Consider the following 288,358-nt stretch of genomic DNA (forward strand, 5'->3'; position numbering starts at 1 on the left):
TAATGAGCAACACATATTGACATTTAAAAAAAAGAGTGCCCCACCAGCCATGGACCTCAGTGCACATCATTGAACTGATGCAGTCTTTGAGTATTCATTCTGAATTTAGTCTCAGACACTTGAATAGAACATGTGACTCATTATGATTTGGAAGATGACATTGTCATGTATCTATTTGAATAGGTGAAAAAAGATATTTTATGTAGAATATATGTTTTTTTACTATTGACTCGAGTCCACACCACTGACAACTAGTATGGAAAATGGATGAGGGGATGGTTTAGACGCCAGGAGTGTGTTCTCTTCCCAAATGTGACAAGATATTACAGAAAATTCCTATTTGTGAAATTATCTTACCAAAGGTATATATCATTATTATTACTATGCGTTTTTAGTATTTGCTTTATATATTCATCTTGCCCTGTGATTGACAGGCAACCAGCCCAGGGTGTACTTCACCTCTCGCATGAAGTCCGCTTGGATAGGCTCCAGCTTAATGGTCACCCTAATAATAAGTAATTCAACACATGAATATTTACATTTTAAAAAAGAAGAGAATTTATATCTACGAGATGTTCAACTATGGATACAGTACATCTAAAATCAAATCAAATAATGCACAGAAATAACTGTATCAAGCTCACTGCTGTCATTTAATAAATGGTGTGCTGCTGTTCTCGGGTAGTGCTGCGCTGTCCTCCAGTGGACAACTGGGGAGCTACAGTACATCCTGGTGTGTACTCTGATTGCTTGAGCAAGATGTTCATTAATTTTCAGTGACTTATCCAGAGCATGGTCACGAGTGAGGAGGAACCTATCCTTACTAACTTTGGCAATGGGTGGACTAAATGGATAAGTAGCAAATTAAAGCTGTATATATCGGTTTTCTTTCTGAAGACTAAAAGGGCCAGTGCCTTATTATTAGGCAAAGCAAATATGTAGGATCTAGTTTGTATGCATAATGATTAAAAATGACATGCATGTGAGACATAAGTGTATCACTTAACTGGATGTTAGTATTAGAATTAATGGTTAATCTGCTCTAACAAGATAGATTAGGACAGACACGTTAACCCCTATGCTGCTTTAGTGATGGTGGACCCAGTAATGGTGGAGAAGGAAGCCAAGAGTTGGGCAACTAAGCCAGAAGTAAGCTACTTTAGAACATGGCGATGTACACAACTAGCCATACACAAGCTGTTGTGTCCAATTATTGAATCAAACATGTGACACAAAGTGGCTTATGGCACTACTAAGCCAATAAGGCCTATTTACTTCAATATGAGATACCAAGGTAAAAATGTTACAGCAATCACCTAAATATGCTGTTTCACACACACACACACACACACACACACACACACAATATCCCAGGGGTGTCCAAACCTTTTCCAATCAAATCAAATCAACTTTATTTGTAGAGCACTTTTCATGCAACACAAAGTGCTTTACAGAATTAAAAACAATTACCACAATTAAAAGGAAAAACAATTACTAAGAAAGCCCCTCCCTAACCCTCCATACTAGACACACACACAATCACACACAGTAGGGAGACATGGCATGGCACTGAGGATCAAGGAAACGCCACCTTTGGGGCCGTCCACACTGGGAGGAGCTGCAGGCTGTGCCATGGGGGACCAACACCCGGGCCCCCCGACTCCGACAGACGGGCAGACCCCCACATTGAAGGGAGGAACCCCCAGCCGGCCGGGTCGAAGGGACCCAAGGATGGCACCCCCTCAGCAGACCCGACACAGCCCCCAGTGTGGAGGACCCCCCCTGAAGAAACACTGGAGTTAAAAGCTAAATACTAAGAGCATAAAATAGGACTAAAAAGATAAAAACATAAGTTTAAAAATATTAGTTAAAAGCCTGATTAAAAAGGTGTGTCTTTTTCCAATGAGGGCCAGCTACTGAAAATTGAAAGGATGCAAGGGCCACTTTGACATGTACGCTCACAAATGTACATGTGCTAAGAAGTTATAACATATAGTTCAAGAAAAAACTGTATTAGTCAAATGATTACAATTCAATATCCATAGAATACACCTACCGGTAATAGCTGAGTGTCCACTGCAGAGAAAGGGGTGAGAAACCAGTTTCCCTGCATTTCACCTGACCTAAGTGAATGCACAAATACGTATGTTAACAGTCTTATATGTGTGCCCAAACATTAGATCAATGAGGTGCGATGTTTCCTTTGCTGTTCTCACCTCTAAAACCAACGATGCTTAGGTCCGATGGCATTAAAGAGGGAGGCCAGACTTGCAGTGTGTGTTCCCCTTGACTTCAAACAGCCTGAGTCACAGTGGCTTCCATGCTCGTTCGGAATCAATGCCCTGCTTGAAAAGCAATCTTCCACACATGCAGGGCCGGAAGGGAGAACACATCTTCAAAATTCAAGTGAAATTTTGAAACTCTTGCAAGTGAACAAGAAACATCCTCATCACCTTTGACTTAGGGTTTCAGCACTGTTGCACCTTGTTGGGGGGGGAGTCGCTGCAAGTTCTATTGTACCTTTGTACCTTCTGTAACAATGTGACATACTGCCATGAAAATATGTAACATAAAAAAAACTCTAGACTGAACGTCAGTCAAGGCCAAACAATCTTAAGACTTGTTTGAAAATGAATATTCTTAACATCCAGTTTCTCACAAGTTTCTCCAAGTTGTTACAGATATTTTACAGCTTGTTTTATTAATATGTCTTGATAATCAAGTGAATGACGGTGCCAGCATCTCGCTGGTTGTACTGTTTTGTACAGATAGATAAAAAGGTTATCAATAGTATTACAAAGCAGACATTTAGATAAGACTTTATTCACATTCTTCAGTCACATCCTGCATTTTAGTTACAGAAAACAACAAATAAAAAAACTTGGACAAAAATTAGCAGTTCAGTTGTACTAAACCAATACACAATGCTGAGTGTGACATTCCAATAAAAATGTACTGGGTATGTCTCACCCCACTTTATGAGCTGCACATGCAATCTTTTTTTTTTTTTTTACAGTTACATTTAAGCATATTGTGCACTAGCACACGTGACAATGTCAGCTCCTATGGCATTATTGGTATTGTGCACAACTTGAAGGCATCATTAATGCTGAAAGGTACTGTACATACAGGTTTTGGTGTTTTTCCAGGCACGTTCCTACCAGGAATTAAGACTTTTTCTTCCAAGTGTGGTAGCTTTAGCAAAAGCCCCAAAACAACAGAAGTTCACCTGTAAAACAATGATGGTCCTCTCTCCCACAGTGTTGGAAGAAAGCATTGGCAACATATTAATAACGTGCATTTAAAACATAAAATTGATTTATTTTAAACTTTTCAGAATAGGGGTTTACATTTCCAAAATGGAAATCATGATCCATGTAAACTACTTTTTTGGTCGAACACCTTTATTCTTCTCAAACTTTGCAATTTGGTTAAAGATGTCCAGCAGGTTTGCGGGAAGGTCTTTTTTGGCCCTTCCCGCCGGTGCCAAAATCTCTGCACCATGCTCAGCTTGCATGTCAGATGCATCTGATTGCTTTCCATCGACCTCGTCTCCCCCAGCTTCCTTACTCCTACCTTTCTCTTTCTGTCTCTCATCTTGCTCCCAGCCTTGGGTTTCATACCTTTCACCTCCCAAGGAGCTCCTCCTGGAAAACTCTGTTTTCATAGGTTTTCTGGTGTATACCGACTCAGATGATGAGCAAGATACTTTGCGCTTCCTCTCATCTAAACTGCTTCTTCTTTCAGTCCCACTGGTCCTTCTTTTATCCTCATTTGCTCTCTCTATGCTCCTATAACTACTATCTCTACTCTTACTTCTTTCTGGACTTGGGCTGCTACTTTTCTTCCTCCTGGAGGTGCTTTCTGATTGATTCCTGTTGTTCTTTCCGATATGTGAAGGACATTCAGACTCTTCATCATCTGAGGCTGACAAAGAATATAGACAGATCCTTGGGGTATGAACATCTTTACCCTTCTGCCTTGCCTTATCATCCTCCTCATCCATTACTCCAAAACCTTGACCTCCTTTCTGGTTCAGAAAGGTGGCAGAGGTGTTGGGCGGTTCTGGATACCACTCCAACTCCTCATCCTCCTCCTCTTTCTCCTTTCTCTTTTTCACACCCTTACCCTCTTCACTCCTCCTGTTGCTGTCTCTTGAAGAGAGCCTGCGATGGCGCTTGCTTTCCCGTTGTGACCTCCTCTTCTTCTTTTTCTTCTTTTTGGACCTCCTGTGATCCGACGAGGACGATGATGTGGAAGTGCTCCTAGAGGAAGAGGATGATGAAGAGGAAGAGGCCGATCTTTTTCGTTTTCGTTTCATCCTGGCAAAAACAAACATGCTGAGAACCTTATTTCATCAAACAAATTTTCCCTAATTTATGTGATGATCGCATCCTTTTAAGGTTGACAGAAATAACTCACCTTTTCTCCTCTTTTAAGATCTTACGCAATTTCTCAGCACTGGTTTGACTGCTCCTAGCTTTTCCTTCCACTTCTTTAGTGAGCGCTTCTTCCCGGAGGCGAATGGAATTCTTTATGGCCACCAGGTGAGACAATTTAATCCCAACAACAGTGATCCAGAGTCCAGAGAGATGGGTTATGTAAAACCATAACCCATGACATGCAACAGCAACCGTGGATATAGCATTGAGCCAATTTATCATCCAGTCATTAGGTAGGAGGATGAATAAAGAACAGGGTTCGAAAGGCAGTGATTGCAAAGCAAACACAATATAAAAGGTTTGTAACAATGTCAGTTTTGATTATGAAAAGAAAAGGTGGTGTGAACCAAGAAGTTGGCAGATGCACATGAACAGACAGAGGTATGACAAAGAGCGAAATTTGTTCCAAATTGAGACAGGTGGGTTACCGTATTGTATGCAAGGGTGTGCAGAGGAGTCATCAATTTCCAGGGTTATTATCCCCCCGCAAGGCAGGTGACAAAAGACCGTGTCAGTCAGAAGGTCAAGTCCCAAGTCACAAACATGTGCAAAAAAAATAAAAAATACTCATCAGTATTACTGTAAAAAGCACTAGCGTATGTAGAAAACAATGACAAAGTCATCTTATCAGCACTGGGAAGGTTTAAATGCACCCGTGCCTGAATTTGTTACACAATTCCTCTTTCAATTTACCTTTGAGTAAGATTTCTGCAGCAGAAGCCGCCTTGACAACTCTCCATCAGTGAGAGATGTTTTGCTCCAATATTCATAAAATCCTTGGTGAAAACTAATTTGCACGTCGCTATGCTATAAATTAATGTGTTATGACTCCTGATTTTTCATACTGGGCTATAAGGGACCTTATTTTCCACGTTCTCACATCAGTGATCTGTGTTCTGTCTGATAATGTAGCGTCACATTTGCACACAGGTTGAGTGATATAAATGTGAAATTAACTTTTGGTCATTCAAAGTGATTTCAGAGTTCTTCCTCTGTGAAAGGAATACAAATTGATCTCTTGTGTAGCATAAAGTCTCTGCAAAATCGAAACTGTGTATTTGTATTTGATCTTAACAAAAAAAAAAAACACAGTGTCCTCTGTGGGTTACACGTAAAACATTCATCTGTTGATGCCCCCTCACCTGTATAGTCTCTGTGATCTTGTTCAATGCTTCCTGGGCCTCAGGGTTTGCATCATCCAGCGAAAGAGCTCTTCTGTATACCCCTTCTGCTGTTACTAGTTTCTCCTGTTCCTCCAGTCTACAATGGAAAAGCAATTTAAGTAGGTAGCAGAAAATTAATTGGAATACATTAGGAAATTTTCCCGTCAAAAGGTCACACAGCACGAACTGCTTGTGCTTTTGACTGCACATTGCTTTTAGGGAGTTGGCCAATTAGAAATCTATGTGCACTAATTAGTAGCTTCTCACGAATCATGTGATGTGCGGTGACAACAGTGGGTGAGAAGACGTACGGACAAGTTCTGACTGATTTTACAATGACTTTATTTTCAAGGAGAGGAGACTCGCAATAGTTCAGACCTTTAAATTTTGAATTTAATCAATGTAGGGTTAGGTCACACCTATCCTCATTCCACAAATTATCACTTGAGATTCAAAACAATAAATACAATAAGCCTTCAAAATTATATAGCTAGCAGTTGTAAAATGTGCATAGAAATATGCTGAATTATCACAGTCACAGACTCAAAAATGCTGCATAGCTTACTGTTTTCCTCTCTCAACCAGTGTTTGGCAGAGGTACTTCTTGGCATTGCGGTGATCTGGACAGGTCTCCAGGGCCAGTTCAAAGTCTGATATGGCCTTCAAGATGCTGCCTTTATTACCATACCTGAGAACATAACACAAGCACACTAACATAAGAATAAAATATATATAAATAAATAATAATAAATAATAGAATATATGCAAACAGTATTTTTCCCAGCAGTCAGACACATACCACAGCTTACAAGTACATACAGCGGAGGGAACCTGATTTCACAATTTGACTCTCAAAAGGAAACGAGCAACTGCTGTATTCTAAGTAGAGGAATCTCTTGTTTATCGCTGTTAATTGGTTTTGTAGAATAGAATACCTGTTTCTAAAAATGTTTTTTCCCCACCAAGCTTCTTGCAGAAGCGACAGGAATAATTTGTGTCTTTCATGGACACATGTCTGGTTTGTGGGGCTCAGAATTACGAGTGGTTGGTAGGGGATTAAATACTTACTTCACTCAAATACAACTGTATTTGTTTATTTTAGATTTTTTTTCTGGATTTTTAAGAAGCGTTTCATAAGGGTTAATCACATTATTTCCCCGGTTGTATTATTAGTACATTTCTTCATTTAGTATACAGGTTAGAATAAAATTATTTAAATCGTGTTTACACTGAATGAGATTTCAGTCCTTGCAAAATATAGGCTTGTGAACGTTGAACAGTGAACGTTAATAATAACTCACAGAGCTCCTCGAGCTACCAGTGCCTCCACATTTTTCGAGTCAATGTCCAAGGCTTTGTTGTACTCATTCATGGCTTCTACATGCCGGTTATGCTTAAAGTGGTCCACACCTGCCTTGACACTGAAAAAGATATGACAAAAGGTTACTCTTGAGGGACATACAAGAGGACAAAACTACTAGACTTCTGCGCTTGAGTGTTTGTACCATTTCAAAGCCCAGGATGCAGACTGTTTTTCCCGAATAGCAGATGCAAAATCTTCTTTTTTAAACAGTTTGCTGTAAAGGGGTGAAAACATTTTATAAAATGTTATTAATTTATTGATGATTACAACAGCCCCACCACAGCACCACACGCTAGGTTATCTTACCTTTGTAGTCCTCTCATCATTGACGGTGGGTGGATGTCACTAACGCCAATGTTGTCCAGCAAGTAGTCCACGACAGAGGGGTTGTGGTAGCCGTGGCAACCTCTTAGTATACGCTCGTATGTCTCCCTGGAGTCACTGGCTGCACGGACACTACGACTGAAAGGTTGACATGATAACAAGTATCACTATCAAAGGTGACCCCATACTAAACATTTAACATTTCAGTAGATTTCAAATGGAACACATTTTACATCATATTCCAGAAATTAATTTTAAGTTTTGATTTGAGTCTTGCATGGCATTTATCATTTATTGTTCTTACTTATAGTGCACAGGCAGCTCCTCCCTGGTTATGACTCCGAGCTGGATGCACGCCGATCTGGATGAAAGCGATGCTTGGAGGAGTGATACAGTGATTTTTTCCTGGTAGCGGTCAATGTCTTTGACGCCAGCTATAGAATAAGAAAATATTATAATCAGTAGGGCTGTGAATTTAATTCAAGCTAAATAAAACAAAGACATTAGGGTGGGTTATGAAAAGATTACACTGTTGACATAATCTGACAGAAAAAGTAGTTACAGACACTTAGAACAAAATACAGGTCGTCCATGGGGTACATGAGAGTTCCGTTCCTACACTGCACCACTTTGGTGCAAGTTGTATCTTATACTTAGATTATACTTAAATGAACTCCTCAGTCACTCACACTGTAAACATAAAACGTGAAGGACATTCATTCATTCATTCATTTTCTACCGCTTTTTTCCTCACTAGGGTCGCGGGGGATGCTGGAGCCTATCCCAGCTGTCTTCGGGCGAGGTACACCCTGGACTGGTCGCCAGCCAATCACAGGGCACATATAGACAAACAACCATTCACACTCACATTCATACCTATGGACAATTTGGAGTCGCCAATTAACCTAGCATGTTTTTGGAATGTGGGAGGAAAGCGGAGTACCCGGAGAGTACCCTAGCTGTGAGGTCTGCGCGCTAACCACTAGACCGCCGTGCCGCCCACGTGAAGGACAGAAAATTCAGTAATACACTAAATACGAAAATTAAATGAGACAGTATGTAGTGTTAGAGTTTAGTGATTTCCAACACTCTATGAATGTGGCATGGGTCGTCACTGTGGGGGTGCGCACAGAGTGTGTAGTCGTTTGTTGGTGTTGTTTTGGCATGGCTCAGCTCACAGGAGTCTTAATAAATCTAATAGTAACGGATTGGATACATGGTTTGGCAAATGGATGGAAAACAGTCACAGTGAGACCTTGAGCATCACTAAAACAACCGTGTAAACTTGCCATGTTAGAGCAATATAAAACATTTCCTTAAAAGTAATTAACTGATGACAATAACCTCTGATTAAATCTCCGATCTGGTAGTAGGCCAAAGGATCGTCATGGCTGCCACCTGAGGGAATTTCCCTAATGTGACAAAGAGCCTAAGAGTAAAAAGAAAACATTTGTTTCAGTGATACTTGACAACAAAGTAATAAACCAAATAATGACTTTTTTTCCATTACTGTGGTTCCTTCATGCTGCTATAGATAGATTGTCCACTCACAGATAACTCCAGGTCTTCTATGTCTCGATTCATTCCTCCCGCCATGCAAATCAGAGTGAGAAAAAAGCCATATTCTCGAATATTGTTGATTCTCCCAACCACAATGTCTCCTCGTTCCAAATCCCGATACAGCATGGCCCTTCTTTCCTCAAAAGACACGCCCATTAATAACTCCAGTGGTGGCATGACAGCGTAAGGCTCTGGAGAGAAGATGACAACACAATGAATATGCAGTTCTCAATGGCATGAGGTCGTTAATAATTTTTGACGGATTTCACTTGCTTTAGGAGACTGAGATGGCACATGTATAGTACTAGGAGTTACATGTGGTGAGGTTCATGGTTGGTGAGGCATTGACTTCATTTGAGGTTTTTTTCTGTTTATAAGGGTCTTTAAGAGAATAACAAAAATATATATATACATCTTAGACCCATTTATTGATTTTTTTTATAAACAGACATTTGTGTTATTACCTTTTATCTATATATTCAATACATGCAGCTTTTCCTTCTTCATGGCATATTTTGAAACTTTGCTGCAAAAGCCTATTCAGCTCCTGGGGGTGGAAAGATGTCAGCGACAAGCACCTCCCGGCTCATGCACGCCTGACCCCTTCAGGATGTATCAGTACTGAAAGTGTCTCCTGTATGACATTTCTATGTCATTAAAGACATTACACTGGCGGAAGAAAGTCTGCTTAACCTGCCTCCCCTGAGTATCCATCACTTGGTAATATACATATTTATAGGTCATGTGAAATATTCCATTCACTTTTACAAGCGCTAACAAATAAAGCATGAGCCATTTCAGTGCAGAGTAAAATAATGTAAGAATGTTGGGGAAAAAAACAGTCAAGTTTGGACAACCTGCAGCCTCTTCGTCTCCATGCTTCTCATCTTTAGGAACTGCTATCTTCCACGATGGACAGAAAAGAATGTCAGCCTTCCTGGCTATGAACTGCTCCACAAGAGGGTTTCTCTGCCCTTCACCATTGCTGTCATGGTCACAAAAATATGAAATTAGGTCAGAGTAGGAGCTGAAATATCAAAAAACTAAATTATACTCACTAGGCAAGAGTCACTAACATGCCCTGATACCCAACCGGGGAAGCTTTAAACTTTATTAAAAGGCCCACGTTCACAGTCAGTGAATATCAAAACTACAAAAACATTATGACTTGACATAAAAAATAAAATAAAAATAAATAAAACAAGCAATATGTGACTGCATAAGTAAAATCCTGTAATAAGTATAGCCTTTCAGCTATAATTTGAGGATTTTCTTAAAAGTATGACCGTCCTATTTAGGAAAAGACACAGGGAACCCCTGTTTTAGGTTAATTTTGACTCCTTTCTTATTGTTATTGACAAATGAAAGGTACAAGTCTGAAGATGGCAGTTGTTCAAATGAGAATATGAATAGTCTTTGTACATACTGTATGTGCTTAGTTAAAACCAGGTGGTGAAACCGTGTCCAAATAGTGTTCCGAATCGTCTCGATTGAAATAGACAAACCCGATTAGATATTTTAAACCCTAATCTGAAAAAAGATGAGTCGTATCGTCGGGGTCGAGGTTTTTACATTCAAAGCAACATGCTGTCAGTACGTACGTGACCCCCAAAGAGCAACCCCACCACCCTCTTCCGTATAACGACGTGTTCTCACTTACCTTTCATGTACAGCCTTGCAAACGTCAGTCACCACTGCTTGAAAGTCTGGGTTTTCAGTCTGTTCACATTGAAGCATGTTGAATAACGACTCTCCGTGATAAGTCAAACACTGTCTCAACAAGTCTCTGTCCATTATGGGAATATCTCACATCGTGGTAGTGCTAAAAGAGCAGGCGAAAAACTACCAACTAACGCAAAAATAATTGAACACTGAACATTCCGCGTATAAAACTAACGATACAATGTATGTATAGTTAATGAATCGATATAACTTAGAGCGGCACTAGCGGTGCAAACTTCCATGCTAATAGAGCTGAACGGTAGCTAGTGGATTATGCCTTTGTTATCTCCGTAAAACCCAGTCTACCCCAATGATGAATTCCTTTTACTAATTGAAATTATTGTCCATAATTTACCCCCAATTATACGCCATGTAAGTTTTCCGTGTGCTGAAATGATACCATTAAATGTTTAGCTGAACCTAGCCTGTCTGGAAAGTGCGGACTGACGTGGTGTGTAACACTCAAAAGCAATTGTGTGAAACAAGTCCTCGCTAGAAACCGTTCCCTATTAAAACAGTTCATAGCAGTGCCGAGAGCATTCAGTGTATGACCAGCGATATCTGGCCAGTACTCAACAAAAAAGGTCACTCCTAAATATTGAAATATATTTTTTACTAAGAAATAAAATTCATGTATTAAGGGAATTAAGATGTTCGTTTCCATACAATACAATACAATATTTTGAATCATATCAACAAAAAAGAAACAAAAGAGACCACATTAAGGGGTACACACGATCACATCAGAAGCATCAAAAGAAAGCATAAAGTTCAGTAAATTAGCACTATGTTTCAGAAATCTGATTAATTCATGTTTATCACAACAGGAAGGTTGCTAGTTGATCATTTTATGCCTGTTTTTTTAGTATTTCAGGTTACATTTAAGTAAATTCATTAATAAAAGGTACAGACAAAATATGTGGCTAATGACCTCAGGCACTAAAAGGTTGCACCCACTCGTGAAGGGAATTTCGGCTCTTTTAAGGGAACCGGTTCTTTTGGCTCGGCTCCCAAAAGGAGCGTGCTCTTTTGGCACCCAAATGACTCCCCAGATTTGATGTTATTGTTGCTTCAACTGATTTCAGCGAACCTCTCTATCCCGGGCCTGGCATCTCTCTTTTCTGGGTGAGGGTGAGATCTACAATAATGACACACACAGTACAAAATGGATATCAGAAGCTACATACAGCCAAAACAATACACTTGTAAATATTCATTTATTCATTCATTTTCTACCGCTTATCCTCACCAGGGTCACGGGGGTGCTGGAGCCTATCCCAGCTGTCTTCGGGCGAGAGGCAGGGTACACCCTGGACTGGTTGCCAGCCAACCACAGGGCACATATAGACAAACAACCATTCACACTCACATTCATACCTATGGACAATTTGGAGTCGGCAATTAACCTAGCATGTTTTTGGAATGTGGGAGGAAACCGGAGTACCCGGAGAAAACCCACGCATGCACGGGAGAACATGCAAACTCCACACAGAGATGGCCGAGGGCGGGATTGAACTCTGGTCTCCTAGCTGTGAGGTCTCCGCGCTAACCACTCGACCCAGCCCACACTTGTAAATAGTATATTGTAATGATTTATATTATAGTACAGACAAATTAACTTGTAAGAATATTTGAAGGCAGACTGAGAACCATGTGACTTGAACAATGGATGCACTAAAACCTGTTTGACCACCTGAATGAGAGTTCTTAGCTAATAAGGGTAATGTATTGTCTTCTTATTAAAAGCCATCTGACACCATCTGAGATACTGCTCAATGTTCCATGAGAAAGGATCCATTGTGTGACAAGTAAGAAAACAAATCCGGGCATATAGCTTGAGAGAGTTTACACTGCTGTTGCATAGGAACGATAGACTGCTATACCGTAAAACACTGTGTGTAGAAAAAATAAAAATAAAATTACTCACCTTGTGTATATGTCCTTTTAATATGACGGGCACAAATCTTGGGGTAAATCATTTTTGTAGTGTTTAGTAAGTAAGATTGAAAAACACTTTACCTGTTCAATCAGGTAAATCCAAAAATAATTGTAATTAAATGATATTTTTAAAGTTCTTGACATAACATACTTCATTAGGTACACTAAGGTAAAGTAATCCCATACAACAACTTGACACACACAGATGTGGAGTTGATTGTCACTTTGTGTATATTGTGCTGCTTATTTTGCTAGTTGAGCCTGTGAAATAGATGTTATTATAGATTGCATCAGAGTACTGCAGTTCTCACAATGCTCTTTTTTTAATACCTGAGGGAGGAGCAATTCACATGTAAAGTACACGCTGCAAAAAACACAGGTCTGTTTCTGCAAAGGAGAGACTCACTAAATTGATGTTGGGTGGAGAGACATGACCGACAATGGAGAGAAGACTTGTGGTTTGGATATATTTGTTTGGATATTTCTGTGCTTCTGCTCAAGGTAATATTGTTTGTATTAACTCTTCAGATTCTTCTCCTTACATTTGCTCTATATTTCCAATTATTTTTGGTTTCTACATATCTGCCAATGGTCCGGTGCTGCATGGCATCACTATACAATTGAGTTGAATTTTCCGTGTTATTGATTATTCTAGTACCTAAACTCGCGTAAGCGCATAGAGGAGACGTGTATGGAAATCAACGAAGCCTGTATCAGATACAACTGTAAATGGTAAACAAGTACAAATGAGCACAAATGCTAATTTTAGGCTAAAATCCGATGACTGACCTGTTAGATTTTTACCCCAACATCTGTACATGGGGGCAACAGTATTGTTGCCCAACTGCCACTAATTCCTCAACAACTCTTTCATTTTAAAGCAGTGCAATTAACTGTGAACTGTGTGCTGTGAACTGTGGGGGTGCGAGCGGGATGCGAAAAGCTTTCCATGTTTTTGTAGACCTGCCAACATGTACAAATTTATAGTACTCAACATTAGGGTTGGGCATTGTTTGAATTTGAACGGTCGGTCCCTAGTATATGAGTGGGAACCACGTTGCAACACTGTTGCTACAAAGTCGTATATCCAACTGCCATTGTGAAATTAACAGCAACGGACATGAATGTCCAACGTGAAAAACTAACTTCACCGTGGTAAACAAACATTTCTGTCCTTTAGGGGGGCCATGACGAAAAATAATTGACAACCACTGCGAGTGTTTGGTAACAGTTATGCTACTACTGACATGTACGTGTCTACGAAACAGTCATTACACAAAACATCGATGAGACATGACATTGCATCACATTGCCATGGCATGTCTGACATGTATGGAGTGGACAAAAAAGATCTCCTCCCATCCCATGTGGAAGTGGTACATTTTTGGCTTCTTATTTTATCCGTCTTGCCCACTCTGGTTGGAACCCTTTCTTTAGTTTCAAATAAATAAACCGGAGACTAACCAGTTAGCTCACGATCATGCTATACTTTCCCTGCAGTGACCCTGCAGCCTGCGGGGCAACATTCTCTGCATTTGTTTCATAACAGCGGATAAAATGTGTTGATCACGTGTGTATCGAAAAAAAATTGGAAGGCAATGAATGTGTCTGCACGGCCAGTAAACCGTGAGACAAGCTCCATCACATATTGCGTCAACAATCTGATCTTTCTAGGGATCTCGAGGTAAATCTCAAAGTGAAATTAACATTTTTGCAGATTCAACTCAGACCATGACTCCAGGAACAAGTACTGTGGCAACAGAAAAGGATGGTGAAGAAACATTCATACCTCTGATTCCAACGAACGCAACAGGAAGTAACAGTGCTGTCATAATCATCAAGACTACAACCAAGGCACCGAGAAGCACATCAAGAACTAATGCTTTCAATGAGAATACAGAAAAGGCATCAACATCCAAAACGACAATGCCTAAAACAATTACAACAAAAAACAGAACCACGTCCAGTAAAACTATAAATACGACAACTATAACAACGCCAACCACACCTTTTACAAAAACAACACAAAACAAAACCAAGAAAACACCAAGCACCACGCTTCCAACAACAAATACAACCATGACAACCAAAACCCAAAATATGACCATTTCAAAAACACCTGATCCAAGGACAACCACTGTGACCACGACTACCCATAACACAATAATACCCACAATGCCAAACACCACACTTCCAATGATGAATACAACCATAACTACCACAACCCAGAATATAACAATTTCCACAACACCTGAAAAAAGGACAGCCACGACAACGACAAACAAAAACACAACCGACACAACCAATACAACGCCAAGCACCATGGTTCCAACAACAAATACAACTGTGACTACCGCAACCCAAAATATAACCATTTCCACAACACCTGAGGAAAGGACAGACACATTTTTCACAACTACAAAAAAAAACACAACCAACACTACACCAAGCACCATGCTTTCAACGATAAATACAACCATGACTACCACAACCCAAAATATAACCATTTCCACAACACCTGTGACAACGACAACCGGATCTTTCACAAGTACAACCCAAAATACAACCATACCCACAACCAACACAACACCAAGCACCATGCTTCCAACGACAAATACAACTATGACTACCACAACCCAAAATATAACCATTTCCACAACACCTGAGACAAGTAGAGACACATCTTTCACCACTATCAACCAAAACACGACAAACACAACTATACCCACAACCAACACAACACCAAGCACCATGCTTCCAACGACAAATATAACCATCACTACCACAACCCAAAACATAACCATTTCCACAACACCTGAGACAAGGGCAACCACATCTTCCACCACAACAAACCAAGCCACAACGATAGCCACAACGAACACAACACCAGGTACCACGCTTCCAACGACAAATACAACCATGATGACCACAACCCAAAATATAACCATTTCCACAACACCTGAGACAAGGACAACCACACCTTTGACCACTACAACTCAAAACACAACAAACACAACCAACACAACACCGAGCACCATGCTTCCAACGACAAATACCACCATGACTACAACAACCCAAAATATAACAATTTCCAAAACACCTGAGACAAGGACAACAACATCTACCACCACAACAAACCAAGACACAACAATAGCCACAACCAACACAACACCAAGCACCATGCTTCCAACGACAAATACCACCATGACTACAACAACCCAAAATATAACCATTTCCACAACACCTGAGACAAGGATAACGACACCTTTGACCACTACAACTGAAAACACAACCAACACGACACCAAGCACCATGCTTCCAACGACAAATACCACCATGACTACCACAACCCAAAATATAACCATTTCCACAACACCTGAGACAAGGGCAACCACACCTTTGACCACTACAACTCAAAACACAACAAACACAACCAACACAACACCAAGCACCATGCTTCCAACGACAAATACAACCATGACGACCACAACCCAAAATATAACCATTTCCACAAGACCTGAGACAAGGACAACCACACGTTTGACCACTACAACTCAAAACACAACCAACACAACACCAAGCACAATGCTTCCAACAACAAATACCACCATGACTACCACAACCGAAAATATAACCATTTCCACAACACCCGAGAGAAGTACAGCCACACCTTTGACCACTACAACTCAAAACACAACAAACACAACCAACACAACACCAAGCACCATGCTTCCAACGACAAATACCACCATGACTACAACAACCCAAAATATAACCATTTCCACAACACCTGAGACAAGTAGAGACACATCTTTCACCACTATCAACCAAAACACGACAAACACAACCATACCCACAACCAACACAACACCAAGCACCATGCTTCCAACGACAAATACCACCATGACTACAACAACCCAAAATATAACCATTTCCACAACACCTGAGACAAGGGCAACCACATCTTCCACCACTACAAACAGAGACACAACGATAGCCACAACGAACACAACACCAGGTACCACGCTTCCAACGACAAATACAACCATGATGACCACAACCCAAAATATAACCATTTCCACAACACCTGAGACAAGGACAACCACACCTTTGACCACTACAACTCAAAACACAACAAACACAACCAACACAACACCAAGCACCATGCTTCCAACGACAAATACCACCATGACTACAACAACCCAAAATATAACCATTTCCACAACACCTGAGACAAGGACAACCACATCTTCCACCACTACAAACCAAAACACAACAAACACAACCAACACAACACCAAGCACCATGCTTCCAACGACAAATACCACCATGACTACCACAACCCAAAATATAACCATTTCCACAACACCTGAGACAAGGGCAACCACACCTTTGACCACTACAACTCAAAACACAACCAACACAACACCAAGCACCATGCTTCCAACGACAAATACCACCATGACTACCACAACCGAAAATATAACCATTTCCACAACACCCGAGAGAAGTACAGCCACACCTTTGACCACTACAACTCAAAACACAACAAACACAACCAACACAACACCAAGCACCATGCTTCCAACGACAAATACCACCATGACTACAACAACCCAAAATATAACCATTTCCACAACACCTGAGACAAGTAGAGACACATCTTTCACCACTATCAACCAAAACACGACAAACACAACCATACCCACAACCAACACAACACCAAGCACCATGCTTCCAACAACAAATATAACCATCACTACCACAACCCAAAACATAACCATTTCCACAACACCTGAGACAAGGACAACCACACCTTTGACCACTACAACTCAAAACACAACAAACACAACCAACACAACACCAAGCACCATGCTTCCAACGACAAATACCACCATGACTACAACAACCCAAAATATAACCATTTCCACAACACCTGAGACAAGGACAACCACATCTTCCACCACTACAAACCAAGACACAACAATAGCCACAACCAACACAACACCAAGCACCATGCTTCCAACGACAAATACCACCATGACTACCACAACCCAAAATATAACCATTTCCACAACACCTGAGACAAGGATAACGACAACTTTGACCACTACAACTGAAAACACAACCAACACGACACCAAGCACCATGCTTCCAATGACAAATACAACCATGACAACCACAACACAAAATATAACCATTTCCACAACACCTGAGACAAGGACAACCACATCTTCAACCACTACAAACCAAGACACAACAATAGCCACAACCAACACAACACCAGGTACCACACTTCCAACGACAAATACCACCATGACTACCACAACCCAAAATATAACCATTTCCACAACACCTGAGACAAGGGCAACCACACCTTTGACCACTACAACTCAAAACATAACAAACACAACCAACACAACACTAGGTACCACGGTTTCAACGACAAATACAACCATGATTACCACAACCCAAAATATAACCATTTCCACAACACCTGAGACAAGGACAGCCACATTTTTCACCACGACAAACCAAAACACAACCGACACATCCATACCCACAACCAACACAACACCAAGCACCATGCTTCCAACGACAAATACCACCATGACTACAACAACCCAAAATATAACCATTTCCACAACACCTGAGATAAGTACAGCCACATCTTTCACCACTACAAACCAAAACACAACCGACACATCCATACCCACAACCAACACAACACCAAGCACCACACTTCCAACGACAAATACCACCATGACTACCACAACCCAAAATATAACCATTTCCACAACACCTGAGATAAGGACAACCACACCTTTGACCACTACAACTCAAAACACAACCAACACAACACCAAGCACCATGCTTCCAACGACAAATACCACCATGACTACCACAACCCAAAATATAACCATTTCCACAACACCCGAGAGAAGTACAGCCACACCTTTGACCACTACAACTCAAAACACAACAAACACAACCAACACAACACCAAGCACCATGCTTCCAACGACAAATACCACCATGACTACAACAACCCAAAATATAACCATTTCCACAACACCTGAGACAAGGATAACGACACCTTTGACCACTACAACTCAAAACACAGCAAACACAACCAACACAACACCAGGTACCACGCTTTCAATGACAAATACAACCATGACTACCACAACCCAAAATATAACCATTTCCACAACACCTGAGACAAGGACAGCCACATTTTTCACCACGACAAACCAAAACACAACCGACACATCCATACCCACAACCAACACAACACCAAGCACCATGCTTCCAACGACAAATACAACCGTGACTACCACAACCCAAAACATAACCATTTCGACAACACCTGAGATGAGGACAACCACACCTTTGACCACTACAACTCAAAACACAACCAACACAACACCAAGCACCATGCTTCCAACGACAAATACCACCATGACTACAACAACCCAAAATATAGCCATTTCCACAACACCTGAGATAAGTACAGCCACATCTTTCACCACTACAAACCAAAACACAACCGACACATCCATACCCACAACCAACACAACACCAAGCACCATGCTTCCAACGACAAATACAACCGTGACTACCACAACCCAAAACATAACCATTTCGAGAACACCTGAGACAAGGACAACCACACCTTTGACCACTACAACTCAAAACACAACCAACACAACACCAAGCACCATGCTTCCAACGACAAATACCACCATGACTACAACAACCCAAAATATAACCATTTCCACAACACCTGAGACAAGGACAACCACATCTTCCACCACTACAAACCAAGACACAACAATAGCCACAACGAACACAACACCAGGTACCACGTTTCCAACGACAAATACAACCATGACTACCACAACCCAAAATATAACCATTTCCACAACACCTGAGACAAGGACAGCCACATCTTTCACCACTACAAACCAAAACATAACAAACACAACCATACCCACAACCAACACAACACCAAGCACCATTCTTCCAACGACAAATACCACCATGACTACCACAACCCAAAATATAACCATTTCCACAACACCTGAGACAAGCACAGCCACATCTTTCACCACTACAAATCAAAACACAACAAACACAACCAACACAACACCAAGCACCACACGTCCAACAATAAATATGACCATGACTACCACTACTCAAAATATAAACATTTCTACAACACCTGAGATAAGCACAACTACATCTTTGACCCAAAACACAACAAACACAGCCATACCCACAACCACCACTACACCAAGCAGCACACTTCCAATGAGGAACACAACCATGACTGCCACAACCCAGAATATAAGAATTTCCACAACACCTGAAACAAGGACAACCACACCTTTGACCACTACAATCCAAAACACAAACATACCCACAACCAACACTATGCCAAGCAGCACACTTCCAATGATGAACACAACCATGACTACCACAACCCAGAATATAAGAATTTCCACAACACTTGAAACAAGGACAACTACACCTTTGACCACTACAACCCAAAACACAACCATACCCACAACCAACACTACGCCAAGCAGCACACTTCCAATGATAAACACAACCATGACTACCACAACCCAGAATATAAGAATTTCCACAACACTTGAAACAAGGACAGCTACACCTTTGACCACTGCAATCCAAAACACAACAAACACAAACATACCCACAACCAATACAACACCAAGCACCACACTTCCAATGACAAATACAACCATGGATACTACAACCCAAGATATCAACATTACCCCACCCCAAAATAGAACTCTACCAACAACAATCACAAATACCATACCTGCAACCACACCGTTTACCACTACAACACAAAACACAACCATATCGACCAGCAATACAACACCAAGCACCATACTTCCAACAAGAAATACAACCATGACTACCACAACACAGAATATAATCATTTCCACAACCCCTGAGACAAGAACGACCACACCTTTGACCACTACAATCCAAAACACAACAAACACAAACATACCCACAACCAATACAACACCAAGCACCACGCTTCCAATGACAAATACAACCATGAATACTGCAACCCAAGATATAAACATTACCCCACCCCAAAACAGAACTTTACCAACAACAATCACAAATACCATACCTGCAACCACACCATTTACCACTACAACACAAAACACAACCATATCGACAAGCACCATACTTCCAACAGGAAATACAACCATGACTACCACAACACAGAATATAACTATTTCCACAACACTTGAGACAAGAACAACCGCATCTTTGACCACTACAACCCAAAACACAAACATACCCACAACCAACACTACGCCAAGCAGCGCACTTCCAATGATGAACACAACCATGACTTCCACAACCCAGAATATAATTTCCACATCCATTGATGCTGCAACCCAAGATATAACCATTACCCCACCCCAAAACAGAACTTTATCAACAATCACAAATACCATACCAGCAACAACCACAGACACATCTGCGACCAATGCATCCCAAACCACAGCAAGCACAACCATAGCTACTGCTTCAACGACCATGACAAGCCCCATGAAACCCCAAGGTATGTGACTCTTTGATTTAATTCATTTTACTGGTATAATTGCTTATTTTGTAGTTCCATAATTACTGTTTATACACGCCTGATGAAAATTTTAAGACCAGTTGAAAAGAATTAGCATTTTATACTGTTGGATCTTAATGAGGTTCTTAGTCGAGATGCAGATGCCATCTGATGGTTATTCACCTGCACTTGGCACCAGTAACAACCTTCATTTGACCCATTCATCGTCTTGTGTCATGATGGACAGCCAATTGGAATCGCTGGTTTAGGACTGGTGAAAGTTTCTGGGGTCTATCACTTGTGCCATCAGGAGATCGTCTTGTTTACAACAATTTTTGTCAAGAGTGTATTTATGGTATGAGCATGAAATGGCAAAGTGAAAAATACTCTTTGTGTCACTCTGTGTCATTGAAATTGTTATTTTTTTCTTAGTTTGCTTCTTTATGCCCAACAGGTCCCGTAGCACTGGCTCATTTCAAGATGACGTTAAATGTCCGTGATGGCACGAGCAATGCCACCATCACTGAACTTGTTGAATCGGTACGTGAATCTAAAGCGCAGCATACAATATGGACATTAGCTGTCATGTTTACATTCTTTTCATTTAGTTTTTCAGAGAACAGCTTCTGAGAGGAACAGCATACACCATCAATGTCACAAAAATTAAACGGACTGCCCCCTAAAAGTTTTCGTTCTGCTGGAGCGTGAGCTTTTAGGTTTGTTTGCTGTCAGTCATGGTTGGACACTGCAATAGGGGAGCCAGTGTTCCAAAGTATCGTATCCCGTCACTTCCTGCTAGGCGCATGGAAGCCACACCCCGTGTGCCCTCACATCACCCAAGGAAAGGTGATTGCGTCAGAAGCCGTGAGTGAAAGACAGCCATTCACACCATGGCCCCCATCACTACCATCTTTACAATTATTGCAACCCAACATTAGGTAATACATGGAAAATATGACTGAACTCATTGTTTCATATTAATGTCTGCGACTTTGTGGGAGTCATGTTTTTATTGATCCAGCTTAAATAATTTATTGACAAAAAAAATACAATAAAGCCGACTGTAAAACAACACTGCAGAATTTCCATTTTGTCCTCAATGGCGGGTTGTTAATTGCTAATAAATTATTTACTTTTTAGTATTGTTGGAAAATTATTTTTCGTTATTCTTTGGTAGTGTTTGCAAAGCAATGGTCAAAATTTGCTATCTGATTATTAAATCTCATCTCTTATTTATTGCTTAATAAAAAAAACTCTTGCACAACATGACTCTTGCAGTCTTGCTTTTTTTGTTTTTAAAACCTGTTGTCTAGTCATGTTAGTTTAGTAATGCATTGTAGGTGGACTGTATGTTTATTTTGCTAGGACAAATTTGCTGTACGACGGGTGAGTCTGGTATAATCCTACTGCTGGGGTTGTATTGCAGTTTTATTTTTAAAACCAATGTACAGCAATGGTTTAATATTTATTTTATCATTCGCTTTATTTTATTTTTCATGACTGACCTGGCCGCACGTCTCAGGAAGTCAACAACTGTTACTAATTACAGAAAAATGGGGAAGAGGTAAAATGAATTAATCTCTGCTTCCTCCTACTCCTTTCCAAACTTGTTGAATTGTGCAAGTGTAATCATGTGATGTACGGCTATTGTTCTGCATGATTTACATAAACCAGATAATTACCATTACCATTAACATTTCACCACACAGTCACACACATGGTCTATTTTATAATGCACTGGGAGCTTATGGGCTCCCTCTGGTGGCACCCATGGCAGTCATTGGCCAATGAACTGCTCTGCTGGGAGTGATGCATTATGGGTAGAAGTTTAGATAATTGTTAGTTTAAACTTGCATATTTACTAGCAACCTTTTAAGCGTTAAGTTGCTGTGTGATGATTTTAGCATTATTTTGTTTTATATATATATATATTTTTTTGAATAGCCATATTCAACGATGAAACAGCATGAAGCTGTTTATTTTTGTATAGTGATATATATATATATATATATATATATATATATATATATATATATATATATATATATATATATATATATCGACGCAACCCATTTTTCCCATTCCCATCTTAAAATTAAATACCGAATCAATTTAGAACTATAGACTTTATTAGTCAACAAAAAATGAACACTTTTCAGTAAAAAAAGAATGCATTTAAAACATTTCAATAAATCACACACTTTTTAAATCAGCTTGTTGATTGAAACCAATCATCTATTAGATTGGATTTAAAAATGTACAGTACGCGAACAGCACAAAAATCACCAATTCAAGGGCAGAATCATCATAATTGAGACTAAGGACTTTTGCATGGTTCCTTTTGACACTGACACTAACATGACAAGTAAATACAGTACATCCCTTTAGACGGGAATCCTTCAAAGAATTTTAATAATCCGTCCCCCCATCTTCTTGGCATTATTAACAATTGGAACAGTAATTCATCCCCACATTATGATGTGTCAGGTCCTTTATTAACATCCATGCATCCTTGAGCAAGGGCCTAAAAGAGAAACATATTCATTCACAAAGAGGCAAAATACAATTTGGAAATTACATTTTAAGTCAATATAAAGGGGCTTTTTGTATGATCAAAATATGCTTAGAACCGTCAATTATGAAAATACTCAATCAGATTAATCACGGTTTTGAAATAATTAATCATGATTAAATACAATTTGCAGCTATTTCAGAAATATACCTCTATTTTAACGCAAAGTAAATAGACAGGATTATTATTCTTATTTGTGTGTACTGTAGTAACAGCTCCAACTTAACCAAACATCTGGAAATCTATTTACTGTACCTCATATTATAGTCTCTTTCATAGTAGCAGAACACTTGAATCACACTTTAAGCATGTTATTATAAGTAATGAGAAGATGCGTTTAAAGACACAAAGTCATTTAAGTTGGATTCACATATTTTGAGCATAGCAAGCACACTTACTGTAAATATTAACAATAACCACTTATTGTTCGTTGCTTTTCTGTGTTTTTAGACCACACATCATGTAGATGTTGTGATGTTTGGATTGTCTGTGAATGCACCTCAAGAAGTGTTGCTCCCAGAATGTACAGATGACAGGAGTGTTGGTGAGTTGGAGATACATAATGTATATGATGTACATGGGTAAATTACGTCAAACATTTTAATTCAATTAATGAAAGAAATCAGTTACCACCGTTAGCGTATTTTTGACAGCCCTAGTTGTAATTCACGCTTTCTTGCTTGTACTTATGAGTCAAGTTTTAACCGAGTTGTTAGCGTAAATAAACTCACTTTTTCTGAGTTATCATCAATATCTGGTTGGTTCTTCCTGTCTCCATCTTGGTCTTTCTCTGTATTTGCCTCCAGACATAATTGTTTCCTGAAAAGGAGTCAAACAGATAGCAGCACTAAGGTGTATGACACGTTCATTTGGTTGGGTGCTTTTCTTTTGTTATAATTCATACCTGTCAACCACAGCTGTCTCGCCTGTCACCTGGTAAGAATGACATAAAATGTATTTACGTGATCTAAATACATAATTAAGTATTGCACTTGGCATGCAATTCATAGTTAGCAGTGAAGCTTACAGGAAGCTAGCAAAATGTTAACATCATTTTCCCACTAAAAAAAGGACGTAATGGAGATAAACCTATTGCCTATTTGCCTGTAAAAAATATTCAAAAACAGTCAACAATGCTCCGTTTATGCTGTGATCTACATATTAATCAAGCTATAGCGACAATGTTGTAGAAGCTAACACAGAGGAACTAATTCTCCTAGCGTAGCGGTACAGCGAGACTGACTTTGTATATAGTTGTGATGTCAAGCACTGTATGCTCCATGTATCAAATTCAAGGTACAATTACAAATACAAAATAAAACACTTCACTAAAAAAAAAAATGAAGCATTATTTTTATTTTTTTGACAACCAACCGTAGGAATAAACTGTATTTTCCTGGGTCCAGACTACTGGCGCTTTTTCATCCCAGACTGTAACTATTTACTAAAAGAGAAATAATAATTACTAAGGCTAAATTAGGGCTGCACGGCGGTCGAGTGGTTAGCGCGCAGACCTCACAGCTAGGAGACCAGGGTTCAATTCCACCCTTGGCCATCTCTGTGTGGAGTTTGCATGTTCTCCCCGTGCATGCGTGGGTTTTCTCCATAGGTATGAATTTGAGTGTGAATGGTTGTTTGTGTATATGTGCCCTGTGATTGGCTGGCGACCAGTCCAGGGTGTACCCCGCCTCTCGCCCAAAGACAGCTGGGATAGGCTCCAGCACCCCCGCGACCCTCGTGAGGATAAGCGGTAAAAAATGAATGAATGAATGAAGGCTAAATTACATATTGCATTATATTGATGGTTGAACATTTATAAATCCAAAATGGAGACAGGTAGACTAGAAATAAGACATATTGAGTAAATTGAAGTCAAACAGCAATAATGTTAAGTCATTATGTAGGCATTTACTTGCGGGTGGTCGTGGTGGCTTAGGATGTATAGAGCACCGTTCCCTGAGATCCTGAGCACCTCCATCCCGGTCCATCCTTCTGCAGGGGTGCGTGGTACAAACAGAACCCGACAGCCCTGTATGCACTGCACAGCATAATTTAACCACAAAAAAATCAATGGTTGTAATAAACTTTTGGGACATGAAATTGAATATAGTCAAGTCAAAGTCATTCACACCTGTAAATAAGTGAAAGAAAACTTTTGTCCGGTCTGTTTGGCAACTCGTTCTCTGAATAGTGCCACCAGCCGACTCTCCAACTGATTGGGTGACCACTCACAGTCTATGGTGATCCGAGCAATCATTCCCATGGCGGAGAGAGCTTCTCGCTCTTTACCTTGTGGTGCTATATTGCTGTGGGGACAGGAAGTAACACTGATTAAGATTGATGCAGTGCAAATGCTGACGTTCTCCTCGGATTTTGGTTCAACATGTATATGTAATGTATTAAAAAAATCACATTTGAGCAGCATTGCCTCTGTAATACCATCAATTTAACAAAGTTGTTTTTGTTATAGAGAAAAATAGATACCGAGGCTGACCTCTGACACATTGGCCAGCTTTCTCAACTGTTTTCAGTGCAAATAGATTTCATCAATTAATCAATCAATTAATCAATCCTATCTCCATAAGACTGAAGACAATGACTTCGGAATACAAAAACAAATTCTACAGCAATAATTACATAGCAATCCCTCATTTCATAGAAAACCTGTTTATGACCTCGTAAATACAGTATTGTTTTATTAGTAGAGCCCTTTAGACATGAAATAACAGGCCTAAAGTCACCTTTACACCCGTAATACTGAATTTAGTAGCCATAATAAGAGTAAATAAGCTTAAGATGAATACGTCTAATGCTTTAATTAAACTAATTAAACTAAAAAACTAACTAATTAAAGTAATTTAACTAATTAATCAATCCTATCTCCATAAGACTGAAGGCAATGACTTGGGAATACAAAAACAAATTCTACAGCAATAATTACATAGTAATCCCTCATTTCATAGAAAACCTGTTTATGACCTTGTAACTACAGTATTATTTTATTTGTAGAGCCCTTTAGACATGAAATAACACCCCTAAAGTCACCTTTACACCCATAATACCCAATTTAGTAGCCATAATAAGAGTAAATAAACTTAAGATGAATACGTCTAATGCTCATGCTTATTACTATAAATGTGTTGGGGGAGGGGTCCCTAACAAACTGGACTGTGGGTGGGGCTGAACCGGGTTGCGGAAAACTTTCAAAAGCAATGATTAAATTAATAAAAATAATTTTGTCAATAACTACATCCAATAATGGTAAATTGCATTTAGAAAGTCAAACAGGTTTTTCATGCTTTAAGTACAAAAATATTCGATTTATTAATATTGAATCCTACTTGGCGGAAATTAAATGTGATAAACGAGGTATAAAAATAGTCAGTGGTCATCTGAACTCATTCAATCCCAGCCATTTTTTAAAAGCTGTCCATTTTTTATGCTTTTGACTGATTTTTCAATGCACACAGAATATTGGGCGAGATGCCTTTTTACTTCCTGGTTGCTGCCGAGCATGTATTTCTGTGGGAGGAACACAGTCCGAGACACATTGTGGCAGATTTTTTAGCTTAAAACTGCACCAAACATGATCTCTTTTATTGTGCAATTGCATCATCACCTTTACACATAAGACGTAAAAGTACGTCTTTGGGAGCGAGATGATTTTTTTCAGCTTAAAACTGCACCAAACATGATCTCCTTTATTGTGCAATTGCATCATCACCTTTTTGTGGCTGTTGCATACAAAAAAAACATAAAAGACGTAAAAGTATGTCTTTGGGAGCGAGCGGTTGGGTTAAAAAAAGCGTATAAATAAGTATTTGGTAGTGAATGGTTATATTGTGCTTGTTTTTGTTTTGAATTACTTACTTAACACCCCACGCATTGGAGCATTGATGAAGCATTCACACTAAGAGCATTGTCCATTATTGAAACCTGATTGCGTTGTTGTTTCCCAATAGACTAGGACCATACATTAGGTCGGTTCTGACCAAGACCAAGGTTTTAAGACTAATCTAAATGAATGACTGAATTACTCCCACCTTATGATTTCATCATTGTAGTGACCTCTTGATAAACAGAGCACATCTTTGACCACGAGCCCCGTCTTCTGTGGAGTCAAACTCTTCCATCTGACTCGGCTTTCTTTATTTAAAGACTGTAAGAGAGTTCAACATTGATTTCACGATAGAAGACATTTGAACTATGTAAATACAGAAAACAATCAACACGTGATTAAGCAATCTGATAGCACAAAGCAGTTACAGTCACAGTAAAACTACCTGGAAAAATGCATCTCCAGATATTCAAAAACAGTGAAGAGAGATTAGCATTGATAGACTGACTGACTCCTTAGGTCACATTATGCTCCTTTGTGGTCAGATTGCTGCAACAAAGTCAGTGACCAGTATGTGTGTTGTTTATGCAATAGTGAAAAACGAAAGGTGAATTACCGGAGTCCTGCCCTCTGAGCTTTTGTGGAGAGAAAACACCTGAGACAAGGAATAAACACAAATAGATTACAAACACAAACTATTGTCATTCTTCTAGAATTTTTGGTGACAAAAAAAGATTAAATTAGTGATAGGAGCCCACCTCCATTTCTATCTCTGTGTCCTCCATGAATGAGGAGGGTGGGAAGCATTGCCCGGTTCTTTCCTTGTCGTGCCGGATCTGAGCCTCTGGCTGTGGGTTTTCCTCACAACTGTAAACCAGAGGTCGTTCCAGGTATTTCTGAATTAAAAAAAGGATATTATTATTAGTAGTAGTAGTCCTTTTGCTAGTAGTTGAATTTCCTATTGCATGTACTGTGTATAATACTCTATTTTCCCCACTATGTGTTTGGGTAGAATGCCAATCATTAAATGACAGAGTTCCATGTTGAACGCCCATATTTTCTTGCAATATCTACAATTTCTCTCATTGTTAGAATGACATATATGAAATACAAAATAGCTGAAATAACCCTAAAACCAGTCCAGCGTGGTATGGTTTAATTTCATTACATGAAGAAGCATCACATGATTACACTCACACAATTCAACACATCTGAAAAGGAGCAGGAAGACACACAGGTTATTTCAATAGGAACTCTTCACCATATCTTATTCTGTTACAATAGTCCATGTGTTCATTTTGTCATTAAAAAGTTGGTAGTGGAATTTATTTTTTAAATAAAAATGCCCAGATTTAAAACATTATTATAGTTTATGCAGTATGAAATCATGCTGTATTACAAATACAGTGGGTATGATTTAAAAAAAAACAACTAATGTTTTTAAGTTTTTCTGAGTCAGGCTACAACAATCAAAGCATAGTGCTTGCTATTTACCTGCTTGTCTTCTAAAGGTGTGCACCTACCTGATAAAAGCAGTGTTCTTCCTCCATCTCATGAGTTATCATCACCGTAGGGGATTCATTTGATGAAAATAATTCCATCTCAATGTTTTCCTTGATGGCCAGTAAGGTCGCATTCCTTTCATTGGACTTCATCCTATTTGCATCGACTCAAGTAGTCTCTTCATCAGACAAAAAATGACATTTTTAACTTTCCCTTTACTTAATCACACTTTGTGTTCTGTTCTTAGTACTAATGATTTGTACCCAAACTCATCTGATTTCTGTCTGTTTTGTTTTCATTCTAACCACACTGTTACCTTCCAAAGTGTGGCCCAGCTGAGATTCATCACAGTTTTCAGCTGATTGGCTCAGATTGGTGTTGCTGCGCGGTGATTGGCTATTAGGACAGGAAGCACTTCCATACTTACAGTGCGTCGTCAGTACCCGGATGTTACTACTCAAAACGACCCTTTTCCGATATGTATACAGTGTACACATACAAAGAGCCCGCTGGCTCATTAGGCTTCACTCTCTATTATTCGTCAAGAAATATGTGTATTTAAGCAAATTTAACATATTTTATGACTAAACTAAGCAGCTTAAAAAAATGCTAAATTGACTCAAATACAGTCCAAACATAAGACATGCAGATGTATCATATGTAATATTCTACACTGGTCACCAGGTGTCAGTAATGTTACTGTATCTTCAACAGGGCTATATTGCAGGTTTGAATTATCGGTACAATGAATAATAATTTTTATAATGTGGGCTACAATTGCAGCCATAATCCAGTTACAATAAAGCTAAAAGTCAACTCTGACCCTGATGTCACTCCCTGTCCACCACCACCAAGACACACGTAAATGTTATTTGCGTTAAATAGGTTATTTTCTATCTTTGTCTCTACTATATTGGGTAATACGAGTACAAAGGTGACTATAGGGGTGTTATTTCAATTGTAGAGGGCTCCAATGTTGAAGACCATATTTAGAAGGCTGTAAACAGGTCTGAAGATACCTTATAAATATATACTTCACCTTTGATGGTGGGGTCTAGAAACAACATTCTCTCTGGGCTTTTCCCTTCCGGGGTCGCCACAACAAATTTGACTGCCAAGATGGAGGATTATATTGCATAACCAAACTCATCAAAGGTGATCACCAACCAGACAATCACTGATAAGTTATGAACGCTATGTTGAAGTGACACTTGATGACTTTTTGTACTCCACAGCCAAAACATAACTAGCAGCTTTATTCCACTCTTATATCAAAAATGATCAAATTCCTGCTGCCTGCAGTTAATGTTCACACTAGAAATCAGGAACTGATATCGCGTATGTATAAATATTTAATACTGATGATACAAAATCAATTGTCTTGTGATATAGGTGCTTCATATCATAATGCACAAGAACACAATTCAGATGTATACAATTAAAAAAAATAAAATAAATCAACAAAAAAGACAAATTTACTTTGTAATATGGTGTACTGCTGTCTTTGTTTTGGTTCACAGCTATACTATTAAGTTATACTTAAGGCCGCTTGTATTTCCTGTATATCCTGTTCATACCTTCTTATTAGCTGACTAATAGATGAACAGTAGACTCACACAATTATACACATAATACATATACATATTAGGGGTGTCACGAGACACTTGGTTCGTGAGACGAGATGATACACGGGACTGGGTCTATAAGACTGAAAATTAAGGACAGCATAGCATTATGTTTTATGATGAGAAGCTATATGCTTGGAGCCTGTGACATGCTAATTGTCTGGGAGAGGCAGATGGCGTTACTTCAGGTACTCACTGTGCGCATACTCCGCAGAACAATATGTGCTTTCATATTTATGTAAATCTAAATACCAGAAAAATCTCCCGACGACGTCAGAACAAGTCTTTACATTTGTTATTAGTCACTTTTGGAGAAAATACGTCACCAAAAGTGTTGAGAAAATTTCCAGATTTAGCAAGTAAATGGCCAAGTTGGCAACACTGTACATGAGATGGCTACATTTCGCACATATATGGGAACCACTCAATAAGACAGTGTTTCAATTATTTCAGAGTAGGCCTACGCATGCAGGGCAGACTCTTGTTGGTTGAATTTTGTTCTTGAACAGAAGAGGCAAAATGGCTCTTTTGATGATGAAGGTTGCTGACCCCTGAGCTAGAGACACATGTGAGTGTGTGTGTGTTTGTTAGGCCAGTAGGTGTCTCTGGCTGCATGTTAACAAGTGAGGTAAAAAGTACGAGGCTGTCCCGTCATCAGGTACCAACTCCAGGAACTCTGCAGGACTTGTCTCTGTGGCAACCACAACTAGTGTTTCTGTTGAAATGAAGTTACAATTTAATACGAAACCACAGTTATCAATCATTAGTATTTTTTTGTAGACAGATTGAATATCTTGTAATGGCATCTTTAATTTCCTCATATTCTAATTGAATTTTGTTATACCTTTGAGAGCTGCCAACAGGATGCTGTTGTCTGCCGCAGCTCTTGTACGACTGCAGAGTTCTGGGAGCAACTTCTGCCACCAAAGTGCCTACAAAGATTAGTCAGAAAGGAGAGCAGATTAGTCCTCCTGAGGGGTAATTGCTGTACGACATACCACGTTTGCATAGCCAGACACACACGTGCGCAAACAGGATCCTGCGCTAATAGGGGGTAATAGTGCTTCACATGAACTGCACCAACCAGTGCAAGATGACATACTTTTACCCTTAAAGCAAGTCCTTGCACACTGAGCTATACTGTGCACCTGAGAAGGTTCTGAACCTTATTCTTCTTCCATGTACCTTATGAAAGCTGATTTTACGGAAAAATAACATGCTGCCCACACACACAAAGATATACATGTACCATGTATGTATCCTGTAAGTGGTGATTGGCATAAGCAATAATAGCCTGGGGGCATCTGTCCAGAAGCCTTTCGATGCTGCGATCGTACTGCCCCCTTCTGGTGGCACAGAGAAGGTGCAGACTGAAGCCCCATAGTGTTTTTTCCGACAGGCTTTCCAACAAAGGCGTGACTGAGCCCACAGACAGAGATGGACCACACAGGAGGGACTGCAGACAACAGATGTGGTTAACACTGTAGGTATATGAACCTTAGTGAATTTGTCCATAATATAATGGTAGATAACATTTTCAAGTAAATGAGTCACCTGCATTTTGTGTAACGCCTCCTGGTGGGGGGGGCTGGTAGTGTGAGGTGGACTGAGAACAGTGAGCCATGGATACAAAGCACCATAATGAGAGCAGGAATTTATCTGAAATATACAGTACACACACAGAGATAAGATATTTGCACACAAAATCATTTATTACATTTATGACAATAACTTCAAAAAGGTAATCGTGGATGCTAGAGTAATAAAGTAGCATTTAATTGTTTTAAGGAATGCAGATTCAATACACAGTGATTAATAAATATGTGAGACTGTAGCCAACGGATAGTTTCCATCTCCAGTCCCTTCAATTTATTTAAATTATCTTTATTAAGAAATTGTATCAAAAAATAATCAGCTACTTTACCAGGTCATCAGCGCTCTTCATTGACCTGCGTGCTGGAGGTTTGTGCAGAAGTGTGTCTGAATTTGTGTGCATCAGACGGTCTATGTAGACGGAAGACAGTCGGAAGAGAAGCTCTTGAATGACGGTTTCCTGTGATGAGGCCATTAGCATCGCTTCCCAGAAATCCACCTGTAAACTGTGTTCACAACCCAGCACCTTGATATATACAGTACACAGACACACACAAGCACACATTACTAAGGCATTACATACAGTAGTAAATAGAAAGTTTCTCATCAAGTCATGAAGTATAGAATACAATGTGATTTACCATACAACTACTGTATGTCAAAAAAGACATTATCTGAGAAGAGAATCTCTTCTATGACTTTTCATGTTATTCATAGCATAGTGTATTCAATGTATAATTTGACTGAAACAATTGTCTGATAAAACACACCTTAAACGCACCTTAAACATATAGTCCACCTGTTCAAGGTAGACTTTGTTGTTCTCATGCAGAGCCACCATGGCAGCCACGAGCACGCCAGGCTGGGACTTGACCATCTGCTGAGTCAAGGCGGTGGGGCAAATGTTGGTGTCTCCTCCGTGCAGCAAAAGCCTTGGCTCCTCAATGAAGCCATATACCAACACCATCTAAAAATAACACAGTCAGCGTTAACTGTATTGTAAAATACAGGTTCTACTGAGCAAAGTATCTTCAATGACAGGGATTAGTCATATTAATTATGCATTAGACAATTCAATAAAAGAACTGGTATTCATGTACATGTCCGGAGCGCGTACATACAAAAACAATTTTTAATCATGTTATTGTTATGATAGGCAATAGCAGAAATGACAGTAGGTACTTGTGTTAATATCTTATTTTGAAGCTGTTGAAATGTTAACAATACTCCCTTCTCTCTAACCTCAGCATGTCTCTCCATCAGCTGTGTGTACTGTGGCAGATCACCCAAGCGCAGCAGCATGGTGGCCATGGTGATTGTCAGTGCAACAGACACGCCGGCGGTGTCCTCTACATGTTGCAAGATTTGAAGCGTCCGAGTCGGATTGACATTTATCATGGTCGGGCTGGCACACACGCTGATGAGCTGTGAAGGTTCTGACTGGCAAAAAATGTCAATGAGCTCATCCGCCGTTTCCTGCAGACACAGAGGTGCTGTGCTTAATTGTAATTGAGAGGCTTTTGTTGAGTTAATCACAGGTAAAGGTGGTTATAAAAACAGCGGATTAACTGCTACATTTGAACGATCCATTACATGATTTGGACATTTTATTTTGTTTTGTTATTTGTGAAAAGGCATACCTGTCTGAGATGCTGTTCTGTCTCTTCTAAGAGGTAATGCTTCAGGTAAAACAAGAAGCCCGGGCCGTAGGAATGTGGGCTGTTGGGCTGAGGGCGGTTCCTGGCCAAGACCTCTCTGACTGACAGACCAGACATTCTGTAGTAAGGCAAAGCCAGATGACAGTGCCTGTGGCTGCCCCTGGAAGAATAGGACCAAAAATAATCACTGCTGTGTAAAATTAAGAACATTAAGTCATTTAAAGACAGAAAACTATTTTTATACCTTGTATTTTTACATTTTCAATATAGATTTTATTAATATAAATACAGCATCGGTCTAAATGTGTATGTGAGATACCTGCTGAAGCAGTCTCCCAACTGTGCACAGTTCTCCCTAAGTGCCTCTTCTAGTTCTTGTCTATCAGTCTGAACAACGACCTGTGTCTCTGCATGGCTCTCTGAAGGGTCTCCTTCGCTGGTGTTGCACTGCTGTTGCGAAGACTGAAGCAAGGAGGCACGGAGGAGGAGGTGAGCTTCACTGAGGAGGTGCCAAAGACTTTGGGCCTGCAGGTTGGTCTGTGCATAATGCTGGCTGTAGTCAACCTGACACACATTAGTGATGAAACACATTCAACACACTCAAATAGACCATGAAACATAATAAAATAATATTTGTGCTACCATCTCTTGGTAGAGTGTGAGCGGAGAGACCGTATCAACCACATAAATGTTCCATCCATGACCTACAGGGGTGGTCTCTTTAGGAGCAGACATCATCCACTTCTTGCTCCTAAGGTGGAAGGTAACAGAAAACACAAACTGGAAGGTGAAATGTTGACCAAGTGTCTGGTATCATCCTCCCAGATCCTAAAACGTGGACTTAAAGATGTTAAAAGTCTATGTTCAAACAAAGTGACACCAAGTCCTAGACCTGTATCAAAGATTCTCATTATAATTGGTCAAGGTTTGATTGGCTGGCAACCAGTCCAGGGATGACCCCGCCTCTTGCCAAAAGTCAGCAGGGATAGGCTCCAGCATACCCGCGACCCTAGAGAGGATAAGTGGCATAGAAAATGGATGGATGGGTTTTCCTAAGATCTTACCAAACTATACCTGTCAGTTTTTTTTCTCCCCCTTCCTCTTAAAACATCCACCAAGCACAAAATCCGATAATGTAGTTTATTGCTACTGCATGTTTGTTTGTCAGATAGTTAACAAAAATGGACGTCCATGCAACTTTGCAAAAGGGTGGCACAAGAGCAGTGTCAAATTTTACTACAGATTTGAATGAAGTGGATCAAGGAATTTAGTTTCACTTTTGGCTTTGTAATTGATGTTTTGAATCATGGTGGTCTGCCACAGAGTTGATGCCACTACCAACATCTGAGGTCATCCCCCTTTAACCAGGAAGTAGCCTGCTGCCGAATAAACTGACTGACAAACAAACAAACAAAAATATGGTGATCCACAATTTTTGTTATTTATCTTTAGTTATTCATTTGGTCTTGGTGGAGGTCTGTGTTCTGCAGAGTTTGGATTTCAGCCAGTACTGGAAAAAGCGTATTTGATAATAATAATGAACCTGAATGAAACGTAGTGATCGTACATTGGATGTATTTTGAGATGTATTTCGATTGAACATGAATACTGATAAGGTGCCACTCTGATATGTTAATAATTGTTATATTTTAGTCCAAACGTCATTAGTCTCTGAACCACAGGGCACAAACATAAGAGCAGTTAGGTAGGTTAAGGTTGGATTGCTTCAGCAACGAGATGGAACTGTTGTCACTTTAAGACTAAGCTGCAAAGTCAAAATGAAATATAGTACATAGGTACTGCTACTGCACTGCCTTTTGTTGTAAAAATCTAAACTTGTAGGCTTTACTACTAAATTTGCACATTTGTGCAAATATAAATACTATAAATTCCAGAATATATGATGTACCCACCAAATTTAAAGAGATATTTTTTGTACATATGTATTATTATTATTATTATTATGTATTATTTATATGCCACACTTGTCTATACACTCCAGGTGTCCACGTTGCAACATGGGATATTACACAAAAAGGCACACTATAAACCTTGCAATCCTATCTATACTCTGTGTTCCCAGTGTCACCCATTAGCTGCAATGAGTGAGACCTGTGGCGTTCAACAGCTGCCACGGTCCAAGCAGTCAAAGCAGAAGCTGTAGTAATTTTACACTTGATCAAACTTACTTAAGATTTGCCGGTAGGGTTCATACTGTGAATAATCATCTACTTAGGTCCTGGCATTGCAGCTCAACCTGGAAGTGACAACTAAAAGCTGTTAGGGGTGGAGGGGGTGTTGGGGGTAATCTTACAGCAAAGGATGTGATAGTAGGCTCTCCAGACCTGGCGTGGTGGTGGGATCAATTCCCACCGCCATGAAAATACCAGTCAGCATGGTGTGTTCTTTCAACATGCTAAAATGTACAGCACACACACATTAAGTGTAAGGGCATACATGCCGAAACCAAAGTCATCAGGCCCTCTTCACTGTAATCCTGGACCCAAAGGAATGACTAATGTGACTATAAACTCATCTATAACTGTGCACCGATCGCTGTATATTATATTATAAAGTGACTTACAGGCCTCTACGCTGTGTGCTGCGTTCAGTCTCCTCTGGTGTTTCCATGTCAGCAGTTGAGAGCAAGATAACTTGACGACCGTAAGCACATACTGAACGCAGGCCAATAAACAGCTGCATCCTGAGGGCGCAAACTTCGAGGCTGCAGGGTGGACAGGCCTGGAAACACACACTAGCATTAGCGCTTCATTATCATTCATTAGATCTAATTTGATTGTGCAGATGTTGTTTTGAGACCATTAAGTCTAATAACAAAATCAGTTATTGGTTTCAATGTTATGTAGATATACTGTATATCTAATGTTTTTCCCATTTGGCCCATACCCTCATGGTGGTATCGATGTAGGGGTCCTCAAACCTGGCGGCTGCTGCTGCACAACGCACTGTAAAGCACTGCAGTGCATTCCTAACACACAAGCAGACACATATAACCCCATTTGTGCTGAACTGCAATACAGAGATACCAGACTTTGTAGCTGATGATCATATCAAAGTGCTACAGTTCAATTAACATTCAATGCAAAAAGTATGAGTACGAGCCAATTAAAAGTTGGAACCATCTAACCAACAGAAGGTGATGGAAAAAGTCTAGAGCAGGGGTGCCCGTACTTTGACCCGTTATTTGAGAAGCACTGCTCTAGAGTGTAAAAAATTATCATGTATTAAAATATTTCAGATATCGGGGGAAAAAAAGTACATTATTTACCCATTTAATGATACAACACAATCAACGCATTATAATCAGTCTAATTAAAGCAACTGTTGATATTCCAACTTAGGGTTACTTACATTTTGCATTATCATGTGATAAAAAGTGATGTGCATTAGGTAATATGTAATGTCACTTTACACTACAGACTCACTTGGTGATGACGTGTAACAGATGGTCTGTTAGCACTGCCTCCAAAACCTTTTCTGGATACTGATAGGCTGAGAGAAGCTCAACTCCACCTTTCAGGCTGTACAGGTAACCCGCAGTGGGAAGGGAGAAGAAGCAGAACACACAAGTTGGTTCTTCGACTGAAGACTGACCAGCTGTAGGGGAGCGATAGAGAGAGAAACAGGTTAGTAAGACACTACATGTAGTGGGGATGACAGAACAGTACATCCAACAATAGCTGTATGTCATGGCGAGTGAGTGGGTGTCATGGCGCCACTGTCGCAAAAGATGCGACGATGAAGCCAGACAAATTAAAGCTAGAGAAGCTGAAATACGTCATATTTTACATAACGGTCATGTTAAATATTCACGTATCAATTTAATTAGTCATTTTATGTACTTTGCTTTATTTTCTGCATATAAAACTATAACAAAAAAAGTATAATTGTATGGAACAGCAAAACAAGGGCAATTCAACTCACTTGTGAACAGTGGGTGAAGTTTGAGGGAGTGAAGGTGTGTCTCCTCCACACTGCAACCCTGAAAGTAATCTGGTGTGAAACGCCTACAGAGAAGACAATAATGTCAATTTCTCGATCAAGAAAAATGAACATTCTTACGAAGAACACACAAGCACCTAAAGAGAACATATGAGAAGGAGTTTTGCCCTCTGTCCTCCAGCCCGGTTTTCTCAATGCTGACAGGGACATCACAATCTTTAGCTCGCTCACCGAGCAACTCCTGGTGTCTCGGAAGAAGAAGAAAGTCAGCCTGGTCCTCAGCTTGGTCTGTGCACACACACAAACACACACACACACACTTTAGATCTGTTGATTATGTGATTCCTGCTTCATAGAGAGTGAGGGAGCCATGGTGAGGGATGATTGCATCATCGGTCATCATCAAAAGGAGCAATAACAATATAAATGTCTCACAGCTGACCGGGGACGCCTCTGTGTCCTCTACTAATATATACTACAAGAGTACTGCATATGGAATGTAGCATGCAGCTCCTTGCGTGTATTAAATCACCATTTTTTGGTGAATCCTCCTCCAGGAGTTGGGCCTCGGGATTTGTATCCAGTTTCAAGACCAGCACCTCCAGGTCAGCTTGCACAGCTACATATCCTGCACAAAGTGCTACCTGGAGGGATGCATGGGACATTAAACACAGACAGGGATATAACAAACACATTTGACAAGCATAAATAAAATAAAACATGTGCACCCAATTCTCTTTTTTTTTAAATCATTCAAGATGAACGTTGCATAATCATTGCACCTTGGAAAAATAACAGTTTAATTAAATAATTGGGCCAAAAATGTATATTGAATAGTGATAATTATAAACAATGTTGTAGATACCTGTTTAGGTTTAGTTCCTGGAAGATGCAGGATGACAGAGCGTTCAAAGTCCAAAAACGAGCAGTGTTGGTTTGTGGTTTGATCTGGAAACAAAAACACAAGTTTGAGAGAACCCTATTCTTAAAGCTTGCAATGGATTATTATTTTACTATGTGCTGTCTGAATGCCAAATAAGCCCCTCTACCTTTACTTACATTATTATTATTTATTTAAATTATTTAAATTATTTGGGCAATTTACTGTTCACGCTGCACTTTACATTATGTTGTCATATTTGGTGTCTATTCTATCTATTTATTCTCCACATTATTATCATTTATTATTACTTATCTTCTTTTGTGTCTGTTATTATATGGGAGCCAGGCAACGACATTTCGTTGGCAATTTCACTACTGTGTTTTTGTGCAATGACAATAAAGGGAGTCTATCTATCTATCTATCTATCTTAGTAGTTGTATCTTAGTATCGGGATAGAAACTGAAGCTGTGTTAACCCTTACTGTGAATGCAAAACATTTTTTACACATTTCAGTGTTACCTGGAATCTGACTGGAATTCAGCTGCGTGTGTGAATGGTGCTGCATGGTCTGCTTACATAGAAATCACAAAATAAACATTTAGAACAAAAGCAGAATCGGAGCGAAAAGAAGCAAAAAAAATACTGCATTCCACAGTTTATATTCAAATCAATTCCTGAGAGGCTATCTTTCATGCCAGACCTAATTATGCACTTTTGTTTTACAAGCATTGTGTCTTACATTTAATTATACAGAATTTACAAATTATAATGTTTTTTTCAATCACATTAAAAACAAAAGCAAATTAATCATTCACAACCTTCTTACAAATAAATGATTTACTCCAAATGGAAGTAAAGGGATGAGTAACGGAGTAGCCTGTGTACTTGCCAGGTTCTGCTGGTTCTGTCTTCTCAAAGTAAACAGAACCAGAGTGTTGTCACAGCCAACCAGGAGGTCACCTGTGACTGAGCAGCATGCAACAGAGATAGGACGCTCCGATAATGGAATCTCAATAATCTCCATTTGTACTCCGCCCCTCTGAGATGCCCCACGTAGCAGGTGGCCTAACAAGCGCACCCCAACGCGAGCCTTTTCCTCGGCCTAAATGAAGAACATACAGTAGATACACATTAGAATTGTATTACTTTTACACATTATGCTACAGAGACCATTCAGAATTACTCTTACTGAGGTGATCACACGATTGACTGGTGACCAGTCAGCCGGGATAGGCTCCAGCTCACCTGCTACCATACATTCATTAATTGATGGCAGCCCGCCACCAATACATTTATCCACAGATACATTTGATGTTACCTGTTTTCCCCAACACATTATAAAGAGACAATCTGTGTATCTTGTTACACCTCCATACATCTGATCATCAACATAGTGAGATATTAGATGTACAATTAAGTGTACATTATCTTTAAAATCAGTGCCCGGAATTATTATTTTTTTTAATTGCCCATGCATGTTTTAAGGCGCACAACCACGTCTTTATCGCTGCACAAAATGTCAATGACTTTATGTTCTGTTGTGAATCAAGGTTTCAAAACATGAGCTGTCTGCACATTCCTTATAACACCCACCAAAAAGAACCGCTTTACCCATCCACTCACAAACACTGAAGCAGAGTTTGTGAGTTTACAATACAGTCACCTGGTAACGCCAGTTGGTGTAGGCTCTCAGGTAGGTGGCGCTGCTCTTTTCCTCAATGGTGACCAAATAATCTCCTATCGTCGTGAGAGAATTCAACACAAATTATCCATAAAGTAACCAAACAATCATCTACAGTGTGAGGATGAAAAGGAGGATGCTGGAGGATGAAGAGAGTGTTGACCTATGTTGCTGTGCTGGATACTCCTCACAGTTCCCATGGTGGCAAAGCGACAAATAAGAGGGCATCCTTCCTGCACCAGATTGTAGGCTTCCACCTAAATTCAACCACAACACACTGAGCGATGGCCCCACTGTATTTCATACTATTAATTAAGTTTATTGTTACAATATGTCTAAAATGGCCCCCAGGCCACACTTTGGATAGCACTTTTTGTCAGCAATTATGCTTTTGATGAGGCCCCTTGTATTCCTGCACAAGTTGTGAATGTGTCATACATAACATCTGATGTTATGTTGATGAAAATAGATAAGATTTGCATCAAATGTCACCTTGCATCCTCCAGTTGTGACCACAAACAGGGCACCGCCTCCGCAGCAGACCAACCCAGGCTCCTGTTCCACCTGATAGAGAAGGGTTACACATCATTAAGTATATCATATAACATTTAGGTTGGGTATACAGACTAATATTGAGTACACTCCACTGACCTGTACTATCTGCTGTGAGGCGTAAGGATGGCAGTTATATACGTGCACCATGTTTAATCAGGGGTGGAAAGTGTTGTACAACTCTCACTTCTGCTTTTCACTTTATCATTTGCAGGACACCCAGTAGACTGTAAGAAGAATTAAGATACTATTTAAATAGATAATAAAGTAAACAGGCTTTTATTTGAGGGCTGTAAGCATTCACAGCAAAATGTGGATACCCCGACATTGCTACTGCAGATGCGGTTACAATACTTCATTTACATGAGTCAATATAATATTGAGAACAATAAAAATATGGACCCAGGGGCAGGGAGCATAAGTAGTTCAACATAAAAAAACACAAGAGGAATCACATCATTTAATGCTGTTTCACTGCGCAGGCTGAACAAGGCAGTAGTGTATAGTGTGTCGCTAATCGATATCACATGCTTCAGTCTTGTGAGCTGAATCAGTGGCTGTAACAATTACTCTAAAATGGCCCACCTTCTCTCTGCTCGCACTCGTCACACACAGTAACACATTTGGCAATATTAAATACGAGACGTATTTATACTACCTGCTTAGTCGTCTAACTCTGTTTATCCTCTCTTCCTAGTCACAAGCTGCAGTTGACCGCTTTCACATCTCAAAGCAGGAAGTTGACGTCAATCACAACAAAGATGGACACGCCCCTTTCTGTTCCCATTGGCTGTCCTTCCTGTGTGTTGATTCGTTGTTTAAAGCTTCGATACATTTTCATTCCCAACTCATCTTTATTTTAAAATTAACTAAAATGATTTCGAATTATTAGTATTATTTATAAATGTACCATATCCTGTATATGGCATAGTAATGAGTAGTCTCTTTTGCTATTTCAAATTGAAGCTTAATCCTACACTATATTTTGTGCAACACCAGGGGGCGCTACTGAAGAGGGTAAGTGGGGTTTCTTCTATGTTGGTTTTTATAGTTGTGTTGTCACTGAATATTCAGGCTGAGTCAGCCCCTGGGGTCCAGGCAAATCTCAAGAACCTTTGAAGCTGCTTTATTGGGCAGCTCACCCACGGCCTTTATCTTGGCTGGATGTACAGTACTTTAAGGCAGTGGTTCTCAAACGTTTGAAAACATACTCCTTTCAAGAGAGAACATTTCCCAAGGACATATCTCTGGCTGTCTTCAAGTGAGAGGTGAGGTACACCCTGACCTGGTGCCAATGGTAGGCTACACACAGACAAACAACCATCACACACATTCACACCTATTTTTTTCAGCACAACATCATACCGCCCTTGAGCTCACTTCATATGTAGAGCCCAGAAAGTTTGGGCAGTGTGTGTGCTCGGATCCCTACTCACTTCCCCTCCTTGGGTGAAATTGGAAAAGGTGGGACAGATGATGTTGAGCACCAAGGTTCTGACAGGGAAGGAATAACGTAAAAACTGATGGCCTCATGATTATTGCATGACAACAGTAACATTAATGTAGAGGCTGCTGGTCACAAAACTGGTTAGTAGATGTTGAATGATAGGATTTCTACGAATGTCGGATGGTGGCGGAAAAGCAGGAGTACTAAGAGTGGAAGGGGGATGGTGTTGAGGGGGAACATAAGCAGTTAATGCAAGCGAGTTGAGTCCACCCATGTACCCGACATTGCTAGTGGGATGGCAAAGAATGGATGGTTTCAACTGATCAATTAAAAAAATGCATGTCATGTGTAGTAGTTGGTTGGTAGTTGCTTAAAAACATGAGATAGATGGTTTCAAATTTCTTAGATGTTTTGCATATGATGCTATTTTGATCTACTTTAGGTGTGTTTTTTAAGTAACTGCATCAGTTTCATCTTGTGCATTTTTTCCATCCATCCATCCATTTTCCTCCGCTTATCCGGGTCCGGGTCGCGGGGGCAGCAGTCTTAGAAGGGAAGCCCAGACTTCCCGGTCCCCGGCCACCTCCTCCAGCTCCACCGGGAGGACACCAAGGCGTTCCCAGGCCAGCTGTGAGACATAGTCCCTCCAGCGTGTCCTAGGTCTGCCCCGGGGCCTTTTCCCGGCTAGGCATGCCCGGAACACCTCCCCAGGGAGGCGTCCGGGAGGCATCCGGACTAGATGCCCGAGCCACCTCAACTGACTCCTCTCGATGTGAAGGAGAAGCGGCTCTACTCTGAGCCCCTCCCGGATGGCTGAGCTCCTCACCCTTGGGAGATCCTACCAGGGGCATATAGCCCCCGACAACATAGCTCCTCGGATCACTCGGGCACTCAAACCCCTCCACCACGATAAGGTGGTGATTCACGGAGAGGCATTTTTTCTTCTGAGACAAAGTGGCAATATTGCATGACTACACATGCTCACAGATGTGAGGACTACATGCACACGCCAACAGATTTCTCAGACATCTCCCTTTAAAATGAAAACTTGATCCACTTTGTGTTCTTTGTTTGTCTTTGTTGCTGCTTTTCTGTGAAAACATCCAGCTCGTCATGACTGCAGTGCTTGAAAACAAGTAAAAAATCATTGCGGTATTGAAATACAGTATGTCACATACTGGATTTACCTTTTACGCATCACTGTCTGCGTACATTATATAGCAGATACAGCATTTTTCCTGCAGGCAAAAGTCCAAGTATGACAGTAAATTCAACCAGAGGATGTTCTATCCCTGTACTTGAAAGCAGCATCTCTCTCTCTCGGTCTCTCTCTCTCTCTCTCTCTCTCGTGATGCCTTGTGATTTGTGGATAGTAAAAGTGGATGACACCACAGCAGGGTGAAACTTTGCATTGGCTCACATCTGTGAGCAGCAAGTCTGCGTGTAGGCTGCATGCAGCCATCACTGGCTGTGGCTCTGAGACTTTTTCAAGGTAGGTGTCAATATCGCTCTCTAATTTACTAAGGTGTTGATTCCTAATTTAGAATGTACTAATTGATTGAATATTCATGAGGTTTTTTTCTTAAAATATGACTCTGATCACTATTTAAATCACACTGATAGTATTGTTGTTGCATTGTGATCAGTTTGTGATCAGTTGATCAGTCAAGTGTTTCACTGGAACATTTGTATGATGACTTAATAAATAATTATTATGTTGTTGTAAGCCAATATGTGAATGACACCCACTTGATTTTTAAAAATGTAAAAATACAAACTGATTCACATTGAAGCCATGAAAAAAAAAGTATCTTATTTAAAACCGTGTTGGTACATTTATTGTATATTTCTTAGCTACCTTTTGAGTGTTAAGTTGCTGTGTAATGATTTTAGCGTTCTTTGTAAGAAGTCTCACCTGTTTTCATTCTACCTGGTAAACCAGTCAAACCTGATTTTATATAGGTTGGATTATATTCTGACCACAACCGAAATTCAGTGCAGTACTTCTCTTGCTGTGACTTGGCTTTCTGTGTAAGACCCACTTTACTGAATCATTACTTGGTGTTGATCCATTCATTTATTTTCTACCGCTTATCCTCACAAGGGTCGCGGGGTGTGCTGGAGGCTATCCCGGCGAGGCTACACCGTGGACTGGTCGCCAGCCAATCACAGAGCACATATAGACAAACAAACATGGACGATTTTGAGTCGCCAATTAACCGAGCATGTTTTTGGAATGTGGGAGGAAACCAGAGTACCCAGAGAAAACCAACACATGCACAGGGAGAACATGCCAAACAGAGATGGCCGGGAGTGGAATTGAACTCTGGTCTCCTAGATGTGAGGCCTGCATGCTAACCACTCCCACACCGTGCAGCTAATGTTGATCCAATTGATCATTATAGCAACTGACTGGTTTTGATGTCACTCATAATAGTTGTCATTGTTAATCTAAAGTTTTTTAAAGTTTGTTATTATATTACAGTGGCGCCCCGGTTAGCATGTTTTTCAGCAAATGTTTAAAATAGATTAAATAATATTTCCTCAGTTTGGGTGTATAGTTTTGTATACATAAACTAATTTTCAAAGCATATTAATGCTACATGAAGGGATACATGAACATTTAAGGTTGCTTTTACCTTCACTGAAGACGTGACTGTTCAAAGATATCATGTGACAGTGAGATCAACCACCACCACCTTCCTGTTTTCAGTCATATCATGAATCAGTGAAGATAAAAGTATCCTTATAAATCTCATCATTTATATATATTTGTTTTAGGGCTGTCAAAAACGGAGTGTTAATGGCGGTAACAAATGTATTTAATTATGTTAACAATCAACACACATGCATTGTTTCAAGCCACATCTCTGTTGTGCCAATTTGATTATTTTACTTTATTTATTGTATTTTCATCCTCTCTGCTGCATGTGTACAGTATTTACTGTAGCCTTGTTCAATACATGCAGACAGCTTCAGACATGTTCTTAAGGCAAGCACCCGAGGGAGAGCATCATATTCCACCTTCATAAATGTTTATAGTCACATAGCTCAGGCTTGTTATGGGCTTTCATTTTAGTCACCATCATGAAGTGCCTCCTTCAGATAGTTTGCTGCAAACAGCTTGCTGATGCTTTGTTTTACAGCTTAATTCACTTGGTTGGATTGTGTCAGTCTAATGTGATTGGTGAAACAGATGCCCTTGCTCTATAAAAGGCAGCCAATAAAGGCATTAGAGTGACTAAGTAAAGGGGAGATTGTCCTCCAACACTGCCTTGGCTGTTCTAGAGTTGGTTGTCCCTGAAAGTCCATCCGTTATTTGCTTTGCTATAGATGTTAAATAGGCATGCTTGTTTGGCTCATTCATCATGAGGGATGTAGATGAGTCTATATATAGTTCTCTATGATGAAATGGATGCTGGGACAGCACTCTGGAGAAATGTGGTCATGGGAAACAGCAGAGGTCAGAACGGGAGAGAATGGTTGGATTGGACTCAACAGGAAGTGGAACTCTCTTGGGGGAGAGCATTAGTTTACTTTTAGTTTTGGTAAACTTATCTGCATGTATAAGCTGCCATTGTTTTGCCCTTTAGTTAATTTCTGTCAGCACTTTGGGGTTTTTTGCTTTCCCTTTAAACAAGGAGTGTGAAATTATTTGGTTTGGCCAGTTGGTGGTGTCCCTTACTTTGACAAATGACACGGTTTGTGAGCAGGCAACCCAGAAGAAATAAACACAATGTACCAAATGTATAAGTAATACTTATTAACATTGAGTAGTTCAGTGCCTTGCTCAATCTCTATTGATGTAGGTTTGATGCAGAGGATGGAGGAGATTCTGCTCCCATAAAAAAATAGGGATGTCCGACCGGTATTCCATGGGCATGCTGGAGCCTATCCCAGCTGTCTTCGAGCGAGAGACAGGGTACACCCTGGACTGGTCGCCAGCCAATCACAGGGCACATATAGACAAACAACCATTCACACTTCACTCACATTCATAAAAACTCAACAATAAAATGAAATACATCTGTGCAGCAGACAGGACTGCTCGTTCTTACCAGGATCATCTGGCTGAAAAATGCCCAGAAAGTTGTTTACTTCCAGCTGTACAGTAGTATTACAGTAGTATAGTACAGTAGTATTGGGAATGTCAAGAAAAAAACAGGTACCAAATTATGTCAAGTGTATTATGTGACTCCAATCCAATAGGTTAAACTGGAAATGGGAGTTCATAGAGTGCGTGAGGCACTCTTCTTCTCTAATGTACATGATGACACTGCCGCAGATTGGTGATTGAGTGAAGTTTCTTTGAGAGTCGTTGGCGTCAGTCAGGTAGAAGTCACTTTGGTAACAGTCAGTGACATCCCGTATAGCCATACTTAATGTAATGGAGTCAGCGTGAGGTCACTGCACATGCTCAGAAAGTGCCTCTCCGCCTGATAATGTTCGCTGTGTCCTGTCCTTAGCACAGCACACAGCTGTACACACATGCAAAATAAAATGACAAGTACCACCCACTCATACAAGTATGCATGCATTGGCCCACACTGTTTAAACACATCACATTGCAATACAGTGAAAACATGGTTGATTTTAACAATTTATATCTTCTCCTTCAGGTTTCAACTGAACATATTTAAAGAGTGCATGTATATGTCCCTGCTCATGCCTGGGTTTGTGGACCATGAAGCACCAGTCTATCTCCCGATGGCTGAGTCAGCTCGGATTACCACAATACTGTACTGCGCTGGAGCAAGAATATGATGGTGTTGAGGTACACAATATATCGTCTCGCTCTATATTGTAGCTACTGTTGTGTCACAAGAGCAGCACAGAAAATCAAAATATGTGATATCATTGTGGTTGTAATTCATTCATCATTCATCACAGTGAATTTGGATTTTCAATTATCTTCAAATGGAGGTCACCCTAAAAGTAATAATGGAAAATAGCAGTACTGGGTGACCTCTAAGTATGAAATCCATTTGTGTCCACTCATGTTGAACCATTCACACGAGCCATTATCGATATATGTGAGCTGCAGATATGGATCTAGATGCATTACTTTTTACTTCAGAAAAATGTAGTTGTAAAATAATGACTTAACTGTTTGAGAGTCACACTGTGCAAATGAACAGATGTGTAAATAAAAGTAGCACTTAAAGCAGTGCAATACAACCTAATGCTAACCTTATACGAGTAAATGGAGAATCTTGTTAAGGCCATTAAGTAACGATAATTTGACCCTTAGCTAGATGTATTAGCCAATAAGACTTGAATTATTCTGTTACCTTCCATTACTCATAATGCATTGGTCAAATTGGTCAATTGCAAAAACATTAAGAAAAATAAATTATCAAATCAGTGTCCTCCCCTCCCAGAGAGGACCATTGCAGAAACACAATATAGTTTAAAAAGAAGGAAAAAGCACAATGAGAAAACGCTGAAATGTGCGTATGTGTGTGCAGCGTGTTGTCAGTGATGGAATTTCCAACATCAACACCATCCTCCATCATCCAACATCATCCACAGCATCACTGACTCTTTTCAGGTATTAGAACAACAATATCCACCTCAGTGGTTCTCAGCTATCCCGGCTTTTTGTTACTTGGCTAAGTCGGCACACAGAATCACCATTGGCCATGAGTAAAGTTTAGAATACTTCAAATGGAACTGAATTGTCAAAAATCAAATAAAAATGTATTAGAAGTTCACTTTTTTTCTCAAAATGATGACAGATTAATTTAGAGTCAATAATGGCCGGCCATGATCATGCAACACCAGCGTTCACAGGGACAAAACCAACATCCACATTAGTTAAATCAACTCTCTGCAGGACAGGACCGAGAGCTCATATCTGGATAATCTTCTAAAGAAAAGATGTCAACTTGGTTTTGGACATAAAGATGAGACAGAAGAGAGAGAGAGAGATATTCAGAGATAACACGGCTATTCTCACGTACAAAAACTAAACTGTTTGACTACAGAATGTTCGTAATAACTAATACCGTGGAACCTATGAATCTGTTCCAGAAACATTACCCAAAACATGTTTTTATAATGAATCATAACTATACTTTAGTACATTTAAACAATAAATTAAAGAGAAAGTTATTTTCACCTTGGTTGAAGATGTGTTGTTTCCAAAGACACGATATGGCAGCCAGATCAACACAGACACCACCTTCGTGTTTTGCCGTGAGTTATTTCTTGAATTCAATACTATTTCTCACCTCAAGTATCTGCCTTCCTTTCGAAATTATTTTGCAAAACAACCCAAAATGGATCCAAAGAAATTAGCAAGTTGCAAATGTACACAAACCTCAGAAACATTTTTTACATTAACCGAAAAACATATGCTAATGAAACGTATGCCAACCAAAATACCACTGTACAACAAAGCAATAGTGCCGTGACATAAGGAGGTTTGAGGTGAGAGGGACCTGTGATGAGGCGGTGTGTGTAATTTAGTACTTCTAGTACAGTCCAAGGTTGAGTTCTGGTTCAAAGACTATGGCTCTCCCTCAGTGGGCTCTTTCAGTCCAAGTCCAATTAAGTTAATACCATAGTGCAGGTGGGAGCGTGGCAGGGTGTTTGTTCATGTGCTAAACATTGCTGTAATGACAGGAGTATGGTGGAGGGAGGAGATGGCACACTTTTGGGGACAGAACGACACCGGTGGTTTCAGCAGTTTACAATTTTGTTGGAGCCAACAAACTGTCTAGCCGGGAGGGGGGGGGGGGGGGGGGGGGGGGGGTACAAGGTTTTGACCCACTAGCCACAATCAGTAAAAAGAAAAAATGCAGGGGGCCCAGCTCTATACTGTATATAGACTTGCTATAAATGTAAGTGCCCATCTGGAGTTATTTGTTTTATATTAGCTTCAATCTGCAGCATGTCTTTGGTTTACGTTTTTGAGTATTTAATGAAGACGATGTACTGTAGGTCTTTAATTGACAAGAGCCAATTGTTAGCTATAAATAAACTCAAAACATGTCTGACCCATTGGAAATTGCAGGAGTTTTAGGAGGTCATTACAAAGAATGCTAAAATCATCACACGGCAACTTAACACTTTAAAGCGAGGTAACAAATATAAAAATAAGCCAAGTACCAGTACGAGTTTAAAATAAAAAAACAAGAGCTATTTTAACTTCAGCCCATAATCTATTTCGTCCCAGCCACGCATTTCATGAGTTATTGCTCGTTGCATTGACGTCAGCCGCCTTTGGGGCTCCTTTGGCTCCCTCTGGTGGACAGACCAAGGAATCAAACATTTACCACAGAATCTAATCAAATCAAACAGCTGGACCAAGAAGAGCCAAATTATGAGCAGAAAGTAAGTGAAACATGTAGGAATGGTTGCTAGTATTTTTATCATTATTTTATTTTATTATAATGTAAAGCTGCTGTACACAACTTCAATAAAGCAAATGTTGCCCAAAAATGGTCGCACCCATCATAAATGTAAATGATCTATTATTTTTGATGGTTAGTGCTTGTTGTTTATACTATAGATTGGTATTTATCAAGTGTGAAAATACAATACATCAGGCTGCTGGTATCTTTCCATCAGTCATTCATCAGCATAATCAACTTCAATCTAAAACTAAAGAAATGCCCAACCATGTTTTTTTGTTTACTTTACTTGAAATTGGATATTGGAAACACTCATGAGAGCTCTATTTTTGTGTGTGTGTGTGTGTGTGTTCTTCAGGACCTGTTGAACCTCTCAGAATGTGATTTGTTGGATCTGGGTGTTCACAATCACCTCCATCGTCTGCACCTCCTCACCTCCCTATGCCTCATCAAGGAGCGAGAAAGGAGGAGAGGTACTCACACAGAAAGTCACCACATGCATACACACACACACACACAGGGGTGTACAAACATTATCTTTCCTTATCAGTCTCATCACGTTGTTAGTTCTGTCTCCTAAAGTCCCCAAACAATCATCTCTGCCTTTGTGCTTGTGTGCCCGAGCCCAAGGAGTGCAGACAGCTCGACAGAGACATATAGCATTAGTGTCATGTAAAGACTTGCATGTGCCTTAAGGGGGTCTGGTGGGGGGTGGTCTGCAAGAGGACAGACAATCGCACACACATGAACATATGCACGTCAACACTGGTATACACTCTGCCTATAAAAGTGCTGAGGCCTGCTGTCCTGCTGGGCTTAATCACTGGACTGTGTACTTCCCATGCATTATTCTGTGACATGTAACTGTTGTCTGGGTAAATCCTAGCCAATAATACAACATAGTAAGTACTGTTCCAGAATCAGAAGTGACGATGAACCTTTTTCCAGGGGAAATTGGTTATGAGGTATTTACAGAATAGTAGTTTTAAAAAAAAATCACATTTTCACATTCCTGGGAGTACTGGGTTACTGTCAGTGGGGCCGCGACCTGCACTTTGCGGACTGTTGCTGAGGTGAAACAGCAACTTCAAATCACTCAAACACCAACTACTGTGGTATTATCTGCCTGCCTGGCAGCCTGCCACCCCTATTATTACACACACAGGCCAGACTGGAAAGAAACACACACATCTTAAAAAAGTCTCGATTTGCTTTTCAGACACTTACTTTCGTCACTATAGGAGGGATGCCAGTCCTCACAATGTGAACAGATTGATGTCGCCTCAGTATGGGCACACACTCTTTCACTCTCTCTCTCACACACACACATGGAAAGCATCCTTAGAAAATGTCAAGTCAACATATAACCCTGATAAGAGCATTCCAGCGAGAGCACCTTCAGAATTAAACACTTTTCTGTATTTACACTTCATCCTCAAGGCTCATTCATTTAGTCCTTGGCTTTAGTTCCAGACTGATTTGAGTGTCTAAGATCAGAGTGTGTGTGTTGTCTGTTCATTGGTAGATTATATTACGCACTCAAATTACAGGGTAGAGAAGTCATCAGTGCTGTATAACTGCCATTTATATTCAGGTTCCTTATCCCCTGCCTCCGTTGGGTGTTGGGAGTTGAATGTGTGACGAATGGAAGATTCCAACAAACATTCCCATCGTCTTTTCACTATACGTAGTATGTCCAGCATCCTCTCATTGCAGGTGTGATCGATCAATTTCAGACCTGCAGTCTAAGGTGCCCCAGTACTTGTACATGGTGTTTGTTATGGACAAATCACAGAACACCGCTTGAATTCAGTTGGTGTTGGTCGTTTTTCCAATCATGCCCCTCCAGGTTACACTTGCATTAACAATGTGGGATTTAATGTCTCCCAGTAAAATTATGGAATTCCTAATGGGGGCGCTCTCCAGCACCCCTCCTCCCTCCAGGGACTCTAAGAAGGCTGGTCTGAACAGGAGTTTGGCTGTGGGTAAGGGTAGAACTCAATGACATCCATTTAGAGGCACGCTATTTCACACAAGTGGATGCTCCATTTCCATGTTAACCAAATTGCAGAATTGACCAATAAAAATTTAATCTGTTAAACACGGAAATTTACATAATGTTAACGAAATGTGTGCATTATCATCACATTACTTCATAATGACAAAATATATAAAAATCAATGTAAGATGAATGAATCTGAATTTATTCAGAGGATATTCAGTCAATAACTGATTAATTATTTCGGTTGTTTGCTGTGATAGATGTATGAGTCAACTTAGATCTCTACAAAAGGTGGTATACTCATGAACATGACCTGTGGTTATGTAATACCACATGTACTGTAAACATCAACCTTAGTCAGTTTGTGTGCATAAGCACCACAAACATTGTTGTCGACATTCTCCTGTTATCGAGCATATGTCAAAACAGGGAGGGCCCCATCCCTAAAATTAGACAGATCCCAGATAGTTAGAGCCAGAACACGCAGAAATCTGTCCATTTCTATTTTGTGTGCACTCCTAGTCAAAATTCTGAGTACAGCTTCAAAATAAAAAAAGAAGAAATGGGAGTGAAAATACCCCCCCCCCCTCCCCAAAAAAAACAAAAAATTGAGCATGAAACTGAAATAGGCTGTTCATCAGTTGATCAAAAGTGTCTGGAAGTGATGTCCATGGCGCTTTCTGTGCCATCCATCCCCAAATGTTCTCAATTGGATTTAGATCAGGAGAACATGCAGGATGGTCCAAAAGAGTAATGGTATTCCTTTGGAAGGAGCCCTTTGTCAGGAAGACATTGTGAACCGCACAGATGAGGGCCTCGAGTCATGATGGATGCCTTCTGCAACATCCCCAGATAGCCAGCTGCCCTTGGACCCTAACCTGAAGCTCCATTGTTCCATTGACGGAAAAAACACCCCAGATCACAAGGGCACCCTCGATAAAGATCTCAGGTGGGATCTTGATGTAATGCCAATAATTTTGGAAGCCATCAGGACTGTCAAGCTTACACTTTTTTCTCATCAGGGAATACAACTTTCAGCAGCAATCTTTCTTATGCAAGTCAATACAACTGCGTTCAATGAGCGAAAGCTTTTCTGCCTTTGCCATCAAGAGAAAATGACAATGACAATTGTCTGTTTTAGTTTAATGGTTGTGTTCACTCTTTTACAGACTGTCCAAATCCTGGAGGTTCTAAATGTAATCTTTCTTTCCGGATTTTCGAGGAGATTAAAATCGGAAGACTGACCGCTCTAGAATCTGATTGAGATTGAGCCAGTCCATCTTGACCGTATGTTTTCCATCCACGACCCATCTTCAGGGTTCTGACTAAGGCCAGGAAGTTGTGATCCAGGTTTCTACAACGCATGGCCTCAGTCATAAATATAAGTAACTCTTCCTGTACCCTCCAGCCCCAAAACCGAGTGTTTCCCCCTCCATGTTTAACTCTAGGGATGTTGTTCTCAGCATTTCTCCTCCCCTGAACACTCAATTTTGGTCCCATCTGACCACATCACATTCTTCTCAGCTTTGTCGGAGTCATTCACGTGTTCACTGGCAAACTTCAGACAGGCCTATACATGTGCCTCCTTGGGCAGGGGGGGCCTTCCAAGCAGTCCATAATGGTGTTTTTCTCACTAAGCTTCTTTCTGATGGCCTTGTATCCCATTCTAGTCTTGTGCAGGTCTACAATCGTGTACCTAAGGTCATTTAACAACTAAATAGGTCATCCAGAAACAGGAAGGTTGGCAGTTCCATCCTTCCCTCCAAGCAGTCCCCGTTATTGCGTCCCTGGGCAAGACACTTCACCCACCTTGCCTCTAGTGCTGCCCACACTAATGTATGGTGAATGTTTGGTGGTGTTCGGAGAGACTGTAGGCACGAATTGGCAGCCATGTTTCCATCAGTCTACCCTAGAGCAGCTGTGACTACAGACGTACATTAGCATTAAAGCTACAGGCACACAAATCATCGTGTTCCCAGTAAGACTTAGTAAAAGCATTTTTCAAAGTCTAAATTCCAGCAGCAAGTCTAGATTTAGTGGCACTGCACTTTGAATATACTATTGTGGTACCCCAGAGACTCGTTTAAAATTGTTGAAAAATAGGATGATGTGAAACCTTTAACTAGAAAAGTCTGGGAAACCCTGCTGTGTATTTCAACGTTAGAACTAAAGAAGAACATGAATCATGATTATCAAGAAAAATCTGGTGATGAGCTTTATTCTGACGTTGATACTCCACAGAAACAAATGAGTCAAAACATGAATTCGAAAACAGTTATTCGTCATGATGCAGTGAAGTAAGTGTAATAAGGAAGTTTCTGATCAAAAACACTCACGGATAGCACAGGGTTGTTCACACTATATTCCCAAGGAAACGTGTGGTGGAGGAAAGGAGGAAAGGGTGTGTGGGAAATGGGGAGTGAGTGGCACAAGGAGAGATTAGAAGAAGTATGGATATGGAGGAGAGCATTAAATCAAGGAGGTATTCTGTACATGTACAGTAGTTCCATGTTCCCCATATACAACCCCCCCCCCGCCCCAAATATATAGTATATAGTAGAGATGTCACGAGACAACACAATCTATGATCAGATCTATGAGGCAAGACAAGATTTTGAACATTATCTACCAATTTAATTACATTGCATTTCTGCACTTGGTGTGTATGCTACCGGCCCCGTCTCCACCCACAGAGACAAAAGGCTGACAAAAGGGCTTATTCCATTCACACCAAGCTGCTGAAGCCAGTGCACAGAGTGAACCTCTTCCTGCCTGTAACACCCATAGTGTATAATGTATATCCCAGCCACAACATTAGGTAGACGTATGCAACGTAATGACAGGTTAATTATTAACACAGCTAATATATACCTACTACAATAATGGACAAACCATTACTGAATTACTACCAAGTCATAATGCTGATGGGGGCTCCATTTACTTAATTGTTTGAAAAGCACTGGTGCCCTCTGGGAGTAAATTTTTGGAAATAAGTCAGCGAGGCTTTGTGCCAATATGATGAGGTTTGCATACCCATGTGCCAAATCAAGGGTTGGCCAAAGTAGGCACATAAACAGGAAGTACAGGAAACTGCTTTCCCGGTGTGAGCACATACAAAAATTGAGGAAAATTAGTATTTTGGTATCCAGGCTTTGCTCAGGTTGAAGATAAAGCCTTGAAGTTGCTGGCTTCCTTTACAGTGCAATTAATCCAATCTAAAAAATACTGTGGTAGAGTCTTTGTGAAGGAAATGGCTATGCTTCACAGTTTACTGTGTTTAATTGATTTCTTCATTGTCCGCAAAACTTCAATCCTAGCATCTGTTTCCCAGACTTATGTGTGCATACATTATTCATAACGAAATTATATGATTCCAAATGGAAGTGACCTCCAGCTAAATATGGTGAAGAAAAAACAATACACACCACAGATTATTTAGACGCACTTGTAGCCAACATTTAACAAGAATAAAAAAGGGAGGGCGTCTTGGTGATGACAGCCCTGACTCACTGTAAGGTTCCTGGAAGTACCACCCTCCCACACACAAAAATGCCAGGTATTTTAACATGCCTGTATGAAATCACATATAAGAGATTAACAAAAATACTCAAGTTTACTGTAGATATTTGTACATTTCATGACTGTAATACAGTCAATGATTAACCCAGTCTGCTGTTAATGTAATGTGGGATTCTTTGCAACAAGAGAAAATCATGTAATTCCTCACATTTATGGGGCCCTGAATGCTGAACCCCAAATGTGCAGGCATCCACTGAATATCCCATCTGACCATCTTTGCTTCCATTACAAGTGTAAAGGTTTTGTTGAAACACACACCTAAACACACAACACAGGACAAAGATAGGAGTCTTTGTGGCTAATATGCAGTACATACATTTCAAATGTATTAAAGTATATATGATACTAGAATGGTTTTATTAGTTCCACTCCATGAAGTGTAGCTCATCGCACTTCCATTCTTAACATCTTTGTTATAAAAATACTTTCAACGCTCCGACTCAGCTGATTTATAGCTGAGTCAACACTTAGTCAAGTGGTTCAACTTCCTTGCTCAAACAAGACTGAGCCGTGACGTAGCATGGCAACATTAGGTCACATCTGAATCGTCTCGAGGCGCCCGACCGCTTGGTGCTGGTGTGGATGTAAAAGGTCCCACACAAAAAGACTGGGAGCAATGAAATATGAGGCTGTGCGGGGAACACAGAGGAGATGAGAGGAGGCGAGTCAGAGTTGAGGGAGGGCATAGGGGAGTTTTGTTCTGCGCTGGGGGGCAGGAGTTGGTGGTGGGGGTGCAAGATGCAACTTGGCTAAAAAAGAAAGAAACTCCTCCTGCACAGTAGATGAGGAGGAGGGGGCTGTGGACTCGCAAATCACTCCCCAGAGGGGGAAAGAGGCCGGGCTTGCCATCAAGCACCACTACTTGTTGTTGCCTGTCTGAGGCAGCGTGAGAGTTGTTGTCCTCCTGCTGTTCCTGAGTCGTTCATTCAAACCATAAACTATGAACATGCAGACGTCTGATGGAAGCATATAAAGGATAATTAGAAAGTGGATAAGAGGAACACCGACAGGTACGTGTGTGTGTGTGAGTGTACTGTTAAGGTGTTGACAGTTATCCTTCTGGCTGTTTTCATCATTTGATTGTTTATTGGCACTGTTTCAGTACTTGATTTGTTTGATGTGTTTATTTTTGGGGGTTGATGCATTCCCATCTCAAGACACTGGGTGTAGCAGGAAATAATTACAAGAAAATGGACAGATAAGACCTTGATCTGTGATTTGATTTGTGTATTGTGGCTCGGTAAGTACAACACACTATGTTGAATTGTGTTACGAATTTTAGGAATTCAATGATTTTTTTCACTCAAATTTTACATTTGAACATAGAATTTTTAAGCTATGAAGGCTTCAGTCTTCTTCAGGGACACTTTTGACATGTTGAGTGATGGCTACTCAAACTGAAACTTTGACCTCTCAGTTATGAGAACACGTCTTGAAGAGCCACCCACGAGGTGTTGATGGAGATGGACATATGTGCACGTTTGCGTGTTGGGGGGGCAGTCATCATGTTCTGTCAGATCTTATTTCGAGCTGCACGAACCAGTGAGAATCCCGCTTTTAATTGATGCCGATTATCATAGTTCAGTTCAAACTTGTTTCACTGGGATTGGTGGGTATGTGTTTGTGTGTGCAGTGTTGTGTTTCTGGTGGTTGGTATTTCATGCAGCCATTAGCACTGTCTCCAAAGACTTAGCAACAGACCAACTAAGTAACTTCACATTCTATACCAACTGTGAATCGATAATGAATCAGTAAAGTATCGGGTTGGGTATCATTTACATATCAGATACCGGTACCAAATCTGTACTTTTGAAGCAGTACATTTTTATTGAAAACTTCAATAATGTAAAGATTATATCTAAGTAATTCACCAATATGAAAGGAAAAATGTTTATGACATTATCACAGCAAAACTAGCAACCAAACAGACATTCAAGATGTAAAACACTGTTACTAATAGAACAGATTTAAAATAACAAAATGATCCAAAAAATGTCTAAATTTGTCACAATTTGAAGTTCATTCATTCATTCACTCATTTTCTACCGCTTTTTCCAAGGGTCGCGGGGGGTGCTGGAGCCTATCCCAGCTGTCTTTGGGCGAGAGGCGGGGTAGACCCTGGACTGGTCGCCAGCCAATCACAGGGCACATATAGACAAACAACCATTCACATTCATACCTATGGACAATTTGGAGTGGCCAATTAACCTAGCATGTTTTTGGAATGTGGGAGGAAACGGGGAGAACATGCAAACTCCACACAGAGATGGCCGAGGGTGGAATTGAACCCTTGTCTCCTAGCTGTGAGGTCTGCGCGCTACAATTTGAAGTTAAACCTTGTAAAGATTTGGCCCAATGAAGAGGCTTTCATTCAGCGCTGTCGCATTTACGTACGTACTGTAAATGTCTGTGGCGTGTGCACATACATAAGAGCAATCTTAAAGAAGTGACTGACAATTTATGACAAGCTATCCATTTTATGATAACGTTAGTCGGTAGTATTAGCTGACGGCAAACATGACTGTCGTGCATGCGTATGTTGCATGGGGTGTGGCTTACGTAGGACTAGGAAGTGGGCGGAATATGCAATTTTCAAGGGTTAGCTCCACCAGTGCAGGACCTAACCAAGGTAGACAGCACTTTCCAGTGCATACATTCAGCACAATACACAACAGAAATTGAGAATGAATACACAATTCTGTACATAATGGTGTTTTCTAGTTAATCCTGCATGCATGAGTTGTGTATTAATTTAGCAAAATGAAGTTACTTGAGCAGCATCATGTTCAAGCAGTTGTTGCAGGTGGCTGAGTCAGTATATTCACAACTTAGTTAAATAGCGGTTACTGCTGTGGGCTTTAATAATGTGGTAATACACACACACACACACACACTGGTGGGCCCACATACTGAAGAGCGCAGTAGGACACCTCCATCTCTGTCTAACAAAGGCTCGCTCTGAGCCGCAGTCATGTGACAGTTGTTCCCATTGTTCACTTCAGGCCAGGGGTGGTTTGACTAATTCACTTGTGTGTGTGTGTGTGTGTGTGCATGCCATAGCAGGAAGACAGTTTTAGCCTGCCAGAGGAAACCCCTTATTCCCAAGCATGTTCATGTTTGTGTCTTCCCCATTGTGTTGTGTGTTTGTGCAGCAAGACACTGTGTGTAGGGTAAAGATTCATCTCTATTCAGTACATAAAAGATTAGCATTCAAAGGGCTGTCCTTGCTCCTCAGGTCAAACACACACAGCGGGAATGAAATTGGATGTGTCAAACCTCTGTACTCTAGACCCCCCCACATTTTAACCCCACTGATATTCCATGTAGTATGAATTATGTCCATCATTAATGCTTATACTGTATCTAGAAGAGACATTTGTTTTATTGAAAGTAATGCTCTATAATGAGCTGCCTGCTGTCTAAATGTTTACTCTGCCATTTCCTCTTCCTGTTAATGTGGAATCGTTTCCCACCCAAGGCTGTGTGTGTGCGTCTCCAAACCCAAGGCCTGGAATTGAGTTATTCACATGTCAACATGTTTTGTCTGAGGTTTCATGGACAAAGTACGTCTGATTAGTTATCAAGTGAAAGGAGCTGCTCGTGCTCGAAATGTTTTCTTTCCTTTTTTTTTTGGTCCTTATGTGATGGATTGTGTTGATAGTCACGTTTTTAAGAATAAAAAATGCCAGTACTAGAAGAGTAGTTTATGTGATATTCTATCAGTGCACCCCTTGACCTCATTTCAGTAGTGTTACAAGCACTCACAGCCATAGTAAAGATGGACACATTTGACTTTTGATTGCATAACACATTGTGTAGGCATATAGTGTTCCAGCCCTTATCCCGCCTCATCAATGTAACCTCCCTTTCAAAGTTGAATGGGATCCAACTGACATCTTCAACTTGTTTGTGCAGGAAATGAAATCTGACTTTCACTTCTGGAAGCCCAGATGCCCAAAATAACTACGAGCGCTGTAAAACATCGTTCCCATCAAGCACCTAATAGCTAAAAGCTTCCTCAAGTGCAGAAGAATGCAGGCAAAGTTCATATCTGCTTTCCTCATCTCTTGCCTCCAAATGGGAAGGAAGAGAGTTCACTCTGTGCATCGGCTTCAACACCTTGGCATGTTTGTTCCATAAAACAACAGCATGAACGGAGTGAGACCTTGTCTCTTAGTGTTGGGGGTGGAGGCGGGGCCGCTAGTGCAGAACAGTGTAACATAGTAGAGATGTTATATGTCATATATTTTCATTGTACTCTTCTTTGAGGTAATGTTATTTTGTCTCGTTAGAAGCAAAACAGAAGGCGTTCAAGGTCCTTCCACGCTAATTAACGTGTGGGACACCATAGGTAATGATTGGTATTGGCTTTCCAAAGTTCCTGTGCTTTGTCAATATTGTCCCATGTAGCGGAAAGTATGTAGAGCATATTTCCATAGCACATCAGTCATGACTTCCACTGCAAAAATCAGAGCTACGACTCATATCAGATTTTGGTGCAATATCAAAGAGTCATTTTATCATCACTTAACCTCAATAATCCAATAGCAATTTCAATATATACTGTACATGCAATTGAAGATGTCTATAGTTCTGCAGAATGGTTGATATTCAGTTTATTTAAGATACTTAATTTTTCCCCCATCTTTTCCAAGCCTTTGGTGCATGGCGTGTGTAGTGACTGTGTGCCTGCATCCAGTAACAGGACAGATGTAGAGGACAGATGTAGTGAGAGTATCATTTGCATGACAGACAGAAAGGGTAAAGAGAAAAAAGTCCATTATTTTAAAACATGTCAGATCAATGAGAGAAAGAAGTGAGAAAGCAATAAAGTGATGGACAGACCAGAGGCAAGGAGGCTGGTGGGGGGGGGGGGGGGTCTCTTTAAGTGGACTTTTAGTAAACGAATGGATTAGACAGGAGTGAGAAAAGTAAAATACTAGTAAGTAGTATTGGAAGATGACATGGAAAGAGGTCCAGTTTCCACCAACTCCACTCCACTTGGAACTCGCTTTTTTTTTTATTTACTATCATAGATCTGCTTTGAATAAAATGACTGAACTAAGTAGGGTCAAAAGATCTCTACGTCTGTGTTTTCACTCAGTGAGAGTCCATCCTTTCACCTCTAAAGAAGGGCTGTGTGTCTACCAGATGGTCGGGGCCACACAAATACACATTTGCACACAGACACACAGCTGACCAGCCCTCGGGGTCTTATAATAGGTCCCCCTGTAGTCCTTCTGCCCCTCACAGGAATCTCCGTTCTGACCCAGCATGCCTCAGCTGGACCTGAATTGGTTTTACTGTGTTTTTGTGTGTGTATGAGCTTTATTTGTCATGCTGAAAAGGCCTTGAGTGGTCAGCTGTGTTTGCATTTTAAGTGGCATCATCATCTCAATAGAAGGGTTCAGACCCATTTGTGGTGTCTTTCCTGTCTGGATACAATTAAAAGCTGGAGCAAGAGCACAATATTAACCATATACGTATGTTAGGAAGCCATCAATATTAGATACAATATCCACCAAGAGGGGTTGTCGCCATCTGACTGAAGTGTGTTAGGCAAAAATAAGGCCAGTGAAACATATGGCTCCTTTCTATTGGGTAAATAATGCATTTTACCCCAAGCATAATGCTACGGTTTAGAGTTGTTTCCATAGGGGATGCCAATATATAATATCTGGATAACCTGTTCAACACCACCTTCCTGTTATTTCTTGAATTCAAGAGTGTTTCTCGCCAAAGAAAGTTGCGAGTGCCAGAATTTTGATAAAGAAAGTGAGAAACATAATTGACTTTAAGAAATGCGTCATGACAAAGAGTAAGGTGTTCCATCTTTGGTTGCAGTCCCGTCTTAAAATGAAGGTAAAAGTAACCTCAAATGTTCATTTATCCCTTTTATTCATCATCTATATAATCATTTTGTACAGTTTTCTAAATGTAAAACTATAAAAAACATGTTTTGTGTTTTTAGTTGCCTTTGGTTTCTGGTTGCCATTTTGTTAGCAGGCTAAGGATGCTAACAAGGACGCTTTGTGATAAAAAATGTCATTAACAACACAGTTGGGCTCACGCAGCATATTAGCGTATCATATTGAACGCTAAGTGTATGCACAACGAGGCAATATTTTTCACAGCACCTGAAAACAGGGCAACTGTGACATAGGCTAACCGAATTTCCACTGTATACATATATGCTAGTGCTATGTCATGTTTCATACTTTTTTTGCCTTTCATGGCAGAGAACATGAGTTGCATCAGGAATGGCATCCGGCATAGAAATTAAGCCAAAACATGCGACTGACTTTCTATAACCACCACTGAAAAGAAAAGCCGAAGTTGGAAAAAAAAAAATATTGGCCTGGTAGGTAGTAGCTTATCAAAGGTCTATGCTAGAGGTGTCAGACGTATGACGTATGTTAAAACCTGCACGCAAGCTGAATTTTGAAGTGACAAAAATTAGGAAAATTATTAGTTACATTCCTAAATTATCCGCTGTTGCAAAAGGCGACTCCAGGACTCAACCCTTGATTTTCCTAACTAGGCTGAACTTGGCGCCCCTGGTCTCGGTAAATTTGCAATCCTTTACCATCAATTTCACATGGTCATGGAATAAACAAATAGAATATATGATACTCTGTTTACCATTAGCATAGGAAGATTTGACATGGGACCTGTGGAATCTGTTACTAACCATCTAGTCAACCAATATATCTGGAATATGATGATATTTTGGTGTCCAGCATGAGGAAGTACAGTGAGTGATTCAGAGCGGAAGATAACATGTTCAGTTTTCCATCATTCCTACCAATCTGTCCTGTACACTTTGTTAGCAGATTTTTTTTTACTGCAGAAACATGCATCAATAAGTATTTTTTATTATAATTATACATTTGTATGACATTCAGGGTTTATTAGGCAGAAATGATGACAATACACATCTTCACATTGGGTCTTGAGTGGAAGCTTGTGTCACTACGACTAAATTGCTAATATGACTTTCAATATCATAAATACAGACAGTCATGGGCAGTTGTTTAGAGTCAGGAGTTATAGTGGTTTAACGTTGGAATTTAACTGCCTCGTGTTTGAAATTCCTTTGGTTTGTTCTATCCATTCTTCTCCCTCACCAGCCTGTGTGGACTATTTTTATACACTCCGTATGAATTTCAAATTGCAGAACGTCTGGCTCGTCTGTCTTGTGCCGATAATATCTAAATCTGCAGAGATTTGCTAATGCTGTCGGCCATGTCTCAGCCTCTGGAGTTCCTCAAACATACAGTACAATCAGATTATCATCCAATAAACAGCTTCCTTGTGGACATTAGAAACAACTGAGTAAACGACTGGCGTGATGTCATGTCATGATAGGAATGATCACCCCGCAGGGAATGTGTGCTTTATATCCATGACAATGTGAAAGGGTGTGTGAGGGTGAATGTAGTTGTGGCGGCACCTGTTGTACTCATTCTTTTCATGTGTGCATGATATCTTCTCTGGCAAGTACTGTGCAGTGTGTGTGTGTTTCAGATTACAGTATAGATCAGGGTCAGATATATGATGTGATGTAGTATTACAATAGGCTTTAGTTTGTTTTTTGTCTTACATAAGTCACACTCATGCTGGTGTGTGTTTTTGTAAACGTGTTCCCTAAGGCAGCGGATTGACTGACATACAGGAAGTGATGTCAGGGGTTCAGATTTGAGTTTTAACTTTTTATTGGGGATTATTGTGTTGTGAGATAATTCAAACCTGAAATAAAAGGCTGTTATTCCGGCAGTCAAGTCACATTAATAACATTACTGACACCGAGTGACCAGTGTAGAATACAACATATTCACAGCATCTTTAAAAATAATTCAAACCTGAAATAAAAGGCTGTTATTCCGGCAGTCAAGTCACATGACTAACATTACTGACACCGAGTGACCAGTGTAGAATACTACATATTTACAGCATCTTTAAAAGTAATTCAAACCTGAAATAAAAGGCTGTTATTTCGGCAGTCAAGTCACATTACTAACATTACTGACACCGAGTGACTAGTGTAGAATACTACATATTCACAGCATCTTTAAAAGTTTTATATCTATATTTTACTTCATTTAGCCATTTTTATGCTTCCAATGCTTATTTTGGGCTAAAAATATGTAACATGTTTTTAATTTTTGGACGAAGTTGCTGTATCTTTGCTTTATTTTTGAAAAACTGTGCATCAAGCTGCAAAACTCGAACCGCAAAGCCGAACAATTTCAAGCAAAAAGTATCAGTATCAGTCATACTGCACCTGTATTTACTTTGAATCTAATAGACATTTGTAGTATTGCACACTAACAGATTGTTGATTGTTGTAACTTGATTATGAAATCCAGCTCTCTCTTAAATTAACGTTAAGTTAATGTCATTGATTGGTGTTTCTGTAGAGCTGAGGATGATGGCAGAGGGGCGTTTTGCCAGCCTACCCAGGTCACTCCATGCACATCACACCCTGGGAGGCATTTCCCACCCTACAGTTCCACCCCCAGCCCTCGGGACCTCCAATGAAAGTAGCTGCCCCTCAAGGAAGCTGCAAGCCTCCATTGCCTGCTCCATGGATCTCCTCAGCTCCAGGCCAAGGTGAGTGGGACGTTCAAGCGGCCCATTTTCTGGATATATACTATATATATTAACAATATTCTACCAAATGTGCATTTTACACTATAGCCATAGATATATTCAAACCCATAAGCATGCCTCCATCATATGGAAAGCAATTATTGCGTTGTATCACTTGTATGAGTATGATAACGTCTTGTCTGATGACTTTTTTCACACCACTTTAGTCAAAAAGATCAATTTCCTTTCGCAGTCTCCCTGCAGGGTGTAACGAACTAGAGGTCCCCGCAGCTTCTTACCAGCACATCTCCATTCATGGAACCCTTCCTAGACGCAAGCGAGGCGGCTCCACCCTCAACCCTGCGAACTATACCTGGGACCACAGAGCCAATCACACTCAAGTACTTGGTGGAAGCACAACATTGGCAATGACACGTGTCCACCAACCTTTGACGTCACCACTGGTCCAAAATCTTATTGATGACTTCCACAGTTACCGGTAAGGAATGCAGATGAATTACTGATACGTTATGTTACTATTGCAAAAAGCTCAATGCATTTGTCTTTGTTAGAGCAGGTTTTTATTGAAGTTGAAAGTTGATACCGAGCAGGTCGTAACATTGTGATGAATACAGTATCATCTCAGAGATTTAGTCTGTGGTTCCCCTTCAGATTAACCTATAAAACAAGAGAAGCCTGAGGGGTGCCGCACTTTGCTCAACATCAGAAGGAACCCACACAAAAACGCACTCCTCATCCGTCATCATGACCTCCCATCTTTCTGTCGTTAGTGTAGGATTACAGTCGACTGTATCTGATGTAGCCAGCTATGTATGTGTGTGTTGCCCCCAGCATTTGGGTTACCTTTGTAGGTCAGGGTGTGGTAGAGCAGATCACAGATTACTGTGAACTCTTTTGTCTGCACGATCCATCTCTCTGCCTTTTCATCCACTGCTGACACACAGTAGGACAATTAGTCCAGCTCACCTTCAACAAGCGGAGGTGGCTGCACAGTGAACAACATCATTCTTCTACCCTTGGCTTTGGTGCAGACTCATCATTTCTGGCTGTTATGTAATTTGTCTGCTTTCACTGGAAAGAATAAGATGGATGTTGATGATTGAATAGTTGTGGAGGTAAGGGAATGTGTAGAAATCTAACTAGATTACAGACGGTATGTGGTCATGAAAGTATTCATAGATAGAAGTAAGTATTAAAAATGAACATTATGAATGAATAGTAATTTTTGGCACATTTTCTACTGTATATGTTTATGAAAGTGTACAGAGACGCTGCCTATAGTTTATTGTGAATAAGCAGGAACAGGTACTCACAGTTGACCAGCATACAGGCAACCAAAAATTAGTCCAGGGCAGTAGTACCAGATGAGGAAAACGGTCACGTGACAGCACAGGTGACAAAAACAGAAGTAATGAACCGCTGGATGTATAAACTCAACTAATTGCAATTGGAAACAGCTGCGCACAATTCCATTTTCGTAAAGCGGCTGTATCTTACCCCCAGAAAGAAGTGCAGCATTTCAAAATAAGAGCACCAGACAGGAAGTGTCATGCGGAGCATGACAGTGTAAAGTCTAAAAACTGAATAAGCCGTTTATTGGCTTCAGAAATACCATATGCTATAGATTAAAAGTTATAATGGGAGGTTTTAAATGTTTTCTCAATTTGTATCATTTAATAATTTATTACACAATAATATATTATATAGTATACATTCATTCATTCATTTTCTACCGCTTTTCCTCACAAGGGTCGTGGGTCATCTGTCTTTGGGCGAGAGGCGGGGTACACCCTGGACTGGTCGCCAGCCAATCACAGGGCACATATAGACAAACAACCATTCACACTCACATTCATACTTATGGACAATTTGGAGTCGCCAATTAACCGGGCATGTTTTTGGAATGTGGGAGGAAACCGGAGTATCGAGAGAAAACCCACGCATGCACAGGGAGAACATGCAAACTCCCTGGTCTCTTAGCTGTGAGGTCTGCGCGCTAACCACTCAACCGCCGTGCTGCCCATATAGTATACAATAGAATGATAATATACTATATATAATGATATGACAAAATGTATGTATGATATTGGGCAGAAAAAGCCTGATTTTATGAAGGCAATTGTAATTGGTCTAGCAGCCGCAAGTCTGCTCTGTATCGGACGTGTTGATTTGAAACGGAGCTTCCCTCTAATGAGTCCCCTATAAAAAGATAAGGGAGTGCACCCCATTGGTATGTAACCACTGGCCAGTCCGACTCGACTTTCCATCGCTCCCCCGTTAGCTGACCCTTAGACTCCTGACCTTATGTTGCTCTAGCTCCTGATTGGCCAGATTGTCTTTCTGTTGGCCTCAGTGGGCGGGTCAGCAGACCACCAAGTGAGGAGAAGAAGGAGGCTATTTGAATCCAAATTGGTCAAAATGTACAAAATATGCACCTGTGTGCTTTATACTTTTATACCAAAAAAAATGAATCAGTCAAACACAGCAGTTCAGAGCTATAGTGTATTTGTTTGACAGTGACATCTGTTGGTCATCTACCAACACTGCATCTGGCTCATCTGTCCTTTGTCAGCACTGCACAAACTCACTACACACACATACACACACAGTGTACTCCCATGTTAAAGCCACATGTGGTGATGCTAAATGTCATGTGGGGAAGCAAAAAGAACAACAGAATCCAGAAAAAGACTGTGGTGAGTACAACCTCCCACATTTTTTTTTTTACTTTTTTTTCCTGTGGCTTTCTCTCCTTGTGTGTGTTGTCTTTGTCTAGCAGGTCAGTCTTGTGGTCATAGAAGCAGAAAGCGCCTGATGCTGTTTCAGCAAGACTGGCAGCAAAAGTCAAAGTTAGCAATGGTTATTTTACACAGTCTGTAACGTCACTGCTTTTGAATCTTAATCAGAGCTCAGTGGACAAGTATGTTCATTGGGAGATTATCTTCCACCTGGTGGCTGAGGTGCTGCAGATTGACCTTTGAACTCCCTATGGAAAAGTGGAAACCCCCCTCTACATTCAGCATCAGTAATGTTTACATGGGTGTTGTCTGGTCGGATTGGACAAGAGGCCAAGGGCAGAGTTACGGGGGGAAGGCTGGTTGATGTGGCCGATGTTTGGGGACATCCACTGAGGTCACAGCAGAAATATATCAGTACGCTGTGTGGTTGGGGATGTGGTGCTAAGTATGCAATGCTAGCCACATGCTGGATTGTAGTTTACAGGAAAGACATGCTCATCATTTTCAGACATCCTTATCCTCTGCACGAGCAAAACTCAAACATTTATAGTCCGTCTACAGACAGACGGGCGCTTGTTATTCATTCACTTTTGTTTATGTAACTTTGTTATTGTTGTTACAAAAGAAGCATTTCCCCCACCACATAAAAATTCTATACAGGATACATTCAGCATTAAGCATTCACGACCCACTGATCACACATTTATGTCGTCATGCTTCACTGATTTTTTTTTGTCAAGTGTTGCGATTTCGCACTTTAATCAGCGGTCTTTGAATGCAACAGAGTGCACACCATGATTCCGATTCCATCTGTCCATCAATCATCTTACTTTATTATAAGTACCTTTATGTTTTATGCTTTAAATGTGTTTGATATGCAAATTTAGGGGTTAGACCTGATTTGTGTCACAAGTGAACAATGGCAATTGAAGAGAGAAGGTTTTGGAGCTGAATATAATAGCCATAAATAATCCAATAGGTTTGGTTTGATCCATTTTAGGATATACTGTAGCCTGTTTACAAAGGGAGTAGTTGGAGATTTTTCACATTAAGTCAAGTCAAGTTTATTTATACAGCCCTTAATCACAAAATACCCTCAAAGGGCTTAACAAGCTGGCAACAGTAGATACACTAGATACAGTAGATGATAGACAATAGACAATCTGAACCCCCATTAGGGCAAGCAAAAACTCAAAAACACGTATGCCATGAAATGTGGGTGGAGCCTTGGAGACTCTCCAAACAAAACGAAAGTCAAATAACTCGACTCCACTTCTACAATAATTGGTTTTGTATGACACACATGACACCCTGAAGAGACCCATATGTCACTTCCTCAATTAGTAACAGTGACTTTTATTGCAAATGTTCCGAAAATTATATCAATGTCAAGCTATAGCAGGGGGGGTTTGGGTAGGGTCTGTGTATAAAAAGTAGACTTTTTGCAATTACCATTAAGTTATTGAACTGAGGAACACTATTGAATTCAAGAAATAACTCACGGCAAAACAGGAAGGTGGCATTAAAGAGGTAACAAAAGTGTCATTAAGAGTTTTAAGAAAGTGAGTGGCAAAAATGTTCCCCTCCTCTCTGAGCCTTGCATGTGGAGTGGAATGTTTGTGTCACACTACCATAAGTGATCTATGTGATAATGACGATGTGTAGCGCCAGTGTTGAAAACTGTACACACAAGCTAATGCACATTGAAATAGCTCTGTTTCATGTCCTCTACTTTTCTCAACCCATTTGTGGTGTACTTATGGTACAGCCGTGAGAAAGCTTCAAACTGCATATAATTATGCATTCTAAGTTTCCCACACTAGTTAAATCCATATGCACACTTATTTTAGGAAACCTTGGAAGGAAGGTGTATTAGAAGAATATGTTTTTCGGGGGTCTGGATACAGTACATGGGCAGTTCAGATCTTTTGTGCTCAAGAATAGAAGTGATGACTAAAGGAGCCTTCACCCCCCTTGAGTAATGAGCTCTGTGAAAGGGGCCTTCTGTTCAATTGCATAATGAAATCCCACTCGATATTTTCAGCCATATTAAAAGTGAGAGGGCTTAAAGTGAACATGTTTGGTTTGCTAAGCGTTGATCTATGCTAATATTCCCGTGGGAACACCAGTGCAGGCTTAAGCCACTTTAAACAGCAACCTTGTTCAAGTCGTCAAGGCTTTGGGCTTAGTACCTCTGGCCATAAGCTTCCTGCAGAAAGTCTTGTGTGCTGCACTTTGTTAACTTGTGCAATCACTCTTTTGTATACAGAAATATATAAAAAAAAATGTCAGGAAAAAGGTAGGGGTTACTTTCCAGAATCATCAGTGAGCAAAGAAAATGTAAGAAGTTACTGTATATGTTTCACTCATCTCACAGTAACTGTGGTGCTTTCAAGGATCACCGAACAAGGTTCCAAATTGAAAAACCTGATGAAAAAATGATGAGTGAAGCATAAAGACATAGAATTCTAAGTATTCTAATGTTTTTAGAAAGTATAACTGACTTAGGTTGAATATATATGTAGTGTATATACATGTGTCTATGCAGTGTGTGTGTGTTGTAGCCTCTGTGTGAATTTGTCAGTGGACTCAGAAGGGTAGGCGTGTGGCTGTGATGTGTGTTATGATGGCGAAGAGAGGGAGGGAGGGAACACATTTACTGAAAGAGAGAAAGTGGAATGGGACCCACACACTTGAGTTAGAAGCAGCTGAGTGTGAGCTTCTACTTCAGTTTCATGCCGTATGCTTTCCCTGACACACTAACCTATTTGGACTATGGTTTTTATTTTTGTTCTTTTGCTAACCTAGACACCAGGATGCTTGTTTGAGAGGCATCTACCAGTCATAACTGGCGAGTTGCAGTCAGAAGTTGAGATTAGGACAGTTAATTGGTGTGAAAACCACCATCAAGGACAAGATGTGCTCACTCAATCGGGCCTTTTCTCTGTCTGTGTTTCCCAGGGAGCCTACAGCTAATCTGGATGCCACGGTGGACTACGTCAAGGTAGGTCCAAGTTCAGCACAGTACTGTTTTTTGCATCACAATCTTATTTATTTTTGTGTAGAACCTTGTGCAATTACACAAATGGGTACACGTACACATTTGTAGGGACTGTCTGTACAAAGATAAAAACACACACTCCAACTAGAAGAATGGAGTGTATGTCTGCACACTGTGAGGAAAAGCTCCTGTAGTGCTTGCAGCATGAGTCACATTGGTCGAACTCCTTTAAAACCTCAGGCTTTTCTCCCATTTCCAAAAGTCAGCACTGAATGACCAAGGTGACCACAAAGAGTTAAGAAGTTGCTTTCAGCTGCAGATGCTACAGGTGGCAATAAAAACATCACTCATGAGGAAACTTAATCCAATTAGGTGATTGATACGTCTCTAAATGGTAGCGACCAGCACCACTACTCACGTTGTCACATAACGTAAATGTGCCTGTACACCACCTGGGTCCCAGCTTTGCTGTGCATTATTCTTATTATGAATTCCCTTTACTGTTTATGAATTTGTCAGTGTCTATCTGTGTTTCATGGTGGTCTCAACAGGAAATTTTTTGTATAATATATTGTATATTTGTAATAATAAACACACGGATATATCAAAAGGCCATAAACAATGACTGATATCCAACCTTCCTGTTTATTGCATTGGATAGACCAAAAAAGACTCGCCACGTAAAGCAAAATATTAGCCTCAAGAACTGTAAAAACCTGCATGAAAGGGACTGTATGCAGCAGGTTCCTCTAGAAGAAGATAACATTCAAAAGCACCACAAGCATTATATCCTGCCCGGGACAAAACATTATAGCAAATTAGACTCTCATTTTTCATCAGAGAAAGGTTGTTTCTACTTTTTTCCATTCTTCAGTAGAACATAAGTAACTTTCAGCAAAATATCGGTTCTCAACAAAAAAAGTGTGAAAAGCATAACTTTGCCTTTGACACAAATTTAGCCATATATATTTAGACAAAATATATAAACAAAACAACTACGCTGCACGTCGGTCCAGTGGTTAGTTTTCTCCAGGTACTCCGGTTTCCTCCCACATTCCAAAAACATGCTAGGTTAATTGGCCACTCCAAATTGTCCATAAGTATGAATGTGAGTGTGAATGGTTGTTTGTCTATATGTGCCCTGTGATTGGCTGGCGACCAGTCCAGGGTGTACCCCGCCTATTGCCCGAAGACAGCTGGGATAGGCTCCAGCACCCCCATGACCCTTGTGAGGATAAGCGGTACAAAATGAATGAATGAATATAAACTATTCCGCAAAATGAAAACATGCAAAAAAATTTATTGTGTGCATGCATATGCACATGCGCATGCCTGTGCACGCGTTAAAATGTCCCTTCAATGTGTAACCTCCTGCGCATTACACGGCTAAATGCTTTTTCACTTCCTTCCTTGATGTGCATCGTGTATTTATATGGGAAAGATGCATCCCCAGCTCTTATAAAATGCATTTCTGCCACCTTGTGGCTGTTTTTATGACTTATAACGGCATCTAACATGATCTCTTGTGCAGTTACATCATCACCTGTTTGCCTCTCATGCCAAAAAAATTGAAAAATATAATAATATAAGTATGTCTTTGGGATTGGACGTATAAACATGTCTTTGGTAGCCAAGGGCCAATAAAAAAAAAAAAAAAAGCTGTGAGCTGAAATTGGCCCCAATGCTGCACCCCTGTTGTCTTTTATCAACTGTCTTTAAGTCAAATCCACCCAGTGTGTTTTTTCTTCCATCTCTTAGCTCATACGTTTGGATGCTGACACCTCAGCGTGAAAAGTAAACTGAGTCTTTCTCACAAGAACCCCCCCATACAAGCACAAATACCTACAATATGTACACACATACAAACAGTTCTGGTGTTTTGTTGCCCAAATTAGGACTGTGAGCAAGAAACAACAGTGAATGTTGACCATGTGTGCCCTGGAACTACTGTATCCTGGCTCTTATATAATAGGTGTGAAAGCATAGCTGTCAGCCAGAATTCCAGGTGTGTTTGCACTTCCATTGCAGATAAAAAAAAAAAGAGTGTAACTGGCGCAGGTGTTCTTATGTCTCATTTCCGGTGATAAGGTCAAGAGTGCTTTCATAGTCAGTCAGCCAGGCGTGCATTGTGATGAAGTGAGGACAGTCCAAGTGTGCAGGGTGGTTAATTAGGAAGCACAACAAAGAGAACGGTCAACAAGGGAGGAAGCAAAATACAGTTGTGTTTCTCTTTTCTCTTCTTAAAAACACACCCTCTTTCTCTTTCATTCCCTTTGAAGTAAAAAAAGCAACTTTCCTCCGCCTGAGAAGAGAACTTTGAGTGTGGTCTTGGCTTGCCTTCAAACAGAAGCCTGTGGAACACTTCTGTTATAACATAATGTTGATATTTAGAGCATCAATATACGATTAGTTGGGTTAATTCCATGTCTCCATGAATGAAATTAGCCAGTAGTACCAACAAAAACATTACTATTAGACCTACACTATGCTGCCCCCCTGTGGTGAAACATGAGAGACTGAGATGAGCTGTCAGCAAGTCAGTTTGAGGTCCAAACAGCAGTGGGGGACTGTTCAGGGTCATCATACTGTTCTGTCAGCGAGCCAGCGTGGGTTTCACTAACAAGCATCGAGCAGCTTTACGCTTCATCAACCCGACTGCGGGGTGTGTTAGTGTGCATGACAGCCAATCAATCAGTGAGTTTGACAGCCTACAAGCAGGACGTGCAGCTGGCCAACATCTCAGTTGATTTATAACACGATGGGTGATCTCATATGCTTGTTTGAACGCTCTCATCTCTTTGGTTCCCTGATTAGAATCCATATATCCATATTTAGCCCAGACTTTAAAAACTCCCTTTACTGATAAACTCATGACCAAAAGATTAGCTGGAGTCAAAGATCAATGCTGACATCTGGGTCAGACTCGACTGATATGCAATCATCATTTAAACTCCCTTTTGACAAGGGTCAGTCGCTGCTTTAGACTGATCAATGCTCTTTGTTGTTAGGAGAAAATATACCGACAGTCAATAGAAACTTTGAGGTAGAAATGTATGCATATTTGTACTTGTAATTATACTTTGTGGATTCATTGTTGACTGTTGACATTGTTGGGTTAGTCTCAAAAGTGGTGCAAAGTGTGCCATATAGACATTGTACGATACTCAGCATAATTTTTGGATAAGTTTTGGAGGCTTATAAAAAGGCCTAAAAAAGGCCAGCACTGTTAGTTGAGCGAATGGCATCATGTCATGTCTATCACATGAATGACATCTCGGTTTGAGCTACAGGATAGCCTTGTATATGGGCTGTTCCACGGCAACGAATTAGGTCAAGACTTCAACACGTCAACATCACAATCTGGAGATCCAAGTTCAATTTCCATTGGAACATCTCTGTGTGTGCTTGCATGTTCTCCCAGTGCATGAGTGGATTTTCTCCGGGTACTGCAGCTTCCTCCCACATTCTAAAACATGCACATTAGGTTCTAAATTGCCCAAAGGTATGTTTGTTTACAAGGGTTCCATAAGGAATTTTGCCGCCCCTTTGATTTTTGAAATAATTACTCACAAGGTGTCACAAGGCATTGGGTCTGACATGACAATAAAATGAATTTTAGCATTAATTAATCACGCAATAAATAAAATTAACTTGATAATTTTGTCGGCCACAGTATATTGCCATAGGGATCTTTTTCTGTTTTCATCCCTTGCTCTAGCGCGGCTTTAAAAAAACAAACAAAAAAACATATTAATATGTCTATTACGTGGTTAACTGTGGCCTATTCTTAGTCACAAATATTGAAAGAGAATTTATATGTAGTATTTTGGTCACAATGTTACATTGGATAGACATTCCATTACCTTCACACTGGATGGAGTCAGCCATGGCATGTCTGGCATGATAAGTAAAAAAAAAAAGTTATCCTCCCATTGTGTGTGGAAGTGGTACATTTTTGGCTTCCTACTTTGTCCGTCTTCCCTATTCTGTTTTGTACACTTTCTTAAGTTTAGAACAAATAAATTGGATGCTAATTAGTTAGCTTGGTAGCTTGCTACAGGCTACGAGAAGCAACTGTCTCTTATGTTCCTGCAGTTATCTTATAGCCTGATCAGTGTTGTACAATGTAGTGTAAACAAATAATAATAAGAGTGTACAGGTGACTATAGAGGTGTTATTTCATGTCTACAAGGCTCCAGTAATGGTACTTTGCGGAAATTGACTTCTCGCGGTCGGGTCTGGAACTGCGAGTCCACGGTAATCGATGCAAGGGTAAAGAGTCTTATTGGGAAAAAAAGGCAAATAAGACCCACAATGAAAGCCCTGGAGAGAATGTGACATGAAACTCACTTTGAAAAAAAGGTATAATCTTATCAGAGCATGGGCAAATGTACCACCATTTTAACAAAGCTACTTTTTGTGTGCGGCGCCACATGCTTCCAATGAATTGATATAATCATAATGTTCTATTTTCTAAAAAGCTGATGCTGACTTTTTTGCCTTCTTTTCGTCTGTTTTCAAAAACAACAACTAAATAGAAATAGAAGATATAGAAGAGTTTAGAATACCATTTCCTGCCCCTCGTTGTTTTCCAGAGCATTCCTGGAATGACGGATGTGTGTATTTTAAGGTGGACATTTATCCTAGCTGGTGATTTGGGGCCACTGTGGTCGGCAATGCCGTGTGTGTGTGTGTTGCCCAAGGGAACTTCAACATGTATTTCCTCCATGGATCCTCGGGGAGTCTACACTGTAATTACTGTCTTCAAACACTGTGGAAGAATATTCTTTTAACTGCTGGGGTGTCAACCCTACTCTGTGTTTTTGCATTTGCTGACGTATGCGTGTGTTCCTCAGTTCTTCCACACTAAACTCATCCAAGCATGCCTTCATGGACCTTTGTTTGTTCACTGTGGTAAAGTCATGTTGGAGTTGAAAAATGTTATATAACATGAGTTTTCTGCCTTCAATTAATGTCCTTTCAATCTTCAATCTTTGTGGTTTAGGTGAATAAGGGCAACTTTTTTTATTAAAAAAATTATGGTCAAGGAAAGATTCTGTTTTCCTTTCCACTTTCTCATGCACTCCATATCATTGTTAAAGATTAATTGCAATTAAGTTGTTATATATGATGGATTTACACCTTTTGGGAGAAGAAGAAATGTACCACTTCCACATGGAATGGGAGGAGAACCTTTTTTTTAACTTTGTCTTAATCAGACTCTGCCTTCATGGCTGCAAGTTAAGTTCATCAATGTCTCATCAATGTTTCATCAGAGAAACATTACTGAAGACTTTGAACATAGAACATAGAATGAGGAACAACTGTATGCATGTTAGGTGTGCCTAATAATCAGTGGCATGTCATCAATAATCTGTTATTATTGTATTATTGGGAACACTAACATTGTCAACATGTCAGACAATGTTAAATATCCTATATAAACACATTTTTATAGCATCAGTTAAACCTGATATTGACGCCAACTCTCAAATATGGCAACTTTTTTCCTTCATGCTTAGAGAATATAATAAAAACACTTGGTGGGTGGGGGGTACCCTGAAATAGGTTATCATATTTCAAGCATGAAAGGGTTTTAAAATGCCCTTACATGGTTGTTGTTCATATCTGGCAGCAGTATTGTTGGAAAAGGTCATTGCATACTGTATGTGAGCTACAACTAAGTCCATATTGCAGAATATGGATTTTTTTTAAATGAGTAAAGCACACAAAATTGGCAGCCATTCTGCAGCCTCCACTGACACAATAATGTCCAGAACCTGTGCAGAAAATCAAATCAGTAGTGCCATGAAATTAATAGGTAATAAGCGCCACTGTCTCTGCAAAGATACATAGAAACTGAAATTATAATTCATTAGAATGAACTATATTGATAACTATAGTTGACATTTAGAATTGCCAAGTATCCATTGTCCCATTATGACATTGCGTGCAGGAGTCAGCCAAAATAGCTGTAATGAAATCATCACTATATTGGCAGATTGTTGCAAACAGCCAGGAGTGCGAGTAGAGAAAAAAACCAAAAAAAACACGGGTAACATTCAAAACAGACAAATACCAGAGGCAAAAGTCACAGGACTATAAAAATAGAGAGGCCAGCTGACCACCACCAGTATGACGACTAACAATATTTTTGCACTGTGAGCCCAACATGAACTGAATAAAACCATAATTGATGGATGAAAATACAGCTGGGCAAACACCATGGGAAGGAAATTAGCAGATGTGGGAGGGGATGAGCTGATGAGACATATTACTGACATACTGGACAGTATGACTATATGGACAAAAGTATTGCCAAGAATGAGGTCAATGAGAATACGGTAATAATAGTACATGGCTGACAAACTGTTGTCGCTCATTAAAAAGTATTTAGTGGGTTTGGCTTTTGGCTTCTTCCACACCAACCTCATCCAGTCACGCCTTTATGCACCTTGCAGGTCAGAAAAGTCAGCGATCCATAATGGGAAAAAGTTTAAAACAGGTTACAGTGTAATGAGAGTGAAGACTGTTTTGAAAGTAACGCCATTAAAACTACAAATGGTCCTGCAAAGTAGGTGAGAAAAAATCATTTATGTATTGATTTCTCCATCCACCATCATCATCATCCATGTGTCCTTACAGCAAGCAGAGAGCGAGAAAGCCTGAGTTTCCCTTTGGATCACTCCCAACAGCCTCACATGTGATTGGCTCAAACTAGATCACATGGCTCTTTCTCATGCCCATACACGGAGATCAGGGTGGAGTATGGAAAAGGAGGCAAGAGGCAGTGTAGTGGAGGGTTCACTCTGCAGGGGACTGTGGAGGAAAGAATCAGTGGAATAGATGCTATACTGGTATATGACTTATTATTGGATATGTTTATTCTCACTGACAATGTTAATCCTTGAAGTCCTTTTAAATTAAGAGTTTTTTTTTTCGAAGAGGCAAATGGGAGCTGTCGTTGGAGATTCGCTTCAATTGGGGGAAGTTGTATCACTTTGTGTAGTCAAGGCGACTGCATCTCGTATTTACAGCTGGGGGAGCCCCGCTGGAGGCATCACTTGGTGACTTCTGTGAGTCTTGACGCTGGAGAAACGTTACTAAGAATGTCACAGCGATGCAACCTGAAGAGCCTGACAGCAGCTCTGTGTTGCTTCTACCACAAGAACTCTGTCATCACCGCGAAGGTGAGAAATGCATAGTGCATGGGAGCATTGTGTTTGTTTTTAGGCTGTTGGGAACATGCTGTTTGTTTTTAGATGGTAAATCTCATCACATTTTGCAGATTTGATTTCACGCAGACTAACCAGGCTGTGCTTTACTAATCTGTTGTCGTTTAAAGGAGCGTCCAACAGACAAGCCAGTCTTAATAAACCTCCCAAAAGTGCCTGGTGACACTTCCAGCCTGAAGAAAATCTAATCAAACTGAATGGTCCTCCTCTTTCCCTCACTCTGTCTGTGAGTTGAACACTGGGCTTTTATTATGCGGACCAGACACCCGCATAAATGAGCGACTGTGTGACTGTCTGACTGTGTGTGAAATACATGAGTGGCTTTATCCATAAGCAGTGCTGGCACACAGACAAGTCAGTGTGTGATGGCAAGGGTGAGACACAGATAGTTGTACATAGCGAGGTACCAAGATGAAGGTGATAGCCTTCGTGAGGGTGATTCATTGCTGACTTGGGTGATAGTTTGCCCCCTTTATGACGTCAGTGAAATGTACCAATGCCATTAGCTTGATTTGATGGAGCCGACGGTGGCGCAGCGACCCAAAGTTACACGGCGTTCCTTACTTAAATGGTTCAAATACCCTGGATGGGCACAAGTATTAGGACACCTGAAGGGGTGTCCAAACTGCATCTTGTGGCTACAAATAGCCCCCTATTTGTAGCCACGGTGGCAGAATCTAATGAGAAAAGGTCATTTTTTGAGAATAATTTATATTATAACTATTATGAGGAAAATTAGCATCATTTTAGCTGCATACATTTGAAATATAAAAGTCATAATTTATATTAAAAAAACAAAATTAGGCTGGGAAAAAGTTATAACATTATGGAAATAATGCCAAATATTATGGAAAAAGTCATAATTGTGAGAATCAAGAAGAACAGATTTAAATAAAAGATTTAAATTTAAATAAAAACAGCCGTAATTTTACAAGAAAAAAGTCAAAATATTAACAGATAAAAGTCATTCAAATGGGGAAAAAAGTCGAAATTTTACAAGACTAAGCTCATTATATGATGAGAAAAAAATAATGCAATTTAATTTTTTTAAACATGGTAATATGAGTAACAAAATAAAGTATATATTTTTGGAAAAAGTTATAGTTTGTTTAGTTAAGTTAAGAAGAACAGATTTAAATAAAATATTTAAATTTAAATAAAAACAGCCGTAATTTTACAGGAAAAAAGTCAAAATATTAACAGATAAAAGTCATTCTAATGGGGAAAAAAGTCGCAATTTTACAAGACTAAACATCGTAATATGATGAGAAAAAATAATGCAATTTAATTTTTTTAAACATCGTAATATGAGTAACAAAATAAAGTATATATTTTTGAAAAAAGTTATAGTTTGTTTAGTTAAGTTAGAGAAAAAGTTACTATATTATGGGAATACAGTCAAGAAGATAATTTACAAATACTACTGAGCATATCCAGAGTACATGTGTTGGTTTAAAATATCAAAGTGGCTCGGGCATCCTTTCATTTTTTCACTGTGTTGCCCTCATTGGAAAACGTTTGGACACCCCTGCTTTACAACTTCCTCAAGTCTGGTCGGATTTTTGCCAAGATTTTGGTCACAGTTATGATGCAATGGTACAGGAATTTTGTTCATTCATCCGGAAGAGCAATTTTGAGGCCAAAGGTCAGGGATTTGGAACACAACAGTCTGTCTCACAGTCTTTGTTCTAGTTCATACCAAAGGTTCTTCTACACCAGACTCATCAAAGGATGCTTTTAAGGACGCTGCCTTGTGCACTGGGACAAAGATGTTCCACAATCTGCATTGGTAGAGCTATCTTGGCACGATGAAAAAATAAAATTTAGTGTAATATTTATATTTATATTTAATTTTTACATGCTTTGCTCGAGAGGAGTCAGTTGAGGTGGCTCGGGCATCTAGTCTGGATGCTTCCCGGACGCCTCCCTGGTGAGGTGTTCCGGGCATGCCCAGCCGGGAAAAGGCCCCGGGGCAGACCTAGGACACGCTGGAGGGACTATGTCTTACAGCTGGCCTGGGAACGCCTTGGTGTCCTCCCGGTGGAGCTGGAGGAGGTGGCCGGGGACCAGGAAGTCTGGGCTTCCCTACTAAGACTGCTGCCCCCGCGACCCTAGTTAGGTCAGTAGGTTGCTATGCTATTGGCGGGCGTCTCTTGTGTCCCTGTCTGTCACCCAGTGACAGTTGAGTAATGTTTTGGAAAGAAAGAATAATACAAGTGTAAAGGTGACTAAGGGGTGTTATTTCATGTATTTTCAACAATACACATCACTGCCACCTGCATAAAAAATGGAAAGATGAATAAATTAAATGTTCACCTACAGTACAAATACACAATGAATAGCGCAAGTACTAGAACAACAAAACAGAAAATGCAAGAGTACCATTCACTCGACCATAATACCACTGACTTCATATCTGTTTATTGCCTTGGTGTGAAATGTACCGTAAATAGTTGCCACTAAATGTTCATCAAGGCGTCATCCATTGAGAATGTAATTGGTCCTGCAGGGAGTTGGTATTTCAGATTAAGAGGGTCTCCAAGTTAATGCTTAATCCAGAGGGTGATATAAATGTCTACAGAAATGTCACAGTACTTTACCCAGAAGTCATGTAGACCTTTCAGTGGAGGACAAAACACTGAAGCAGCTGGATAGGATGCTATTTGAACGGTTATTTACTATACTGAGTACTAGTATATGTTGTCACTTACAAGGTGACAAGCACTCACTCCGTTCATGCCGATGTTTTAAGGCACAAATCCGACAAGGTGCCAATGCACAGAGTGAATCTCTCCCTGTCTGTTTGGTGATAGGAGACAAAGGAAACAAACATGTGGCGATATATTGAAACCGGCAAAATGATCCTGTTCATTTTCATTTATGGTGCCTATGAGACATTTTTAAGTGAACCACTGCCATCAATAAAAGTAAATAAATCTTCTCTTAAATGTTAACCGACTTGACATCAGTTCAAATTCTGACGCTTTGTGAGACTTCACAGCAGATGAAGTGCTACCGTTTGCTTTCCAAAGAGCCTAAGGTTTTTTCCCGTTCTCTTTTCCCATTTTAATGTTGCTGCCATCTGCTTGTCTGGGAGGTCGCCATTTATCCAAAGAGGGCTTGCTTGTTCATCAGCCTTTATGTACCAACACTTACTACCACGACCCCTGCGACTTATTTTGCTGCTGTCGGGAAAAAAATGTGAGCAGAGACTTAGCGGATTGGTATTGTATGTTCATTTTCTAGCAGACATTTTCACTTCACAAGTCACAAGTCGGTGGAATCCTCTTTGTTGAGTATTTTAGCCTTAAAATGTAAAACCCTCAACCCCCCTCCGTCCCCAGTGCAGATAATCAGTATGACTTTTTGGAGCAAATCTTTTCTACTAGTCGACAGCTACTGTATGTCCACAGCCTATTTGATTGAACACTGTCAGAAATATTGTATAGGAGTACAAAGACAATAGCATTAGCATGCATTCCAACTGAATAAAACAGTAAGCCGTATTGCAGTAATTACCCAACACACTGATTTGCAAGGCTTCCTGGTTTAATGTTGTACAAAAGAACAATAGACAGTTCATGAGACTGGTTTCCAAAAAGGCTGTAGTACAGGACTTAGCCTGTCTGAAAGCCTTAGTTGGGATCTACTGGTTCTTAGATTTAACATAGGAAGCAGCATCCATTTATTTGTGTGTAAACAGGAAAGGTGGGCCATTTTTACGATGACAAGATTGCTCATCAAAAGACCCAGCTCACACCGTGGATGTATTCGATTGTCAAATCACCGTCACGGAAAAGAACCCAAAACCATCATTAGATAAACTGAACTGTTCAGAACTTTGCGAACTTTGAGTTCTGCTGACAGTTGGATGGACAACTATTGGAGAGACAGAAAATAATCTTTTGGAGCCCGTCGGAAAGAAGCGAAGATGAGGAAAAAGAGGAAATAACACAGACACAGCCAACCATAGACTTGTTGTTTCAGTGATAATCATGATGAGGGCCAAGAAAATAAGTTGATGGTTATCTGCCATGGCCTCCGTGGGAATTATTCATTCATTTATTTTCTGCCGCTTATCCTCACAAGGGTCGTGGGGGCGCTGGAGCCTATCCCAACTGTCTTCGGGCGAGAGGCGGGGTACACCCTGGACTGGTCGCCAGCCAATCACAGGGCACATATAGACAAACAACCATTCACACTCACATTCATACCTATGGACAATTTGGAGTCGCCAATTAATCTAGCATGTTTTTGGAATGTGGGAGGAAACCGGAGTACCTGGAGAAAACCCACGCATGCATGGGGAGAACATGCAAACTCCACACAGGGATGGCCGAGGGTGGAATTGAACTCAGGTCTCCTAGCTGTGAGGCTTGCATGCAAACCACTCAATCGCTGTGCAGCCCCGTGGGAATTAATATGATGCTTTTGTTGTTTATTGCGATTGAAAATGTTTAATGCAATTTGAGGATATTGTTACCTTGTGTAATTTACAAGCAAAATTGATTAATCGAGATCAAGTCAAGTCAAAATGTAACCAAACGGAATCTGCGCTCTCAATTGGTGTATACGGTATTTGAGGCAAATGGTGGTCACAGCAAATATTGACTGGTTTTCCGACCCCTTCGAATCACCCTAATACAGTTTAACTGCACATTTTGGAGTGGCCTTTTATTGTGACCAATTTCCATCAGCGTCAGCATCTTGATATGGCAACTTTAAATGTTCATTATAATGATGTTGACATCATTTTGGCATGAAAATAGCTCTTAAGTCTAACCCAAATGTATAGATAAGTTGTTGGGATCGTGTGTTGGGGTTGATAAAGTTGTATAACTATATTGTTTTGTATTGAATGAGCTAAATAAAATGATTCATCGATGAAAGTGGGCTGACCTCATGCATCATCAATTTAATCTAATTCAGTCTGAAAGCATTGAGAAGGGACGAGAAGGAGCAAGCTGCTAAACACTGACACACTCAAACACAGCACACACACACTTGTACGTATTATGCATTTCAAACACTACACAAAATACATACTGTATTATGGTTTGTTTTGTTGTTTGTTTTCCTGTTCCATTATTATCAGTAACATGAAGTACATGTAGCTCAACTTCTTTACTGAGGAGTCCACGAGAAATCAGCACAAGAACCGTTTCACTGCTAAGTGTCCTTTATATTTCAAAATTCTAATATTACCATATGACGCTATACAGGTAAATGAATACAGCTGCCAGATTGGAGGCGCACTCAGAGAGTGCATGACCCTGTGCCAATAAAAGAGAAAAAAAGGCTCCATTAAATGGCTCCACTCCAAGATTTACCCAGCTCTTCCTTAGAGTCCACTATAACATTATGTGAAGCCACCATTTAGTTGTTGCTTCATTCTCAAATGCTTTCCAGCGGTCATGGGAACTAGACATTGCTGTAGTTCTTTCCACTGCTGTACCAACACACACAGAAACACGCAATATGTCACGCCACGCTGCTCTGTGTCCACACTTGAAACAGGAAACAAACTAAATCAGTGCAGGAGCTTTATGTTGTTGTGTCCTGTAAACAAGATGTATGGGGAGACTCAAGACAAGGAGGGGTGACGAGGGTCTTTACAAAGACACAATGACCATCAGGGGCAGAGATGTAAAAAGGCCAAAAATAGGGGAACTTCATGGTTTACACTTATGGTGGCATTTCCATTATTATATACGGTGGAATCTCTGTTTCTGTCATTAATCCATTCCAAAAGGTCAGACAAAAAACAAAATGTAAGACATTTTTCCCACAGGGAATATCCAATTAATGCAATTAATCCATCCCAAACCCCAGAAATATGAACAAAAAACACACCTTGGAGAAAACAATGATAGTTTTACATGTATAAAACAATGCAAAATGGATGAATAAACATTTACTTCTGTTGATGAAGTGTTCATCATCATTATACACAATTGCCCGGCTGACTGTACATTATATGTCTCCCTTAAACCGTCCCCCCTGCCAACCTGTGTTACCTATGGAACCCTTACATTCCAACCTGTTGTAACAGACACTACCTTCATGCTGTGCTACAATTTGATTTTTCAACACTGAATAGTTTGTTAGGAGAACAAAAGGTGACAAAAATGGAGTTGTTCATTGTTCTGTGTTAGTTCTATGAACAAGTGAACCACACCTACACATAGTAAAGAATAATAAAAGGATTCCCTGACCACAATCTGTCTATAGTGTCCCACCGCTAAAAGAACTACTATCCATTCTTAGTGTTGCAAAACAAGAGGTTCCACTATACATACCTCCATATTAAGTATGGACTGGTCGCCAGCCAATTGCAGGGCACATCCATCCATCCATTTTCTATACCGCTTATCCTCATTAGGGTTGCGGGGGTATGCTAGAGTCTATCCCAGCTGACTTCAGATGAGAGGCGGGGTACACCCTGGACCGGTCGCCAACCAATTCAAGGGTACATATAGAAAACAAACAATTTAGTATCAGATTGGTACCAACATTTGCAGTGCCACCCACCCTTCGTACTAACTCACAATGATCACAGGGGACCATGTTCCATTTAGAGCGAAAGTAGAATGTAATCATATTACTGTTGAAACTGAGCCGGCCAAATGCACAGTAGGTGCTTCTGCCTGCGAGCTGCAGTCAATACCGTTCCTATATTTACGGGATATGATACTTATATTCAGTAATGGTAGTAATAAGTCTATTTGTAGCAGTGCTATTGATAATACGGAATCACTTTTTGTACACATTGACACACACATTGACTGTACTACAGGAAATGATCTTGATATAACTCGGATATAACTCACTATGGAGTATTAGGGCCACCTTGAAAAAAAAAATCAGATTTCAAGAAGGAAGTCGTAAATTTCAGAGAATAAAGAAAACAAGTTGTAGTTTAATGAGGAAAAAAACAGCATACATTTACAACTTTATTCTCATAAATACAAGAAATAAAGTCTTAATATTACAAGAATAACATTGTAAATTCATGCAAAAAAGGTTGTAAATTTACAAGAATAAAGTTGTACATTTTTTTGAATAAAGTCATGAGTTTGCAAGAAAAAAGGCAGAATATTACAATAATAAAGTTGCAAATTCACAAGAATAATTTGTAATATTTCGTGTCATACATGTCAAAGGGAAGATAGTGGAAAATTACGGGTTTCTTATTGTAAATTTGCAATATTATATATTTTTTCCTAAATCTCAGATTATTTTAATACACCGCCATAACATGCATTATGAGATAGCTATGAAAAAGGTGGACTTATGTGACCTTTGGCCTTGTGCAAAGGTAATATTACAACTTATTTATTCTTTTTGTCATCAATTTTTTATTTCATTCTCATTTTTTCCCCCCAAAACTACAAGCTATTTGACCTTATTACACTATAACTGAAAACGATTGTGTAAAGTTTATGTTTAGGGTCTGAGCGTGTTTGTGTGTGTGTGCGTCAGGTGTGCACATGTGCGTCAGGTGAGGGTGTGTATGAGGGCAGGTCGTTGGGTGGGGTCAGCCTACGGAAGCAGTCGGTGAAAAATGAAGGTGTAACAAAGAGATAGAAAATCTCTCAGGGGACGACGACAGTGAAGAGAGGGTGTGTATTGTGAGATGTTTGACAGAAGGTTAAGAGCGGCACATGCGTGTGTGTTTGAAAGAGGGCTGCATCGATATTGAAACACTTTGTGCGTGTTGGCTATGAGGAGCTTGTTTCAGTACGGGAGAGGTGGGAAACCATGCAGAGACCTAAAAGCTACCACGTAAGTGTGTGTGTGTCCCTGGTATGAGCATCCCCATTACAATGATACATCTGAGTTTAAATAATGCATAAATCTATTTTTAAAAGTAGTATACTGTATTATAAAAAACATGTTATGCGTGTGTTTAGGGTGTGTTCAGCGTGTTTGTGTGTAGTGGCTGTTGTGCTGACTCTTCATCCTGTCAGGTTCCAACCCACACCCGTACAATCAAAACTTCTAAGTGCTGAAATCAAGCTGTCTTCCATGCATATTTCATCACTTATCAAATGATACAGTACAGTCATATAATGTGTTTGCTATTGAAGCTCTTCACTGACACTGACTAAATTAGCAGCCATTTACAAAAGAATGACCCTCATATTGGTATATTTATTGCAGTTTTCCCAGGACCAGTTCATCCTTGACGGTCCGTCAGAGAAGCTTCGCAGAGAGCTGGAGGAGGAACTTAAGATGAACTGTGAGGAGCCAAGAAGCCATGCATGGTACTATGGAGCCATACCCCGGCAGGTAAAACATCATAAAATCACTCAGATATGTACTACCCGAGTGTAATATCCGGGATTTTTCTTCTTCTTATGTAATCAAGTCTTACAATGCAAATACAAAATGAATACTTCAAAAACTCAAACAATAAAACACATCTAATCAAATAGTCATTAGAATAATAATTTACCTTCAAGCCAGGCTAGGCTTCAGGCAATTACAATGTGTTAACTATGTACACAACAAATGTTTGGTGTATGTTTTGTGCATCATGGGTCATCCACACGGAAACCTGCGTTGGCCTTTCAAATGCATGATGTGGGTCTTTGAGTCATTCGGCCACCTGGGGGCACTGTTTGCTCAATTTCCCCCTCTACCTCTGCAACCAAATGGCTGCTCATGCTTTGACCTTGTTTACTTTCTGCACTTGAAGGCCTGTTTTTCATAATTTAAAAGAAAGTTTGAAGACATATAGAGGACTACTACATTAAACATGCTGATATCAATCCAATGTGGGTATACGTATATATCTTGTATATGCTGAGTGATTAAATAAATGACATGTTTGCACATTTACCTTCATGTATCAATCCTAGGTTGCTGAAAACTTTGTCCAGCGAGATGGCGATTTCCTAGTTCGAGATTTGCTGTCCAGTCCAGGAAGTTATGTTCTTACCTGTCAATGGCGGAATACAGCTCAGCATTTTAAAATCAACAGGAAGGTAAGACAGCCTGTAATTCATGAATGTTTGTTAGTCTATACATGTATTCATTCATAATAATTGGATTTATGCTCTTATTATTGAAGTTCCACATGGTACTTCATGGAAAAGATTACAAAAGGTTACAAAATCAGCAGGGGGCACAAATATGTATATTCCCCATTCTATGTACTGTATGGTACACTAAATGTGACTTTGTTGCATTTCACCCTCAGGTTGTGATGTTGAACGAAGCCTATTCCAGAGTGGAGTACCGACTGGAGCGAGAAGGATTTGATAGTGTTCCTGCTCTAATAAGATATTACGTTGGGAATAGAAAACCTGTCTCCCAGGTAGGTTTACTCCATGTTTTTTTAAGCATAATAAATAAAAAGCAAATCAGAAAAAAATCCATTAAAATTTCTATCACTACGTTGACAACAGTAATATTACCCTATATTCTAACTCTTGAGCACACCAGAATGTAAGCCAAATATAGTCCAAAAGCTGCTGCGGTCCAAGCAGTCAATTCTACACCTGATCAAACTTACTTAAGATTTTTCAGATCAAAACGAAATCGCTGCCTAAGACTTAAAATCATAAAATTAGCATCCACTTCACTATCTGCGCTCAAAGCATCATAGGAATTGTAGTTCTTTTAGCCGGAATTTACAGTCGTCTTGTAGTGTATACCTGACTTCCTTTCTGTTTCAGGTGGTAGGTGCCATCATATTCCAGCCGATCAACCGTGCACTGCCTTTACGCTGCTTGGAACAGAAGTACGGACTATCCAGCAATCACCGAGAGATGGGGCTGAGCGAACAGGAACGACGGCGTCAGAAGCGCCTCAGCCTCAACATTACCAACGGACACTCGCATGACAACACGCATAGCACGCATGACGGCACACACTACCACAATAACGGCATGGGCAGAGGAAGCCAGCTCAGGTCTGTAGAGAATGGATCATGAGCAAACGTGTTACTGAGACAGTTAAGTATCGTCTATGTGTTTGGATCTCCATAGATTGAAGGATCGCTGTGGCAGCCAACCAGCAAGTCTCAATCAACTCCAAGAGAGAAGGCGGCCATTAAAAGCGCATCAGTCAGAGAGCTTTCTACCACTCGGTAATAACATTTTATCACCTTTTGAAGAGACACCCTGGGAGGGGAATGTCTGAATGTGTTATTCTAACACCGGAACGAGCAGTGAATGTGTTTAATGTACTGTATGATAATGGTGTGTGATACCATGGTGGTGCTGTGCTGCATTGCTACAAAATATTGATTGTTGACACAGCTCTTGGAGTGAATATACAGTGCGTTTCTGACGTAATAATTTTTCACACTTATCTCCACAATCCAGGATCCAAACCACAGCACCATCATCCTTCAGATCCCCTTCTCCTCAGCCAGAATGCCAAGTCTCCGGTGTTTCGGACAGGAAGTGAGCCATTGCTGAGTCCATCTGTCCCACGGAGGTTGGCAGAGCCACTAGCAGGTCAGGGCACGAGGTGACAGATAATGACCACCTCAAACGTCAATATACTGTATCCAGAAATAAAGGATTACATAAGATTTCAGTAGCAAACACAGGAGGTGATCCACTACCAAGAGTCAATTTTAATTTCCTGACACTGCTTGCATATGAATTGGAAATTAAACTCTATTGTTTGCTCATATGCTGTCTCATTAAAAAGACAGCTTCATTATCACAAGTCTAACCCTATCTACATGGAAAGGAAGTAGGGTTAATGTAGCAACGTCATAGGATATGAATAATGACACCTAACAAAGGTTATACAGTTCTTGCTGAGTGAAATTGTTTCTTGCAGGTCAGCCCATCAGAGGCTCCGACAGCCAGCTGTGCCCCCAACCTCCACCCAAACCCAGTAAGGTGCCACTGACCAGGTTGCCTCGTTTCCCCTGCCCCCAGACCTCTTCCACCATCACAGAACCCTTATCGACCTACTCCAGCTTGTCTTCACCCACTCTGGACCCAACATGTGTGGACACTCATGTTTGCCCATGGCGGGTTGGAGGTAATCATTTGGATAAAATCCTTGAAATGGCCACAAATGGACTGACCACATATTGCTGATCATCCAGTTTATGATTGCAAACTGTTCTTTAACAGACCAATGTAATGTAGTTATTAGATCGCGTATGAAGTAATAAATGTTCTTCCACAGATCCTCCTATACTTCCAGCGAAGCCCAGCCATGCTGACTCAAGCTTCTCCAGTTGCGCAGTTCCACAGATTCAGTATCCAGACTCTGAACGCTTGCCACCCATTCCTGCAGACCTCAGGTCCTGCAGCCCACTGGGATGGAACGAACCAAAGTCGCCAACCCCAATCCCAGACAACGCCCATGAACTCGAGCAGCTGCCGTGCAGCTATGTTGAGAGATTGAAGCAAGAAGGGGAGGTTGGGACAGTGGATGAAGGGGAGAAATTGGGTGGGCGCAGAGGGCTGGACAGAAGCTCCTACCATCACGCCATTGCGGCTTTAGAAAACACAAGTGAGGAAGAAGAGGAGGACACAGGGAGGGAGGAGCAGGAGGAGGATGAGAACAGGAGCATTTTCCAGAGGCCGGTGGTAGAAACCGAGTCTGTGTTCCGGCCAACAGAGTTCAACTCTCGACTTCTCCCCGCGGAAAACAAACCGCTGGAGATGTTGGTTTTGAAGAGAGCCAAGGAGCTGCTGCTGAGCCACAACCACCACAGCATTGCCAGACACCTGCTGATGGCCGACTGCCAGGTACACATCTTATACGTACATATATCATACCATCACAGACCTTAGCACCTCGCCTAAGGTTAAACCTCAACCCTTGCACGTCACTCTAACCCCATGCTAAGCATTTTCTTCAAACCACGTACCACCCTTTGAATACTCACCAAAACATCTTTGCTTTTTTTTTCTCTTCATGTTGTTTTAAGCTGCAACGTGCAATGCAACGTGTTGTTATTGCTGAACCACAATGAACTTGCTGCTTCCTGGGGTGATTCTAGGACGCAGGTCCTGCTGATACAAATGCAAATAACTTTGTATGATTCAAAGCTGACTGATATAATCTGATATGAAGGGTAGTATGGTAGTCATTCATTTTTAACAGTAACTTCATTCCAAAGTGGCGAAAGGATAAATAGATAATAGATAATGTAGCGGGCAGCATGCACATTACGTCCATTGCTATGGTAGTGTGGGTCGATCACTTAAGTGTCACTTTGTAGATGTTATATGACATCAGTCAGCCGACAATTAAAATTTTGGACGATGAAATGGAGAGAAATTGTGTTGTTTTTCTTTTCAAGGTTGCAAGGATACTTGGAGTGTCTCCTGAATTGAAAGGTCAGATGGGTGTTGCTTCTGGTCTGGAGCTGGTCACCCTGCCACACGGTCGACAACTGAGGCTGGACCTGATGGAACGGTACAACCATAAACACATTACATACACTCTGGTGTAGTGGTTCACATTGCTGGCTTTCCCCAGTCAGTCGGCTATGCTTGACTGTCCATGTTGTAGTACAGAGATTACAGTAATGGTCAACTTCAACAAAAATTATATTGATTTTTCTCTTCTTGAAACCTGCAGCTTTTTTTAGTCAAAGCAAACTTGTCTCAAAATGCTGAGGTCAAAGGTGAATTTCTTCACCATACTAAGCACGTACACAAATAAATTGTCAAAGTAGTTTAGAACACTATATTGCCGTTAGGTTGAACTGTACATCCAACTTTGCCTTTTTCCCCCAACAGACACCACACCATGGCAATAGGTGTGGCTGTGGACATTCTGGGATGTACGGGCACTCTGGAGGAGCGGGCATCGACTTTGAATCGCATCATCCTGGTTGCACTGGAGCTGAAGGACACAGTCGGCGACCTGTTTGCTTTCACAGCCCTGATGAAAGCTCTAGAACTGCCGCAGGTAACACACACACACTAGGTTTACAGTATGGTTAGACAGTATGACTAGGTTGTGACATCTCCATTAACTTCAGAACTATTAATGTTATGTTTTTTATTATTATTAATGTTAACTATTATGAGTCGGTGCGTTAAGGTCGAGCTTGTTAACCCATCGCAAAAGGTCATTACTCAATTGAACAGGCCGACTCACAATGTCATCTTACAGATAACACTAACCTCATCACACAGCAACTTAACACTCAAAAGGTAGCTAAGAAACAACAATACAATACAATAAAAATAAATTTGTCCCATAATGCATTTCATCTCAGCAAAGCATTTCAGTGGTTATGCCTGCCACTGCGCTGCAATGATGTCAGCCTCCCTCTGGGCTCCTCTGGTGGCCAGTGTCAGTTATACAGCATTGTTTACATGCAGAGTGTATTATAATATTTTTTGTATACATACGTACTTTTATGTATTAATGGAATGTTGATTACCAGAGTTAACAAATGAAATCTGTGTTTGTTGTACAGATCAGTCGTTTGGAGAACACGTGGACCACTCTGCGAAGGAAGTACACGCAGACTGCTATCAGCTATGAGAAGACACTTAAACCTTTCTACAAGAATCTCTATGAGGGAACAGGTATGAAATAGATACTACTATCATCAAGCACAAATCACACAAGGTTATTTGTAAACAACCACCATTTCGATTCAAACTCGCAACCCCAATCGTTTCAATCTGAGAATCTATTCAGACTAATCTCCATTTTGATTGTGCAGGCATACCTATTGATGAGTGTTTATCCTGACCTTTTAAAACTCTCTTTATTCTTCCTTCATTACGTGCAGCCTCCTCTCCTCTGATGGTCTGCGTCCCGCTTTTGTTGCCCCTCCTCACTTTGATGGAGCGTCCATCCATCACACCGGAGGGGGCGGAGCTTTGGGAGACCAGTGACCAGGGCTGTGACATCATGCTACGTCACCTGGAGGCTGCTCGGGCCGTTGCACATAATGCACAAAGCTACACAGACAATGCACAGAAGATCATGCATGGTAAATCAATACTTTTTGTAATACAGTGGATACCCGCACATGCGCGACTTGGCATGGCCCATAATTTTTACATGTCTTTATGTTTATGTACTCGTTTTTAGGTTTCCAATGTGATGAAGATCTGCTGGAGGTATTTAAGACGGACTTTCAGCTACGGCTGCTTTGGGGGAGTCGTGGCGCTTCAGTCAATCAATCAGATCGCTACAGCAAATTCAGTCTCATCCTCACGGCGTTGTCAAGGAAGCTGGAACCCCTCACCAAAACGCAGACATTAATTTGACATGGCAACACCATACGGACTGTTTGAATGGTTTTATTTCAGCCATACAACCTAAAACTAAAAATAGAAATATCAGCACAAGATGAGGGAAGATGTATTCATCAGCATTGGACGTTTCAGTGTGTTCTCTGTTTGACTATAGTATGCTCAACCGCTCTGTTTTGCCGCCACATCTTAAAAGAAAGCTTACCTGAAGCAAGAGCAAAGTTTCCTTCCTTCCTGAAGGGCTATGCTCACTTTTCACAATGGATGTAATATTACAACTTATTTCATCATAAATTTACGGGAAAAAAGTTGTAACACTACAAGAAAAAAAAAGTATGACTTATTTTGTTGTAAATTTACGGGAAAAAAATTGTAACATTACAAGACGAATGTATGACTTATTTTCTCAAAAGTTTACGGGAAAAAAGTTGTAACAACAGGAAAAAAGTGACTTATTTTCTCGTACATTTATGAGAAAAAAGTTGTAACATTACAAGAAAAAGGTCTGACTTATTTTCTCGTAAATTTATGTGAAAAAAGGTGTAATATTACAAGAACAAAAGTTGTAATATTATAAATACAAAGTCGTACATTTACGAGAAAAAAAGTCATACATTTATGAGAAAAAAAGTCAAAAATATATGAGAATAAAGTAAGAAATAAACAAGATAAAATAAACAAGAAAAAGGTCTGACTTATTTTCTTGTAAATTTACAGGAAGAAAGTTGTAACATTAAAAGAAAAAAGTATGACTATTTTCTCGTAAATTTACAGGAAAAAAGTTGTCACACTACAAGAAAAAATTGACTTATTTTCTCATAAATTTACGGGGAAAAAGTTTTAACAATACAAGAAAAAAGGACAACTTATTTTCTCGTAAATTTATGTGAAAAAGGGTGTAATATTACAAGAACAAAAGTTGTAATATTATAAATACAAAGTCGTACATTTACGAGAAAAAAAGTCATACATTTATGAGAAAAAAAGTCAAAAATATATGAGAATAAAGTCATAAATGTATGAGGAAAAAAGTGTTAATGTTACAAGAATAAATAAGTATTTTGTGTCATACGTGTCAGAGGGAAAACAGAGCATAGCCCTTCACGAAGAATTTAGAATAAAATAATTTATTTAAAATTGTTTATTCTCGTACATTTCCGACTTTATTCTCAAAACCTCCAATGTTTTTTTCAATGTGGTCCTAATACTCTGTTGTGGGGGGGGGGGGGGGGTAATATCCTGGGATAGTCACATGACAACCACTCCCTAATGACTGAGTGAGTTAAAGTCATTTAAAGTATCAGTCTGGGTTCTTATGGGTTCAATTTAATCCACACAAAAGAGGCTGGCAGCACTTGTACTGTGTATTGTACATTTAAAGTCATTTCATATTTACAGTGTGTTTCCCGAGCATAGTTGACTGTCAATGGCCCTTAAAGAGATGAAAACGAGGAAGATATTTGCACTTTCTTGAGAGCAGACGTCTGTGTATAATGTCTATAGAAGTATTTGTAATGAAGTTGTTGATTTCAACTTCTTGACACAAAACTAAATCTAATGTGACGCTTTCCTCCACACGGATTGTACAGTAAGGTTGTTTGGCAAAACACACACAAGCATATTCAACTGTCAGAGACTAAAATTGTACATATGTGTAACACTGACAAGTTCATATTTGACTGTATATAGTTGAGGCAGAATATAACTAAAATAAAGATGTTAAATAATTTGAATGTTTATATTCTGAACTACTGTGGTAAAGTTCAATAAATGTGGTACATGTGCTTTTCTGTGGACTTTCAATGGGAATTAATTATAATATACAGTGGACAGATTTGAGGATTTTTGGACAGACAATTAAAATGTTAACATTTTTTTTCTCTTGTTTTGCCCTGCAGAAAATACATTTCATTCACCCATTCACTAAGAACTGTAAATACTTATCCAAAAGACGACGTAGCCGAAGTCCAGCCAACATATTAAAGAGGTTCCAACAATGGGCACACTTTCCGGTGTAACAGTTTAATTTCGTTTAAATCAGGGGTGGGCAAACTACAGCCCGGGGGCCACATCCGGCCCGCCAAGTGTTTCAATATGGCCCGCCTGTTTTTTCCAAATATTTCATTTGAACTCAACATACAACCTGGCATCATGGCTTGGGCCAATTTTTTGATGGTTGAGGTAGCTGCTTTATCAATTTCGTTATTTGATGTGGTCTGTTACAAAATGCTCCTGTAAAAAGGGACACAAGCACATAATAATAATAATAATAATAATAATAATAATAATAATAATATTAATATTGTTGTTAATAATATTAATATAATAATGGTAGTAATATTATTATTATAACAAAATAATAATAATAATATAATAACATTACTATAACTAATAATAATAATATTTCTAATAAAAATAACAATAATAATAATAATAATAATAATACATTGAGAAACACACTTTACATCAAATAAATGATTTCAAAGTGCACATATAGCAGATTGCATGACACTTTTACATGTAAAATATGTGTAAAAATATAGGTGTAAAAATGGACTGTTATGTGTAAAATACTACATAATCACCCCCGTCAATTTTGTTAAATCAATGCGGCCCGCCAGTCAAAAAGTTTGCCCACCCCTGGTTTAAATTGATTGGTCACGCCTGGAGAGTGGGCGCATGGATGACGTCAGAGAAATGCGACTCTAGTATATAGGTTGGCGGGCTTTTTTGTGTGTTTTTGTGTTCACAAAACGAAGTCCACATGTCCTCTCAAGTTCCTGAGTTTTTGGCCAAAAATAGCGACTTCTCTCCGTCCTGCACACTAACAAACAGTTCACTTTTGAGTTAGTTTATCGCCCATCAGAATAATAAATATGAACGTGGCACAAATGACAGCTGATCTTCAATCACCTTTACCCCAAACGGTGAGCTTCCGTTAGCTTGCGATCCTCTTGTTGCATTTCCACACGCTTTGTGGCAAAGTTTTGTATAGCAATAACTAATATTTTCCTCCAGTACATTAAGCTTCTGGTACATTTGTCATTTTGTCAATACTGCACGACTAAGCTGTCCAAACTAAGTACTTAGTATAAATGATTGTAGCTTGCTACCTCTGGCATCCAGCAAAAACATTTTCATTGTTCATTGCTCACTTTATTTCATCAGTATTTTAGTAGATGGAAAAAAAGGCATTTAGTCTACAAACTGTGACAACATTCAACGTGTAAAAAAGGGTGCATAAGTGTATATGGGAGAGAAAGTACTGCCATTGGTTATTACAACAAATACAAGATGGTATAAAACACACGCGAGAACCTGCAAAGACATGTTGCACTCTACCTACATGTTTGTTTTTATTTATGTTATGTTCTACTGGGAGTTGACCTTTTGTTTTTCAATAACAGTTTAAGAGAACATATGTACACGTGATGTATACGTTTACATGTAAAGTCTGCAGGATAAACTGGATCGGAACGGATTTCAAATAAGAGAATGCCAGAATGCCATTTGTGTTTTTACTGCAGATTATGGCAGTAATTCACATCACATTATATTCAGTTGGAGTCAAAGCCTCACAGTATATATTTTTTATAAATACCGTGTGGGTTAAATATTAGAAAGGATCAGCATGAAATGCATTTATTCGCGAAGAGAAGGGGAAGTTTCAGCTTTATGTTATAATTGTAAAAAACTAAAGCAAACAAAAAACAACTCCGACCCTGAGTGGATTATTAATTCCATCTCACATTCTTTATTCAACTTCCTTAACCTGGCTGTGCTGCATCACTGATGTTAATCTGTTCAATCGGTTCATCTTTGGAGTATTTCTACTTGTGCATCAAAACTCACACTTCGAAGACCAGTTATTTCACCACTGAAAAGCAAGTTCATTTTCCGTTTTTCATAAAATGGCCAAAATACTAAGTAGCAATATACATACAAATCCATAGAAAACTTGATCTATGAAAAAGGCATTATCAGAAACCATAGAAACAGGTCATGCTGTACCATTATAATAAAAAAAGTGGGCAATAACAAAGATACCAATATTAATGTGTATTTACTTTCTCAGTGGTCTCATTTTTTAAATATTCTCTTGCGCTTAATTGGCAAAAATATAGCATTAAAAGGTAGTGGATCTATAGGTTAGTGGGCTGAGGGGTGTTTAAGTAGCCTCTACAGCATCATTATGCACATTTCACAGTTTCATCATAATAAACAAAAAAGATTTAAGGCGTGGTCACATCTTGTTTCAATTACCTTGGGAGACATTGGTTTGTTTGAGTCAGAGTAAAGATCAACAGATGTAGTGTAAATGCTTTAGCTGACCGAACACACACTCATACACACGATTCTGAAACACCAGAGGAATTGCTTTAAACAATATAGAAAACCATGCAAAATATTGTGACAGTTATTATAAAAAGGCGTATGAAATAATCTAAAGCAGAGGTGTCCACAGTTCTTCCACCGAGGGCCACATATTGGAAATTGAAAAAGATGCAAGGGCTCTCATAATCTTTATTCCCATATTTTTACTTTTTCCACAAGCTAATTGTACAAAAATTAAATAGTGTTATTTTTCCTCATAATATTACGGCATTATTCTTCTAAAATGACGAATTTCTTGTTGAAGTTTTTTCTGGTAAAATTACAAGGATACAGGCCGGAAAATGCCCCGGGGTATACTTTGGACACCCCTGACCGAGGGAGATATAAAATCACCAGAGGTTTTAGTGGTCGGGCCACACTAGAGAAAACACACCCCTTCATTTCATCATTCTTTCATTTGAGCAGAAACGCTGTAGTACTTCAGGGCAAAGTGCATTGGATTCATTCAAACCTTGTTGTCTCCTGAAGAGTGTCAAACAAACACGGCTAAACAATCACCACGGAAACACATTCAACATATTAAAAAAGGTGTGAATATATACAAATCATTCAATGATTAAAAAATAATATCACGCACGTACCAAGGGAACTTGTGCACACGTCTGGTTGTTTAAAACTAAACTGCTGTTCAGGTACACCTCAGTGGTACATGTGTGACTGTGTCATCACATTCAGAAATATAATTGATTAAATGAGGGTGGGGGCAAGTGGCTATGAAGATGTTGCAGCCAACGAGTGCTGATGGGAGATGGAATCAGTCAGACACACTGAAATATCTGGAAGAACAACAGCAGCTTTTAGGGCAGAGTCTGCTGGGGAAAAACACGGGAGATCTTCTTTCTTGCTGTTTGGTAAAGAAAGTCTGCCGCCCGCTGGTGAGAGGGTGGTATTGCCACAAAAGAGAGGAGGAGAGAAAAAGATAGAGGGGGGGTGGGGGGGGGGGGGTAGATAGTCCTGCTATCTGTGGAAAAGCAGTGATTTCACCTAAATGATGGGAGATGGTACACAAAACTCATGCTGGAAAAACACAATCGTAGCACGCAAATGTCGGCTGGAGCATCAGATAAGATATGAGAGACATTTATGGTATGTTAAAGGCATGCGGCTTAAAAGTGGATGACACACAGGAGGCAGGCGTGAGGAGCAGAGTGGCTCAGGCAGGCAGGCATCACCAATAGAACACAGATGGCCATAAAAGTGATGAGTTCAGTGGCATGGCGCTGATATTGTTAGTGGCAGCAAATATTCTAGTCTTTACTACACTTGGAATAGATTATGTCCTCATTTCTGGAATTGCACTAGAAAACAAGATTTATATTAATTCTAGAAAAATAACAGTCTTGTGTAAAAATGCATTGTTGAATTCTCCCCCAATGCTGTGTGAGGAGCGATTTAACTACCCTGCAACTACCGCCCTGCATACTCTAGGCCTGAGAATCACTGGACTTTTGCATACAACTGAACTATAGAATACATCAAAAAATCTTCCTGCTTGCTTTATTTGTTTATAGCTTAAAACCTTCCTTTAATGGCCAATCGAAGGATACTATGCAAAGTCAGCCATAAATCAGCTATTTTAGAAGTCCTGTGGACCTCTCCAGTGTGTACACCTTAGGAAACTATTGTCAACTACTTCAATCTACCAGCCTTTCCTTTTCTTTAGAAAGCCAGAAATGCTGCAGTCGTTATGGAAGTGTGAGCATGCAGACATGCAAACTTTTACTCTTTTCTTTCCCTCTCTACCTCTCTCCTTTTCGTCTCTCTCTCGTGCTCACCCCCACCACCAAAATTCAGCAATCAGCGAGAGCCCTCCACCAGCCAAATCAAATCGCCTGGCCACCCTGCAGCCCTCAGGAACCTGCACAGTCATATAAAAGAGAGATTATTACGGTAAGTTAACACAACGCAGTCATACAAAGACACAATCACATTCACATGAGGTTGCGTCGGAATCTGAACCAAATCAGAAGGAACAAAGACAATCATGAAAAAAAGAGAATCTCATGTCTTAGTACAGCAAGCATTCATTCACATTACACTTAACTGCCGACTGTAGTAGATCCAATGTATAACAGATTTATAGCTACATACAAATAAGGCCTGAATCGCATTTGAAAAAAAAAATCCTAATTGTCCTGTTCACGCTGACATAAATACGGGTACATCGACAGTGTGAATTGACAGCGTGAAGGTATCCATACATTATTTCTGATAAGAAAACGATTCAGTTAGACTAGGTTTTGGTGACCTTCTGTATCCATTATCCCGTCATTATTTTATTTTGCTCATCATCCACTATCTTTAAATGAGACATGAACATACGTGTCTCTCTTTTGTGTGAGTTCTAAAGATATCAAAACAGATAAAAAGAGACAGCTCTTTAATACACGTAATGGGACACACCTACAGTGTGCCGGCTAAAAAGACCGCCATTAAAACATCTCTAAAAACCTCCAACTGTGTTTTATAGTTTTAGATGCACGCTGTGACCATGTAGCGACAGGCACATTCATGTTAACATGCAATACTTACAGTAGTTTTGTTTTTAAGCATTAACAAAACCTCCTTCCTGTACTCATTGATTTCACATCGCAACATAGAAACGAACGCTAGACTTAGCGTTAACTTTTCCAAACTCAAAACAAAAATAGCAGCAGCTCAAATATGTATCTAATTTTTTGGTAGTAGCCTGAGGCATTGAGAGTGCCGACGGGTTGCAGGCCAGTGTGTGGTGAAGCTAGTCACTATCCAGTGTAGTGTAGCAAAATGTTAATATGGCAGTACTAAGAATAATAACAATGTTGCTGTAGCTTGGTTACACATTACATTAGATGTAAATGGCCCATTGTTTGCACTTTTTGGAGTTTTTTTCCCCAGAAGGCGGTTTCCCATTAAGTGCATTCTTAGCAAAGTTTTTTAAATCTGTTTTTATATCTTTATAACACACAGAAAAGAGAAAGACATATGTCAAGGGTCTGCTCCAGAGCCGCATGTGGCCCTTTTATTCTTATTATTCTTTAGTCATCCGATCTGACACAGTTATGAGCCTTTCAAAGTTCTGCATCAAAATTGAGCTAGTGCCATGCAGTTCTCCACCAGAAAGGCTGGAACTAATTGATGTAATAACCCATTTATTGCAAATGATGAATCCAAAATCTTATGGAAGGCGATTATTGGGTGGCAACAGGTGTGGCTCGTTACTCTAGCAGGAGAAGGAACGTGACAATACATTTATATATTTAGCGGCACCTTCAATTTTGTGGTCAAATAGGTTTTGTGGCTCCTAGTGGGTTTTAATTTTGTTGAAACGGTTGCCGACCCCTGACATATGTAGTATGTGTTCATGTCTTACATAAGGATTGTGGATGATAGGCAAAAGTGCACTTTTTCCTTTTAAAAAGTTGAATTAAATATTTGTGGGATTACTTTATGCGATGCTATACAAAAATATAACACTTACAAATGTTCATCCGAGCTCTAGACTCTCTTTAAATGAATTGTTGTATAGAATAAGAAAACTTAAATCGTGTACTAAAATGCCATGGATCACACACACACACACACACACACACACACACACACACACACACACACACACACACACATCAGAAAGACACTTCACATTATGTGAACAAGTGAATTCGTACAGCATATAATCAAACATTTGCAGTTAAAAAAACAAAATCAAGAAAGTCATTGAAAACTAAAAAAAAAAAAGATTGTTTCTAATATATTATATAAAAAAATTCTTTAACACTGTGATCAGTATGAGGCAATGTACAGTGTCTCAGGCACATAAAGAAATGCCTTAAAACAAGATGCACATCACTCAGAAACACTCACCACAGTAGCATCAGTTCCATAGACATGACGGGGGGTGGGGGGGGGGGGGGGGGGGTTGAGTGTATACAGAGTTAGCGCAACAAACAGAAGAAAGGATGAGCGATGGCGAGAAAAACAAAATAGTGAAATACATGACTGTGTCCGTATGGATGTTCAGACACTTTCTGTCTTTCTTCTTTTTCATCTTATCTTGAGGAACAAAGTGCAGGCTTGGTGAGAATGAAAAGGAGATGGTACATAGGACATAGGCTAAATGGAGTTTCAGATATAGGTGACAGCACCTTTGCAGTTCTTCTCCATGGTGATTTCTACATAGGTGGTGGGGACGTAACCTTCCTCCCCACTCTGCTTCCTGGCCCTCGTCCAGCCGTCACCTTTATCCTCCTCAATGATATACAAGACCTGCAGGCAAAGAGAAACCCAATTGATGCCATGACAATGAAATTAACAGCTGGTGAAAACTTCCGGTCACTTCTTGCTTAAATTGTTGGTTCTGTATTAAAACCCTACTCGTTTAAAAAAAAAATTATGTCTCCAAAAAACAGCCTTATACGTGAAAACCAGCAGGTGGCGCAAAAGTCAATCTTGCTCACACCAGCAATCTGAAGAGCTGCAGCATAGATACAGTACTAGTGCTGCATATCCTTTAGGGAAAAAAAACATACCTCAAAGGCTAGGAAAGTCAGCAATCAATGGGTGATAATGTCAATTTGAAGATAATGATCAACGAAACAACTGTCAAGCAGCTAAGATATATAATTATTCAAGTATCAATTATATTGATTACATGGAAAACATGATTATGGGTATACAAAATGTCAAACTAACATCACATTTTTTGTCAATATCAGCATCCCAACTTGTGTGTGAATTGTACTGCTACTACGGTAATGGTAACAAATAATGTACCATAGTATGGAAAGCCAAAACTCACCTCATCTTCTGCCATGACTAACGTTCCCTCATTCTGGCCTACAAGAAAAATAAAAATAAACATGTCACAGAGATATTTTGTCGGTGTCAGTGATAGAAAACTGCTGTTTATTTACATCATGTACCTTCATGAGCATATAAAGTGTTATGGTACATCAGTAATTGATCATGCAAGTGCCCCAAAACTCACACATAAATGTTGTAATTATAGTGTCAGATTTGATAGACTTTACTGAACATATATAGTCATGGAAAAATTCCGTTAAATTTTTTTCCTTGTCCCATCAACAGTCCAGCATGTACCCCTGCAAAGACAGCAATCATTATTATGATGATTATTATTATTATTAATTATATAAAGACAGCACTTGTACTTTGTGTAGTGTCTACCTCAGTGTGTTTGCTTAGACCAGCAGTTCTCACATATTTTCTGACAAAAATATTTTCGAGCCCCCCTGACTTGAAATACTATTGAGAACCTGATACTATTTATTTATCTGTACTGCACAGACTGAACTCGAAACTGAAACCAGGAAAATCCAACAAAATGGAGTGCAGTCAAGCATACAAGCGTGCTGATTACAACAAATTCATACATGTTGACAGGTCTGCACTAATATTGAAAGTCCTTCCTGCCTTTCACGGCCCCCCTGACAGTTCACCACATCCTCCCCAGGGGGCCCCGCCCTACTATTTGAGAAGCGCTGGCCTAGACCCGCCCCGTATGTTTATTTTAAAAACGTAATCCACAGTGACATAAATGAACACATCAAGCAGTCTGATGATGCATGCTCAGAAAAATCTACACATGCTCCTCCCAGGGTCCCATGGATTCAAAATTCCATACTTTTTCCATAGTTTCTCCAGACTCTGTATGCAGTATAGATGCTTACCATCAAAACTGTACAAAGCTTTGCAGTGTCCAATAACAGGAAGCGGGTCATCATCATCAAATTCATCATCAAACTCGTGGGCGTCAGCACTGGGATGTCCGGGCTGAGGGGGACTGGAGTGGAAGTGAGGTGTGTGATGCTCCTGACTGGTATCTTCTGTATAACTGCCTTCAGGACTGTTGAGAAACACATAGAAAAATATAATGTTTTTATTTGCTTTGTGATTGAATATTGGCATCGGAAAATCATACGTACATGTTGTTGACAGAATTTAGCATGTTAGAATGAGTCATTTCTAAACACAATTTCTATATTGATGATCCTATTTCAGTTCCATACAGTTATATAATAATGCTGCAAGTTAAATTACATACAAATATGTATTTACCTACATTACTGTGTGTTTTGAGTCTCTAATTTGCCCATGATTAGTATCTAATTTTGTTATTTATGAGAGGACAAGTCTCTATATTTTTAGGTTATGACAACACACATTGAAAGAATACAGAAGGACAGGTTGTGATGTTTCACAAAGTTTGTAAAGGTGTTACCTCTCTCTGCCTTGAGGAGTATGATGATGATTGTCAGCACTGTGCCTCCTCTCTCTGGAGCTCTGCTTACCCTCCACCTCAGATAACCAAGTCTGTCAACAGAGAAAGTGTCTCTTTTAGTCAAAAAATTATATTTTCACTGACAGGCACAATCAGCATTATCACATGTAACACCTTTCCCATTTGACCTGGGAAAGGTGCTATTAACACATCCTCGGTAGGGTTCCTTTTTTTCGTATAGCTGTATAGCCAACAGCAGGGGTGCAGCCAGGAATTGTGGGTCCCATGAAAAACAAATCACATTGCCCACCTTCTATATTTAATTAATTACAAATTTGTATTAGTAATACCTACGGGGACCTTAGGATTGTCCTGATATTTCCCTTTTATACAGCACCCCTGGCCAATAGCACTCATCATGAATAACTTGAAAATGTTATGATTAATTAATCCATGTGATCAGTATCGACTGATTTCAGACCTGGCTGATCAGTATCAGAATTGGCAGGGTAAGACCCTGATCAGAGTATCCATAATCCAAGGTACTGTTCATTGAGCTCGGAAATGTAAATAAGACATCCAGGTAAGAAGGTAAGGATGAAAAATAAAATATCCTTGAAACAAGCCCTCGCCCCCCATTTACCTCATGTTTGTGGATTTCAGAACGGAGCTTTTCCATGTTGCATATAGTCTCTGATATCTTGGGCTGCAGGCTACTAGGGTCGCCCATCTGAGGAGTTTTCTCATACACGTCCTTCATTTTGTTCAGGGCATCTCTAGGAAAGGCAAAATCATATCGATGTCATGGATACATGATAATGGATGGACACTGCACACATTTAAAGAAATAACGCAGCCAACTCCCCCTGTTGCTGAAAGTGGTACATGTCAAACCCCCTGAAAACCTTTGCATGATTGTGTGCGTAAGTGACTAAGGAATAATGGGTAAGTATGCAACCTCTGATCCATCTCTTTCTGCAGCTCCTTATTGAGTTCATCAATTCTTTGCTGCAACCTCTTTCTCCTCTGCTCGGGGGGTAAGTGGCTGAAGTCCTCCACTGATGGGGCCTGGTGGGAAGATATGAAATTACAATAGCCTATCGAGGATTATGTAAATCCAAATATGCAATGGTCTGTAGTGGACAATAGACAACACAACATCATTTATGCCAAACTTAATTACCCCCACATGATTAGTAAAGTGCATTTTTGCCGGTTCAACAGTTTCTAATGCGTTAACTGGGACATAGGGTATATTCTACAAGAGGTTAATTTGTTTGGACACAATCAGGATTTCTAGAGGGTGAAGACACTGATATGGCAATATCGTGTCTCTACTATCGTCTAAACACACACTTACCATCTTGACAGACCACTGGGACATAACAGATTACCAAATCCAGCAAACGCAAGCAGACAACATAGGATTTTGGTTAGTTGTGAGGTTGCCAAATCGATTATAAATAGATTATAAATCAAAACTCAGCAACCAGCCAGCTCAGTCAGATGTATGACTCTTAGTTCATGTAATGATAAATGGAGAGGAAAAACTACATGTACTTTTCCATTTCAAATGTACTGTATTTTAGGTGTCTTGATGTTTGTAGTAATGTTTGTTTGACCATTATCATTCACTTATGCAGGGCATTTTTGCAATGTATTCCAAAATGCTCTGCAAGTGTGTTGAACTTTTTCACATGAGTTATAAGAGTCACTGCTGTGTGAAACATTTCCACAAACAGAATTATCAACTGAGAGCCGCTTAACACATATGACAAGAGGAAAAGCCAGAGTGAGCTTTGTCTTTTGTGCTCTTTAGTTAAGTGTGGAACAAAGCTCTGAAACCAGGCCACACAAACACACCCAACTGCAAACTTTGCAACACCAACAACATCACAGCACATCTAATGTTATGAAGACATCAGCACTGCAACCAGAAACCCCTCAAAATCATCAGCAATCATCAGCCTTTCTTTTTGGTGTGAGTGTGGCAGAATCTGTCTCAGTCATTATTGGAGAGAAGAGAAACCAAATAAGAGGGAAAAGGATAAGCGGAGAAGACAGACTACAGCAGGGTGTTTGCAAGTGTCATTACGTCAAAATACCATTTTAAAAACAAAGCTGACTGGTGAAGATGTATCTTGGAAGCAATTTCTTTCTCTTTATGATTGAAAAGCTTTGTCATGACCTGCAGACATCCTGTAGTAAAACAAAATCTAAAATGTACCACTAAGAAACGTCAATACCACAATAATACTTCCTGGCTCACCCCTCTTCTCAGACCCTTCAAGTTCTGGGGGATTCTGGGTACTGTTGTCTTTATCTCAGACAGATAGTGGTTCACTCGGTCAGAGCTGAACCGGTTTGGAGGAAAACGTTGGGAGGATCGTGGGCGGGAGGAGGAGGAAGGTGGTGGGGGTGGAGGAGAGGAAGTAGGGGACTGGTGGGTTGTAGGAAGAAAGGATACAGCAATAAGTCAAGATGACACATTCTCTGGACATTTTCAACTGTCGCATGTCAAGTTTTTCAGAATATGTGCAGTCATTACTTTTTTTTAGACTTTTCATCAACTGTGAGCATTAAAATGAATTAAAACAAATCTAGTCATCTTATATCGCCACGCTGTTAATGTAGCACTGATGCAAGAACAATTTGTCCCAGAAATGTTCTCCTTTACATGGTCACAAATGTGATCATAAAACATTGCACGCTGGCTTTTGTATCAAAAATGTGTTCTGTGATTACAAGACTGTGATTGTAATAAAGTATGTATTGCTTGAGGACACTGAATAAGCACAAAAAGCTTTTTGGTCAGTCACAAACCGATACATCTACTTCAAATCTTAATACAATTTCAACGCTACAAAAATGATGGAAATATTTCACATCAAAAGGCAAATACCTGAAACCATGAATTTCGTCAATCAAATTAATTCTTATTCACTGCAGACTTGCTTATCCACTGCAGATGACTTGCATATGCACCAACAGCAGAGGGATAATAATTAACCAACACTGTCTTTATGGGGAAGGGCAAAGTCCACGAGTTCAGCAAAGATTTAAGACAAACACTGGACAGGTGACAAAAACCTTTCAAGTTGTGAGTTAAAGTCAAATGAGGACAAATAAATCAAAATAATGAAATCCAACTTGAGAAATTGATGATGGAATGAAAGTGCTCTGCCAAAAGTTAATTAATTGGCGTAATTGATGTTTTGTATGTATGTCAGCATCAACCCCATTACATGAATATAAGAAAAGGTTAACAACCAAAAAGAGCTTGAGACAATCCAAGTACCTTTGGTTTCTTTCCAAAGAGCCAGAGTTTGTTCTTAGCCTTGCTCATTGTGTGTTTTGGGTCTGGTCGTGGTCCCGGGGCCCCATCTCTGTCTCCTTTGGGTGCATTGCTGATGGTCCCATCTGACCCCGTTCTACTTAGATTCTGACTAAAGTCTTCGAAAGGAAAGTCGCCTGGAGGGTCAAAGCCGGACTTAAATGACTCTACAACAATTGTTGAATCCTGGAGGAATGACAGAAACATAAGACAAAAAGACAAACATGTAACTATATGTAACTGTAAAAGCAGAAGAGTCGTTATTTTCCTTTTTACATCCAGCCAGTAGATTTGGGGAGATTATACTTTCTCTTTATTCATTTCACTGCTCTACTGAGTAAAATCATACACACCTTTCTTTCATCAACAGCCTTTGCTGCTGAAACCATTCCTTCCAAGCATTTTGAAATAATAGGAATAACCCTTCGTTCTGCTTCTGCAAAGCTTCGGTACGTCTCCCCGAGCTTCACTGTCCGACGCTGATCCATATCTTGCAGATTCTGAAAGACAATCAAAGGCATCCTGACAATAATGTTCTGGGTAGTCAAGCCTTTGGGCTATGATGATAACGTGTTGACATATGCCGCATTTCCACTACAAGTACCGGCTCGGTTTGGCTCAGCTACTTTGTGTTTTCTACTTTAAAATTACGATGCTGTAATGAATGTATGATCTGCAACATGCGGCTCTGGTTTTTACAACTCGACATATGAGTTGTGTGTAAACAAATGTGAGCATGTGTGTTTATTTCTGGCATTTCTGCACATGTATGCCAAAAAATTACATGTTCCATTGACAACATCTCTTCTCCAAATGAGCAACCAGCAGTTTTACGTCACTCATATGATATCGGCTCGGCACACCTGCATCCCCTGACCGGGTAGCAGATCAAGAACCCCAAACTACCTGGTATTGTTAATGGAAGTCAGGTTTATGGTCATGTATAATGACGTAGTGATTACAATTCCAAAACCCTGTGTGAACACCCTACATTTACCTTAAAGATGTGTGGTATGGCGTTGTTGAAATGTTTCCACTGCTCTGCATTGAAGTTCTGTAGCTGGGCAGCGTATTCGTTTTTACTCTCATCCGCCATGTGAGTCCGCAGGTAGAACTGGGCTTTGGCCTGAACAGTCAAAGTCACATACTGCAAATCTCAACAACCAAATGAGTATTGAGTATCGTTTTATTAAGATAAATCACTTAGCTTCTAAAGTGGCCTAGTAGAGAGTGCCCTATTGATGTTTGACCAATTACAGTATAAGGATATCAAATTACAGTTCTACATTGCCTAATGGTGTACTGAAAGAATGATGTACAAGTAGGTAGTGGCTGTAATTAGCCATCATTTTCATTGACCACCAGGATCTGACGTATTTACTGTCAAGTCAATATATATATGTACAAATTCATAATGGAAAAAGACACACAAATAGTTCTCTCGTAAGTTGTAGACTGTTACCTTCTCAACTTCTGATTTTGTGGCATTGATGTCATTGTCTAACCGCTCATAGGTCACCTGGGATTTCTCTGCTTCCTTACATTCTCTCTCAAACTTCTTTTTACTCTGTCAGTCAAAAAAAGAACAACAGGAAGACAATACATTTTTAGATGCCAGGAGACATGGACAGTGTCTTAATCGGCGATATATTGCCCTCTCAATATTTCAAAGCGTTCCGACAAAAAAGTAAACAAGGCACAGAAAAAGAAAATGTGATAAATCAGACAGATAGTTTACTTCCTGGCAGGCCATCTGGGTTACATTAGTAGTGAAGGAAGCACAGTGAATAACTGAGACATTACAGTCAGGTCATTAGGTGGTCACTATTAAAGCCAGACCACACACTAGAAGTCACCACCAGCGGGGCTAAGATAAGTTCCTGAATTATCTAAAAAGTTATAATTACGATTTATTTTCATCATAATAATACAGTATTTACAATACCACAGTATTTTCTTTCATATATAATCTTTCATGCTGGATGCCACATGCCAGTCGCTGATGACACTGAATGAAGCCAGTCATGGCATGTCCGAAATGACAGTGGGAAAAAAGTTATCCTCCCATTCAGTGTGGAAGTGGTATGTTTTTTGTTTCTTAATTTGTCCTTCTTCCCGATTTCGTTAGGAACACTTTCTTAAGCTTATAATAAAATAATTTGGAGCCTACCTAGTCACCAAAACATATAGTAATAGGAGTATATAGGTGACTCATGTTTACGGGGCACTAATGATGATAAATACCGTATTTAAGAAATCATATATATATATATATATATATATATATATATATATATACAGTGAAGAAAATAAGTATTTGAACACCCTGCTATTTTGCTATTTCTCCCACTTAGAAATCATGGAGGGGTCTGAAATTTTCATCGTAGGTGCATGTCCACTGTGAGAGAGATAAACTAAAAAGAAAAATCCAGAAATCACAATGCATGATTTTTTAACAATTTATTTGTGTGATACAGCTGCAAATAAGTATTTGAACACCTGAGAAAATGAATGTTAATATTTGGTACAGTAGCCTTTGTTTGCTATTACAGAGGTCAAACGTTTCCTGTAGTTTTTCACCAGGTTTGCACACACTGCAGGAGGGATCTTGGCCCACTCCTCCACACAGATCTTCTCGAGATCAGTCAGGTTTCTGGGCTGTCGCTGAGAAACACGGAGTTTGAGCTCCCTCCAAAGATTTTCGATTGGGTTCAGGTCTGGAGACTGGCTGGGCCATGCTAGAACCTTGATATGCTTCTTACGGAGCCACTCCTTGGTTTTCCTGGCTGTGTGCTTCGGGTCGTTGTCGTGTTGGAAGACCCAGCCACGACCCATCTTCAATGCTCTGACAGAGGGAAGGAGGTTGTTCCCCAAAATCTCACAATACACGGCCCCAGTCATCCTCTCTTTAATGCAGTGCACTCGTCCTGTCCCATGTGCAGAAAAACACCCCCAAAGCATGATGCTACCACCCCCATGCTTCACAGTAGGGATGGTGTTCTTCGGATTGTACTCTTCATTCTTCTTCCTCCAAACACGCTTATTGGAATTATGACCAAAAAGTTCTATTTTGGTCTCATCTGACCATAAAACTTTCTCCCATGACTCCTCTGTATCATCCAAATGGTCATATGCAAACTTAAGACGGGCCTTGACATGTGCTGGTTTAAGCAGGGGAACCTTTCGTGCCATGCATGATTTCACATCATGACATCTTAGTGTATTACCTACAGTAACCTTGGAAACGGTGGTCCCAGCTCTTTTCAGGTCATTGACCAAGTCCTGTCGTGTAGTTCTGGGCTGATTCCTCACCTTTCTTAGAATCATTGAGACCCCACGAGGTGATATCTTGCATGGGGCTCCACTCCGATTGAGATTGACCGTCATGTTTAGCTTCTTCCATTTTCTAATGATAGCTCCAACAGTGGACCTTTTTTCACCAAGCTGCTTGGTAATTGCTCCGTAGCCCTTTCCAGCCTTGTGGAGGTGTACAATTTTGTCTCTGGTGTCTTTGGACAGCTCTTTGGTCTTCGCCATGTTACAAGTTAAAGTCTTACTGATTGTATGGGGTGGACAGGTGTCTTTATGCAGCTAACGACCTCAAACAGGTGCATCTGATTCAGGATGATACATGGAGTGCAGGTGGACTTCTAATGGGCAGACTAACAGGTCTTTCAGGGTCAGAATTCTAGATGATACACAGGTGTTCAAATACTTATTTGCAGCTGTATCACACAAATAAATTGTTAAAAAATCATGCATTGTGATTTCTGGATTTTTCTTTTTAGTTTATCTCTCTCACAGTGGACATGCACCTACGATGAAAATTTCAGACCCCTCCATGATTTCTAAGTGGGAGAAATAGCAAAATAGCAGGGTGTTCAAATACTTATTTTCTTCACTGTATATATATATATATATATATATATATATATATATATATTCTATATTTTAACAAAAAAAAAACTCAATTAATAAATACTGAATAACTAACTATGACCCGAGAAAAGAAGAAAGCCAGTAAGACAGTTGGCAAGGGCCAAATGTAGCACATGAGCCTTGCTTAGAGGGTGTTGGGAGTGCATTTGCCAAAGCTGTATTTCATCCATTTTTAAGAGCATTTTCTCCAATTCAGCAAACCCACAATGTCATAAAACCACATTTCTGCCATTCAATAACAGATGTGCAATCTGAAATTGTGTTTGTTTGTGGTCAATGGCTATCAAAATGTATACAGATGACAGAATAAAGATATTCATTTAAGACATCGGCAATAAAACAGGGGAAATGGATAATCATATGCCCTATAGTTACCTTATAAGCGCTACAACAACAACAAAAAAATATTCCCCCTCCCTGCCCCCTTCCCCTTACTTACATTGTCCATCTGTTTCCAGCAATGATCCAAATACTGCTGGGCCTTCCTGCCCTCCTGCAGATGCTGTTCATTAACACAAATACACACACGCAAACCAACATTTATACAGAAACCAAATAAATACAGACACATAGATAAGAAAACATTCATATTCAAAAGAAGAACAAATTGGAGGAAGAAAATGCTAAATCCACAATGTTCCAATGAATGATGTACTGAATCAATACACTTCCACAACTGAATGTTGCTCACAAATAAAAGTAATCTTGTATTTATAGTTGTAATATCTGAGTGAAATGTTGACTTCTTAAGCTAATTATTGATTTATAATTGTTCCCATCATAAGAATGCAGGAACACACAACTGTGGAAGAAAAACAGTGCAGCAAGAAAAAACAAATCCATTTGTCTATCTTAATTATAGGGATTCACTTACTCAGGAATATCTATGCATATTACTCTACCAGCTGACAACTCTATAAAAAAACACGTCTGTGTATAATTTTGCATCCCAAACCTACGTTTGGAAAGTGGCTTAAGTATTCCACTGAGAGAAGGCAATGTTCTTCCAAAGAATGTGAAAAGTTTACAGCAGAAACACATCATGGAAGGAAAGAAGGGCAGATGTTTGACATCATGTTCAACATATGTATCCTCTTGTGTAAGACCAAACAGAAAACAGTGAGGCAACACAGAGCAAGGGACACATGGAGAAACATCAACGTAGCAATCAACAGCTTCCCTAATATATGGAGACTTATTACCTAATAAGTCTCCATATAAGTACCTAACCTAAACATGTAGCTTTTGTTGTGATAGTGGGGCATGAGCTTGTTGGTGTACTCACATGTTTCCTTTCAGCTTTGAGGTCCTGACTGTACTTCATCAGTGCTCCGTACACCTTATGGCCCATCTCCTCTGCTACCACCTCCCTCTGACCAGCATAGTCATTGAGTTCATTCAGTATGCCGTAAAATGACAGACATGATGTAAACCTGCAAAACAAACACATTTAACGCTTTCATTTTTTTGTTTTGACACTCACTATCCACCTCCTATCGTTAATCCACTTGATTAGTCTGTAAACAGACAGAGACTTCCAGGAATCCAAAGGTGAATGTGACATTTACACATTTAAAATGTTGCTTAAAACGCTGAAGTGAAAAAGTTTTTATAATGGCTGTAATTATTTTATTCTATGGGGAAACATTGTAGACTGTTCATATCTTCGTAAGGGCCCATTTGTCCCTCGTTTATCGCAATTAATTGGTTCCTGACCCGACCACAAAAAAGTGAATTCCGGTGAAGTAGACTATAATATTAATAAATGTAATATTTTCATAGTGAGAGCATAGAAACCGGTTTATGACTTTCTAAATTCAATTTTCACCATCATTACAGCTCTGTAGACATGAAATACCACCCCTTGTAGTCACCCTTACACTGCTATTATTCTTAGATTACACCACAATGTGGAACATTAACACGCAGGATGGGATCACTGCAAGAACATAAAAGACAGCTGCCACTCATAGCATATAGCAAGGTACAGAACTAACCAGTTAGCCTCTAATTTGTTTGTTCTGAACTTATTTGTTCCAAATGGACTGGGGAAGAAGGACAAAGAAAGAAACCAAAAACATACCACTTCCACATGGAATGGGAGGAGACCTTTTTTTCCACACTCTACCATGTCGGATATGCTATGATTGACTCCATGCAGTGAGCAATGTTTGAACCATGATGTGGCGAGAGCATAGTGCATATACTTCAGTCACTACATAGTGACTAAAGTAAATGCAGTCTTCATTTCCACAATATTGTTAAACTGTAATAAAACAATGACATGTCGGAACCCCACAGAGTTTCTCGTATGAAATCATTCAAGCAAATAATTTTAATGATTGAATTCCCACTCTAAAGTCAATCTTAACTTCAGGCAATCCTATTGCAAAAGCATAACATAAAAACACTTGAGCAGACTCACCGTGGTTCATCATCTTTGGAGCGTTTTGGACAGTATTTCTTTACTAAGTTCCTGATGAAAGAGAAAGGATATTGTTATTTTTAGATCACAATTAAGATCGCTATTGGTGGTTTTAGTAGCGCCATAAAAAAGGTTGGATGAGCAAAATCACAATGTGCTCTATATTGGCTATAAAGTCACTTCCCAAAGTTAATACTTTACAATTTGCTAAAACTGCAGTTCATTGTTCATCTTGGCACAGCAGAACTTAATTAGGCTAAATGTTCACACTTGTTGACACTGCAGGCATCAGATCTTGCAGCACTTATCTGCATCTTACCAAGTGCTCAAATCAAGATTTATTGGATCCGCTCAACATATGATCTGTACCGATCCTAATTTTCCATTGCTGCTCGTGGACAAACTCAGAAAGGTAGGGGACTCCTGTCACACAGCCAGGATTTCTGATTATTTGACTGGAAGACCACAGTTTGTACAGCCTGAGGGGTGTGTGTCAGAAATGTTGGCATGTAGCATGGACAGTCTAGTAGAAGGAAGAATGAAATACAAGCTGCAGTCCGTACGAGAGAACAACAACCACCTCCTCCATCATACCATGGCAGGGCAGATTAGCAGCCGAAGTGGGAGGCTCATTTCTCTGTGCGTCCGGACTGAGTGGTGGCACAGGAGGTCCTTCCAATGCAACACTTTATAATAATGCAACATAACTTGCTCCAGTTTTAACTTTATACAAAGACAGTAATACGATATGTCTCCTATAGCAGCCGTGTGAAGCACTACTCAAGTGTCACACAAGCATGCATGTTGTCAGTGTTTCTTACCGTAATTGCTTGGCATAATTTTGCTCGATGTCCAATCTTTCTTTGACGAACTTTGCATAACGCTCCAGGAAGTCGATTCCCCACTGAGTGTGTTTGTCTAGATTTTCGAACTGGTCCTGGTAAGACACAAGTGAACAGGGACATAGTAAGAAAAAGGCAAATTGAAATGTAATGTAACATGTACTGTAAGTGGCAATATTTTACATTGATTTTCAAATCACCCATTTTACACCTCCTCATTGGTTGGTTTTATCAGATGTAAAGATGAGAAAATGCTAATGCTGTTCCTCAACTGTAAGATACAATCATGTTCAGATGACTGAACATTAATACATGTGCGCGCGCACACATGCACCCCAATAGTGTATGGAAATGATTAGGCTTTTAGGTCATGGTATATCTCGGACATCAATTAATGCACACACAAATTAACGCACCACAAAAAGTCCTCTAGTATACAGTAAATGTCTGACTTGGAAACAAAGAAGCTCCTTCACAAAACTCTGTGAACTTAATGTTAATGTTTCTTCGAGCCCAAACTGCATGCATGCCAGGGGAGATGTCGGAGGGGGATACCTTGTCACTGCTTCTGCCTTTATACAGTATGTCAACACAAATCAGGTCATGGAACAACTATGTCCCAAAGGAAGTACAACCAAAGTGATTTGTTACTTCATTCATCATTATTTTCTAAACACAGATAGCATGGGAATTCTGAAAGAGAAGTACTGTCTTGCTACCAAGTTTTCCTCTTATGGTGAATAGATTAACTTCCTTCAGAGAAAACATTTTGATAAACTATATGATTTGGAGCGATTCTGGCAGAACTATCTATACAGATATACATGGAAATAATCCTTTGACTAGTTGACTACTCAAAAGAATAATCGCCGATTAGTCGACGATTAAAATAATTGTTAGTTACAGCCATAGTGCAGTCCGTACTCCACTTAGTAAATTGTGGGTAACAAAAAAAACAAGACACGTAAGCCTAAGTATGTGACAATCACATTTTGACAGATTGTTGTCGATAAACAATATTATGGTCAACATTAGTTTCTGACCATTTTTCCATTGATTAGCATTATTATTTTGAGACCATTTTTTTCATTCATGTAATGATAGTATATGGCATAACAATGAGAGTACACCATATCAAAAACAATAAACTTTATTTTCTCAAAAGCATTTATATAAACAAAGAAAATGTGTACTACATTACATTGCTCCTCACAAGGCTACGCTCTCCCACACTCTTTGTGTATGCTCACGGACCCGCCTCCACCCACCAAGATAAAGACTGCATGACAAAAGGGCTCACTCCGTTCATGCTGTTGTACTACAGAAAAAATAGCCGTCAAAATGATCAGGTTCATTTTCATTTATTGTGTTATTATGGTAATGATTTATTTTGAACGTGCATACAAGTTACATTGGAATCGTCACATAATACATCACAATATATCACATACTACTATTCATAGCTCTAAATGTCCAAAATGGAGTAGGAAGAAGCAAAGTTTTTTTTTTAATACTACCACCCCCATCCGTTCCACATTAGTTCCAATACATTACTTTGTAATACAATCAATTAATTATCGTCCCAGGTGCCCACCCCCCCCCCTTTTTTTTTTAAAAGAGAAATCTTGTCACGTTTTAATCTTGCCAGATCTTGTGACACAAGATTGTCTGGCACCCCTAGAAAACAACATCCATCTACCTCGATTTAGATAAAAAAATTTGAGGCACAATCTGTTTTGAGCACCAAGTGTCTGTGTTTTGGATTTGTAAACAAACCAAGGAAAAGCAATTCATGATAACAACATGATAACAAAGGCAGTAAAATCCAAACAATGACAACAAAGACTCAGCATGACATTGTACCAAAACATACCAGCATGTTTGTTGGCTGTTTACCATGTTGCATTTTTGCTAAGGCTATATCTGGTTGCGTCAGCCTCTGTGATCACATTAATAAGTAATGAAGCATGAGCTCATCCTGTCCTTTTGGGACAAGCTAAGAACAGACAGGCTTGCTGGCAAATGACAACATCTTTGGGCTTCTGGTCTGTAAACTTTCAGAGCGGAAGGGAGATGATGATGGTAAGCATTGTGACGATCATGTTGACGTCATGGCGGAGGGATTTCCAGCCTGTCCAGAGCATCACAACTATAAAAGTAGAAAAGCGGAGGCCCTCAGCTTGTCACAATGTGTTTCTCCATCGCTTAAAAACATTTACCTTCAAAACTACTGAGAAATGTTTGGAAATGTCCAATGCCATAACTGTGATTTTATGTTTTGGTGTATGAGAGTATATTAACGAGTCATTGCTATTTCACCTAACAACGTGTAAACTGATGGTTCAGCATCGCATCTGAACGTTCTGCTTGAACACTATGGTCGTCTTTACGACCACACAAAAACAGCTAGCCAGCCATAAACCTGGCAGACTGGAGAACCAGACATCCTCCGTGCATTCCACAGGACAAGGCAACGTTAATTGGAACACAAAATGCTGGTGGGACAATACACTAATTACCCACAACTGCATTCCAGGGCAGACGCATAGACAGAGCTTGTCTTCTCCATCCCATCACATTATTGGAAGCACCTTTGTTTTCTGAGGAGCATGGTAAAAACATACACAAGCACAAGCACATGCAGAGACACACAAGCATACAAACATGCCTGGAGGTTCTCAGAGTGATGCCACGGTTTCAGACAAGTTGACACTTCCCACCCAGGTCCCGCTGTGCGTTGTGTGCGTGTATCGCGAGTTGAAGAGGCAATGCTGTGAGAGGATAGGCAATTTCCAGGAACAGGTTGAGAAGTAGAGGGGGAAAAGGAATGCCATTCACCCCTGGATTATTTTTTGTACTTAGTACTGTAAAAAAAAGCATGGTAATGATGACTGAAAATGAATGAAAATACATCTTTTCATACTGTAATTGATTTTTTCACTGATATGAAAAAAACACAGTATGTGTAACTAATGGATATTTAAAGAATCAAGTCATAGTTCGGATTAGAACACTTGTAGCATTTTTCTTCATCCACCATGCTTAGGTGTGTGCATGGCTGCAAATTTGTTCATTTCATTTTTCACAGGCTTTATTCAATCATTTGGAAAACAAAGCAGCAAAAAAAAGCTAAGTGGACAGACAGCTTTTTTTGAGGATATTTGCCAAGGAAGAGTCTATGGAATCTAATCTGGTCAGAACTGGCAACATAGGGCACACGTGGAAACAAATTAGTGATGGTTATAAGAAGCTGAAGGATAGTCAGTGTTGTACTATGAGCATGTGTATATAGTTTGTTGTAAGCAGTTGCAGGTCTTCTATCTTCACACCGTACAAACACACACAATGTGAGAGGCCTGGCTTAACACAGAGACGAGGAGGAAGTATGGGATGCATCACTATAAAAATACTCAGACTAAACTGAATCAGAACCTCAAGCAGTGCAGTCATCTAGTATGAGTCAGTGGGCTCCATTAATATTGATTGGTGCATTTAAACCTTGACACATGGTTTTGCGATGACTGAGTCATAAAGTGTAAAAAGTGTTTTAGTTTTAGTCAGAGCATATAGCACTCATCTGTTAATGAATGGATATTTGTGTTAAGCAGAAGCTGCGGTATTTCTCATAGTCTGTACATTTCTCACTGAATCTAGAATGGTCCAAGTCAACCCATTCATTTTGGAAATGGCTGAACTCCATCTCCATCAGACAATGTACTCTCACAGAAAAAGTCTCCTTAAAGATGGCGTCTCATCTGCAAGTTTCACAAGTGATATTTGTTTTCCTGAAAAAGTGAGTTTTTAGTTGAAATTCAGGTGATTTTATAGTTCTTTTTTCAGATCACACAACCAATAACACCCATTGTTAATGTTAATCCATGTGATCAGTATTGGCAGTGATTGGCCAATCTTACTCATGGATGATGAGTATCAAAACCAGCAGCATAAAACCCTGAAAAACCCTGCCTCCTTAAAACAAAAACTTGAAAAGGCTGAGGTTACAACTTTTTATTACCTGCTAATATTGCTTGTTGAGGTGAGAAATATTTGTGTCCAAATTTTGCCAATTTATATTATTAAGAAATAATGCATCAACTCAAAATTCCCTTTTAGGTACGTGGTTGAAGCTTGCAAACTTTATTCAGCGTTCGTTTAAAAAAAAACATTCAAGATCAGTGTGAAAACAACTCAATATTTCACACTTTCGTTTTTATTATGATGTTCTGGACCTTGAAGCACTATTTCTGAATTGGACCCCCCCCCCATAAAGAGGGAAGTTTGCAAGAGCTCAAAGATTAACCTGACTAACTCGGCGGGACTTCGTTCCTCTCCATAACAATTATTGTAGACAAATAATCTCAGTAAGAGTAACATAACACCTGCTGCCTTGTGACAACGTGGGAGATTTACAAGACTGAAGTCATTTAGAAAAACATAAACATAAAGTCTAGTGTGGTGTAAAACTTAAGCACACTTAAGTCACTTATTGTGACTTAAGTGCACAATTCTGAAGTCGTCTTCTTCACTCTCAGAACTGAACAGCTCTACAATTCCCTAGCCACACACCCCGCCAGTATCTCTCCCATCACTCCCCGTGCTGCCCTGTTCCGAGGCAAATCAGCCCCCGAGCTTGTGCTGTCTTTCCCAGCATGCAGTCCAGCTCCCCGAAACCCACTGGTGACAGTGGACCTGCTGACACCGCTCCACACTGGCAAGATCCCCCAGAGTAAAAGCTATGAGATCCATCACTTTCAACCTGAAAGCTGCATCACATGCATCTCACCACATGTTCTCCATGATGAAGGAGCGCACAAAGCGCAAAATGACTGCATCGAAATGATGCTCTGAAGCACAAAAGATGTCGCAAGGTTCAAAACATGAGAAAAAGTAGACCTGAAGTTACGGTCTGCAATGATTGTTGACTGTAGATCATTTTGAACTACATCAAGTCTGTGTGTTGGGTCTCATTTCCTGGTTGTCGAGATTATCAACTTCAATATGTGTCCAGTTCCTTAACAAGTGCTGTGTGGCGAACATGCAAGGCCACTAGTCCACCGTGCAGCCCTGGCTGCCATCCAAAGCTTTACAATACAATCATAAATGAGAGCGACAGTCACAAGACTTAACTCGTCACAAGTTCATCATGTTTTTGTTAGCTCCAGGAAAATGTCCTTATTTCAATACAGTTGTATTACAATGAGGTATATACTGTAGAATTTGATCATTTAGTCATTCAGGCTCAGCCTCATGGGTCTCCATAAAATCAAATCAAATAGAAATCAAATAGAAACCTAAGAATTCACAAAAGGGTATTCATTGCATTTACTCAGTACTTTGTTGCTGCATTTTTGTCAGAAATGACTGATTCAAGTATTTCTCAATATGATGCCTCAAGCCTGGCACACCTATATTCGGACAGTTTCAAAGAGACAAATTGTCCACTTCTAAACCAAAAACTACATTCAAAACCTGAAAAGGTGAACACAGCATCCTGTGTCATGCTAGCTTGGCAAGTTTCATAGCAATCTGATCCTTGTATTGTTCTACAACCAGAAAGACCGGTTATTTTCAAGGAAGGCACAGAAAAAGATAGGTGGCTATCTTGATGAAGATTAATAGCTTCTAGTTGCCATCACCAAGATTCTTCTTGGCACAAATGGTACAGTCAATCTGTACCATTTGTTCTTTTGGGGTTGAGGTCAGGGCTTTGGGAAGGTCATTATAGACGCTAACGTTAGGCCAGTTTATCCATTCCAAAAACCAGTAGTGTGTGTGTTTTTTTGGGATCATGGGCTTATTGTAGCAGAGTTTCAGCCATCTAACAGTTGATTTGAGGTGAGGTTGAGGAATTTTCATGAATCTTCATGATTCCATCAGCTGTGCAATACCAGTACAACTGGCATCAAAACAGGGCCAAGACTATGATGCTACCACCATGCTTAAGAGCTGGTACAGTAATCACCTTAACTCCTTGTCACTGTGACCATATAGCTCAATCTTTGCTCAGTATGACCATTCCTTTCTCCAACTTTTGTCCAGAAGGCATCAGGTTTGCCATGTGGGCCGCTGAGGTGGACAGCACCCAATCAGTTCAAGGTGAACAGTGAAACTAGCCATCCAGTAGTTTACACTTCACAGCAAGATTGAACCCAAGGGCCCTATGATTTCCACATTAACAGAATCACAGACGGAATTGCGGATTTGGTCAATAAAAACTACATCTGGGGTTAGCTTACTTTAACTGTGCATGCAAGTGTGAATCAGTGTCACATTTTTCTTTTTGTGAAATTAGCTTTAAGAGAGAGTTTTAATTTTTTATATGAAGTTGTATGACATCCCAATCAGCTGGGCAGTGCATCAACAGTGATCCCCTTCCTCCCTGGCTCGTCACTGTTACAACTGTCAAGGAAGCTTCTAGACTCACAACACAAGTCCAGCCTTCAAAATAAGAGCACATTTGGCTATATCCTGTTTAGTTGTTTTAACAAAATAGGGAGTAAAGGAGTAAAGCAATAAATAGCAATACGTGTATTGACATATGCAAAACTGACAAAAGCATTGGACAAAAACAAACAAGTACTAAAAATAAACACTGCATTGGTTTTAGTGGCTGCCCTCAACACAAACCACAGCATTCCCAGTGAATGTGTCTTATTTGAAACAGGATGTAATTATTACTCTATTTAACCATCCACAGAACTGTGTCATTCGACCATCTGTGCATTCCTATGTATAAATTCACACCCACTCATGCATGCACACACACACAAATCATTAATTCATCACAGAATCCTTGATTTATCTAACAACTGATACACATCTTTGACGTGTTGAAAATGACACCTTTTTCTCGTTTGTGCGATAGACTTGGGGCGTTCAGACACGTGGTTTGGGTGTTGACAGATGGTTTGGTGAGGAAATGTGTGACAGTTTGCATTTAGGGTGCTGTCTGTTCACACTTTTAAATATGGACCAAGGTCCAAACCTTCAAGCAGGGTTCATGTTTCTCATACATGAATGAAGACATTTTGTCCGATATGTCTATGTTCAGCCAGGACTAAAAATATTTTAAATGCATTCCTCTGTACTAAATGTTCTGCAATATTTATTGTATTAGGCATAATCATATTACCCCCAGACACAGCATCTCATTTAGTATTTGTCAGCAGAACATCCCCGACACTACTGCCTTACATGTAGTGCCATGCGTCACAATGCACCATGTGACAAGAGATATGAAGCTTTGAGCTGTGTTTTCCCTTTACCTTTACGTAATTTGTGGAGACAGGAGTGGACATGACAGGTTATAGTTTGGAAAGGGGAAGTCACTTCCTTGAAACAACAGAAATGGTTCCAGAGTCTACATGTGACACTTCAGCAGCTTTGTCTCATACCCTCCCATCTAAAAACATGTCCATAGATGCCTCCCAGCTAACTGATTTGAAATTTTTTAGCAGCAATAATGGGAACATTTTAAAGATTGGAAAGGAGGATATGCAACACAACCCATGTACTCTCCCAAATCTGTCTGACAAGGTCACATGTTTAGTAGTATTCCTTTTGTCAAGTTGGACTCACACTGATGCCCATTGTGTCTGTCATTACCATGTTAGTATGAACTGATGTTTTGTATTGGATTAATTTCATGATCCCCGCAGCTACTTATTTCTAAGAGTTTGTTGTTTTGTCAGACAGCACAAAGCAGACTTCAGTGATGCTGAAATCTGAGCCTCATATAGACTTGTCTCAACACTTCGTGTACTAAAAATTGTCTGAGTTGATAAATAAATGTTTGAGACATTCAGGAATAGGCATGTCCAGGGGAAGACTATGCTTTGTGGTCATGGCTGAAGCAGTGACTTGAAGGTACAATGAACACTTCAGGGACAGGTTACCAGGGTAACATGAAAACCCCTGTGCTGGCAGCTAGTTAGAGTGTAAATGAGCAGGACAGACTTAAAGGCAACACTGAACAGTTTTATTGGGGCTAGAGACTTTACTTGCCAAATAAAGAGCCTGGGAAAAGTCTTCTAATGTGAGAATTACTGTAGCATTGTTTTCATCATATGCTCAAGGACTACATTAGAGAAAATAGAAAAGGGGAGGAGTTGTATATACACTCTGTCCCCATGGTGAATCATTTATGGTAATACCATCAATCCATCTTCTATATGAGGATGGGCACCTTCCAAGTCTGAACCGTTACGGTACCGATACCTAGTACCTGGGAATTGATATCAGTACACCACAGTACCAATTTTCAGTACTTTGGTTGTTGTTTATGTGGTAAGAAATGATGATTTTCTATTTTAATTTATTAATTTTCAAATATAAGACATTGAAAATAACATATCAAAACATCCGACTTTATTGAGAGAAAAAATGTATGCTGATTGTTTTACCCATCAAAGCTGAATGTGTAGGCACTACTATGTTATCTGGATCACAATGGCCAAGGACATACACAAATGCAAACATAAGATAGTCAACATCAACTTTTAATAAAACGTCAAACAGGCTTTTATCCCCATTAGAAAAAAAATCTAAATAGTTCTTTAATGTTGATGACTTGTGTCTGTGTTATAGGATTATGTGTGATAAGGCACAAAATGTTCCACATCAGATGAAAATAAGATGATAAAACCCATTATTCTAAATAGTTGATTCAACTGAGAATATCAGGAAGACAATGATGATTGGTAATGTTTGTAAAGCATAAAAGTGTTCAATTGTAAAATGTAGCATGACATGGAAAGTTGTTAATCGTTTATAGTCACATGACAAATATGCACCGGCACCTTTAGTTCCAGGAACACAAACAGGGAACAAGAGGTGTATTCTTGTTGGATTTGTTCTCTGTACTACATTGGTAACTAAGGACAGCATTGGCACTATGGCGACAAACAACTGAGTAATTAAACTGAACTGACAAACAATACTGCAATACGTTCTACTGTCTCTTCATGTTGTGCCCGTGTAAGCTGATGTTTTGGCTTTTAGTTGGTATGCCACGAAGTAATACTGGACATTGTGCATCTGTAAAGCAGATAGGATCAGTGCTATAGGAGGAAAAAGCAGGTTTCGCAAGCAGTTGGTGTGTTTAGTACACAACAAGGAGAGAATGTCAGCTGGTGGACATCTAACCCATGAAAAAACACACTTGCTGCGTCAGCAAACAGAGGTTATGAAAGAATAACATTTTTTTTATCAATTAATCCATCCACTCACTCATGTTTAACTGTCTATCCTGTTCAGTGTTTCTAGTGCACTGAAGTCTATTCCAGCTGTCTTTGAGAGAGAGATAGTGTATACCCTGATCTGATCACCAGTCTATGCGGAGGGTAGACAAACAACCATAATCATATTTCTCCTCTTTGCCATCACTGATAACCTTCTGTGGTGATATAGCACAGACAATTCACAAAAGCCAAGACCATGCAAGATGCATTTGTGGAGTTGCATAGTGACGATGATGATGTTTCACATGGCGGTTCAAGCTCAATGTGAAACTTATAAAGCATATTTTTCCTAAACAGTACAGGCTTTAGGTTGTTAGGAGGTTCCCCAATGGATTATCTTTAAATAGTAAGACCTACAAGACATTTAAAATCTACATCATCCCAATTAATTCAAACTTGATCAATCAGACCACAAGACCATTGAACCAAATAATAATATGATGACTTGTTTGTGGAACTGTAAACACCCAAAACATTCACAACATTTAGCAATTTTCAACATGCCTAAAAACTCAGATTTTGATGTTGAAGAAATAACTGACTTATAAATATTTGACTAAAAGAAGGACTGATGGGTGACAACCTATGGTACAGAGCTGCAGGTGTGACCAAAGTGCTACATCCAGCCAAGTCATGACTTGAGAGGTCTGCATGTATTGCTGTCTACACTGAGTCAGGTTCCACTTCCCGGAAAAAAATAAAAACTCACTGCCAAAGACGTCTATAGACTTTTCAAAAGTCACGTTGACTGCCAAACGTCTTTTGCTTGTTTTCAAGGAAGCTACTGATCATATATTTCAGATCATAAATTTCAGATTTGTAGGCAATGTATTTCTGTCCCAGTCGGGGGCAACAGTTCTGTTTTCCCTCAATCGGCAGCAACAGCTTGGATATGAAGAAGACAGAAGTATTGCACACCGAGAGTAAAATGGCGACGTATATACGAGGAAATCCAACAGAGAAAAAAGTATAGGCAGCTTACACTGGTAGAGAGTTTGTCTGGCAGTGGATTTGTCGCAATCGCGAAGTATAAGGGAAGACATAGGTGCCATCGGTGTTGTTGTTGTTCGTCTATAAACAGTTTGCTCATACGCATGCTCACACAAGCCTATAGTTTACACAGTCATAGTTCAAACACAAGCACACATCTACAAAGAGATGATTGCTTTGTGTTATGTTCTAAATCTGAATATGTTTTGTTATTTTTTCATCATAATCTTTTTTCCTGTGTTGTTTTTGTTAGAAGTAGATGTTTGAGGTGTCACTAAAACAAAACAAAACATATGGACGTCAGTCACCGTTCTGCTTGAATTTGCATCTGCAGAAAAAGCAAATATTCTCTGGTTTTCGGTTAAAATCAGGTGTTTTCGCTGAAACCATCCTATGTTCCACTGCCAATTTATAAAACACCCCAAAAGGCTAGAAATAAGAGTCTAACGCTTCTTTAAATAGTTCCAATGTTTATGTAGTCCTAAAACGTAATATTCTGTGGGTGTGGAAAGTTGAGCAAAAATGCCCCAAACCTCTGGCAGTATGGAGCTCTCTACTCTGAAAATGGCTGGCAGTCAATGAGTTAAACACTGCTCATAAATGATGATACACGGCTGGTATGATGAACCACAGAAAATCCAATAAATTCCACAAGGTGAGGGCCTTAAAAGTTTGTTTTGGACCACCGCCACCATTTACTGTATTTCCTATTTAAAAAACTGTGCAGTTACAACTCTGAGGTCAAGTGGTAATCCCAGAGCGACAAAAACTGCTTAACTAAATGCAACCTTGAGGCCTGATCAGAAAGGGTTGGATGGCACATGTTGACCCATTTTAGTGAGCGGCACACAGAGGTTGATCCTGTTACTGCATGTAATCAGCTGCCAAACAGCTGGAAGGATGCAGCTGTGAGCACAGGAAGCTCACTGTAGTGACTGCACTCCAAGAGGAAGGGAAAGCAGAGTCTTTTTCTGTGATGTCTTGTCCAGAATTTTATTACAGGGCTCCAGACTAAGTTTGTTTTTTTTTTACAGCAGCCCCCAACTTAAAACTTTAGGGGCGCACACGGAAAACTCACTATTTGCAACCCTAAAACTAATAGAACTTCAGAAAGTGGAAGTGGAAGGTAAGTTTCAGCTGCTGTGATTCCCACCTCAATTGTGCACCAAAGGCATTTTACAGTTGACCAAACTCCACCAAATTATTACACCTCATTAAACATAAAGCATGTATTCTACACACAATGTTGCTAAAATGAATCAAGGAACTGTATGGTATATGTAAATGAGCTGACATCTCCATTGACAGACAATGTGAATTTCAGAGTAGTTCCATATTATCCTCCGTCTTTTGGGACACTGATTCTAAATCAGAATTATGTCACTTTGAATGTCCATGAAATGTGCTACATTTCGTTTTTAGTTGTTGCTTTTTTCCATAATCAATACACTTTGGGGAGCTATTGTTTTACATCATGTTTTTGTGTATGTTACATTTATTTTGTTTAAAAGCTCTTGACATTCCAATTACAATATTCAATACTCCTGAGAAATTAAAGTTTATTGCTTTTGATACAGTGAACTCAAGTACTCAATAATAATATTGTTTATCTGTAATAATTTGGAGGACAATCATCATCCTGTGAAATTTGCCATCATGACAGTTCTATTTCTGAGGATAAAACAATAATTGCAGTCAGTGTGTGTTGTGCAAAATTGTCCTGTTTAGGTAAACTGAAACCACGCTTGACCTTACTCCTTGGGTTTCTCCAAAGGGACACAATTTGTTCAGGGTAACCAACCTAACGTGTACTGTTTGAAACACCACTACTCAAAAGCAAACAATACAAAAAAAGCTTTTTTTTGTTGTTGTTACTGCCATCATAAATGTTGAGAATGCCACAGTATTTCATTTTTTTTTTATAAGAATAAACATGCATCTCCAAGTCGAGTTGGTAAATTGAACCGCTCTTATATATCATCAACCCTCCTTTCGAAATCTAACTAATAGCATTTCATTTTTGTCCTCCTTCCTCCATCTGCTCCCTTCTACACGTCTGTAGTTTTACATGTCAATCGAATTAAGACTTCCATCTTCACACAGACTAAAAAAAAACTGTGTAGGGTTGCCAAAACAATAACCTTAGATTTAGTTTTTAAATTACATGTTTTATTTCAAATAAAGAATGGATGAAAGTAGCGCTGTTTTTCATACAATTCCCCACTAAAGTGACCTGATAATGTCCTCTTTCACATATGTATAAAAAACGCCCTAGTCTGCATACTGTACATACACAATTGGTTGGCTAATTGGCTAGCCAATGTACAACAGATTGTTGTGTCCAGGCCAGGTCCCTTAGCTTCCATGTGTTTTCATTCACACCTGCTGTGACTGGCTAGAGGCAAACTACTGTTTTACACCAAATTGCAAAGCCTGAAAGCTTCTACCAGTACACTTCCATCAGCCATAAGTAAAAGAATTCTGCCCTGAGGGGTCGCCATAGCGTGGACGTGGACTATTGTGGTTTATAAATAGGATGCAATAAGAGACCGGTGGCTACCTGAAATATTTAAGCTTTGCGGATATCAAATGCTTCAGAAAGCCATCTCCCATAGGAAACACGAGGATGAAAAATGTTCCATTACTTCAACAGTATGTGTGAGATTCCGACAGAACTGCTTTCCACTAACCAGCCATTAAAAGACTATTGTCCATCCTCCGTCTTACCACCTTTATACTGGTCTTAAAGCATGGCCAGTCAGCAGAGAAGCCCACCTGTCAGTCTCTCCTCCCTGATGGCTGAGCCAGACTTCCGACCAGCCAGCCAGACCAAAGAAAGCGCAGTATGGCAGCATCGTAACGCTACTAAAAGCACACACACACACACACCAACACACACAGCACTTTCAACTTTACAGTGAGGAGGAAGCCAGGTCGGTAATCGGATGTTCCTTGCCTGCTTTGTAATGTCTTCTGGAGTGCATCCAAGACAACTAGTAACAGCACACTCTTGTGCTATTGTGTGTACATAAGTGAGACTGTGGCCAAAAATACTTATTGGCAAAATAGAAAAATAAAAAAATGTTTCCCCATGTTGGTACTTAATATTTTGAATTAAGTACCAACTGTATTCGAACGAGTGAGAAAAAAACAGGGAGAAATCTAGCAGAAATCTGCCAGAAAACAGCCAATGAACTACTTCACAATTTTTTTTTTCAAACGATTATCTGTAATCTGACATCAGACAGCCAATCAGGTTTAATCTTGACAGCCAACACATTAATCTCATCAGGGGATTATGACAGTCAGCCAGTCTGTGCCTCGACTCAGCAGATCGTGTGCTTTGCTTGCTAGGGGAGTTTAAATGGTTTAATAAACAAGTGAATGAACATCTTGACATTTTTGTTTACATGTAGGCATATTGATCCGCTTTTAAAGTTGATGGGTTTTATTCCGACAGGAGCTAAATGCCGTTTCCACATTTCATTTCCTCTCCTGGGTTTTTTCCTCTAGTTTCCTCAAAATATCCTCTACTTTCCCTTGATTTCTCAGAGCACTTGGACAGACCAGGCTCTGTTTTGTTTTATCAGGCATAATATCTGAATAGATAATGTAAAAATATCTGATAAAATGCACTAAAATGCAAACTTAATGCTTCAAACAGACCAACAAACAAACAGTTAAAAAGGTCCTGTGGTTAAAACAGTAACTTTCCAGTGAGCCAGTGAGTTATTCATAAAAAGTTAAGCCATCCTTCTCTCTTAAATATGGATGTCCAGTTCTGCCTGTCCATCCGGGTTTGCAAAATGACTCAGCTGGCGAATCCTTAGAGCCACATCACACATTTCATCCCAAAGATGCGGTGGAGGTCAGCGTGAGTAAGTCATTCTGTCACATCACATCTGTCTCTTTGTTTACACCACTTCACAATCGTAAGCAAACAGTTATCTTGTTGTTTTTGGTAGCATTTTTATGGAACTGACCAAGCAAACCACCGAGCCCGGCAGAAGCACTCCTCTCTCTTGGTCACACGCCCACATAGAGGAGGAAGGATGCTTCTGTTTGGTTTTATTTTGGGGGTGGAGGGGGGTTATTCCAGCGTATCTGGGCCAACATCGCCCTATAATAAGGTATTCCTCAAAAACTGGTGGTACTAAATTAAGGTTTGATTATATTCTCTATTTGAATGATATATCTTATTGGAATTTTCTTTAATTTTAGTACATAAACAGCTTCACAGGGAGTTGATATTTGACTCACAGGACATGCCACTTAACATGTCTGTTTTTAAGTAAATAGCAGCCAGTTTTGGGTGACACAATTGATTAAAATACATCTTTGCATCATACTGTGGGGTGTTTCCGAGATGGCCAAAACATCTCAGTATGATGCAGTTCTATACCACTACAATAATGGACAAATAGTTAAACCAATACCTCTCGGACAATGTCACTAAAAACTGAACATTATTATTATTTATTTAAAAATGACAGCTACCATTGTTGACTGTTAAAAGATAACCCATTTTTTTCTGAAACAAAAGAAAACTAAGATATTTCATGCACCACTCTCACAAATAAGCACTGCTAACGGTCAAAGAAACAGCAGTTCGATTTAACGTTGTGTTCATTTGAGGTCAAGTGAGTGAAGGTAAGACGGTGTAGTTTCCAGTTCTACTCCGCCCTGATCCCAGCAATCCCTGCCAGCCTCTGCGTTTGATACTGGGTGTGACTCCCAAAAATGGTCAAGATACAACTTGCCGGTCTAACTATTCTACTCCGCGGCTCAAAGAGCACAAGTGTTGTGACATAAACCCAGGAATGGCGGTAGAGGAGAGAGAAGCGGCAAAGAAGCGAACTGCCCCGGCTTGCCCTGCCCCTGTAGACCTGTCTATTGTTCCGCCGCTGTCACAACCATTGAGGTGCGCCGCGGATTAGCTTTAGCATTTTAGCCAAGTGACTACTAGCGTTAGCTACTGGTCTTTTTACACAACGCTCAAAAAAAGGTACCACGACACCTTTCTTTCTTCTCAATTTGTCCAAAGTCACCGAGTTGAAAACACAAAGCAACAAGATGAAAACTTAAGCGTCAACGTACCCAGAGCTCCGTTCCCCAACTCATCGTGGATTGCCCCTTCTGAGTTCTCCGGGATTGGACGCAGTTTTTCCCGATTCGGGTTCTTCTCAAACTGCCGCCGAGCCCTTGGAGTCTGCTTGGGGTGGGAGAGTCGATCCCGATAGCGATAGTATCGATAAAGATGGTATCACTATTAGATCGATACTATAGTGATGATATTGTAGTGCAGGGCTCTCCAGTTGAAGTGTGACCAATGGGACAATGAATTTAGTAGAAATTAACACAAAAAAGAAAAAAAAGCAGATTGTGAAAAAGCACAGTAGAAGCTTTAATATAGTGTCAGAAATATTTATATGCATATTACTCTACTTTATTTGATATCAGTAACCTCCTCGAATGCCTGCTCGAAAATGCAATTGTTGGTTAGAAAATATATACATTTTTTCCTGCAATCCTAGACCTGCGTTTTATTCTGATTGTAACGATTAATTTAAAAATGTTCAACGGAATCACATGAGTCGATATCGACTTGTACAGTATCGCTCATCCTGTCTGCGTCTCACTCCTCCTCCTTTTCCTCCTCCTACTCCTGCTCTCCGCCCTAAACCAGGAGCCGTCAATCGTCATCTGAATGAAGAACAGCATGAGAATATCAACCTAAATTAATAACTTTATGAACTCTATCAATGGATTTATTGACACGCATTGATTTATTTCAGTTTTATATACAGTGTGTTTTGTGTTGTGTGTTGTGTGTTGCCACATGGAAAATTATCTTTTGTTTCATGAATTACACAATAATTCACGCATTTACAGACAAGCACAGTTGCCAGGAGTCTGAATAAAATAAAGGTATTCATGTGGACGTATAAATATATATAAATTGTCAATAAATACTGACGGCTCATAATACTGGGCTAATTATGAGTACAGTGGTGTTATTTGTAAATATTTAGTGCTCTCTTCTGGCTAACTTGCATATTGCAACTGTTGTCATCAGTACGATGACCGTGCGTCCTCCTGTCCTGAAGGGGGCAGTAGCACCAGTTATCGGCCAGCACGTACACAAAGAAGAAAATGATCCTTCAAGAAACTAGTCGCTGATGATTTTGCGATTATTTTTCTTTTTATTGTCCCGTTTTATCTACATTACAGCCTACACTGACAGACATGTACGCACACATTGCTAGGTAAGATCTTGAGTTTTGTCTCTAGTCTTAAATCATGCGGAATATTTGCAGGTACCATTGTGACCTTTGGCATACATTTCACTCCATAGTAAGTAAGCGAGTAAAGGAAATGTTTGTAATATTGATTTTCGTCCACACTGAGAAAATAAACCAAAATTGAACCACAGAAAGTTTCAATCGTAAGCATTTGGTGAGGAAGGTGAGGAAAAACACATGACAAAACAGGAAAGTGGTTTCTGTGTTGATCTCGAGTTTGGTGCATGCTACTAGTGACACCTAGTGGCCAGTGTAAACTACAGTTCATAAACATACTGAAATCCTTTCAACTGTCTTTGTATTTTAGTTCATTTACAACATTTTCTGCATTTATTTGGAGGGGATAGTAAATATGTACTGCAGTACAAGCTGCACACGGACTACTCAAAAGTATGTTTACTGTTTTTTTTCTCTGGCTTAAGGCTTTCTTCTAATCATCAGGCTGAAAAGAATGATGATTGTTCTACTAAATTGATGCACTTATGTACTTTAGCTACAGTTTGAATAAACACATGATTAATTCACATTTTGCTTTCTGTCTCCAAAGGAACGTGTGTAGTGGAGGAAGAGTGTGCACATTTTTGTCTCCTAACACTCACATGCCATTGTGGATTCTGAGAAGCACGGCAGTGGAGGGGCAATATAGGTGAGTAGCATCCACATGCTCTCCAGTGGCCTCACAAGTAGAGCAAGATCTGTTAAAAAAATAAATGAACACAATATCCAAGTTTCTTCCAAGCACTGCTTAATATAATCAGTTAATGAAGCATTGCTTTTTAGTTGTATTATTAGCAGTTTTAAAATATGCTTTGCGTGTAACATATGAATCTCTTGTACAGGATGGTGGAGCAACATCAGCATTGTTTTGTCCGGCATATGAATTGCACAGCCAATAAGAGGACAGCTCTGCGTAACGCCTTCCCAGTGTTAGACCTACCCCTGCAACCCATCCACCAGCATGTTTATGAGGCAAACCTCCACAACAGCAAGGCCTGCCACAACAAGTGAGGGACTTGTGTGTAGACCAGATTAATTCACATCAGTTGGGCTTCATTGCGTGAATATTGAAATCCTCTCAGGTATATGGAGTTAAGTGAGAAGGTCGCAAAAGGAGGTGGGGAAAATGCTATTGCAAGACACACACAGAGGAACAAGAAGTTGTTGGTAAAAGACCGATTGCGCCTACTTTTGGATGATGAAGACTTCCTAGAGCTGTCACACTTTGCAGGTCTGGGTCTTCCTTATGGTGATATTCCATCAGCCGGCTGCCTTACAGGTTAGAAAGCACTAAATATGTTGGGTCCGAAGTGTAGAAAATGTTGTATAATTAAGTCACATTGCAACATCACTACTCTTGTGATATACTGCACCAACTTTATCCGTTTTGATGTGCAGGTGTTGGCAAGATCAATGGCCTGTGGTGTGTAGTCATCGCCAATGATGCCACAGTGAAGGGTGGCACAGCTTATCCAATCACAGTTAAGAAGCAGCTGCGAGCACAAGAGGTGGCGATTCAGAATCGTTTGCCTTGTGTCTACCTCATCGACTCTGGAGGAGCTTTTTTACCTTTGCAGGTTAATACTATTACTTTCAATGCTGGAGTTCAAGTTTTGAAGGACACACATTTGTGTCTTCACAGTCGGAGATCTTTCCTGATAAGAACCAGGGAGGAAGGACTTTTTATAATGAAGCTATCATGTCTGCAATGAAGATCCCACAGGTAAGACCTTATTAAATATATGGGATGTTGATGTAGATGTACAATATTCCCAATTCTCACACACAAATGATGCACCTGGTCTTCTAAGATAATGTCACCGTCCTCATGATTAAAGGTGTCGGTGGTGTGCGGTTCATGCACAGCGGGTGGCGCCTACATCCCCACTATGGCAGAAGAGACAGTGATGGTGCACAGGATAGGGACCATGTTCTTGGGAGGACCGCCACTGGTCAAGGCTGCCACAGGAGAGGAAGTCACACCAGAAGACCTTGGAGGAGCTAGGCTTCATGCCGAGTAGGTTTACCAATGAACAAATTAGGTTAACTAAAATAATCAACACAATTGAGTTTTATCAATCTGGTTTCAGGGTGAGTGGATGTGTGGATCATTTTGCCTGGGAAGAGAAAGAGGCCTTTGTGTGTGCCCGGAACATCATATCAACGCTCAACTTCACACTGCCAGAGGAGGAGGATGAAGAGAAGATGAGGAGGAGGAAAGATGAGGAGAAGCCACTGTATAGTTCAGATGAGCTGCTGGGTCTTGCCCCCAGAAGTTACACCTACAGTCTGGATGTTAAAATGGTACATATCCCTTTGATATTTACCACACAGGAGAACAGATGTTTTGGGGAATAATGATGTGTGTCCGTGTGTCCAGGTTATTAGTCGGCTCACAGACGGAAGTCGCTTCCAGGAGTTTAAAGCCAGCTTTGGAACCACACTCATCACTGGCTTTGCAAAGATACATGGGTATAAATACAGCTCATACACACAATGCAAACACTCAAAACTATTATAAACGTTATTTGCTTAGATGAAGCCTGGGTGACTGTTTAAACCAGGCTAGATGGTTATTATTATTTTTTTTACAATTGTAAACAAAGCGGGCGGTACGGTGGTCTAGTGGTTAGCGCACAGACCTCACAGCTAGGAGACCAATTCAATTCCACCCTTGGCCATCTCTGTGTGGAGTTGCATGTTCTCCCTGTGCATGCGTGGGTTTTCTCCAGGTACTCAGGTTTCCTCCCACATTCCAAAAACATGCTAGGTTCATTGGCGACTCCAAATTGTCCATAGGTATGAATGTGAGTGTGAATGGTTGTTTGTCTATATGTGCTGTTTGTCTATATATTGGGATAGGCTCCGGCACCCCCGCGACCCTTGTGAGAAAAAGCAGTCTAAAATGAATGAATGTAAACAAAGCCATCACCGCGCACTGTTAATTAATACAAATACTTCAGTTCTGCTTCATTGAATTCCACACTATTTTGTGCTTTATGAAGTCTCAATCTGAACATTCATGTTTCCCATACATTGGATGCACATGGATTTGCAACAACCTTGCAACGCACCCAGTCTGCCAGAAAATAACAAGATGAGCAGAGGGATCAGTATTGCCAAATTAGCGACTTAGTCATGTATTTAGCCAGTAAGTTGACCCTTCACGATCAGGGGTGTCCAAAGTGTGTGAAGGTGGCACACATCTCGGCATATTCTAAAAATAACCTTTGCATCCTTAAGATGTTTTGCATGCAGCCCTAGGTGTGAACCCCTTTCTCATAGAGAGACTTGGACATGATATGAAAGTAGCTGTCACACTTCTCAACGTGCTGCTGTGGGCCCCTTCTCTGTCTAAAAGCACTCACGGGTGGCTTTGTTTTGTCTGGTGGGAGGGGGGGGGGTGTTTCTTAACTCACTTTTTGCAAATGTGTCAAAAAAATTTTAAACTCACTTTTTGCAAATGTGTCAATTATGCAAATTCACTTATTACGTGCAACCCACCACCAAGCATGATGCTGCTCTCACATGTTTATATATACTAGATAGTAGAACCTGTACCAATGTACCAATCAGGAGTAATGTAATATACAAGGCCATAGATGAATGAGTGTGTTTATGTGTTACCTTCTGTGCTTCCAGTCACCTCGTAGGAATAGTAGCCAACAATGGAGAGCTGTCATATCAGTCTGCTCTGAAGGGAAGCCACTTTGTCCAGCTGTGTGACCAAAGAGACGTCCCACTCCTCTTCCTCCAGAACACTGCACCATCAGCAGCACTAACTCTCTCCCCAACACAGGTACACACACTCCTATTACATATGTTCATTACATGGCAGCCCTGGAAGATATGTGACCAAGTTTCAGGGAGTGAACATGAAAGTACGGTATCTGTTTAGTTCTTCTTTCACAGATATATTTTTTAATGCCAAACTGTGTGCTATGGTGTGTATGAGCTACAATACATACGACTTGCTTTACAATTATTACTTCATAGCCACACTTCATTTATCATCCAGGTCAGTGGCCTTTGGGCCATAAGCAGCCTGTGCTTGGTTCACTGTCCCACACTTTGGAAACCCGATCACATGATTATTTCTCCAGATTATGTGGTTTTCTTTTCTTTTAGGGAGAAATGAACAGCAACCGCCTGAAAGCTCAGGGTTCAATGATGTCAGCAGTGGCCTGCGCCTCTGTGCCCAAAATCACTGTGGTGATAGGAGGTTGTCATGGCGCTGACAGCTATGCCATGGTAAAACACCCATGCAGTATTTAGTGGTCTTTTGGTATACTGTAGTGTTTTTACTATACTATGACTAGTATAGTGACTATACTATGACTAACACGTCCTGTGTTTAGGGATAGATATTTTGACTTTTCATGTAATATTTCAGATTTTCATTGTTTTTTTTTGGTTGTCTCTAGTGTGGAAGGTCCTTTGACCCCAACTTCCTCTTCCTGTGGCCCAATGCCAGAGTGTCCCTGACAGCTGCTGGTCACATTGGCCCTCTGCTTCCCTCTGACAGTGAGCAGGAGGAGGAGCGAAAAAACACGGAGAACAATCTCAACAGGATGATAGAGGAGGAGAGTTCGGCTTTTTTTTCCTCGGGACGGCTCTGGGATGATGGAGTCGTTCTGCCTCAGGACACTCGCAGGGTAAGATATCATGTTTTTGCCTTTATGATTGTATCTTTATTGTCTTGATTCCAATGAGTGTGCATCTGTAGGTTCTTCGAGACTGCCTGAATATAATCAAACAGCAACAGTATCAGCTTTCAACGGAAAAACTACAGTCAGCCCTTCTACGGATTTAAAAACATGTTTCATGTCACTGAGACATTACCATGCCTTTTGTACCGTCCTGGGACATCTACCAGAAGTACCTCTTCTTGGATCAGTAGGAGATCATATGATCTGGACTGGATGATTTGAATGGATGACTGATGACTGTTTGACAGGCCACTTTCTGAGTGATGTATAAATGTTTATCACGTTTTTAACACAATATGACAATGCCAGGCATGTCTATTTGGTGCTAGCATGCATTGTGGACGGTGTACGGTTCGGTCCGCCCTACACATGACAATACGCCTTTATGGACCTCGGTTTTGCGATACACTTTGCACTGTGTGCACGCACGTGCCTGTGCAGACTAGCAAAAAGTCCTCCCTGTGACTGTAAACTGTATATATTTTAAGTGAGGGACAGTCTGTCTAAAAGGCCGAAAATGCAAGGCATTCGGCAACACAGTATATATCGGAGAGTATTTCAGCTGCAAGGCTTAGCCCATCTGTGTCGAATATCGCCCAGCCTCCTCGCCCCAATGGTGAGGTGTGGTACACCTATTTTTGAACAGTTCACCCCCGTAAACTGACAAAGATGAGTACCTGTACATAAGATGAAAAAAAAGCCATTTTATTTCATACTCAGCTCAGAGTGAATACATTGTACACTGTATAGTGCCAGTAGCCCATCTCTCTTGCTCACCATCATGGTGTGCTACACTCTGTTCCATTCATTTGCGGTTCCTTTGAGTCATCAGACTGGTTTAAGCCTAGTGACTGAGAAGAAAGAGGTCGGGCTATAGTACGTCTGAAAACGTAACACCGCCATTGCAGTGCCTGTCATTAAATGTTCTGTACCAGCATCTCTTTAAGATGTATTGGTTCTTTGATGCCCAATGCTAGTGTCTGTCATTTCTGTACTAGTCAAGGTGGAAAATATTGTCTTAATGAGATGTCATTATAAGTGTACCAGGAGCAAACAAAAATTTGTTCAAACTTTTTTCATCTTAATTTTTGTAAAATTGCAATTATTTAATTATTTTTTGTTTAAACTTTCTTCTCAAATGTATTTTTCATAATTATGACTTTATTCCCATACTATATTTGTTTTCTGCAATTGTACAAAAATTACAACATTCATTGTTTGTCTTTCCTCAATATTTAAACTTTTCTACTAAAATAACAATAATAACAATAACAATAATTTTTCCTCATACTGTATTACAAAGTTGTCATAAAATTATGATTTTTTTTCTTGTTAGATTACAACTTTTTTGTCTTAATTTGACTTTATTGTAGTAAAATTACTGCTATTTTCCCCATTTTCTTTTTAGTTTCATAGTTACATTATATTTTCAGAAGATGCCGTGGGCCAATACAAAATGGTCCCTTTTTGGGCTTGTTAAGAGTGCTTCCATTCGTGGAGGGTTCTAAACCGCAAACCCCTGTGATATATATATATATATATTTATATAAGAAATAGCAGGAACAATGACTGTTACTTGACGATCATGGCTTGTAGAAGCCATGCAAAGTCACTGGGAAGATGGTGTTGACCTCTGCCCTGGCCAACTCTGTCATTTCGGTGGCATCCAACACCAACAGGAAGCCCGGTCTTTCTGCTCCTGGCTTCACCACAATACTCAGCAACACACCTATGGTACAGCACACACACATACACTGAAGGTCAACGTACAGCAGGTTTGGTTAACACAGAATACTTCCTGCATGAAGGACTATGATTTCTTTAGCATTCATTCTATATGAAAAAAAACATTACACATATAGTATCCCACCGAGAGAAACCCAAGGTATAGTATGATTTCATCTTCATAGATTCACTGGTCACAGTTTTGTTTGGATCCCGTTCAAAATGTATGTGTGTAAAAGTGTGATATCTTAACATAAGTGTATCGCTTAAATAAGGTGTGTCCAAACTATTTCCAGGGAGTGCCACATGAAAGAAAAAATGAAACGATGTAATATTATATATTTTTAACTAATTAACCATTTTAACTAATATTTCAAGGCACACAGAATATTGTGTTCTATGCCTTTATAAACTAGTGGTGTGCGATACCATTAGATTTGGTATTGAGCGATACCAAGTAAATGCAAGGCCAGGATTGCCGATACCGATTGTTTTAAACACTCAAGGTGGATGCCTCATCAATCTGAATCAATCTAAATCTGAATGAATTTTTATGACCTGTTTTTTGTGATTTACATTTTAGCTTATTAATCAGTTAAAATCCAGGAAATAGTTTGGGTAGAGTTTATACACAGGCAGGTTGCATGTTGATTGAAAGCAATGAAATCAGACAGGAAACCAACTGAAGCCTAAGTATTGATCTTTTTACATTTTCAGATTTTATGTTGATCAATATGGATACCGTTATTTGGATCGATCCGCCCAACACTAATAGAAACATGGAACCTATACCAAAAGAAAGATTAGACTTCTGTCTTTAGTAACCAGCAGTAGAACATAGGTACATTTCAGGAAAATACCAGTTCCAGACTATAAAAAGGGAGGAAAACAGCAAGATATATTTCAAACATAGCTTTCACCATAACATGAATATTTTTTACTTTTGTGGCAGCTGAAATATCTGTGTTGTTTTAGGTTAAAATAATTATTTACAAATATAACACCATTAACTATTTACTGTTTTCACATTTGGAACTGATTTCTCATAATATTATATCCTTATGCTCATAAAAGTCTGAGTATTTCCTCATTACATCACAAGCATTTTCGTCTTCCATTTTTTAAGTTCCAAACTCAATATTATGAGGAGAATATTTGATTTGATATTCCCACCACTGAGGCTCTACAATACCATGACCACTTATACATTTAAACAAACCACATTGTGAGTGGGATGATTTAGTTTCTTGAAGATAGTGTAAAGTGACATGGCGTGTGTGATACCGTCATCCTCCTGTGCTGCTCCTGGTGTTGGTACAAACAGTGGTTCAGATGGATAACATTCATCTTCCTGCCATATCAGCGTCTCTTTGGTCTGCACGTTTAACTTGACAATCTGCGACAATTGTCAGTGGATAGACAAATTCATCAACATGAAAGACACTGTATGTCATATTAATGGGCCGTTGGTTGGTTTTGTCAACGATAAAATCCCCCCACCTTGTCAGGGATGAAATGGTTGAGCCCAAGACCATACGTGAAGGAATATTTCTTCCCACGACATTGTGAGTAGTTAATCTGGGGAAACTCAAATGCTGTGTAGACAATACAGATAAAGAGAACAATGAATAATGTGCTTATGCACATTCAACCGTTTTGTACTGCTTTTCCTGCAGCAAGCATGTGGACCCTGAGGGAGCTGGTAATCAGAGGTGATGAGGAACACTTGTGCACAATCAGGCAGGTGGCAGGTCCAATTCCATGATGAGGAATTGGCCACTACTGCGTCAACCCTTCTGACACTGTTGGAAGTATCACTGTTATTGTAAATGTATGTCCAAAATCAGAGCATAACTGTCAACATTTGCATTTAAAAATAAGATATATTTTACAAAAAAACTGAGGTGAGGAAGTGCTCTGAGGCAAAGTCTGTTGTGTAATTTTGAGAAGCAAAAGAAGAGCTCCTGCTCAATAATGGACCATCACTTAAACAGCTTTTTGTACATAATGACAACTTGTTCTTCTTAAAGGGGACCTATTATGCTTTTTCCAACCTATAAATGTTGTTAGAATGTTGTATTATCGTGTTAAACGATGCCAAAGTCTCAGATAATGAAGTTTGCACATTTGGAAGTGAGCCCTGAAAGAACTTTGGGATGGCTCTGAACGCTTGGTTTCAAAAGGCGTGGTTAAACTGCTTCTTTGTGATGTTACAGAGGGGCGGACTTCCTTATATGGTTCATAAGTTAAGAAGCACTTTGGGTGTATGACCAATCATAGCGGAGGTGGACCGTGGGTGGAATAAATTAAAACAGCTGGAATAGGTGCGGTTTATGGAAGATCTAGTAAGCTTTCTGTGCAGGTTATTGACTGTAGCTGCTCTATAAGAGTCCACAACTCAATACAAAGAGCCAAAAAATAAGCTTAATAGGTCCCCTTTAAATGTAACTAGCATTCACAAAACAAAGAGCCATCTGGAGTTGACAGGAAAAGAGTCATTTTACAATAAGACCCAACAGGCCAATGATGGGCTGAAAGATTTGTTATTCCGATGTGTTGTTGAGTGGAAAATGAAAATGGGAAAACGGGAGACTATTCAAATTGACAGTTATGCATGTCGGCTCATTTAATGGTTGCATTGGTTAAAAGTTAGGCGGAAAGTACATCAAAACAAAATACCTTGTCTTGGTTGAGACAAGATGACTTCAGGTTCCAACCAGATAGTTCCGTCACTGAGAAGAACAGCAGTTGCTGTCGTGTAGGACAGAGACACCATGTTCTTTCCTGGATCCATCTGGAAGCTCAGAAATAGAGATACAGTACTGTGAGAACACGGGTATACGGATGACATCGCATTGGACTTTACATAGACAATACAATAGACAAATAGACAATACAAATACAATAGACTTTGTGAAAGACATGCCCGTGTAATATACGCTAACAACTGTAACTCCCTCTGCACTGAGCAGCCCAGGCTTTTACCAGTGATCAGCGCCCTCGACTCCCATATGAACATCATGTGTTCGAGCCCCGGGTACAGGCTGGTGCGAAGCAAGTGCGTTACAACTATATACAGCTACTATATATACAGTTACACACTAACTGGCTTATTCTGTCACTGCATCAGCACGCGGTACCGTACCTCACACTACTAAGTCTGAGGCTTTTTTAAGTACAATAAACACGCTCCAAAGTTTTTTTCTTCCATGATGTTTTGTGTGTGTTTTTACTCACGCTGTGTATATCCAACGGCAACACGTATCGCCTGACCTCAGGCTGAGGAGCTGTCATGGCTGCTTTTTTCACCTTCTCCCAGTCATTCCTCAGGTTGGCCAGGTACAGGTAGTTATAGACAAGTTCATGACTGCTGACAGAGAGAATCATTAGAGTCGGGGTGTCTAAACTTTTTTTCCAAGATGGCCGCCTAATGAAAAATTTAAAGATGCAAGGGCCACTTTGATATTTTGTAAATATGCTTAAGAGGGGGGAAAAATGCATCTTTGTCATCACGCTCACCCTTTCCACGTGCAGAGGTCAACAACAATGAATCCCTGGTCTTCATAAGCATTGATATGATGGAAAATGTTGAAAGCTGACGTTCGAAACTTGTGGCTGCTCATATACGCTGCTGGGTCCTTAGTGACCAGGTGAAACCATGTCTGCAGAAACATGCATTCAAAAACACAGTCGCTTAATCTGTAAAAACTTGTTTTTAACGCATGTAAACGTATACTTAAAATGTCATGCTTAAACAAAATAGATGCTTTCTCCTTTAGTATTCATAATTTGTAAAGGAATATCATGCAATCACATGTACACTGATGATAACATATAATAGTTGCAGTATCTTGTGTAGTGTGATGATTTAAAACACTACCGAAACTTCTTTTCTCGGTGCATTGATACTAGCTAGCTAAGACGACAGGTCGCTAATAACTGGTGTCAGCGTCATTCATAGACGGAAGAGGGGCTTCCTTATATGGTTATATGGTTCATAGTCACGAAGTACTTTGGATATGTGACCAATCACATCGGAGTGGGCATGTCGTTGGTGGAGTAAATTAAAACAGACCATTTTGTGTGTCTGATTAGCCTACCCCCATGCTCTCATTGGATTCAAAGCAGTCCATGTATGTAGCTCCTCTGATGCTCCAAGCTGACAGGAACCTGAGCAAGTTAATTTTGATCGGCTGCTCCACGAACACAAAATAGTTGTCTGTCAAACCGAAACTACAGAAACACAAGGAAAGTAAAAGAGACACAGACATTTTAGGGTAAAGGGTACATTGTAGCATTTTGGATTTGTTTTGATTTTTGTTTTTGACTATACAGTAGCAGATTTTACAATTATACCTTGCTCAGTACCTGTGTATATAAGAGGGCTTTAATCTCTCACTGCTTGGGAGCTGAGCAATGACCTGGGACTTCTCCAAGGGGTCCATCTTATCTGCGACCAGGTGAAAATAAAAAGAATAATACAAATATTCTAAAGATTGACATATGTAAATAAATACAAACGAAATCTTTCAATTAACAAATGAAATGTGCTTCAGTGTGTGGATGCTGCTCACCTTTCTGAGCGGGTGGGATCTTGACAATGTTGTAAGCCAGACTCATGTTCTTTCCAAAGCAGTTACCGATGTTGTAAACTGTACCATCTGCCTCAATGTGGGGGTGGGCTGTCACCCCATTCACAGACAGGTACTTACACAGGTCCACCTACAGTAATATTAGTACAATTAAAAAGTGGCATAACTTTGCTAACTGGATGGAACCAAATGGAGACATTTCACTCGCTCTGTCCCTTATTAAATGTAATTGCTCCCTTATGAAAATTCCAGACGTTCCAGACAATTTAAGACTTAAGAAAACTAGATGTCAGAATGTTGTATATAATACTTTGTAAGGACCCGTATGGACCTTGTTTATGAGGAAAAATGTTTGTGGTTCGTGCAGTGTGTACACATTTTGCAAGAACATGTGACCAACAGCAGATGTAGTTTGGTAACACTCGGTCACCCTCACCTTCTTCAAAGTTTCCAGTGAGTCAGGATCAACCTTTGTAATGTAATTGGTCTCTGTCACGGCATAGAAGTCTTCCCCAACAGGATAAATGTTCACCATGCAATTATCGGTCACTTCAATCCCTCTAAAGTAGGTGAAGAATCTGCAGACACGCAACATTCAGGTGAACTTGTAGAAAAACAGCTGTGAGAGTGGCATTTAGCATCATCTGTATGACAGTCGAGGTCACCTGGAGAAGATGTTTTTGCAGGGGTCAGGGTACGCTGCTGTGCCAAACTCAGTGATGACCACTCTATTCTCGGTCATGGCACGGACGTATGCATCTGTTTTGATGAACCTAAACATGAATATGAAACAAAATGACGGGGCGGGGACACTGAAAGCTTTTTCTATATACTTCCACTGCCAAAACTGGACATATGGAATATAAGAAAGCAATGCACTGCTCGATAAAATAAAGGAAACAAGTAACTTCATTATCACACTTCTGGGATGTCAACCTGTTGCAAGATTATCATATCTATCTAAGCTATTTGTCTTTTGGTAATGTGTCCTCGTCTTACTTCCTGAAGTAGGTCACCTGACCATTTTTCAGGTCAAACTTGTGCATGATAGCCTGTCCATCAAACAGATGGTGGAAAGGTTGGTCCCCAATCTCAAAAAGACCGGGACCCATCCTGAGAAGACTGCCGCCAAGCCATGCTGGTAAATGCCCTGCACACACAAGATGACACAATCTTTGTTTTTTCTTGTGGACATGAGGATTGGGTGAGTACAAGTCCAGAGGAGAGATAATTAGTACACTGTGATGGAGCCTGCAGAAGCTCATTTAGGGTGAGAGATTCAAGATATAGCAGTGACTGATCAGCTGTCAATCACACGACTGACTCTATAAGTCTATTTATATTTATTCGTCAATTGCGAGTAGTATGGTAGTAAATGTGAAATCTAAGTACAGTAAGCTTGTATATCTTCCACCATATTGTACAGTATATACAAGGTGTGTCGGTTCCAAGACTGGTGTCACAAAAGATATAGTAGTTCAAAACTACAAGTTTTCTTCCGGAGTCTAGAGCGCGTTCCCCATCTTTTCTGGCACTCCTGGAAAGTAATGTGATGATATACACTTTCACCGTGTGCTATAAATGTCTAATACATTCCCAGTCAGAGTCTTTATGGTATGTTATGATGTTTTCCTTTTTTTTGCTTTTTTCCTCCACTGGCCTCAGGAGGTCATCGTCAGACCAGCCAGATTTTGCACAATCTTGCTAAAAGAAGAGAACAGCACAGACAGAAATATTTGCCAAATTTCATGTTGAAAATAAAACAGACTCAACCAAGTCTTGAGGAGAGCAACCTTGTGTTCTTAACTGGTAAAACGTACATCAAAATATTAAAATGGAACAATTTTAAATCAACAAATACATTTTATTTCTAGTTCTAAATTAAATTAATGTGTTTTTACTTACTTTTTTTGTCTCTCCGACAAGGTTATGTTTTTTTCCTGTCGCGTTTGACGATGACGTCATGTAGCGACGTCCAGAACAGCCAATAGCTACTTTACTTACTGATAAGTTGACAGGGGTGTTAGCCAGCTTGGCTAGCGAGCAGCCCCTATGGCTGACTGGTACCTACATCTGTCCAATTAAGTAAGAGCGTACTTTTTCCCAGTTGTTTTAGTGTTTTAGGACCACTTTCCAACAGCTAATAGTGACAATGACATGATACGTGTACACTCTCCTACCAGTGATCTTAGCTGGAATTGGTTCATTCAGCTCCTCCACGGTCTCAAAGAGTTTCTTGTAGCCTGCTGCGGGATGCTCCACACTAAACAATTTCAAGAGGTGAATGAAATTCAATTATTAAAAGGTGTTTTTCAGGTCATTTCTTTACTTAGTGATGTGCTCTACGCTACAAGAAGTGCAACACTGTCGTGTTTTGTTGCTAGGCATTATTATCAATCAGCAAAGACATTTTTGCTCTATTGGCTGATAGATATAGTAATATAAAATGTTACATATAGTAAGATAAAAATAACTATTAATAACTAAAAATATTGTTTTTAGAGCAAAATAATCACAGTTGGCTTTGATTTTAGATATTAGATATATCTTGCTTACATTTCCACTTTTTGTTGTGTAAAACAGTACTGTGCAAAATATTGAGGTCACCATTTGCTATACAGTATACTGTATGTGGCCATTAAAGTATATTAGAACAACACATATGTAATCTACGTAATAATTGTGTTTTTTCATGTATTTTGTGACAAAAAATTATAATTAATTATTTTTTTTCTTGAAATATTACTTCATTACCTGTGTCTTATTGGGTAATACAAAGAATGAGATATTGAAAAGAGATATTGGATATATCTGTATTGTTGTTTCTGCAGATAATGATATCGGTGCGTGAGTGACTATGTACTCCACATAACAACAAGCTCGCTAACTCAATTTGTGAGTGGTTTGGAAGTATTTCATATTTTGCATTTGTATAATATGCAATTTTTGCAAGGGGAGAGGGAATAAAGAATTACTTGTGGAAGTTGTGGAAAACTGTGGAAAGTGAAGTCGATTAAGTAATTACTTATGTAAAATCTGCTAATTCAGTTTGTTTATGTTAAGTAATGTGTACTATCTACTGAAATCTGATATACTACTTAAAATGTGCAAAATAATCTCCCAACAGAACAGGAAAATTTGACTTGAAACTTGTACGCTGTTCCTTGTTTACATCCAAAATTCCATTTCAGAGTTTTTTCAGCATTAGTTTCTGCACACATTAAAGAAAAGAAAAGCTTTACTCACCGACTAACCATTCTGCTGTGTTCCTCACAAACGTCCTGTGCACCAACACACACACACACAGTATGTTGCACAAGCAGTCCAGACTTCATTTCAACCACACACTGATTTCCTGTGGTGAGATGGAAAATGAGCTCCTCCTCTCCTACTTGCTTTCCACATGCCCCCCTCCTTCCCCTGCATCGCTTTCTCCTCTTCTTCTACCCCTTTGCTTTTTCTCTACAAAATTTCCTCCCCCGTGTTGCCTGAAGTTGAAATGAACAAGCCAGCTTTGTCTTCCAGCGTTCTGGCCCGTGGCTCCAACCGGGCTGTTCTCCTGACCTCCAAAACAAGGCCAGTGTTTACCTGGGAACACACATACCTACAATTTGAAGCAGGCTTCTGCCGTTTGTGGTTACACATGTGAAAGAATGTGCTCTAATTAGTTACAGACCCCTTGTAGAAACTCTTAAAGCAGCAGAAACAATTTTCACTGAGGGATTGCGGTAGTTGCAAATGCAGCAACACAAAGAGAAAAGATAAATGATCCTTTGCAAAGGCGAAATAACAGGTATTAATTATTGATAAGAAGTCAGTATCTAAAAAAATGGCAGATGTTTTCTGGCAAAATTGAGACGAGCCTTATTGTTCTTTTTGGGGCAAAGGTTTTTTCACATCCCTGTAACATAGACACACTTGTGTTAAGCAACATTAACGTTGAGCATCTTTGTACTGGTAGGTGAACCCAATAGAATGTAACGCACACAAAGTTTAAAAAAAAAAAGTTTATTTCCCATGAATTTGCATAGTAAATGTGGACTAAAAAGTACAACTGGGCTTCATAAACGCTGCAGTGCATACCGCATGACCCAATGTTAACAGATGTAACTAAAAATAAAGTAATACTTCATATAAATCTGGGATCAATAAATATGACATTTCAAGTCAAGATAATAAAAGTACATTTCTTAAAAGCACTTGAAAAAAAGTTTTAGGATTAAATGTTTTAACCTCTAACCCTAAACAAATACAGGTTTCTAACAAAAGCCTTCTTCAAAAGGAGTCTATATTGTATATCCTTTGTTTTTAAATTAACATTAAAGATTAAATTATGCTTGATGCCAAGTTGGAAACCCAATCATTACAATAGATGACATTTAGATAGATTCAAGCTGAAAACATAATGCTTCAATGCTTTTGGCTTTTCCACTTGTACATAAACTCAAAGCAAGTACTGTAAAGCAAGCACTGAACATTTTGAGTATAGGTTCACTTGTGTGATAATGTACAGTAAATTGGCATTGAGCTACTGGCATTTAACTTTAACATTTAACTAAAAACTCTCAAACTAATTCCCAAAAAGGTACCAATGGTGTATACACACACCCAAACAGTGATAACAGTTTCCCATGTAACAAAAGTTCTGTAGGTACCAGTGTCAGTGCAGGTATAGTGCAGAAATCTTAGCCCAAGGCTGGATATCAGCAACAGCGAGACCTGCCAGTCAGTTTAGTTCCTGATATTGAAAGATTTGGTCTTCTTGATTGTGAGCAGCGGGGCTTTAATCTTTGGCTTGTTGTCCGTCTTATTCGCCTTCTGTGTGGAGGGGAACCGCTGACTGTAGATGTCAGGGTACTGCTTCTGAAACTGAATAACACAATGGTGAAGCACACTTACATGAATTTCAAATGGAAAGTAGTTTACTGTCCTGTGCAAAAGTCTGATCCAGTATTAGATTTGTTGTTGGAGCAAATACTATGACTAATTGTAATTATTTTTCGGTCTATCAGCATCAAAAAGCTATTTCTTTGTTTCATAACTATTATTCTTACCTGCTTCAACTTTTTGCATCGGTCCTTCTCAGTGATATTTTGGTCTGTCACCAGCATCTCCAGTAACTCCTCCATGGCCTTCTGGGAAGATGCCAATTTTTGCTGCTCAAACTCTGCACCACTAATCTGACGGCAGAACGTATACATGGGCATTGGGGCGCACGCTGGGTCACCACTTTCAACAAGAGCGGCAGCATTGTCTATTGGTACCTGGGAGAAGAAGAAGAAAAAAATCGAAAACATTATTTGGTACACACACACTGTTCATGTGTGTATACAGTGTTCCCCCACAGGAACGTAATCTGTGGTATTGGTTTAAGAACAACATGATCAAGCTTTTGTAATCGAGTCTCCGGAAGTGTCCAATAAGGCCATAAACAGTTCATATACAATATGGCAAGTTTTCCAGATGTACCTGTGCTGTACGCAGGTACTGCACATGGTCGTGGATTGCACTGAGTAGATACTCTGGGACCGACAGGATGCTTTGCTGATGATCCATTAGAAAGGAAACCAACCGAGTGGCTAACAGCTCATCCAAGTCACACTCTTCGGCACTGCCAAGAACACAACCTGAAAATGTGTGGACCATCTGAAATTACAGGAATAGTAAGGAAGACTTGAATGGAAAAACCAAAGTGTTCATGCTTGAGAATGGTGCTACACGTAACACGGAAAACATTTGCATCTTCTACTGCCTTGGAACTATTAAGTTTATTGATAGGTCGTAGAGGCCCCTAATCATTATGAAATAAAGACATAACATTAAAACAAAGGAGCTAAAGACATTTAGAATTAAAAATTTTCTTTCTGCATTTGAGGCAGCTGCACATCATTTTGTTTTGTTTTTTTTACCCCTGCAGAATACAATATTTATGTATTATTATTTTTTAAACTTCAGTTTATTGTCACTTGTGAAAATATGAAGATAAGGATGTGTAACTTGACTCTCTCACCAAGGTTCGGGTACCAATGGCAGGGTGGAGGCGGGGCATGTCCACATTCTGGCTAATGCGAGACATCATTCTCATCAGGAGCTGCAACTTCCTGCGAGATGCAGGAGGCAGGAGGAGGGTGCACAGTTGCAGGGCCTCAATGGCCACACGCTCACTGTGAGGCTGGAGAAGGCCTACATGCACACAGAGGTAGACCGAGAAGAATCAATCATGATGGCATTGAAAGCTTATATCACTAATTAGTTAAAAGTTATTTTGCATTTAATCTTTCTCCATAAGTCGTCTTGCGTTTCTGTCAAACACAGTGGGACACAATGTCACATTCATCCATCATGATATTTACATGGACTGAATGGATGGTTGAAAGGTGAAGGGCTGATCAACTACACCTGCAGTTGAGGATGAACTGGGTAGTGTGTTGTTAATGTCATAATACTGTATTGATGAACATGTGGACATGCTGGACATGACTAGTTGATTGTTTCTATGTATAATTCCATCAGATCTTTACCCGAACAAGAGTAACTAAGGGCCGCATTCGACAGACACACTGGTTAGATGTTAGACAGTTAGTTGGATTAGACATTCACAAACACAGAGGAGATATGGGGGAGGTCTTACTGTGCTCAGATTTTGGTAGAGGGAGCTGCGTGCTGGCAGCGGGCACACAGACAGACGGTTTGAATAGTGATGTGGGTGGAGGCGGCTTGAACACATCCAGGGAGCTGAGGCAACGGCGGAAAGTAGCAGGCGGTGGCAGGGTCCAAAGACTGGATGTGCTGGAAGCTGGTCTGGGCCTACTAGGTTCTGCACTAGCGGCAGGTGGACATGCTTTGGTTGCAGGAGATGAAGAAAAGGTGGAGTGAGGCTTGTCGCATCCTAAAGGAAGGTGTGCTGTTACAATAGAGTGATGCTCTTCTCTGGAGGTGTTTACGTTCAGGCAGCTGGCAGCTCGGCTTTTCCACCTGATCTCTTTAATGTCTTCTTCATTGGTCTCTACAACTATGTCTAAACAGCTGCCTACACTCCGTGGTCGCAATGTGTGCAGCCTCTGCGTTGCCGACTGTACTGCAATAGAACGTCTTTTGGACGTTTGTGGAGCACTTTCAGATGGAGCAATAGTCGTTGAGGCAGAAGTCAATTCTGAATAACCTGGGGGTGTCCAACGTTTCGTATCCTGGCTCCTGTTGCTTGAGAAGCAAGATGCCAGGCTATCATTGGACAAAAAGATTGGTTGCCTAACCAGAGAAGTAGAGTCATCTAGAATAGTTTCCAGTGAGCAGCTCCTGGTTTGCCGCCTCAAGGATCCAGCAGTATTAAGGCTCGTGCAGCTGCTTCCGAAATAAGCACCATCCGCACTGACAGTGTTTTCTCTCTGAACTTTCCCACCAAGAACTTCCCTCATGGGAGACTCTGTCTCATCACAAGTTCCCTGTCTGAGCAGTGACAGGAGGAGACACTCTGTGGAGCGAAATGATGTCTTGGCGGGAGGGGGCACCGATGGAAGGTCATGTTTCTTTCGTTTGCCATGATGGTGGGCAGCGGGTGCTGCAACATACCCACAATATACTGGAAGGTGACAGAAGAAGACAGAGGGAAGTATGTTACAGGCAGAGGGTCAGTGCAAGCAAAGGGGAGGAAGACTTCCGTTAGTTCAACTTATACTGTACACGCAGAACAAAAGACAACATAGCAAGCGCATTGTTAGCTTTCGACAAAGAAGAAACAACCAAAACCACTGTTAGCAGTTTCGACATGACGTTCAATAAGGTCCCGACAGCAGGATTTGAAATGGTCAAAAGTGGCGGAACGAGAACAGTACCTACCCAGCACATTGATAAACAGTTCATATAGTTCGTATGTGAGTAATGGCTGTGGAAGGCTGTAGAAGTAATCAGACACAGTTTTGAAGACATCCCTTTCGAAACCTGGATAGGACGGCTGCGCACTGTCATACTTTGGCCCTGGAAATGAAGAGAAAGTTACTATCAGTTAAACTGCCAAGCTTTAAAAAAAGAAAGGAAATAAAAACTAAACAGAGCTAAGGGTGAATCCTAATTCAGCCTCAAGATAGTCGAGTTGTCAATGACATTTCTTTCACTTCATGACAAAGTCTCAAAGTACCTTTCTTGCACCAATGTAATCGTAATTGATACTAAAATATTAGTTGTGTTTGCTGCTACTCACAATTGGCCAGGCTCTTCATGGCAGACAAAACCCAATGAGGAAGGTCATCTAGAGAAAGGGTAGATTAGCTTATTTATCACCAAGTACCGAACCATAAGCATAAACACAGTCCAAACACCTGGGGAGTTGTTATTTTGCTCATTTTAAAACAATGGATAAAGTTAATTTAACTGGTATTGAATACATTATTAAAAATGTAAAAAAAATATTAATTTTGCCTTTTAAAATATACTGTATTTTCTGACCTATAAGTCACACTTGTTTTCATGGTCTGGCTGGCCCTGTGACTCTGGAGCCACTCCAGTGTACAAAAATGGGTATTGAATCTTGCTTTTTGTTATGGTATGGAATGTGAAAGTGGTGCACATTTTTAAACCATGCTCAATTTATCCTCAGCCATGGCAGTTCTCCTTGGAAGAAACATTTATGCACAAAAGAATCAAACCTGACAAAATAGTTTCTCTGCAACTGACGAATATGCTGTACAGTCTGTGAGAGTGTGACACTACATAAGATATAGTACCTAACAAATTGGCCAGACAAGAAGTGGTGAAGAAGTGACAATATTATTGAACACAAGAAAAACAAGAACCTACTGGTCTTATCATCCAGGGTGACCACCCCATGCTTGTTGACTTTAGTCATATTATGGATGATATTTTCAGGGTTTATTGACCGGTGGTCTACCACTCCCTCGAGAGATGCAACACCAAGAATCTTGTGGAGGCTAAAAAAACAAAAGAAAATAATGAATCCGACCAGTGGCATAATCTTTATACATTTCACAACTGCAGTGTACAGTATATGATGTGTGTGTGTGTGTGTGTGTTACTGCGTTTTTACTGGGTCATAATGGTGTCTCTCCAGATGTTACGTTCATCTTCTCCAGTTAGTGCTCGTCTCCGTGTCTGTTGCTCTTCTGCCTTTTTGTCTTCCTCTGACTGATGATCAGGGTTGACAGTTTCCTGCAACATATATATATATATACTATATTTTTTTTCCAGTTTAAGGCGAAAGAAAGAAGTGTCAATACAAATGCCTCAAAGTTTCTGATGTCTCATGAAATACTACTACATATAGGTTCTACTATCACTGACAATATTACACCTAAAAACACATGCTAGCTTCACGCTGCATGATTATACAGTACACATTTTATAAGTTAAAATCAGAATCTGTCTCAGTCATCTCACACTAACACTCATTACCACCCAGTGAGTATATGGCAGGGACTTTTGGTATCAGACTGTCTGAATATTTATGTATAATATGTTATGTAAAAAAAATTATCAATTTGCTAACCTGGTTTTAAACATAGGGAAAGACTTTGTGTCTGCTGTAGCTTACCTCCGTGTCCTTGTTTTTCTTGACGCTCTTAAACCTGAAGAAACCTTCTTTGTCTCTGAGTGAAGGCCTTTTCTTAACAGCTTTGGGAGCTGAGGGTGCAGCTGGGCAAGGGATGAGCTTCAGCGGAGAGGTGGATGGAAATCTTTGAAAGAGGAAGGGACATGGACAACTCAAGCTCAAATTATAGTATGTTAAAAAAAAACAGGGTTCATTGCTGCTTCTGCTCAAGATTACCTGTAAAGAGTGTTGTTGTCCTCCAGATTTTCTGTTCCCCAGCGGCCCTTCACATCTTCTATTACATGGTTCTTCAGAAACTTCTTGAGCAGCTGGACTGTCTGTTGCCTGGTGACATCAGGGCCAAAGTTGCTGTTGCTCTGGAGCATCTCGTGCAGCCATTCCACAGCAGCGGACGCTGTGAAGCAGGAGGTGTAATTCCTTAAGCTCTGCCGGTGTTTCTTGAGGGGCATACCAGCCCGGAATATCCGAGTCACCTCATTCCACTAAGACAAGACAAGGATAAGTAAGAGCATTATGACCATGTAAAGTTGGACCAAACCACAGAAGTCACTCCTATTGTGTAAATACTGTGATTGATTTAATACACGTCTCACATTGTACTACAGAAAGGGGTTTGCTTGGTAGTGTGAAATGTGGTTCTTGATTTAAGATGTGTGTATCTTTTAAAATATACTCGTACCAAGAGCCAGTTTAGATTATAATTAACATTTCTTACAAAGTTTAAGTGCCTTTTTGGGCACATTTCATGAAATATGAGTCGATGTGCGGCCACGTAAGAAAACGTAAATAGTAGACAAACGATACGGCTCTCGCTTACAGGAATCTGGTTGGGTTTAATCTCGGTGTATTTGTTTTAATTCCAGTTCTCGCGAATTTTACAGGTAGAGAAACATTGCGTGAATTCATACGTTTTTTCAGATAGGAGACCATATATTTAAAATAGGTTCACTTTAAATAACCATGAAAGTAGTGTTTTAAAAACACCAGTAGGTTAGCTTGCTAGCATAAACTTACCAGCTTTGTAGCTCGGTAAGGCCCGGGAGTGATGATATGTGAGCTCATGTTTATCCCAAACTGACGGAACTGGTCTGTTCAATTCAGCGAAACATAAAATGCAGCCATTACGAACTTATTTTCCTACGACAAGTATTAATGCCCAACTCAGCGCCGCCTGCTAATCGTCACTCCTTCATCTGTTCAAAATTACGAGCCATGTGATTCTGCAACGGGATTGGTCAGTGGCAAAGTCACGTGTTCACGGATGAACGTAGCTACCAAAACAAGGTTTTTAATAAAAAACAAAAAAATACTTTATGAATAGTTTCATGTTCATGAATGTATATTGTACAGAAAAAAACATTTACACACACTGTGGTGTTGGGGAATTTGAACTGGACTCTTGTTGTTCATAAAATACGAAGATGTACATTGGAAGCACGACCGAACGCAGGAACATGCATTTGCAATGTTATACAGCCAGTTGGCATTATATATCTTTAGCGATGCGTGAAGGTCATTTAAAAAAGAACTGCCGTGACCCGGATTCGAACCGGGGTTGCTGCGGCCACAACGCAGAGTACTAACCACTATACGATCACGGCGAGCTATCCGTCAGGATGGAGACTCGGAAGCGACAGCTTGCTACCTTAAATGTATAACTGATTGGCTGCACACCCAACAGCTATGCACAGTGAATATACTGCAAACATTTCCACACCAATTTAGAAACAACAAAAATATGTTATATTGAAAATGAAATGACTAAGTTCTTTAGTTGAGTTGGGAAATGGTCACAAACAAGATGTGAGTAGAGCAACTCTTTGCTTTGGGGCGTGTCTTCAAGACCGTTTTTAAAAAGAAGCAGCCATCTTATTGGTGGGATACCGCCTGCTTGTTTCGACTTGTTCGAATCGTTCACTATTGGTCGAGAGGGTGACCAATCCTCTATGATTGGCTATTCAAACACATGGATACATTTTAAACTCGACGCAGTTGGCAACAGTGCTGATGAACGGAAGCGTGACGTTGTGAGTTGTATTGATACTTATAATCAACAGTAACTTGCTCCGATCGCGAAGCAACAAGCTGGACAGAATGTAACTCGGTACTTTCTTGTAAACGATTTCTGGGAAATTTCTGGAATGGCAACGCTACGTCCAGGGAGCTTCATGGACTTCAGTCCAATAAGGAATGACGACCCAGAGAAGGAAACTGAAGTTCCTGTTTTAAGTCTGGTCCTATTTTCCAAGGCTCCTTTTGTATCATTTGGTACAGTTAAGGTCGGAACTTCAAAGTCTGCTGTTCTTCGCATTGAAAATCCAACAGAAGATGCAGAAGTCGAGGTCATTGTTGACAGGATTCCATCGAGCAAAGGCTTCACTGCGAACCGAAACGCATTCACAATTAAGGTATGTTGTCCCATTTGTCGTTATTCATTTATTCTTGCCATAACTTTCAAAGTTTAAACTCATTGAAGTGTGATCGCTGCATATCATAACATCCCTCAAGGTATCCCAGATTTAATATGCAAAACACACTTATTAGTTATTGTTATTGGTTGGTATGGAATGGTGCTTCTTGTGCTTCTATCACCACACATGGTTCATAATGATATTTTTTTTCACACAACTTCCCACATGCTGCAGCCACAAATTGTAGTAAAACTGTATCTGGTCTTGTAAACAAAATGGGTGAATATTAAGGTTTGTAAAATTAGCATTTGTGAGGTCATTGTATTTAAGTGAAATGGAACTGAAAATGTAAATATTTGTTTGTAGCCCCTTTGCTCATTTAGCATGACAATAACCTGGACTCCAACAGAAGAAGGTGGAATAAGAGAACTTATCATCTTCAATGCCAACAATGTTCTCAAGCACCGGGCAGTTTTGCTTGGGAGAGCAGAAGCATCACAAAAGAAAAAGGTAAAAAAAAATCTGTTAATACACATTTTGCACGGTAGAGCAGGATCAAGTCACACAGATGCCAATAAGAAATGGCTATTTTTGACACATGCTTGTTTCTACACCTCAAAACCCTCCTGCCAGCTCAACATTTACACTATACTCAGATTTTGGCTCAACATTAGCAATAAAAGCTAGTATTGGCTATGAGCAATATTTGTGTAGAGATTCTGATTGACTTTCCATCTTCTCTTATTATATTCACAATTGCTTTTTTTTCTTCCATCTCCAGTTTTCATGTGGTTTTCACCTCTAAATGCAGTCTACACAGGCAAAACCTACCCTACTCTAATAAGTGTTGCAATCGGACACAGCAGGGCAACAAAAGACATCTGTCTGTCATATATTCCATACTTTTGCTCACATGAAAAATGGCTGTGAATATTGATCATCAAGTTTCCCAGTATTCTTTGGTTGATGGTGATTTTATTCAATGTTTGTCCTTGCTTCAGTCCACTTTGGAAATGCTTCTTACTCTACTATACTGTTGCTTACTTTTGTTTTTCAGAAGAGCTTATGGGATACAATCAAAAAGAAAAGGGCGACTGGAAAAGCATCTCCTTACCGGGCAAAGAGGATTGAGTTGTCTGCTGATAAAATTGTTAAAGTGTCCAGAAAGCCACAGTATAATCGGGATAAACTCCGCAGTCCGCTTTCTTCACTTAACGAAGGAAAACCTGTCAGAGAGAAGTTTATCCACAAGCACAGGCACCTTGATGATTACCATCAGAAGTCAGAGCAGCCAAAGGATTTAAATCCCATCCAAAAGCAATGGTCTCTGGCAGACCAGGAGAACGTAAGCCATGTTCAGAGACACCCTTCTCACGTATTAGCCGCAAAGACGACAGACGCATGTCAAAACAAAGCAATTTCCAAAATCCTTAATGCAACTTTATCCCCTATTGGGACACCAGAGAGGCTCAAAGAGATCATGCCTCGCATTCAGTCAGTGACAAGTCCTGTGAACACACGCCCGGCACTCTCTATGACTGATGCACTGGCCCTCATTGGCTCAGATCTCAGTTCTAACAACAGCAGCCCACAAGACAACAGTTCTAGTTACGGCTTTTCTGATTCTTTGGAATCGAAAAGTGATGATCATGAATGTGGCCCCAACAAAAATGTCTTCAACATGCAATCTGACGGTCTTGAAGTGTCCGACTCCAAAGAGCCCAGATTGACTTGCAGCAAAAAGGCTGTTATGCCTGAGACTGAAAAGCCTGTAGAAATACCTAAAAGGTTGGCTTTTAATAGTGAAACTGTGATTAAAAAGAAGGGACCGGTGTGTGGGAGGAAAATAAAGTCATTAAAGTCAAGGCGGTGTCTGTTGGAGAAAACGCTTGAGATGACAGAAAGCAGCAGCCAGGCTGAGTCTGGACCAGGTGCCCCACACCTACCTGTAATAGAACCAGAGACGAGCACAGAAGGATCTGAGGAAGCTGGATTCCCATTTGTCAATACAAGAGCAGCCCCGGAATTAAATACTGCTGGCCCGACTCAAACACTTGATGGCTCATCATCATCCATCGCTTTACCGACCAGCTCACCTAAACCCACAGCTCATCAGGGCTTCGATATCACTTCCCCGCTTCCTAATATGACCCCCACAATCACCTCCCCATCACCCTTGAGCCAGTTTTCCCCTATTCACTGCAGCAGCAAACCCAACAATCACCTTCCTGAATCATCTCCAACAGCTATTCCCCCTCAGCTCACCCCGGCCAATCTGTCCGGTGATTTGGACTTATTTCCCATTCATTTGACAAAAACAAGCAGAAAGAGGAAAAGTGAAGAGTATTTGAAAAGTGTCCCGAAGATTGACGATGGTGGGAAAACTGAGCCCGTCAAAAGGACCAGGATGGTGGTTTGGAAAAACGAGCCCACCAAGCCGACACGCGAGAGGAGTACGTCACAGAGGCAGTGGGCCAAATCAACAGGTAGTTGAACACATTGTTCTGACGTCATAAGTGAACCAATGCATACAATTAAGTAACTCCATCATTCAAACCCATAACGGTGTTTGCTTGTCTTTATGCTATTATAATGTGACTATTAACAGGCATAATGGATGGTCCATCTTTGTGTTCATTTTTGCTTATTTTGTAATGTGATGGACATCTTGATTTACGTACTGTAGGTTCTGTGCACTCAACAAAGACATCATCTCTAAAGACCACAAAGTCATCAGGCGCTACTCAGGCTAAGCCAACAAACGCCAAGCTCTCATCGCAAGGTATAAATATGAGCTTTTGTTTCATACATTCATTCATTTTCTACCGCTTATCCTCACTGGAGCCTATCCCAGCTGTCTTCGGGCGAGAGGCGGGGTACATCCTGGACTGGTCGCCAGCCAATCACAGGGCACATATAGACAAACAACCATTCACACTCACATTCATACCTATGGACAATTTGGAGTCTCCAATTAACCTAGCATGTTTTTGGAATGTGGGAGGAAGCTGGAGTACCCGGAATAAACCATCATGTGCAATGTTTCAAATAATTAATTGCTACTAAATTATGGTTAGGCTGTGTTAAATTACCTGACTAAATGATCATGAATTAATATCCATATATTGTGGTGTTCAAAGGCGCCGCCTCTATGAGGTCATCCAGAGCACAGAGTGTGAAGTGCGTAAAGCCTGCAAGAGTTGCTGCTGTAGCACAGTCAATGCTGACCTTCATCAAACCAGCTCAGACAGGTATTTGGCAAGCGCCCCCCCCCCCCCCCCACCCCCCAGCCAGCCAGGTTGTTGACCTGTTCCATGTGTAAAGTCATTTAAGATACCTACTTAAATAACACAATTCTGACCAAAAAATGATACATTCTGATTTGTTTCCTCAAGCCATACCCAGGCATCCACTTCCTTTTGCCGCCAAGAACATGTTCTATGACGAGAGATGGATTGAGAAGCAAGAGAGGGGTTTCACCTGGTGGCTCAACTACGTCTTGACTCCAGATGATTTTAAAGTCAACACTGAAATGACCAAAGGTGGCTTCTGTTAACACCTTGAGCAAGGTATAGATCTTTAACAATATAAGACCTTGAATATATACTTTGGTGTCTTTTTTTCTAGTGAGCGCTGCATCCCTTATCATGGGCTGCAGTGACAAGCTCAGCGTTGCCAAAGCTCCCACCAAAGAGGAGATGTCTTTCAGCACATATACAGCTCGTCGAAAGCTAAACCGCCTCCGTAGATCTGCCTGCCAGCTCTTCACCTCGGAGAGCATGGTCAAGGCTATCAAGAGGTTGGAGATTGAGGTGGAGGCAAAGAGACTACTCATCCGCAAAGACCGCCATCTTTGGAAGGATATAGGTACAACCTTTTTTTTCTCATACACAGTGACGCTTAAAAGTAATGTTTTTGAAAATAATTTTTCAGGTGAACGTCAGAAAGTGCTCAATTGGCTTCTTGCCTACAATCCGTTATGGTTACGGATTGGCCTTGAGGTACCTTTCAGCAACACTGTTTTTCTCTCCTTTTTGTATATTTTTTCTGATGAAACAGGTATTTATTGCATGTGACCTCTTAATACAATTTCACTCTGTTCTCAGACAATCTTTGGGGAGCTCATCTCGCTGGAGAGCAACAGTGATACAATGGGTATGGCTATGTTTATACTCCAGCGACTTCTATGGAACCCAGACATCGCAGCCGAATTTAGACACCCCAAAGTGCCTCATCTGTACAAAGACGGTAATGTAAAACTAGATTATTAATATTAACTGTAGTTGTTTCTCCCTGTCCCATTTTTTCCCCCCCAACTTTCTTCTTAAACGGGACCTATTATGCTCATTGTTCGACCCCACATTGAGTTTTTGGTCTCTTATAGAGCAGCTACACACAATAACCCTCACAGACAACTTTTTATGTTTTGCAGAATCTGCATCTATTCCAGTTGTATTTCCTTGGATTTTGTGCTTCCTGCCAAAACAGTCTGTTTTAATTTATTCTTCGCCCACCTACCCATGGTGGGCAGGGCCACTCCGTTGTGATTGGTCACACGCCCAAAGCGCTGCCTAACAATGAACCATATAAGGAAGTCTGCTCCTCTGTGACATCACAAAGGGGCAGTTTTACCACACCTTTTGAAACCGAGCGTTTTGAGCCATCCCAAACTTCTTTCAGGGGTCACTTCCAAATGTGAAAACCTTATCTGAAACTTTGCCATCGTTTAACGTGAGAATACCACATTTATAGGTCAGAAATGTGGGAAAAGCATAACAGGTCCCCTTTAAATGATCTTTTTAAATTTTCTTCTCGTGATACAAGGACTTACTCCCATAATTATTTACTTTATTCGGGCTATATGACTTTTTCTAACCTCATTTGTAAAGAATAACATATAACTCACAAATCTAATTCCAACTCTCAAACAACTATCCAGTATTTTCTCTGTACAAATACTACATGTTTTGTTTTGGTAGACATACACCTTCAGTATACAATGAAATGTCTTCCCTGTTCAGGCCACGAGGAGGCACTGTCTCGCTTCACACTTAAGAAGCTGCTCCTGCTGGTGTGTTTCTTGGACAAGGCCAAAGAGTCTCGCCTGATCGAGCATGACCCATGTCTGTTCTGCATGGATGCAGAGTTCAAGGTAGGCCGAGGACTCTCCTTGTCTTCTTGATGCCAGTAGACGTTGCTTATAGTCGTAAAAATAATTCTCTTTGAAGCCATTTCTGCAGCTCCCTGCAAGGTTGGACATTACTCAAAGTTGTTCTTGCATACAGTATGCAAGACATTTTTGTGGGTCATGATGGTGTGGTTTATTTGTTTGAGACATGCTTAACATTGATTAATAGCATGCAGTTGAATAGACACTGGACTCTCTGGGGTTGTAATTTGAAAAACAAGGCATCATTAATTTTACGTTTTCCTACATATCTGACAAATTGCTGGAATATTGTTTTTAAATTAGGCTTTCAATGCAAATCCAAGTACAAAAAAAGGTGTGTTGTGGCTGATCGACTATTCCTGGTTCACTCTGTTTTTTTCAGTTTTGTTTGTAGTAAGTGAATCACTCGGCCTGCTAAAAAAACACCAGAAAAGTAATTCTTCTTTGTCTTAACCTTCCTCCTCTTCATTAATACCACTAAACTTGTCTTCTTCAGTGTCAGAATAGAACAGCTTGATAATTACTTCTTCACACCCTTTGTCGGCCTCTCTCTTGGGTTGTCAATCTGTGTCACTTTCATCACACGGCATATTAACCCCTTAAGCTTGTGCTGTACTCTTCATCACGCAGTAATCAAAACCTGTTGGTGATGGTGGATTTTTTTAACAGTTACTACTGACAGACTTGAACAAAAGTGCATCGGTCGCCTTTAACTTGAGAGCTGCATCGTGTGCATTTTTTGTGTGTTTTCTCCATGATGAGGGTGTGTGCATGAAGCGAAAAATGACTGTTCTGAAGTACACAAGAGACTAGAAGGTGACCATAAATTAACCGCATCACTGTATAAGCCTGTATAAGAAAAATGTAGAGGTTTATACACCGAGAATTAAAGTAACTATATTGTGATCGTCAATAATTCTGTATGTATAGGACTAGTTACATGCATAGCTTACATTATTTCTTACAAGCACTAATAGTTGTTGTTGTTTTTTTACATGTTTGACAGACAAGCAAAGACCTGCTACTTGCTTTCTCGAGAGACTTTCTAAGCGGGGAGGGTATCCTCCCCCGCCATCTTGGCTACCTGGGGCTACCTGTCTCCCACGTTCAAGCTCCCCTCGACGAGTTCAACTTTGCTGTCAGAAATTTGGCAGTTGACTTAAAATGCGGAGTTCGACTTGTGTAAGTAACTTCATTTAAATGTAATGCCTTGCCTGAATTTATGCATTGATTTTTTTTTTAATTTTTAATCCTGTAGGAGAGTCATGGAGCTTCTTATAAAGCAGTGGGGCTTGTCAGCAAAGCTTCGACTGCCAGCCATCAGCCGCCTGCAAAAAGTCCACAATGTAGATATCACCTTGCAAGTCCTCAAAAGCGGAGGAGTTGACCTCAAGGATGAACAAGGTAACGATGGTTGTTTGATTGGTGTTAACTGACAGTCAAAAGATAATTTTACAAGTGAGATGGGCAACAGGCACAAAAATCCCTAATAAAAACATGAGCTACTGTTATAATCCATGACAAAATGAAATGGCACTTCCTGTCCGCCACTCACTCTCCTCACCTAAGACTTTTATTTATGTCTTAAATTGCATATCTTGTCTCATTTGACCCCCACAATGATGTGCATGTTAAATTATTAACCCTTTAGAATAGAATATTATGTCAAGGTAGAGGCACCTTACCATACCCCTCTTCTTTTCTGCATACTTGTGTGTTTGTGTGGGGGTCTGACATTTGGTGTTTTATGTGAAGAACATGCATACACCAAATTTTTAAAAAAGGTCATTTTCAGGTCATGCGATCGAATCCAGAGACATTGTGGATGGACACCGAGAGAGGACATTGAGCCTCCTGTGGAAAATAATTTTTTCACATCAGGTATCTGATATTTTTAGACACAAGTTGGAACAATTTGCAGTATTCCCAGAAATCCTATACAGTATATGTGTAATGGATAGGTGGAGGTGATACTGGATGAGGATCAGTTGAGGGAGGAGATTGGCTTCCTGAGGAGAACCCTGAGGATAAAACGGAGGTTGGCTTCATTGAGGGCTGATCAGGGCCTTGATCGTGCACGACAGACCAAGATGCTGTACGAACACAGCAGCACTAAGGTGACCCTGCTGATGGAGTGGATCCGAGCTGTGTGTGATTTCTACAATCTGAAGGTGAGTTTGGAAAGTCTTATTTTCAGCTGAGTAAGCAAAATAAATTTGCAAGCAGAAGTTGACCAACACATGAATTCCATATTCATTAAGCCCTGGATACATGAATTAATGGCACAAACAGAGGCTGGTATTGGATCTTTAAGGTCTTTCCACTGTGAAGCCCAGAATTATCAGTTTTATCAGCTGTTACTTTGAAAGAAAATGTCTCCTGTCTTTGTTTAGGTGGAGAACTTCACTGTGACCTTCTCAGACGGCCGTGTCCTCTGCTACCTCATCCACCACTACCACCCCAGTCTCATCTCAGAGGATTGTGTGCATAACAACACCACACAGACTGTGGAATGCTCACTGCGGGGTCGCATGGAGCTCGACTGCTCAGCCGTAGACTCGGATGACTCTTTTGACTGCTCCTCAACAGAGCGAAACGGTGTGTTGTCAATTTGTGAAGTCAGGCTCATAAGGTAGAAGTTTTATATCTAGTCTGTGGTCCCCCCCCTTGTGAACAGGACTTGAGTCTCCATCCTTGGTGTTTAAAGAGCTACTGGAAAATGAGAAAAGCAATTTCAGGCTGGTTAATGCAGCAGTGGCTTCCCTGGGTGGTGTACCCGCCATGATCAATCCAGCGGACATGTCCAACACCATCCCCAACGAGAAGGTAGGATCAGTGCTTGGTTTTTATCCAACCTACATGTGTTGGTAGATATTTTAGATGACAACATGCCAATTTCACACGAAAAATGAAAATTAAGCTGTGACAAAATTTCATACATATATACAGAATAATGACACCAAATGATTAATTCCATTATTTATTTTAGGCCAGCACTATTATTGTTGGACCAATACTTGTCCAAAAGTAGCAAATGACCTTTTTTGATTATATTTCTCCCCCAGGTGGTAATGTCTTACCTGTCTTTCCTGTGTGCTCGTCTCCTGGACCTGCGTAATGAAACCAGAGCAGCTCGCGTCATCCAGGGTGCCTGGAGGAAGTACAGATTAAAGAAAGACCTGCAGGTCTACAAGGTGTGTCAAATGCGGGGTTACCCGTTGTGATATCATCTGTCTTTTGCCTGAACCGTTGTGATAAATGCCTCGTGTCGAAGTAAATAGTGATAACCATGGCTTCTTGTTGGAACACAGGAGAGAAATGCGGCTGCTCTGAAAATCCAGGTCGTTGTGAGGCATTTTCTACAGCAACGTCGGGCCAAGAGGCGATGTGCAGCTTCCATCATCATCCAATCAGTCTGGAGAGGCTATGCTACTCGCAAAACACTGAGGACAAAAAAAGAAACAGAACTCCGGATTATACAGCATCAAGCAGCAACTGTCATTCAGGTAAGTGGCTTTATGTAATAATGCATTTGGATGGTTGACATTTTAAATAGCATTCTGCACTCATGTATGATTCAAAGCTCAAATGCACATCTAGGTCTCTAAGGAAATTTGCAAATAAAAAAAAACATTTATTTAGCACCATCTTGTGTGTACATAAATAGATACTTTGCAGGCACATATCGATAATTGGTCGGGAGATAAAATATTGTGATATATGTCCACACTCATAGTCGCCAACCTGTCCTAAACGTCTTTAAACTCCAGGTCCACTGTGTAAACTATACCACTATATGACTATTGCAGCTAATTCTGGCTTATTTACAGTGATGCTTTATCATAATTAAATAAATAAACAAACACAAAAAATTACCACATTAGCTCTGTTAGATAAGAGCATAAAACGTTCTAATGCCTGCAAAAGGCGTTGGGTCATACATACCCTTGTTTGAATCTTTGGAATTGGTCCTTGAATATTTTTTTGTTGTTTACGCAGGCACAGTGGAGAATGTTTTCCACTATGAGGCATTACCAGCAGCTCCGATACCACACCATAGTGGTCCAAGCACAGTGGAGAATGAAGAAAGCAGTGCTGGCTTTTGGAAGAATCTACTGGGCGACAATTGTCATACAGAGATATTTAAGAGCTTCGATCCTTGCAAGAAAAACAAGGGAGGATTATCTCTTGTTCATATCTGCAGTGGTAAAAATACAAAGAGCCTACAGACGATGGAAAACCGTAAAAACTAGAAGGGAAAACCATGCAGCCAGAGTCATACAAACCGCCTTCAAGAAATGGTACACAGAGAAAATGGCCAAAAGAGCGTCTGCTGCTGTGACGATTCAGTCTTGGTATAGAATGAAGAGGTGTTTGTTTCGGTACCGAAAGCTCCAAAGAAGCATCTTGCTCATTCAAGCCCACTACAGAGGTCACATACAAAGGCAGAACTTTCAGAGGCACAAGCATCAGCACAACTCGGCTATTATCATCCAGAGTGCCTTCAGAGGGTACACAGTCAGGAAACAAGCAATGGAAAGGAAATATGCCTCAATCCTGATCCAGAGGTGGTACAGAGCATCTATGCAAAGAAATAGAGAAAGGGAAATGTTTGTCAAGATGTGTTGGGCCGCCAGAACTATACAGGCAGCATACAGAGAGAAACGGACTCAAGACTTGCTGAAGAAACAGCACAAGGCCGCAACTTTGATCCAGGCTGCATTCAGGAAATTAGCTGCCCAAAGGAAGTACCATGCCCTGAGAAAAGCAGCTCTTGTATTACAGCAAAAGTATCGAGCCACGGTGTTGTCTCGTAAGACAAAGGAGGACTATGATACCATCAGGAATGCTGTCATCACCATACAAGCAACCTGGAGAGGCCAAACTGACAGGAAGCGGATCGAAAAATACCACCGATGTGCAACACTTATCCGGGCTTATTATTGTCGGCATAAAGCCCAAGTGGAGTACAAGTCTAAAAAGGTAGCAGCTGTTGTCATCCAGCGCCGCTTTCGGAATAATATGGCTGCGAAGGAAACAAGAAAAGCATTCCTCCAGAAAAGAGCGGCCTGTGTTGCACTACAAGCTGGATTTCGAGGCATGAAAGTGAGGACGGCGCTGAAGGAAAAGCACAAGGCTGCAACTGTCATTCAGTCTGCAGTTAGGATGTTTTTAGCTCGGAAACAATACATTCTCCTTCAAAGTGCAGCCATTATAATCCAGAGCCGTTATAGAGCGCTACTTGAGGGCAGGGAACAGCGTCAAGTGTACAGGAAGCAAAAGAAAGCTGCTGTAAAAATCCAAGCAGTTTATAGAGCATGGAGAGCCAGGGATGAAATTAAGAAGAGGCACAATGCCGCCACGGTAATCCAGGCTAAATTCAGAATGTACAAAGCACGAATGGCCTACCTTGCAATTAGATTTGCCGCAGTCATAATTCAAGAACGTTTCAGGGCCAAAATCCTCATGAATCGAGTGCAAAAAAAGTACAGAGTAATGAAATCTGCTGCCGTTGTCATCCAGGCAGTTTATCGCGGACACCGGACCAGGATGGAGATTATGGAAATGCACTGCGCTGCCATCGTCATTCAGAGGAAGTTTCTCACCTTCCACGAAAGGAATATATTTGTCTCCATTAGAAGAGCAGCTCTGGTGTTCCAGCAGCGGTACAGGGCTGTGACCCTGATGAGAGAAGTCCAAAGTGATTATCTGTCAAAGCGTAGAGCAGCTGTTTGTCTGCAGGCAACCTTCAGAGGATACAAGGTCCGGAAGCAATTGCTCATCAAACATAAAGCTGCTGTTACGATTCAGTCAAACTTCAGGAAATATCAACAAAAACGCTTCTACCGGAGGCTTCAATGGGCTGCCGGTGTTGTGCAAGAACGTTACAGAGCAAACAAGAAAATGAGACATGAGAGGTTGACTCTTCATACCAGGAGACATGCTGCCATTGTCTTACAAGCTGCCTTCCGGGGAATGAAATCCCGACGGATCGTTAAAAGAAAGCACCAGGCTGCCATCACCATCCAGAGAGCTTTCAGAACCCACAGTGACCACAAGAAGTATCTTGCCTTAAAGTCTTCGGTGCTCGCCGTACAGCGCAGACGTCGGGCCACGCTAGCAGCTAAAAAACAAATGCAACATTACCACAACATGCAAAAGGCTGCAGTTGTCATTCAGGCGTCATACAAAAGATGGAGGGTCAGGAAGGATGTTGCTCATTGGCATCAGGCAGCCACTGTGATCCAGTCTGTTTTCAAACGGCACAGAGAGGAAGTTAAATTCCAGGCCATGCGTCTGTCGGCAATCTTCATCCAGAGGTACTACCGATCGTATGTCCTTCAGAAACAAGACAGGGCATACTTCGTCAAAATCAGATCTTCCGCAATTGTCCTGCAAGCAGCATTCAGAGGTCATTCAGCGAGAAGAGGAATTTCCAAGATGCACAGAGCTGCTACTGTCCTTCAAGCAAACTTCAAGAGGCATAAGCAACAAACGACTTTCAGGAAGCAACGCTGGGCTGCCTGTGTCCTCCAGCAGAGATTTAGAGCTCTTAGACAGAGAAACATTGAGGTAAAACATTATCACGAAGTCAAGAAAGCTGTGATGATACTTCAAGCGGCCTTCCGAGGAACAAAATCAAGACAATCCATCAGACAAATGCATCAGGCTGCCACCACCATCCAGGTTGCTTTCAGAGCCCATCGTGAACACAAGATGTATCTTTCCTTAAAAACGTCGGCACTCACCATACAACGGCGATATCGGGCCACTGTGGCAGCCAAAAAACAAACGCAACATTACCACAACATGCAAAAGGCTGCAGTTGTCATTCAGGCGTCATACAAAAGATGGAGGGTCAGGAAGGATGTTGCTCATTGGCATCAGGCAGCCACTGTGATCCAGTCTGTTTTCAAGCAGCACAGGGAGGAAGTTAAATTCCAAGCCATGCGTCTGTCAGCAATCTTCATCCAAAGATCCTACCGAGCGTATATCCTTCAGAAACAAGAAAGGGCTCGCTTTCTCAAAGTCAGAGCTTCCGCCATTGTCCTGCAAGCAGCATTCAGAGGTCATTCCACAAGAAAAAGAATTTCCAAAATGCACAGAGCCGCGACTGTCCTTCAAGCAAACTTCAAGAGGCATAAGCAGCAAACGACTTTCAGGAAGCAACGCTGGGCCGCCTGTGTCTTCCAGCAGAGATTTAGAGCTCTTAGTCAGAGAAACATTGAGGTAAAGAAATACGATGAAGTCAGGAAAGCTGTCATTCATCTACAAGCTGCCTTCCGGGGAATGAAATCAAGACAGTCCGTCATACAAATGCATCAGGCTGCCACCACCATCCAGAGAGCGTTCAGAGCCCATCGTGAACACAAGACTTATCTTTCCTTAAAAATGTCCGTGCTCGCTATACAGCGGCGATATCGTGCCACTGTAGCTGCCAAAGCACAAATGCAACATTACCAAAACACGCAAAAGGCTGTTTTAATTATTCAGGCAGCCTGCCGAGGGATGCAAGTCAGGAAGTGTGTTGCTCGTTGGCATCAGGCAGCCACTCTGATCCAGTCTGTTTTCAGACGACACAAGGAAGAAGTCAAATTCCAGGCCATGCGTGTCTCCGCTATCATCATTCAGAGATACTACCGAGCTTATGTCCTTCAAAAACAAGACCGCAGATACTACTACAAAATCAGATCCTCAGCCATTGTTCTTCAGGCTGCATTCAGAGGTAATTCAGTGAGAAGAGGAATTTCCAAGATGCACAGAGCTGCTACTGTCCTTCAAGCAAACTTCAAGAGGCATAAGCAGGAAACGACTTTCAGGAAGACACGCTGGGCTGCCTGTGTCCTCCAGCAGAGATTTAGAGCTCTTAGACAGAGAAACATTGACGTTAAACATTATCACGAAGTCAAGAAAGCTGTGATGATACTTCAAGCGGCCTTCCGAGGAACAAAATCAAGACAATCCATCAGACAAATGCATGAGGCTGCCACCACCATCCAGGTTGCTTTCAGAGCCCATCGCGAGTTGGTTAAATATCTGAAAATAAAATCCTCAGTACTAACAATCCAGCGACGGTTTCGAGCGACTGTAGCAGCCAAAGCTCAAAGGAATCGATTCTTAGACACACGGCGTGCAGCCATTGTCATTCAGGCAGCATACAGGGGCCAGCAAGATCGGAAGTGCCTTGCTCATTTACACCGGGCTGCAAGTGTAATCCAGTCAGCATATAGGAAGCATGTTGAGGTTGTCAGATTCCAAGCAATGCGTGCATCTGCTGTGGTCATCCAGAGATGTTACCGGGCCTTTATTCTTCAAAGAAAAGAAAGAAACCAGTTCCTGAAAATCCTACAATCCACCATTACTATCCAGGCTGCTTATAAAGGCTACCGTGTCAGGAAGCACAGAAGTCGACAAAATCAAGCTGCCAGGTTGATCCAGTCGCACTGGAGGTGCTTCACCCAAAGGCGCATCTTCCTGAAGAAAAGAGAGGCTGCTTTGAAGTTGCAACAGAAGCTCCGAGCAGTGCAGGCTGGGAAGGTGGACAGGAACAAGTTCATCCGTATAAGGCAGGCCGCAATCACACTTCAGACCCAATGTAGAGCCTGGATTGCACAGAAGCGGGTGAGATGATCACAAGAGAAAAGTATTAAAAGATTTGACGTGGTCATGCAAAATGTAATTGTGTTGCTGTTGTATAATCAAGAAACGTGAAGTCGCCAAGGCACAGAGGAGACTTCGTTTCGCCGGGGCGGTCTACCACCACCTCAGTGCCATCAAAATCCAAAGAGCTTTAAGAGCACACCGCGCCCTGGAGTCTGCTAAGAGACAGATCCATTCTGTCCTCGCCATCCAAGTACAGCAGCAATTTTTATTCTCATACATTGAAAGAAAGCCTTATATTTATTTAACTCCTTGTTTCTTCCTCACCATAGCGTTTGGTACGAGCGAGACAGCAAAGGAAACGCTACCTAGAGGATCGAAGCAAAGTGGTCACTGCTCAGAGAGCAGTCAGACGTTGGTTAGCACGTCGCCACAAGGCTGCGTCTGTCATCCAGGATGCTACCCGCAGGTTCCTTCTCCTCAGGCGCCAAAAGAGAATCGAACACGGCATTGTCAAAGCTCAGGTATCATTTTCGGGATTTTATGATGCAACTATGGGTGCTTAAGTCTTCATGTTTTTAAGTGTTGTTTCCTATCTTAGGCTCTGTGGAGAGGACACTGCTCCCGCCGACTGAATGACAATGCCAAAGTAATAAAATTGCGACATAAATTGCGTAAAGTCTCAGCTGGTGCCCGAGAGGAGGATAAATTGTTCAACAAAACATCCTCTGCCCTGGATTGTATCCTTCAATACAAACGCTTCTCCTACATCCTTGAGGCACTAAAAAACCTAGGTATGGTTATATTTAAGAAACGTGCAATGTTTACTTCTATAGTAATGTTCTAAAACAACGTGATGATATGCTCTTGTGTCTGTGTGGAAATGTCCAGAGGCCACGACCAGGCTGTCTCCTGTGTGCTGTGAGCAGCTGGTGGACAGTGGAGCCACCGGTGTCATCTTCACGCTCATCCGCTCCTGCAACAGGAGTGTGTCCTGCATGGATGTCATCACATACTCCGTTCAGATCCTCCTCAACCTCTCCAAGGTATCTAGTTGTGCTGACGTTTGGCAGGTATTGACTTTTTGGGTGTAAAACACTTAGATCAGGGGTCTCAAACTCAATTTACCTGGGGGGCACTGGAGCTGGGGTCTGGGCAAGGCTGGGCCGCATCAAAAAAAAAACAAAACGCATTTATTAAAAACAGAAAAATATACAAACTTTTTCAGTGCTTTGGTTCCGATTTTCTACAATAAAAGCTCTGATAAAACATTCCACTGTTCTCAAATATCTTAATTTGTATTTTTCTGCACAACATAAGATGAAAAATAAATAAACAAATCAAGAGTAAAGAAAATCAATCAGTAATAAATATAATAATAATAATAATAATAATAAAACGGCAAATAATAAAAACTTAAGAAACCACATATAGTTGGTGGGTAGACAAATTATTTGTTTCAGATGAAAATTAACAAAGCATTATTAGAGCCCTGTAGACATGACAAAACACAACTATAGTCACATTTATACTTTTTTTTTTATTTACAACATATTGCGCAACTGCAGGGTCTTGAGACACATGCTAACTCGCAAACTAGAGAGCTAGCGACCTAAACGGTAGCCTTCAAGTTTCCGTTAAACTTAAATAGCCAAAAACTTACCACTTCCACACGGATAGGGAGGATAACTATTAACAGTTATTTAACCTTTAACATGAACATTAATCAAACGTAATAATTTTTTCTGTGTACATGATACCATACAGCATCCATATCAAACTTGCGCGGGCCGCACTAACATTAAACTTTCATATCAAGGCGGGGGCCTCAAACTAGTGTCCTGCGCTCCACATTTGGCCCGCGGGCCGCGTGTTTGAGACCCCTGACTTAGATGTGTGGATTGTATAGTCAGTGTTTGACTGAAGGCTGAAGTGAAGTGAACTGTAGCCCCCACAATTCCCCTGATTGACATCAGTGTGGTTCTTCCCATGTCTTCCTTCCTCCCGCCAACCCTTCTATGTCTCCATTAGTATCACAAAACCATTGAGGCGGTGTATTTGGTGGAAAACTCAGTGGAGACACTGGTGGACCTGCTGCAGCGGTACAGAGAGAAGGCAGGAGATAAAGTGGCAGGCAAAGGTGGCAGCATCTTCACCAAGGCCTGCTTCCTATTGGCTCTGCTCCTGCAAGACAAACACCATGCTGAGGTTTGATTTTTTTTTTTCTTCACCATCTTTTTTTTCGTGTTTGCATTTGACCTATATCAATGGAAAATGTATATTTCAGGACGTTATGAGGCTTCCGAAGATCTTGGATAGGTTAACAAGCATTTATCGCCTCACCGTTCGGAAGAATAAGATGGATACAGACAGAAGTGTCATGAAACAGAAGATTAACGGAAGCTTCTACATCCAACAAACGCCACGTAAATCTCGCCCTGTGCCAAAGTATGTATTTGTAAAAAGTTGAATGTACAATGTACGTCTGCAGGTGAGTGACTGCTTGTTTTGTTTTTTTTCACAGGTTTGCGCCAGACTGGGTTCTCAGGAAGGATAAACTTAAAGACATTGTGGATCCCCTTATGGCCATTCAGATGGTGGCTAACATGTTGTCCATTGTGTTGTAAATAGCTTTTAAATCTTTTAAACGTCTACAAGCATCTCATGTTTGCGTGCTGAACAAAATTATGTACAACTTCAGTTTTTTTTTTTTCCAATTACTGTTAGTGTATATATTAAATAGACTTTTATCACAAACATGGATTTGCTTTTCTTTTTTTCAAAGGGGTTTTTAAAGGCTATCAATCCGTGCATTTCTATAATTAGAGTGTGAATGCACTTATTCACTCAAAATACGAATAGGTACGGTAAAATGCAGTGTGCCGCCAGTACCTGGAAGTACTCGTTTTACATGTACTGCTCCAAAGGAGGCTGGCAATTCATCTGCATTTCTTCTGAAATGTTTACACCTTGGTATTTTTTTCTTAAAATAAAAGTGGCGCTTGGACAAATGTAATTAAGGATCTTTGGTATAGACTCGTGTGCTAGCACTTGGAGTGTTTCATGTGTTTATTCCTCTTTTATGTCCGGATTTTGGATAGTACAAACTAGTGGTCGGTGTGGCTATTGTCTTGTCAATGTAACATTACTGACACCTAGTGATCAGTGTAGAATACTGCACATCATCATTTGAATGGGTCTAATACCTTGTTTGTATTTCAGCTCATTTAGCAATTTTTATGCTTGAAAATGTTGAAAAAATTATAAATTTTAATAAATATGGATAAAACCGTATTTATTAAAATTTAACATTTTCTCAACATTTTTTTCAACATTTTCATAAATAAAACCATATTTATTAAAATTTTAATAAATATGGATAAAACCGTATTTATTAAAATTTAATTTTTTTTTCAACATTTCCAAGCATAAAAAATGTTGACAAATTTTTACATTTTAATAAGCCATATTCAATGACAAAAAAGTATTTCTTAATACATTCTTGAAAAACTGAGTGAAGCCGTCAACTTAAATGTGCAAAGTGGCAAGGGAGTACTGTGTTAATTGCTTTTTTTAATTAAAAAAAAAGAATTTGCCAACACTGCTTGACTTGTAGTGTAAGGAAAAAAAAGACTCCTCTGGTAAGACACACAAATAGAGGAAAAGAACAGAAGACTGTCTGCTCCTCTGTTTACCATGTTGTGTTGGTTTTAGTTGCTGATGATAAGTACACCCACTGCTTCTCAAACGCAGGTTAATCAGTGACATGTCATTCAGTGCAACTCATTCCCATCATTTCCAGGAAAGAACATTTACTGGCAACAGGACAATGTCATCAAAGCCTCTGTGTAAATTGTGACTGTAATAATATGAACTTGTTTCAGGCTGAGCATGCAATTCCTGTGATGCTGTCATGTATCTTATTGCTGTTAAATTAGGGTTGCCAAACGTCCTGTTTTCACGTCCTGTCCTGGATGTTCTGTAGTTTGTTTTTAAAAAGTGGTGAAAATATCTTGTTTTTTCATTGTTTTTCCATTCTAATTACATAGAGCGGCATTAGAGCCCTCTGCCTCATGAGGCGTGATGCCTGAGTGGCTGCTGTGTGGGCGGCTTTTTGAATTATTGTTACCAAAGAATAAACAAAACATATGCACAGTTAATACTGTGATGCTTGCCAAGTTGAAGTCTCATAAAATTAGGGACGTCATGCGCAACATTACAAATACCAAAGTTCTTGTGAATTTTATCGTGCACATTTTCCCCAACATTGCAGGTTCCTGTGTTGTTCTGTTGGAATTATTTTCATGCCAGTTTTTGAGCATTGTTGGTTATATGTGGTATTTTCTATCCATACAGAGGAGGTATACTTTAAATGTATTGAAATGATAAGGCATCTTAGAATAATCTTGAGTATCTTTTGAGAATCTCATTGGCAGGCTGAGTGTCTTTGTTTTTAGTAATCAAAATATGGTAAAGTGTTTTTTTGTCAGCAGGCAGCATAAGGACATTTGAAATATTTGTGTTTGCGCCATTCCATATACAGCACATTCTTCACATTTTGTGCATTTACATTGCACAGGACTTTCTGTTTGTCTAAAGTGTATATTAGGAAGAACAACATACACAATCTCCATTCCCACATGTTGCATTGCATCATTGCATAACATGCTTTTATTGTGAAGACATCTTTATCAAAGTAATACACAATGCAGTAATTACATTGACAGTGGCTTGAAGTACAGTCAACACTTGGAAGCTTTATAGCAGGGGTGGGCCGCATTGAGTTAACAAAATTGTCCGGGGGGCCAGAATATATATTTAACACACACAGACACACACTAGTTTATGCTGAAAATTTTCCTTGAATTATGTGTCTCATTTTATATGTAAAATTGTTATACCATCAGCTATATGTTCTCATGTCCCTTTTTTCGGGAGCACTTTAAACATCAGACCACATCAAACTATGTCATTTAATTTTACAGTTTTTGTTGTTTTTTTTACGAGCTGTACGGCGGTCAAGTGGTTAGCACACAGACCTCACAGCTAGGAGACCCGAGTTCAATCTCACCCTCCACTCCACACAGAAATGGAGTTGGCATGTTCTTCCCCGTGCGTGGATTTTCCCCTGGGACTCCGGTTTCCTCCCACATTCCAAAAACATGCTAGGTTAATTGGCGACTCCAAATTGTCCATAGGTATGAATGTGAGTGTGAATCGTTGTTTGTCTATATGTGTCCTGTGATTGGCTGGCAACCAGCTGGGATAGGCTCCAGCACCCACGTGACCCTCGTGAGGACAAGTGGTAGAAAATGAATGAATGTTGTTTTTTACTAAATAAGGCATCCGACTTGCAAGTCATGTTGCCAGTTTGTATGTTAAAAGTTGAAATAGCAACTTGCGGGCCGGATTGAAACGCTTGGTGGGCCGCATGTGGCACCCCGGGCCGTAGTTTGCCCACCCCTGCTTTACAGGCAAGTGGGCAGTAGAAGTGTTCCGTCTGTACATCTTTGTCGCAGACCTACAGTGCCGCTGTGCTTTGTCCCTGTGGTACATCTGAACTGGATAGCGTCATTGTGGTGTGAATACAACTTGTCATGACGACCGAATCGAAATCCAATATTGTGGTTGCTCATAGATTCGGTTGTCACAATGCATGGTTCTGCAAAAAAAAAAAAAAAATCATGGGTTAGTAAGTCAAAACCGTTGTACAATGGAATGCTTCACACTGGACCGATCACCCGATCAACACATACAGCCATTTAGTATGTACTTACACAATATACAAGTACTTTGTTTCATGCTGCTATGCACCTCTCTACATAGCCAGCTGCTGTTTGACGCCCCTGCACAACCTGAAGCTGAGCTGAAGTTCTGAGGGGATCCATGTTGTTTCGGATGTAAACACAGGTTGGTCAAATGGTGGAAAAATAACATGTGTGTTTTATGAGACATGGTCTAATTCCTCTCTTTGCAAGGGACCTCAAATATTTTGAACTATAGAGAAAAGCTCATGCAAGAAAGTAAATCTATATATTTCTCGCAGTTTCTGATGGAGATTGTGAAGTAGGCACTTTTTCAGCACCTCTGCGCTGTCCATGCCGGAGTTAACTTTTCCTGGGTAGAGATGTGGCAGTTTTTTCCCCCCCGAATATAATAAGAATGTTTAAATACTGTTGGCAATACTGTAAGAATATTTAGAATGCAATCAGAATGTAGTTGCAATACATTTAAAATGCCAATCAATATTTTCCTACCTTTTTTCCTAGTTTTTACCATACTAAAAACATTCACCCCGACTCAAACTTACTGAAGCATCTCATCTCTCCAGTCCATTCGCCATTGACGCAGGTCTTGTAGGCCCCCCCCTCCATGATGTGGTGTTCTTGACACATGTATTCAACTTGTTCATTGTGGCTGTACACCAACCTGACATCATGCTTGGTTACCCCACCTTCCAGGTCAGGTGGCATTTGACAAACTGAGGAACCTAAATAGGCAAGCAGAGATGTGTCATTGTGTTACTGCACAGTAAAAAACTAATAATAACTTCAGGATTTGTTTGTTTTACGGCATTCTTTTTTTCATGTACTAAAATGAGGATAGTTGGCACATATTATATTACAAAGCAAATAGTTCATATGAGCACACACCAAGCTTACCTTTTTGGGTTAAAGAATCTTCCACACACCCCCACAGTAAGAGAAGGAAAAGTCTTAATGATGAGCGCATCTTCGAACGTCAAACCGATTGCCTTGCATCGGGAACTTTATACAAGCATGTTGCTCCACATCGCACACAGAGGTGGAAAGTACACAGCACAAAGGTACACACATTTCCTGGCACAATCAACAATACTCACTGGAGCGAATGATTTGAAATGGACATTTTTCTTGTCATGTTTATTTCTGTAGAACGTTATTGCCGGGGAACTTTGTCTACAGTTTTTTTTACATAATTTTCATGTAAGAACTTTGATATTAAATAGCATTCCCAATGTCATTCGACGTCTATATTAATTTCCTATTCCTGTTAATTTTGTCTAAATATTTTGACTGTACAATCTTGGCAAAGACATGTCAATCTTTCTTTTTTTGTCACGGTCGGTCTCGAGAGCTTTAAGGTTTGACCCCAGGATGCAGAGAGCAGGACCAATTGCAGGTAAATAATATTTATTGCGTGCAATAATTGCAGCAGCAGCGAAAAGCAACTCAGGCAACAGACGTACAAATGATAATGATCCCACACGGAGAAGCACACACCTGAACTAAATAGACGGGACAAATTAGGGACAGGTGTGGGTGACTATGGCAACGAAGGCAGACCAGGCAAAACAGGAAGTCCAATACAAAATAAGTGTCCAAAACGGAAACCAAAACCCAGACAGGAAACTCAAACTCAAACTGTCACGTGGGAACCTACACAGGGCGTGACATTCTTCCTGCTTAAATTTTCATAAAACTTACAATGTTTATGTTTACTGTGAGCTGACTTTGGGGCAGAATATATTCTGTAGTGGTCGTCGGCCAATGTCAGGACATCTACTGTACAGTACCCATTTATGATGTATGGTGGCTGGCATTAACTGAAAGATTACCCGGCAAGGCAACAACACTGATGGGCCTTGGCGAGGAGTTCAAGGTTTGCTGAGGTGCTCCAGTTCAAGCTCTTGATTCAAAGGTTTCCCAAATCTGCAAAGAGGTGTGGTGTCAATCCTGAGACTAGGTCACTCGGGTTGCTGGGGTATGCTGGAGCCTATCCCAGCTGTCTCATGTCAAGCTTAAACTAAACATATTGTCCAAAATCCGGCCCATGGAATATATATGTATATATATGTATATATTTCTTTCTATTGGCCCTTGGCATGTTCTGCATGCGGCTATAGGGGTGTTATTTCACGTCTACAGGGCTCTAATAATATAAAAAAAACATTTTAGAAGGTTGTAAACACGTCTTCTGTGCTCTAACTATATTATCCAGCCATTTTTTAGCGCTTATCCTGACTAGGGTCGCTGGGCTGCTGGAGCCTATCCCAGCTGTCTTATGTCAAGCTTAAACTAAACATATTGTCCAAAATCCGGCCCATGGAATATATATAAGTATATATATATATTTTTTTTTTTCTATTGGCCTGTGCTTGTTCAGCATGCGGCTATAGGGGTGCTATTTCACGTCAACAGGGCTGTAATAATATTAAAAAACATTTGATAAGATTCTAAACATGTCTTCTGTGCTCTACCTCTATTATCCATCCATTTTCTAGCGCTTATCCTGACTAGGGTCGCTGGGGTGCTGGAGCCTATCCCAGCTGTCTTCAGGTGTACACCCTGGACTGGTCGCCAGCCAATCACAGGGCACATATAGACAAACAACCATTCACTTAGTATGTTTTTGGAATGTGGGAGGAAACCGAAACATGGACGGGGAGAACATGCAAACTCCACACAGAGATGGCCAAGGGTGGAATTGAACTCGGTTCTCCTAGCTGTGAGGCCTGCGTGCTAACCACTCGCCGAGTGGTTAGCACGCCGTGCAGCCCGCTTATTGATTAACATAAAAAAATCCTGCAAATCCTATGTATCAAGGACCCCAAGTGCTTATGTGCTTATGTGTATGTATATGTCAAAATGTGGACGTTGCAAACAGAGAGAACTTGTTTTATTGAACCACACAAATCAGTGAAACATACCAGACAATAGTATATTAGCAGTTGGTGACTGCCTGCATAGCTGCTATTGGCAAGTAGGCAGGTCCATCAGTCCATCAATACACTTCTGCCGCATACTCAATACGCCGTCATGCCTCGTTCCCCGTGTGCACCAGAACTCGATGATATCATTATGGGTTGAGTACAATTTATCATCCCGTCTGTATCGAAATACTACGTTATGCTTGCTCATGAGTTCTCTATTCACAGTGCAGGGCTCTGCAAGAAAATAAGATAAATAATGAATTAGTAATGCATATTGGTATGATTTTATATGAGCTTGATTTAGACTTAACATACCGACACCACTTTATTGTTGTTGGTTTTTCATTTTTATTGTAGGATGTAATTGTAACAAAGAGGATTTCAGACTTACTGAGGCATTTCATTTGGCCCGTCCATTGACCATTTTTGCAGATTTGATAAGGATCACCCTCCATTATGTAGTAATTCTGGCAGGTGTATTCAACCCTTTCATTGTGTGCATAAGTCGATTTAGTGGAATACTTGGTGTCTCCTCCTGAAAGGTAAGGTGGCCGCTGGCACTCCAAAGGAGCTGGGAAAATCAGGACACAATTTAGTTGATTCATTATTGTCATATTCCACAAATACAGTATATAGTCCATAGTCCCTAATATATAGGGGTGACCCATTATAGACAACTGTACCTCCACATGTTGGAAAGGGGTCACTCCACAACCCATTTGGTAAACATTCAACCTCTTCCTTCCCGTGAAGCATTTCTGCACGTAGGCGGCAGTAAAACCTCAGCTTTTGTCCTTTTCTTGCCTGTGTGCCACGTAGATGAGTGGAAAGCCGTACATTACCAGGTATACCTGTGACCTGACACGGCTCTGTTTTCAGGAGGAAAAAACTCAGAATTAGATTGTATGCTAGACTTCAAAAACTACAGCAAACCTTCTGATTTACTAATTCAAGCTTATAATTCTACCAGTCCACCTGGAATTATTTGTCTTGTTTTATCTGATGTGTGATAAACAATATGGACTATAGACTATTAAAGAGTATGTGAACGCTCCTCCTTTTTTTGTGTGCCACGTATTTGTTGACTTGTGTTTGTTTGGCACCATGGGTGCGGTAGTTAGTGATCTATGTAACCAACAAAAGGTTGTCTCAGATTGACTACTTGCGAGTCAGGTTGCCAGCTAAAAACTTTGGACTCCTGCTGTTCCGTTCACATAGTAAACGCTTCATGACTTCATCCATTCCACTTGCCATCCAGATCTACAATACCTCACCTGTCTGTCAAAGATAATCCACCACATTATTGCCCTGTTTGTGAATATGTATAGTTTTATATATATTTTTTTATTCCTTTTATTTATCTGTTTTTTATTTTACTTTATTTTATTCATATTGTAATGAATTTTATGTTATACAGTGACTTTTTTCTTCTGTAGCTGAGCTACCGTAACCAGGCAAAGCCCCTTGTGAATCAATAAGTCTGTCTAAGTCTAAGCAACTGAAAACGTTTCCTGGTTGTTCGTTCACACGTCTTGATCAGCAGTATATTGGTAAATATCCTAAGAATATGATCATACCAGAGCAGGTTGGGAAAGGTAAGTTCCATTCCCCAGTTGGTAAGCATTTAATCTCTTCTGGTCCATCCAAAGCATAGTCATCACTGCAGCGGAACCTTAATTTGTGTCCGATTCGTATTGTTTGATTCCCTGCTGGCAGCTCATCTACAATAAGGTGAGGCTGTGGTGCTCCAACGGTACAAGCAATGTCTGGGATGGGGGGGGGGGGGACATATATAAAATATATATAACATATGAAACGTTCTCTGGAGTCATTTTGAATACAATATTGCTGTTGAGGCAGTTACCTTCACAAGTAGGGAACGGCTTATCCCAAAGTCCATCTTTACCGCATATTAACAATGAACTGCCATGCAGTTGTTTTCCAGGAATGTCACAACTGAATGTAAGGAAGCGGTCCGGAAGGATGCCATCTGCATTATCTGGTAAACCTTTGACAGTGATTCCTCCATGTGTGGGCGGGGGGTCACATAGCAAAGCTACAAAGACATAACAAGTCCATTTGTTCACAAAATAATTAGCAATTCATTTATTATCCAAGGTTTATCCTGTCACAGGAGACTACACATACAAGAATAATTAATATAACATGCAAGGTTTTGGAATGTAGGAGAAAACTGGATTAAAGTCATTGCACGATTAATATTTTGATGTTTTTTTTGCCGACAAGCTATCATTAAAGCAGGGATAACTCTCAAAGAGCCATCTAATTTTTCAAATTGCCCTCAGCACATTTCAAAAATACAATTAAACACCTAAAGAGCAAAAACGGAAACAAGAGCAGTCATTTTATATAAAAAAGACAAAATATTAAGAGAATACAGAGAATACAGTCGTAATATTATGAGAAACAAACAAAAAGAAAGAATAAAGTTAAAATTTTAGAAAATTTAGGTCTGGAAAAATTTACATTATTACGATAAAGTCATAATATTATGATGCTAAAGATACAATGTTAAGAGGAAAAATGCATGAGAAGCCACCCCCCACCCCCATGGCGAGTTTAAGAAACCACCAAGAATAAACAAAAACCTAATAAAAATTTCTGCTGTACAACAAATGCGATTTTTGAGTACATTTTACATTTTGTTAATAAATTCTGGTTTTGATTCATATTTTGAAGACTTACGTTCGCATATTGGTACATGGTTGGTCCATTTCTCCAGCAAACAAGTCCTGGTGTCCGTCTTACTCACCATTTGATAGCTACAAAAAGAAATCAGATTGTTTTAAAGGTGAAATATCATAGAAACAAGCATTTCTCAGCATTGTATTGTATTGTTCTTATTAAAACAATATCAAGGTTGAAAAGATGCAGCTTATATATCATGGTTTTTCAAACATATGGCACATTCATATGTTGATGTAATATTCTACACTGGTCACTTGGTGTCAGTGATGAAGAAATAACAATAACATAATAATTGTTATAATAACAAACGCTGCTGTTGCAGACAGTATCATCAACTTCAAGCTAAAACTCAATTCTGAACCCCCAACATCACTTCCTGTCCTCCACACATCCCGAATACATTCACTGCAACATACATGTGCACAGGTTTTATTTATGTCTTATATTGCTTATTTATTCTTAGTATGTCTACTATATTATATAACATGATCTATCCATCCATCAATTTTCTGTACCTATTCTGTACTAGGGATACGGGTATGCCTATCCCAGCTGTCCTTTTGGGCGGGAGGCAGGCTATACCCTGGATTAGTTGTGTAAAGGTGACTATAGAGGTGTTATTTCATGTCTAGAGGGCTCTAATAATATTAAAAACTGGTAATCGTAGTTTGCGGAAATTCACTTATCATAGTGGGATCCAGTTAACGGCGTTAAACAAAGGCTTATTGTATTACATAATGATCCATCCATATTTTTTTATACCCCTTGTTCTCACTAGGGTCACACGTGAGCTGAAGCCTATCCCAGCTGTCCTTTTGGGCGAGAGGCAGGGTACATCCTGGACTGGTAGTGTAAAGGTGACTATAGGGGTGTTATTTCATGTCTAGAGAGCTCTAATAATTATAAAAAGTTTTATTTAGAAGGCTGTAAACAGGTTTTCTATGCTCTGTGTAAATATTTGATTTATAAATGAGAACTCATAACTTATAGAAATTAACCACGTTAAACAAATGCTCGTTGTTAAACTATGCCAGATTCTTTTTTTTTTCATGATTGTCACACTTAAATGTTTCAGACTTTAAATATTAAATACTTTAAATATTGTCTATGACAACACAACTGTCAACACAAAGAGCAGCTTTTAAATGAAAGTTTTTATTATTAAGGGAGAAAAAACATCCAACCCTAAATGGCCCTGTGTTAAAAAGTGATTGCCCCTTAAACCTGGTTATATTTGTCTGATGAAACATTTAAGTGTGACACAATGCAAAAAATAAAAACATGCTAGGTTAATTGGCGACTCCAAATTGTCCATAGGTATGAATGTGAGTGTGAATGGTTGTTTGTCTATATGTGCCCTGTGATTAGCTGGCGACCAGTCCAGGGTGTACCCCGCCTCACGCCCGAAGACAGCTGGGATAGGCTCCAGCACCCCCGCGACCCTCGTGTGGAAAAGCGATAGAAAATGAATGAATGAATGAATAAGGAAGAATCGGTCTTCAAATCAACTTACCCTTCGTCGCATAAGTATTTGATAGTTGACCCAAAAACAAAGTCGTCACCCTGGATTAGTTGAAAACGGCCATTTGGAGTGTTTTCAGGAAGTGGACATGGCTTCACTGTAATGAAGAAGACAAAGATGATTTCAAACCAGAAACCAATATGTTGGTAGTTATTTTGGAGAAGCCAAGTAATTACTAAATTGAAATTGATGTCGGTAAACACACTCAGCACTCCTCTGAGTATAAGACATGAAGTTGGAGTATTAAACGAAGTATAATCTGCAAAACTGAATTGAACTCACAGGTGCAACTTCCTTGTTTGACTGCCACCCAGCCATCATTTGAACATATGTATCTGATGGTGATTCCTGACGTGTAACCAGTTTCACAAGTGAAATGTATCACATCTCCTTGTTGGTACTCAGTCTTTTTGGTCTCCTCTGACACATGGCCGTGAGGAACATCTGGAAGCGTCGGACACACTAACAAACAGCAACATGGGTTAAGCAATTATTTAGTTCATGTGCTAAAACAACACAATATGATGCAGTGAAGTTAACTTATTGTAAATGGAAACAGAATAATAATCTTTCAAAGCTTTCAAACCGAACTATAAAAACAAATAAGATTTCTTCAAACAGAACATAAAAGTAAAGAAAACAAAGTCCACCTTACCGTTGTCCGAAAAAGAAACCTTCACATTCCCCCACAGTTGTAGTAACAAAAGTAATACATGCAGTCGCATTGTAGCTTGCAGCTGTGTAGTGACAAGAGCTGAGGCCAAAACCTTGAACAAATGCTCAGTTCTTGTCTATTTGTCCCCAGCTGCAGTCCACTGAGGGTCAAAACATGGACTACACAGTGGGATTGCACAAAAACAGGACTCGATGTGGTGCCTTTAACACACTCGGCACACAGTTCACTCTCTCCACAAATGTTCACACAGTACGTCTGGTGCAATTGCAAATCGATAACCTGAGTCTCTTTATGTAAACAATATACTTGAAAACTAAAAAAAAAGGACAGAACAACAACAATAATAACAGTTGTGTGCCATCAGGGCCAGCAGAACATTCTTTGCAGGCTTAAACACTGTCAGAGAAACACAAGTCTTTTGGTTTTTTTTGTCATGAGTTAAACAATTTTTTCAATATATACAAAATACTGTCACAAAATGTCATTTTTCCACCACTTTTCCGATGGGTCATTCTTTTTTCCTCAGCTGTCACGAAATCGCATTTTTTCTTCAAGTTGCTGAAACAAACCATACATCGGGGGTCGGCGAGAGACGGCAAAAAAGACACCACTTTTCCAACGGATCAATTTTTGTCTGTTTTTTTCAGGCCGCGGCTGTCCTGAATTGACTTTTTTTTTCACCTTGCTAAAGCGACACTTGACTGGTTCAGTTCGTGGGCCAAATCTCGTCAGGGGGGTCCCTACGAGACTCAAAGATGGCAGAAAATGCCACTTTTCGACTGTTGCCAAATCTCGTTTTATTGTGACATGACATTTGGTGGCATGAAGAGATGGATTGTGAGGCTTTTAGCCAAGTTTCCGAATCAGGGCCTCGACTGTTGAAAAAATGCACTTTTTTAAGTAGCTGAAACAACACTTTTCTGGGGGGACCAAATCCACCACACATTCATTGGAGGTCCCGGGAGAAACGAAAAATGGAAAAAAAAATTATACGACCTACTCACTCTTGATCATTTGCATAGTAAATGCTCATCATTTAATTAATAGGATCGCTCCTGAAGTAATTAAAGACCGTCACCACTTTCCAAAAGAAAAATCAGACCAACAAAATAAGACTGCAACTTTCTGTATTAGAGTAGAATAGAAGGGATGGATCCAGCACACTGAATAGAAGAAGCATGGATGCTCAGTGTTCATGCAGACCAGCAGGGGCCAGGAACGGGAGGGGGCACCAAGTACAAATGGCCAAGTGTGAGGACGCCCCAAGTACACTTGCGTTGTTGTTTATAAGCCCCCCCCCCCCCCCCCAATCTAATGCCCTTGTAGTTGCATTGAAGGAGAACAAAGTTGTTCTTAAGAATGCTGCTGCTGCAGAGACTTTGTTACCTTTTGTGTTTTTGGTATCATTTTACAATATCACATTACAATGGTGTACTGTACATCAGGGCACTCTAGTGCATGATGGGATAAATAACAAGGCTGTCCTTTGGCTGTCCGTCAAGACACAGGGTGATCCTTGACCCAAATGAAGGCCCTTACTGGTGCCGACTGCTGCACAATAACCATCAGAAGGCATCTGCTGGAAAAACAAAAAAGGAATTCAAAGATCTCGTCTCTTTCAATGCCACAAAACTGCCCAGTTAGACTTTGTCAGGGAGCATCAAACATGGGGAAAGGTGGAAAAAAGCTCTCCAATGTTACCGTGACGGTTCAGATGTCTTCCAACTATACTGCCATGACAAGGAGATCCCACCTGAGATGTTTTCTACCCTCACAGTGGAGGGGGGTCCAACATGATCTGATCTGGGGAGCTTCAGGTGGTTCAGGGTCGTCAAATGGCGAATAGTTACGTGCAAATTTTGCAGCAGACAACGCTGCAGTTCACAATGCTCACTTGACCAAGGACTTCTTCAGGGCGAATAACATCACTCTTTCTTTTGGACCATCCTGATTCAAATCCCATAAAGAACATTTGGGGATGGATTGCAAGGGAAGTTTATAAAAATGGCCATCAGTTCCAGACAGTTGATGCCCTTTTTAGAGCAATGTTCCCAAACACTCACATCAAGCATACTCAAAACAATTTTTGAAGTGATTAACAAGAACAGTGGAGCTACAAATTACTGAGTCCTACTGAGAATTTCTTTTGTTCTGGTTTGGAGAGTTTATTGTAATGTTTTGAGCAAAGGTCTTTTGATGAGCTGATAGAAAGCCTATTTCAGTTTGTTGTTTTCAATAAATTACTTAAAGTGCTTTTTGCCACACTCCCCCTTTGTGCCAAAAAAGGTGTATTGTACTGAATGCCAGCAAGAAACTCCTACAGATGTTCCACCAGTCTGGTATTGCCAGGGTGGTCTGCTGGGGAAGCGGCACCTCTAGAAGGACCCCCTTCAGGCTGGACAAACTAATAAGGAGGTCTAGGTCTGTCATTGAAATGAAGATGATGGTTGCATAGAGAAAATCTCTAATCGATGACACCAGCCACTCTCTGCAGGGCGTCATCAAAAAAGATCAATGTGAAAGGCTGCTCTTCCCCTGGAGACTATAAACACACACACACACACACACACACACACACATATATATATATATACACAAAAAAGACTTTGAGAAAAGAAACAACTTTTATGAGATTCATTAATATAGCATGATGTTCCATATTCCATTTATCCAGTTGTTTATTTAGTGCATCAACATTAAGATCATAGATCGTAGATTTCATCCATTTGCTTTTCAGTCACATTTCCTTCAGCCCATCAGCATCTTCTTTCTTAACCAGAATCTGTGGAGGAAAGATTCTGTGTTGAGAATCTTAAGATAGAGTAGTTCTATCTCTATTCTGTATTTATGCATTCATAGCATTTATGTCACCTGCAAGAATACAAATCTGCTTTAGAGTGAAAAGGGACGTATATTCCATCCTATGACTGACCACACTGTTCTTAGCTGTCTAGCTGTGTTATAGATATGAGTGCTAAACGGCACATGTTGCCTGTCATTGAATTGTACGTTTTATATACAGTGTAGCCTTGTTTTTTATTGTTTTTGGAACATGTTAATGTAAAAAACCTGTACTTGTATGACAGTTAAAATTATCATTTAATTTTCCATTTATTTTTGGGGGAAAATGTTTTGAAATTGGAACAAATTGGAGGTAAACCTGAGTCCTTTTCATAGAAAGAAAACAAGAGGAGGAAGAGGAATAACTCAAGTGATGGATATTCTATTCATACTAATTATGACTAGTGCATTTATTGGTAAAATGTATCTTTGGGGCGGCACGGCGGTCGAGTGGTTAGCGCGCAGACCAGGGTTCAATTCCACCCTCGGCCATCTCTGTGTGGAGTTTGCATGTTCTCCCCGTGCATGCGTGGGTTTTCTCCAGGTATTCCGGTTTCCTCCCACATTCCAAAAACATGCTAGGTTAATTGGCGACTCCAAATTGTCCATAGGTATGAATGCGAGTGTGAATGGTTGTTTGTCTATATGTGCCTTGTGATTGGCTGGCGACCAGTTAGGGGTGTACCCCGCGTCTCGCCCCAAGACAGCTGGGATAGGCTCCAGCACCCCCGCGAAAAAAAAAAAGCGGTAGAAAATGAATGAATTAATGTATCTTTGGACTCACTTCCCCTTCCTTACCTTCACATCCAATTGGTTCACTCCACTTGCCATTTACACATGTTGCAAAACCTCCAATTTTTCCAGCTGGTTGTATACAGCGATATTGTATGATATCACCATTCATGTATTTGTCTTTATCCACAGTGAAGGTTATCGTCTGGTCAGCATCTTTGGGCTTGGGGCAGTATGCTAAAATAACAAAATCCGACCATAAATATCCCCTGGATCATCCAGTATTAACAATTGGTAGTATTTACTTACGAGTACACTTTATGTCCGCCATGTCCCATTTGCCATTTTGGCATGTGATAGTGTCATCTCCGTCTATCATATAGTTCTTACGGCACTTAAAGGTTACTTGAGAGCCTGACAAGTATTCTGTCTGAAATGATGTTAAAATGACGGCATTCTCCACTTTAGGGGGTGGACTGCAGGTCTCGGCCACAGCTGTAAGACATAAGATAAGGATCAGTTATTTATACAAATACTCCAAAAATACAACCATAAGGTTTTGTTGTGGGTGTTGTGTTGTGTTGTGAAGTGAAGGTGACTCACGAGAGCAGATTGTGTTGAGCGGTAAACCATTTGAATCCCATTTGCCTTTGATGCACAAAATGTGGTCCAGCTGAGTTTGGTATCCACTCTTGCAAATAATCTGGAGGCTCTGGTCTTGTCCATGTCCGGTCCTTTGAAGTTTGACTTTTGCATTAGGAATCACAGGTAATTCCCCACACTTATCGTTTTCTGTAGTCAGCACAACAATGAATGTAGTCAGTAGATTGAAGTTAAAATCAAGGTTGGCGTATAATTGGGAGGTATTTTACAAAGCATGCTTGCAGGATGAGATTAAAGAAAAAGATGAAATACATAAAGTCCATCTATAATCTATAGCGTGTATCCTCACTAGAGTTGTTGGGGTATGCTGGAGCCTATCCCAGCTGTCTTATGTCAAGCTTAAACTAAACATGTTGTCCAAAATCCGGCCCATGGTATATATATATATATATATATATATATATATATATTCTTTTTTTTTTTTAATTGGCCCTTGGCATGTTCTGCATGCGGCTATAGGGGTGCTATTTCACATCTACAGGGCTCTAATAATATTAAAAAACATATTTAGAAAGTCGTAAACATGTCTCCTGTGCTCTAACTCTATTATCCATCCATTTTTTATATCCTAATTTTATATTTTGTAAATATAAAGCAACCCATGTAGATATAGTAAATATAGTTTCAAAAATGCATCTCAGAATGTTTGTGATATAGGTGAAAAAGCCATTTTTTTTGTATTATTACTTCATTCCCATAATATTTTCACTTTATTTCCATAATATTATAACATTTACCACAATGCAATTTTCCCAAAATGACTTTTTTGTTTTGTCTCTCATAATATTAGAACTTTTAAAAAATAACACTTTGTGTCTTTAATGTTTCTCTCTATGATATGTAAGTTTATTCTTGCAAAATTGACTTTCCAATTCTTCTTCTAATTTACTTTGTCTTGTAATATTATGTCTTTATTCCCATAACATTTAGATTTTATTGTTACAGCTTTAAAACATTTGTTTGTCATAATATTAACAGCATTTTCTTTAACATTTCAACCTGATGCTACAAAAATGACGTTATTTTTCCCCATAATGTTATGTTATTCTCGTAAAATTACAACTTTTTTGTTCAATCATGTTTTTCTCTTTGTGAGAAGCACCGGCAGTGCTGTGGAGGTCTTTAGAACCAGGATTGAGGGGGTCCGAGGGCAAGAATTATTGCCGTTTTTTTTTTTTTTTTTAGGAATTAAGGAGAAACATTGCATACCTGACCTTGTAAAAACGTCTATTCATTTGAAGCAACAGTGATAACTAAGCAATTTACTGAATGAAAAGGTTGCTTGTGCTCTGGCTGGACGACCATCATCAACGATGTGTCCCACTGAGTCTTATGTGGATTTAAGAAGACACCTTCTGCAGAGTCTCCTGCAACTTCTGCCTCATTGCTCCTCCCAATGGACCACAGGAATAATGTAATAATATTCTCTTTTCACAACCACGTCAAGTATTAGTTCTTTATACTGTATTTTATGTCCTTCATGTGCTCTTTGTACAATGTGAATGACCCAGGAGTTAACCCTTCTGTGATTTCATAAAAGCATTCCAACAGTATGGCCGTACAAGGTCCTTACCAATACATTGTTCCAGTCCAATCCAGAGGCCATCAATGCATTTTGCTTCACCCCACCACCCTTTAGTGGGAAGTTTGTAACCATCATTGCATGTGTAGTAGAGCATGCTATGTGATGGGCCAACAGCAAAGCCATGGGTCACGTCAGGTTTTAGACAAGCTGGAGTTCAAAGACACCACATCACATCAGGTCAGATTTCAAACGTAGTCTAACGTACATGAATATGGTTTTGTGATTTCACCTGAACAGTTCTGAATCCCAGTCCACATGCCAAATTCACAGGTAACTGTGAACTGTCGGTCGGCATCGTTGTTACATGCGTACCGGACACGGTCACCTTGGTTGTAAATGTCCTTCCTATTGCGGACAATATCTGCATTGCTGAGGTCGAGTTCCTCACATGTTTGTGCTGAAACAAGGAGTATAGTATTTAGCAAAAAATACACAAGACAGGATGTAGTTGACATGATTTTGTCAGTGTAAAAAATTGTCAGTGTCAAAATTACACCTTTTTCACCCCCAAAATATAACAACAGCACCACTTGCTACTGGTTACCAATACCAGTTCAGGAACATAGCGATTCCGATGTGTGGTGTTCTATGAGCATTGTCAATATGGCTGTATATGTTGTTCTTGGTAACAGTTTTATCTCATTCTATTTTAAAATTGTTGTCCCTTACCTTTACAAGGTCCATAACCTTGCCAACCATTTTCTCGACAGGTGAGAGTGAATCTTTCTCGAGAACCCTTGCAGACAAAATCTGCCGTTTCATACTCTCTGTAGAGCTCCTTGTATTCATCCAAAGTGTTTGCATTCAGGATATCCTTACTGTCACACATTATTTCTGGAACAAAAAATATTCGTTAGCATACACCTGAAGTGATTCAATCATATTTTGTGAATAAATTTTTGTTATAATGAATAAAAACTATGAAACAATGAAAAACTGTAGTTTTCTCAAATATGCAGACCTAAAATAATCACACATGCTCAATGAATACAGTATAAAAGTAAATAACCAACAAGGGGTGTGCTGCTTCTGTAGTAGCAGAAACTCTTTTGAAGGAAGCCCGCTGAGGATTTTGTTTTGGGTTGTCACACTATCGGTAAAATGAGCCAGAATGCGTCATAATGAAAATTAGTGGTTTATTCCTGGATATTATAAGTGTATTCTAAAAATTTTGACTGCATTCTGATTGCATTCTGCACGTTATTCATTTTGTGTCTGGATTCTAAGCGGAAAAATATAGGAAAGGTATTCAAAATGTACTCTGATTGCATTCTAAATATTGTACTGTATTCCAACAGCATTCCAAACATTCTAGTAGCATAAAAAGAACGTAGCTGGCTCCTGTTGAAATATTATTATGTCACCTTATTCACATCACTCCACCTGTGCTTGCCAGCGCGGACAGTGCAGAAGAGCTAAAACCCTAAAACTCCCTAAACGTCACTTACCATGGAAGTGCCACCAATTCACATCACGTCATGCCGCCAAGGAAAAAAAAGGATTTAAGCTTATGAATTCTGGCTGGTTCACACAAGGTTATGGCTACAAGCGGCAGAAATCACTATCTTCCGTTCGGGAGGGGACCTAATTTGTCTCCACACAAAGAGGACCCAGTTGGTGTGACTCAGGTATCTATTTTGGATTCCTCCCTGCGGAGGTTGGCCAGAGATTAAAAAAAAAAGGCCACACTGCTAAAACTCAACCTCTGCAAGCAGAAGTAAATGGATTGAAGAAAAGATTACATTGCAATTTTAGGATTGGATTAAAATGCTTTTTGAAGATTGTTAAATCATGTGCCATGTGATAAATAGGAGTCTACAAGGAAATGGACATTACCTTGACAGGGTGGGTTTGGTTTCCATCCATCTCTGGTGCATTTGACCATTGTCGCGCCATTTGTGTGTTTGTATCCCGACTTACACACATAATTAACAGAAGCACCCAACCTTATCCTCTGCCCCCAGTAGACATCCCAGTATGACACAGATGGGTCTCTTTGGTTTCTGCAAGTAACCTCTACAATAGAAGGACACGTGTATATTTAGTGATCAAGACCACACAGTTTTTCAGTTACAATGGTGTGAAAAAGTGTCACCGCTTTCCTGATTTAACTTAACTGAGATTAATTGAGGTTATAGAGCGATTTCTAAAGCTTTGGAACTACAGCAAACCACAGTGAGAGTCATTATCAACAAATACTAAAAGTATGGAACAGTGGTGAACCTTCCCAGGATTGTCCGGCCAAACTAAATTAATTAGAGCGCAGCAACAACTCAACCATGAGGTCACAAAAGACCCCACAACTACATCCAAAGAACTGCAGGCCTCATTTGTCTTGACTCCAGCTTAACAAAGACACTGGGCAAAAACGGTTCCAAGACGAAAACCACAGCTGAACAAAAATAAATGAAGGCTTGTCTCAATTTTACCAGAAAATACATTTTGACCTTTGGGAAAATACTGGTCTGATGAGACATAGGGTGAATGTCCTATTACATCTGGCATAAAAGTTACACCGCATTTCAGAAAAAGAAATTAATTTCAGCAGTAAAATATGGTGGTGGTAGTGTGATCGTGCTTCAAGACCTGGAATATTTTCTATGATAAACGGAACCATCAGTTCTGCTTTCTAGCAAAATATCATGAGGGAGAATGTCCGGCCATCTATTCATGACCTCAAGCTGAAACCAACTTGGGTTCTGCAGCAGGACAATGATCCAAAACACACCAGCAAGTCCACCTCTAAATGGCTGAAGAAAAACAAAATGAAGACTTTGGAATGGCCACGTCAAAGTCCTGACCTGAATGACCTTAAAAAGGCGATTCATGCTGGAAAACCCTCCAGTACAGCTGAATTGCAACAATTCTGCAAAATGAGTGGGCCAAAAATCCTCCAAAAGTGCTGTAAGAGACTCACTGCAAGTTACATATCGCAAACGCTTGATTGCAGTTGTTGCTGCTAAGGGTCCAACCAGTTATTGGGTTCACTTTTTCACACACGGCCATGTAGATTTGGATTTGTTTTTCTCCCTTAATAATAAAATGTTTCATTTCAAAACTGGTCTAGTGGTTAGTCACAGCTAGGAGACCAGGGTTCAATTCCACCCTCGGCCATCTCTGTGTGGAGTTTGCATGTTCTCCCCGTGCATGCATGGGTTTTCCCCGGGTACTCCGGTTTCCTCCCACATTCCAAAAACATGCTAGGTTAATTGGCGACTCCAAATTGTCCATAGGTATGAATGTGAGTGTGAATGGTTGTTTGTCTATATGTGCCCTGTGATTGGCTGGCGACCAGTCCAGGGTGTACCCCGCCTCTCGCCCAAAGACAGCTGGGATAGGCTCCAGCACCCCCCCACGACCCTTGTGAGGAAAATGAATGAATGAATTTCAAATGTGTGTTTTTGATGATTTGAACAGACACTTTCTCACACCACTGTGAATGTTATAATTGCGCTCCAGCATGACAGTTTGCTAAGTTTTATACCCTGGCATATGGGTCTAATGGTCCATTTTCCATTATCCCCGCAAGTCGATACTGTTGAAGTCTGCTGTGTGTTCAATATCCAGTAGTTGTGTCCACATGTGACTTGTATGGTTTCACCGGGTGAAAATAAACTTTTGAAAGCAGGTTCATAGCTGGTTCCATCAATGCTTGGCAGTGTCACTTTGCATTTTATTGCTGCGATGATGGAGAAATTCCACAAATACTGCATTAATTTGTATTCAAAACACAACAATACGATGCCATTCCTACATAAACGTTTCGGTTGTCATTGTAAAACAATGCACCGATGTGGTGACTCAATACTTACATTCACATGACGGTGCGGGGCTCCACTCGGCTCTCATCCCGATTTTTGTGCATTTTGAAGGTCTGCCTTCAGCCTGATTATATTTTGGATTACACTGATAAAACAGTATGTCGTCTTCTTTGTACTCTTTGGTATTTCCAGGCACAAAACCATTTTCAATCACTGGCACTGTGCATTTTGTCTCTGGTTATTAATGGAGAAATACATAAACATGAATACAGCAAAAAAGTCACCTCCTATTGAATAATTACTGCACTGGTGATTATGTGTCTGCTGGCCTCTGGTACTACCTCAATCATATTTATTTATTTAACAACCAAATACAATGCACTCATATGTGACTTTACTCATCTGTATACACCAGTCATGATTTGCACTATGACCCGTTTATCATTGCACTAAAATTAATATATCTGCAATATGTCTGCTCCTGCATATGCTCCTGTGCAATACTATGTGTATATTTTGGATATCTTGTGTATATCTTGTATATATCTTGTTAAATTGTCTTTTTTACTCTACTTTTATATACTTTTTTTTTTTGTATAATGACAATAAAGGCCATCCCATTCCATTCCATTCCATTCCAACAAGTTACTTCACCCTAATAGATACAGGGAGCGGCTTCTCATTTAATAAAACAGCATGTTGAAAGAATATGTGTCATGGAAATCAAGCATGAGAAAACATCTAAGTAGATTGCTGAAAATCAGGTGAAGAACTCTCCCAACAGGTTATTAAATACCACAATACCTTAGTAGTCAATACAAGGTCTTGGTGAAAAAATAATTACACCACTGCAGAAGTTTGCCGAAAACAGTACCTTCACATTTTGGAGGAGTGCTGCTCCACTCTCCGTTTTCATCACAGGACATCACTGATGACCCAACCAGGATTTCATTGCTTTTCTTGCAGCTGAATTGAAGCACATTGCCAAAGTTGGCTTCTTCTGTGTCCCCAGTCACTGCGACATTGCTGTCCACATCGACCGCTGGGCACTGTATTACTGAAAGAAAACATATGTAGGGGATGGTTGAAGTGACAGAACCCAAACATATTCACTTCTTGACCGCAGCGTTTACCTTCACAGACGGGAATAAGACCACTCCATCCGTCCAACATGCAACGTCTGTAGTTTATTCGACTGACCATTTGATAACTGAAACATGAACAATGAAACAAATGTTTGAGTTGTGCACATGTGACACTAAGGGAACGTGTGCTGAGTCTGAAATATAAAGAACACAATTACTGCAGTGCAAGAAAATGTTTTCAATTCATTGAAGTGAATTATTGATGATACTTTTACTTTTTTATACCCTTTGTGGCAGGTGTACTTGACTTGTGAGCCAAAGACAAAATCATCGCCTTGCTCCAGATGAAAATCTGCAAACTGGGCCTCACCAGGGTGACCACATGGTCTTGCTTAAATATGCAAGGAAAAGAGAAAGAGGTGAGACACATGGGAATCATCATACAATCGTAAAAGCCCTTTGTGATCCTTCGTTTTTGAACGTATATTTGTACTAAACCCAAACATGTTTACGACTACGGATGAGCAAGTACACCATTGTCTGTGTTTGTATCTGTATCTGTATTTAAATCATCTGTATCCACATCTGTGCTCGGAAATGGCCGTGGTTTAACCAGAAATGGGTGGGGCATTATTTTAAGTCTGAAATGGACATGGATTGATCAGATGTTGCTATAAATGTTATGTGTATGTATTATTCTATATTATATGTACTGTGTATGTGTGTAAGGGATCCCTTTTTCTTTAATTATTTTTAATGAGCTATGTGAAGTTGCAAACATATATAATATATCAGTCTAGTTCACTGTCATACAGAGAGGGGTGTAATATTTGCCCACAGCCATAAAGGCAGAGTGTGTGATGCAGCTACTGTGCAGGTGTACCTAATGTTGTGGCCAGTCAATCGGTTACTGTTACCACTGTCTGTGTACTGCCAACTGAAAACGGGCTAAATTCTTATATTGTAAATAGCACACCTGTTTTATGATGACTTCATTGAACACGACAAAAAATACATTTCTTAAATGACTGCACAGTGCTGTCTTGTCAAATACACCGCATACATTACAAGACAAGTTTAACAAGTACATAACTTTAGGAACAAAGTGAAACAGGCGAGCTGTAGAAAACCTAATAATGTGGAGGCAGTGTGACCAACGTAACACAAGCCGTTTTTAACTTAACAATTCAATGAGCATTTCTTTTAAACATGAATATGGACAATGACAAAATGTGCTATCCAGCAAATATGCATTATCCGTAACTGATACTCGTTTATAAATCATCCCTATTCCCAACCTTCTAAATAATTTTTTTAACATTATTGGAGCCCTCCAGACATTAAATAACACCCCTATAGGTCACTTTTACACTATATTACCCAATATAAGAGATATAATCAGAGAAAATAAGCCATTAAAGACATAAATAAGACTCATACTTGTGTGTGTTGCTTTCAATGTGAGTTGAGTGAAAAGGACGTAAGGGATTCGGGGTTGAATTTTGGATTGGCATGGGTTATACCTGCAACTGTAGCCTGTGTTTTTATAGAGGATTATTGTAAGACTGTTGTTTCATTGATTAAATCTAATGCTTGTGTGTATCACCGAACTTCACAGTAACATGGCTGACACCTAGTGACTAGTGTATAATACAACATTTGTATGTTTGTATTTTACATCCTTGAGCCATTTCCTTGAAAATGCGTAATTTAGACATACAATGCACCTAGATATGTTTATTTTTGGACTCATTGTAGGCCATAAAACAGTTTAACGATTTACTAGCGGTACCCGCTTGAATGTAGCTTTTGAAATGGGTATCAGGGACAGGTCTCTTGTGCTATTCATGTCCCTTGCTTAAGGGAAAAAAAACCCCAAAATATAAATATACATGATTCAATTATATCGATTTTACCAACGGCAGCTGTACTTGTATTCATTACATAACACAGTATACGCTAGTTGCTTGTGTAATTGGTGTATTGAATACAAATGGTAACTTACGTTGACATTTAGTACCACGAGACTGCCATTTTCCACCAACACAGGTGAGTTTGAAAAATCCGCTGTAACCAACAGCGCAGGCCACTCTCACTTGCTGCCCATTTGGGTAAGCGACATCCAAATTTGTCACGTCAAAATTAGAGTCAAAAAGGGGACCCTTTACAAAATCGTCAGTGGTACATTCTATGAGGAAAAAAAAGTCAAATAATTTAATTTCTATATTTTTTAAATAGAATTTGTATGACCTCTTTTTAGTCTTACCTTGACATTTGATGGAGGGCAGTATATGCATCCACAGCAATAGAACACAGCTTCGGGTTATTGAGATCATTTTGTCTTGTGTCCCTCGAAACATCAAACACAACTAAAAAATGGAGACCAGCACAGCAGTGTACACAGACAGGGCCTGTGGAGTACACTGCAAAGACCGATTGCTCAATGATTTGCGCAAGTCTCGGAATCAAAGGGGAAAAAAAGGAAATGTGACCCATCAAAGTCATACATACACATACTCACCTTAAATGCCACATATACGTAAGGCTGAACAAAATCTTAAAACACTTTCTCTTTCTCTGTTCATCCACTACATAAAGATTTACACTGCAACACACAGGAAGGCATTATAGGACACCACCGTGCAACCAAAACAAAGTAGTAATTAATTTACATATATGCAATTAGAGTAATTTCATATTCCTGTAAAGATTTGCTTATTTGTGACCGTTGGCTTTGGTTTGTTTCACCTTCTTGGTAATCATTTGCAGGGATCAATAGTACAAACTAAACAAAGCCGCATGAAATTCTTCTCATTAAAGCTTAGGAATGAGAAGTATGCTTCTGTGCGGGGAAAATACTGCATATTATATTTACAAGTCAAATATGTAAGACTTTTCTTTGCTTCTCCAGAGACAAATCATGTCCACGTGGTAGCATAATGTTGAATTTCTAATTTCAGATATTAAACTCTTGGTGTGTTAAGCATTCCAGTGTTTTCCTTTCTTTCTCAATAAGATTTTTTTTTTGGTACGGCCTGTTTTGGCTATGTATGTGTCACCAAACACACATTGCCACAACTCATTATTGCTATTCGCTCGGCTGTTGCTTGGATCTGTGAGTCAGATAGTGGATAGTACATTCAGACTGAAATGTGTTTACTGCTGATAAACCATTTCTTTCTTGTGCTGAACTGTGCAGGAAATTAAGGTTATGAAGATTGGAAATAGGAAAGCAAATGCAAAGCAAAGAGTTTCCTGACCTTTTTGTTGAGTCGGGGTATCTAAAAGGGAAACTCATTAATGGAGCCATTGATAACTGTTCTCAATGCAGACTAGTTTATACTTTTATTCTTTCATCGTGGATGTTTATGTTTAAGAGATCTTCACAAGGATTGGCAGTGCCCACATTATAATGTCTCATTTTCACTATTTGTCTTAACTCATAAGGACCCAGTCTTCATTGAAAATAGCTGAACACTGTTGACAGTTTTGTGTAGTAAATCACATGAATGTACTTTGAATGGTACAACATTCATTCATTCTCTACCGCTTATCCTCACGAGCGTCGCGGGTGTGCTGGAGCCTATCCCAGCTGTCTTCGGGTGAGAGGCCGGGTACACCCTGGACTGGTCGCCAGCCAATCACAGGGCACATATAGACAAACAACCATTCACACTCACATTCATACCTATGGACAATTTGGAGTCGCCAATCCTAGCATGTTTTTGGAATGTGGGAGGAAACCGGAGTACCCGGAAAAAATTCACGCATACACGGGGAGAACATGCAAACTCCACACAGAGATGGTCGAGGGTGGAATCGAACTCAGGTTTACTAGCTGTGTGGCCTCCGCGCTCACCACTCGCCCAAATTGTACAACATAACATATTAATTATGTGAGCAAAGTTTCCTGAGTGGCTATTTTGCTATCGTAACAAATACATCACATCAGCCTTTCCACAGCAATTTTAAAGCTAAACGCAGATACAGATATGGAGCCAAATGTTGGTTGGCTTCAGCACAGACAATCAATAGCAAATCAGTTACACTAAACACTTACAGGTCAATAGCTACTATTTCCTGAAATTTTTTTAATGCATCTATTTAATCACGTACAAATGTCCTTATGGAAGGTCACTGCAAGCACATTTGCACTTAATGGAACGCAGGCACAGGCCTACCCATAGTAACCCATAATAGTAACTAGTAATGGATCATTTAGAAATTAGACATATTCAAGCATTCACTCGTATGTCTGATGCGGGGATAATCAGATTTAAATGCTGGGTAAAATTGGAAAATAGAGCTTCTAGAAACAGTCAAAATGCTGTTTTTATGTGTACATCCTATGTTGAGTCCAAAAAACATCTACCTGTATTTTTGATTGGAAAATATAAAATACAGGTACTTATATTAGAAAGTGTGCATAGATTCACCATCAAAGTTAAATGAACCTGAATGCGTCCATCTATTTTTTATACCATGTGCCTTCATTTTTCATGAGTGACTTTAATTCAACAAAATTGAAACTGTATTTTTAGCATCTTTGAACAACACTTTTCCTGAGTGAAATAAAAAAAAAAAAGACCACAGTGAAATTAAACCAGTTAATTTTCTTTCTGTCTGCTATTTGTGGATGCGACTTATTGAGAATGGAGCTGTAAAGCACCTTAGAAAACCACAGTGTGGTTTATTCCCTTAGGGACATGCCGTCTGATGTATGGAAGTAGAAAGCGTAGGCCTATATACACTCCTGATCAAAATGTTAAAACCAGTTGAATAATTGCAAGAATTTGCATTTTGAGGTGTTGGTATTAAGGAGGTTTTAAGTCCAGGTTCAAAATCCAAAGAGGAAATGCTGATGAAAAGTTTAAGACCATAGCTACAAAAAAACACAACCCTCTCAAAAAAAGAAATAAGATGTTCAGTAATTAGTAGCTGCACCAGTCTTGGTAAAAGACCTAAAAACTGGTTTGGGAATGCTTGATGCCAGATTCAGACCAGGATGGTCCAAAGAATGACATTATTCCTCTGAAAGAAGTCCTGTCCTGTTAAAAATCCAAGTCATTACTACAGAGATGAGGGCCTTCAATCATGACAGATGCCCCCCTACAACAGTTCCACAAAGCCAGTAGCCATTTGACGCCCCTATATAACTTGATGCTCCATTCTTCCATTGAAAGTCAAAAAATCAAGAGATCATGACAATGTGAATTCATTGAATGACATTGAATTCACATTTTTTCTCCAACAGTGCATTCACCAGCAAAACACTTCCACAACATGAGTCCATGTTCTGGGGTAAAGTAGTAGTGATAAAATATTTTCCACACTGTTCCACAAGAGGGCAGAAGTGATCCACATGATGCTGTTCATAGAAAAATAATGGACAGAATAATTGAAATATTTCCCCCCCCAGAATTAGGTATGCTGGATAGGAAAAAAGGTGCAAAACCTGTTATTTTGCAAGTTATTACTGAGCTTAGATGGCCTTTGAATACACCCTCCCTCACCAGAACCCACAAAACATAATTGCATGAATGAATAATGCCTGCTATAACCTTGACAGTGTTTATGTTTGTAGATGCACGTCTTTCTCCATTTGTGTGACTTTCTGTAGAAAACTACAGTATGGTCGATTCCAAAGACACCTTTTATAATTTCCCAACTTTCTAATATCATCTCAAGCATGCTCATTATTTTTGAAGCAGTGCCAAGACTTTGAGTGGAATTTAACGAAGCTGTCTAACCAACAGACAATCCGTTCTTTGACATGAAAGAAACTGCTGTCTTCTCTTCTGATTTGGGTGGGAACACACAGACTTTTTTTTCTGCTCAAGCAGATGCTGAAAGGCTGAAATGAGTTTCCTTCGTAGGTGTGTGGTTTGGGTCAAACCTCGGTTTGGACCTTTCGGGAAAATAAACGGTTTTGCTCGACTAGATGGACAAGGTGGGGTTTGCTGAAGTGCACACATATGAACCTCTTAAGGAAAAACCTATCACACTTGGAGTTTCCATCATGCCGCAGTGTATTCTTTTGTTGAGTCTCACCTCTTACTTTCTCCTAAGATTCCCCCAATGGTCTTTTATTACGAATATTTTTTTTGTATTGTCCTCCTGGTACTGTCACAGCTCCATCCTTGTTTTTTGCCTCGTCATGGTTGGTAGCGCTTCCGACTGTTTTTAGGTCTTAGTCTGGCTTGTTTTGCTATGTCCTTCCCCTCAAAACTATCTCGCCTAGCGTGAAGTACGAACCATAATATAGCTGTAATTGTTTGGCTTTTAGTACAGAACTTCCTGTGTGCTTCACAGCCCATCTTCACCCTTCTAATGAATGAATGATATGCCTTTATTCGTCCCTCAGTGGGGAAATTTGCATAAGTGGGGGACAACACTAGGAGAGCGGAGGGGGAAAAACAACAACTCCAAACTAGACTCTTAAAGGAGTACAGTGTGGGACTGTTAAAAAAACCTCATAATGCCCTCTCCACCGATTTCAGATCAACATTTGCAATAAAAGTGTTGTCACATCCATTATTTCCAGTTTCAGTACCACTGTCTTGAGTAGAACAGTGTTATGGTTTCCCACCAAGTTGACTCACCAGACTGTCCCTAGCACTTCGGCAGGCAAAGTACCTCAAGTCATGCTGGGAGCCGGCATCAGTCCTGTTGCAGTGAAAGCTTTTGTCTTCCCAGCAGGTCTTGCAGCACTTGTTTTGTAAAGAGTTACTAAAATTACTGGTTTAGAATGAATATAGTTGTTAATTATTCCCCATAGTAGTAGTACTTAAGTTGCCCTGTTAAATGTTATGCTATTATTTTTGTTTGTAGTATTATGTCTAGGGCTTCTAGTGGTTAGCGCGCAGACCTCACAGCTAGGAGACCAGGGTTCGATTCCACCCTCGGCCATCTCTGTGTGGAGTTTGCATGTTCTCCCCGTGCATGCGTGGGTTTTCTCCGGGTACTCCGGTTTCCTCCCACATTCCAAAAACATGCGATTCCAAATTGTCCATAGGTATGAATGTGAATGTGAATGGTTGTTTGTCTATATGTGCCCTGTGATTGGCTGGTGACCAGTCCAGGGTGTACCCCGCCTCTCGCCTGAAGACGGCTGGGATAGGCTCCAGCACCCCCGCGACCCTTGTGAGGAAAAAGTGGTAGAAAATGAATATTATGTCTAGTGGCTTGTCAGTGTGTGGCAAACTCACAGCGAGTTCAGTGTTGTTATCGCTTGGGTCTCTTTAAGTAAGCTACTGTACATTTCCTCTGACCACGCCTCATGGGAATCAAGATATCTGAGGGCCACACAATTTTTGAGACTTGAGACAAGAGTTTGACTTGCTGTAACAAGGCTTTGTGTCAGACGTCCATTTGTATCTAACGTTTAGACAAGATAGTGTAATGCTTTTCAGAGGATAGTGTTAGGTCACCACTAGAATTAGCATGTTGCTTCTTTGGCTGCCAAGATAATCAGAGCCTGTTTACTCAGTGAAATGATCATGAATGTCTAAGCCCACAGCAGACAAACAGCAAACCCTCCTCGAGGACGCGTGATGAATGATAATGAAATATACAGTAGTAAACACTCATGTCCTCCCCACAGGTTAATAAAATGACATGTTCCAACAATAAAGTTGATGTCGGAAAATGACAGCCTGTCACAATACACAATATAATTTCTGCATATAAATAGAACAGTGACAAGATAATTTTACCTCCAATGTGATTGTTTAAAAATAATGTTAATTATCTTGATACACATTTAAATGATCTTAACCAGATAGAATAACTCAGCCAAGCCCTCATCGTCATTGGCCCGATGTATTTGATCCTCGTTTACTATACGTTCAAGCACATTTTTGATCCTCATGTTCCTTCCAGCATCTTGTCAAGAATAGAAGCCCTGTTGATACATGTGAATGCTCCTCTCAAATCTGCCATTTCTATGTGGCTTAGCCTCCCACAGCTTCTTGCTTCTAATGAATGATTCACAGTGATGAAACAGGGGGTTGCCGCAGAGTTCAGCCCTGTTTTCCTCAGTCTAAATGTGGATAATGGAAAAGCACATGGGAACATTACTTCATGAATAGCCCCTGTAAATAGACTGTGTTGCTGATGAAAATGGTATGTTCCAGTAAAATTGGAATTGGCTGGATCCCAAATATTGTACGGAGAATAGAAACAGGAATAGAAATGTAGCCTTTACTTTCATATATAAAATGCAAAACTAAACATAGTATAAAAATGCAGTTTATCCTCACTAGGGGTAAGGGTATGCTGGAGCCTATCCCAGCTGTCTTCGGGTGAGAGGCGTATACATCCTGGATTGGTCGCCAGCCAATCACAGGGCACATATAGACAAACAACCATTCACACTCACATTCATACCTATGGACAATATGGAGTCCACAATTAACCTAGCATGTTGTTGGAATGTGGGAGGAAAACCGGAGTACCCGGAGAAAAACCCAGAGCAAAAGCATCCTAGACAAATATAAAAAGTGAGGAAAACAGGAAACTAGCTAAAGCAGGTGTCCAGGTGGCATGCCGGGAAGAACTGGAGGTGGCATGGCTGTCAGCAACGATATCATCTGGTGCCTTTGCGGTTTCACAGCTGGCATTATACAGTATTTCAAAGTTTTCAAAGTCTAACACTGTTGGACTCCCTCCAAGGAGTCAAACAAAAAAATGCATAAGCAGCAGCACTGTCTCTGTGCTTCACTCTCTCTGGCTTTGTGATAGGCTGCTATTGCACACATTGAGTACATGTCTATAATGAGAATATTTGAATCATGTCAATTATTTAGATGCGCTACGTGCTTTGGGTCTGGACCTGGTCTAGATTTGGACCACAGATGCAGGAGGTGTGAGGCCAAAAAGTACAAAGTACAACAAAGTACAACAAAGCCAACAAAGAAGGGAGCAGTAGACACTAGCTGAGCTTTGTCTTGAGCTGGCAAAAAGCACAATGATTTTTATCGAATAAAGAAAAGCAGAGGCTGGATGGCAGGGAAACAACTGGGTATACTACTAGATCAAGAAAATAGAAGTCCCATTGAAGAACGATGCGGCATCTGCCAACTCCAAACAGATGAAGTTAAGCAACCAGACAGCCAATCAGCAACAGGGAATCCCACTTTTCCAGACCTTTAAAAAATATATGCCAATATTTAATCAAACTTCAATGCCATTCTTAAGTAGTGTTGCCTTACAATGCTGTTGTCGTCAGGTGAGCAGAGGGTATCTTGGGGTATTTGTCAACATCTAGTTGACACAGTTTTTAATTCCATTTTCTAAAGTGCTTTGGTGCCCCCCAGAGGAGGGGCATGTCACACTATGAAAACCCCTGATAATAGTGCAGTACCTGGCAGCCACCTAACCAAAGGAAAACAGATTGGGGCACAAACAAACACAAATTTACATGGCCTATGGACAGGGGTATTGAAAAAAAAATTCAAGAGGTCAGGTTTGAGCTCCGGTAAGTTTTATTGAAGTCATTAGATAATGCCATCTACTTGTATGATGTTGCCCGCATCAACTCTAATTCAGTTGTTTGTGGAGAGAGTCTCATCCTGTATAGAAAGGCTGCAAGGTCGAGGGGACAATAGCTCTATATGTCTTTATAAATCTTGCTGTGTCAGCTGTGCCAAATATTGGTAATGGTAATGGTTTTTAATTTCATTTGAACATGCATCAGATTACAATTGAGTGCATCACATAATCAGTTCACAGTTCCACATGTCCAAAAGGAGTAGCTAGAAGCAAAGCTTATTAAATCCTACCCCTCCATCTGGTACTTTTACAATCAGTAACTGTTACATTTGTTCACTTCCTGCTTTCAATAATACAGTTTAAGTTTTTTTTTGTTTATTTTTTTAAATAATGTACCTCATACCGAAGTACGAGGTGATATGACCATACAATGACATAATGTGTACCATAGTAAGTGTCAATATAGTGATATATATAGCACATCATGACTGGTTCAAGACTCTTCATCCTTGTATTTTAGAACCCTCCTTGTTCTTTGTCTGCAAAAATAATTTGACCAAGCATTGTTCCATAAGATGATGAGACCAATTGAACCTTATTTTCCATGAAGGAATTGCTTTGACTGGTTAAGAAATGTATTGTGCAAATCTAAGTATTCACCATGAATGGTTCTATATCAACTCTGATAAATCTGAAAAACGTCTACCAGTCTGAAGTTGGACTGTAGATTTGAGAATAAGAGTTATGGCAGCCTTGTGGGTGGAGCAGCTGAAGTGACAGCCTGCTGGTGGTGTCACGTCTGGCACACGTCGGTGGGCTGCAGCAGCATGAGACACTTGCTCAGTTCCCATTTGCAGATGCTGTCATCAAAAATAGGCACTTTTCTAAATACGAACTTCAACCACTGCGCTACATACCAGTTAAGTATTTTTGTGGTTTTCAGGCTTTTTCAGGATTCAAAAGCAAGCTCAAGCATGAACATTACATGACAAAGGATTCATATTCAAAGCAGTATGACTGTGTCTAGCACTACCATGTGTTTCACTGCAACAGTGAGCCAGGAGTTGACTGTCGGAAGTCAGCAAGAGAAGATGTGCAAGCTGAAGAGAGGGTGAAGTCCAGGCACTGATTGCGTATATTAGCTACTAGCCCGAGTTCACTAGCTGTCAGCTGGATAGATCGTCACTTTGTGTGATCTCATTGTGTCAGCAGGGTGATACTTTCGTGAGTGCTGTGGCATAAAGAGGCGAAAGTTTATTATTGTAAATCTCAAACATAAAAGCATGTGTGGTCATAAAGGAGGGCTGCATGGCGGGTAAGTGGTTAGGACACAGGCCTCACAGCTAGGAGACCCGAGTTCAATTCCACCCTCGGACATCTCTGTGTGGAGTTTGCATGTTCTCCCGTGCATGCGTGGGTTTTCTCCGGGTACTCCGGTTTCCTCCGACATTCCAAAAACATGCTAGGTTAATTGGCGACTCCAAATTGTCCATAGGTATGAATGTGAGTGTGAATGGTTGTTTGTCTATATGTGCTCTGTGATTGGCTGGCGACCAGTCCAGGGTGTATCCGCCTCTCGCACGAAGACAGCTGGGATAGGCTCCAGCACCCCCACGACCCTTAGGAGGATAAGCGGTAGAAAATGAATGAATGAATGGAAAATAAAGGATTTTGGATGTCTTAGCAATGCCAATTACAATACCAACCAGCACCTTTACATTTAGTTCCTGTCAGTGACATGGTGTTCCTGTCACTCATGAAGGTCGTGGGTTTGCAATTAAGTGTGTTCACTTAACCTAACCTGCATGTTTTGGGGGATGTGGGAGCAAGCTGTGATTATTTTTAGCTTGAACAACAAATACTGTGGACTCTCTGCCTCTATAGTTCCCATGGTGAGCTGATCTAAAATCAGTCTGTCTCTCTCCATGGTGTCACAACAATATTGGATCCAACCCACAGCTGCACAATTATTAAAAGATGGCTCTGTGATAGTGTTCTGATAGTGTTCGCAAGAGGGACATAGCCGGAAATCAGGTCAGAATGCATCACACAGCAATAAGTGACAACACTAGTTTACTTATGTTGCAGAATTGTATTACTTAAAAATAATCAGGAGTAACTTTTCAGTGAATGAGTGATGAGCGCTACTCTAAGGTTATCCTTTGTGCTTTTATGGGTTTCCTCCAGGGGATCCATTTTCTCACCACATCCCCAAAATGACTCATGTTAGGTTAACTGGAGACTCTAAATTGACCATAAGTGTAAATATGAGTGAGAATGGCTGTGTGTGGCCTCTGATTGACTGAAGGACCAGTCCAGGTTGCACCCTGCCTCTCACCCAGAGTCAGCTGGGAGAGGCTGCCGCTCACCTGTGACCTTGAACATCATACTTTAAGTAGCAGAAAATGAATGATTGAATGACGGGCAGTAGCCTTTTAGAAGGTTCTGTGCTGGCACATATAAAAGCTGATGTATCAACCTGGGCCAGCGCTTACAATGTAAGGCTGTAGAATGTAAACCTATGTATCACGGCCTCCGGTGTTATATAAAAGGTGGTGATCTAGAGCACAGATGCCATTGAATATGGTGCAAACATTGTTGTAGTCAAGTGGCTTGGAAATTACAGCACTATATAATGCTGTTTTATTGTTCTTGTTTAAAGTATGCTTTTGTTCTTGTTATTTTCCAGCTGAGGATTTGACTTATTTAAAAAAAAAAGTAGTGTCTAGCTTCTTATTATGAATAATTCAGAAATGGCCTGTTTTTTTTCATGCACTGCTGTTAAACTCAAAAATTATGTTTGCATTCTGTGTTGTTTCCTGAGAAAACCGCTAGTCATTTCTTATGCATTCTTACTTTTACTTTTAGAAGGCTGGCAAAGTTGCGTTCTTTCCACTCAACTCTCTTCCAGCCTATTTGAGCTGGAGGGAAGAGTTCATTGGGAGAGCATTAGGAAATCTGAACATGAAGTTTTCACTCTGTGCTCATAAAAATGAAACAGTACACTCTTGAATGAATAAAAGGAACACATAACCTAGAATATGATAACACTAAGTACATTGGTATCTGGGTTGCGGTTATCAATTCGTTCCAAAAGGTCAGACCAAAAGTGAAACTATTTTTTCCATCCACCCCCAAAAATATAAACACTTCTATGGAACTGTCATGTTATGTTGTTTTTTTCCCTTGTGACAGATAACATGTTTTTCACCAGCTATTGCAGTGGAATCTGTTCACATCATGATGTCAATAGCTTTGTTGCCTACAGGAAAAAAACGCCTCCACTTCTGTGTCTGCTTTGGTAGCAGCTTAAATCTTTGCAGCATCACCTTGTGATTAGCACATCCCACATGTGTCAGGGGACATCAGCATTGGAGACAAATCTACCAGGAGCTTGATTAAATTTGTATGCAGCGACACGTCCAACGGGACATGTTTACTGTAACAATCCCCGAGGAGACAAAGAGAGAAGAGAAAACTTGAGCGGCTAGGGAGTCTCAATTCTCCTCACCAGTCTGAACATGCACACAGTTTTCCTTCCCCCTCCCCCCTCGAGCTCACTACTTCTTCTTTTGATCCTGTCAGCTCTGAGCGGCTCTCTTGGATGGGTCACTGAATGGGAGCTTTGGGCCTCACTCGTCCACAGGGAAGAAACCGACTTCTCAAAGAGAGGTCAGAAGCAGAAATTCAAACACAAAGTCCCAGAGGAGAGGAGAAAGACTACTTATTAGGGGGCTTATTAAGCCACGGAGCGTTATATGAAGGCAGCATCAGTATTAAGACTGAAGAGGTAATAGGAAGAACAAAAAATGAATGGGGTCAGCACGGAGGTTAGCGCTCCGCAATAGAGTAAAGGGATTAGTTTAGGATTAGATGAGCTCACATTTTACACGTGCCAGAAATGTCTTTATCTTCTTAATCTTGCACTCCTCTTTCTCAAAGCACTGACAGAAAATGGGAGCGTTATTTTGTAGTTATGCTGTGATTCTTCTCTAAGACACATTATCAGTTTCACCGTCTGACTTGGTACCTTGTGGACCATTATGACCCAAACTAGTCATTCTTACTTCTTGTTACTGCTAAAGAGGTGCAAGTTACAGTTTTGTGTGTATCGATGAAGTAGTTAGAATAGAGCTTTGATATTACATTGTGAAACATATAAATACATATCAAATTATGAATAAGGATAACATAAAATTAACAATAGCCAAGATTATTACAGGATTATGTATCTAAACTCATCAGGAGGTGATCAAATTTTACAACAAAGTATCAGAAGTTTTCCTGGAGAAAGATACAGTGCATGTACTTCATAAACAAATAAAAAGTATGAACACAAATGCTTTTAAATTCATTAATAAAACAAACAAATGGGGCTAAGAAGTATTTGAAAACATTTTTTTTAACAAAGTCAATTTTCATGGACCGTACCTCCCCAGCCATGAACCAATAGTAAATTGCATGTGACCAATAGAGGGTGTATACCTCGCCTCTTGTACAAAAAGGCAGCTGGGATAGACTCCAGCCTACACCTGACTCTAATTAGGACATGCGATATAGAAGATGGTGTAGAGTAGGGATGTTGAATAATATCGGATGACAGATATTCAACCTGTATCAGCTGATATCAGTATGGAAATGAAATATTGGACAATATCGGTAAATTAGATATCAAAAGGGCGGCACGGCGGTCGACTGGTTAGCGTGCAGACCTCACAGCTAGGAGACCAGGGTTCAATTCCACCCTCGGCCATCTCTGTGTGGAGTTTTCTCCGGGTACTCCGGTTTCCTCCCACATTCCAAAAACATGGTAGATGACTCCAAATTGTCCATAGGTATGAATGTGAGTGTGAATGGTTGTTTGTCTATATGTGCCCTGTGATTGGCTGGCGACCAGTCCATGGTGTACCCCGCCTCTCGCCCAAAGACAGCTGGGATAGGCTCCAGCACCCCAACGCCCCTTGTGAGGAAAAAGCGGTAGAAAATGAATGAATGAATAAATATCAGTAAAAAAATAAGTAAGTAAAGTAAAAAAAACAACATGGAGCATCCAGTGTAGAGTATACTTTCAGTCATATCTTGGACCCAGACCTAAGGATGCCTGTAATAGACAAATTCAGACCATTCGTATGGTAATTCATCCCCCACACACACATGAGATGATGTTCGACACTATGCAACTGTGCTTTAAAAAGAAAACAGCAAATATTTTATTTTTTCCCTTTAGGGATCTCAAAGCAAGTCTATCTCATGTTTGATTTGGCTTAGTTTTTAAGCCTCATGACCTTCCCTGACGTAACCTTTCCATTTATACGAGCTTGGGATCGGCACTGGGCATCTCCAGTGACTAAGTGTTGGGAGACTGGCTGGGAATAAAACAAGAAAAGGCAAAAAACAAAAACAAAAAAACAGCAACTAATGAAGAGGGTATAAAACTGTTTTACTAGCTCAGATTGTTTATATATGAATATTTGGGGGAAATTTAATGAACTTTAGTAAAACTGCAGTTTAATCATGTTTATGATGTTTTAATGGCTTTCGACAAGTGAGAATCAAGATGATTGTATCTTGACTACAGTTGAGTATGATTGGGGTACGGTCACAGTCTGGGGCTACATGAGTGCCGAGGAGCTGCGGTTCATTGAGGGAAACATGAATTCCACTAACACATACTGTGACAGATTTCCAGCACAAGGTCATCTTGGGTGTGATTCATATCAGTCATAATCCCAACTATATAGACTTCTGACCTGAGAGGTTGGAGAGGAAGGTACAGCATGCTAACTTAAATGAATACACAGCAGTCTGACATAGCCTTTTATTAAAAGAACAAGACAGGGTCAAAATGTTTAGGGATGGAGAAAGACTGGAAAAGAACATAAAAGGTGTCAAAAGGTCTTACTGATTAGCATAAACGCTCCAGGCTTGGCCAAGGGTCTGGGATTTAAATGGTCTTTTAAATGAATTGTCATCCTTGGTGCATTAATTTGTATTATTTATTGATTTATTATTTTACAAAGGTAACAAAAGGGGAAGATTTTGTCAATAAGGCTTTTACAAATGACTCACAAATTATCAATTTGTGATTTTTTGTTAAACTAATTAAACATCCCTGCCAAAAAGACACCAATTCACTTGTTATTTTATGTTGGCATATTGTATTAATTCCTGACTTACTGTGCAAATGTAATGCAACTGTAACTGTAAAATGGAGGTATATATTGTGCTGGAAGAAACCAGCAAAAGAAAAAAAATGCCTTGCAGATTCACAGATGTGAACATCAAAGTGCATCAATATCAAGTCCAGAAGATTCTAAGCCTTTTTTTTCCTGTGGGGGTTCAAAGAGACTCTTTTAGTCGCAAAGGAAAAAACAGACATTCTCCTTGTGAGCAAGGATGTGCACCAAATGCTTTAAATAGACCTCATCTTCTCGTAAGCCTTTTATGTCATACATAAAATACATTGTTGAGGCTCAGCGGTGTTTGTGCAATCTGATTTAAATGCTTAGATAAAGTCCAGTCTTGTCTGATAGTCTTTTCTTTATAAACGTTTCATGGTGTTTAATCTATTATGCAAACTCGGGTAGTCGGGAGAAAATTGTGAGACCAAACAAACAAACCCCCCATGACTCAAAACAAAATGTTGCAATGTTTTCAAAAATGTCTCTTAAATGTAGACTGAGAAGGCTGCACGGTGAAGAGTGGTTAGCACGCAGGTCACACAGCTAGGAGACTCGGGTTAAATTCCCCGTTTGGGCATCTCTGTGTGGAGTTTGCATGTGTGGGTTTTCTCCGGGGGGCTCCGGTTGCTAGGTTATGCTAGGTTAATTGGCGACTCCAAATTGTCCATAGGTATGAATGTGAGTGTGAATGGTTGTTTGTCTATATGTGCCCTGTGATTGGCTGGCGACCAGTCCAGGGTGTACCCCGCTTCTCGCCTGAAGACAGCTGGGATAGGGTCCAGTATGTTCATGATGCTCGTGAGGATAAGCGGTATAGAAAATGGATGATTAGTAGAATTAGAGCACAGAAGACATGTTTACGACCTTCTAAATATGTTTTTTTAATATTGTTAGAGCTCTGTAGACGTGAAATAGCCCCTATAGCCGCATACATAACATGCCAATATATATATTCATTCATTCATTTTCTGCCGCTTTTCCTCACGAGGGTCGCGGGGGTGCTGGAGCCTATCCCAGCTGTGGCCAATTTGGAGTCGCCAATTAACCTAGCATGTTTTTGGAATGTGGGAGGAAACCGGAGTACCCGGAGAAAACCCACGCATGCACGGGGAGAACATGCAAACTCCACACAGAGATGGCCGAGGGTGAAGGGTGGAATTGAACCCTGGTCTCCTAGCTGTCAGGTCTGCAATATATATATATATATATATATATATATATATATTCCATGGGACGGATTTTGGACAATATGTTTACTTTAAGCTTGACAGACAATACATTCTCACTCGTCTCATCACACTATACTGCATTTTCCACCATACGTTTTGGAGATGTGATGAACGTTTTCCCACACTAACATTTAGCTTGGATGTTTGTCTTCGTGAGGAAAAATGTCATAATCTGTAATTGTTCCGTGAATTTGTTTACATATTGTTGTGGACAGCCCCTTCTTCCTCCTTATGTTCTGTTTGGATCTTGCAGTGTGTAAACACTAAACACACTAAAGATGAAAAATGCCTGATTCTAATTTTTTATTGCAATTTACAGTATTTGTATATTGTTGCATCCACTTCATAGTTCATAATACCGACACCAAAAACAAGACAAAAGGCTCGTCTCATCGTTAAGTCAGCAGTGGGCATACATTTGGGCTTTATCTTCCATTACAATCTCCAGAAGGTTACGTCTCAGGGATGGTTCAGACATTCTTGTTTGAAGTCCTCACCTAACAGACACACATGGATGCACTGTTTTGGTGGCTGGTTGGTGGATGCATACAAATCAGGCAGTGATTTTGGAGGAAAGGTTTCACCTTCCTGCACGGCAGCAGAGCTATGCGATGTATTTAATATGCCTGATGTGTACGTACATATGGGACTGTAGGTGTACTTCAATTATTTACACAAAGTTAAACATCCAAACATGTTTCTAATGAGGGAGCGAACAGGAGCTTAAGGACAGTAAAGGTCATTTTGGATGCAATTATAACTCGATATTTATTTTCATGATCAGAAGGTCTTGCTCCCTCAATCAATGTTCCATCTAGTTGCAGCGCAGCAAATCAGCCGATCACAATTAGCAGACGACTTGTTACGCTCACAAAATGAAGCGTTTCATCTTGTTCGGATGCTGCGGCTGAAGTAAAACCTGTAATTGGACAGCGATAACCCAAGATACTAACGAACCCCAGATGGTTTGCTTTCTTGTGGCGGGCTATGAAAGCGTCAGAATTCTGTTCCACAATGACAAATGGCAGACAGCAACACTAATGGGAGCCGATGGTTATTTTATTGTACTGTATTTGTACTAATGGCTCCTGCAAAGTGCAAAACCAGGCTGTTCGAGGAGATAAAACTGGGGTAAGCAGTTTTCTGAGATTCAATTTTTAATAGTTCCATGTTACGTGAAGGTAGTGGATGACATATGCACAGTCCAAAAGATGTGTTTCACGAAGGATTGGACATGGGTGCAGAAAATTCTAATGACTCACTAAGTAAATGACTTTAAGGAAACCTTTTTGCATAGCAACATTCATCAAGTGTTAATGAACAGCCCAAAGGCTGCAAATGCAAATGCAGCGATTGGGACTGAGGAAGGAGAGGGACAGATGGGGAGACATAACACATGAGAGAGGGGGAGGGGTTGGAGAAAACCATCATCACTATGATGAATGAGAGTGTTGGCAGAGGGCCTCGGGCGATCACTCACTCACCGAGACAGGCGTCTCTGGCCCTAACTTCATTATCGTGACACAGTCCCATCAACACACTTTTTCAGATGCGAGTGTGGCAGACCTCAGCGCTAGAAAAGATCAGTTAAACTGTTTGAAGTTCAGTGGCTTGTCGCCGATAGAGAGGGTGGTTTGCTTGTATTCAGACTTTATATATCTCAAAAGACTGATGGTTGACTGTGGAATTATTGGCATATTGGCTGCCATCATTGCACTGTTATTAGCTTTTCGGTGATCGATTATTGTCATGTCTTATTTACTGAAATATATTTCATGAACCTCCCATAATTCTACAATGGTCCTGGTTGTAAATCAGGTTGGCTACAACTATTAGAAACACCTTTATTGGAGGTAGCCAGATTGATTCTGATTCCTTATGGCATAGAAAACCTAAATATGTTCTGTAATATTAAAACAATATAAAATAATACCCATATACGGTCATCCCTTGCTACATCACTGTTCAAATATCGCTCCCTTGTGTGTGTTTTTTTTTAAATACATGAATACTAATGGCCACCATGATGTTTCATAATTGCCTATGGACTATTCATAGTAAAAAAAAAATATGTAGTACTCCGGTCACTGGGTGTCAGTAATGTTACATTTCTAGCCCCGGTATGTCTGACATGATATAGTGAAATCAAGTTATCCTCCTGTTACATGTGGAAGTGGTAAGATTTTTGCTTCTTACTTTGTTCTTCTTCCCATTAGAAACCCTTTAAAACCTTTAAGTTTAGGATACACAAATTGGAGGCTAATCAGTCTACCATATTAGGTAATAAGAGTGTAAACGTGACTATAGCGGTGTCATTTAATTTCTACAAGGCTCTAATAATGGTAAAAATATGTTTTTAGAAAGTCCTAAAAGTCTATGCCCTAACTATGAAAATATTTCATTTATTAATATTGAGTTCTACTTTGCAGAAATTCACCTGTCGCCGTCGGGGCTGGAACCAATTAACCGTGATAAACAAGCACCTTTACACTTGTATTATCCAATATTGATGATTTTATAGGGGAGTAGAATTGGTGGCGGGCAGGAAGTGACATCAGGGGGTCCAGAGTTGAGTTTGTTGTGGGCTATAGCCTCAACAGTAACCCGTATAATTAGTAGGATTATGATTATCATTATTTTATTACTATTGTGCCCATTGAGAGATAATTAAAACCCTCAATAAAAACCTGTTGTTCCAGTAGTCAAGTCTGGTGCTTATCTCATCCAAAAATTACAGACGCCTAATGATTAATGGAGAATGCAGCCATATTGGAACCATAATGTAGCGAGGGGCGACTGTATGTCTTTTTTGAGGAAAATAGCCCTCTTGCAGTTTAAGAAGTTAAAGAGGTTTTATTCATTTCGATGATTTATTTCAAGCACTTTTTCCATGACATTGGCTGTAAGGTTGCTACATGTTCCAAATCTTCTGAGGTAGAATACGCCAACAAACCCTTGACCAAATGGTTATTTTATAATGGAAATTAATATCCAATTGCACACCACTTGTTTCATCCTTGTCATTTCGGTCCCTGGGTTAATTTTGCTTTACATTGATCGCCCGCCTCCTGGGCAATTTGCAGTAATATATGTGTCTGATTACTCCCAATGTGATTGATGAGGTACTGCTGCTGCCTGCACCTTTGGTCCTACATTGAAAGCAACGCAAAAGCACTATGAGGAGATTTGAAAACAACCTGGTCACTGGCTTCAATTCAAAGTACGCTTCGATGCAGTGTGTGAGATGTAATTTGAGTGACAAATACACGGAAAGGAAGGTTCGGATAAACAATAGCTTAAATGCATGTGAGAGGAGTGTAACTTAAATATATGTTCTGAATTTAATTGAAATGTGGATGGTAATAATATTGAAGGCTCACATCAAATATTTAAGCAGCAAATTAGCCTCCTTTCAAATGTGAATGAGAACACTGCATGAATAATTCATGATAGTCTCAGTCATTAGAAGGAAACCTACACTCATTTAGAGCAGCACCACTAATACAGAGAAGCACATAGCAAGGAGTAATGAGGAACAAACGAACACAAAAAGGAAATATACATAGAGTCATCCCTTGTTTATTGTGGCTAATTGTTTCTAAACCTAGCTTTGTTAACGTTATTGTGGCGATGTCGGATTCAATATTAATAAAAGAAATATCTTTGTAGTTAGAGCATTGAAACGCGAAGACATCCTAAATACGGTTTTTATAAACATTATTAGAGCCCTGTAGACATTAAATAACACCTCCCATAATCACCATTACACTCCTGTTATTCATTGTTTACACCGCATTGCAACATTTGTGTACTATTCTGATATGTTATTAAAATTGTGATTTATTTGGTCTGAAACAGATGTTGACAATAATATCATTTAGTGTCAGTATTAAGTCCCAAAGTTGTCTAGGGCAAGATGGGGCGCAACAACCCCCACAAAAAAGCACACAAAGCATCCAATTGGATCCACCTGCATTGTTTTGTGACTCGAATAAATCAAAATATTTGTTTCTCCAGTCACATTTTTCCATCTTTTCATAAAATCTTAAACTCTTAAACTCTTGTCTTGACTTGTGGACCCAATCTTAAACAGTCCAGTGTCTCTCTTTATCAATGATCCGTTGTGGGATCTGTGGGAGTGACCAACCTATGTGATCAACAATCAGTGGTTATCACAGCAATTTGCCTTTGTGTAATGTGCCAAGACCATTAGCTAATATCATTAAAATATAGCTGATAAGAACATTACACTTAAGGTTAGTTGTGACTTGAGTGTAATTTGACCTTCCTTAGGCAATCGAATATGACCGATGAGTAGGTTCCAGCATACCCCCAACGAGCCTTATGAATGAACATAAATATCAATTAAACAGGGCACTACTCTGAAACAGGTAAATAACTAATTGTCTTGTTCTCATTATGATCAATTATAGTTAATTATAACAATAACTCACTCAGCAAATACGTACGATAAGTGAATGTGAAGGAATTGTGGATGTCTTTATCATGGCAGAGGTTGGTATTACTCACTCTTGCACAAGGCAAACAGGATAGCTATTTAAGATAAACATTGAAATATGAAATATTCATCAAAACACATTACACAATTCATTTAATGTAAACTGTGTGTGGGGTAGAGGAGGTTACTGAAGAGGAGTTACAATAAACGAAGAAAAACTGGGCTAATTAATTGACTAAGACGTTTTTGTCTTTGCTAGAGGTAAAAGCGACTCCACATTGAAATTGCCATTGAATGTTTATTACTTTCATATAATTAGGATGAATAAAGTGGGATGTCACCACAGGTCTAAACCTTACATGTTTCAATGATATTGTCATACATTTTAAACGGGCCCCGTGGGAAGGATTCACCTTAATCCAAATAAATGTCACATCCATCATTCACTGATTGGATATTTAATGAATGCACTTTATGCAAGCTAATTCATGAAATGATCACTAATCCACTTTACTCTCCTGTGCCACTGCAACAGTATTACTTTTCTTTTGGTCTAACCTGGTTGCTCCAGTCTCCGATGGCACCGTGTCATCTCAGCAAAGCCTTGCCCCCCCTTGAGCCAAAGCAGCACAGTGCCCCGCGGCCATCACAGTAGCCCCCCCACAATCCAAGAAACCACCGATGCCACCATGAACCGTGCAACGATGCCAAAGACCGACAGTCTTAACAGTAATTGCTCCGAATGAGGCCATACAGAAAAGCCAAATGGCCCGAAGCAAATGACTCTGCCCCCTTTGCACAGGAAGGGTACGATACAATAAATAAACTCATGAATCCAATACCAAAAGCGGGAAAAAAATCAACAACCAAAGTCTACCCATGGTAACAAATCAAGTGTATGCAAGTAACACCTACATAATGATGTGATTCAAACTGGTGGACAGCTGGAACCTGGCGTGTCCCTCATGTGCCACGCTCCACCAAACCTAAGTATTTATTGAGCAGTGACTAAAACTGAGGGGCAGTGGAGCCGGAGGCATGGCAGAAGAAGTGGAGCCAACACAAGACAGACCCATCACGCCACCATGCTAGCACCATGCCTCCCACAATGTCCTATAAGTGTGTGCGCTGTAACAGTGACGTAGAAATAGGGAGACTTCCAAGGACCAAGGGGACCAAGGACAAGTCCACCCATCCCAGGCACCTCGGAGCTGGGCTCATCCCCCAAGGAGGAGATACAGGGGCCAGCTTGGCCGCCCACCTGCCCACCGGCAACGAGGCTCACAGAGTCACGCCTAAACCACCACACGCCACGAACCAGTCATGCACCCGGAGGCAACCCCGAAGGCGTGGCCCCACACACCTGGCAACACAATACCACCACAACAATTCAAGAGAACATAGTCTGTTGAACATAGCCTGTTTAAGTGTAGTTTTCTGTTCATATGCCATGTCGAGCAGTATATTAGCTTTATGGATGCGAGTTCACACACCGATTTGAGTCCCAGGTTAGCAACACAATCTTGCAACTACAACAGTATTTATTACAGCAACCAACGGGCACTAACCGCTTGGGAAGCAAGGGGAGAATAAATCCATATACATATCTATTGCATTGTGTTGTGTTATTCCTTTGTGTAAATAAATACATTAAATACGGTTTAAATTCAGCTACGTTGATTTTTTTATTGGGGAAAACATGGCAAGGCAGATTTAAAAAAAATATACTAATCATCACTATTGCTGTAAGTTATTTGTTTTGAGTGTTTTTTGGCAAAAGAAACTGTTCAGTGCACTGTTCAGGGTCTCTTCGTCCTTCCATTCTTGATGCTTAGGTGTTTTACTTCTTTCGTTTGTCATACCAAACTTAAAAAGTTCTTAACTGAACCCAGATGACCCCAAAAATACATACAGCTTCAAGTCAAGAACTCTTGACAGCCTTTACTTGAGACTAATTACATTCTCTGTGAAGTTCTTTTCCTTTTTTGTCATTTAAAGCCAGTTGACAACAGGTCCTCAGACACAGAAGAAGTTAGATTTCCTTTCATAACAGGCGGCAAACTTTGAAGTGAGAATGCCCTCAGGCTTGTTCTTGTTCATTAAAGGGACATCTATATTTAATGTTACCCAAACTCAATCAACATAAAATCTGTTTGATGTGCATTAAAGCACAGGTATTTTATTTTTTAATAATAAATGGGGATTGAGAAAGGACTGCTTTTGATATGTAGCATCGTTACAAAAAAAGAAATATCAATATTCTTGTTTTAAAGGGGACCTTGCTATGCTTTTTCCACTTTTCTGACCTATAAATGTTGTTAGAATGTTGTATTCTTGTGTTAAACGATGCCAAAGTTTCAGCTAACGAGGTTTGACCATTTGAAAGTGAAGGTTTCAGAGAGTTTTTTGTAACACCAGCAATGTGTGATGTCATAATGTGCAGACAGTAAGCACAAGCTGGAGGCCACTAAAACACCTACCACCCCATCACGCCCTCTGCTTTGTCTGAGATTTAAAAGTGTTAGCAAGGAGCAAGGGCTTTTTCCGGGATATTTTTGTTTAGATTTGATGGACAGCTAAATCGCCTAAAGTGTCAGGAATCGGCTGAAGTGGTTGGAGTTGATTATTCCGAGCCATCATGAGAAAGATATGGGACTGTTTGGTGAACATATGTGAAGCTGGATCTGCCAAACTATTGCTGAAGTACGATGGCTTCCCAAAGTTACTGTAATAACAATTTAAGTGTCCTAACTTTGTTTATTTCATGTAAGTAAGTGGTTGTATGTGTAGCATTATAGAGTGTGCATACAGTGAGTGGGGTGCAAATTACAAGCTCACCGATGTCTCCGTGTTTTTTTTTTTTAAACATGGGTCATCCCACAAAAAACTTCCAGTAGATCCTAACCACATTTCAGCTAGATAGAAAATTAGAAAATAAGGTCCGGCAGTAGTCAGGAAGTCTTCTGGAAAACTTGGGAGTGTGACCGATCACAGCATAGTGGGCATGTCTGGTGAAATCCAAGGAAATACAGCTGGAATAGGTGCAAATTCTGGAAGATATCGAAAGCTTTCTGTGTGGGTTATTGTGTGTAGCTGCTCTACAGGAGTCCACAGTTGATGTCAGATTGAAATGTTTTCAGTCTACAGCAAAAATGAAACAATCGGCTTCTCTGTTGCTATACCTTTGGAGTGGAGACAGACCCTTCCATGATTTTTATGTTATGTGTATATGTAAGAATGTAAAGTATGTCTGTGTTCATGCATGCAGAAAATACATTTTCAGAGCATTTATGGACTTTTTAGTCTACAGATCTAACATTAGTGGTAATGCCTCCCTATTTCCGTCACCTTTTATGACCTGAAGACTTTCCACATACAATCAGACTTTAAATAGTGAAGAATAGCAATGCAATGTCTGTAGCATCTCCCCTTGACCTGCCTTCTCGGGGCTGTTTGTGGTTCACTGGCTGTGTCTTCATCTGCAGGTTTTACATGCCTGCTCTCTTCTGGGAAGCCATGTGTGACGGTTGCTGTCCAAAGAGCTTAACGTCCAGTGTTGCATTGTGGATTCAATCTGTGCTGTTACTATTTGGGGCCATATTTTACATGCTATTTACTTCAATTTACCCAATCCCATCATTTTAATTCATAACTGCAAAGACTATAGGGGTTAATTGGAAACAAGCTATAATTGGAGAAAGGTTCCAGAACTCATATACTGTATAACAACTTATTTTTAATGTTGATAATGATTTGGGTTGCATGACTAAAAACTTGGCTTTCCTTGACTATGTGCTCATTTATGAACACGTCTATAGTGAAACACAGCAGCATTAGAACCAATGTAGTGTAACTTGTGATGAGTTCATTGTGAACAGTATGCCAACTGTAATGAGTATTAGTTCCTAGTTGAGTACAGTACTATTACTACTAAAGCTGCATTACAAAATATTTAATGTTATTAATGACCTTAAAATGTCGCTGATAGCCACAGCTGTTTTCCATTTGTGGCAGTTTTGGCATTGCGGGACATCTGGGGCTTAACCTAGATAGGAGATGAAATTTAGTCTGCATGGATTTTTTGTTGTTTTTTTCTAAATGCTACCACATCAACTCTCAAATTATCTCCACATTAAAGCAAATGGAAAATGTACTGGATTTATAGATTTTAATGAAACACTTCTAAAAGTAGAAAATATAATTCAAGAGGGGTATTAATGTTGACCATATAATTAATATTTATATAAATGAAACAAAATAGACAGTATCACTGAGGAAAAGACAGGAAGCAGAAATGGAGGTAGCAGAGATGAGGATGCTCTCATTGGGAGTGACCAGGATGGATAGGATCAGGAACGAGTACATCAGAGGGACATTACATGTTAGAGGCCTTGGAGATAAAGTCAGAGAAGCCAGACTAAGATGGTTGGGACATGTCCAGAGGAGAGATAGTGAATAACAAGAAGAAAAACAAGTTAAATGAAATAAAAATGCCTCTTTGTTTACATTCATTCATTCATTTTCTACTGCTTATCCTCACGAGGGTTGCGGGGGTTGCTGGCGCCTATCCCAGCTGTCTTCGGGCGAGAGGCGGGGTGCACCCTGGACTGGTGGCCAGCCAATCACAGGGCACATATAGAAAAACAACCATTCACACTCACATTCATACCTATGGACAATTTGGAGTCGCCAATTAACCTAGCATGTTTTTGGAATGTGGGAGGAAGACAGAGTCCCCGGAGAAAACCCACACATGTACAGGGAGTCTTTGTTTATGTCCATGTTTAATCATGGCTAGCTTATCTGATCTAATCTTTGACTTCTCTGTTTTTTGCTACTTTCTTCACACAGTAATTTCCTCTATTATATGCTTTCGAGTTGTGTGTACAGGTTTGTGCGACTATACTATGATACTATACTATTATTTATTTTATTGCCTTCACTTTTGTTTTCACTAAGTGAAACAGCTGCTCTAGTGGGTTGACTTTAGGCCGGCAACTTTTCCTAAAAAAAAAAACAAATTGAGTTGCTTTTCACTCTGTTTTGGATCACCACCCATCTGCAGTGTGAAGCAAGTGGCAGTGTCAGCTTTGCGGCATGTTGCTGAATGTAAGTACAGCCCTATACACCTCACAATTCACTGTGTCTTCTGTCAGCAGCCACATATTCACTAAAGCACAACTGAGAAAATGTCACTGGTGGCCCTACATCAATGTCCATGACACAGGCTCCTCTATGTTTAACAATGTGCCTTGTACAAACAGCACAAAATTCCATAGGAATAATAGTAACTATTATTGCCAAGCCGGTGTAAGGGACATCATTAAAATATTATTATTTCTAAAACCAAATGGAGGTGGGCGGGCATGTAGTAAGAGTTGAGGCAATCATGCACAGGCAAAGAGACAGAGGCAGATGGCGAGATGACATCTGTTCATATGTTGGAGTAACATGGACAAGAATAGCAAGGAATGGAAAGCACCTGGGGGGGGGGGGGGGGGGGGGGGGGTCCATCCTTATCTGAGGGTGGACACAACTATGATCCATTGTATTTTAACCACTGTCACTTTGCCACCACAAAAGAGCAAAACTGTTTTCATCTGGCATGCCCCCTTCCCCCTAAACCTAAAACAATATATTTCTGCTCTAATTGGATTATAATAACTAAATATTGATTAGGTATAGTTCCACCTCTCACAGTCAGTGCCATTACCATGACTTCAAGCACACACAGCAGCAGGCATTTGGGGAAATAAATTGAACTTCATAGACTTCAGATCATCATGCACCTCAGAGACAGAGAAGGCAAGGATGCTGACAAAGGCAGCAGACATCTCGGGAGGAGAAAGCACAGCTGCTAAATACAAATGATGGACAAGCAGGGATTTTCAACACAAGGTCGACTAAATGAGAAAAAGGAACACAAACAAAAGGATTAAAAAATTAAAACTCCCAAAGGATATACTGGCATGCAATTAAGCCTGACATGATTAAGGTGATTTTCTATTGATTTAATTAAGATAAATTAGTTGCGTTACCCTCATTAAATAAGGCTGTGAATTATTTTTAATTGTGTAATATTATTTAAAATGTTTTTTGTATAAAAGCAATCATAAACAAAATAAAATAATGACAACTTACTTAGAAATATGCCACTAAAATTGATTGAATACTGATGATGGGATTAACTACGTTATGAGCAGACGGCATTAATGGCTTCACTTTTTCAGCAATGGGTAATCAAACTAATTACTGTTTCCTCCATTCCAATAACATTTGCCACTTTTCTAATGAACCTCACTCGATACGTTTTCATCCGAACACGCTCTCCCCTCGCAGTCAGAGGAGCTGCAAAGTAGTTTTTCTTGATGAGGGAGGAGGGGAGGAATGAGACAACGTGATGAATTGCTGGTAATGATGGTAATCATTAAAAAAGTGATTGAAGAGATTTCCAAACATACATTTATCATTTCAGTTCAGTAAATTTCCAGTCAAAATGAGTCTGATAGACTTGATAGACAAACTATTTCTTTACTTCCACAATTTCTCCAAATTATTAACTAATTCAATGGCAGCCATTTTTCAAAAGCTCTCCCTCTCTTTATCGGATTTTTCAAGACACACAGAATATTGTTTTCTTGGCCTATATAGACAAGCTATATTTTGTCATCATAATATCCCTCTTTAAAGAAAATGCTCATTATGTACATGGTGCAATTGGCAGGTTAAAAATGGGTTATTTTGCGTCAGTCCAATTTATTAGGTTTTCTTCAGCTCACCTCTTTTTCAGTTTCTATCTAAAGTTACTTGGTAAACTTAAGATACATTTTAAGCCTATATACATTTAGCCAAAATGTCTAAACAATGATGTCATAACATAAACAACACAAAGAAATGGTTGTTTAAAAAAAAAAAAAGCTAATTTTTTACAAATATAACACAATGTCCTGCATCCGCATCACCCACCGATTCACATGTTCCCATGACTTGCATTAGGGTGCGAGGGCCATGTTCAACGGTGCTTGCTGCTTAATTCTATTTGAATTTCATTCATACACCCAGAGGGAGGAGGAAAAACCCATTAGAGTGGCAGATAAACTATAAAGACGTGAGCAGTTGATAAAAGCACCGTGAAGTAAATTTAATTACTTAGTAAATAGGGTGGAATAACGAGCTTACTCTCAGGAAATGGATGACAGGACCTTGTATCTTGAAACCAATGAAGGTCCTGGATAACTGGTCTAATAATGTGGCCTTGGTTGTGTGTGACCGGGCATGCAGGATAGTTTTGGCCATATTGTAATTTATTGCGGATATATGATGTGTTACCATAGAGAAAGCTATTGCAATCATCTTGTGTGGAGATGGTAAAGGCTTTTTGCAGCTGAGGATGATTAAGTTGCAAAGGTAGCAGGCAATGTTCTTGTGGCTAAAGAAGCCTGCTGACTTGATGGAAAAATGGTAATGTACAATGTACAACCATTAATGGTGAGATGAAGGTGTGGGGTGGCATGAACCAAGGTGTGAGGACGGATGACCAAGATATTGGACTGTCTTATGTTGCTTGAAGACTGCAGCCATTTCTGTCCTGACTGACTGCCAATTAAGTTCACAGTATTGATTTCACTTTGCTTCAAAACAAAATAACAACTGAGTCTGAGTTTTTTAACATCATGGCAATGTATTTGAAGGTGTTCAGGCTGACATGGACAGTAGACCACAATGTAAGTTCAGATCATGACTTACGTGGTCAGTAAACTGGGAGCTTCTTTTGATTTAGTAACAGCATCCTCTTCTATTTGCGGATGAAGTGGAGATAATGTGAAAGCCGTCAGAAGGAATCAAATTAGTCACCAGCGAACTGGCTGTTCAGAGCCGGAACTCTGTCACAGTGACATGTAATGTACCAGAGAATCCTATTTCAAGATGATCACACTTGGCACATCCCTCAAAATCGCAACCTACAACAAATCAAAGGTGAAGGGAATGCTTCAAATTGCAAGACAGATATTCAGACAGTAGTCTGCATGTGATGAATGTCACGCTTCTTGTTTATAATCAAATGTAATCAAAAACTGTCTGGAAGCTATCATATAGGCAAGGAACAACAGGAGTCATGTGTTTTATGGACACAACAATGCAGTATTAGAGTGGCAGGGTGGGGCAAAGGAGATTGGCAGGGGGTCGCTTATGTGTCAAACACTGACACAAACACGTGCGCAAATGCATGTACACGGCATATTGCGACCGCTGCTTGACAGTTACAAGTGACACACAAACAGAGATCAGATGAGAAATTGTAAATGAGTAACCTTGCAGAGAATAAGATGAGGCTCTAGTTTAATAAAAGGCAAAGGCGACTGTTCTCTGTGAAAGGCATCCTTAAATTGGTTTAGTTGGGATCTTATTGACAAGGCAGGGTTGATTTTTGAGTGGGGGTGCCCTAATATAATAAGATCCCCCCAGGATATTCCTATGTTGTGATTCAACCACTTCCTGCAAGTTGCAGAATGCCCAATATCGCATCTTTGTCTAATCACCGCAGCTTCCCGGGAAATTCTGGTCAATTGTCGTCAAATTTGTCACTGAGTGGCGCTGAAACATGTACTACTATGTAACTCATCAAAATCAATGACTACTGGGTCTGTTAGTAGCTACATTTTGAGTTTGACACTATTTCTCTTGGCTAACAGTCTGTCATTCCTATGGAAAACAATATGTGGGATTTATTCAGTGAGGGAGTAGATTTGAGACAGGAAAAGACAGGAAGCAGAACTGGAGGTAGCAGATATGAGGACGCTGAGGTTCTCATTGGGAGTGACCAGGATGGATAGGATCGGGAACAAGTACATCAGAGGGACATTACATGTTAGAGGCCTTGGAGATAAAGTCAGAGAGGCCAGACTGAGATGGTTGGGACATGTCCAGAGGGGAGATAGTGAATATATTGGTAGAAGGATGCTGCGTTTAGAGCTGCCAGGTAGGAGGCGTAGAGGAAGACCAAAGAGGAGGTTTATGAATGTAATGAAGGAGGACATGAGGGTAGTTGGTGTGAGCGACAGATGCAGAAGACAGGGTTGGATGGAGGCGATTGATTTGCTATTGTGACCCCTGAAGGGAAAAGCCGAAAGAAGAAGAAGGACAGCTTTGTCCGTGTTTCTTTACGGAATTCAAAAAGAAAAAGATGCGGTACGACCAGTTTTGTTGCTTTTGAAAGAAAAAAAAGAAATTGCCTTGTTTGACAATGTGCCCTTTAGCCAGCTACTGAGTCTCAGCCCACTCACTGACATCGTGTTCTGAAGCTGATCTTGACCTCTGACTATCCTGTGGAGCGTTTTGTGCTTGGTCTTTCTTTTCACTTGTCTGGATCAACACAAGACTATATGAAACCCTCAAACAAGGGCATTGACTAGGTCTCGGTTGCGTAGAGATGAGTTTCTTTTTATTACCATATCATATTCTGATATTGCCAGCTTGCTCACTGTAGTTATTATGGTTGTAAATCTCTTTGCGATAGACAATTTGATGCACATCTGAATAAAAAGTACTATTAAACATGTTATTTTTTAAAAACAGACTCAACAAACTCTGCAGCCTCACATGGACATGGGGGGGCGGTGCCTCTGGAGTGGCAGACCGGGGGTGCTGGTCCCCTCTTTAAAGATGGGGGACCGAAGGGCGTGTTCCAACTATTGTGGGATAGTTGAATCTCAGATTTAGGGGGCGCAATGTGGTTTTTGTCCTTGTCGTGGAACTGTGGACCAACTCGACACTCTTGGTATGGGTGGATGGGAGTTTGGTCAACTGGTCTACATGTGTTTTGTGGACTTGAAGATGGCATTTGACCGTTTTCCCTCAAGGAATTATGTGGGGAGTAATCCGGGAATACGGAACCATTGCTAGCAATAAATTGGACCCATTTCCAGTGAGGAGTGGACTCCGCCAGGGCTGTCTTTTGTCACCGATTCCATGCATTACTTTTATGGACAGAAATTTTAGGCCAGCCAGGGCATTGAGGGATTCTGGTTTGGTGGCTGCAGGAGTGTGTCTCCGCTTTTTGCAGATGATGTGGTCCTGCTGGTTTTATTGAGCCGTGACTCTCACCGAGTGTGAAGCACCTCCAAGTCCGAGTCCATGGTTCTCGCCAGGAAAAGGTTGGAGTGTCATCTCCACATTGAGGATGAGATACTGCCCCAATTGGAGGAGTTTAAATACCTCAACTGTGATGCTTTTGCAAACATTTTATCCAGTTTGTGTTAGTGTTTTTTTATCCAACTGTGTTGGATTACTGTTTACAGCATGTCGTACAACGTTAACATGAACATTTACTGTATGTGGTAGATTGGGTTTGGTAAATTGGGCCAGTATCGGACCGATAGTAATGCTGAGTATTAGATTAGACCATTCTTGGTTTTGGTGCAAGAAAGAATTACTATGGTGATGTGAAGCTGTTGTTATGAGTTTTGTTCATTTTTTTTTCACAAGAATCACCTTGTTCGTTAGGAACAAGTGGAAGCATCTGTGGTGTCCACTCCCAGCTGAAAGTCTGAGTAATCAGCAGGGCTGGGCGGGTATATAAGAAGCATTTGCTGCTCAGTTCTTATTTCTTTGTTGTGAGTGTGTGAGAGTCAACACCCTCAGCTGACTCTCTTGGTGTTTAGTGAGAAGAAACTGTGCTGTGTGGGATTTTGTGTTTTGGCCTTCCCCTGGTCCACTGATTTCCACTCTTTTCTTAAACTGTTTTTTTTAGACCGTTTTAAAAAAGGATTAAAAACATGTCTTTGTAGAAAAGCTTTTACACAGTTTGCCTATTTTAATGCATATTTAACATCTTTGGTTAAACTGTGTTGTGTTAGCTTGGCTTTGGTAATTTCCACCTCCACTGGTCTACTTATTTTGGTTGTTCTTATTGTGTTATTGTGACATTTTCTGTTAACTTTTATTCTTTGCATTTTGAGATCCTTAATTTGATGTAAAGTGTGTTATAAATTAAATTTATGATTTTTTTGTTCTATAATTTTGATAGACTTGGGTGACAGGAAGAATTAATATTCTCCAGTTTAGGTTAGTTTCCCCCTTAGCAATCTTTATTTCAACAGTTTGTGTTCTACTTGGGAGGGGAAACATAACAGTTGGGGGTTCATCCGGGATCTTTATTTTGGTTGCTCTAAAGTTCTGAAAATCAAACACTGCATGTACAATGGAATTCAATTTGGAGTCATTTGTTGCAACCCCCACTTGGGAGCTACTCAACCTTTTTGTAAGAAGGCAGATTTGTTGAAAATTACTGTTCAGTATATAATTCCGTAAAGAATTGAATTGTGCATGCATGGAAGCTGATTGTGTTTTATGTACCAGAACCCCCACTTTTCTTTTTTTTTTTTTTTTTTTTTTGCAGTTTTTCACAGGCGAGTAAAATTTGCTGGATTTTCATTCTCATTAAATGTCAGTCAAAAGATTAGTCTCCAAACACATCCCCTCAGGTCTAAATTGTGTTGCAAAGACACAATATGCAGATTGGTAGGTAGTAAATACATGGACTCAAAAATTGTAAATTCAAAATGAACATAAAATTGAATGAATTGCGTGTGTGTGTGTGTTGCACGGTGGCAGTTATTCAATCTTTGTGGCTCACAAACATGATTACTTTTGAATAAATGTGTATTGTCCCCCGGAGCACAGTTGCTAAAGTACATTCATTTTCCACAGCTGACTGCTTTTTTCATAACCTTTGCTAACCTCAGTGTTCCTGTCTTACGGCATGTAATTAAACTATGAAAAATAAGTACCTTATGCAATGTATAAAATGTATAAACTACCACAGCCCATTCGAAGCGGCTGCAGAGAAATTCAAAGGCAAGTGCGTAATATTTACCATTGCTGTGCATTTCCTCTCACGACACTTGAAATATCCTGTTAAACTTTTGCAGCTCCTCATAAAAGTGACAGAGACTTAATGTGTTGTCTGAAATATTACAGGCAGTGCCATTCTATACTCACCTCCCATACAATTACTATTTCAACATCAGTGACAAATCTGACAGACCTGAAGGGATACTATTTGTGCATGAGTGCAAAGCCTGCACTCTTGAACTGATATTATCTCAGCATACACTTTTTCCACTTTTAAAAATGTATAAAAGTACACATAAATATACAACTACGCGACCTTGGGAAAAAGAGGAAATTTTTTTTTGGATCAAAAGCACTGTTGAAGAGCCTAACATGAATAAATCAGCATGCCTGAACTGACTTCAGTTTGGTCCCAAAGTTATCCCGCAGCATCAATTTAACAGGCCCCAGCTGAAGCATCAAACAAGGTCATAGCTAATTACTATTCACTTCGACTAGCGTTAAATAATGCATACTGTAAGACATGTGCTTATATAACCAAGAACACAGGAACCATTCCAAGCTGCAGTATAAAAATAAATCTGCTTAGAAATCTACAATTACATTTGATTTTGAAAAATATTTCAAATTTATGTTAACCCCTTTTCTGCTGGGGGACTTCAACACTCACATTGGCAGGGACAGTGAGACCTGGATAGGCGTGACTGGGAGAAATGACCCCCTGCCCGATCTCATAATGTGGTCCTGTTGGCTTCATTGGGCCGTGATCTTCAGCACTGTATCGGTTTGCAGCCAAGTGTGAAGCGGCTGGGATGAAAATCAGGACCTCCAAGTCAGAGTTCATGGTTCTCGTCCTGAAAAATAATGAGAACCCCATCTACGGGGAGTTGAAGTACCTCCCCGAGTAAGGGAAGGACAGAATGTGACTCACAGGTGGGTTGGTGTGGCGTCTTTGGTAATGCAGACTCTGCATTGGTTCGTTATGGTTATGGTAAAAAGCTTTCAATTTATCAGTTAATCTATGTTGCTATCCTAACCTATGGTGATGAGCTTTGGGTTGCTAGCAAAAGCACAGATTACAGTTCCGAGCCAATTTCCTCCATAGGGGGGCTCTCCCTCCAAGATAAGGTGACAAGCACTGTCACCCGGGAGAAAATAGGAGTAGAGCTGCTGCTCCTCGGCATTGAGAGGAGCTAGATGAGGTGTGTTGGTTTGTCAGGATGTCTCCTGGAAGTCTCCCTGGAGATGGCACGTCCGACCCACGACAGATTGGAGAGACTTTCAAGTGGCCTGGGAGCGCCACGGGATCTGCCTGTTGGGGCTGGACAAAGCGGTCGGGGAGAGGGAAGTCTGGGCTTCTCTGATTAGGCTTCTTCCAGGAAGAAGATGGATGGATGGTAAAAGATGGTATTTAGTAATACAACAATGTTTCTCCATTAAGAGGAGGCATAATTTTGATGTGTTGAGTAAACTTTGAGTATCATTTGAGCATCTACTTGAACTGGTTCACCAAACCCAACTAAGCCAAGTCAATATGAATTACAGTATTGTGAAAAAGTAAAGATAAATGATTTAAATACAGCTACTACATTCTTAGAACCCAAGAGAAATGAGCATATTCATGGATGCAAACATTAACACAGCGACAGCCAATCAGAGAGCAAGCTATTTCGCTTCTGACCCATTAGAGAGACATCAATAGGAAACATCAATACAAAATTATAGATTTCTGATTAAAGAGGCAGTGCAAATACAAAATGAGTTTTTTGTCTATCTGTATAATTTTGATGGACAGTCAACAGCATTGATGACATTAGTAGTTAATGAAGTAAAATTATTATTCAGCTTAAATGACTGAATTTCAGCCACTCTGTAAACACATCACAACCTATCAAACTATAGCCTGCAGCTAAAAACAGCATTATTCAACACTGATGAAATGAGGGATAGATCAGAGAATTTTTTTTCTCGCAATGATTCCAAAAAAAAAAAGTGGGAGAAGTGCCATCATTGTTCCCAGAAAACATAGCAACACAATAGTTTACATTTATCACTAATGAGAATAGAGTGGAGGCATGCCCATTCAGCTGTGCGCTTAAGGCCTTTCTGGGGACCCCTTATTCTAAAACCATGCATGTTAGGCTAATTGGAGACTCTTTATTGTCCTTGGGTGCACATGTGAGTGTGGATGTCCCAGATGGACCCCACCTAACCTTAGATTGCAGGGGAAGGGGTATACAACACATGCTTTCTGAATGACTTTCAAGCACAGCCCGTATGTCTGCATCACTGCAATATGGAAGTAAGTTTTGGAAGAGTACGTCAAGCTATGTAGGAGAGTTTGGAGGAGGAGGAGTGAGTCAGTGTAATGTACTCTGGCACCTCGGGGCAGGGGAATACAGTCAATCAATAAGCCAACAATAAATTAACTATTTCACCCTCGGAATATGTTATACCTTGAGTTACTTAGTCTGATGATTTGTGCATCACTAATTAATATTTATCTATGTTCATGTCATGATCCCTCCAACACATCAATTATGAACATTGCATTTATTATAGGACAACTTATTTTGCACAATTTCTACAATACTACAATGCTAGATTACAGTTTCAGGTCAGTCAGAATGCTGTTACTGTGTGGATCCACATAGTTAGGAGATCAGGGAGATTGGGTTCGAATCTCCGCTTGGGCATCTTTGCGTAGTGCGTGCGTGGGTTTTCTCTGGGTACCCTGGTTTCCTCCCACATTCCAAAAACATGCTAGGTTAATTGGCGACTCCAAATTGTCCATAGGTATGAATGTGAGTGTGAATGGTTGTTTGTCTATGTGCCCTGTGATTGGCTGGCGACCAGTCCAGGGTGTACCTTGCCTCTCGGCAGAAGTTAGCTGGGATAGGCTCCAGCATACCACCTTGAGCAGCATAGAAAATGGTAATGGTTTTATTTCATTTGAACATGCATCAGATTACAATTGAGTGCATCACATAATCAGTTCCCAGTTCCACATGTCCAAAAGGAGTAGGAAGAAGCAAAGCTTATTAAATCCTACCCCTCCATCTGGTACTTTTACAATCAGTAACTGTTACATTTGTTCACTTCCTGCTTTCCATAATACAGTTTTTTTTTAATGGATGGAATGGATGGAAAAAATGGATGAAAGACAGTTCCTTATGAACAGCCCCTTAGTCATTGTTGATTCAAGGAGTGCTACAATTTAAGAATAAAAGTCTAGTTAGTTTTAGTTAGACACAGACAATTTTCCAATTGCCTTGAATAAAAATTTCTAAAGAATTGAGAAAATCTAGCAACTTCAAATGTGACTTTAGTAACCTCACACAGCTTGCAGCACTGTAGTAGTTCTCCCGAAGCACATTGTGACCTTTCTGTGGCAGCTTGACCAGCCTTCTAGAGACCACAGGCACAATTTATCGGCCGAGCAAATGCAGTTAACTGCTAAAAGACCCCCTTTACGTGAATAAAAGCTCATTTCCCATCAGACATACACATGCACTCAGCTGTGTCTGTGTATTTGCTTCACTCAAGAAATGTCCTCATTCTTCAGCATTGATCTACTGCATGCACATGCATGTCACTCCGCTGTGTGGATTTTCTCTTCCCTGACTACAAGAGGCTGAAAGCCAATGGGGGCTGAAGTGTGTGTGTGTGTGTGTGTGTGTGTGTGTGTGTGTGTGTGTGCAAAGGAAGCGCATGTATTTTTAAAACTAACCCTGCACCCGGTGTTCTTGCCATCTCGCTAATGAGCTCAGATAGGGGATTATAAGCACCAGGGGACAAACCTACATAAAGACTACATAAACCTTTAAAATAAGAAGCATGGACAGGAGATTACATTTTTTCTGTACTTCAGTTTGTGCTCACTTCCTGGGAAATCTATAATACAAATATCACCAAATGGTCAAGCACCGTTGTGTCCTAAAACAGCTCAAAGTAGTTATTTTTTAATGTTGTCAGATTTATCAGTATGGTCATAATTCCCCATCGTTCCAATAAATCTTGTGCATGAGTGTTATTACCAGTACAGCTACTATTTACAGCACATATTTACTCGTCCCTGTTCATGTAGCAAGCTCTTTTTCCCCACCCATCTACTATAATTATTTTCGCAGCAATATCAGCATACGATGTTGCTGCATGTTCAAAATAGATTTCCATCTTTATTATTGTTCACAATAATATTACCGCTACCGTGATGACACATGCTTTTGATGTATTCCTGTTTACTGATTCGACAATAATTCCTATATGCACACTGTTAGTTATAGTTACAGTGAACTATGACAATGATAAATGTACTTGCCTCAGCTTGGTTTGGTTTGATTTATTTATTTTGATGCAGTAGAATGAATCATGTATTACAGGGGTCTCAAACTCAATTTACTTTGGGGCCACTGGAGCTCGGGTCTGGGTGAGACTGGGCCGCATCAGGTTTTCAAAAAAAAAAAAAACCCAAAAAACACATTTATTAAAAACAATTTTTTTTTTTAAAAACTTCGCTTTGGTTCCAATTTTCTACCAGAAAAGCTCTGATAAAACATTCCACTGTTCTCAAATATCTTACTTTTTTATTTTTCTACACAAAATAAGATGAAAAATAAATAAACAAAGAAAAAGAAAATCAATCAATCGTAATAAATAAATATAATAATAAAATGGCAAATAATAAAAACTTAAGAAACCACATATAGTTGGTGGGTAGATAAATTAATTTTTTTCAGATTAAAATTAACAAAGCATTATTAGAGCCCTGTAGACATGACAAAACACGACTATAGTCACATTTATACTCTTTTTATGTACAACATATTGCGCAACTGCAGGGTCTTGAGACACATGATAACTCGCAAACTAGAGAGCTAGCGACCTAAATGGTAGCTTTCAAGTTATTTCCTTTAAAATTAAATAGCCAAAAACTTACCACTTCCACACGGATAGGGAGGATAACTATTAACAGTTATTTAACCTTTAACATGAACATTAATCAAATGTAATAATTTTTTCTGGGTACATGATACCATACAGCATCCATATCAAACTTGCGCGGGCCGCACTAACATTAAACTTTCATATCAAGGTGGGGGCCTCAAACTAGTGTCCTGCAGGTCACGTTTGGCTCGCGGGCCGCGTGTTTCAGACCCCTGATGTATTACAATTCACAATTTCACATGTTCAAAGAAGCAAAGCTTAGTATAAGAGGTGTAAAATAAATATATATTACACCGCATATACTGTACCGGCAAACAGAGCTTATTTATTCTGTGGTTTGGTGGTTTTGGGACCCCCCCGCCCGCCCCCCTCCCCTCAGTGGCCCAGTCAGTACAGCTTTGATAAAATGTGTGACGCCTCTGCCATCCCACAGATTAATCTTTGCCACCTTTCCTGGTCCCTGTCTGCCGCCCACAAGCATCCTACCATCCCAATGAGGCCGACCTACTGACAGCAACATAAGTCATGCGGCTGCATTAAAAACACATTAGGCCAACGGAAGGATTTAAAGTTTTGCTTATCTGACAAAGAGTAGCTGCTCTGGAATGAACTGTTACTGTTGTCCTCCATGCACTTCCATCTGTCGCCTTTTTGACAACATTGTGACTTATGGACTCACTGAATGCACTCCCAAGCACTTTTAGGGAGTCCAGGCAATATTAATATATTGAATTTATGAGCTCTGAAAAGGATTGTGGCACTTTTTTTTTTTTCAAACATATAATTTCCCCACGCTGAGGAGAGATTTGGAGGGTGAGGGGGGGCAGGGGAGTGGCAGGAGAGGAAGTAAACATGAAGATGAGAAGAGAGGAGGAGGACACATCCAGCGAGAAAAGTGAACCTTCTCTACTGAGATAATTTGATTTCATGTGGCTCACAGTGTTCCGTTGTTCAGCGGAAAAGGTCGTAATGGCAGCCATCTAACAACCATTATTACACCATGGGAAAGCAGTGTGATGTGTTCAGGGTGGATGATCACACCTCCACAGTGCTTGGCGACAGTAAATTTCAACCTCTGTTATTCATTAGTTAAAAAAAAAAAATGTTAGCTCGGACAAGATTGCAGATAACCGAGATTGTGCTCACAGATGCATGCAGGACCATTAATCATATTACAATGGAGGGACTTCTATTAGCGTTTTTGAATAATACCCAAAATGTGACCCGTCATGCAGTGTGGATGCACACACAGTATATACTTTAAAAAGTATATGACATTGTGTAGTCCGGTCATGGTTTAAAATAGCAACTAGCTCAGCAAGTCATCCCCTGGATCCACACACAATATTTTGGACCATGCAGAATTAATTCACTCACTGTTTGGAGCGCCCTCACCTTAAAAGTGTACAAAGAATATCTGAGGCCAAAATATTGTTACAGATTACAATACAATCATGAGTCTCAAGGAAAGTCAATTTTTATTTAGTTCAAAAAAAGCTGTGTGTACAATTTAGAAAGTTTGATTCGTAAAACAAATTCCCCCTCAAATAATATTGAGGCGCAATCTTTCTCTTCGCTCCACAACATCCCAGATAAGAGGTGTTGGGAAAGTTCACAGTCGCAATCTTTGCTCCTGTCAACAATTTCTACCTCTGTACAGAGTTGTGATCATGCATGCAGCAACAAGCAGTAGTCCCCTATGTGGAATATAAAAACTAAAAAATATATAAATACAAAAGAAAAACAATGTTGAAGAAGAAATGTTGTCAGATAGTGTGCAAAAATAGCCATGTGGACAGTGGACTGCTGTATTCTCTTTCCTCGCCTTCTGTGTTGTTGCTATGCTATTTCTGCATTTACATTCTGATTGGTCAGCTTAGCCATTTGATATCTTTTGCACCTCCTATGTACATTTACGTATGTTTCTTAGCCCCAGAGCTAGCTTATGCACTTAGATTTAATCACATTCATCATTTCATTTTAATTTGTCTGGTCCTGTGACTAATAGTCAGGTGCGATTTATATATCAAAACATATATCGACTGCACGGCGACCGAGTGGTTAGCGTGCAAGCCTCACAGCTAGGAGACTGGAGTTCAATTCCACCCTCGGCCATCTCTGTGTGGAGTTTGTATGTTCTCCCTGTGCATTTGTGGGTTTTCTCGGAGGACTCCAGTTTCCTCCCACATTCCAAAAACATGCTAGGTCAATTGGCGACTCCAAATTGTCCATAGGTATGAATGTGAGTGTGAATGGTTGTTTGTCTATATGTGCCCTGTGATTGGCTGGTGACCAGTCCAGGGTGTACCCCGCCTCTCGCCTGAAGACAGCTGGGATAGGCTCCAGCACCTCCGCAACCCTAAGCGGAAGAAAATGAATGAATGAATGACCATATATCATTTAACATGTCCTGCCTTTCACTGTGTTTTGGCGACACCTAGTGGCTGCAACAATTAATTGGGTTAAGCTTGTGATGAAGTTAGGCATACAAATTGAACGATACAGAGCATACCGGATAGTTTTGGTCCAGAATACTTTCTAATATGCTTTGGCCTTGACGACTGTGTCTTTAACAAATGTACCTGTGTAGATTGAGACATTGTGTATTTTACACAGTGAATACAAAAATGAAGTTTTTATATACGCCCAGGTGTCAAAAGTGCCTTTGTTATTAAATAGGTATCTGTGTACTTGAAAAATTACTTTTTCAGCTTCAATAGCTTTACAATATGTCTATGCGAGTGTAAACAACAAACAACCTCCCACAACCTCCCAGTTCATTCAGGGAACTATGAGCAATAAATGTATGTGTGGGTAAATGATGCACAATGAAACGGGTGCATTAACAGTTGCATGCTTTCTCCGTCACAACATTGCGTGCTACTCGGTTGGAGTAATATGGATTTGCCCCCCAACCCCCCCCAAAAAAAAAAAAAAAACTAAACTGTGCTGGTTACAGACTTCCTGTGCCTACCAGGCAGTATTGACTTTGCCTCTTTGAGTGCTATAAGCAGTGATTGCAAATGACATGTCACTACACGGGTTTTGTTCCAAGATGCCAAACACAATTCTTCTGCTTGCTTTGGACTCCTCCCAACACCATTCTAATGAGGGTATGATGAACAAACAGCAAGCAGACCATGTAATCAAGACACTACTTAACCCACCAAACAAATATGACCATCTGACACCACACACACACACATACACACACACACACAAAATCCCACCTGCAAACACCTCATCTCACCATGACGATATTGCTTCATTATACTGTAAAAATGTAGACACCTTCAGGGAATTCTGTGTCAACACATATTGATATTTGTTGTCTGACACACTGAGAATTAGCTGAACTCAGAAGCAACCCGAGACTGCACTGCAGTATACAAATAAAAAAAGAACAAATCTGTCCAGAGTGGATGCACACTGCGATGACTACACTTCCGACTCCTCATTCCAAGAGACAGAAAAAAAAGTCCAAGCAAGAGCTTCTAGGTTTCCTGAGAGTAACCGGGCAAAAACACATTGCTTACATTTTTAATCAGTTCACCAACTGAAAGCAAAGATTGCGTATGACAGGATTACTGCCGGGTCGAACTGCTGTAAATTTCCTATATTCACGGTTTTGACATTTTATTGTCATGCCTTCGTCCCGTCTGAATGTGAGGCAAAATTGTCATATTTTCTAATCTGTGTTTTTTGGCTTGTACCGTGTGCGTTCACATATTCTTGCCATGGCTTGTCAGTGTATGAACCGATGTAAAATAGATTGATTTTCTGCCAGTAAATGTGGCCAAAGCAGGCTAAAACCTTGTCTATGATAAATGGGTTCAGAGTTATTGGAGTGGATGAGTCAATGTTCTGATCAATAGTAAAATTCACCAAGGTCAGTCCTGAGGGCAAAGTTTTTGATATGCAGATTTGTTAAAAAAAACATGTCTAATGTGTAAAACAGTTCATGGTATTGGCTTTTAGTCAGGGTTTGGTTCTATTTTATATGCCAAGTTTAAAGACCTCGGTTAGATATTTAGAACATAATGTTTAAAATATTTATACCTGGTACATTTACATAATACATGATGTATGTGTTCATAAAACTGCTCCCAAAATTCAAGCCAGGATTAGCCTACTTCATATCAATCATATCTCCAAATCAATCTTGGAGGGTTATGCTTTAAATAGGCTCTTTTTGCCCAAGGATTACCGGATATTGGTGAAGTACAATTTCTAAAAGGTCAGAGATGGATTTGCACATGCTGTTCTTTTCAGAGAGACATTTGTGTTTTACAAGAGTGCGCCTGGGCTTCTCTAGGCCCGTAGCACCACATAAAAGGCTTTAAAAGCATAAAATCCTCTGTAAATGAGAGTCGGCTCTTTCAATAAACTGTCAGTGAAGCATTGAATGTACTGCATGGCATCAGCAGCCCACTTGAATTTACCTGGAAGTAAGATCCAAAAGGTCAGTTCCAATCGAAAATAGCTGGACTTGCTGCTGAAAATGTAATTTTTCTTCACTAAATAATTATAATACTAAAAATAGTATTATAAAATAGTGTAAAATATTTTTTAAAGGGGACCTATTATGCTTTTTCCATTTTTCTGACCTATAAATGCAGTGTTAAATGATATCAATTTGAAGTTCATTTGGAAGTGAGCCCTGAAAGAAGTTTGGGATGACTCAAAACGCTCGGTTTCAAAAGGTGTGGTAAAACTGCCCCTTTGTGATGTCACAGAGGGGTGGACTTCCTTATATATAAACTCTCTGCCCTCCCCCAAGCGCTACTCCTTTGTTTATTGCTTATAAACGAGGTTACTAACAAATGTTTCTCATCACAATTAGTGGACACATTGGGTTACAGATGCTGTAGAAAAACTAATGCAAAATGCTAAAGCTACTTACCATTGAGAGCGGCACAAACTGGAAGTACTGAGCTAGTGTGACCAACCACAGTGGGCCAGAGTGGGCGTGCCTGGAGGTGGGCCGTGGGTGGAATACATGAAAACAGATTATTTTCACAGGAACCGTGAAACCAAGACAGTGTAAAAAAACAGAGACGTTTTTCGCAAATGTTCTACAAAAAATGAAAAAAAAAATAATAACAAACAAAAACAAAAAAAAAACAAAAAATAAACATATATATATATATATATATATATATATATATATATATATATATATATATATCATTCACATTTCCTTAAATATATTCATACAGTTTCTTTTTGTAATATTATGACTGTATTCCCATAATAATTAAATTTATTCACATTCAAATTTTCCCAAAAATGACAACTTAATTTTGTTTTATTTGTTTCTCATAATATTTTGACTTATGTCTTTTTTATTTAACATTTCAACTCTATGCTACGAACATAGCATTATTTTTCATAATATAATTACAAGTTTATTCTCATAAAATTGTGACTTACTTATCATTAGAATATGACTTTTTTCTCTAAAAATTTACTTTATTCTCGTAAAATTACAGCAAATTTTGCCCATTTCTGCAATTTTTTTTACTGTCCAAACATTTCAACTTCCTTCTTGTAAATTTACTTGTGACATTATGACTTTATTTCTTTATTTTATTAGTTGTTTTGTTTCTAAAAATATTCAACTTTATGCTACTAAAATTATGTGATTTTTTTCATAATATGACATCATTGTCCTCTAAATTCGTGTACAAATCTGCTGTGGGCCAAAAAAACAGCCGCGGACCACAAATGTCCCTTGGGCCACACTTTGGACACCCATGGTTTTTGTAAATAAGTCACAGATAGAAGCCTAAATGCACAACGTATAATATAAAAAATCCCAAGGTGCATCATCACAGCATCTTGATTGGAAAAAGACCAAACCTTGTATAGTTGGAACCATCAAACGTAATACAATGAATAACACAATGCGCAAAAGAGCGGTGGGAAGTCGATAACTGTTATGGCACATTTAGGATGGGTATATTATCTATTATCTGTGAAATGAAAGTAAGAGGGTTTGACAGCATTTCTTCACAGCTGTGAATAAAGAAAGAAAAAAAACAGCTGTGTCAAATCCTACTCAGTTTCCCTCCTCCTGTAATTGCCTCATCAAACCGCCGCTACCTGCCAGCTGCGAGCTTCAAGTCGGCAACAGTTTATAAATAGCAGTGCTGTGCTTGTTATTTATACTGTCAGTCACTTATTACGTTTCTTAATTGTATACCTGTAATTGCTACTAAAAATTAGGATTGTGACATTGGTTTGACAGACTGTTGATGTGGCATTAAACTGTTGTTGGTTAATTTTGAGGGAGAATTAAATCAATACAAACTAAAATTATGACAAATGCTGTATACCTATGCTGAAACCTATGGCTTGGGTGTCAGATGTGGCTCTATTGATGACTGCATCTGGCTCTCAGACATTTCTTAACACAATAAAATGTATATATTTTTGACATTTTTAATAAAACATTACAGAAATCACAATATTAACAACAATGTTTAAAATATAAAACATTTGAATCCATCCATGCCAGCTGTCCTGCTGATATTTTCCTGGTCAGACACCAAAATTTGATTATTATTGGTAGCCTACGTAGGTCATTGAGAGGTCAATAAGCAAACTTCCGTTTTATAATCAAATAGTCAACTCGCTAAGTCTGCTGAGCCAACTGTTTCGACGAAGAAGACGGTGAAAGGAAAGAAAGATACAGAGTATGGTGCAAAACCATGCAGCACCAGAAGTCGCATTAATGCTCAGAATATATATAACATGATTAAAAATAATAAGTCATACTTATGATATTGTAAAATTATTGGTCTTGCTTAAAAATGCACACATTCATTTTTATTCAATGTTAAAAAAAACATTATACGGCTCTCACAGAAGTACATTTTAAAATATGTGACTTTTATGGTTCTCTTCCCTGTAAAGTTTCCCGACCTCTGCTCTAATATGACCACGTTTGTCAGTAACCATATAATTGCAAGTTTATTCTCATAAAATTGTGACTTTCTTTTCATTAGAATATGATTTTCTTTCTCTAAAAATGTACTTTATTCTCGTAAAATTACAGCAAAGTTTGTTTAGTATTTTTTTTACTGTCCGAACATTTCAACTTCCTTTTTGTAAATTTACTTGTGACATTATGACTTCATTTTTTTATTTTATTAGTTGTTTTGTTTCTAAAAATGTTCAACTTTATGCTACTAAAATGATGTGATTTTTTTCATAATATGACATCATTGTCCTCTAAATTCGTGTTCAATTCTTTTTTCTGAATCTAATCTACTACTCAGATTAAAGTTACTTATCTAAGTCTCTATTTGTTACTGTTTTTGGCAATTTTTTTGGTAAGTTTAGCTCCAAAGTTTAGGTCATTTTTAGTTACTGTATTTGTATCTATGGTCACTGTGAGTTGAGTTGTCATGGAGTACATCAACTGCTAGAGGGAAGTGAGGATGTCATTTGTACACTGGTACTTAGGCATACTAGTGCGAGCCGTCAGATTTTTGAGTGAGCTGGCCTTTTCCTTTGAGCTGCGAGCAAAAATTTAGATTACGAGTTACGAGCAGCAATAGCCAACAACAGCTATTTGGGGGTTTTCGCCAATGGTCACCAGGAAAGATTTTAAACACATCAGTAAAATATATATGTACATTACAGTAATTTAATTTATATCATTTATGATGTATTGTGTCAAACTATGACAGGAACAATATCAAATTATACACATTAAATGAATCCAGAGCCACCATCCACCAGTAGGAGCCTGGGCAATCACATGCTGGATCAGATGACTCACCATCTCTGTTCTTGTTCTTCTCAAACACATGTTAATGGGCCGAAACACCGCAGGTTTTCCTTGCAACCAGTTTCTCCACCATCTTCTTTCTCTTTCGGTTTTTCCCTTCTGGGGTCGCCACACCAAATCAAATTGATGAGCTCCTTCCCCTCAAACTGAAGGAGGTGATGATCATTAAAAATCTATCAATTGCTTTAGTGACCGGCTGGAAAGAAAAAGAAAAAAAGAAAACCTACAGTGCCTCAGCCTTCCATAACATGAGTTTGACACCCCTGATCTAAAAGGTCGTTCTCATGGTTGGGGGTCGTGCCCTCCGTGTGGGCAAGTCAATTTCTTCCACATCAAATTCCTCCAACCATGCTAAGCCTAATGGACCTCATCCAAGCCAGTTCATAATACAGTATTTGATTAAATGTAAGCAGATCACCATTCCAAAATGTTAAATTGAATTTCTTGCTGTTTGATTTCACAGTTTTACTTTCTACATTCGACTCCCACATCAACTCAATAGCAAATGAAGACATCAAACGCTGTTTTTTGAGGTGTATAAACAACACTTTTCTGGTCCGGGAGGTGGAAAAAAACAACCACACATTCAACAGGCGTCTGAGCAGAACCTAAAAAGGGAAAAAATCCCGCTTTTCTGACGTTTTGATTTTCGCCTGTTTTTCAGGTCCGCAGCTGTCACAAACGCACCTTTTTTGAGGTGTTTAAACTACACTTTTACTGAATACAAAATTTCATTCAGATGTTATGTCATCTTTTACACACACACACATATGTACTACACAGAATACCTGAGCACAAAGAGATAATTAAAATCTACCCTGCTGTGGTTCCACATGGACAGAGTGACAGAGAGAAACTATTAGTGTGTCCATTGACAACGTAACACACTTCCGGGTGACTATTTGGCGCAGCAGGACACAACTCCCCTTAAGTTCCGGGTCATTCTGTCATTCCTCCTCTTATTATTCTCTTTATTTAATATTTTGTTTTGTTATTCACACAATTCTTTTTAACTTCAATATTTTTCAACACAAGATTCACATTTGGGTCTTGGGTTTTGTCTCCATTTGTTCAGATCTATTACACCTTTGAGTGAAAACGTGTGTTCACACTGAGAAGTGCGAGACAGTGTACTGTTGGATGTTCTATCAGATGTTTGGTAAAATGGTGACAATTGTCAATTGTCACAGCAGAAGAGGAGTGACAAACCTGATATAACAGCAGCTGAGGAACAACCAATAGTGTGTAAATACAATACAATCTTGGTTAGTGTTATTAACGCTAACCAAAACAGACATTCATTCATTCATTTTCTATTGCTTATCCTCACTAGGGTCACGGGGGGTGCTGGAGCCTATTCCAGTTGTCTTCAGGCAAGAGGCGGGGTACACCCTGGACTGGTCGCCAGCCAATCACAGGGCACATATAGACAAACAACCATTCACACTCACATTCATACCTATGGACAATTTGGAGTCACCAATTAACCTAGCATCTTTTTGGAATGTGGGAGGAAAACGGAATTTTTTAATTAAATCATCGAAGATGCTTAACTCAGCTCAAGTTGATTTTCTAGAATTTTATTTCACACTTCAACCAGCTTAAGTTGATAAATTTTGAATGTCTTATTGTGAGCAGCCCTTAAAATATATCAAAACATGTTGCTACAAATTGGGCTTTGCAGATAATTAAACAGGTTACAATAAGTTCAGTTTGCTTTACACCTACACATTGCTGAAGTATATTCACAAATAGCTATAAATATTTTAATGGTTTTATTCAAATGGAAAAAATCTGCATTTTGGGGGGCGAATAGCAATAGTAAATAGCATCATTTTTCCCAAGTATAATGATATTCCAAGGACCATTCATAACACATCCTCCACATCCCTCCTAGACAACAGCACAATTAAAACTTCATTGCAGAATAATGGCTTTACAGGGCAGTGGATTTAATGACAGAGGGTGTTAGGGACCACAATGAGTCTCTGACACTCTCCACTGTAATCACACTCCAGTGTATGACAGACAGTAGCTCAGAGTAGTGTGTTCCGGTCACCTAACACATTATATTGCCTAGAACTAAATTGACAGCCGTACAGGTATTTATTGCCTATGTCTGGAATTTGTATGACATGAAAAAAATTTTTTTTTTTCCCATTTCAACATTATCAGAATAGACTTCAACACAGACATAACATGATGGAAAACATCTTCAAATGGTAATAGTTTGCCATCATTTTGGGATACAGCCATCTCTTAGTGTTAAGATCAATTGAATACGAATGATGCAGGGACAAAACTGGAACAGAATGTGATCACTATGCAAAGTTTACCCCAGAAAATCTACAAACACAAACTGACATCAGTTGGTTCAAGTGTGTGGATCAAAGATAAGACCCAATTCTGTGGCCTGGTTGCACTACTGATGCACAAAAGTTGACTATTTCAAAGAGTGCACCATTCCCTTTACTTGGGTAGTTCACTTGAACTTCAAGCAAAAAAAAAAAAAAAATACCGCCTTTGATATCGTGCCTCTGCTTGTGAGAGTTTTTACTCCATTGATCTGATCTAAGCGGCGCAAACCTTGTGAGAGTGAAACCTTACCAGCTATATGCATGCACTCAACCTCGTATCATAGGCTGTCAGTATGTCAAATGAATAAAGGCTTTACTGAAAGTGTGAGTCATAGACGCTGAGGAAAGCACTGAGATATTCTACTGGTATTCTGGTTCTTTAGGTTACAGAATTTTTTTTTTGATCAAGAAAATGCAATCAGGCAAATTGTCGAAAGGTGAAAAGTATACTCCTCATACTCCAAGAAGTTTGGGATATTTCAGATACATTTCAAGACAAGCCTAAAATCTGCTCCTATATAACCTTTGATCTTGTCTAATTTTCAATACACATGTCCAATGTTGGCTGCATGGTGGTCTAGGGGTTAGCGTGCAGACCTCACAGCTAGGAGACCAGGGTTCAATCCCACCCTTGGGCATCTCTGTGTGGAGTTTGCATGTTCTCCCCGTGCATGCGTGGGTTTTCTCCGGGTACTCCGGTTTCCTCCCACATTCCAAAAACATGCTAGGTTCATTGGCGACTCCAAATTGTCCATAGGTATGAATGTGAGTGTGAATGGTTGTTTGTCTATATGTGCCCTGTGATTGGCTGGTGACCAGTCCAGGGTGTACCCCGCCTTACGCCCGAAGACAGCTGGGATAGGCTCCAGCACCCCCGCGACCCTCGTGAGGAAAAGCGGTAGAAAATGAATGAATGAATGAATGTCCAATGTTGGCTGCACGACGGACAAATGTTTAGCATGCATGCCTCACAGCGAGCAGACCTGAGTTCAATTCCACCGTCGGCCATCCCTGTGTGGAGTTTGAATGTTCTCCCCGTGCATGCCTGGGTTTTCTCCGGGGACTCCGGCTTCCTCCCACATTCCAAAAACATGCTAGGTTAATTGGCGACTCCAAATTGTCCATAGGTATGAATGTGAGTGTGAATGGTTGTTTGTCTATATATGCCCTGTGATTGGCTGACAACCAGTCCATGGTGTACCCCGCCTCTCGCCCGAAGACAGCTGGGATAGGCTTCAGCACCCTCCACGACCTTCGTGAGGATAAGCGGTAGAAAATGAATGAATGAATGTCCAATGTCTTCAATACTTTACATACAACTTACAGTTCTCTGACCTATCCAGCTGTTAATAGGGTGGTGGTTGCTAGGACTGACCTTCCATACAGCAACCTTGATTGTTGCATGAAGGGAAATGGGTGTGCAACGTGTCTGCTACAGTCTCATCAAGTTTGCATTCTAAGAAAACAACTTTACGTAGTTGGACCTCAGGCTTGACTGTCTGTGTTTACCTCCTTTCGTGATTTTATGCTATTACGACTACATTCTTGGAACATTCAAGAAAAGGGACTCAATAAACAAGTTGTAATGGATACAATACAGTAGACCAGGGGTGCCCATTATGTTGAGACTCATTACAAAAGTAGTGCGTGTGTTACCCACATCATATACGCCACTTTGAAGGTGTCATATGACAACAATCAGCTGACATCACACTCCCTGTAGATGCAGCGGCGATCTCCGTTGTGCCATACGTCTGCCGGAGACGGAGGTGCACCACACGGAGCTAGTGTGAGCCTACAACAGGGATTTCGATCTTGCGGAATACTGCCGGCGGCGGAAACAGAGCTGCGATGGATTCCGTTTGAGCTTTTGGTAAGTTATTTGTTCACTTCTAGTACAAGTCATTTAATCTTGAAGCTATTGTTTCATGATGAAGTGGAAAATGTGCCCATTTCTGGAACATTTTTAATGTCATGCTTTGGCCTCATTGTCTTTTGCATAATCGTTTTCATTCCTTGTATAACTGTAATGTTTGACAGCAAATCCATATCGGTCAATCCCTTGATTGACCGATATGGATTCGGGCCGATGCCGATATCGATTTTTTTCCATCACCCCTAGCCGATAGCCAATTTTGCTTGGGCCGATATTTGTGGCCGATACTGCTTTTGCTCTCTCAATTTACATGAAAAAATGACAATGATAACATATATTACAGGTCTCAAGTTTAAACAAATATTTATTGAAATGTAAACACTTAACATAGTAGGATTCAGCTTTCTTAAACAAACATTTAAACAGCATTATCAACTTTAAAAGGAATAAATATTCAACCAATAAATATTCAACCAAAGGAATAAATATTCAACTATACATTTCTGTCGTAGTTTAAGTTTTATCTAGCATCGATGTGATGACTGGTCCTCCGCAGTGAGACGCACACCCCCGCCTCTACACACGCAAACACACCACACTGCCACAATTTAGTACAATATATAAAACATTTCTCTCATCATTAAAGTTCGTGTTGTGCACGCTAAAGACCTCTGATAAGCAGACACGGCTGCTCCAATCCATTCTGTGTGTGTGTGCGTGCTTGGAGAGATTCGACATGCATTTAACCTCAGCCCGGCGTTGGCTGAATGAAACTCCTACAAACACCATGGGACTGAATTGCCAACATTGACATTAAAGCGGTGTTGGTAACAGCTCTACATATTAGCCTCCAACTACATCAACAGCTCCCTAATTACAACGGTAGGCACTTTTAAAGATGAAGCATTCAGCAGCATTCCTGGTTTTCAGACCAACAAACTAAACTATAATTTTAAACACATATATTGCATGCACTTAGCGTTCATGTTTCCTATTTCAACTAAGTTTAACTGTTAGAGGCTAATTAAAAGTTGAAAACTTCTTGTGATTCACCACTCTTGCAGTGGGTGAGGGGTACCGTGACTGCATGTGTTGCAGGGTCCTCCGGCAATACATGCCTGTCTGTAAATCATGTGGCGGAAAACATACATCGGCGAACCTACGCCCGTATTGGACGATACCGATTCAAGTCAAGAACGCAAATATCGGCCCGATATATCGGTCGATCCTTACTATGTAAGGACTGTTGATATTTAAAAAAAAAAGATTAAAGACACACCTTTTTAATCAGGCTTTTAACTAATATTTTTAAACATTTCTTATGTTTTTATCTTTTTTAGTCCTATTTATGCTTTTAGTCTTTAGCTTTTAACTCCAGTATTTCCTCAGGGGGGGTCCTCCACACTGGGGGCTGTGTCGGGTCTGCTGAGGGGGTGTCATCCTTGGGTCCCTTCGACCCGGCCGGCTGGGGGTTCCTCCCTTTAATGTGGGGGTCCGCCCGTCTGTCGGAGTCGGCGGACCCGGGTGCTGGTCCCCCGATGGCACGGCCTGCGGCTCCTCCCAGTGTAGACGGCCCCAAAGGTGGCGTTTCCTTGATCCTCACTGCCATGCCATGTCTCCCTACTGTGTGTGATTGTGTGTTTCTTTTGTTTCTCTGTTTTCCCTTTAATTGTGGTCATTGTTTTAATTCTGTAAAGCACTTTGTGTTGCATGTCTTTGCAGGAAAAGTGCTATACAAATAAAGTTGATTTGATTTGATTTGATGGAACAGCTATTTTGACTGTAATGCTACAGAGATTCTGATATCCCAGCCATTCAGTTTGGCCAGTATTGAATCATACATCCTGTATGTAATCTGTACTATTTCATTGTATTTTTCCGACTTTCTGCTTTTCCCATTAGAAGTTGCCTCCCATTTATCTGGGCTTTGGAAGTAGACATCTCCAATGGACGGATGTTGGTGCCCTGGCTGGGAAAAGAGGAAGCAGTGTACACCATTGCAACACCAAGAAAAATAATACAATGTTTTCTTTCAATAATGTTGTGTCAGTTGTGGTCTGAGTGAAATGTTAGCTCCAAAAGAACAATGCTCGAGCTCATAATGAGGGAAGCCACTATCACAATTCAACAGACTCTTCCTCAATGGCTTAGGCAACACAGGGAATATCTCAATGACTAATTGCATTTTAAGATGTACAAATGCTTTTTATTCTTAAGTAATTTAATCCAGTTAGAAAGGAAACCAATGTCCTTCGATCCTTATGTAGTAAAAACACACTCACTGCACTGACTACAAAAACATGGTTTATTCTGCATGTTTTGATTTGTTTATTCTGGAGTTTTACGCCCAAAATTTATTAAGTGCAGACATGATATATGATTGAATTTCACATCAACAAAAAACTTGAATTGTTTGACTGTGTTTCCAACCAACAGAATGAGCTGGCATATCAAAAAGATATACTTCTCTGCAATATTTCATTATGCTTGCCAGAGCAGAAGTAATAATGCAGTGATAGTTTATCAGTCCTTTCAACAACTTGTCAACAGAGATGAAATGTGGTAATTGTGTTTTTAATATAAGGGGGTGGTGACAGATCCAGCTTTCCTAGTAAATCGAGAACATTGCCAATAAATCATTAGACCTCATGTTTTTCTTGCTTTGTTTTTTAAAACAGTCCACACTGACATCCTGTATACTTTAATACCGTATATTTTCTTTGCACTCAGGTGCGAGAGGTTAAAAATTACATCATAAGCTGCAAGGCCAGTCTGCCTCTAATTCAGCTGCAGGAGTTTGCTTGTCACAGTTGACATTACAACTAACCTTTGCATCATTTTCCATCCCCAGGAGCATTCTCCGTGGACCTGTGTGTGCTTCAAGAGTGGGTTTATACAATGAAGCGCTTGGCAGCACAGGTTCAACTTACCATATTAATTAATCAAAAGACAACACATGATCTCTGCCACCGGTTTAGAGAACAGGGCAGATGTCATGAGGTGTTATCTTGAAATGGAAAAGGTAATTAATCACCCGGGCTAACAGGGCTAATTTGAAGATTGCTGTTAAGCTATCTCAAATGTACACAGTGCCTCTTACTGGGGATTGCAGCTTTAAATTAGCCTTCAGCCAACGTAGGTAAACTGACAAGAGGTCTTTGAGTTTGCAAACTGCATCAGAGGAGAAAAATATAGAAGTTGCAGCTACCATGTATTTCCGTCTAGGTTCCATTGTTTAAAGAGAGACACACACTTCTTCATTGACTGAAGTGTAAACAAACCATTTACGAAATACAGCAATTTTATACAGTTGAGTATCATTTTCAGGGGCTCAAACCCGGAGAAAACCGACCCACGCACGGGGACAACATGTAAACTCCACACAGATGTCCAAGCTGTATAATCGAACCCGGGTCTTTTCCCCGATCTCCTGACTGTGTGTCCAACAGATATTTGTGTATTATGTTCACTTGTTGTGTACATTTGCATTCGCCTAGGCAAACTTCGTGGGAGAAATGGTTCCCTACTAACCTGCATACCGTGGAAAAACGTCTGGAAAAAAGGGGGCAGTAAGTCAATTCATATTACTCCTACTAATATGCTTCATAGAAGCTAGCCTAGTGCTCCTGGCGGCTAATGTAATGGGGATTACTAGCTTATGCCCTAGCTAGCCGGCTAAAGTTCTTAGCCTGTGTGTCCAACAGATATTTGTATATTATGCTCACTTGGCAAACTTTGTGGGAGAAATGTTTCCCTACTAACCTGCAGACCGTGGAAAAACATTCCAAGGTGGCAATAAGTCAATTCACATTACTCCTACTAATATGCTTCATAGAAGCTAGCCTAGTGCTCTTGGCGGCTAATGTAATGTGGATTACTAGCTTATGCGCTAGCTAGCCGGCTAAAGTGCTTTCTTTTGTAGCTATCACTGCCAGTAAAACATATCATACTCATCCCCAATATAATAATAATGAATTATTATTGTTGTGAATGTCACTTTCTTGATAAGTGTATCAATGTAGACCTGAATTTCTTGCAGTCACTCGTTTTTCTAGCCTAGCTTGCAGTTGGTCTGTCAGTTTCAGTAAGTAAATTCATATTTCTTTTTTTTTACTTTTTCCAAGAATCTTAGAATATTATGGTTTCCTTCCAGGACTAACTGGTCGTCACATACATACTTGTGGCTAATTGTTTTTGTGTGCCTTATCATAGACACATAAGATCAGTGAATGTTGTTATTGTGTTACTGTTGTGAATATTTCCCTTCATGTGTAATATTTCCCTTCATGTGTAATATTTCCCTTCATGTGTTTGTATCTGGTTCCCGAAACATAGTCTGTTATTGTTAGTTAGCGTCATATGGGCTCCTTAAAGCGTTGCATGTTGAGTAGATTTTCAATGCCTTAATCAATCAGTAGTGTCAATCAATTTAGCCTGAAAGCCTTGTGAGCCGGAACTCTCAAATCAACGTTATCACTCAATGAAATATTGATGCTGACAGCTTGTCCAATAGTGATGCTTTCTCACGCCCCAAATGTCATATCGCTGCTGCAGAGTTTAGGGAAATCTGTGAGCTTTCACCTAATGCTGACATAGTAAATCCCGTTACAACAAGCTACTTTAGCAAGCTTGGCTAACGAGCTTTCATATAGCTACATTCTTTAGTTTGCGTATAAGGTTTAAAATGAGCAACTTTTTATCTGTATGCTGTATATTACAAAATTAAAAAAATGGGAAAACATTTTTTAAATTTTACCAGAAGAACTTTTTTTTCTTTACTTTTTTCATGCTCCTGATATAAAAAGGTAGTATAATATCCTATGAGCGTATATCCTCCATGACAACTGAGCTTGCAAATCAACACTTACCGCATGAAAAGGTTGCCGCACGAATCAATACTGACTCATCTGTCAATCATCCAGTAGTGGCTATTCAGGCCTTGACTGAATTTAGTGCTCCTACATGCTGTGAGTGTGTGAAATCAGGGCCCAGTTACCATGGGAACAATGGAAAACACTGGCCCAATTTGTTAATGTGCATTTTCTTAATACACGAAATGCGTAACTGTGCAAATATAGTAATTGTGCACTCATCTGTAATGCTAATTTATTTCTTTTTATTTATTTATACAGTAGATGGTGGACATAATACAATTATTTCTAGTTGTTTTTCCTGTATGTCCACAACAGGAAGTGGCTGTTGAGCTCTGTGGTCCATCATCTTACAAGAGGCTGACAGGACTATCTTAAATCCCCAGATTTGGACTGAATGACATCAAGACAAATCTGCCTTCACTGTCAATCCGACCATTCATTAATTCAGATGTCCCAATGCCATGACAAGTTCCCTTTACTTCTTGGGTTTAAGTTCTCCAAAACTCTTAATTACCTTACTGAATATATTGATTTTTAAAATGCGCACATTCCATTTTGTACGGAGCATTTGGTACGGTTAAGAGGTGTACTGATTTCCGACAAAATACACATTGAGTGAGGGTGAAGATGTGTGCCTCACGCCAAGCTTCTACAGTGCAGCACAGCCTTTGGCTAGCGGGAGTAAAGGCTTGTGATAGTGCCAAGGAGAAGCCACAGCCTGGAGGTCCTCTTTTGTTGTTAAAGTCTACTGTTTGGGAACACTTTGCCTTCCTGCTGAAATACTGTACATAAACAGAAAACGATAAGTGGATAAGATGCTTTGGCAGTCGAAATCTGGAACGGGGCTATAAAATGGGAATATTAATGCTGCACTTTAGGCAATAAGAAATTTTATTTAGAAACACTAAAATTGTAATAAAGACTGTTTACATGCACTCCAAAATTATAATGATTGCATGAATTGGCATAAAACTAGCTTTTAAACAAGCATGTAAACACCTTTTTAGATCATGTCTGGGTTTTTAGTCAGATTAACTCATTTAATCCCAACTGTCTTTCAATAGCTGTCACTCTCATTTTCGATGATTTGGGATTCCTATCTTTTTCTGTTCTTTAGTAATCAGCAGTAGAAAAGTTGAGTAGAAAACAGGGGGTGAAAAGGCTTTTTGTGGAAAGACACAAATTTGGCCATGAAAAGTTGTACATGAAAATACCTTTATTTATTACAAATATAACACCATGAACCATTTGCAATTTTCACAATTGCAACTGAACTGTGTGTGTGCATACCTTAAAATTTCCTTTCAATGCATAACCTCCTTCGCACATGGGAGTAATGAGTTCTTATAAAATGCACTTCTGCCACCTTGTCTCCGTTTTTTTCATCTTAAAACTGCACCAAACTTGCTCTCTTCTATTATGGAGTTGCATCATCACCTTTTTGTGCCTCTTGTGCGAAAAACAAAAACGGAAAAGACGTATGAATATCTTTTTGGGAGCAAGCAGTCAGGTTGGAAAAAATGTATAAATACTTCTTTGGTAGCGATTCCTTGCATGTGTGTGGTATGAGAATTAATTGTGGCCAAGTGGATCACGATTGTGTAGAAATCGTTAAATGTTTGCGGTATGCATATTACTTTGTTCAGTGGTTGTTGCTGTCCATGCTAGTATGTGTCGATTATATTGGGTGGATGTAACTTCAGTGACGATATACATTGTTATTGGGTCACTTATGAATGTGGAGAAAATCATACAACTGTGTCTACTCTTTGTGGCTATTAAAGACATAATGTACAAAACACATGAATGGAGGAAGCCAAATGGTCATAGTTTGTGGTGTAAAAAAAGCAACCTCTATGCAAATTCCTAGCCATCCCGGTCGAGATGCTCGTCATAAACTGAATAGAGGGCAAGAGTTGTGTCTGGCAGGTAATAGTTTTGCATAATCACTTCAACTGAGACATAATTGATAGTAAAATGTGTCTCATAGGTCTTTCTCATGCATATTTTCAGCTACTGGCAGCCGAGATGTGTTGGTAGATTTGGTGACTGAAACAAGTGACAAGCATTATGTTTTGTATTTGGTTCCTTTACTGTACTGATAATAAAGCCAAGCGTGACCTTAATATTGAGGAACGGACCGAACCATCTACTTTTACAACCATTTCTGTAGTGTTGTTTCTTGTCATTTTTGTAAGTAATTTACGACTCTATAATCTTCATCAGGACAATATAGCTGTTATTTTTGTGGAAATCAGTTGTCAGGATTTAACTGCATCGATTGTCCATATAGCTCTTCCATGGTGACAAAGGAGTTCAATAGATGTAATAGAGGACTTATTGCCACTCGAGGCAAGGCTGAGCAGTGACTCATGGGAAATAAAAACTGCTGCTGCGGGTCAAGCGTTGCACCCCAGTAATATTTGACATCGTACTTGAAAATGTTTGAACAAGGAGTCTTCAGAATAAACATAAAATGTAATCTCCACCTAAAGCAACATGATGTTCACAAGGCGGGCAAATGTGCCTTATCTTCAACTTGCTTTGAGTCAGATGCGATATAGAATATATATTTTTGTTTCATGCAGCATGCTAGAATTTCATCCCGCACAACAGTTAAAATTCAACTGTAATTGTTTATTCTTGTCATATACCAGATGTGTTATGCTTACTCACACTCCGCCACTTCACAAAAACAGTTTGTCCTTCAAGGTGAAAATTGTATTTTTTTTTTCTATTGGAATAAATTACAGCGCTGAAAGTAATGTGAAGCGTGACATCTCCACAGCATCAGCTTGCCTGCTCACATCTGACTGTCTCTTTATAGCTGCAGTACCCCCAGTGATTTCTGCCATTTCAGCTGACTGAATAATGTGACATGTACCTGACACATCTGAGCCCAACTGAAATTGTCAATAACAACTGCTCCGACTTAGTTCCCATCCAACCTATGCAGCTATTGCTCAGGTTCGTACTAAATCCTCATATATGTATGTATGTGGCAGGAAATGTCAGGGGATTTCCTGTGAAGCGCTGAGCACCTTCTTTCCCCTCCCCCTCCCTAGCGCCATCTGTTCATTTTCATACTACATTAATGGTTGTTACTAACTCTGCACTTTCTGTCTTTCCTGCAGCAGCTGCTTCTGCCTTTAAAGCTGCAGTGAACAGTGCTGCTCCACATATATTGTTATCATTATTAAGCATCCACAAGGTCCGTATGGCTGATTGGTCACACCCCCAAAGTGCTTCCTAACTATGAACCATATAAGGAAGTGTGCCCCTATGCGACATCAAAGGAACGGTTTTACCACGCCTTTTTAAACCGAGCGTTTTGAGCCATAGGACTCACTTCCAAATTCTCAAACTTCATTATCTGAAACTTTGGCATGGATGAACACGGGACTACAACATTATAACTTTATTTATAGGTCAGAAAAAAGCATAATAGGTCCCCTTTAAGTGTGATCAAGTGTAGAATTACAGCTTCTGCTTGGACCGCGGCAGCTCTTGAATGAAAAAAGCGTCTTAGGTCTCACTCATCTGAGTCAGTACAGGTCGGATTGCAAGGTTTATAGTGTCTTCCTGTGTGAATAACCATGTTACAACGTGGGTCTATCTATATGTGTATAATTTGTTTTCCACTTAATTTGGTGGCTCAGCTTATATTTGTGTGCATTCAAGTCCGTAATTTATAGTATTATTAATATTATTATTGTGTTTTTAATTACTGTCCCTGTTGCAAGATAATTCAAACCGGCAACAAAAGCCTGTTGTTCTGGCGATCAAATCAGGCTTGAGTGTGGAATACTGCATATCACAAAACATTCTCAACACTTATAATATTTACAATATTTTTATTTTAGTTCAATCAGCCATTTTTGTGCTTGCAAATATTTTTTCCCGAAAAATACACATAAATTAGCTAAATATGCATCTGTTTCTTGACTAATAGGTCATATTTAACCATAAAAAAGCATGATTTATTAATATATTGTTGAGAAAACATTATAGGAGACTCATGTTTAGAACTGAACACCTGAAATTAATTTACCTTTCTCTGATATTCAAATTTATTGAGGTGCCTCTGAAAGTGAATACAATACAATAATTTTCCAGATGTACATTTGAAAAATAAACACACAAATGAGCTACAAGTCTACTTATTCATGTGTTTTGTATAGCAGTGAACAGGGGAAAATGCACAGCAACATCCACATGTCCTATTCTTTTACACATATTCTGCCCTCGAGCGAAGAAGATACTGTATATGAATTTCACATGTTCCTGACATGCTGGTGACATTGGTCTTGAAAATAAGGAGGCAATCTGAGACATACCACTTGTCCTCATAACATATACTGTACACAGTTATCCCACAGTTGTCCTTGTATGCATTTGTGAAAACAGAACACAAACACACTAACACACAACACGTTGTAGCTGAGTCTGCAGTGAAATGGTCAGTAACATGCAATACAGAGTGCCACTAAGAGCTTATGCTAATACTGTATGAGCTTGTATTGTTTTCTGTTCAGGATAGATGCATGCTGAAAAGCACATGTGCTTGTGGAAATTATACAATAAATCCATACCTTAAATACAAACATGTTCGCTTCAAGTATTGGAGAGTATCACATCCATGGACGGAATGAGCAAAGAACATTTTGGCTCTCTTACATATATTCTCCCTCGATATTTGAAATAATTTGTGTTGCTTTACAGTTTTAGTGTTTATCATTATTGCTGACAGAAACAGTACTACAGGCTTAAAAACAAATCTATAGTGTATACCCAACTATATTCAGTGGAACGATGGTTAGTGTCATTAATCCGTTCCAGAACGTCCAACTTTGACTGAAATGTACTCAAACTTAAATTAATCTTTTCCAGAAACGCATATAAAATGTGACTGAAAGGGATAAATGAGCATTGAGCAAGATGGTGGAGCGTATGCTGGCGCCTCAACACTGGAGCATAATCCAGCCTTGAAGGGTCACACAAACAGACTGCACTCCTGAGCTGAGAGCGAAATAGAGATTTATATACCAGTGTGCTCTATAGTCTGTAAATTACGCTACTTGTGCTGCCGTTGTACTGTACATACTCTTGGCTGTTGATTGGCAAAATCTGTGTCTGTAATTTGAGGCATTTATGGCATAATAGAACGTAATTAGGTTGTTTTTAGCAATGTCTATTTTCATCTTCATTTCAGCATACACAACATCCAATCTTCAGTTGTTCACTACTGTTTGAGCTTGCTGATGTGTATTCTCCTACTGTTTGGTCGTAGTGAGCCTCATCATCGACAGACAACTTTCTGTTCTGACAGCTAACATTTGCTTGATTGTTCTTGTTTTTTTTTCTTCTTTCTTGTACCATCAATAGACTCTTCTTCTCTTGTGGACTAAATTGCTGGTAATTTTTTCTGGACACATGCGACACATCTGTATTGTTTTTGGACTGTGGGAGGAAGCTGGAGTACCCAAAGAAAAACCCACAACTTCATACTTCGATGTTTCTACAGAGATTCAAACACAGATCTCCACTAGGCCACCATGCAGTAAAACAGATTAACTCACACACAAAACATCCATTGACCACTGCGGTGCAGGCAGCACTTTAACAACCCACTAACATCCATCTGTGCCTTTGGTAGAAGCCATAGATGCAAACCGCCTCTATTCATCACTGCTGACAGGTTGCAGATATGCTGATACGTAGGGTACTGAAAGGGGGCACGATGTCTGAGGGCGAGCCACTGATGAAGCTCGAGATGGAGTACACCACAAAGCGAGGGCAACCACAGTGTATTTCCCACTGCAGCAATTGACAGTTTCACCTTTGATACTTGGAGCTGACTTCCACATTTTGGCAAATGCCCTGTTCACTGAGCGTGATGATGATTTAACCTTTTGGACTAGCTCGCTAACAGCTGACATGGTTACATAGAAAACCGATGTTATCTGTGTGATATGGTTCACGTTTGTGTTTGTAATCTCTGAAAGATATGGCTACCTTGATTGAAATGATCACATATCCCGCATTGACGTAGTGTCTAGTCTCATTATCTTATTATCCAAATGTGAATCCTGACATAGTGGGTGAGATACATTGTCCTGTGCAACATAAAACTACCTTTCTTCCAGATATCTCAAACTGGTCTACTGTATGTGCTGAATTGTATTATTAACTGAACCTTTCCTCATAGCCCTGCAGGAAAACTTATTTTGAGACTGTTAAACAAAGTTTTAACAGCCAAGAGGACAGCCTCAAGAGAAGGGGAAGTGCAGAGCTGCTGCAGGAAAAAACAAAACACAAAACGAGAGGAAGTGTATCGCCTCATGTTTCTCTTTGTCTCTACCCTATCTAATGTGTTCAGTGCTCAAACGTCTGTCGTCCGGCCTCTGCTTTGTAGCAGCGAGTTATCAGCATTATGCAGGATGCTACGACAAATATATAACTATGTTATTATATTGTATTATATAGGCCGCACGGTGAATGAGTGGTTACTATGTTGGCCACACAGTCAGGAGAATTAGCATTCAGCCCGAAGTCTACATGTTAGATTGGTTGGCAGTCATTCACAGGGCACATACAGACAATGCAGACTGAGTGCAGACTGAACCCATACTGCCTGTAAGTCAAGAGTCAACCACTAAACCATCAGTGAACACAAGCAACCCATTTTCATTAAACAATGTGACTATAGTATAGTGTAGGCTGGCTAGAGCCAAACATAACTTTGTGTTATCTCAGGCTATTATGTGCTGAGCTCAGAACATCTGGCTCATAGCGGCGAGCGCACAGCTGCTTAGCTGGCATCACACGAAAAGTCCAGAGCACGGAATGTACTTTGGAAAAATCCCAATTGCACCAACAGATCTCAGATGTGTACCATTTGACAGATTACATCCGTGATGGGATTAAACTGTGACTTTATGTAACAGACTTACCGTAGTTTATCATTTCCAAGTAGTATGTGTGAATTTAGTAAACATTACATCTGAATTGCATCTATGAATTACAGCTTGAAAGGTGCAAGGTTATTTATATTATTACTAAATGTATTGTAGTGCAGCAACAAAGGTCCTCCACCCAGAAGAGACCAGAGTAGAGGACCTTTGTTACTGCCCTACTTTCCAGGAGGCATAACCGTAAGTAAGAAAACGTATTGTATCTGATATCATATAATATACTGTATGTCAAGGGTCCTCAATTACATTTGACCAAAGGCCAGAACTTTCTCTTTTCTGTACGTTCTAAAGATAAAAAATAGATAAAAAGAGACAGCTTATTACTCCAGTTAATACACACGCCTATGCTGCCTACAAAGACCCCCAAAAACGCCAAACAAGTTTTTGTGGTTTTATAGACATCCCGTGAACATGTAGTAACAGGTACATTCATGACAACATTTAATACTTACAGTATTTTGCCATATTTTAGTCCTTTTAAGAATTACTGGAACTTCCATTCTGGGTGCATTGATTTCACATAGCAACATAAAAACAAACGCCTACACCTAACAGTGACTTTTCCAAACTCCAAAACAAAAACACAGCAGCTCCAATATGTAGCATTACCTTTGGTAGTTGCCTGAGGGGTTGCGTGACACTGTGCGGGCGAATGTGTAGTTTGTGGTGTAGTGAGGTGTCAATATGTATTATTATGTATTTTAGTATTTTAGATGTTTTCAGAAGGCTTTATCAGTAGAATAAGTGTTTCCCATTATGTGCATTCTTAGCTGTGTCTTTTTTTAGCTGTTTTTATACCTTTAGAATGTACAGAAAAGAGAAAGACATATGTCTTTGTGTCTCACATATTGAGTGTGGATGATGGGCAAAATAAAAAAAAATGTCCAATTAATTATATATTCCATTCATTTGTTAGTGATATGTATTCATATGTGTTTTTAATTATTTGCTGCGTGGAAAAAAGGTGTTTTGTGCTGACATTTTTGCCTTTCTGGAAAGAATAACCTGGATTTAGATTGTTTCTTATGGGAAAAATTAATTTGGTTAATGTCCATTTTGGTTAGAGTCAGACCATCTGTAACAAATTAATGACGCTATCCAAGGTTCCAGTGTGGTTTGTTGTTGAAAGAAATCTAATGAAATAATGATGCCATCGTGAGATGTAATTCATTATTAGTTATTTCAATACACAGAACAGATGTGTTGTGTTGTGGCTAACTTCCCATATGGTACACGCTGTCAGAATTCATTACAAGTGTAAGGATGACTTTGTCTTATTCACGTCATAAACACTGAAGACTCTTTCCCTTAAATATCATCCAATAGGCCAAGTGATAACTGTACATTTATAGAAGTCGTAGTAATTAGCCCAATATTAGACTGAGCTGAAGAACAGATGGGCAGAAATTACAGGCTTGATGTTGTGCAGTCGAACGCAATTGGGTTTTTTGGCAAGAGAGTCATTGTTGTTGCACAATTTTCACGGTCTAGACGTTCATGCTTGTTCATCAAGCCTTTTTTTTTCCACCACAGTAGACATCATTTCTCAGTGCTTAATGAAACACAACACCCCACACACCAACTTTTCTTTAAATGATACCCCTTGTGGAGAATTATTCAAAATGATGAATGCTTTGATTGCTTGGTAACCTTCATTGGATTCAGTTCAGATCCACTTGTCCCGTAATAATACCGTGTTGCATTCTGAATGCATTGGCTTACAATGAGCAGGCTGCATTTATATAAAAAAAGTGGGTCATTTAATTCCTTCTTGAAGCAAAAGACGGTCGCTCAACAATCTCATTTGTCGTCTTCACCAACAATCCCAACAATCATCTTCATTGAAATGCAAAGCCTCTGATGGAATACTCGCTTCTCTTCTGTTAAATATACGATTTGGGTAATTGTATAACGGGATCTTCAGACAGAAATATTGACCACGGTAACACAAATGCTTTGAGAGTCATATACTCTGCAATTTCAAATGTCTCTCTATCTCTCTGTCTTTGGTCTGCAGCAACTGAAACTGTAACTGAACTTGAGAACCTGTAGTGCCTTTAATGTCACCAAGAAGAAAATAAGATATTGAATTTCAGTGTCTATTATTAAAGTAATCATTGTTGGTCAATGTATGTATCTGGACTGATGATACAGATACCTGGCATGTGTATCAGGTCTACTGATACAGGTTGAAGTTGTAGTTTGCAATACTGGACTGGGAAGCTTACATTCTGTTACATCATTTTTTTACCTGGAGGAGTTCCCTCCTTAAGGTGACAGGGATTATGAATCAAGACTTAAAATTGCAAATGTCAAGAATTTCCATTTAACATGCAAGCAGGAAAGGTGCCTGCCCTTAAGGATGTAGGACTTGTTTGAACTTTGACAGAAATTAAAGGACTGCGTCAATGTTAATGAGCTATTTTACTCACCTCTTATTCTGGTGTACAATGATACCCTTACCAGACCTTATAGAAGTAGACGGTCTTCTACTCCTTCCGTTTTCCCTTCTGGTTTCAAGTTAACTCTTTTTTTTCTTACTTTCTTGTCAGCTGATGTTAAAGCCACAAGAGTTTGTAAATCTGGGACAAATTCAGACTTCAAAAACATAATAAAAAAGACAGCACTAAAATAAAAATCCTGCATAGAGGCAATGTGTAAACTAGATAAATCTGTGACACCGCTGCAATCATCCTAGCTGACATTGTGTGAGAGTAGGCAGGGCACATATCAATCAGGGAGCTGACAGATACAGACAGCTATTCTCATTTATACCCAACGGCACCTTCAAGTCCAATAATAAATAAATAAATGTTTATGGTTTGGGGAAACCGCAAAGCAGAGGCACAGTGATGACAGAACGGAGCCTAAAAAAGTCACACGTATTGATTAGGGATGTTCCAAACAGGGTTTTATGCTGCCGATACCGATCATTCATGAGTGAAATCAGTCGATACCAATCCCGATAACATGGATGAATTATAAATCTTTAAATATACAGCCTTAGAACAGCCGAGCAGGGTGGAAAAAGAGACTTGACCAGCAACACATAAAACACTAGAAAATGCCACATAGGTAACAAAGCGAACGGAGAAACAATCTGGCATCGAACACGTCCAGAAGCCCGGCTTAAATACCATGGGTGACTAATTGCAAGCTGGGATAGTGCACTGCAACAAAAGGCAGAAAGGCAGCAGCAGAGCGACAGACACAGCTCTTGACATGATCAATTTCCGAATTGGCAGCATACAACCCTAATAATAATAATAGTATAATAGAAGAAAAAATGTTAGAAATATCTTTCAGTGTAGCATTATTATCTTAAACAATTATTTGAAGTGACTCTGTATGTTGAATCTAATAATTATGAAGAATATGTACTGTATATGATCCAATGTGACCCTAATGAGGATAATTGCACTTACCAACAAGTTTACCCAGATGTGTTCATATAATATGTGCTGTCATTGTCTTGCTGTTGAAAGTATGGTGAGGACAGAAACAGTGCTTCACACTCAACAGTCACCACTGTGGCATTCATGAGGAGCTTTTCCTTAGCAGAGGGTGCATTGAAGCAAGGAAAATCCCTGCACATCTCATGCTGCATATGCATGATGTAACCACGCTCCAATAACATTACTGGCTGTGACATGCATGCTGTAAGACTGACTTACATGCCTCTGTCTTCATTACTTTTTTCATGACTTCAACAAGAAGTTGTGTGTGTCTTGCCCGCAACACTTTTTAAATGCACCAGCAAGTATCAAACTGCAGTGTGGTCTCCTAAAAGAACATAGTATGACTACATACGACCCCAGGCAGCGAATCTTCTTGTACCTCATATGTGTAAAGGAATAATTTTACATTTCATTTCACACAGATGTGGTTTTGGATTGATTTCAAACATAGAAGAGATATTTAAAATTATTTGAAAAAATCTTGCCTCAAGTGATTTAAAACTTCTTGCTTGACAATATGAATATGTTGAGCCTATCCCAGCTGTCTTTGGGCGAGAGGCGGGATACACCCTGTATTGGTCGCCAGCCAATCACAGGGCACATATTCACAAACAACCATTCACACTCACATTCATACCTATGGACAATTTGGAGTCGCCAATTAACCTAGCATGTTTTTGGAATGTGGGAGGAAATCGGAGTACCTGGAGAAAACCCAAGCATGCACGGTGAGAACATGCAAACTCCACACAGAGATGGCTGAGAGTGGGATTGAACTCGGGTCTCCTAGCTGTGAGGTCTGCGCGCTAACCACTCGACCGCTGTGCAGGCCTATGCTGTATTATTTGTCCAAAAATATAGAAAGACAAAGGTATATGTAGTATTCTGGCCACTAGGAGTCAGTAATGTTCCATTATCCATGGATCCATTATTATTATTATTATAGACAAGACATGAGATCACGGTGAGACATGGCATGTCCAACATGTGAAAAGTAGTTCTCCTGTTCAGTGTGGAAGTGGTATTTTTTTACCTTCACCACTCCTTTTAAAACCCTTTCTTAAGTTTAAAATAAATCAGAGACAAACTACAATAGTATTTAGCTTGTTAGCTTGCTAATGGTTAAAGCAATGGCCGTCTCTTCTGTACTTGCCGTGATTCCGTAGCCTGTGCATCACAGTTTGGCAATGTGGTGAAACAAAGAGTCTAAAGGTGGCTCCAGTGGTGTTATTTCATGTCGACAGAGCTCTAAACATGGTAAAAACTGGTTTTACAAGTCAAACAGGTTTTTCTATGCTCTATGAATGGTAATGATGGTATGAAGGTAATTCATTTATTGCAGTTATGTCAGGTTTCAATTAACCCCGATAAATGAGTGATGTCTGTGTAGGGACTATGATGATCATGATATACACACACTATGTACACATTTCCATTTGAGCATTGCAGGATAATCGTTAGAATCAACATTTAAAGGGAACATTTCAATACCAGTGAAGAAGAAAGCCGCTTTATCATACCAGATACCCCCCAGCAACATCCAAACAGCATAAATAAATGTAACAACTTTTATCCGTGTGACGTTTTTAGGATGTAGATAGATGCTTACAACATTTGCTGAGAGGCAAAAACATTCTCCAATTTTGGCTACATCTCCTGTTTATCCAGGCAAAAGAAGATTCATGAAATGTCTCCTGCGTCTTGCGCTGCCCTAGATAGGATTACAATCAAAGGGAGGCAGAGCAAGGAGCCCATCCCCTTTTCTGAAACAGAGCAAATCAAAGTTTCTTCCCTTTGCACTCCTCTGTGAGTTCTTGTCAAGACAGCAAAGTGGTGTTGTACCAGCTCTGTCCAGCATTCACTTCAGAATGCCAGGACTTAATGAAACCAGAGCACAAAAACCCTGACAAAGACAAATGTGAGAAGGACATGAAGCGAGAGCAATGTGTATGATGCAGTGCTCTCAACCACTGAAAAGGTTGTTATGGTTTAAAAATAACTCATGGCACCACTTGTGTAAAATAAAGAAGAGAGCAGATCCATTCATCCATTATTGGGATCCTATTTTGATGTGTTGTTGGCAGGCTGACAATGGTTTCTATCTCATGTTCTGTCTTTCCTCCATAATATTTGAATTTCTCCAAGACTTCACTTTTTTGACTTCACATTTTTTGACTGAGAACCATGACTTCAGACTTATACCTCTTTTCATGTAGCAAACTGCTGGTGCAGCTTTAGTTCAGAGGTGAGGTTGAATTGATGAACCGTGAACTGACTCTCTGCCAGTTTGACTTCCCATTCGTCAGGGGAGCCATGTGATTACTTTGGGTTGGACTTTTAAGCATAGCATGCTAGCAAGCTAATGAGTGAGTCTCCAATTTATGGTGACAAAACTTAACAGGTTTCAAACAGAGTGGTTGGGAGACAAAGTAAGAAGCCAAAGTGTACCACTTCCACACGGAAGAGGAGAACTTTTTTTCACTCAATCATGTCTGACATGCCATGGTATCATGGAATCATAGTATGGTATCATGTTATCATGGTATCAGTAATATCTATTTTATAACAGTCCATATTCAACCACAAAACAGTAATCATTAATTAAATAATCAATTTTGGAGCAAAAAAATGTGATAAAGTGAGGGAGCGATGTTCGAACAGCAATGTCGGATGACTGTATACACTCCTGATCAAAATTTTAAGACCAGTTCAAAAAGAATTTACATTGGCACTGTTAGGAAACAACTGCTTAGGAAAAAAAGGAAACAATACTTTTTGACAAACACATTTGAAGCAATTGAGTAAACAAAAGTAAACAACTATTAAAATGAAATAGGCTGTTTATAATCTGATCAAAAGTTCAAGACCATAAGCTGTATTTCCGTAGACCAGGAGCGGTGCACCTGCCCTGTGCCATGCCGCACCAACGGGGTGTGGCCAGTGCACTTCGCAATTTTAATGAGCAGCGCAGCGCACCCACGCCTCCATTCCTCCCACCATCACAAATGGCAAAGAGGAAAGAGAGAAGGCATGAGCGGGTTTAACACAGCCGAGTGTAATGTTAACCAATCAAATTAATGCCTCTTGTTGCGTTTAAATGCGTAGGTTCCACTGGACTACACATTAAAGGCCACAATTCCCAGTTGAGTTACATTAAACACAGCAGCAGGCTAATCCAGGCAATCCAGAGAATGACATATTCTTGGTAACACCTCCTCATCCTATTTGAGGAAAAATGAACAGTAAAATAAAATATCCTACAGCCAGAATTTAACAATCAATGTTATATTAATCTTTGTTTTTAGTTATTATTATAATTATTAGTTCTCTAATGGGGCACTCTCTCTGTGAACAGCAACAAACATTGACCACCGTGCTTGGCATAAAGGGTTTCTCCACTGTCACGATTTGCTTCAAATACTTATTTCACTCAAACAAAGACAAATTAGTTAAGTAGATTTTTGTTGTTGTTCTGTGGCTCCTTGTTAACTCACCACAAAGAGCATGTACTGTTCATCGAATCATCAAAATAATTATTTTTTACACCATAGTTGTGCTTCCCTGAAGTCTCAGTTATATTTGTCATGTTGTTAAAGGTTGCTACCTTTAAACAACGTGATATATTGTATGTACCCCAGAATACTATTCCTTGTAGAGTTGCTACTATATGTGTGTTGCTTCTGATATGCAATACATTTTCTTGTAGGCTAACATCGATCCAACCATGTATCATCTGAAGTACAGAAAAAGACTACCGCAGTTAGAATAAAGTGGAAAAAAACCTCAACTGAATTCAATAAGCTTGTTTAAATACAATAGGAAAAAATTGTTTCTTAGCTGTAAGGTTAATCGTATTTCTTCAGCTACAGGAAATGGGAGTAAAAATTAGCTCAGTCCCCACCAACAAAAATTGCTATAATCTGTCACCATTTAAGCCTAGTTCTGACACGAATAACTTGATTTGTGTCTTTACATGTGCCTCGTTGGAGCTTTAGTTATGATGAATACTGCATGTTCACCGTTAGGAACATGCTTTCATTTTATCACATTGAACCCAGCTCAAGTAGAAAAATAATGGAAACAAGTACAGTGGAACCTCAACTCTTGAATGTTTCAAGTATTCCAAAACAGTACAACTGATCCAATCTTCTCAATCTTTACTAATAACATGAATGGTTCTTCAGAACATTGGCTTCCCTTGCCTACTGCTTGCTGTCGGAGATCGGGTAGTTCTTCCTTTTCCTTTTTTAAAATGCAAATGAATGATTAACCTTTACTTTTTGTTCATGTCTGTTTATATTACAGTGTTAAAATCAACCTACCACACAAATTATGGACTGGTCATGTCTGTGTAAGAGGGAAAAATCATCAGTGGATCAAATGAATTCATTTCCCCACTGCATATTATTAAATGCTTGTCTCGAGTGCTCTCTTTCAAGCTCCAAAGACCTCCCGATTTCTACAGTATCTCTACTCTGCCCTATTTGCATCATCAATTTTGCTCTTTTGTGTGATGTGTTTATTTCATTCATTAACTACTCTTCCTCAACCCTTCTTCATCCCTGCTTGCTTGGAAGACTGAGCAGCATAAACTGTGGCAGCAGATCAAACATTAATGCGCTCATAGTTCCCTTCAGTGAAAGTTGTTCCGAAAAGTTTCCTCATTAGGCCTTTTTCTGGGCTATGTGCAGAGGCCAATGGAAGCAGGCAGAGCAGTGGGAGGAGAGTGGCGAGGTCGTTATCTGCTGTGTTGCTGCACTCTGGTCTTAAAAGAGGGATCGCTGTCACTTTTGCACTATCCAGATTGGATATGGTCCTGACAGCAAAAAGGAGAGGCTGAAAGAGCACACTGATGCTAGAAGGTTCATTAAAAAAAGGCAGTCTTTAGTCTCTCAACACCTCATTAATCCTGCACCATCTCTGTTTTTGTTAACATGGCTTGTTCTCATTCTTATTTACTCCCCTGATTGATCAAGTGTGTATATGTATATGTGTATATATATATATATATATATATATATATATATATATATATATATATATATGTATATATATATATATAGCCTTTAATCACAACATTGTGTGTGTGTGTATATATATATATATATATATATATATATATATATATATATATATATATATATGTATATGTATATGTATACAGTTAAATATTTCTGCTCTGTTCCCAACCTGATGGTTGTGGGTTCGATCCTCCATCCTGCTGTGATCATGTTGAAGTATCCTTGGGCAAGATACTGAACCCCCAGTTGCTCCTGATGCTGCGTTGCTGTGTCATCAGTAGGTAAATGTGCTAACAGTGTCAAAGCACTTTAAACGCCTTGGAGTTGGAAAAGCGCTCTACAAGTGAAAGACCCTTTAGCATCCATATTCACACTTTTCGAAAGGTTTGCTGCCTTTCAGAAAAAGAACATTATACCATCAGTAAAATACTATGGTGGTAGTGTGATGGTCTTGGGTAGTTGTGCTGCTTCAGGACTTTGAAACACCCTTTACCATCCATACGCACACTTTTTGAAAGGTTTGCTGTGTTTCAGAAAAAGAACGTCATACCAGCAGTAAAATACTGTGGTGGTAGTGTGATGGTCTGGGGTTGTTGTGCTGCTTCAGGACCTGAAAGAATTGCTGCGATAACAATGAATTCTAATGTCTACCAAAACATCCTGAAGGAGAATATCTGGCCATCTGTTTGTGAGCAGCTTGGGTTCTGCAGCAGGACAATGATCCACAACACACCAGCAAGTCCACCTCTGACTAACTGAAGCACAAAATGAAGTTTGGGGTGGTTTAGTCAAAGTTCTTAACTGATTCCTATTGAGATGCTGTGGCTAGACCTTAAAAAGGCAGCTCATGCTGGAAAACCCGCCGATGTGGCTGAATTACAACAATTCTTCAACTATGAGTGGGCCCAAATTCCCCCACAGTGCTGAAAGAGACTCATTGCACATTAATACAAACGCTTAATTGCCGTTGTTTCTGCTAAGGGTGGCCTGACCGGTTATTAGGCTTAGTTTCACACAGGGCTATGTAGGTTTGTATTTTTTCTTCCTACCTTTCTCCCTTTTCTTCCCACACACACACACACACACACACACACACACACAACATCAGCACCATACTAAGTATTTCATTACTGCCATTCTCTTGTTGTTCTCATTCATCCCACACAGTTCTGGGTTCTGTATGAAGGTTTGAGGTGTTGAACACTGCGAGTTTCAGCAACTATCAAGAAGGGTAAAGGTGGTTTTCTTGAACAAATGAAATAATCAGATGGGCATTGATAACTAGGCAGTGCAGTGGTCTCATTAATAAGCCAAATAGCCATGTCTCTCGCTCCTTGAAAGGCTCCCCGACTGTGCAACCAAAAGGATATAAGTGTATATGTCTATACCTATATATAAGTGTATATGTGTCCTGTGTACAGTGTGAGTGACTTAGATGCAAGATCGTACACCAATTCTCGAATTACAGCATTCTCAGTCGGGAAGTCCAGACTTCACTGTCTCCAGCCACTTCATCCGGTTCCACCGGGAGGACACTTAGGCATTCCCAACCAAGCTGTTCAACGTAATCCCTGCAACCCCAACTTGGATAAGCGGATTTGAATTTGCAATTTGGGAAAATAACATTAATTCATTCATTCATTTTCTACCGCTTATCCTCACAAGGGTTGCGGAGGGTGCTGGAGCCTATCCTAGCTGTCTTCGGGCGAGAGGCGGGGTACACCCTGAACTGGTTGCCAGCCAATCACAGAGCAGGAAAATAACACTGAAGGTTAAATTAATTAATTGTTGTACCAGGAAATTAACCCCAAAAAATATTTAACTGCACTAGCCTGCAAGTATGTATAAATTAATTTTTGTTCAATTACTGTTTAATAAAAATCAAATATTCATGAAACTAATGAGATGGCGAATAACTGAGAATCAGCTTTGATCGTTGCATGAATAAAAGAACATATACTGTACCGCAGTCTATTTAAAACATTTAAGAAATGCAACCGCGTATGTTTGTGAATTATTTTAAATGTGTTCAGCTGTACTACGCTCCTAGCTGGTATGGCCGTGTATCTGCTAGAAAAAAAAAAAACTTCTAATCAGGATGCATTTTCCATGCACCCCTCTTGCAAAAAGGTTGAACTCAGCAACGGAGGAGCTCGTTACTTCAGCACGAGTGTTCCCGGGTTCCCAGTTGAATAATGAGGCTATTATGGAGATATCCTCCACCAAGAGCTGCTCCCTGTGCTGAGGTAAATGTCTAAGGTGCTATCTTCAACATAAAATAAAAACATAGCATTTATATACCGTATCTACATTCCATTGTGGCTAGGGACTTTTAAAATACATTTAGCACTTTTAGAAGTCGGCACACCAGTGTGACTCATCAGTACTTGGTACAGCATGTAATGAAATATTGATGTGCTGCGGTTTGGGGAGAAGCTTCATTTTAAACCAGCTGGATCTGGCAGACTCAAAAGTATTTGTATCCCGCACCGGCGCTCAAATGTATGTGTGTATGAAATCATTTTCCAAAAGTCTGAATGTGCAGATGGCAGCTGTAGTTTCAAGAAAAAAAAATATAGATGACTTATGTCTAATTTCTTTGTCTCTCCATCTTGATTACTTGCATTTGCAAGATGAAGAAGTTGCAGGCCCAGCTATGTCTCTTGAGAATTACATCTCATTATCTAAGAAGCTGCTTACACTTCACTGCTTAGCTCATTACAGAGCAGAAAGTGAGCGACAGAGAGAGATACACAGAGGAGATAGAGTGAGGGACATACTGTAGATGAATTCTGCATGGGCGCTACAATTTTCTGAAAATGTTGCAAAAAACAATATCGTTTTCCTAAATCATAATACCACCTTGATACAAGAGTGGTATGCAATTTTGCTTCTCGATGAGTAAATTGGCCGTAAAGAGGTGTAATGCAAACTGTGCAGGGCTGCGTGTCAGTGTGCTATGGCTATTTGCAATTTCTGACACACATACTCTCTGTGCAGGCTGAATGGTGGCCGAGTGGTTAGCGCGCAGGTCACACAGCTAGGAGACCCGAGTTTGATTCTCGCCCGAAGACAGCAGGGAAAGACTCCAGCACGCCTGTGACCCTCGTGGGGATAAGCGGTAGAAAATGAATGAATGATTGAAAGAAAGAAAAAACTAGTCCAAAACATGATGGAATCTATTTGTAAACAATGCAGACGATGCATATCATGTCGGATTCTCATGAATGGGTTAACTTTTCCACTGGTTCTTGGAACAGATCGAATATCAAATAATTTTTGTTGCCTCTTGGATCTTTCTTGTGAAGTTTTGTTAATAACCGATCGTAATGCCCAAAGTGATATCTTTCAGCCATGCCATCACCCACACTGTTCATGCTTTCCCTTTTCTAGTTAGGGTTAAATTTGGGAAATTACCTAACCACAAACCTCTGGAGTTGCTTAGGAGGCCTGAAAAGAGGTCGTCACTGGCAGTATGTCAACACTGCAGGAGATTTCAGATGTCATGTACGTATGCGATGTTCAGTATATACTACTATACTATTATATGCACCATATATACCATATTTTTTGCACTGCACTTCCTTTGCTCACAACAGGTTCAGTGGGCGTAAGAGATAAATGGCACAGGAAGCTTCAGCAATTTCAAAGCTCTGCGAGGGAGGAAAAATGCAATTTGCACTCCAATTTTTCCCATTACCAAAGAATGATACCAAGCATTTTCAGGAAAAGTCTTACAATATGTCACCTTGGCATATGGATAATTGGCAGGGGAAATCGTTTGCTGTAATTAAACAAATTCAAGGACTTGCTGTGTTCTCCTTTTTAAAGAAAGTGTGTGTGTGTGTGTGTGTATGCAGTCCTTCCTCCCGACAAGGCAGTTTGAATATTGTTCCCTCACAGTTTTTCCACAAAACTGATCAATTCATTAAAATAATTAATTAAATTTATTAATAAGTGATCACATATTTTGTATCCCTGCAGTAATCGTGCAGTAATCCCATAGCCTGGAGATTGGCAATGTGCCGCAAACAAAGAATAATAGAAGTGTAAAAGTGACTATAGGTGGGTTATTTCATGTCTACACGGCTCAAATAATGGTAAAAACTGTATTTAGAAAGTCATAAACAGGTTTTATATGCTTATAACGTTCGATTTATTAATATTGAATCCAATTCATGGGAATTCACTAATCGCAGTCTGCAACCAATTAACATGTTCCAATATGACACTTATGGTAGTCATCAACAACAATCTGGGATAAATCTGGCTAAATATTTGACCACTCTAGTTGGCGTAATTGGTTCATTTAAATGGTTTGTTTCCTGAGCATGATGCTACCACCTCCATGCTTGATCATTGGTACAGTGGTCTTCCATTTGATGACCTTGACTCCAAGTAGATTTCATGTCATGATGATCAAATAGCTCAATATTTGTCCTGTCTGACCTTAGCCTTTGTACAGAAGGCATCTGGCTTGTCCATGTGGGCAGCTGCAAATTGGCTGTGCAGACGCTTCTACTGTATGTTGGTTAAAGAGGACCTATTATGCTTTTTCCACTTTTCTGACTTATCAATATTGTTACAATGTTGTATTATCGTGTTAAACAATGCCAAAGTTTCAGATAATGAGGTTTGTGCATTAAGAAGTGAGCAGTGAGTAGTTTTTTCCAACACCAGGTCTCTGTGACATCACAATGAGCCAGACTTCCTTATATGGGCATGTCCGGGTTCAAGCTATAGGCTTAATTAAAACAGACCATTTTGGAAATCAATGAAATATGGACATGTGGCTGGAATAGGTGCAAATTCTGAAAGATCAAGAAAGCTTTCTGTGGGGATTATCGTGTGCTCTATTGGAGTCCACACCTCAATACAAAGGGTCCTAAATGAGCATAATATGTCCCCATTTAACACTCTCAGTGTAAAACACTATCACCTGCAGTCAATCATGATTGCTAATGAGAAGTTAATAATGCTTGGGGTTGTAAATTAAAAATATAGTCTGGAACCTTTAGCATGCATAAAAATATTGTCAAGATACATTTTTAAGTTTTTAATTAATTGCTTAGTGCCACAGGACAGACAATATTTTGGTAAGTGTAGTGTCTTATCAATATTTTTCTATGTCCAACCAATCGGATAAATACATTAAATAGTTACTGTGTTTTATGGGCATGGACTCAACATATGACATCCTTGAAAATAGGCTGCAGGAGAAAACTGATAAGCATGCTTCTCTTTTAAATGCCAGCCAGGATTGTTCGACAACCTTTTCCACCACTAAAGGTCTCGATTAGCACAAAGAATATAAATGCAATAAAGTTTTCAAGCAGGTTCATTGAAGGTAGTGATTCAAAAATGGGAACATTCTCCGTCAGAGGTGGAGGTATTGCACAACTCTGTATGCAAATCATACCAGAAAAGGCTCAGCATTCCCTTGAAATCTGCATGTGATGCACACACTCAATTGACTCTGATTGAGGAGTTCAGTGAGAGGAGGCTGCCCAGGGAGAGCTCATACAGGTCTGTCTGATTAGCTTCTTCATGCTGCATTTCAGACAACTGATGATGCTTATCCACAAGAAATAATTTGGCAAAAAATATGACCTTTAAGTTCTGCTTTTGGAATGCATAGACATACTGGTATGTGCATACGTATATGTGCAACGTTTGGTTTCATTTTGCTCAGCAGAGCACAAAATATCACATTGCCAAAAATTAATTTGCATACTAGTAAAAAACATATTTCTGTATATTTTTTGACAGTTTACTATAAGTGGCCATGCATCACTTCCACACTGATAGAGTGTTGTCAATAAAACATAAGACATGAACTGCAATTATACTTTTTGTTTTCCAGGAAACAATATTTTAATCATTTTTTTAATATCATGTTTTAATATCTTTGATTTTATTTAAATGTTTTGACAATGGCACATATTAATAAGTAGATCCATAACCAATTTTCTCCATCGTGATTGTGAACTGCTTCAGATAATAAAGCCATGGGTAAAGTGAACTGCCATTTGTCGTTTAAAATTATATTTCTGTCAGGAAAAAACAACAAAATATTCTCATTTGTAAAATATTTGGCGTTAATATTTATAGTCCTTATTTACAAGGTCTTAGACAGCACTGTTTTATGGGTATGTAAATGGAGAAGTGAATGGCAATATTTTAATATCATGATTTTTAATATCTTTGATTGTATTTAAATGTGTAGACAATGGCACATATTAATAAGTAGATCCATAACCAATTTTCTCCATCGTGATTGTGAACTGCTTCAGATAATAACGCCATGGGTACAATGAATTGCCATTTGTCGTTTAAAATTATATTTCTGTCAGGAAAAAAACAACAAAATATTCTCATTTGTAAAATATTTGGCGTTAATATTTTTAGTCCTTATTTACAAGGTCTTAGACAGCACTGTTTTATGTGTATGTAAATGGGGAAGTGAATGGCAATATTTTAGGCTACCCCTAGTTCACATTACCTTGTAACCAACCACTTTACTCCTGGTGTGACCTCTCAGTGAGACGACATGCTGTTAGAAACTAGGAAATATTATTTCATAATTATGACTACTTATAGAGAGCTTCTGCTAATGAGAAAAGAATCCAGGAATCCGCACATTAACAGTGGTGGGCATGTGTAAGTGCTGCTGTAATTGTGCTATTAAGCTGCTCATTACCAATGTATCCTGTGGTATCATTCCCCACAGGACTGTCACCACTCAATTCCATTACAACCGTTTTCTGCCCGGGAATCCGTAGAATTCACAACGCCTCATGGTAAACTTCAATCTAATTCAAGTCTTCTTTTCTGACTGTTTTGACTGAAAGCAAGCTGATTCTACCTTTGAGGCCTATTTCAGACGAAGCGCACTGACAACAGTACAAGAATGCTAACAAAACCTTCTGTGAATGATACAGTTCAAAAGGTTGACTGGCTTCCTTTCAATGACTAGTCAGTTGGAGGTTTCTGAACTCATTTTTTCCAAAAGTAAGAAAAAAATATAATTCCACTTATTGAGTATTGGAGACATTCAAATAATTCTGTATGACTTGCACCTGAAGAACTCAGTGATGACCCTGGTGGATCCATTCTGGGCTTATTTGACACCATTCGTATCCACATTGATTTTGTGACCATGAAAGTCAGATTTTTACCACTTCCATTGGTGATTCAAATTTTATTCAAATCCGATTTCAACTGATGTGTCCTCTGTAGGAGCGGCAGGAAATCTTATCTAAACACTCTGACAGTACAGCTTCTGATTTGACTAACAAATTAAAAATGCCTGCAGTCTGAAATGTTACGTCTTGTACAATGTTGGACCCCAGATGCAGAGATGAGGGTAACAAAACGTTTTAATACAGTCCAGCATAAAATAGTGAAGCTAAAATAGCGTACTGCAAAAGCACCATGAAGTAACACTGGATTAGGAAAAACAGGACGCCCGGCTGAATGCAAGAAAAAGTCGAAGCGTGCATCCAGGAAACCCCCAGCATGCGATAACATCCACAACAGAAACAAAGCATCAGTGATGTGCTGAATTTGGACATTTCCAGATGACGTACAGAGCAGCGACATAAGATAAGGTTGCTGCGAGTGTCGCTTCTCGGCTTAGTGCACAAGCCCTGCTTACCCTCTGGATCATGGTGCCTGCCAGTTTGTCATTATGTCAGCAATAATGTTGCAGAAATGTTTATTGTACACTGTGACTTTCCACAGCCTGTGTCATATCTTTAAAGGGGAACTGGAAATTTGCCGATCATTCGCAATCCTCTGCAGCTTTAACTACTCCAGTTTTTGTGCGATTAATGCACTCTCGCCATACTGCCAACGTAGGATTATGCATGGCGGGTGCACTTTGCATAGAGTTGTGGAGCAGCTACATACAATAACCAGCACAAAAAGCTTTATAGTCCTTCCAGAATCTGCACCTATTCATCTGTATTTCTTTGGATTTCGTGGTTTCCACAACGGTATGTTTTAATTTATTCCACCCACGGCTCGCCTGCAGGCATGCCCACTCTTCTGTGGTTGGTCACACTCGCCACTAGCTGTTAATGGTAAAGGAGTTGATAATAAACGGAGATAATATCGGCTGTATTTGTTGAATTCCTATTCTGATCTGGAAGTAGAGACTGGACACTCCAAGAAGAGAGATTACTTCAAGACGTCTCTGAATGGTAAGTAGCTTTAGCATTTTAGCATTAGGTTTTCTACAGGATTGGTAACGTCTAATGTGGCCACTAATTGTGGTGGACAACGGCTATTAGCAACCCCATTCCTTGTACGCAAGTGCTTTTGCTCCAAGACTTACACAAAATAAACACAGTTAGGACGCTGATGAATTGTTATTGACTCTTCCACATGACCAAGTAACTTTGGAAAGTTTGTCGGCTAGTCCAGCTGCATACTGGCCCATGTTCACAAAACAACCAGTATGAAAAGCCGTTAACAAATTAAAATGCATTTCTTTGTCTGGTACCGAATCAGGAACTCCCGTAGGAGCCATTCCTAACAAAGCCATTCCAAGCAAACAGACGAACAGAGCTTGGGGGAGAGCTTTACTGGCTTACAGCCATGCCCATATAAGGGAGTCCACCCCTTTGTGACATCATAAAGGGTCAATTTTACCACGCCTTTTGAAAAACAGAAAATTTTGAGACATCCCATTTTAGGGCTCACTTCCAAATGCACAACCCTCATTGTCTGTAACTTTGGCATCGTTTAACACAAGAATACAACATTCTAACTTCATGTATAGGTCAGAAACATGGAAAAAGCATAGATCCCCTTTAATAAAACAAATAAATGGTACTAAAAAGTATTTGAAAACAAAGAAAATATTCCTTAATATGCATTGGGATGTTAATATCCACCAATAATGCATGTTCACCATTTATCATGGTAAGCATTCTCACAAATGTTAGTGAATTTCAGCCATGTATTTAAAAAAAATGACTGTGTGCTATTGGAACATTTTGTAGTGTATCTGTGGACCGCAGAAAATCGGACTACAATAAATCCGACAACCAAATGACATTGATCTGACACCTGACTGTCATCACATAAAAGCAGAAGGAAATTGGCTGAATAAGTGATACATACCCATAAAGCTTTCAGATGTCATCATGGCCATTGCTGCATTCATCATCTCATGTTGAAACGCAAGGTGCTACTCTTTTTGACATCCGGCATGACAAGTGGAATTGCAATCTTTTTCATGGCAAAAACCTTTGTGCAACACAAACTAAATTGCAGATACTGTATTTCTCATTAGTATTTATTTAAATATTGATACTGTTATGAATGGAATAATGTTCACTGTGTTGTCGATGGGTACTGCAACATATATCTGCTTATCTACTACACAGATAAAACACAAGACAATTCACAAATGGCACCCTGTTTTTTTTAATTAATCTCACATGCACACCGTTTCCTTATGAGTCACCCTTTCTGTCTTCTGGCTGAGTCACCTAGCCTCCTAGCCAGGGACTGGGACTGATGAACGGTTAACGGGTACGTCCTCAGGCATTTCCAGACAAAAGAGAAACAAAAATGAGGCTGAGATGAGAATCTCTAAATTGTCTTTTGAGCTGTAGAAGAGGTAGCTTTGAGCAGAAAAACATTTCCACTGGGAAGTCTCCTGATCACTAACATCGCCTCCACAGCAGGCTTATGAGGAAGAGGAACTTGGTTTTACTTTAGAAATCACTTGAACCTCACTAGACCCTGACTGGTCGGAATAATACCTAATGCAAACAATACATGTAATATAAGCGCCTATATCATTTTCTGGACGTGTGTGTAACAGCAGGGGAGTGAGATGTAGGGAAATAACACAAACCGGTTTGTTTACAGCACAAGCTCAAAAGGTTATTTGTGTGTACTCCAATGAAGATCATACAGCAGGAGATTCAGTACAGTACTCCGCATAAAGAAAGGTTTATCAGTGGAAGCAAACTTATGTCGTATTAGAAATTAAATATTGGTCAAGGTTAAACTAACTTGTATTCATTCATTCATTCATTTATATTATACCGCTTATTCTCACGAAGGTCACGGAGGGTGCTGGAGTCTATCCCAGCTGTCTTCGGGCGAGAGGCGGGGTACACCCTGGACTGGTTGCCAGCCAATCACAGGGCACATATAGACAAACAACCATTCACACTCACATTCATACCTATGGACAATTTGGAGTCGCCAATTAACCTAGCATGTTTTTGGAATGTGGGAGGAAACCGGAGTACCCAGAGAAAACCCACGCATGCACGGGGAGAACATGCAAACTCCTCACAAAGATCACAGACGATGGAATTGAACTCGGATCTCCTTGCTGTGTGGCCTGCGCACTAACCACTGCATCGCCGTGCAGGCAAATTAACTGGTAACACACACTTATTATTATAAAGACTAGTGTTAGATAGTGTTCAGATAGAATAACTACATACATTCTGGATTTTTCTACCTTGATGGAACTACTCTAGGTGTACCTTGACCTGGCTGTGGTTAATACTAAATCTCTACCTAAAATAAAATAATAATTATTATATCTCTGTTAGAAAGCACCTAACTGTTAGTTACTATCCCAATGTTACTTTTCAGTTTGTTCTAACAAAACACTTATTTGGAGTTGCCATTTGGCTCTACAAATAACAACCGACGAATTTAAATACAACACACAGCCAATCAGCCCGGAAACACTTCAATAGACATTCTGTTGATTGGGAGTCCTTAGGACCTACTTCTCCTTTGTGAAGATAAGGCCTGGCAGTGCAGTGAGGAGTCAGCCATGCACAAAGATGTGTTCAATAGTATTACTACCCACATGTTATGGGCACAGTTCTGGGTTTAAATCTCATCTCGGACCTGTGTGTTCTCCCGTGTTTGTATGGGTTTACACCACGTACAAAATCACGCATGATCGGTAAATTGGTGACTCTGAGTCGGCCATTGGTGTAAATGTGAAAGGTTGTTCATCTACGTCAGGGGTCTCAAACACGCGGCCCGCGGGCCAAATGTGGCCTGCAGGACACTAGTTTGAGGCCCCCACCTTGATATGAAAGTTTAATGTTAGTGCGGCCCGTGCAAGTTTGATATGGATGCTGTATGGTATCATGTACCCAGAAAAAAATATTACATTTGATTAATGTTCATGTTAAAGGTTAAATAACTGTTAATAGTTATCCTCCCTATCCGTGTGGAAGTGGTAAGTTTTTGGCTTTGTTAAGTTTAAAGGAAATAACTTGGAGGCTACCGTTTAGGTCGCTAGTTTGCGAGTTAGCATGTGTCTCAAGACCCTGCAGTTGCGCAATATGTTGTCAATATAAATGTATAAATGTGACTATAGTCGTGTTTTGTCATGTCTACAGGGCTCTAATAATGCTTTGTTAATTTGTCTACCCACCAACTACATGTGGTTTCTTAAGTTTTTATTATTTGCTGTTTTATTATTATTATTATATTTATTTATTACTGATTGATTGATTTTATTTTTTTTTTATTCTTGATTTATTTTTCATCTTATTTTGTGCAGAAAAAAAAATTAAGATATTTGAGAACAGTGGAATGTTTTATCAGCGCTTTTGTTGTAGAAAATCGGAACCAAAGCACTGAAAAAGTTTGTATATTTTTCTGTTTTTAATAAATGTGTTTTTTTTTTTTTTTTGGAAAACCTGATGTGGCCCAGTCTCACCCATACCGTAGGTCCAGTGGCCCCCAAGTAAATTGAGTCCAGGTTGTTGTTGGCTTATAGAAGGTATAGCTTCCAGTATGTCACTACTGGTGTTTTTTTAAATGCTTGTCATTTTCTGAACCATACATGGAAAAAATATCCCTGTATAATGTGGCAAATAGACGCTTTTCCCCAAAAGACTGTGAGTATATCAAAATTATATATAGTATATCAAATTTACATTCTACCTGATCCAGTGCTCAAAAACTAAACGTGAAACCTTAATCATTACAATGTTACTTCATGTCAGTCCTGAAGCGATTGTGAATCAATTACATTTCCTGTTGTGCAAATGGGACAAACAGCAGGTGGAAAGGAGAGCAATTAGCAAGACCACCCCATTAAGGACTGTTTTTGCAGGTGGTGGTCACAGATCATTTCCCTTTCCTAATACTTTCTTGCTGGTTTCTGAGCAGTTTTGCATTTTTTCCAGTGGCACTGCTCCTAGTCGTACCATGAGGTGATATCTGCAGTGCACATAAATTGCTCAGGTATAGGGCAGCCACAGCCACAAAAATATGTGCATGTTTCAGCCCATGCAAAGTTGGTTGGTATGAGAGCCAAATGTCAACAAGTGACCTGTTTTTTTTTGTCACAGCCAAAGAAAAGTACTTTTTCTGGCATTGTTGCGGAGTTTTCTGGTATTTGGGTACTTAAAAGTAAAAGCATGTATTGATCTGCAGTTTAGGCCAGTTTAGACCTGGGTTCGATTCTCCGCGTGGGCATCTCTGTGTGGAGTTTGCTTACTTATGACTTTTAAGGACAAGGCTGCACGGTGTACGAGTGGTTAACGTACAGTCCACACAACTAGGAGACCCCCCTCGGGCATTTCTGTGTGGAGTTTGCATGTTCTTCCTCCCACATTCCAAAAACATGCTAGGTTAATTGGCGACTCCAAATTGTCCATAGGTGTGAATGTGAGTGTGAATGGTTGTTTGTCTATATGTGCCCAGTGATTGGCTGACCACCAGTCCAGGTTGTACCCCACCTCTCCGGCATCATTCACAATACCGCTGGGGTGGATCTCGCTGTTTTTCATTACACCAAAGCCTCATTCAGACTTACTTACCTTTGTCAGAACATGTGATGGTAGAAAGTGAAAGTAAATGAAAGCTCCCCTATAGGTCAAGAGTCTGATTGGGATTGACTGGGATTTTTTTGGGGGGGGACAATGGGCTTATAATGAAACATTCATTGTTTCAGAATCAGAAATTGATCAAACACATACTAGGAATTTGTTTTGTTGAAGTAGGTGCAGACACATCTATTAAAAATGAAAATACAAAATATACAGAATAAACAGTATAAATATATAGACACAGTCTGTTTTTTTGTTTGTTATTCCAGAAGCACAGTCTGATTGTTATTTGAAAAGAATCCAAACTGAGTGTTTCAGCATGCATAGGGTTCTCAGAATTTCCATACCATCTTACATTACAACGAGAACATGCATAGTAGCTTACGTGGGTCATGTTTAATTCTCACATAAATATTACATTATTTTTCACTAGTAGTCTGAACTGTTGTCCTGGACTTACATATGCCTGTAAATATTGCCTTTCCAATAGGCAAGGGCCAACATCAGCTGACAGATCCTTCATATCATTCTGCAACTGCAAGCAATAACATCAGCAGCCAGCCACCATGACACTGAAGCCATGAAGATTTTTCCACATGAAAAAACACAGGCACCTAACATAATACAGTGTGTCTGGTGGATCACTGTATAGGGAGAAATGGAAGAAGAAGAGAACAAGCGCATCATACTGAGCTCAGTGATGATGTACTACAAAATATTAACTTAAACAAAAAGTGTTGTTAGGGGTGTAACGATTCATTTTTATAATGATTCAATTGGAATGATCCATATGATTCATGGTTGCTGATACGATTCAAGCTTCGATTGATGACATCGATGTGACTTGATGTGGTACAATAGTATATAAGTATAAATCTAGTAGTATTAGTGATGCTATGATAATGATATTAAAATGTGCTACTATTTTGTGTGTCTTACGAAGACTACAAGAATATATATATACGTATATATATATATATATATATATATATATATATATATATATATATATATATATATATATATATATATATATATATATATATATATATATATATATATATATATATTAGGGTGCATCAAATTTGAATGGGAAATTTTAATTTCATAATATCAATTTGGCTGGCATTTCATTTTTTTCTAATGAACATAAAAATGTCTTTTGCAAAGTTTTGAAGAAATCCATTGAGATTTAGGGGTGCCACCTCACACATAAACTTTTGTAAAATTTTGGAAAATGTGCAGTCTAATTGTCAAAAAGTTGACCTGGAAATGTTGAGTACAATTAACTTCTATACAGCATCATTTTCTATAGCGTTATCAAATTAAATATATTTGTTTTCTATTTGGGCAGATTGGGTCTTCCTCAGAATTCAACTTTCAAGATTCTCCATTCATTTGCCAAAATGACTGGCGGTAAATGGGACATGTTCACATGGCCTTACCCTGAATTTTATGTAGCAGTGATGGATATTTGACATACATATAAAGTTTAAACACTTTTTTTTATTTTATTTGTATTTTATTGTAAACACAAGGGGGGCAATAGTGACACATTTAATGTATGGTGGCACCCCTAAGTGATAATGTATTATTAAAAATATTTTGTATGTGTTGTTTCTACATATATTGGAACCCTGTTAGTACTCAGCCATATAAAAATTCAATAATTGTGTTTTTTGATGCACCCTAATCTATATCTATATATATATATCTTTATTGAAGAAGGAACATTTAAATATGCCTTAATATAAGCTTCGACCCCAGTAACTTTAGACTGTGGTTTGTTGGTTGGTCAAAATAGATATGTACACAGACTCAGTTGATATAGATACTGTATTTCCTGTGTTTAAATGAGGATGTTGAAAACGGACAGGTTCTCTGTGACCTCCCCCTGCATTAAAAGGCTTTACTGAGAAATCCTTACACGGTTCTTGCAAAGAATAACCTCAGAAAGTCTGGAGAAATGAAACTGTGTAAGACTAAGTCTATAGATGCAGCAGACATAGCCGACTGAAACCACATCCTGTTTTGTCCAGTACAACAACTGACGGCAAGGTTCATTACAATGATGTTGCTGCAAGGCAAGCCATACTTGCTGCTATTAGATTATCCATGCAGACTCCATTTTTTTTTTTTTTTTTGCAGTGTTATTTAGCCTAAAAGCAAACACGATAGTTTTGTAGTTGGGAGTGACGTGGTCAAAGAATACTGCAGGCAAATGCGCCAAGAGCCTTTGGAATGTATTGTTGCAGAACATTCATAACTGATGGGAACGTTTACTTAGCAGTGTCAGCTAGTGACTTTATTGCTCGGGAAATTAAGCACCAATATGGCCAGCGGCCTTACTTGACCATACAGTATACTGCCTGCTTTTTCAAATGTTTTACATTTTTCAGTCTGGTATGTGCTCTCTGTCAGACACTGGACAACTTTTGAATTCTGAATGAGCCATATCCGTATACTGTGTAGACAAACGACATGGTCAAATGATTGAATGATGCATGATGAAATTTGATGAGTGACATCAATACAACACAGTTGGTAGTCGATAACCATGAACATTGAAAAACTGAATTCAATTAAAGTCTTAACTGCTAAAACCTGAAGAAGATACTCATTTTGCCAGCAACTCACATACTTCAATATAGATTGTGTTTATTGAATGCTGGATGAGAACAAGGCACATTTTATGAGTAAACAATGTTTATTTGACTGTATACACTGTATGCATTATTTACTTCTTTTGCACTGAAATAAAGAGCTGGCCAGCAAAATGCAAACTCTGCTACTGGCTACCAGCCAGGCAAGGTTAAAAGAGCTTGCTAAACACCAGAGATGTCCTTAATACAGTTCAAATACTTGCAATCTATTAAGTTACTGAATTGAATTGGGGGTCAGTTAAGCTTTGTACAAAATGTCAAGGGCTTAGACTTGTAATGTCACAAATCACAAAGCAGTATTATCAATAGAGTGCTTTACAACTTCCAAGCACATTGTAAGCTCTTAATCCACTTCAGATGATTTTAAAAGATAGCAGTCCGTATTAAACTTGTTTAATTCACTCAAGCATTGCATCTAACACACTTCATTCATTCATTCATTTTCTGTACTGCGTATCCTTACAAAGGTTGCAGGGGTGCTGGACCCTATCCCAGCTGTCTTCGGGAGAGAGGCGGGGTACACCCTGGACTGGTCGCCAGCCAACCACAGGGCACATATAGACAAACAACCATTCACACTCACATTCATACCTATGGACAATTTGGAGTCGCCAATTAACCTAGCATGTTTTTGGAATGTGGGAGGAAACCGGAATACCCGGAGAACATGCAAACTCCACACAGAAATGCCCAAGGGGTTCTCCTAGCTGTGTTACCTGTGCACTAACCACTCGTCCACAGTACAGCCTGTCCTGAAAAAGTCACAAGTACTTTTTTGCGTTTACCTGGGACCAGTGTGACAAGACTTAACCTGTCCACACCTGTGTTGTATGTTCTTAAACCTGACTGGACATTACAACACATTCAATAACACAGATTCTGTAGGAAAACTTGATGGAAATGACAGAACGATCACGTTCAACCCCAGTCCAAGTTACGTGATTCGAGTCCACACTCCAACTTTCCAGTGCCTTTGCCTCTTGGAGGATTCACCTTATTGCTCCCTCATCACATTGAGGGTTAAATGCAGTCTTGCACTTTGGTCTGCACGTGTTTTCATTTCCTGTGAATGAAAGAATGGTCAGTGCAGTTTTATAAGCTACAAAACTACAAATTAAAAAAGATAAACATAACAAAAAACAAGTGTGAGCACAAGGTAGGAGAAAGAAATTAAGAAAGTTGTGTGTTGGAAAGCCAACCACCCTTTCTTCATGAAGAGATGTGCAATTAGTGTTACAAGTAACAACAATGAGTACTCATGGGAGATGTTTTGTCCTTCAAATGCAATTTTTTGTTATGATACAACTAAAACTAGTTAAATGTTATTTCCAAGATGATTATAGTGCCAGTAATAAATCTTGTTGTCTTTTGTTTTCAAAAACACAAAAATGATGTATTCAGGAAACAGTCCTTTCATTTACTTATTTAATTTGATAACGTTTATATGATTTAAATGAAAAGGGAACTATAACAGATATTCACAGGATCACTCAGCCATAAATAAATACATATACTACAACATGAAATGCCAAAATAAGAGATTTAATTCCTAAAACATGGACTAATACTTCAAATTCAATACAATTGAATATTTCAACCTGCATCAGTGTTTAGTTTTTTATAAAAGCAGCCTCCAGTTTTAATTGTAGAAAATTCTAATAAAAATGTATATAAATATCCATCAAACTCATGAACAAACACAAAACAATGCTTTTCTATTCCATACATTTTCTGTCTTATTGACAGATGGATTTCAAGGGCTGACGCAGAAAGTGACGGCAGGATAAAGCTTATCTGCCCGAGTCCTCAACAGCTTGTAAAACAACGCTGGAACAAGTGCAATCTCTGCGGTGATAGATTACAGCCTCCGTGTTAGCTCAGCATTCACGCTAGCCAAGCAAGACAATGAGATTGCTCTCAGGCGTATCAAGGATGCCTCAAAAAAAAAAAAAAACATTTCCAACCTTTGAATCTGTCTCCAAAAAGTTAAGACAATCAGTCTTACTAGTGGAGTAATTGTTCAGGGGTGTGACCTTTGTTTTTGTGATTCCAATTATATATAGCAGATCCCCGCACATTTGCAATTCAGTATTCACAACCCCGTATAGTAGAGGATTTTCTGTAAAAATGTATTTTTTATCAACAGAAAACACGTCTGGAATGTATTGTTGCAGAACATTGATAACTGATGGGAATGTTTACATAGCAGTCACTGATAGTGTAGTAGTGCAGCTTTCAGCAGCCAGCATCAGGTCAGTTCAAGTGATGGGAAAACCTGATTTTTTAGGGTGTCAAGGCTTGCATGTGCAAAAAAACAAACAAAAAAAACTCACCTAAAGACTTCCATCGACATGTATATGCACTAAGCAAACAAACGGTCTTCTACAACATTTTTGGAACCTGGTTTCATCACAGGAACCCCCAGTATTTTGTCACAAAGTCAAAAAATTCTGTTCAGCTTTACCTGTGAAAGGTAATCCTGACATCTCGTTTGGAGCGTAAATTCCATGCACAACATGAATTTGGGGGTTGCACGGCGGTACTCTGGTTTCCTCCCACATTCCAAAACATGCTAGGTTAATTGGCGACTCCAAATTGTCCATAGGTATGAATGTGAGTGTGAATGGTTGTTTGTCTGTATGTGCCCTGTGATTGGCTGGCGACCAGTCCAGGGTGTACCCTGCCTGTCAGCCGAAAATAGGCTCCAACATCTCTGCGGCCCTCTTGAGGATAAGCGGTAGAAAACGAATGAACATGAATTTGACATCGTCATGGTTCCCTCTTGCCACATCCAATATGGCGGTGACGTTGACTTATGATTCAGTGCTCAATAAGTCCACCTATTTGTGTCACTAAACCTATGAGCCCACTTCAGTTTCATGATTCACTTGTCAGCACCCTTGTGACAGCGTTGGCGAATGAGTCTAATTTTACTAGTTCTCGGGTACTTTGAGTGCCCGGTTTGGCGTTGGCAAGCCAACAACCTCAGACGGGTACAGGAAGAGTTGATTTGAGGCAAGGGCAGATCTGTTAATACATTTGTACAAATGCAGTTAGAGTAACAGTTGCAGAATTAATGCCATGTTACCTGATTTCCTGTTTAATTTTGCTAGCGGCAGCAAGGTAATAAGTTAACAAAGACGAATACCCACGACTCCCGGTTCAATAGCAAGCAAAATGTTTTCTCTACATTTTATCCACTGCAGAAGTCAGCCCCAGTCTAGTATCGGAGGAATTAATCCACTATCTTGTGTCAGCAACTCATCAGTGAAGCTGAGTGGGAAATTAACATTAAACGTTTTGTTGCGGCATTAAGCGTCGTAACTTGCATGGTCCCCACAGCAAGACCATGACTAGCCAGTCCAGGGTGTCATTTGCCTTTAGGTGGGTGCGAGCTAAATTCTAATTGCACTTTGATAAATAGAGTATGTACCCTAATTTCCGGACTAAGTTGCACTCTTTTTCACAGTTTGCATGGTTACTGAAATTACAGTCAGGTGTGACTTTTATATCAAAATATCTATCTATAAAACAATTCTCAATATCAACTTCAACTGACTTTTGTGAACTTTACCATAGACAACCGTGAGAGGGCGCTCTTGGCTAGTGACACCGAGGATAACGACGTCAATGGATTCAGTGATGTGGAATGAGATTGGGAGTTTGGTGAACTTGTTTGCCAGTAACTTGCTTGTTGGACCGCCTCCCAGGTATGATTATTATGCTAGTATGTAACTGAATGACTATTAATATGTTACTTTAACCGATCAGACACCTTTTCAGCCTGTTCTTCTGTGTGCTATTATATAGCTGAATAACTTTTCTTTCCAAATACATTCCTAAATAAATGCTATTTATAATCCAGTGTGATGTTTTTTTTCCCTCTTCATATCACATTTGATTGATGACTACTCCTGAGCAACTTATAGTACAATATAAATCTATCTACAGTATACCCTTTAAATAAATGTTTTTCATTTGCCTTGATGCTACTAATTGTGCCCTTTTAATCGCCTCCTTGACGATGAGTAAAGTAATTGACAAACTGATTGATCACCAACCATGAGATCGCATATAGTAGGTATATCTCACTAATAAAGTACAACAACAACATTAAAATCTATATACCTGTTTGTTGTTTATTTTGGATATGCTTTGATAAGCTGGGTTCTCACGTATCTAGTCCCAAGAATTCATTTGGGGAAAAGCCAGGCAGCATTAAACGATTTGAGCTGCCTGAGAGGATCAGATAAATCCCTGTGTTCAATAAAGCAAAGCGCCTTTCCTGAATGCAATCATTCTTAACGGGTATATTGCATAGTGCTGATAATAATCCTGAATATTTGCCATGCCCAAAGCTTCAAATTCTAAGCCAGCAAGCCAGCCATGTTGATTTGAAATGGAATTTTATATAGAGGTTTTTGTGACTAAAATCTTTACTGTGTGTGGAACAGATTCAGCATATAATCACTCCATTTTTTTTCAGTGTATACATAATGTACTTTCTAGAAAGAAACTGCAATCTATAGCACAATCATATTGCAAAAATCACATTGAATGACATATTTCCAGACATGGATGTGTGCTCGAATGTTGATATATTTACCTTTTTTTTTTGCACAGAAAAACATAACTTTCAAAGACTGGAGAAGTAGGAAATGTCACTTCAAGAACACAACATGTGCAATATGTTGGTTTCATATTGTTGATTTTCTGGTATTGTTATATATTTATTGATTTGAAATGATATATGACTTGTGTGGCAGGCTTTTGCTCAAACACTTGAGCTGACCAAATAAATAAAGTAAAGCAAGGTTTGGGACTGAATGTGTATTTCTAGAGTGTGCTTCTATCTAACTATGTTTTTTTGATGCTTACTGGGATCTGCGAGTGAAAACAAAATAGAAGAACTTTGTGTTTTTATGCAACACCAGTCAACATTGAGTTGCCAGTTTTTGTTTCTCAGTATGTCACCAATAATATAATGTCGTAGAAACATTTATTATTCACCGGGGGACAGGTTCCCAAAGTGAAATCCGCAAAGTAGCCATTTTTGTTTATTCCCATTATGTATGTTTTAAGGCTGGAAAACCATTCACCATACATTTATACACTTCGCACTGACAGGCATAAACATTTCCTCACATTTCGGTGATGTTGAAATACTCTCAAAGTTCAGATTTCTTATGAACTTTGACTATACAACACCCTCTACCATACAATAATAGAGAACCGATCGATTGCTCACATACACCACAAGGATGCTGAAAACAATCCACGTTCATGTCAACAACAATTAATTATAAAAATTCAAAACATTACAATGGCTTTGAAAGTCTAGATATAGGAATGTTTGAATTGTATGAAACAAATGTTAACATAAACATTTTAACATTTTAAGTATGTGTATGTGTTAATGTATGTGTTTGACTGCCATTGAGTTGAAACATCTCCAGACTTTCAGAGCTATTGTAACATTTTGGATGTTTATATATATTAGTGTAGAGACAAAATAGAAAAAAATCACGGATATGCATCCATAAAAAGCCCTAAAAATACCTATTTTTGATACTTGAAACTTTATAATACACCTATACATTTTTAAACATTTAGACACCCAGAAACAATGACAGAAAGTCTGTATGGAGTATAGTACTTATAAAACATTTAGTGACACATCATCTCGACTTGTCAAAGCACCCCCCGGTGTTGGAAAATATGCAAAGCAGAGAAAAGTATGCCGAGGATCAAATTCCAAAACGCAAAAATACCAAACTGTACAACGTCCGGGGTATTGAACATGAGAGGTTACACTGTAGACCGTTCTCCTCTGTGAAAATTAGTAGACAGGACAACTTCAGCACAGGTTTAAAAGCCAACACAGTTCAACCGAGGGAATATGTATCCGAGGAGAGATTACAAACCCAAATGTTAATCTCCTGAGTATCCTTCTTTCACCCTCGTCTGCGTGACAGCATATCTGCTGTTCAAACAGCTGTTTCTCTGTCAGGTATTTCTTTAATGGTGTCAGGACAAACTGAGCCACTGGCATCTTTTCTTGTGGATACTGGGAAGGTTTTCATGGGCCAGACCTTGTCTGCTAAATGACCCGAGACATCTCGCTGGTGCACAATTATAATGTTACAATATTCGACTTGCATGACTTGCTCACTGCTTTATAAAATCCTTTTTGTTAGCACCACATTGTGCAGTAACAATAACGGATTTCCAAGGGTTATGCTCCCGTCCGGAATGTATTAACTAAATTAAATTAAAATATTGCCCTGTGTGTCAAAGGGCGTCCTTTGTCACCTGATTCAAGTGTCTGCCCAGGTCAAATGTAATTTATTTTACAACTTTAATATCACACTCTAATGGAAATGTGACACCCTCCCAGAGAAAATGTAGTTTGCTTGCTCGGCACGTATGAGAATTTACAATATGTAATTAGTGGCTGTTTTGGAGCCAAGCCGGTGCATTTTATTCTCTAGTCGTTTATTTTTGTGCGGCCTTGAGAGCAAATAGAATATTTGTCATGATGTGCACGCCAGAGAACTCTGAATAAGGAGCATGCATGGGAACTGTTATCTGTCCCCTGTCAATTTTAAAAGTGTGTCAAAGATTGCCAGAAGAAGAGGAAGGTAAACTAAAGGCCGTTAATAATAAGGCTGCAGTTGACCTGCCAGCAACTGCATCCTCAAAGAGAAATAAAATCTTATTAAATGTCAACTCAGCACAAAACACTTTAATATGTATATTAAATACAGTCAGGTATTGGTTAAATTATATTTATAGCCAAGTGCACTATTGAAAACTTTTGGAAATATTTAAACTACCCCTCTGGGATGGAATGGCTCAGGTGATACAGTAGTTGTTCTCCAAACTGAAAATGGCTGGTTCGATCCTCAGTGTTGATGTGTCCTTAGACAAGATACTGAACCCCCAGTTGCTCCTGATGTTGCATCATCATCAGGTGAATGCGGTAACAGCGTCAAAGCGCTTTGAGTATCAATGTCATAATAGTCAATGTTGTTTGCTTTGCTTTGGTCCTGAGTCAGTGTTCTACTAGATTAGCTGTTGTTTCATTCAATGTGACACTGGCGTAGCCCCACATCGAATCTCAGTTTGGGCATCTTTGTGTGGAGTTTGCATGTTTAATCCATACCTGCATGGGTTTCCGGTTATCTCCCAAATTCCAAAAACATGCTAGTTTAATTGCCGAGCCTAATTTTTTACCTATTGTCCATAGGTGAATGAGAGTGTGAATGGTTGTTTGGCTATATTTGCCTTGCAGTCGGCTGGCGACCAGTCCAAAGTGTACCCCGCCTCTTGCCCAAAGTCAACTGAGATAGGCTCCAGCATACCGCAGCGACCCTAGTAAGGATAAGCAGCATAGAAAATGGATGGATGGATTTATAGGTTACCTTTGGTCTCGGGCTGATACTGACACTTGGGGGCATGATACCGGGCCTGATACCAGACAAACCATGTGATGATCTTATTATCACATACTATTTAATCATGAGCTTATTATCACGTACTATTTAATCAAAAGACCATTTTGTTTATTACATGTATTATATCTAAACAGTGTAAACACAATTGGTTTTCCCTTGGTTTTCCGACTTGTATTTGCATTTTTAGTTTTTTCGATCATTTCAAGAGTGTCCTCCTCATTAATGGTGATAAAACGTTCCATTTCTAATATTCTGTTTGCTATTTTCCCTATTTGTCTTTCGCCGGGAGTGTCTACCGCTGACATGTTGACAGAGCACAGACGGCAGCAAAACAAACGCTGTGTGTTCACGCTTGTGCGCTGTTCTCTGATTGGTTGTTTCACGGGCACGATACCGAGTTGACAGCTACGGGGGCTGATACTGGACATGGTTAAACTCTATATTTTATTAGTATCACTGCCCTGGCCTTTTCCCGTATCATTCATGGGCGGTTTCTAGGGTACAGGGCCAATTAATACTGTAGTATGTGATAAGAATTTTTACACCATCATCAAAGATCTTACCACAATCTTAGTTTGTTCAGTTTAAATACTTGCATTTGTTACTAGTTTTTAGATCTTTCATAAGTGTCCAAACTTATTTTTCACTGATATAGCAAATCTTAAATGTCTTAGAAATTTCTTTTCAATTTGCAATTGCAAAATAAAGCCTTTGTTTAGTCTGCCGGTACAACCAGCTCATATTTCATTAATTTTAGATTTACAAAAGTAACAATTGACATCCCATTTGGGTTTACCCTTGGGTCTCAGAGCAGGGCCGATGGCGTTTGTGAACTTCATCATCTTGACAGCAACTGACATCACAGGCTTTCATCGGGCCACCAGCCTCACTCTATCCTCCCTGGGTGAGCAATTATATGTGAATAGCCAGTATTGTGTCGTTCCTTATGGCTCTAATACCACTTCCTCTTCACTGAACATTTGAGAGGGTTAGAGATAGCGGTAGTGATAGCCATAGCGCCCATCACTGACTGCATGGAAACTCTATTTTAATTAACGACTCTCCCAAGAACAAAGACAGAGACCGCCACATTCTAAATCGGATTTATGAGATTCCTCTTTTTCTCTTATTCATCATCATAGTATGTTGCTTTTCAATATTTTACAGTCTGATTGAGCTCACTTATCTTGACACTTCACTCCCTTCCTCTACTTGATCTTGCTTCTTTTTTGCCATTGTGTTCTATCCACCTGGGTCTCCTCTCTGTGATGAGTTTGACTGAATTCATTTAGCCATTTTTGTTGTCTCGTCACACCTTTGTCGTTCACTTTTGTCTCTCTGTTTTGAAATTTGCTCCTGTCGCACGATGCCACTTGCAATTGAGTTCTCCAGTCTCACAAAGACACAAACACCTTGATATCACCTCATGCATTAATTAAATTCCAAGACAGGGTACGAATGTTGAGAGGCTTTCCACCTTCCTACCAAGAATTATAGCTCAAATGAGTTCCATATGTTACTGCATTTTAGTATTTCTTTTAGTAAAAATACTTCTTTGATCAAGTATAGAATCACTTAAGCTTCTGTTTGGACTGCTGGGACCCCCAACTGATGATTTTGATTTTGAAAGGCTGGGCTACAACGTGATGAAGATGATACCTCAATGCCTAATTTGCCTCAAGACTAAAGTAACTTAGAGAGTAACAAATGCAAGAGAGAGAGAGAGGCTGACAAAGTGTGTGACGAAGGAATTATAAGTTTGTTCTATTGTGACGCTGAAGAAGACAACTTAAATGGTTTTTGTTTAAATGAGGAGGAGGAGGACAGTGATTAATTAATTTTTGTGCCTAATAATAAGCCATATTAGACCTCTAAACATCATCATTTATTGATATTTTTGTAAAACCGTGATTAGTGAAGTCGAAGGGACAATTGTATCCCTCGTTTATGCTTTGTAGCATTTATATTCCCTTAACACCATCGTTTAGAACTCCTTTTTGCAGTAATTATCATAAAACCATATTCCAGATTGCACAAATTCAGAGGCATTCAATGTTTAGAGTTTCCACTGAGCGTATTTTGTGCAACAATGTTTTTGTCCTGAAGATTGCAAATTATGATTTCAGGTTGCTGAAAATTGAAACTGCCCATGAGGACTATGATGCAATGCATTGTGAGTGTGAGGCCTAAATGTTTGTTTGTGATTCCATTATGTTGAAACATTAATAGTGTGATTCTCCAAGCATAGTGAATGCAGGGATGGAGCGAGTGTGAGGATAGTGGACTCTAAAAGCATACTTCACTTGTCAAATGTCAACCAAAACTGACTATACTTTGCAGGCTTTCGCATGTCTTGTACTGATGAGAGGCTTCTGTTAGGCTGATGGAGATGAAGATGGAAATGATAGATGAAGCTAAGTGCACTCTCATCTGTTATGCTACATGAAACCAACCGCAATCTTTTTTTTTTTCAGGCCTCTCTGACTACTCAATTGACTAGATGACAAAAAATTCTGATGGACAAGCATGCATGTGTTTTAACTTCATTTTGGCTTAATGTTGTTTTCTTTAGTGGCACATGGTGGGTGCTTGTTCGAATAAAATGTAGATAGAATGAAAATAACATTAGTTATCACCCTTATATCCATTTGCTTAGACAATAGAAAGTGTTTGAATGTGCTGAAGGAGGAAGGTTCCCGTGACCCTGATCAGAGACCCACAGCGACCCCCAGGTCCTGGAGGTGCCTGGATGCGCCAACAGCAACCCTGCAGATGTTCATGTTAATCCTGCATGAATGTGTCAAGATAAGAACTCATAAAACAATAAAAGTAATTACTCTCACATGCATACTCAGAGTGGAGCGGCATGTCACTGGGTATGTGGTTTCACTCTCTTCGCTGCAAGAAACTTTGAATATCATTGTCTGTCTCTTCGGTATTTCTGTAATTAAGTGTTTTTAAAAGTGTCACAGGAGTTTGAACCTGACAGTGCTAGCCTATTAGTGAATAAAAAAATCACAAAGCTGCTGGAGACCACATGCTAAGGTAATTGTTTGCTTAAGGAATAAAATATGTTTTTGTTCATGGTCAAAGCAGCGGCTGGAGTCTATGCCATAATAGTTAGAGTGAACCGCAGACACGCCGGATTGCCTATCAATCACAGGCAAGTTGGGAAACGTGCATTCAGTTTGAATTGAATACACAACAATTTTACCAAAGTCAGCACTACCGATGACCAAAATGCCTTTCATCTTTTGGTCCGCTTGATTTGACCATGAGCTTGAAGTTTTCTCTTCCCGATACTATACCATTTGTATTTGGGAACTAAAGGAAAGGTCAAAGATGACACCAAGATTTCTGACTATACTGTTTGAGTGTATGACCATCTATGGGAGTAATATCATTTGCAATCTTGTCTCTGAGGTGCCGGGAACCAAGCAATATAATTTCAGTTTTATCTGAGTTTTATGGGAAAAAGTTTGAGGTCATCCAGGTCTTGATGTCTTGAAGACACTCCTGGAGCTCGGAGAGCTGATTAGTTTTGTTAGGTTTCATTGATAAGTAGAGCTTTGTGACATCAGCATAGCAGTGGAAGTTAATGGACTGTTTCCTAATGATATAGCTGAAGGGGACATATAAAGGCTGAACAGTACAGGTCCTAGCACGGAATCCTGTGGGATGCCATTACTGACCTTCATGTGCCTGGATTCTTTAGGGATGGATTATGGGTTCTTAATGGATACAAACTGCAGGCTATCTGAGAGGTAGGACTAAAACCATTTTAATGCAGTTCCATGTTGTAATTTCTGTATTAGAATTTGGTGGTCAATTGTGTGAAATGCTGCTGTAAGGTCTAATAAAACCAAACGAGGTCTTTTAGGCGGTGAGGAGGTCTTTCTAATTTTTATGATTACTGTTTCTGTTGCTGTGGTGCATTATAAATGCTGACTGAAAGACCTCCAGTAGATGACTGTTTTGAGGGAAATGGCGTAACTGATTGGCAACTGTTTTCTTGAGCATCTTGGGCATCTTGGAAGCTTGGCTATTTGGTCCATAGTTAGCTAAGAGGTGTGGATCAGGATATGATTTTGAAGAATTCAATTACAGCCACTATGAATGATTGTTGTATGTAGCCTGTCACTAGCGACATGTTGATAACCTTGAGAAGAGCTTTGTTAACTTGAGAAGAGCATCCTTGAGCAAGTGAGTAGGGCTGGGATCGAGGAGTTTGAGGAGGAAATTGTAGAGGTGTGTGTCAGTCATCACCTTGGAGGGATGTGTAACATCAGTTGATGGGGGTTTATTTGGTACCTAATAGTGGCAATTGTTTTGTCAAAAAATGACATGAAATCCTCACTCCTAAGAGCGGTAGAGATGGATGAGTTGATGTTGCTATGACATTTTCTTAAGCGAGCCAAAGTGATGAAGAGAAATTTGTGTTTATTTTTGTTTTGTTCAATTCAAGAATAGTTGTTCTGCCATGACTTATAATTTTGAAGGCTGTCTTGCCAGGCTGATTTTCTGGTGAGTTGGTGGAACACCATTTTCTTCTGAAAAGTGGATTCATTTGACGTATTCTTATAAGGTCTACAGTAGACAAAATAGGTCAATATAGAAACCAATGAATTTGTGAAGACAACTATGTTTGAAAGTGATTTCATGTTTAGAAGTCCACATTTAATTATTAAACATTACTGCACCAGTAGTATAGTTGTTATTGGTGTTGGGTTTCTATGGCAATGTGTACCTTTAATTAAAGGAATCAATTTATGGGGTCAAGGATAGACAGTCTCAATACATTTATTATTAACTACACCTATATAATTAGTATCTGGATCCAGGGCTGTTGACGGGGGGGGGGGGGGGGGGGACAAACGGGTATCTTGTCCGGGGCCGAAAATGTGAGTAATCATCCTGTTTCATTTCAAAATGTGTTGACTTGGGGTAGAAAATGTGCCATATTTACATGCAAAAAATGATGTCTGG

General features: G+C 39.8%; 12 protein-coding genes and 1 non-coding gene across 31 annotated transcripts; 4 read left to right on the plus strand and 9 right to left on the minus strand.

The window, feature by feature from the left end:
- Nucleotides 1-2,803: 2,803 nt before the first annotated feature.
- ttc14 (tetratricopeptide repeat domain 14) lies at nucleotides 2,804-11,062 on the minus strand. 3 transcript variants are annotated; one of them, XM_058073721.1, is made up of 12 exons: nucleotides 10,513-11,060; nucleotides 9,710-9,837; nucleotides 8,844-9,043; nucleotides 8,637-8,721; nucleotides 7,597-7,726; nucleotides 7,275-7,430; nucleotides 7,111-7,182; nucleotides 6,907-7,026; nucleotides 6,171-6,293; nucleotides 5,585-5,702; nucleotides 4,423-4,532; nucleotides 2,804-4,322 (listed from the first exon to the last, which is right to left on the minus strand). In XM_058073721.1, exons 1-12 carry the CDS (start codon nucleotides 10,644-10,646, stop codon nucleotides 3,383-3,385), a joined length of 2,316 nt encoding a protein of 771 aa, XP_057929704.1. In that variant the 5' UTR covers nucleotides 10,647-11,060; the 3' UTR covers nucleotides 2,804-3,382. The 3 variants fall into 3 exon arrangements, 2 of the variants coding, with proteins under 2 accessions (XP_057929704.1, XP_057929706.1); XM_058073723.1 differs by lacking the exon at nucleotides 4,423-4,532 and having other exon boundaries at nucleotides 3,973-4,265; nucleotides 10,513-11,062; XR_009129898.1 differs by lacking the exon at nucleotides 4,423-4,532 and having other exon boundaries at nucleotides 4,129-4,265; nucleotides 4,871-5,702; nucleotides 10,513-11,062.
- A 1,845-nt stretch (nucleotides 11,063-12,907) lies between these two features.
- Nucleotides 12,908-22,395, plus strand: LOC131130108 (mucin-2-like). Its single transcript, XM_058074265.1, has 4 exons — nucleotides 12,908-13,013; nucleotides 14,230-21,129; nucleotides 21,584-21,669; nucleotides 21,738-22,395. The coding sequence occupies exons 1-4, from the start codon at nucleotides 12,953-12,955 to the stop codon at nucleotides 21,810-21,812; spliced, it is 7,122 nt and encodes a 2,373-aa protein (XP_057930248.1). The 5' UTR covers nucleotides 12,908-12,952; the 3' UTR covers nucleotides 21,813-22,395.
- An 881-nt stretch (nucleotides 22,396-23,276) lies between these two features.
- LOC131129759 (uncharacterized) lies at nucleotides 23,277-29,398 on the minus strand. The gene is made up of 9 exons (XM_058073599.1): nucleotides 29,063-29,398; nucleotides 28,298-28,435; nucleotides 28,156-28,194; nucleotides 27,745-27,860; nucleotides 25,833-26,007; nucleotides 25,614-25,739; nucleotides 24,606-24,634; nucleotides 24,433-24,520; nucleotides 23,277-23,653 (listed from the first exon to the last, which is right to left on the minus strand). The coding sequence occupies exons 1-9, from the start codon at nucleotides 29,192-29,194 to the stop codon at nucleotides 23,603-23,605; spliced, it is 894 nt and encodes a 297-aa protein (XP_057929582.1). The 5' UTR covers nucleotides 29,195-29,398; the 3' UTR covers nucleotides 23,277-23,602.
- A 978-nt stretch (nucleotides 29,399-30,376) lies between these two features.
- hps3 (HPS3 biogenesis of lysosomal organelles complex 2 subunit 1) lies at nucleotides 30,377-83,353 on the minus strand. Of its 7 annotated transcripts, XM_058073022.1 has the most exons (26): nucleotides 65,310-65,382; nucleotides 65,011-65,067; nucleotides 64,840-64,926; nucleotides 41,097-41,224; nucleotides 40,938-41,009; nucleotides 40,609-40,702; nucleotides 40,428-40,501; nucleotides 39,654-39,866; nucleotides 39,284-39,335; nucleotides 38,747-38,829; nucleotides 38,414-38,525; nucleotides 38,019-38,169; nucleotides 37,864-37,946; nucleotides 37,365-37,536; nucleotides 36,826-36,907; nucleotides 36,503-36,660; nucleotides 34,561-34,669; nucleotides 34,238-34,482; nucleotides 33,901-34,078; nucleotides 33,503-33,736; nucleotides 33,042-33,227; nucleotides 32,592-32,786; nucleotides 32,222-32,326; nucleotides 31,917-32,123; nucleotides 31,512-31,599; nucleotides 30,377-31,382 (listed from the first exon to the last, which is right to left on the minus strand). In XM_058073022.1, exons 4-26 carry the CDS (start codon nucleotides 41,145-41,147, stop codon nucleotides 31,255-31,257), a joined length of 3,072 nt encoding a protein of 1,023 aa, XP_057929005.1. In that variant the 5' UTR covers nucleotides 41,148-41,224; nucleotides 64,840-64,926; nucleotides 65,011-65,067; nucleotides 65,310-65,382; the 3' UTR covers nucleotides 30,377-31,254. The 7 variants fall into 7 exon arrangements, 6 of the variants coding, with proteins under 6 accessions (XP_057929005.1, XP_057929006.1, XP_057929009.1 ...); XM_058073023.1 differs by lacking the exon at nucleotides 65,011-65,067 and having other exon boundaries at nucleotides 65,310-65,400; XM_058073026.1 differs by lacking the exons at nucleotides 64,840-64,926; nucleotides 65,011-65,067; nucleotides 65,310-65,382 and adding exons at nucleotides 36,233-36,334; nucleotides 41,656-41,782.
- bcar3 (BCAR3 adaptor protein, NSP family member) lies at nucleotides 42,106-92,390 on the plus strand. Of its 7 annotated transcripts, XR_009129838.1 has the most exons (20): nucleotides 43,857-43,936; nucleotides 47,064-47,218; nucleotides 50,161-50,275; nucleotides 63,804-63,996; nucleotides 64,229-64,474; nucleotides 69,696-69,738; nucleotides 85,134-85,262; nucleotides 85,835-85,960; nucleotides 86,176-86,292; nucleotides 86,654-86,889; nucleotides 86,966-87,066; nucleotides 87,305-87,439; nucleotides 87,774-87,980; nucleotides 88,131-88,699; nucleotides 89,257-89,372; nucleotides 89,699-89,870; nucleotides 90,388-90,499; nucleotides 90,709-90,912; nucleotides 91,014-91,680; nucleotides 91,866-92,390. XR_009129838.1 is itself a non-coding variant. In XM_058073015.1 (19 exons), exons 2-19 carry the CDS (start codon nucleotides 47,129-47,131, stop codon nucleotides 91,190-91,192), a joined length of 3,090 nt encoding a protein of 1,029 aa, XP_057928998.1. In that variant the 5' UTR covers nucleotides 42,106-42,265; nucleotides 47,064-47,128; the 3' UTR covers nucleotides 91,193-92,390. The 7 variants fall into 7 exon arrangements, 6 of the variants coding, with proteins under 6 accessions (XP_057928998.1, XP_057928997.1, XP_057929001.1 ...); XM_058073015.1 differs by lacking the exon at nucleotides 43,857-43,936 and adding an exon at nucleotides 42,106-42,265 and having other exon boundaries at nucleotides 91,014-92,390; XM_058073014.1 differs by having other exon boundaries at nucleotides 91,014-92,390.
- A 1,387-nt stretch (nucleotides 92,391-93,777) lies between these two features.
- On the minus strand, nucleotides 93,778-127,809 carry fnbp1l (formin binding protein 1-like). Of its 4 annotated transcripts, XM_058073131.1 has the most exons (18): nucleotides 127,659-127,809; nucleotides 112,312-112,427; nucleotides 111,491-111,541; nucleotides 110,351-110,498; nucleotides 109,505-109,567; nucleotides 106,589-106,693; nucleotides 106,124-106,252; nucleotides 105,480-105,626; nucleotides 105,091-105,312; nucleotides 104,062-104,232; nucleotides 103,153-103,167; nucleotides 102,751-102,860; nucleotides 102,436-102,568; nucleotides 101,793-101,884; nucleotides 101,242-101,417; nucleotides 100,350-100,387; nucleotides 99,697-99,817; nucleotides 93,789-97,430 (listed from the first exon to the last, which is right to left on the minus strand). In XM_058073131.1, the coding sequence occupies exons 1-18, from the start codon at nucleotides 127,680-127,682 to the stop codon at nucleotides 97,423-97,425; spliced, it is 1,869 nt and encodes a 622-aa protein (XP_057929114.1). In that variant the 5' UTR covers nucleotides 127,683-127,809; the 3' UTR covers nucleotides 93,789-97,422. The 4 variants fall into 4 exon arrangements, with proteins under 4 accessions (XP_057929113.1, XP_057929115.1, XP_057929117.1 ...); XM_058073130.1 differs by having other exon boundaries at nucleotides 93,778-99,817; XM_058073132.1 differs by lacking the exon at nucleotides 103,153-103,167 and having other exon boundaries at nucleotides 93,779-99,817.
- Nucleotides 127,810-128,676: 867 nt separating this feature from the next.
- Nucleotides 128,677-134,782, plus strand: si:ch211-198n5.11 (methylcrotonoyl-coenzyme A carboxylase 2). The gene is made up of 13 exons (XM_058073816.1): nucleotides 128,677-128,827; nucleotides 129,411-129,509; nucleotides 129,703-129,867; nucleotides 129,943-130,139; nucleotides 130,259-130,437; nucleotides 130,503-130,583; nucleotides 130,699-130,877; nucleotides 130,951-131,164; nucleotides 131,241-131,332; nucleotides 132,503-132,659; nucleotides 132,989-133,111; nucleotides 133,285-133,515; nucleotides 133,587-134,782. The coding sequence occupies exons 1-13, from the start codon at nucleotides 128,808-128,810 to the stop codon at nucleotides 133,671-133,673; spliced, it is 1,824 nt and encodes a 607-aa protein (XP_057929799.1). The 5' UTR covers nucleotides 128,677-128,807; the 3' UTR covers nucleotides 133,674-134,782.
- On the minus strand, nucleotides 134,260-143,516 carry LOC131129882 (retinal Mueller cells isomerohydrolase-like). Of its 2 annotated transcripts, XM_058073817.1 has the most exons (14): nucleotides 143,133-143,516; nucleotides 142,067-142,149; nucleotides 140,886-141,036; nucleotides 140,552-140,659; nucleotides 140,323-140,464; nucleotides 139,869-140,016; nucleotides 139,663-139,744; nucleotides 139,395-139,527; nucleotides 138,814-138,956; nucleotides 138,532-138,661; nucleotides 137,974-138,088; nucleotides 136,795-136,889; nucleotides 136,579-136,690; nucleotides 134,260-135,298 (listed from the first exon to the last, which is right to left on the minus strand). In XM_058073817.1, the coding sequence occupies exons 1-14, from the start codon at nucleotides 143,219-143,221 to the stop codon at nucleotides 135,153-135,155; spliced, it is 1,677 nt and encodes a 558-aa protein (XP_057929800.1). In that variant the 5' UTR covers nucleotides 143,222-143,516; the 3' UTR covers nucleotides 134,260-135,152. The 2 variants fall into 2 exon arrangements, with proteins under 2 accessions (XP_057929800.1, XP_057929801.1); XM_058073818.1 differs by lacking the exons at nucleotides 142,067-142,149; nucleotides 143,133-143,516 and adding an exon at nucleotides 141,792-141,852.
- A 389-nt stretch (nucleotides 143,517-143,905) lies between these two features.
- Nucleotides 143,906-150,649, minus strand: depdc1a (DEP domain containing 1a). Its single transcript, XM_058073263.1, has 12 exons — nucleotides 150,463-150,649; nucleotides 149,665-149,930; nucleotides 149,431-149,572; nucleotides 148,927-149,048; nucleotides 148,680-148,810; nucleotides 148,084-148,131; nucleotides 147,723-147,860; nucleotides 146,518-147,465; nucleotides 145,897-146,069; nucleotides 145,356-145,532; nucleotides 144,941-145,150; nucleotides 143,906-144,755 (listed from the first exon to the last, which is right to left on the minus strand). The coding sequence occupies exons 1-12, from the start codon at nucleotides 150,508-150,510 to the stop codon at nucleotides 144,618-144,620; spliced, it is 2,541 nt and encodes an 846-aa protein (XP_057929246.1). The 5' UTR covers nucleotides 150,511-150,649; the 3' UTR covers nucleotides 143,906-144,617.
- A 328-nt stretch (nucleotides 150,650-150,977) lies between these two features.
- Nucleotides 150,978-151,049, minus strand: trnah-gug (transfer RNA histidin (anticodon GUG)). The gene has a single exon. It is a non-coding gene; the product is annotated as a tRNA-His (tRNA).
- A 399-nt stretch (nucleotides 151,050-151,448) lies between these two features.
- On the plus strand, nucleotides 151,449-168,761 carry aspm (assembly factor for spindle microtubules). Its single transcript, XM_058073837.1, has 26 exons — nucleotides 151,449-151,856; nucleotides 152,226-152,369; nucleotides 152,917-154,345; nucleotides 154,546-154,641; nucleotides 155,000-155,110; nucleotides 155,255-155,401; nucleotides 155,487-155,726; nucleotides 155,793-155,860; nucleotides 155,966-156,107; nucleotides 156,881-157,011; nucleotides 158,036-158,211; nucleotides 158,288-158,433; nucleotides 158,825-158,910; nucleotides 158,991-159,200; nucleotides 159,423-159,627; nucleotides 159,707-159,855; nucleotides 160,095-160,223; nucleotides 160,341-160,535; nucleotides 161,029-165,651; nucleotides 165,734-165,883; nucleotides 165,963-166,154; nucleotides 166,232-166,424; nucleotides 166,522-166,676; nucleotides 167,662-167,838; nucleotides 167,918-168,078; nucleotides 168,155-168,761. Exons 1-26 carry the CDS (start codon nucleotides 151,590-151,592, stop codon nucleotides 168,255-168,257), a joined length of 9,825 nt encoding a protein of 3,274 aa, XP_057929820.1. The 5' UTR covers nucleotides 151,449-151,589; the 3' UTR covers nucleotides 168,258-168,761.
- A 1,508-nt stretch (nucleotides 168,762-170,269) lies between these two features.
- On the minus strand, nucleotides 170,270-172,439 carry cfhl5 (complement factor H like 5). The gene is made up of 3 exons (XM_058073838.1): nucleotides 172,293-172,439; nucleotides 171,941-172,120; nucleotides 170,270-171,292 (listed from the first exon to the last, which is right to left on the minus strand). Exons 1-3 carry the CDS (start codon nucleotides 172,360-172,362, stop codon nucleotides 171,099-171,101), a joined length of 444 nt encoding a protein of 147 aa, XP_057929821.1. The 5' UTR covers nucleotides 172,363-172,439; the 3' UTR covers nucleotides 170,270-171,098.
- Nucleotides 172,440-174,271: 1,832 nt separating this feature from the next.
- Nucleotides 174,272-192,319, minus strand: LOC131129900 (complement factor H-like). The gene is made up of 21 exons (XM_058073839.1): nucleotides 192,163-192,319; nucleotides 191,902-192,084; nucleotides 190,182-190,287; nucleotides 189,945-190,021; nucleotides 189,686-189,868; nucleotides 188,863-189,045; nucleotides 188,535-188,729; nucleotides 186,887-187,066; nucleotides 185,720-185,884; nucleotides 185,280-185,447; nucleotides 185,039-185,197; nucleotides 183,406-183,594; nucleotides 183,112-183,297; nucleotides 182,869-183,039; nucleotides 178,545-178,650; nucleotides 177,029-177,105; nucleotides 176,187-176,378; nucleotides 175,900-176,088; nucleotides 175,006-175,191; nucleotides 174,714-174,893; nucleotides 174,272-174,556 (listed from the first exon to the last, which is right to left on the minus strand). Exons 1-21 carry the CDS (start codon nucleotides 192,254-192,256, stop codon nucleotides 174,363-174,365), a joined length of 3,363 nt encoding a protein of 1,120 aa, XP_057929822.1. The 5' UTR covers nucleotides 192,257-192,319; the 3' UTR covers nucleotides 174,272-174,362.
- Between the last annotated feature and the right edge of the window lie 96,039 nt (nucleotides 192,320-288,358).

Source organism: Doryrhamphus excisus, chromosome 5 (genome assembly GCF_030265055.1).
Source record: "Doryrhamphus excisus isolate RoL2022-K1 chromosome 5, RoL_Dexc_1.0, whole genome shotgun sequence".
Classification (NCBI taxonomy): domain Eukaryota; kingdom Metazoa; phylum Chordata; class Actinopteri; order Syngnathiformes; family Syngnathidae; genus Doryrhamphus; species Doryrhamphus excisus.

Bases quoted from the DNA above. Each gene is read 5' to 3' on its own strand.
- cfhl5 (XM_058073838.1), bottom strand. From the start codon at position 172,362: ATGCGCTCATCATTAAGACTTTTCCTTCTCTTACTGTGGGGGTGTGTG. The intron at 172,121-172,292 runs GTAAGCTTGGTG...TTGCCTATTTAG, and splicing joins AGATTCTTTAACCCAAAAAG to GTTCCTCAGTTTGTCAAATG. The intron at 171,293-171,940 runs GTAAGTTTGAGT...TTTTTTTTGCAG, and splicing joins TGGAGAGATGAGATGCTTCA to AACCATGCATTGTGACAACC.
- ttc14 (XM_058073721.1), bottom strand. From the start codon at position 10,646: ATGGACAGAGACTTGTTGAGACAGTGTTTGACTTATCACGGAGAGTCG. The intron at 9,838-10,512 runs GTAAGTGAGAAC...TGACCATGACAG, and splicing joins TGCAAGGCTGTACATGAAAG to CAATGGTGAAGGGCAGAGAA. The intron at 7,727-8,636 runs GTTATTGTCATC...CTTATTCTATAG, and splicing joins GATCGGAGATTTAATCAGAG to CTGGCGTCAAAGACATTGAC.
- LOC131130108 (XM_058074265.1), top strand. From the start codon at position 12,953: ATGGAGAGAAGACTTGTGGTTTGGATATATTTGTTTGGATATTTCTGT. The intron at 21,130-21,583 runs GTATGTGACTCT...TATGCCCAACAG, and splicing joins AAGCCCCATGAAACCCCAAG to GTCCCGTAGCACTGGCTCAT. The intron at 21,670-21,737 runs GTACGTGAATCT...CTTTTCATTTAG, and splicing joins TCACTGAACTTGTTGAATCG to TTTTTCAGAGAACAGCTTCT.
- depdc1a (XM_058073263.1), bottom strand. From the start codon at position 150,510: ATGAGCTCACATATCATCACTCCCGGGCCTTACCGAGCTACAAAGCTG. The intron at 149,931-150,462 runs GTAAGTTTATGC...GTCTTGTCTTAG, and splicing joins CTTACCGAGCTACAAAGCTG to TGGAATGAGGTGACTCGGAT. The intron at 148,811-148,926 runs GTAAAAACGCAG...TTGTTTTTTTAG, and splicing joins AGAGACACCATTATGACCCA to CCTCCACAAGATTCTTGGTG.
- aspm (XM_058073837.1), top strand. From the start codon at position 151,590: ATGGCAACGCTACGTCCAGGGAGCTTCATGGACTTCAGTCCAATAAGG. The intron at 159,628-159,706 runs GTGTGTTGTCAA...CCTTGTGAACAG, and splicing joins CTCCTCAACAGAGCGAAACG to GACTTGAGTCTCCATCCTTG. The intron at 167,839-167,917 runs GTTTGATTTTTT...TGTATATTTCAG, and splicing joins AAGACAAACACCATGCTGAG to GACGTTATGAGGCTTCCGAA.
- fnbp1l (XM_058073130.1), bottom strand. From the start codon at position 127,682: ATGAGTTGGGGAACGGAGCTCTGG. The intron at 105,627-106,123 runs GTAAATGTAGGG...ATTGTCTTTCAG, and splicing joins CCATACCACACATCTTTAAG to AATCTGCAAGATATGGATCA. The intron at 104,233-105,090 runs GTACTTGGATTG...ACAACCCACCAG, and splicing joins TCTTTGGAAAGAAACCAAAG to TCCCCTACTTCCTCTCCTCC.
- LOC131129759 (XM_058073599.1), bottom strand. From the start codon at position 29,194: ATGAAGTCCAATGAAAGGAATGCGACCTTACTGGCCATCAAGGAAAAC. The intron at 27,861-28,155 runs GTAATTCACCTT...ACTCTCTTACAG, and splicing joins GCTCAGAGGGCAGGACTCCG to TCTTTAAATAAAGAAAGCCG. The intron at 26,008-27,744 runs GTGGGAGTAATT...CTGTCCCCACAG, and splicing joins TACAATGATGAAATCATAAG to CAATATAGCACCACAAGGTA.
- LOC131129900 (XM_058073839.1), bottom strand. From the start codon at position 192,256: ATGTTTCGAGGGACACAAGACAAAATGATCTCAATAACCCGAAGCTGT. The intron at 178,651-182,868 runs GTAAGGAAGGGG...TCTTCATTACAG, and splicing joins TGAACCAATTGGATGTGAAG to TGAAGCCATGTCCACTTCCT. The intron at 174,557-174,713 runs GTAAGTCTGAAA...ATTTTCTTGCAG, and splicing joins GGGCCAAATGAAATGCCTCA to AGCCCTGCACTGTGAATAGA.
- si:ch211-198n5.11 (XM_058073816.1), top strand. From the start codon at position 128,808: ATGTACGCACACATTGCTAG. The intron at 130,140-130,258 runs GTTAGAAAGCAC...TTTGATGTGCAG, and splicing joins ATCAGCCGGCTGCCTTACAG to GTGTTGGCAAGATCAATGGC. The intron at 131,333-132,502 runs GTATAAATACAG...CTGTGCTTCCAG, and splicing joins GGCTTTGCAAAGATACATGG to TCACCTCGTAGGAATAGTAG.
- hps3 (XM_058073026.1), bottom strand. From the start codon at position 41,147: ATGGTGCACGTATATAACTGCCATCCTTACGCCTCACAGCAGATAGTA. The intron at 37,947-38,018 runs GTGCTTGTGTGT...TCTTCTCTGTAG, and splicing joins TTCTCATATGTTCTCTTTAG to GCGTTTCACACCAGATTACT. The intron at 32,124-32,221 runs GTGACTCATTTA...TGTTGTCTGCAG, and splicing joins AGGCGTTACACAAAATGCAG to TCCCTCCTGTGTGGTCCATC.
- LOC131129882 (XM_058073817.1), bottom strand. From the start codon at position 143,221: ATGAAGTCTGGACTGCTTGTGCAACATACTGTGTGTGTGTGTGTTGGT. The intron at 140,017-140,322 runs GTGAGGGTGACC...ATATTACTGTAG, and splicing joins CACTGGAAACTTTGAAGAAG to GTGGACCTGTGTAAGTACCT. The intron at 135,299-136,578 runs GTATCACACACG...GCTGTACCATAG, and splicing joins AGCAGCACAGGAGGATGACG to GTGTGTTGCTGAGTATTGTG.
- bcar3 (XM_058073015.1), top strand. From the start codon at position 47,129: ATGAAGCACCAGTCTATCTCCCGATGGCTGAGTCAGCTCGGATTACCA. The intron at 85,961-86,175 runs GTAAGACAGCCT...TTTCACCCTCAG, and splicing joins ATTTTAAAATCAACAGGAAG to GTTGTGATGTTGAACGAAGC. The intron at 86,890-86,965 runs GTCTGTAGAGAA...GGATCTCCATAG, and splicing joins GGCAGAGGAAGCCAGCTCAG to ATTGAAGGATCGCTGTGGCA.